The 254,930-nt window shown below is 49.5% G+C and overlaps 10 protein-coding genes and 1 long non-coding RNA gene across 30 annotated transcripts; 6 read left to right on the top strand and 5 right to left on the bottom strand.

Annotated features, from left to right (window-relative positions):
- Positions 1-8,140: 8,140 nt before the first annotated feature.
- Positions 8,141-25,678, top strand: UBAC1 (UBA domain containing 1). 2 transcript variants are annotated; one of them, XM_053996414.1, is made up of 11 exons: positions 8,141-8,383; positions 12,077-12,197; positions 12,426-12,499; positions 13,216-13,323; positions 13,880-13,997; positions 14,643-14,751; positions 15,917-16,148; positions 17,365-17,451; positions 18,134-18,272; positions 20,274-21,217; positions 23,832-25,678. In XM_053996414.1, exons 1-10 carry the CDS (start codon positions 8,246-8,248, stop codon positions 20,387-20,389), a joined length of 1,242 nt encoding a protein of 413 aa, XP_053852389.1. In that variant the 5' UTR covers positions 8,141-8,245; the 3' UTR covers positions 20,390-21,217; positions 23,832-25,678. The 2 variants fall into 2 exon arrangements, with proteins under 2 accessions (XP_053852389.1, XP_053852390.1); XM_053996415.1 differs by having other exon boundaries at positions 8,146-8,383; positions 13,895-13,997.
- A 4,687-nt stretch (positions 25,679-30,365) lies between these two features.
- On the top strand, positions 30,366-63,704 carry CAMSAP1 (calmodulin regulated spectrin associated protein 1). Of its 4 annotated transcripts, none has more exons than XM_053996552.1 (19): positions 30,366-30,537; positions 39,128-39,290; positions 47,643-47,905; positions 48,093-48,254; positions 48,858-48,938; positions 51,700-51,759; positions 53,133-53,274; positions 54,239-54,378; positions 54,462-54,558; positions 54,981-55,158; positions 55,764-55,858; positions 56,205-56,289; positions 56,646-59,082; positions 59,771-59,907; positions 59,996-60,204; positions 60,290-60,392; positions 60,740-60,855; positions 61,116-61,234; positions 61,511-63,704. In XM_053996552.1, the coding sequence occupies exons 1-19, from the start codon at positions 30,469-30,471 to the stop codon at positions 61,811-61,813; spliced, it is 4,959 nt and encodes a 1,652-aa protein (XP_053852527.1). In that variant the 5' UTR covers positions 30,366-30,468; the 3' UTR covers positions 61,814-63,704. The 4 variants fall into 4 exon arrangements, with proteins under 4 accessions (XP_053852527.1, XP_053852524.1, XP_053852525.1 ...); XM_053996549.1 differs by lacking the exon at positions 51,700-51,759 and adding an exon at positions 49,902-49,934; XM_053996551.1 differs by lacking the exons at positions 30,366-30,537; positions 51,700-51,759 and adding exons at positions 38,347-38,474; positions 49,902-49,934.
- Positions 63,705-67,255: 3,551 nt separating this feature from the next.
- KCNT1 (potassium sodium-activated channel subfamily T member 1) lies at positions 67,256-146,744 on the bottom strand. 4 transcript variants are annotated; one of them, XM_053996495.1, is made up of 32 exons: positions 146,587-146,744; positions 133,912-134,091; positions 90,738-90,817; positions 89,644-89,743; positions 88,505-88,561; positions 88,120-88,168; positions 87,907-87,966; positions 87,071-87,145; positions 86,643-86,726; positions 86,160-86,254; positions 85,054-85,234; positions 84,797-84,961; positions 84,561-84,697; positions 84,328-84,391; positions 83,863-83,971; positions 83,578-83,686; positions 82,140-82,289; positions 81,775-82,013; positions 79,672-79,888; positions 79,163-79,268; positions 78,910-79,082; positions 78,638-78,709; positions 78,235-78,369; positions 77,906-78,017; positions 77,523-77,624; positions 77,342-77,425; positions 76,872-77,000; positions 76,527-76,547; positions 75,400-75,703; positions 73,690-73,752; positions 71,072-71,156; positions 67,256-70,667 (listed from the first exon to the last, which is right to left on the bottom strand). In XM_053996495.1, exons 1-32 carry the CDS (start codon positions 146,715-146,717, stop codon positions 70,547-70,549), a joined length of 3,789 nt encoding a protein of 1,262 aa, XP_053852470.1. In that variant the 5' UTR covers positions 146,718-146,744; the 3' UTR covers positions 67,256-70,546. The 4 variants fall into 4 exon arrangements, with proteins under 4 accessions (XP_053852470.1, XP_053852472.1, XP_053852471.1 ...); XM_053996497.1 differs by lacking the exons at positions 133,912-134,091; positions 146,587-146,744 and adding exons at positions 98,757-98,798; positions 109,343-109,491; XM_053996496.1 differs by lacking the exon at positions 73,690-73,752.
- On the top strand, positions 96,664-98,128 carry LOC128817726 (uncharacterized). The gene is made up of 2 exons (XR_008440267.1): positions 96,664-97,125; positions 97,515-98,128. It is a non-coding gene; the product is annotated as an uncharacterized LOC128817726 (long non-coding RNA).
- Positions 146,745-153,956: 7,212 nt separating the features above from the next.
- Positions 153,957-155,703, top strand: B3GALT9 (beta-1,3-galactosyltransferase 9). Its single transcript, XM_053996504.1, has 2 exons — positions 153,957-153,994; positions 154,525-155,703. Exons 1-2 carry the CDS (start codon positions 153,989-153,991, stop codon positions 155,623-155,625), a joined length of 1,107 nt encoding a protein of 368 aa, XP_053852479.1. The 5' UTR covers positions 153,957-153,988; the 3' UTR covers positions 155,626-155,703.
- A 511-nt stretch (positions 155,704-156,214) lies between these two features.
- Positions 156,215-163,298, bottom strand: PSMD5 (proteasome 26S subunit, non-ATPase 5). The gene is made up of 10 exons (XM_053996503.1): positions 163,108-163,298; positions 162,796-162,940; positions 162,106-162,219; positions 161,751-161,879; positions 160,989-161,098; positions 160,465-160,607; positions 159,836-160,027; positions 159,536-159,645; positions 158,957-159,097; positions 156,215-158,470 (listed from the first exon to the last, which is right to left on the bottom strand). Exons 1-10 carry the CDS (start codon positions 163,296-163,298, stop codon positions 158,213-158,215), a joined length of 1,533 nt encoding a protein of 510 aa, XP_053852478.1. The 3' UTR covers positions 156,215-158,212.
- A 1,463-nt stretch (positions 163,299-164,761) lies between these two features.
- CUTA (cutA divalent cation tolerance homolog) lies at positions 164,762-173,910 on the top strand. Its single transcript, XM_053996438.1, has 6 exons — positions 164,762-164,883; positions 167,907-168,055; positions 171,091-171,150; positions 172,284-172,329; positions 172,568-172,617; positions 173,076-173,910. Exons 1-6 carry the CDS (start codon positions 164,803-164,805, stop codon positions 173,176-173,178), a joined length of 489 nt encoding a protein of 162 aa, XP_053852413.1. The 5' UTR covers positions 164,762-164,802; the 3' UTR covers positions 173,179-173,910.
- Positions 173,911-174,087: 177 nt separating this feature from the next.
- Positions 174,088-182,559, bottom strand: PHF19 (PHD finger protein 19). 4 transcript variants are annotated; one of them, XM_053996436.1, is made up of 15 exons: positions 181,837-182,559; positions 180,012-180,206; positions 179,646-179,727; positions 179,448-179,543; positions 179,254-179,354; positions 178,993-179,141; positions 178,625-178,720; positions 178,322-178,390; positions 177,903-178,023; positions 177,417-177,484; positions 177,155-177,325; positions 176,991-177,075; positions 176,673-176,758; positions 176,474-176,569; positions 174,088-176,181 (listed from the first exon to the last, which is right to left on the bottom strand). In XM_053996436.1, exons 2-15 carry the CDS (start codon positions 180,195-180,197, stop codon positions 175,833-175,835), a joined length of 1,755 nt encoding a protein of 584 aa, XP_053852411.1. In that variant the 5' UTR covers positions 180,198-180,206; positions 181,837-182,559; the 3' UTR covers positions 174,088-175,832. The 4 variants fall into 4 exon arrangements, with proteins under 4 accessions (XP_053852411.1, XP_053852412.1, XP_053852410.1 ...); XM_053996437.1 differs by having other exon boundaries at positions 181,841-182,559; XM_053996435.1 differs by lacking the exon at positions 181,837-182,559 and adding an exon at positions 181,369-181,451.
- A 2,587-nt stretch (positions 182,560-185,146) lies between these two features.
- TRAF1 (TNF receptor associated factor 1) lies at positions 185,147-198,480 on the bottom strand. 4 transcript variants are annotated; one of them, XM_053996732.1, is made up of 11 exons: positions 197,992-198,480; positions 196,380-196,600; positions 195,640-195,724; positions 193,778-193,876; positions 192,713-192,874; positions 190,407-190,478; positions 189,746-189,811; positions 189,097-189,522; positions 188,446-188,623; positions 187,726-187,874; positions 185,147-186,576 (listed from the first exon to the last, which is right to left on the bottom strand). In XM_053996732.1, the coding sequence occupies exons 2-11, from the start codon at positions 196,586-196,588 to the stop codon at positions 186,445-186,447; spliced, it is 1,578 nt and encodes a 525-aa protein (XP_053852707.1). In that variant the 5' UTR covers positions 196,589-196,600; positions 197,992-198,480; the 3' UTR covers positions 185,147-186,444. The 4 variants fall into 4 exon arrangements, with proteins under 4 accessions (XP_053852707.1, XP_053852704.1, XP_053852705.1 ...); XM_053996729.1 differs by having other exon boundaries at positions 185,147-186,660; positions 197,992-198,478; XM_053996730.1 differs by having other exon boundaries at positions 185,147-186,660; positions 190,407-190,475; positions 197,992-198,478.
- An 8,222-nt stretch (positions 198,481-206,702) lies between these two features.
- On the bottom strand, positions 206,703-225,965 carry C5 (complement C5). The gene is made up of 41 exons (XM_053996698.1): positions 225,869-225,965; positions 225,419-225,611; positions 224,644-224,806; positions 224,253-224,323; positions 223,564-223,655; positions 222,856-222,938; positions 222,624-222,714; positions 222,201-222,306; positions 221,434-221,560; positions 221,096-221,211; positions 220,684-220,884; positions 220,286-220,489; positions 219,652-219,861; positions 219,322-219,471; positions 218,803-218,932; positions 218,443-218,508; positions 218,096-218,296; positions 217,500-217,590; positions 217,048-217,124; positions 216,418-216,557; positions 215,957-216,178; positions 215,394-215,454; positions 214,790-214,879; positions 214,358-214,570; positions 214,156-214,231; positions 213,587-213,746; positions 213,035-213,130; positions 212,574-212,745; positions 212,148-212,353; positions 211,618-211,770; positions 211,227-211,289; positions 210,899-210,980; positions 210,227-210,278; positions 209,759-209,861; positions 209,594-209,668; positions 209,392-209,497; positions 209,122-209,208; positions 208,668-208,757; positions 208,241-208,324; positions 207,690-207,828; positions 206,703-207,439 (listed from the first exon to the last, which is right to left on the bottom strand). The coding sequence occupies exons 1-41, from the start codon at positions 225,931-225,933 to the stop codon at positions 207,310-207,312; spliced, it is 5,037 nt and encodes a 1,678-aa protein (XP_053852673.1). The 5' UTR covers positions 225,934-225,965; the 3' UTR covers positions 206,703-207,309.
- Positions 225,966-227,534: 1,569 nt separating this feature from the next.
- Positions 227,535-254,621, top strand: CNTRL (centriolin). Of its 7 annotated transcripts, none has more exons than XM_053996490.1 (43): positions 227,535-227,779; positions 228,882-229,136; positions 229,447-229,580; positions 230,105-230,235; positions 231,552-231,693; positions 232,215-232,401; positions 232,490-232,683; positions 234,348-234,467; positions 234,967-235,192; positions 235,669-235,778; positions 236,278-236,472; positions 238,654-238,807; positions 239,223-239,443; positions 240,065-240,241; positions 240,534-240,668; positions 240,760-240,905; positions 241,298-241,478; positions 241,956-242,135; positions 242,392-242,571; positions 243,085-243,201; positions 243,484-243,628; positions 244,094-244,233; positions 244,721-244,904; positions 245,143-245,453; positions 245,644-245,852; positions 246,012-246,204; positions 246,523-246,653; positions 246,786-246,926; positions 247,042-247,168; positions 247,338-247,502; positions 248,218-248,377; positions 248,486-248,601; positions 249,062-249,279; positions 249,669-249,826; positions 250,089-250,162; positions 250,538-250,726; positions 251,081-251,306; positions 251,486-251,691; positions 252,518-252,787; positions 252,864-252,926; positions 253,362-253,565; positions 253,774-253,854; positions 253,996-254,621. In XM_053996490.1, exons 2-42 carry the CDS (start codon positions 228,923-228,925, stop codon positions 253,843-253,845), a joined length of 6,846 nt encoding a protein of 2,281 aa, XP_053852465.1. In that variant the 5' UTR covers positions 227,535-227,779; positions 228,882-228,922; the 3' UTR covers positions 253,846-253,854; positions 253,996-254,621. The 7 variants fall into 7 exon arrangements, with proteins under 7 accessions (XP_053852465.1, XP_053852463.1, XP_053852461.1 ...); XM_053996488.1 differs by having other exon boundaries at positions 253,964-254,621; XM_053996486.1 differs by adding an exon at positions 228,551-228,740 and having other exon boundaries at positions 253,774-254,621.
- The last annotated feature ends 309 nt before the right edge of the window (positions 254,622-254,930 follow it).

Raw genomic sequence — 254,930 nt, 5'->3', positions numbered from 1 at the left:
GCCATCCCCACCCTGCCTGCAAAGCACAGCAGCGGGGCCTGGGGCCGGCAGAGATGGAGGAGAGGTGGGGCAGCTCCTGTTTTCTGGGAATTGCGGGGGTTTGTGGAGCTGGAGCTGGGAACTGCAGGGGTTTGTGGAGCCGGGACTGGGAATTGCAGGGGTTTGTGGAGCTGGGACTGGGAATTGCAGGGATTTCTGGAGCTGGGAATTGCAGGGGTTTCTGGAGCTGGAGCTGGGAATTGCAGGGGTTTGCACAGCTGGAACTGGGAACTGCAGGGATCTGTGGAGCCGGGACTGGGAACTGCAGAAGTTTGTGGCACTGGGACGGAACTGCAGGGGTTTGTGCAGCCGGGAGTGGGAACTGCAGGGGTTTGTGGAGCTGGAGCTGGGAATTGCAGGGATTTCTGGAGCTGGGACTGGGAATTGCAGGGATTTCTGGAGCTGGAACTGGGAACTGCAGGGGTTTGTAGAGCCGGGACTGGGAATTGCAGGGATTTCTGGAGCTGGAACTGGGAACTGCAGGGGTTTGTGGAGCCGGGACTGGGAACTGCAGGGGTTTGTGGAGCTGGAGCTGGGAATTGCAGGGGTTTGTAGAGCCGGGACTGGGAATTGCAGGGATTTCTGGAGCTGGAGCTGGGAATTGCAGGGGTTTGTGGAGCCGGGACTGGGAATTGCAGGGATTTCTGGAGCTGGAGCTGGGAATTGCAGGGGTTTGTGGAGCCGGGACTGGCGCTGGTGATTTTGCCACCAGCACGATGGCAGCAGCGGCAGTGCCGGCGCCTCGGCCACCGGGAGCTCTTTCCCATCCCTCCACCTCCCTCTGGAACGTGGGCTGCCCACTCAGGGCCCACGGAGAGGAGGGTGAAGGTGTGTCTGAGCTCCATACAACCCAAAAACTCCTGGCACTGCCCACGGACAGCTTGGGAAGCACCAGAAGCTGGCACCTGAGTGGGCGCAGAGCGCCGGCCCCTCCCAGGACGCGCTGACACCGCTCGGCACCGAGCCCGGAGAGGCTGGAAAGTTTCACACCTTTGCAAAACCCCCTCCGAGAAGGAAATGAGCAGCCAGCAGCTGTAATTGAGACGGATGAAAGGGCAGCTGCCTCCCCCCAAAGCGATCCAGGCACCAGACTTGAGAGGAATGTGAAGTGCTGCCGCTCTCCAAAGATCGCCACGCTGCCTCTGAATTATTAATGAGCAGGAATGATTTCATATTTAATCTAAAGACTATTAATTACACTGCAGAAGAGCAACACGCCATCCTGAGAGCCCCTCTCGCCAACTGAATAATTTAGTGGTGCCCCATATTTTACCTCAATGTCAGGGCGGGCGGGGAGACCCCTCCTGCCTGAGCAGACAGTGGTGGCCCAACGGGTGGTGTTGAGAGCCCACCCCAACTTCTAAGCCCCCCACCCGGGCAGAGAGGGATTATTTGGGGTCCCTTGGGGCTGGGGGCAGTGCTGTCCCTCTGTCCCAGCCTCACTCGCAGGCCAGCAGCAGCCCCAGCTGTGGGAGCACTGAAAACAGCTGTTTATTTGTCCGGGATTATTCGCTGATCACTGTTAGAGTGATCCAAGATGATCATTAAAAAGGGAAATGGGCTGTTTAATAACGATGCTGGGAGCACGCAGTGTGCCTCGCATTACGAGGGTGTTTAAGCATGAGCCCAATTAAGTCCCTCGCATCCCTACAGAATTACCCCAGTTGTGCAAACTATTAGGCAAACTCCAGGCTCCTCGTCCTCGCAGGCAATCCTGGAGCCTGGCACTCTGCTAGAGACCCATTTCTGTCCTGAAGCTAAATTAAAATCCTATTGTGCCAGTGCCGCTAATATTTCCTGCTCTTGTTTCCAACAATTAAATTGTGACATTCTGCCAAACATACAAGGAAACGAGAAAATGATCAGCTGGGGAGAGAAGGCAAATCCTCCCAGCTGCCTCCTGGCACCCAGGTGCCACGGTGACAGTCACAGGTTAAACAGCAGCTGATGGATGAGGCAGTGGCTGCTGGAGGTGGGGATTCATCCTTCTCAGTGGGAAGGGGGATTTTGGGTGAAGGGGAAAGGTTTTTCTTCTCGGTCCAGGGGAGGAATTTGGGAACTGGATCCATGCAGTGCCAAAAAGGAGAAGGCTGATGTACTGGGTTTGTGTGGCAGGGGTTTGGGGGTGGAGGGTTACGAGGGTGGCAGTGATGGAGCAGCTTTGGTGGCACCTGGAGCCCAGCTGGGGCCCCCCCCCACCACAGCTGCTGCTGAGGAAGGACTTGAGGGACAATTCCCAGCCCTGCTGTGTCCCCAGCACCACCAGTGGCCTGATCCTGCCGCTCTTCTCACACAGGATCTGCACATCCTTTTAAACACTCTCCTGAGCTCTAATCCTCTTCCCCCCCCTCGTTCTGCTCCCCCCAGCACTGCTCGGGGAGGGCACAGCTGGTTCCCTGCCCCACAGCCCCTGCAAACCCCCAAAGTGAGCCCACAGTGCCCTCAGAGTGATGCCCCCCCTGCTTGGGGTGGGCTGTGGCTGCTCTTGGGCAGGAAAGAGCCAGTGGGGACCCCGAGGGTATTGGGGACACTCCAGTGGGACAAGGAGGGACTGGCAGAGCTGTGGTGAGATCACATTAACTGGTGGAGGAGAAAGAGCAAGGGGAAAAAAAAAAAAAAAAAAGCTGTTTAAGAAAGAAATGACTGTTTGGTCATGGCTTACAAGTTGGTACTTAGAAATTCCATGAATTTTAAAATAAAGAAATCGTGAGATTTGAACTTTCTTTTGAATACTCACAAACTGCAGTGCCTAATACCTTCCCTGGCCATTAAGGAGCTGTGCTGGGAAGCAGAGAGAGCTAAGTACTACACTGATAGAGCAGTTAAACACTGTAATGGAATTGTGTTTGGAGAGGCTGCAAAGCCAGGTAGAGAGCCCATACATAAACAAGGCCATTACCAGCCAGGGTAAGTGGTGATAGAATTTCATGAATATCCCCACAAAAAGCTTTGTATATTTATAACAACCTGCAGAGTCGTTTTGAACACAGTCAGGGGCCTTTCAGAGTGACTCTGGAGTTAAATTGTACAATAGATCTGTGTCCCTGCACGGGGATAGCAGCTCCAGGCAAAGCTGGATGGGCAGAGGGACCCCTGACCCTGACCGGGCACCCTCCTGGGGTGCTGGGGGTCCTGAAGCAGGGCTGCCAATGTGGTGGTTACTGCCCACAAAGTCCTCCAGTTTCCAGCTTAAAAAAACCCTTTTCAGAAAGGTTTTTGGGATGATTTTCTGTTTGCAGGGCAAGGGAAGCAGAAGGGCTCTGCTTCCCACCTGGGATGGAAAAGGGAGCAGGAGGAGTGGCTGCTCCTCTGCTGGCCGACTGGAGAAGTGACCAAAGGGCAAGAGACGGAAGTTTCCAGGTCTCAGGAAAAAGGAGAAATAAATCTGGGAGCCATCAGACCCAAAAGAGGAGGATGGGGCTCTGCAAGAGCTGCACAGAGAAGACTCAGAGCCCAGTGGGGAGCAGGGGCAGAGCTCAGAGCCCAAACTGGGGCTGTGGGGCACAGACTGGTCCTGCTGCTCCCCAGGGCTGCTTTGCTGATGATCCTCCACCAAGCCCACAGCATTCCTGGGACAGCCTTTCCAACACCAGCAGAACTGCCAGAGCCCCAAACCCTCCCCACGAGAAACCCACACTGTCCACCCCTGCAGCTGGAGAGCAGCAAAGCCAACTCATGAGCATACTTATCACTTTAATTTAAATAAATAGGTGCTTTAAACTTAGGAAAACTTTGCTCTGCAACTCTTGCAAAACCTGAGCCCAAGCAATAGGCACAGCTCGGGCACGAGCCGTAATAAAATGCTAATTGCAATTCATAAATTACGTCGGGATGCCTGGGAATGTTGAAGCTCCTGGATGAAGTGTAGCATTCAATTTATCCCGTGCATGCTGCCGACAGTGCTGCCAGCCTCCTTCTTGTCCCCCTGTGTTGTTTTGTCATCTCTGTACTATCACCAATTCATCACAAAGGCAACTGAACTCGCCGATGTCCACCCACCGGGTGACTTTGTCTTCGCTACTCTATGACTTCTAAATTAAATTGTCAAAACACATTACTGAGAAAAATATCGTGAAGGGGAAGTTCTTCACCCTTTTCTCCCGGCTGAAGAGAGAAGGGGCTTGATTTGGAGAAAACATGTCTGCTTCATTATCCCGCCCGTTATCATATTTCTTCCCTCGGCAGCAGCAGGAGAAGAGTGGATACACAAGTCTTGGATGACATGATGGAGCATCCCACAGGAGTTGTCTCAATAAATTCTGAGATTGCCCAGGAAAAGCTGAGGGGGGGTGGGGGGGAAGGTGTGTAATTTTCAGTCTCTTTTATTCCTCCCACTCTCAGACAATTTAAAAGAGATTACGGGGTTTGCTGGTGTGGATTCCCCCGAGCTGGATGTTCCCACTCTGCCAGCACTGCCTGGTTTGGAATCAGCTCCTTGGAGTCCTTGCAAGAGAAGAAACGAGCCCAGGAATGGGACTGGGGAGGGCACTGAGGTCCTGCTCCCACACCTCTGCTCCTTGGGTAGGGAGGGACCTTAAAGCTCATCCCGTTCCACACCCACAGTCCCAGGGTGCTCCAAGCCCCGTCCAACCTGACCTTGGACACTTCCAGGGATTGGGCAACCTGTGCCAGGGCCTCCCCACCCTCACAGGGAAGGATTCCTTCCTCAGATCCCATCTAACCCTGCTCTCTGTCAGTCTGAAGCCATCCCCCCTTGTCCTGGCTCTCCACCCCTGTGAAAAGCCTCTTTTTGTGTTCCTTGCCAGCTCCCTGGTATTTTGGTTTCCTGCAGGAATCCGCACGAATATTGAGCTGCTCCCCCACTATTCCCCTGCACTTCAGGGGGTGTTGGAGGGCTGTGGGCTCTGTCCCCCCCAAAACTGGAGTAGAGCCAGGCCAAGGCTGGGGAGCAGGGGAGGATCCTGCTGCTGGATGCAGCCAGGGAAAATAATTCCCCTGGGGATGTGAAACAAGAGGAGCCTTTCCTCCAAGGGAAAGAGCTGTTGATCCCCCCCTTTTCCTCATCCCCACGTTGGTCCCTGGGCATAATGGATCAGCCATAAGAAGCAAGTAACACACTGTGCACTCATTCTTTTGGCTTTGGACAATACCAGCGTAACAGACACATATTGTTTATTTATTCTGCTGTAGAGCAAGGCAAGGAGGCAGTGCCCAGTGTTTCGATGGGGTATTTTTAAATGCTCCCGTTCCCTGGGCCCTTATGATGCATTAGCCATCAGTAGTCAAATTGCCTCATATTTGCAATTTTATGGGTTCATTTTATCAAGCACACTGGAGCTGCATTCAAAGCACGGAAATAAAGTATTCCACTTTTGTTAGGCAAGAGCTGCTTCGATGAAAGAGATGGCCAGAAAGCAGAAATCTCTTTTTATTTCCCCTGCCTCTGCTCCAGATTCATCTCCAGATATTGCTTCTCCTTTGCAGCAGCGACTGCTGAGAGCCCCTTTATGGCTGTGGAAGGTCCTGTGCACACCAAGAGCTCCACAGCTCTGGATTTCTCCTGCTGGGAGATCACTCCCTGCTCCCTGGCTGCTTTAGAAGAACTCCCAGCAAAGCCTCACCCTGGCTGTCCCCAGCTCCAGGGGCTCTGAGTGGCACCTCCCGAGCCACTCCCAGAGTTCAGCTCCCTCCCTGGGGCAGGGAAAGGTTGGAAGCAGCAAAACCACCGGGGGTCAGCGGGAAAGAGAAGTTTTCAGGGTGGATTTGGTGTCGGGCAGATGGTGCTCAGCCCATCACAAGGAGCCAGTCTCGGGGTCCGGGTGTTGAGGTGACCCCAAGAGTGTAAAATTCCTCATTTCCCAGCCCGTGCAGCCAAAGGAGTCTGAATGCACAGGGTCGGCTTCTCAAGGTTGCTCATTTCCCCTTCTCTAGAACATTCTCTCTCTGCCCTGCTGAGCTCTGTCCAGCAGCTCGGCCATGGCATTCTGTCTGCCCTCAGGGCAGTGTTCACATTTTATACCAAAAACTCCGTGTGCTGTGTTTACAATAACGTGCCAATGTCTGTCATTGATGTTGGACAGTGTGTCTGTGCCTTAAACCAACAGAAAAGTGTCACCAGCACAGCAAGACATGGAGGGCAAGGAGAAGGAGAAGAAGGCCAGGACACGCCCAAATCCCTCCATCTTGTCCCCTTGAACCCCATTCTAAAAACCCCAAAATTCTACTTTTTCACCCTGTGTTAACTCAACTACCACATCACTCAAATCCTTGTGGCTTGTAATTCCTCATCCAGAGTTGGCAGTTTTTTTCCACGGGCTAAAATGGAAGCCACAGGTGTTTTTGACTTCGTGCCAAGTTCCCTGAGCCCCCTGCCAGGGTCTGGAGCCAGCCAGGGCAGCCACAGGGATGTGCTGGGCTCCCAGGATTTCCAGGGCTGCGTTTTTTGGGGAAACTCGCGGGATTATTCCCAGCGGGAGCTGCTGCTGCTGGAGGAGAGTTTGCAGAGCAGGAATTTGCTCCCTCTCGTGGGCTCTGGGGCTGGAGGCTGAGCTCAGCACAGCAGGAAGGGCTGGGATTCCTTGGCACGTTGGAAAACGGGATGGGAAATGTCCCGGAACAAGGGCAAACCCCCCGGGACAGGCGGCCCCGGCAGCCCCAAATGAACTCTGCTTCTCCATGGGGTCGAGTTCTGGCTCTCCAAAGCTCTCAGCTCCTCCTCACACAGCACTTTATTTTCTTTATTGTCTCTGGGCCTAATTCCACTGGGATTTATTTCTGTTCCAGCTGCTGTTTAACCAGCTCCACACATGGACGTTGCAGGGCTCGCTCTCAGGGGTGAATTTACCAGAGATTCCTCTAATTTTTGGAACAAGGACAGCTTCATAAATCCACAAAACCCCAGTGCCCTTTTTTTTTTCATTTCGAGCCCCCTTTAATGGTGCATTTCACACCAAAAAAAAAAAAAAAAAAAAAAACCCACGGCGTGTCAGGTGCAGGAAGGAGTGGGAAAAAAGTCAGAGCATGTGTGGTATGCACAGAGAGCGTGGCCAGCCCCTTTCTGAGGGGTTTTTTTTGGGGTTGTGGCCGGGCACAGACGGATCCTTGGCAGAATTCCCCGTCCAACACAGCTGGGACAGATGTGGCACAAGGGGGACAGATGTGGCACAAGGGGGACAGATGTGTTTCGTGGCTCTCCAAGCCCCAAAATGCCTCGGCCACAAGCCCAGCCTCTCCACCCCTGCAGCTGGAAAGCAGCAGAGCCACTTCTGGAGTGAATTTGTGGCTTTCATTTTAAATAGGAAGGTACTTTAAACCAAGTGAAAAAACTTTGCTCTCCAACTCCTGCTAAACCCGAACCCAGCGCAGCTCGGGGGACGAGCCGTAGGAAACAACACGGATTTAACAACACACGGAAGTTTTAATAATAAAAATATAAAAAGAAATCGCTCCCGCTGGCCGGGCGCCGGATCCCACGGGGAAGGACGGCAGCGGGCCGGGAACCGGCGGCCCGCGGGCCCCCTCTAACGGCCCGACGGGGAACGCCCGCTGCCCCCGGCCGCTCCGTCCCGCCCCGCTCGGGCCAGCAGCATCGCCCCGGTGCCTCCCGGTGCCTCCCGGTGTCCCCGCGACCCCTCAGCCCTGCCCGGGCCGCCGCGGGGACCCCCGAGCCCCACAGGGCGGAACTACAACTCCCGGCATGCACCGGGCAGCGCCGCAGTTCCCAGCGCGTACCGGGACACGGGGAGAAACCGCGATCCCACAATGCATCGGGGCAATTCCATGTCAACTGCGGCGCGGGGGAGCCGTTGATAAACGGCCTTAAACGCCATTAAACGTCATTCAGTGTCATTAATCGCTTATTGAAGGTTTATTAAAGGTTTATTAGAGATTGAAAGCCTCAGGGGCGTGAAGGGGAGGGGGGGTTCTACGCCTTCACTTCCGGAGAAGCCCGCCCCGGTAGAACTACATCTCCCAGCATACTCCGGCGGCGCCCAGCATTTCCGTTTCCGGCCGCGGCGGGAGCGCCGCCGTGTCCCCGGAGGGACGGCGGGGCCCGGGCGGTGACACCGGCGGTGACACCGGGCAGGGCCGGGCCGGGCTGGGCTCAGCCACCGCCGCGCTCCCCGCGCCGCCCGGGCCGGGCCGCCGCTCCCCCGGGCCGGGCGGGGTCACCTTCATGGGCGGGCGGGAGCGCGCGGCGCTGCCCGGGGCCTGCTGAGGCGGCGGAGCGGCGGGAGCGGCAGCGATGTTCGTGCAGGAGGAGAAGATCTTCGCGGGGAAGGTGCTGAGGCTCCACGTGTGCACCATGGAGGGCGCCGAGTGGCTGGAGGAGGTGCCCGAGGACACCACGGTGGAGAAGCTCAAGGAGCGGTGCCTGAAGCACGTAAGGAGCGGGGAGCGGGACCGGGCTGAGGCACCGGGAGCGCCCGGAGCTCTGCGGGGCTGCAAATCATCAGGGGACGACCGGGCTTAACAGTCCGGGGGAAAGGAACACTGTGCCGTCAGGAAAACTGATTTTTTTTTCCAACGCCCTGTAAATGGCTTTAAAAAGGGTGTGAAAATCAGCCCAGGTGAGCAGGTGGCTTTGTGTCCTGGCTTCCCCCACGAATCGCCTGGAGCTGTTCCACGTGGGAATAAAGCCGCCTTTTGGAGAGTTCTGTGCGCTGGCAGAGGAGGATTTGGGCAGAGATCCCCTGGGAGTGCCTGGCTCCAGAGCTTGGGGTGTGTTTTGCAGCGGTGGCAGAGGTGCCCGCGCTGTGTGAGCTGGGCTCCAGCCTGGTTTGTTTCTGGACAAAGAAGGAGGGTGGGAAGTGAGGAGGACAGATTGCCGGCTCTGTTAAAATCCGAGCGCAGCCTCCCCGTGTGCTGGCACTGGGACAGCTGAGCTGGTTTTTTTGGGGGGGGGAGATCCAAGCTCTTCTGACGCTCTCCCCGTGCTTTAAACAAGGAGATCTCGCTGGAGGTGGCCAGGGGGTGACGGCGAGGAAGGGAGGAGGTGCCCGCAGGGCTCAGGCTGTGGCAGCAGGGCCGGGGGGCACAGGCAGCAGCAGGGCTGGTGCTCTCCGAGCCCCTGGAAGCTCGGCCGCGGTGGGTTTGCTCTCCTGACTGACAGCAGCAGCGTGAGCCGTGGCCAGGAGCCCGGGGCCAGCACAGCCTGGCCTGGCAGCTGCACTCCTGCCCTGCTGCCTTTCTTCCTGAGGGACGTGGAGCTGGCAAGAGCTGGAGCCTCAGCCCTTCCCTCTGGGGCACGATTCACTAAATCACATTTAGTGCTGGGGGGGGTTTGCCTTTAGAGCCTTGCAAAGAAATTTTTTTTTTTACATAAAACCTGTGCAACAGGAGAAAATCCTGTGATTTGTAACCACTTAACTCCTGTTTGAAGGGTTAAAAGTTTTATTTCCTGGTGCCCAGGAATCCTTCCAGTACCTGAAGGAAACAGGGAGAGAGGGATGGAGTTTTACAGGACCAGGAGGAATGGCCTCACACTGCCACAGAGCAGGTTTAGGCACAATTTGATAACTCAGGGTGATATTTGATTTCAATCTCTGCTGCTCTGTGCAAAAAATCCATCCTGGGGTGGATTTCCATAACCATAATGGATAATAAATAGTTTTATGGAGGGGGGAGATAGACCTGGAGAAATCATGGCTCCTGCTCATGGACCTTGAGATAATTTCTGCAGCCACCTCTTCCAGGAGACTGATGATTGTGTTCCTGAATGTCTCTGAAATTTGAAATCTTTCAGGAAGCAGAGGGAGATGTTTGTAACAGATTGCAGCTGGAGAAGTGGCCACTTTTCCCTCCATAACCTTCCAGTGCTGGCTGATCTCTGAAGTGCCACTCTTGATGTCTTTATCTCCCCCAAATTTGATGTTTTGGGCTCTTTAGTTAGGCAAAGAAATAAACCTCTCCCACTGGTTTTTCCCCTTACCTGTAACATTTGATTAAACAGATGGTTTAAACCACCCAAGTTTAATAGGAAGGAGTGTCAGGGCTAATTTCAAATGTTTCTGTTATTAAAAGCAAGCCAAAAAAAAAAAGCTTTTTTGTATTTTAAAACAAACAAAGCCTTGTGGTTTACCAGGATTCCAAGCTTTGCAAGAGGTGTTTGGCATCACCAGGGCTTAGGATTTCAGCAGTTGCTGTGACAAATGTTTGTCCCCTGCCAGGCAGAGCAGCCTGCTGGGAACTCCAAAATTAAAAAGCAAAGGTGAGAATGAGTAAAGGCACTGCTGGCCAGGTGTTTTTATCTATTTCCAGGGCATTTACAATGTGAAGATAAGCCAAGTGTTTCACTCAGCAGCCTCTTTGGTGTCTCTAGTGCCCATATCTGCCCTGTTATTCTCTGTTACTAAAGAGGTTGGAAGAACAGGAAATAAGAATTGGTGGCCACAGCACTTTAATTTTTTTTTTTTTTGCTTAAACTTTTACCTGATTAGTTTTATGATTAATTACTGCCCACTTTTACTATGTGATTGTCCCCACATATTTTTTAATATGTGCTGGGGGATATGGAAGTAGGTCTGTGTGTCCACCCCAAAAACACCTCCCAGCTGCCCTTTTCAGCTCCTCTTACCTCAGGATCTGTACAGGGAATATTCTGAGCTGGTTTGCAGAGATGTTCCACTGATGTCCCCAGGCATTTTGGGCACCTTATCAGATCCATTACAGGAGGAGCTCCCAGCTGCTAATGTGTTCTTTGGCCTTGGTTCAGCACTTCATGGGCTGGAGGCTCCCTGAGAAGATATTCTCACCTCAGTCTCACTGAGGCATCAGAAGCAAAGCCAGGTTCAGGTGAGAATCTGTGGAATCTGTGTTGGGAACAAGAGTGTTGTGTTGGACAAGCAGCAGGGAGCTGAGTTTTCCATCAGTTGCAGGCAGCAGGAAAGGTGGTGATGGAGTTCAAAGGCTCCTTTGCAGGAGGCTGGTGATGAACAGCACTAAATGCTCCACCAAAATTAGGATTTCCAGTGGGATTTCTGGGAATGGCTGTGCTGCACAAAAGGTGAACACTCTCTCCTGCAGACAGGGTGGAAGTGGCTTGGTAGAAACGTTTGGAAGTGTCATTAAAAGCTGTTTGCTGTGGGCAGAGCAGGCAAGGTCAGTGTGAAGTGTCCTGTTTTGTGGTGAGAACAGCAGCAGCGATTTCAGGTTGTTATTTCTAATTTTTGCCTTTCTGGAATTGCAAGCACTTTGCTTTCTTTTTTTGCACTCAAATAAATTGGAAGCCTCTAGATGCACTGATGGAATAATGCTCCTGAAATCTTTCACTGTGCATCTGTAGCCACTCTGGTGTGAGGAGGAGGCAGCTCAAGGCCTGTGTGAGCACTCTTTTCTAAGGATTTGAACTGATTTCCTGGTGAATTAATTGACATGCCATTTAGAATTGCAATAAAGGAATGAGCACAAAAAAAAAAAAAAAATTCCATTGTATTCTGATTATTTATGGTTGGGAGGAAGAGCTGTGAATGGAACTTTAGTTCAGCCCTTTCAGCAGGAACCCAGGTTAGGGCTCTAGCAGCCAAATCTCTTGATTTCAGCTTGAAACAGGGTGCAGAAACTGCCCAGCTTAAGGTCAGAGAAACCAAAATCACTGCTGGCAGTGCCCTGTTTACTCAGAGAGTAAATAATAATTATGAGGTGAAGCAGGCAGTCTGTCCTGTTTGGACACTCCAAATGAGGACACGCATCATTCCAGCCTTCCCTCCTGTAAAACACTGCTGCTCTTGGTAGATCTGCATTTTTACTTTGTGAAACCAGTTTCTGAGGGACCTCAGTGATCAGAATTAACGTAGCAGTGGGTCCTGGAGCAGCCTTGCTTTGCTCCAAATCTCCAGCACTTCCAGAGTTTAGTATGAGAGAGATGTCCTGAGAAAGCACAAATCCACCCACACAGGCACAAATCAAACCTCATTTTCTTTAATAAAATGCTTTATGTGCACTGACCTCTGGCTTAAGCTCTTGAGAAGCCAGGAAATGATGCAGAGTTTTGTATGTGGAGAATCCTGAGTGCCAGATGGTTCACAAGGAGCCCCATTTCTGCCCTCTGATCTGCAGTATTTATTGTCTCCTGCAGTGTCTTCCTGGGAGCTTGGAGGATCCCAAAACTGTGACACATCATAAGCTGATCCACGCTACTTCTGAGAAGGTGCTGACAGACACAAAAACAGTGTTGGAGGAGAACATTCAGGACAGAGGTGAGATTGTCTGGGTTTGAATTTTATCAGTCTGGAAGGAGGAGCTTGGGTTTCGTATGGCAAATTCCAAACGTTTTTAAGGTTTTCTCTCTGCTCTGGCATAGGAAGCTAAATAAATGGAACTAATACAAAATTCATCTCCAGGAGCAGTTGAATTTGAGGGATATCTTGCAGGAGCTGCTCTCCCAGACCCTCTAACCCGTGGCAGTGTCCTTCCCTCTCTCACAGATGTGTTGCTGCTGGTCAAGAAGCGCGCGCCGACGCTGCTCCCCAAGATGTCAGATGTGGTTGCAGAGGAGAAAGTGAGTCTGGAGCACTTTAAATTAACTGCTTTATTGATGATGTGTGGAGGGATTACTGTGATGTACTCTCCTTGTAGAGGCAGATGCTGCCAGTTAAATTCTACAGGAACTGCTTCTTATTTCTTCCAAACTGAGAGGAAGTTGATGTTGCATTTTTAACTGTCGTTCTGAGAACATTTGCCTTAAAATCAGACATACAGATACACTCTGTTAAAGTGTTACAGATTTGATCTTTGAACAAATGTCTAATAGCTAAAATGCAGTTCAACAAGTGCCTCAGTTTGTTAGAAAACCCAAATAAATATGTTGGCTTGCTGTCAAGTTGTCTTCTTCCTTTAGCTCTGTGTGGCTTGTCACCTCTGACCAGCCTCTGGAGCTGGAATGTTGCCCTTCTCTGTTTTATTTTGTTTTATTGGAATTATTCCTGAGGGTCAAGATGGTGTTGATGTATCACATAAACTCAGAGGCCTCCAAGTTCTCTGGGACACATCACTGTCCCTCTTTGTGCTGGAATTTCCCTGCATGTTGAGCTGTAAGGACTGAGAGTGGGGCAGCCCAACAGGCCCAGCTGAGCTCTGCAATTGCAGGATGACACTGGCATGTTAGTCCATGGCATTACAAGTGACAGAGCACTGCTTGGTGTCTTGGGGAGGAACATGAAACTCTGTGCTGTGGCTAATGGGTTGTGAAACCTGCTCCTGTTCCCTTCCCTGCAGAGGAAGCAGGAGCAGAAGGCTCCTGACAAGGATGCCATCCTCAAAGCCACTGCCAACCTGCCCGCCCGCAGCGTGGACCGCAGCGTGAGCCACCACAACATGAGGGATGTAAGTACTGCATCTGTTTGAACTCACACACCCACAGCCAAACAGGCTGGTTTCTATTTATTTATTAATTTTTTTTTTTTTTTTGAATATAGTTCTCTTCTTTCTATAAGAGAAATTTGGATGTCTGTAATGTGTATTAAATAGCTTAAGGTTTAGACACATGGTAATAAAATGCCATCCTAAATTATGATTTTAAATGTTCTGTTTGTGCTTGGGAAAAGCCTCAGAGAATATTCAAGATCTGGAAAATATGAAGTTATGGGGTTTTATTTCTTCAGTCTTAAATAATTCAGGCGTTTCCTGTGGTTTATTTCCCTTCCTTGACCACTGCCCATGGGGTGTGGTAGAAATAAAAGGACCTTTCTGCCCAGGAGCTTTTGCTTCCATGTAACACTTCACAGGAAGGTCCCAGACCTCCTGAGAGACTAAACAATGAAAATAAAGCCCTAATGAAGCAACTTTGTGTACAGAGGGCCAGGCTGCTGCTGTGTTACTAACAATAGATACATTAAGATTCACTGATGGCTGGTAACTTCCTGTCTAAATGCTTTGACAGTTTCCTTTCTTGCAGTTCCAGACAGAGCTCCGGAAGATTTTAGTGTCTCTCATAGAAGTCGCACAGAAATTGCTAGCACTGAACCCTGATGCAGTTGAACTGTTTAAGAAGGCAAATGGTATGAACATATCTTTAGAGTTGTTGGTTCAATACTGGGAATTTGGTTTTGGAGCATAGGAATGGGCTCAGAGTGAAGTTCAAACACTGAAGTGGCAGCAAAGCTGCTGAAAACTTTGTGGCAAAAGTTTCACCTTGTGGATAAAAATCATGGATATAAAAAGTCCCTTTGGGATGGGTGAGAAGTTCCATTTAAAAAGTGTTAGTTAGGATGGTAAAGAACAGTTGAAAATTGACAAGGATGTAGTGAAATGAGGAGAAATGTTGATGGGGTTGGCAGGAAATGTTCATCCTTGAGATCTGCTACAGCCAGATCCAACTTAATTTCTAGAGAAATGCTTAATGGTCTTCAGTGAGTCTCATATATTTAATTGTGTGGAAATCCCGTGGTCATGTGGGAGTTAGTGGCCTTTTGTTTGATATCTTGAACACATCTGGACAAAGTCTTTGTCCTGGAAGAATCACTCTGAGCCGGGGCGAGCTGAGTGCAGCGAATTACATGATGAGGTAGCAAACTGGGGGCCGAAACAAAAGAAGGGATGGGAGAGAGAATGGGACTTGAACTTAACACATGCCTTTCCATTGACACAGGGGTTTATGTGAGGCTGGAATGAATCTGAGCTCTGTTTTGTTTGTGTGTGTGCAGCCATGCTGGATGAGGACGAGGAGGACAGGGTGGACGAGATCGCGCTGCGCCAGCTCACCGAGATGGGCTTCCCGGAGAGCAGAGCTGTCAAAGCCCTCCGCCTGAACCAGTGAGTGTGCAGCACTGCCTGGCACTTTAACACAGGTCTACTTTCACACACATTTGCATCTTTTTTGTCTCCTTATGTGGGTCACCTCAGTGGAGGTTGGAGAAAGCCTTAACTCCAAGAAGTGCTGCCTCAGGCACAGCGCAGGTGGCACAGGAAGGGGGATCGGGGCTGGATGTGCTCTGCAAGCTCTGTGGCTCACAGGGCTGCCAGGCTGGCACTGTTTCCAAGTATCATACTCACATTTTCTTCAGCTTTCAAAGTCAGATTGTACAGAGGAAAGGGCAAACTTAGCCCGTCCACACTGGCCTTTCAGCTGTAGAAATATGCTTTGTGCTGATCTTTAAAAAATTCCAAGAATATTGTGAAGTCCAGAGAGCAGCTGCAGTAAAATAGGAGGTCATGTAGTTCTTCTCATGCCCCAAGATCAGCCAGCTGTACTGCTCACTCCTCAGAGGGGTTTGTTAGGCCATTCTTGAAAAATTTTGGTGATAGAGTCCACAACATATTCCAGTCACACTTTTCCAGTATCTCAGGAAGACTTTTTCCCCTGCTGTCCTGCAGCTTTCATGTTGTAACAGAAAAGCCAAATAGACAAAGACTTTCCCTTCCATGAATGTGCAATAATTCCTGTGTGTCAAATGGAATGATACATTCCTTGCACTATTGTTATCTTGGCTTTTTCCTTTCTACCTGTTGGGGAGAGGTGTTTGGGAGCTCTGAGGATCCCCTAGCTGGAGCAGTTACACTGCACAGCAAGTGATGGTCTCACACCATGGTGTTCTACTCCCTCTCCCTGAGGAACAGAGCCCTTGGCACCTGAGATGTGGCTCCAGTGCAAATTTGGAATGTGCTTTGTTGGCAGTTCTTCTTTGGGAAACAAAGCAGATGCTGCAGAGAGTGAGGTGACTCCCTCAGAAATGCCTTTCAAAATCTGGGCTGCAGGTCCAAGCTGGACTTGGAGCCTCTCTTTTCCTGAATTCGGAGACAATTGTGGTGGATGCTCAGAGAACTGAGGTGTTCTGAGATCTGCTCCAAAACTTCCTTTATGAGTTTTCAGGTCCTAATTAACCTGCAGGTGCATCCAGCATGGGAGTAAATGGATGCACGTGGAGCGTGGCTGTCACATCCGGAGCGTTCCTCAGCGCTGTTCCCGTGTGTTTTCCAGCATGTCCGTCACCCAGGCCATGGAGTGGTTGATAGAACACGCTGATGACCCTTCTGTGGATGCTCCTCTGCCAGGTTCTGCTCCTGCAGAAGCCCCAGCTGAAGGTGCTGCCTCCTCTGCTGAGGCAGCTGCGGGTCCCAGCTCGGAGGAGGGCGGGGAGGAGGCCAAGGATGAGCTGACTGAAATCTTCAAGAAGATCCGGAGGAAAAGAGAGTTTCGTCCAGACCCACGGGTGGGTGCTGCTTATCCCCTGTGGGACTTGTGGGACTGGGAGGGATTTCATGGGCACCATAAACTCCCAATGTTTAGTTCATAAATGAAATGGGCCCTCTGGGTAGATGGGTGTTGTGCTGGCTTGGCAGTACTTCAGTGGAGGTGTGCAGGGAATGTTTAAATTCAGGGATTTTACCTCAGGAATGCATTACTGTCTGGGATAGCAGGATCTACATGAAAGGCACTGTTACTTCTGCACCTGGAAACTCTCTGAGGGGACTGACATGAGCTCCAGACCCCTGGCATTGCTGTTTTCACTGCAGCCTGGGAAGGAAGAGTGGCAGGACAGGAGTAGATCCTTTGGCTGTAGAAAAGGCTGGATGGAGCTCAGGAAACCCTGGACTAGTGCAAAGTGTCCCTGCTCCTGGCAGGGAGCTGGGGCTGGATGATCTCTAAGGTCCCTTCCAACCCAAACCATTCCATGATTCTGTGGAAAGGACAGAAGAACATTATTGGTTTAGGGAACAAGGCAAAGTACCACCAGCAGGTTGAAGTCTTGCAGCAAGGACAGAAGTTTCCCTTTCTTCAGAACACAGCATTACCCACAGTGGGAATGTGTTGTTCTCCCACTGGGGACACACCAGGAGGGGCTCTGTGACATCTGGCACCTTGGGTTTACAGCTGGCTGCTCTGACATTTGGGTTAAGAGCTGCAAATGTGTTTGATGGCCTGGGTGCAATTTCTAAACAATGAAACATTCTGGTACCATTGTCTGTGTATGTTTGTCTGAACACATCACACTCACCAGCATGATAATCTGGGAAGTGAAATTAAATGGGGTGAATAGAACCACAAATGCACATCAAGGCTGATCTGTCAGTCAGATGTGAACAAGAGCTTTGTGACAGAAGAGGATTTCCAAAATGAGGGATTTTTCCTCATTTTCCTTCTCTTTTCTACCCCAGGTATACTTGCTCTTTGCCTTGCATTCAGCTTCCAGTGTTGAGGGTAGGAACTACCTACACTCCTAAGGTTTTTTTGTTCTTCCATAATAACGACACTTTTGATATAGAATATTTGAAAACATTGTTCATAAAACTACTGAGTGTTCTGCATGTGGAAATAATGAGGGGGTTTTACCTCACATAAAGCTGTGCACAGAAGGTGAAGGGATACAATTGCTCTCATTTCTGATCTAAATGTAAGATTTATTAAACTGTGGGGTTCTGCTCTAGGCTGTCATTGCCCTGATGGAGATGGGATTTGATGAAAAGGAAGTGGTGGATGCACTCAGAGTGAACAACAACCAGCAAAATGCAGCTGTGAGTACAACATCCTTGCTGCTCCTTCCTGCTCCAAGGGTCTGTCCCACTGATGCTTCTCATCCTTGGACTGGATCGTGTTTTGATCTGTCAGAAAGTCAACTCCTACTGGAGATTGAGGAGCACAAATTCTGTGCCTCCTTGAAATTGGATGCACAGCTGGAATGACTGCAGAGGCTTTGGGCTCCTCAGAGGAGCTCATGGTTTGTGGGGCTGGGTTTTCAAAAAGCTTTTGAGAAACTCCCTCACCTCAGTCTGCAAAAGAGATTGTGCTGCCATGAGAAAGGAGAAGGTATTCCCAAGAATAACTGGTTTAGGACAGGAATAAATGATTCAAGCCATGCAGTGTGTAAATTACCATTTGGCAGCAATGCTTCCACAGTTTCTGGAATCAGAAAACAGGAAGTTTTTCCAAGATTGATTAGTACCCTGCTATATATTAAGGAAAATTTTATGGACACAGCTGACAGCCAGGAAAGCCTCTCTTCAGTATCCAGTGCTGGCTACTGTTGGAGAGAGGATATTGTGTTGGATGGTACAAATGAACGTGTGAAAAAAAATGTACAGCTCAGGCTTTAACTGGGAGAGGGAAAAGTATTTTTAAAATGCCACAATAGCAAAACTTTAGAGTAGAGACACTTTGGTTCTAATGAAATCTGATGTGCCTGCTGATTTCTTTCAGTGTGAGTGGCTGCTGGGAGACAGAAAACCTTCTCCAGAGGACTTAGATAAGGGCATTGACACCAACAGCCCTCTCTTCCAAGCCATCTTAGAAAACCCAGTGGTACAATTAGGGCTCACCAACCCTAAAACTCTACTAGGTAAGTCCTGTGTGGGCTCCTTTGCCAGGAAATCCAAGCAGAGATGATGATGACAGCCCCCTCTGGGGGATAGGGGCAGCTCTGGAGCCTGTTCCTCACTTGCATGAGCTCTGCTGTTTGTTTGCTTCATCCTGAACCCAGAGCAGGCCTTGGGGCTGTCCCAGAAATGGTTGTAATTCCACAGGATTACACTTGCTGCACTCAGAACTTTAATAGCTGCTGGCTGCAATGCTTTTGTGGATTTAGGAGACCTTTTGTGTGCTCCCTTTGGCCACGAGGGGAAAAATCAGGAATGTCTGTCTAGAACTCTGATTATTTCACAGAAAAAACAAGGCTGTCTCTAGCTGTGCAGCTCCCTGATCACTGAGACAGAAGGGAACTTGTGGAAAAATATCCAAACAAGAAGGTTGAGCTAAGGCTTTGCCTATCAAAATGGGGATAAAATGGGAAAACGTCCTTCCCCTTGCTTGAGTTTGAGCTCTGTGATAAAATCTGTGTGCTCAGGGTCAGGCTGTGGGCAGTGTGTGCCCAGCTGAGGAGCCTGACAGAGCCTCAAATCCCTGAGGAATTGCTCTTTTTGACAGCACAGAACAATGACTGGCTCTGCCATGTAGATATAAAAAGTTTTGCATTTAATCTTTAACTTCAAAACTTATTTGAAGCAATGCTTTTAAATAAAGGCTGTGTGCACAGCTCATTCAAGAGAGCCTTTAAAATACTCCTTTAAATGTAATCAGGAGAGTTTGCAAGCCTTTAAATAATTCAAGAGCAGAACCTTCCCACTCTTGATTTCTGAACAAATGGTCTCTTCATTTCCAACAGGGGTTCCACACTGCAGCTCAGAATATAAATAGAAAATGAAATGCCATTATAGGAGCTCGTGGAGCTTGGATGAACATCAGAGAATGTATTCCTGATGATACATCTGCAAATTGCTTATGTCACAGGTTTTAATAAGGAGGGTTTGCATTTAATGAGTTCCTTACAGGATATCGATAAATCTTTAGTTTTAAGCTTGTGAGTCTGTGTAAAAGAAAATAGTTCAAGTGCTGAAAGGCGAGATCTGGATTTTATTTTGGGCTTTCCTGGAGGCAAGTTGCATGACCTTGAGGAAGGTATTAATGAGGAGCTTTTCAGAGGTGCTGGGCACTTGCAGCTCCCACTAATGGCACTTGAGCTTTGTGCACTGACACTCCTGGGAAAATTAACCCTGACCTTGGGCCAGGCTCTTACAACACTGACATTTTGGTGACTGTGCAGCTGCTTTTTTTTGTCCCATTCTGTGATTACTGGCTCCACATGTCCAGGAGCCCAGCTCAGTGGCTGTCAAAGGGCTTAAATCTGTGCCTGGCCCATTCCTCTGCCAGATTGGCAGCTCAGCTCTTGCAGTGGCTGTCTGGTTCCTTCAGCATGAGTAGAAGAGTCAAAACTAGAAACAGTACAAGAAAACAGCAGAAAGGCAAACAAACAGCAAAGCTTATTGTAAAGACAGATTTGTTAAATATTTGGATCACTTAGCACAGGGAACAGGCAAGGGATGACTGTGCTTTCCATGAACTATCTTGCTTAACTACCAGGGAGGAAAAGGATATTGGTGCAAGAAATCCAGGCTGGGATGTGGAAAAAGCTTTGGTCAGAGGAGTGGAGCTCCAGGAGAGTGTTCAGGAAGGGATAAATTTCATGGCATGATCCTGGACACCGAGACCTGGACACATTTGTTAAGGCTTTACCTTTTCAACCTCGTGTCCTTGAGATTTTGTGGGCTGGCCTGTAATCCAGGCTGAGTATTTAATCACTGTCTGCAGTGAATTTAGTGCTGAGAAGGGAGGAAAGCACAAATCCTGCAGCATCATCCCAGGCTGTGGACCCTCGGGAATGCACGATGTGTATCCCCACCATTTCTGGGCACTGCCTCCAAGCTGTGGCTGTTTCTCAGTGCCCTGCTGTTGAAACCTCCCAAACATTGCAGGACTAACTGTTGCAATCCCTGTTTCTTGGCAGCCTTCGAGGATATGCTTGAAAACCCCTTGAACAGCACTCAGTGGATGAACGATCCCGAAACGGGGCCGGTGATGTTACAGATCTCCCGAATCTTCCAGACACTGAATCGCACGTAGAGGGAGCTGCCAGTGCACTGTGCCACTTCCCCCTGCCCCTCACTCCCCCTCCACCTCCACGGGAGGCTGCCTGGATGGCTGGGAAGGGGTGGATGGAAGGGAGGGAAAGGGGGAGATCCTGGCTGGAGGGGTCTCTCGCACGAGAGCTTTCGTAGTTACGGCCAACAGGAGTGAGTTGCCTTGTGGATTTAGTGTTAGTGGAAGAGGTTTGAGGGTTTGTTTATGTTTTCAGGTATTAGGTTTAAAATAAAGTATATATATTAAAAAAAAAAAATAGGAAAAAGGTTTTATGAAAACACTTAAGAATCTGATTGTTGGAAAGAAATACTGCTCGTTCAAAAGGCCTGTGACAGTTTTCTGGCCAGTTTTGCTAGGATCTGGCTGGTGTTTACAAAAGGTCACTGACCACTAGCATAGGATATTAATCATCTCCATACAGTATTAATTTATAGCTCTTATCAAATTGCAAACCTGCTTTTTACAAAAAAAAAAAATTGATTCTTAGGAAATGTTTTTTAAGAGCCCAGATCTTGGGAGAGCAAGCGCATTTCTATCCAAGCTCGTTTATCTGGCATTCTAATTTAAGCAGAATCATTCAGAGATGGAATTCTAATAAATAGCATTACTTTTTCCTATTTATTTGCTGCGTTAGTGTTGTTGCAGTCCCACTGGGGTTGTACTTACAGGAGGTTTCTGTCAGGTGCCATAAAGGTGCAGGATCTCTTTCACCACAGAATTCACCACATCAACACTTGGATTCCCAAGTGGCTGCAATTCCTAAGCTCACACTATGCCATATCCCATTGCAAGGAGGGATATGTTCACACAGTGGTTTTTTTTTTTTTTTTCCCATTTTTATGTGCACAGTTTTGGCAAGGGGCTTGTGGGGGTTTTATTCTGTTTACAAAAAAAAGAAAAAAAAAAAAAAAAAGCAGCTGAATTGCATGGGGGAGTTGCTGGTGGTCTGTAAAGCAGCAGAACCACACAGGTTTTTATCTTGTTTAAGGTATTTAAAGCACGCTTGAAATTGCTATCTTTGAGTTAGAAGTGGGTTTTTCTTTATACTTATTTTTACCATGGTCATACCAAGAATGTCAGGCTGGGTCTTTCCTAATTTGCCAGAAGACTGACTTGAGATTTCAGAGAGGAATTCTGAGCTATTAAGAACAGAACTCACTGTGAATATCCAGCTGGTGTTTATGACTGGGCTCTGCAGGTGTTACTTTTTTAGCATTCTGCTAAAAAAAAAAGGGGTTTATTTTCAACTTAGTGAAAGATGATTGACATCTGTCATCATCCCTGCCATGCCTTGTGCTTCACAGCCCTGCAGGAAAGGCAGAAGAGGCAAATCTTACAGAGAAACCAGGTGGAGACCCTGTGCTTGAACAGCACAAAAGTGTCCTGTCAGACAGGGAGATCCTGAGCAGCTCTGCAAGTCACCTCCGAGGTGTGGGAGGGGTTTGTGTGCAGTTGGGGTTTTTTTAAACAAAAATGCAGCAAGATGCAACCCGAAACCCTACAACAAGTTTTGGCCTGAACTTGGCATCTCCTCTGTGCTGTTATGCAGCTGAGGCACTGAAGTTGCCAATTTCTCATAATTAATATGAAGGGTGGGGAAATCAAAACAGCCTGAGATTTTATCTTGTCTTACTATCCCAGGATTCTTTTATTTATTTTTTTTTTAATTTTGTAATTTCATATTAAGCTTTACAGTTGATGACTGCTGAAATATTTACTTCTACATTTAGAAATTCCAAGCTTTATAGAGATGTTTCTTCTGTTCAAATTGGACAGTAAAACCATTTTTGTGGGCTCTTGCTAAGAATAGACTGACAACATTACATGAAATTATAACCTTGAACTGGAGCCTGATCCTGCACCCCAGTGAGCTCAGCACAGCTACTCATGAGTTGCTGTGACTGAATATTGTGGTCTTATGAAAGGTTTTGATTATTTAATGCTTTTTTTTTTTGCTTACTCCTGAAGCTTTTTGCCTGTAACAATACCAGAAGACTCTTTACTTGAAGCTCTTAATGTTAGAGAGAAATGTCCTTCTCTACAGTCAGGATTGTGGTTAATATTCCTTTCAATGAGTGTTTTTAGAAGGCAAAGTTGGAAAAAACTACCCTGTAGTTTGGTGAGAGGTTTTTTGGCTTCTGAATGGATAAGGAGAGGTTCAGACTTAGCAAACAGATCCTTTGGTGCAGTTGTGGCCCTTGAAGAATGTAAAATTCCCAGCTTGGGAAATGCTGGGTTGGATTTCAGGAGTCCATGGTTGGACTGTGGAGCTCAGAGGGATAAAAGTGCTCAGAGCTGCCTCCCTTGGAATGCCAGCACCCCTCAGTGCCACTGAGCTGGTTATAAAGTGTGGGGAAGAGCATCAGTAAAACAGATTATCCTATGGGATAGAAGGTGAGAATGCACAGGTTCAGCAGCAGCAGCTGGGAGACTGCAGGGATAAAGGAATTCTGCATTTTAGGGTGCTGGGAGGCTTGAGAAGATGTGGTTATTTCTGGATTTTGTTATTCCAGAGCTCAACACTTCCACAGCTGAGGTGTTGTTTGGGATGGCTTTAACAGAGCCCTGCTTGGCTTGTGAGAACTGAAGTTTGCAGTGGCCAAAAGCTGAAGGAGACCAGAATTTAGGAGGTGTGGTGTTTGCAGCAAGGCACAGGAGTTGATTCAAACCCAGCAAAAACTCCCCTGAGGCTGAAGGGATTGATCAAGACATCAGTGGTGCTGGGGTGTGAATTACACCAGGGGCTGTGTCCCATCACCCCAGGGCTGGGATTGCTGCTTCATCCCAGAAAATGCAGAGGGGAGTTGAGTCCACTGTGCTTGGAAAGGCACAGATTGGCCCAGTTTTTAGAAAACCTGCAGAAGCTGAGGTGTCACCACTCTGGAGCTGGAACGTGCAGCCATGGGGCACAAGGAATGTGTGTGGCTTTGCCTGGTGAGGAATTGTGCTGTCCTTGTGTGCAGGGTGTCTGAGGGCCAGTGAGAGAGCCCTGAACACACAGGAAAGATTTTTGTTAAATAAAACCAGCAGGTTTTGTGAGGAGGAACTGCTCCCAGCAGTGAGGATTTACAGGCTCAGGTCCTGTGCTTGCACCTTGGGTGTTCAAGTACAAACTAGCACGGGCATGTCAGAGTTAATTTTCTCTTAACATGGTCAAGGGAATATTTGGAAGCCTGTGAGATGGAGCAGGAAAGGGATGGGTGGTGGGTGACTAATAGTGTGATTCTTACAGTTCCTGCTCTTTGCCCCACTGGTAGCCAGACAATCTTGTACCTTTTGATGTTGCAGGCCTCTTGCAAGTAGCCAGCTATTTATTGAAATATATCTAACTTATAATTGTGTCATCAAAACACTGATATTTTTAATGGCAATGTACAATGTGGAAGTTTGTTCTCAGGGCTTCGTATTTATACTCTCTTTTTAGGGGGATGCATTTGAAGGGATGTGTTTGGAAAATAGGCCAGTGGCTACTTTACAGCTTGGACCTTGATTGTCCTGACCTGCGAGCCCGAGCTAGTGTAACTCTCCTGCTGAACCTCTCTCCCTGCTCCAGCCCAAAGAATCTGCCATTCCTCCTCTCCTGGTGAGCAGGGCCATGAGTCTTCCTTTAGGATTGCTGCATCCCTCCACGGGAATGGTCACACGGGATCGCCCCGCTGGGCTTGGCACCATTTCAAGGACGTTTGTGTTCTCCATGCAGCTGCAAAATTGACTTGCTCAGTTCCCAAAGCAGCCATCAGGGCATTCCTCCTCTGGGAAGGTGTGAGGTTCTCTCCTGCACGAGTTCCAAGGCCTCCAGCTCCTGGCTGCTTCTTGGCAGCTCCTGTCACAGACCTGACCCAAGGCTTGACCCCTCTTCCCCTTCCTTTCCTCCTCTCCTGGAACCAAACTTGCATTTCAGAGGTTGATTTTCATATCCAAGCAATTCTTTAGTGGTTATTGAAATCCTTTTTAGTTAGGACTGTTACAATTACTTTTTTTAGGCGTTCACACCAAAACAAGCATCGCACCAAACGAATGTATAGTGACACTGTCAGCAAGCATTGCCTGTGGAAGGGGCACAGGTTACAGTGAGCTCTGCTCCTGTGGCAGTTTTCCCAAAGGCTTGTGCACAGGATAGCCAATGTTTCATCCAAAGGAACCATCCTGGTTTTCTACTTTTAATAATAAATGCCATTTTTATTCACCAACAGAACAGCGGCACTTCCAACTGGTATTTCCATCCCACTGAGAGTCCTGGAGCTTTGGGGCTGGAGATCCTGCCTGGATCCCCCTCTCTGGGACAGCTCCTACTTGGAAGGATGTGTGCTGGCTGTGGCAGGGCAGTGGGGGCAATCCCACCTCCCTGCACGGGGTGTTAGGTCCACATGAATGTTCTCACGGTGGTTCTCTCCTCCATCCCCACATCCAGTGTAGCAAAAGGGTTTTTTTAAGCACCTCTTGCCCTAGATTTGAAGATCTTCAATGCAGATCCTGTTTGCAGCATGTGAACTTCAGTAAATGTAAATGCATTAAATTCTTACTGAATTTGGGTATAGTTTTATATCATGCTCTGGGGAGAGGGAGGAAATTGGATCACGTTTTAAACGAAGCCCCACAAACCCAAGTGTCTCTGTTGCAGCAGGTAACAGAGGCCTGTAGAGATTTTTAATTTGCATATTTTTATCATGGCTTAATGAACTGTACACGAATGTGATTTGCTACCCAGCACTTCCCACGAGGCAGCACCAGTAAAATTACATTGCAAGGTACTGACTTCACATTTTCTCATTTCACCTGTGTATACAGCAATTAGGTACCGCATAGGATAACTTTGATCTGGCTCTGATGCCGGTGTGTGGCATGCACAGCTCTTCCTAAGGTGTGACATTACTTTTCTGAAGCTTAAACTAGGGCAGACGTCCCTGAGCCTGTGGAATTCGGGATTCATTCTGGCCAGGCTCGCGTGGGTCGCTGACCTCTCCCTGAGCAGGAAAACCAGCAGGATTTGCTCCCTGCAGAAATCCTCCAGGCCAAAAGCAAGGAATGCTGCTAAATTGTGAACATTTTAAGCAGTTGCTGTTCTGAAATATATTCCTGGAAGTCAGGGAGGTGTTGGCAAAGCCAGACCTGTTCAGCCCAGAATTGCTTTGTGTGGAGACGTGGAACCCACGGCCGGGGCTGGAATGAATGCTGAGGCTTTAAACCTGCTCACACATAACCCCAGACACTGATGTTGTGTGTGCTGTACATTTATAATATATCTTCAAAATAAAGTTTTTTGATTTATTACCAAGTGTTCGGAACCATCATTTGCAGGAGCAGCAAAGGTTTATGGATCCAGGTTGTTCAGCGTTCCCTGTACCTGCAGCTTGCTGAAATTGTTTCTCAGAAAGTGGGGGGTGAGAGCTGGTCATACAGAGTTTGTGCAGGAAATCCTGGTTCAGCAGCTGTTCCTACACCTGGAAGGTATTTCTCTATTTTTCAAGAAAAGTTGCACTTGGGGAGATTGATTGCAAGGGCTTTGTGAAACACGATCTGGTGATCCCCTGGGATGTTGCGATGCCACTGAGGATGGATTTATCTTGACAGTTGTTGACTGACAAATTGAAGTCTTTTCTTTCCCAACAAGGGAACCCTCATTAAGGAAAACAGCTCCAGCAAGCAGCAGCTGGTGGGATGCAGCAACTTGCACGTGACGTAACCAAAATTCCCATCTGGCTGTCGTGGTGCCAGAGCTGCTGTGGGAGATTGGGAAGCACTTCCAAGCCTTGGCCCCCTCTGTGGCTACCTTGGAGGCAGCTGATGGTGGTGTAAATGTGTGGATTTATTTCTGTAAAGGAGAGAGAATCTGTAGAGTTCATTTGGGGTTTTTTGGCGGTTGGGTTGTTTAATTAATTAGCATTTTGTTCCATGTTCAGGACAAGGAACTTGCCAGCAGCCTGTTTATTTAGCAGTTACAGCAACTGTGAGGAGTTCAGAGTGATTTTTGTTGTGACCTGTGAGAGATGGAGGATTAGAGTGTGAGACATCAAAATGCTGCTTGTTCAGATCACGTTGGTAAATGTGGTGGTGTTAAGTGCAGATGATTGTGGTGTCAGGCCCTAACTCAGGTTTGCTGTAATGCACAGCACAGCAGCAGGATAATTCAAAGGTTTGGCTGTCCACTAATTTACAATTAAAACAACAAAAAAATTACCTTAAAGCAGCTTGGGATGTATCATTAGATAATGACACTTGTGAACCTGAACTGGTACAGCAGGTCTGGGCAGAAATCCACACCTTAAAAATGAAGAAGTGCTGCTGTGTGAGTGACAGGAGGGGCTGGAATTGGCGTGTGTTTGGCAGCTCCCGGTGCGCCCTCGGCGCAGGGACGTGTCCCGGGGTGCTCCAGCAGGGATGAACAGCAGCTCCGGCCCAGGAGCCGCCTCCAGCAGGGCCCAAATCCATCCCAAAGGGTGGGGAAGGGAAGCACAGGTTGCACTTGGCCGTGCAGAAGCAGCTTGGTGTTGGCAAGGTGAGCCATTGCTGACAGCACAGCGGTGTGGCAAGAGCCGTTCCCAGCGCTCCGTGGGCACTTTGCCAGTGCCATCCCAGGGCTGGGTTGGGTTTTCTCCTTCCCTGTGTTCACTCTCTCCCATGAATCCACGGTCATGGTCACACTGCCCCATAAAGGAGCAGAATATTGCACATTACCCATCAGCTCCTCTGGACCTCCTCCTGGAGAGGGTTCCAGCGAATGCCCAGGGCAGCTGTGGCTGCCCCATCCCTGGAAGTGTTCAAGGCCAGGTTGGACAGGGCTTGGAACGACCTGGTCTGGTGGCAGGGAGTGGAACAGGATGGTCTGTAAGGTCCCTTCCAATCCAAACCATTCTGCGACTCTGTGAAACAGATGGAAGCAGCAGATGCTTCCCCTGGGAGCTCCTGTGCCCTGACAGCCCCGTGAGCTCAGACCAGGCTGCCGTCCCCTTGGTGACAATCCTGTCATGTGCTCTCTGCTTGATCATGCCTTTCTTTAGAATTGATTTTATTATAAGAGGAACTTAGAATTGATTTTATTATAAGAGGAACTGGCCAGAGGAAGCAGCAGCTCTGGAAGCTGCTGGGAACGATTTGGCATAGGGAAATTGGGTTTGGAGCAGAATTAAGGGAGAAATTACTTTCTCTTGTAATTCAAAAGCTTCCACTTCAACTGTAGGACTTGTGAGCTGGATGTTGGTCCTGGAAAATGGCTGGAAGGAGGGCAGGGCTGCAGTGTACGTGTGTGATACTCAGTCCGAGTGCCAGGGAGTGTGACCTGAGCTGGGACACAGCCCCAGCCCTGCGGATCCAGTGTCACCAGGAATCCGGGCACTGCTGGGGCTGGGGGAGGGACTCCAGTAACTCGAGATGTGCTGGACCAGAGCACGCTGGACTGAAATAAACCTGGAGAGGTGACCAGCTCTGTAAGCCAGGGCTGTGATTCAGATGCCTGGCAGAGAAGCTGGTGCAAAAATAAAAGGCCTGAGTTCAGAGCTGTGATGCCAGGGTGGCTCCAGCAGCACAGCCAGCTGTGGGCTGCAGGTGGGATGCAAACCCCACATGGTGGGGTCCTGCACCAACCCTGCACCCCGGGATGCAGCACTGCAGCTTCCCCAGTGTCACAGGGAGAGTCCCAGCTCTCCAACAGGTTTTGTTACCCATCCATCAGCAGTTGCATAATGAGCTCTCCCACTCTGGAAGCAGCGTGTGGAGCAGGAGCTGGTTCCAGCTCGGGGTGCACGATGTGAGCGGTGGCTCCGGAGGCCTCACTCCTAATCCCTGCTGAGGGCTGCTGGAGCCTCTTGGGGCTGTGCAGGTGTGTGGCTGCTGCTGCACCCCGAGACTGAATTATTCATGGCAGACTTGCTGTGCTTATGCATGATGTGGTTTCTCGGCTTTTATGAGCCGTAGCTTGGGCATAAACCACATTTGTGTAGCTGTGAACCTTTTTGTCCTCTGAGGAAGAGCTGCTCCCCAGGGAATCTGTGCCCGGGAGCCCCGTACCCGCAGCAGCTCCCACGTGCCCCAAATTTGGGTGAATTATTTATTGAACTCCTCCTCGATGTGGCTGTGCAGGACTGGAACTGTGAAGCCCCAGGGCTGTGCTGACCCTGCTGCTTCAGCCACACACAACCTCAGCCCCTTCCCACTGTGCAAGGCCTGGAGAGCAGTTTTGAACAACTCTCTGGATTTCTTGGCACATGGGATTAGATTTTTTACTCTGTCCCCATGGCCTTAGTTGGGGTGAGGTGCTGCGAGCTGCTGGACCCCCAGAAGCCCCACACAGCTCCTCCATGAAGAGTGCAAGAGAAGGGAACAGTTCAGACCTTCAAAAGCATCCTTCAGAGGACCCCAGCCGGCTGTTGCCATGCTCTTGGATCGGTGTTGCAGCATCCCTGTTCCATCTGTGTTTTCCCCTACACAGGAGCTGGTTGCCAGGCTGCCTGGGATGAATCACGGGGTGCTCTCTGCCTGTACCCCCCTATTCCTGGCTTCCTCACAGACAGGCACTTAACTCCCCTGCTCCCACACATTGGGAACATTCACCAAAAAAAGAAAAACTGCACAACCCCCCCCTGAAATCTGTGCTTTGGTCTCCGGTGAACCTTCCCCACCCCTCCTCTCCCCTTTCCTGTCAGCGAAAAGCAGCAGCCCACTCCTCCTGCCAGCCCCTTCTCCCCACTGCAGCAGCCCCGTGCCTGGTGCAGCCCAATCCATAAGTGGTTTGAATTATTTCCATCCAGCCCAGGTGTCTGGAAGTAGGACAGAGCCCTTCCCGTTGGAGCCCTGGTGGTGCAGCTCTGGCAGCCGCGGGCTTCCCCGGTGCCGTCACTTCCCGGGCCGAGCAGTCGCTCAGATTCCCGTGGGTTACCGTGGGCTGTATTTATAGTTTGCTGGGCTAAAAATAAAAGCCCCGAGTGTTGGGTTCCCTGATCCCAGCCTCATGGAAGGAGCGATACCCAGGAGCCCCCAGGAGGGGTCTGGTGGGGGGTGTTGCCTGGGGCTGTGATGCCTTGGGGGCTGCTCCCGTGGAGGGTTGATCAAAGTTTATTTTTTGGAGATGGTGTAGCTGCTGCATCACTGGCTGCTCTTGCTCAGCACAGAGCCTCGTGCAGGACTCTCATCCCACTAAAAATACTTCCTCTGTCTCATCAGGCTCAGTCTAAGAGAGCCTGTGAGTGGAGGGGATGGAGCCATCAGTGCTCCTGGCTGTGGCTACCAGATGGCACGTGAGGGAGCCCCACACGGCCCAGCTCTGAGAAAATGTGCTGCCAAATCCCTCTGAAAAACGTCTGCATGTGCAGCATTGGTTTGTGCTGGTGCTGAACCCCCTGTGTGTGTGCCCAGCAAACATTCCTGCCTGCTCCTGACTGGTTTCCAAGCGAGGTCCCTTTTCAGCTCCCACCATGCCGGACACAAGTGCTGGGCACTGCAGGGCGGTGTTCCAGAGGGAGGATGTGCAGGAGAAACGTGCCTGAACATGAGGGGCCCAATGCATCCCCTCTAAGGAGAGACCTTCACCCATTCCTGGTGCCAAGGGAAGCCAAAGTAAGTAATTTCTCAACTGTTTCCGTCATCTGGGGCTTTAAACTGAAGTCCAAGGGCAGTATGGGGGAGCGGGATCTCATCTGGCCCTCTGGCTCTGTCCCAGTCCCGCCACGCCACCAGCACTGGGCAGCTTTCAGAGCCGATGGCCTCCAGCATCTTCCCCCCTCCTGACTCCGTGGCTCTTCTGCAAAAAAAAAAAAAAAAAAAAAGCCAAGATCCCGGCGTGGCACTGCTTGCGGGGCTGCATCTGAAAGCTTTCCCCGCACAAAACCTTGCAGCTTTAACCAAAACCAAAGCGGGAATATCTGCTCCCGGCATCGCCCCGCAGCCCCCGGCCCCCTCCTCCGCATCTCTGATGTCACTCGGAAGGAGCGTGAGTCAGCCGGCAGTTGCCGTGGTGATGCCGGCGATGCCGGGGAGCGCAGCGCTGCCCCGCTGCCCCCAGCCCTGCCCGGGGAGCGCAGGGCACCGAGCCCCCCGGCGCTGAGCCCCGGGACGTGCCATGGGCTCCCATGCCACGGGGAGCTGCCCAGAGCCCCCGGCGACCCCCGAGGCTGCGAGGATGTCGACGGCGGCCGGCGGTAAGTCAGTGCTGGCGGCGATTCACGCGGTCAGGGGCCGCTCCCGGGGCTCTTTGAGCGGCTGGGGGTCTCGGAGCAGCCGTGTGTCCGCCCAACCGGACAGACAGCGGCACCCAGTGCCCCAGCCCCACTGATGGGGCGTCCTTTGCAGCACCCCCTTCTCCGCGGGCTGCCCTGGGGGTCTCATCACCCCCGTTCCCAGGGCCAGCTGAGGGGTTCTCAGCCAGTTCCGAACCCCGAGGCAGGGTGGTGCTGGGCAGGCAGCAGGCTCGGCACGCGTGGGGAGCGGGCTGGGATGGCACGGGAGAACCAGGGCCATGCAGCCCCACACCCGATGGCCCCAGTGAGCAGCGCTGCGAATGGGGACAGAGGGGCCACCCCGTCACAGCAGGACGGGACCATCACGAGCCGTGTTGTGGCTCATCCCCGGGTCATGCTCATGGTGTCGTGGTCACTCTCCTCAGCCAGACCCGTCCTGGTGTGGGGCTGTGTCCTGCCCACATCTCTGCCAACCTCGGCAGGTGCCAAAGCCATTGGAAGGGATTGTGGGGGGAATCTGGGGATGGGCACCCCAGGGCATGCATGAGCTCTGTGCCCAGCTCTGCAGCAGGGACGGACACACCATGTGCCCCTTTGGCATCCCTGCCAGGGGTGTGGGGACCAGGCTGGCCACTGCCCACCCCTGATCCTGGGAGTCTGCTCTGAGGTCCATCAGCCACAGCTCTCTGCCGGTGGATCAGAGGCTCTGGCGCGGTTCGGTTTCCTGCTCCGTGTCTCAGTTTTACAGCCGTAAAGTTCTTGCTGTAAATAAGACCTGGATGAGCAGGATGGAGATGTTTCAATTCCTGTGACTAATTTGTACATTCCCATATTTCTCTGGCTGCAGATTTAAGAGTGTTGGAGCATGTGCAAGCTGGCTGGGGCCCAAGCAGGTGAGGAGGGCAGTGTTTGCCTTGGCACCTCCCTGCAGGCAGGGCAGGAGGGGACAGGGCTGCCAGGTGAAGGCTTTGGCTGTGGCACAGAGCTGGCAGCAAGGGGAACTGGGAGCTGCATCCCACCAGAAGAGCAGGAGCTAAAAATACTGAATGGGAACGAGGCAAAATGCAGTGGGAAGCCATTGCCCACCCCCGCCAGACCCTGCTGTGGGGGAATTCGAGGAGCTTTAATTTGGTTTTGAGGCAGTTTTTGCTGCACTGAAGCACAACAAAATCACCCAGAGCAAGTTTCTGTGCTGGCCACTCAGCCCAGGGCTGAAGGTTTATGTTTGTGGAGGAAGAAGCCTTCAAATCCAGAGATTACAGCCCTGTCCTCAAAATATCCCCTGTGTTGCAAGACCACAGCTCAGATCTGCCACAGGGAATGGGAAGTGCTGGGTCAGGTACATCCCTCCTGAGGCTGGATGGATTTTCCAGGACCTGGCAGGCAGCGTTTGCCTTTGTGCATCCCCTGGGGGACCTGGAACAAGGCAGCCACGGATTTGTTCCCTCCCTCTGTGTGATGGATGTAGAACATTTTGGTGAAATCGCCATGTTGTAACAGCTTTTTGGAAAGGGTTGGCTGAGGTGGCTGTGAATTCCCAAAGGTAATGCTCAGCAGGGGATCAGGATGTTGTTTTTGAGGATAACCACGTGCCAGCTCATGGCAAGAGGAGGGCTCTGTGCCATGCTGATGGATGCCAGGCTATTCCTGTGCCAGGGATTTGCACTGCTCCACTATCCCTACAGCATTTATTGGGATGATCATGCTGAGTATGTTCCATCTTGCTCTGGGCTCTTGCACCTTGCACAGCCAGGAGCAGGAGGAAGATGTTGCATTTTGGAATACAATTCGATTTTTTTTTCTTGTTTGTTTCTCCTGCCTTTCACTTTATTCATTGATTTCCTGCAATGCTTAAATGGTGAAAAAGTTGGGGATAAGTAATTCTGTCTTTGCATAGTTGTACAGTTGTGGTTAATATAGTTTTACTCGAAGTGTCCTTAGGAAAAAAAAATGCATTTTAGAATGAAATCATCTGGGAAAAGAAAATCAACAGTCCACATTGAAACTGATTTGTTTGAGCACTACTTAAATGTGGTTGCTAAAAATGGTTTAATGAATATAAAGATACATGGAAAGCTAGAAACATCTCATTTGCTCATTAATTAGATCATGACAACACTCAAAACCCTTTCAGCACTTACCCAGCTCGTCCCTGGGGTCTCCCTGCTTGGGGTTGCCTGAGGAATGACAAGGCATGGTGGGATGAGACTCCCAGGAGAACCTGCTGGGCTGTGAATGCTATTGACCTGTTATCCTCCTAAACATAGTCCAGGGACTTTAAAAATAAATAATCTTATGGATAAAAATATTTTACAGGCAAAACCCCCTCCTATTATTGATGCAGGCACTTAGAACCCACCAGCAGCACTTCCAGAGCTGCAATTGCTGGAGGTAACTGGAGGCCTGGGGATGGAGCATCCTGCCCTTCACAGCAGGGGAAGGGAGCTCTGGCTCCCAGCAAGGAAGGCAGGCAGGGTGAGCTGTCACCCCTCCCTCAGCCAGCTCTTCCCCCTGGCAATAACAGAGTCATTAATTAATGTTTGCACAGCACTTTGAAGATAAGTGCTGAACACAAGTATTCGTTTAAATGTGATGGGGCTTGTCCCTGGCTGGGGGGAAGCCCCTCTCTGTGAGGAGCAGAGCTGCCTGTGCTCCCTGCCCGTCCCATTTCTTGGGTTTGATACACATCAAACACTCCAAGCAGCGGAAAAAGAAATAAATCTGAATAACTTGTTGCACTCATCAGCATAACAGCTGAGTTGCATATACATTACCTTTGAAATAATACAAAAGCATGAATGGAACTGAGTCCTACTACCTGCACTTCATTTGTTTTCTTTATTTACATGAAAAATGTTGCTCGTTGCCTGTGGTTCCCTGATGCACAAGGCCTTGCCACTGCATATTCCTGCCGAGCCACAGAAGTGGAGATAAGGAGTTGCTGACAGCGGCGCTGTGCCTCAGAAACTGTTCCCGTGCTGTTGGGAATGGCACTGAAGTGACGGTCCCATTACTAAGAATAATATCCTGCTCTCTGCTCCTCGAGGCTGGCTCCGTGATGGGCTGTCACAAGAAACTATTTTGTACAAGGCAGGAAAAGACATTTGGAGCTGTCGGAGCAGCAAGAGCATGAGGAGGCTGCCAGCCACCCCACTCTGCCTCGTGTGATGGGACCCAGGCTCCAGTCAGTCAGGAGATATTTTAAGTGTCTTCTTGACCACATCTCCTTTTCCTTCTGGAATTTCTAGTAAGATGCACCTTTTGTTTTGATCCCTTTAGTGTGGGCATATGTTTAGGATACCAAATGCGATGGGCACAGAGGAGACAGACCCCTCTGCCCCCCAGGCAGTGCCAGCACTGACCCCACGCTGTGACCTCGGGGTGTGCCCAGGCTCTAAGTCAATCCTGGCTGGGGATATTAAGTGCTCAGCACCGGGGCAAACGAGGCCCTGCAGAACTAAGCACAGGGAAGCAGCTACAGCAGGGTTCAAAATTAGTCCAGGCTGAAAATAGGGCTCTGAGGAGAGAGCTGCAAGCAGCCAGGGCTGTGAGTGTGCATGAGCTGCTCGCTGCTCTGCTGGGGCCATCTCCAGCACTCGTGGCTGTCTTGGAAATTTTGCAAGGATAAGAGATAAAAATGTTCATTCATTTGAGTGTTTTCTCTCAGTGCTCTGCAGAGCACAGGCAGCAGCTGTTGGGCAAGACTGAAGGCAAAAATTCTCTTCCCAGAGAGAGCCACCTGCCTTTTTTGGCTGCTGAGGACAAGCTGTGGCTGCCCATCCTTGGAAATGTTCCAGGTCAGGTTGGATGGGGTGTGGAGAAACCTGGGATAGTGGAAGGTGTCCCTCCCACTGCAGGGGTTTGGGACAAAATGATCTTTAAGATCTTTCTAACCCAAACAATTCCAGGAATGGGAGCTCTTCCTCTACATACCCAGGACCAACTTCAGCCTGTAAGTCTCAGGCCACAGCACATTTATATTTTTACAGAAGATACTTTTTTTTTTTTTACAACATTAATTTAGATCTGCTGTCCTTGGGGACATCAGATATTCTGGGAACTAATACTCTTATTCTATCCGTGGTCTCCCAATATTGGTAATTGAAACAAGGTGGAAGAAACCAAAATCCCAGGCTTTTATCCAGTATGGCAGAAAACAAGGACAAACGGTCCAGCTTTGCTACCTGCAATGAGTGTCATGTGTGAATATGGTGATTTCTCAAAGGAATTGCCTGCTAGTAATTAACCTCAGAGCTCTGCTGGAAGACAAGTTGTGTCAGTTCACGTGTACACCCACTCTCAGTGCGTGAGGAATCCAGGAGACTAATAGGAAAATTATTTCATGTAGAAAAGCAATGTATTACCATTTTCCAGAAGAAAAGCCTTGGAGCGTGTTTAGTAGTGGAGCACAGAAAGAAACAAGCAGCACGCAAATTACAGATGAATTTGTTGCTGCTGAATATGGGAGTCATTTATTTTCTCACGGAAAAGGTAAACATGCTTAGCAATCCACTGGTGATCCTCCCACTTTAAATGCAGACTTTTTATCTCCGGGACAAGTTTGAGGATGCTGGTGTGGGATGATGCCAAGTTCTCGACAAACCACTTCATCATCACCTACAAAGTTTCCCAAAACATCAATTTCAGCTTCCACTTAAGGGCATGCAAATGCCCTCAGTAGCAGAGTTTCAGGGAATTACCATAGAGGAAGAAGTGGCAGCACATTCCACACCAGACTGGAAGAGGTGCAGAGAGGAGAAAAAGGGGCAGAGCAAGAGGTAATTCCAAGGCCAGGATGCTGCGTGCAGCAGAGGCCCGGGAAAGGAGAGCACTCCCCTTGATGCTTTTTGCATTTTTCTGTTCCAAGAGTTTCAGAAGTTGAGGTGATAGTGGCCTGGTTTTGTTTCATATTTTTGTTTCTGATAAGTTTAACAACTGGATCCATTCATTACCTCAAGGATAAATATGTCAGAGGAAGATGTAGGTCAGTTTTCTCACCCTCAACACAGGTCACCTGCTCCAGGAGTCCAAGGGCTGCTCTGTTCCTGCCGTGGGTCTATTGCCCAATCCACCAGGAAAATGAAAACATTCTTCTCAAATATAAGGGGATTTGGATTCGGCCTTTATGCTAAATCTACAAACAAGAGCAGCTTGTTCTGATGATAACGCCCCAAACTGACAGCCTGTAAACCACTGTGTTGAAAACCAAACCCTTCGAAGAGAGATTATTAAACAACCAGCAAGTTGTTTGCAAAGACAGTTTAATTGCACACAATTCTGCAATATGGGAGAGTGATAGAGGCTGGAATAACCTTTGGACACCAGATTGTATTTCCTGGTGACACAAACAAAGAATGCCCTCCCCCTGCACTTTGAGAAGACACAAGGAAATAAACATTAAATCTTAAGACATACCCAAATGAATCTTTAATGATTCTGAAATATTCATATAATCTACCAGTTACATGCAGCAGGAAAATAATTTATGGGAATCATAACAAAATTAGGTGGAATAAGGTCAGTCTGCTATCGCTGTTGTGCAGCTAAACTTATAATCATGGTTTCAGTAGATGGATAGGAGGATAATTCATCTGGCCAGCACAGGCATTAAAGGCTCGAAGCTCAATCATGCAGCTTCACTTTTCAGACGAGCCCTAAAACTCACTTGTCAAGTGAGCTAATCTGCAGGGTCCGGTTTTGATCACGAGCCTGGTAGGCAGCGGTGGCCAAAACTGCACAGAGTTTTGGGCACCACAAGATAAGCAGGATCTAAAGCTGTCAGAGAGCACCCAAAGGTGGCCCTGAGGACGGCTGGGTGTCTGTGCAGGGACACGGGCTGGACTCAGAGATCCCTGTGGGTTCCTTCCAGCTCAGGATATTCCATGATTCTGTTCTAGGACTCTGTGACCCCTGCTTGCCATGCAGACAGCGGGAGACAGGGCTGGGAGACAAGAGCGTGTCTAACAGCAAAAAGAACCCCACATCTTGAACCCGTCACGCATTTCTTGCTGTTGTTACAGATCACGACATAAAGCAGGGAAAGAAATTCTTTTTTTGCCAAGAAACATAAGATGTGTAAGTCAGGCTTCGGCTTGAAAACCGTCCAGCATCCTTTGGTGGTGAGCAGGGAGTAACTCAGCAAATCTTGAAGGACATTATTTGTAATACCATGAAGAAAAGTATTGCTGATACTTTTTGATACAAACCCAATGTTTTATTGAGCCGTGCTGACAGCAGAGAGAAATTTCAACCCTTCCCGCACTTAAGAAAACGACTGCTTTGGTACAGAGGAATCTATCATGCGCCTAAAGGTTCCCACAGCTGGTGGTTTTTGTGGTGAGGCAGTTTCTTTGGCAATTCTGTGCTTCCCTGCATCCGAAGGGAAGGCTGGGTGAAGATGCCGAGGGGTTGTGACTCTGTGGGGTGAGGATGGGATGGGGGCCCAGCAGCCCCAATTCCACCTCCTGCCCAGGAGCTGATTCCCCAAACCCCTGCAGACCCCACATTTCCCCTGGGCTGCGGGTTGGGAGGGCCAGGACCTGCCTGACAGGTCACTGGAGTGGGACACAGCTCAAGTCACTCTCGTTCACCCCATTTTTAACCAAAGAGGCTCTTTCTCCATCATGACTCCCACAGGCTGGACCCCAGTGCTCCCCCGGCAGCCCTGGTCAGCACCTGCCCCTCAAGATGGGGTAGGGGATGTGGCGGCAGGGTTGTGAGGGCAGGAGGACCGTGATGGTGGTGGGTCCATGAGGTGGGGCATGGGTCGGTGAGGGGCCATGGTTCTATGAGGGGCTGTGGTTCCGTGAGGGGCTGTGGTTCTATGAGGGGCCATGGTTCTATGAGGGGCCGTGGTTCCGTGAGGGGCCGTGGTTCTATGAAGGGCCGTGGTTCCGTGAGGGGCCGTGGGGCCGTGATTCTATGAGGGACCGTGGATCCGTGTGGGGCCGTGGTTCTATGAGGGGCCGTGGTTCCGTGTGGGGCCGTGGTTCCGTGAGGGACCGTGGTTCTATGAGGGGCCGTGGTTCTATGAGGGGCCGTGGTTCCGTGAGGGCCCGTGGTTCTATGAGGGGCCGTGGTTCCGTGAGGGCCCGTGGTTCTATGAGGGGCCGTGGTTCCGTGAGGGCCCGTGGTTCTATGAGGGGCCGTGGTTCTATGAGGGGCCGTGGTTCCGTGAGGGGCCGTGGTTCCGTGAGGGACCGTGGTTCTATGAGGGGCCGTGGGGCCGTGGTTCTATGAGGGGCCGTGGTTCCGTGAGGGCCCGTGGTTCTATGAGGGGCCGTGGTTCTATGAGGGGCCGTGGTTCCGTGAGGGGCCGTGGTTCCGCGAGGGGCCGTGGTTCCGTGAGGGGCCGTGGTTCTATGAGGGGCCGTGGTTCTATGAGGGGCCGTGGCTCCGTGAGGGGCCGTGCGGGCGGCGGGGCCGTGAGGGGCGGGTCCGCGCTCCCCGCGCTCCCGGGCCGGGCGCGGTCGCCATGGCAACGGTTGCCTGGCGGGCGCGCGCGGGCGGCGGAAGGCCGCTCACCCCGCGGGCGCGCGCGCGCGCAGGCGCTCCCTCCCGCCTCTCCCTTTTCCCGCCGAGCGCGCGCGCGCGCCCCGGGCAGGGCGAGGCGGGAGCGGCGAGGGGGGGGGGGGCGTGGGGGGGTCGGAGAGAGGGCGCGGGCGCGCGCGCGGAGCGGGAGGCGGGCGCATGCGCGCGCGCGCGCGCGCGCGCGGCCCCGAGCGCTGTGGCAGCCGCGGCCCCTCGGCGGCGGCGGCGGCGGCGGCTCCGTCCGTGCCTCCCGCACCGGCAGCGGCGCCGGGCCCGCCGAGCCTCCCCCCACCCCCGCGCCGCCGGGGCTCCGGGCACCGCCGTGCCCCCTTCTCGCGCCGGGGATGAGGCAGCGGTAGCGCGGCAAGGTGAGGCGGCGGGGCCTGCAGGCCGCGGCGGGCCGGGGGGGAGCGGCGGCGGCGGCGGGGGCTCGGCGGGGGCCTGCGCGGAGCCGGCGCCGGGTGGGCTGCGCCCCCCGCCTCCCCCGCCCTCGCCGCCGCCACCGCCGCCTCCTCCTCCTCCGCCCGGGTGGGGCGGGGATGCGGGGAGGGGGCGCCGCCGGCCCCCGGCGCTGCTCGGCCCGGCCATGGGCGTGCGGGCGCGGAGCCTCTGCTGCTTCTCGGGGGCGAGGCGGGGGAAGGAGCCGCAGGTGCTGCCCCGGCTCTGCCCCTGCCCCGGCGCGGCCCCGCGGGCGGGGAGGGGGCGGCGGTACCTGCCCGCATTGTTCGGGAGAGCCCCATCCTCCCTTTATCCCATCGGCAGGTGACGGGGCTGCGCCTTTCTCCGCTGCCTCGGCCCGGCGCTGGCCGAGCCAGGCCCTGCCCTTGACAATAAGGGATGCTCGCCCCGGGCTCCGATGGCTTTTGATTTCCGAGCGGGTTTGGAATCGCTACATCAGCCCTCCCGATGGAAATCCCGAAGGATGTCGGGCCTGTTGTGTGCAGCCGGGCCAGCCCCTCTCCCGTGTGGCTTTAGAATCGTCGGCTCGTGTGAAAGTCTCTGCCTTTTGTTTTTGTTTTAGATGGTGGATGTTGATGTTTGTGCGGGTGGAGATAGTACCAGAAGAAAAATGGATGCTCTGACAGATAGTGCAGTTGAGATTGTCCCTTTGGAGCTCTACGATTCAGCCAGAGCAAAAATAGCTGCTAATCTACAATGGATCTGTGCTAAAGCCTACGGAATAGGTAAGATCACCTCTGTCAAGAAGTCATTCTTGATTTTGTTCTTGCTTTTTCTGTCTCCCCTGCTGTTTCAGGAGTAATTAAATTTGGCTTTGTTTTAAATATCAATAACATGGCAGCCTGTTCTCTTGTAATACTGTATCTTTGCTGGTACCTTAAACAGGAATAACGGGACTGTATGAGATGCCCTGAATCAGCAAACCTAATGGTGAACGCTCCCAGATGGTGCTTGGCAAGAATTGCCTGCCTCAAAATGTTTAAATCCTTGCTTTAGCTAAGCAGACTTTGTTCCACAGAGCTTTATGTCACTGCTTGCAGGCCCCAAGTCCCTCCAGGCTTTAGTTCTTCTTGTCTGGTCATCTTGGCTAAGAGATGCTGGCACCTTGACACCCTTTGTATGCTCAGTTAGAACTTCTTTTTGTATCAGATTATGGTTTTACATTCAAAATGTTCTAAAAAATAATCTGTTTGTGTTCAGCAACCTTTTATGGAAAGAAATGTTGAATGAGCAGGTGTAGTTTGGGCGCTGTGACATTAAAGAGCAGGTTGTAGGGGATAGAGGAGCTCTTCCTTCCCTCACATTGTCACAAATATCAAACGTGGAAAAAGAAATATTCTTGGAGTATATTTGTACAGTGTTTTCCTGGCAGCTATTGAAATATGCTTTTTTGTTTTGAACCAGATCTGTCTCGAAGTACAAGATGCATCTCCAGTTTAAGTAGCTTCATTATGAAGAAATAGGATGCAATACTAGTGGGTCTGTTTTATCCAGAATAAAAGATATAATAAAAACATATATAGAGTCTTGTTTTGGAAAATGAGGTGGCCCTGTTAATCTAAGTCTAATTCTCCAAACTCATAATATGCTTAATGGATTAGCACTGGCTTACTTGGTGACAAGGCTGAAGAAAAGTGGTCCATTCCTGCCATTAAATATTAATCCCCGCTGGAATATTTTTTTATAAATTATTTTTCTTCTTAAACATTTCCAGCCCTGTCAGTGTCTCCCTCATCTTGGTGATTGTGGGTACAAAAAATCATGGGGTTTACAGTGTTTAATGTATTTTGTTACAAGCAATAAGATGAAAAAAAAAAAAAAACCCACGGATCAGATGACATCTGAAAATGTGGGAATTTGGGGAGGGTGTTAGTGGAACATTGATAACTTGAAAGAACAGAACAGGCACTTCCTGATGTAAATATTTCTCAGTTACTGGAATTGTTTGTAACATTTCCTGAAACTTTTTAGCCATCCGTGATAAAACAGTTATTCCAGACCTGGGGATGCACTATTTATATTGTGACTTTGTTTCGAAGGAAAGCTGATCCGAAATGGGAAGGGACTGGCACGGATCCTGCGCTGCAGAGAGGGCTCGGTGGCCTCGTGCTGCTGGGTGGTGTCTGCTCCAGCACTCAGGCTCGTGTCTCAACCTCTTGGACCAGTTAATTGCTTAATGGCAAGTCTGTTTATGCTCCTGACAACAGAGGTTGTAAAAGTATTTGGCTTTCCTGTGACTAAAAGCTAAAAAGAATCAGCTTTTCCCGTGGCAGAACTGGGATCTCTGGCTGCAGCAGCCTCTGCCAGTTATTCTCCTTGCATTTAGGCTTGTTCAGGTTACAAAGAAACAACATTTAAATGCCACAAACAATAGGGAAAAGTCATTTTTTTCCCCAGTGAGTGAGGATTGGTGTCTGTTTGTGTCTTAGCAGGACTGTGGCCCGTGGAAATGTAGTTTGATTTTTGAAATGGCTCCTGCAAGTCTCTGTCACATGTTAGCCATTACTGCTGGAATAGCATTGCACAATGCCTAGAAATTTATAAGCCTCTTTAATTCATAGAGAGATGGGTTTAAGAAGGTTTCCTGTGTGATTATAATTATGAATAATACTTGAATTTAACACATTACTTGTCATCTCTCAGGGTTGTGTTTTAGTTTTAAGACATTGGATGTTGTTCAGTGAGTCTTGGGCAGCTACAATCAATTGTGATTTCATTATTTAAAATCTCACTATGCAGATTAAAGAGTTTGAGGACTTTTTATTATTTTATACTTGTTTCTGGTTAATTTGGTTAAAAAAGCTTATCTGTTTGTAACATTAAAACACTTCTGTTCTGAAGTAAATCTTACCAGGTTTCCATAACTGCCTTCAAATGAATGAATATTTTTCTGAAATGTTAGATTTGGATTTGATTTATGAATTGACATAATTCTGTGCCTTAATCCTTACAATTCTGGTGCATTTCATTTTCATCTGGATGAGGCTGAGCTCATGGTGAAGAGTGGAAAGGGTCAAGAGCAGGAATTTGATGCTGGTGTAAACTGTTACTGAAAGCCATTCATCACTGCAGGTTCTACCTGCAAATGTGTTTTCTCTTTTCTGTTAAAGGATATTTGAATTCTCACTTCTAAGCTGGCATTTAAATAGGAAAATTCTTCATCCTGTGGGTTTTTTTCTTCAAGGACAAATCACTGGGAGCGTGCATGACAAATACTTTGAAGTCCTAGTTTGGGCTTTGTTTTATTTGATAATACAAGATGATGCAGTCCTCTTTTTTTTTTTTTTTCCACCTTTTGGCCATGAAAAGAGAATTTTGGTAGCCAAACAACTGAGCAGCTACACAAACACTGTGAGACAGCTCCTGTTCTTGCACAGGAGTTGGGCTGGATGGCTTGTTCCTGGAAACCTGCAGCTCCTGGCTGTGGTGGAAGCCTGGCTGGCACAGATGGGCTCCAGAGGGAGGTCCTACAACTGTTTGTCTGAATTCCAGAAAGCACAGGGGAAGGATGTCATGAAGGAAAGTCTTTCCCCATTTGCTGTCATCCATCTCCCCAAATAAATCTGGGAGTACTGACATGGATCACTCTGAGCACATCTGGAAACCTTCTGTACCCTGGAAAGGTTCTAAATCCCTTTAGCTTAGACAGTGGTTTGAGCAAATGGAGTTTAATTAGACCAGAATTAGCTTTTTTCATCCTCAAACTTTGATGAGAGCCAAACAGCCACTTCAGGGAATTGCAATTCCTAATGTTTAAAGGGTTGAGGAGCAAAGCTGCCACTGAGTGTGGGGAACTTCAGCTGACAGAGGGTGAGCGTGGGAGGGCTGGGGAGCCTTGGCAAGCCCTGCATGGGGAGATCACTTTTCCACAGCGCTTGGAATGATCCAGATTGCCAGGCAGGAATGAGGCCACGCAGAGCAGTGGGAAGTGGACCTGGCCCTTCAGCCCCACTGGCCCCTGGAGCTCTGAGCAGCAGCAGTTGGAAAGAACAAACTCAGCATGGTTTTATTTGGTACCACTTGGGAAAATAGACAATGACAATGAAAAATCCAGATTTCTCAGCAGATTTAATGTGGCACTAATTTATGTGTGGAAATTATGTTTTCCATCATCATGGCTATAATATTAACATTTAGGTACTGAGGGATATGGAAGTGTCTCAGTGTTGCAGCTTGCTGTGAGCAGTGGGTTCTTTCCAACTCTTTCCATAGCAAATAATGTTGGTTCTGTAAAACAGTGTGCAAAATTTGGATTTTTCAAAAGGGACTTGATGGGTTTTACTTATTTATCAGGGCTGAGAGCTTTACATAGTTTCCAGACTTAATGCTGACAGTAGCCTGAAACCTTTGGCAAGATACAGGCAGGAAAGCCAAGGACTGATGGACTGCATTGGAGGGGAAATGCAAGTTTGGTTTTTTGGTCTTTGAATACTTAGAACTTGCTTGCTAAATAAGGTTTTACAGTGCTGTAATAGCTCCCCACAGCTACCAGTTGGTAGAGGCAGCGTGAGGATGTTTCCTGGGCTAAATTCCCTAAATCCCTGGATTCCCTGCTTGTCTTTTGTCAGCTTTCTTCTCAGGCTGGTAGTAAAAATCCTTTTAAGAAAGCTGTTGTGTTTAGCAAATATTAACAGTTAAACACTTGTTTCTTGAATAGCACCTGTTTCATAAACACTGAGTATTATTGTGTGAAGTTTACAGGGGTGAAGGATTCCATAATTATTATTTTGTCTCTTCTGCTTTATCCAGGATTGTGGCTTTATCCTTGATCAAAAGATATGGTAATAAGTGCAGTCACTCTCCCAGCAGTTTGCAAAGCCTTTAGCTTGGGGTTTTCCTGCCTGTTGTATGTAAATTTTCATGTGTCCTATTACAGATCACTTACAGGCTTTAGAATTCAGTGCTGTAATGAGAACCAGCACAAAATGTTTATATTCTGGTGGTCTTAGTGCTGAGAAGGTGAAGTTTGTGCTCAGCTTGGACATTCACCAGTGTTGAATAATTCTGGGAACAGATCCTGATACTAATGAAATCCTCCTCAGAATCTGAATAAGCTTCGTGCTGTTTACCAGGACAGCTTGGCTCCCTTTCCATGTGAAACCAGTTCTTCGTGCTTCTGGAGGTAAAATAACATCTGGGGTGGATCCACCCCGTCAGTTCAAGGGATAAGTCAAATTTGTTCAGATTACTGTATTTTTCTTTATCAAGTCATAATCAGGTGGTTGTCTTTGAACAGGTTTTTGTAAGTGAGATGATAAAGAAATGCTCCCTCCCCTGAAGCAAGGAGAGTCTGGCAATAATTGTCTCGCTGACAATTGTTGCAAGTTAAGTTATTTTTGTAATCCTCTCAAGGATTTTTTGTACTTGAAGATTTATACTCAGAACTGACAATTTTTGAGATATTAGAACTCATTGATACCATGGAACAGACCAAAATAATGGCTGAATGAAAAAATTGTATTGGAGACTTCTTTATAAGCAAAAAAATAAGGACATGATTTAATTTGGTTTTCTTTAGTATGATTTGTTAAACTTCTCGAGCAGAAATTTTTGTAGCTACAGCTTAGGTGTTAATTTCTCAGAAGTTAATTTTTCATGTTGATTTTCTCCAAAATACAAGGCATTAAATGTGTAAAAACTCAAGTTTTAATGAACAGAACTTTTCTAACCTCCAAGTTCAGTTATAGGTCATGGAAAGAAGGTGTTGGAAAAGATGCTGATAGAAACTGGGGCTTGGAAAGCCTGGGACATTTTCTTCAAAAAGAGCATTGGCACATTCTGTAGTGAGACAAGCACGAAGCCTGTGACACCTTTGGTTTGTCTGATCCATAAAAACTGGGGAGAAAAGGTGTCCATGATAGCAGGGGCTGCCTGTGTGTCCATGGGGTGTGATTTGAATTAGCACTGGGTAAATCTGATGAGGTGCAGTCATCTAAAAGTGACAGCACTATTCCTGGGATTTCTGGCAGTGTGGGAATTTTGCCATTTTAAAAGGGGTTGGAGAAGGAGCAGCCCTGGGTGCTGCAGGTAAGGATAATTAACAGGTGTGAAAGGTAAGATCAGTGTCTTCAGTTGCACTTTCAGATGCAGATTTCAAATATTGAAGACACCTCTCAATTAAAGCCCTTTTTGTCTGTTCTGTGTTACCCCATTTGAGACAACTGCATTGAGTACACAACATCAATTCTATTTGGAAGTTTCCCAACTCAGAATTATACACTTACTTAGCATCCTGTTTACATTGCAAGTTTTCCTGCCATTTATTTCTCATTTATTTGTGCCTGCCATTATGTCCAGCATGAAATAAATTTCTATGAAATAGTAAAGTTAGTATTGTCACTCTTGAGCTTTGATGTTGTTTTTATATCTTAATTTTTTTGTGGATCTTTAATGAGGACATAAATGACCTACAAGACTGTTCCTATGTGTGACAGAAGTGTTCCAGGTACTAATGTAAAAAATAAACCTGGGCAAGCGTGTACAGTGAAATAAATTGCAATTATGGGAGGATTAATGCTGATGAATAACTTCCTATGATAGTAGGGAGTCAAATTATTAATTCTGGTACTAAAAGTTACTCCCACCCAGCCCTACCCTTAATTCTGGTCAATCCAAATAATTCAGTACTTAAGGAATTATATGGAGATCAGAAATATGAAATTAGAGGATTCTTCAGTATAAAAGGAAAAGATTTCAGGTTTCTTGACTGGACATTCAGATCGAATGACACAATACAAGTTGGGGTTTTTTTTTCTTCATTTTGTTTATGTGTTTTGGGTTGTTTGTTTGGGTTTGGTTTTTTTTTTTTTTTTAACATATTGATTTCTGTGACATGGAATCTCCTCACTACGAACTAGATCCATTTAGTGCTAGAAAAGGCTTTTAAAAATCATTGAAATGGAGCTGGTTTAATCAGAAATTGATGTGGGAGGTCTGTCCCAGTCACGTGGGGGGCTCAGCTCCCATGGCCTCTCCTGTGTTAGTAAAGACCCCAGTCCTATAAAATGCTTCCCTCCTGGGCATGTTAGCATTGCAGAGAAACCTTGTTCCTTGCTGTGGTAACAGTCTATAAAATAATCACAGTTTCTCTACCTTGTGGAGAAGGGAAAATCCCCAGGAAAATCCAGACTGAGGGGCAGGAGGGATTTCAGGGCTCTTTGTCCACCATTCCAGCCCAATTCCAGGCAGTCACCTCAGTTCCTGAGCTGGTGGAGAGCAGGTGTTGGAACTAAACCCCTCATCCAAATGCTTCAGATTTCAGACTTTTGGAATTTGCATTTTTTTTTGGTGTTGTTTTAAAAAAAAGCCTTTAAAATTTGGAGTGGTGCTCATGCTCTGCCAGAAATGTACAACTTCATGGATATTTTATGAGCTTGTATTATTTCCTTTCACAAATAATTATAGTACAAAGCAACATGCCTTTGTTTGTTAAAGGTGTAGCTGCTTGTAATGAACCAAAATGTTGAATTATACGAGCTGCTTTGCATCTGGATTTGGATTTTTGCATCTTTCCTCAGTCTTTAGAAATGGAAGCTTGAGTTCTCTATCTGGAAAAGGAAATGGCCATTAACTGGAATGAGCTTTCAACAGCCTTTGATTTTAGGTCAGGTTGACTAATGTTAAGAAGATTAAAAATATCTGAATTTATTATGTGCTTCACTGAAAATGGACATCCATGTTAACAAATGCTACTTAGGTAGTGCCAATGGGGTTTATTGTGTCTCTTCCAACCATCTTCAGTGGAAACTCACATTCAGTATCACAGAAAGGAAAAAGAATTACCTTCATTTAAAAAAAAACTTCAGAAAGCTTTTTAAACTTCCCATTTTGAAAAAGAGGGCCAGCACTGTCTGACTGACAGGAGCTGTTAGCCAGCACTGGTTTGCTGCATATTTTTATCTAAGTGAGATGTACTTGCAGCTCATGCAATAACACTCTGTCTCCATTCTTCTTTATGAACATCAAGTGCTCTGCAGTACACAAATATTGTGTGGCTTATTTTGCAGCTCAAAGATATGGGTAGGAGTTTCTTGGAATGGGAAAATTTAATTATTCTGGAAATGAGCTGAATGAAAAGTAAATATGCTGCCAAATTAATAATTCTTTTAAGTGTAGATGTATATATTTTAAATGAACTGTTTAAGTGACTTTGGGGAAAGATATTCAGAGTGACTGGGTAGCATCAGATAGAATTTTATATTTGAAATTTAGGAAATGTCAGGCTTCTATTAAGACAATACACTTGAGGCTAGAAAGTATTTTTCTTGGAGTTGCAGACTCTCATTATTCCTGCTTGGTTGTTATAAAGATCAATAGCTTCCAGGCTGATTACCCAATATGAGGAGAAGGATTTATTTTGGGCTATAGAGCAAGGGACGGATTTGAGATGTCTTGGACATATTTAGAGTGATTGGAATATTAGTTGTTGTTAGTGCCTTTCCCTCCTGCCAGCTCTGAGCTGTGCTGGGGAGTAGTAAAAATGTGTTTATGGCTGGTGGTGTGCAAGGGTGAGGCCTTCTGTGTTGCTAATTTTAGCTTCTTCTAAATTACTACACTCAGGGTCTAGACTCAGTTTGATAAAATCCTAACACAACTTGTGGAAATTGGGCCAAGGCAGAAGTTGTTCAATTTTAGACTTGGTTTAAAGTTCCTGCTTAATCTAAATGGAGTGGTTTTGCTTCCTAGACTTGAATTATTTAAAGGCTGAAAGCTGCAAGAGTTTGATTAATGCTCTTGACAAAAAAATAGATAATCAGCTCACTGGCTGGTTTGTAAAATGTTCAAGGTTTTAGTCAGATATTTTGGTCTTCTCATTCTGAATTGCCAAAATTCATAAAAACACTGGTGGCTTGTTTTTGAGACTGGCCAGCCCCTCTTGGTGGCGGAGCCTTGCAGGTGTCCAGTTGCTGTGCACGGATGCTTTGGGATTTTGCTTTGAGGATATGGATAAACCTTGCCCATTTTAACCTGTGATCTAACAGCGATAATCCCAAATAAAATGTGAATCCCACTGACGTTGCCCAGCCTCTCCTGGTGAGGCGTGGCGCCACGTGTCGCTCTTCTCTCCGCTCTTGCAGACAACGTCCCGGAGGAGCTGAAGGACCCGTTCTACATCGACCAGTACGAGCAGGAGCACATCAAACCCCCTGTGATCAAACTGCTGCTCTCCAGCGAGCTCTACTGCCGCGTCTGCAGCCTCATCCTCAAGGGGGATCAGGTGGCTGCTCTGCAGGGACACCAGTCCGTGATCCAGGCGCTGTCTCGGAAGGGGATTTACGTCATGGAGAGCGATGATACACCTGTGTCTGAATCTGATCTGGGCTCTGCACCAATCAAAATGGTTAGCTTAATTAAATCCACCTAATCATCTGCTTTTTATTTAACGCTATTTAAAATAGTAAATGGAGTGAGGAGCTCTTAATTTCTGGGTCGTTAACCTTAGGAATGGTTTGTTTTAAATACAGTTAGAACATACTGTTTTTTAAAAGGGGTTTTATTTTCCAATCCTCTCTGTTTTCTTCTTTCAGAGTTCTCATATGGCAATGATTGATGCTCTTATGATGGCCTACACTGTAGAAATGATCAGCATTGAGAAGGTGGTTGCCAGTGTCAAGCGTTTCTCTACATTCAGTGCCTCAAAAGAACTGCCCTATGATTTGGAGGATGCCATGGTTTTCTGGATTAACAAGGTAAAATTTACTTTGGGAAAAGCCTGCCTGTCTTTTCTTGTCACCTTTCAGATTTTTAAAATGGATTCTGATGCGCGTCTTCGTTTCTTACTTGTGCATTTCTATAATCGCTTCTACTTTTGCAGCTTGTTTTTCTTAGGGAAAAATAAAGCTGGTACATTTAAAAATAAAGAAGGTAATCAGGAACTAACTTAGAAAAACTGTAAAAATCGGATTCTTTATTTTCAGAGGTGTTTTTTTGGTTGATGGGGTTTCTTTTAGGTGAAGCCCTGTTTCATGCTAAATAAGAGGATGGACTTAACTCTGACTAGATGGAACATTTAACAGAAATGCTGGGATTTTTCCAAGGGCAGCAGTTAAGTTACTCTAATTCTTTTGAGTGACAAGAGTTACATTCCAAAGAGAATGTGTCCTTGCAAACCCAGGATTGTGATTTCAGCTACTGCTAATAGAGTTGGTCTACAAAACTGCTGTACCATGCTTTTCTATTAACTTTTTATGTTTGTAGCATGAATTGACTATTAAGTAACAGGAGCAAGAAGGACACTCGTGGAAATATATCCAGGTGTATTTTAATTCATTGTCTATGCTATGCTCTTTTAGGTGAACCTTAAAATGAGAGAGATAACAGAGAAAGAGATTAAATTAAAACAACAACTAATGGAAAGTCCAGGGCATCAAAAGGTAAAACACATTTGTCTTCAGCTGTGATGTTGTGTGTTGATGATGAATGGATTTAAATATCAGTATTTTCTTTGTCAGAGAAGTGTGAGGGCTCTAATCCCCAAAAGTGAGATTTTCTGCATGCAATTTGTTTTGTCTCTGTTGTCAGTGCCCTTCCCTGCCTTTGAAGTCCACTGGTATCTCCTGACTTTCCTTTAAGTTTAAGTAGGATGAAAACAACTTGTTTCAACTAAAATAAACTATATCAACTGTGTGTGGGTAAATATGACTCAGCTGTCACAGCACAAAATATATGTTATATATTTTGAAAGCTCTTGGGGCATGTCCTTTTTGCATGTTATTTGTATAGTGTGTGTTTAGGGACTTATTCAGGTTCTGTCCAGGAAGGATACTCTTGGCATTCAAATGTTATATGTGTGTGTTTGTAGTTTTTTCCAGCTTTTTCCCTTGAAATTATATTACAATGCACTAATATTGCAAAATATAGCACACTTTCATTTCTGGAGAATGTCAAATAGATCTTTCTCCAACATAATGTCTATCTGAAGTCCCAATTTGTGATTTCATAAAACCTTAAGGGAAATTATAAATAACATATTCTTTTCTCAAATTGGCATTGCTAGGCAAAGGGCTCAAAGTGTGACCTATGAACAAGGCACAGTTTAATTTTCATGTTAGTGGCAAAGGTTTTTTTATGTGCCTTTTATGGAAAATAATATCCTTCAGCAAAATAGATCTGCTTAATTTACAAGTTGATCTGTGATCTGAAGAATCTCTTTAATTATTTGACCCCATTGGCTATTGGGTCTCATTTAGTATCTTTAAATCTAAATTTCTAGGCTATAAGCCCTCTGAAATATGAAAGTGTTTATTGCTGAAGTGCATTTAAGTATTACTGCTTTTAACTTGCATTGCTGATGTTCCTTTCCTATTCCTACGTTCCTTTCCTTGCTTCCTGAGCAGTCTCCTTCCAAATGGTATTGGAAATTAGTACCTGTAAGTGAACTACTTTTACACCAGTTGTCATCCACAAAACCATGGCTTTTTAAACTTCCTCAGAGTGTTTGCTTCCATTTGCTTCTCAGCTGCTCTTTGAAAAACACCTGTGTGAGCTTTTGGGTCATCAGGCTTTGTTTTTGTGATGTGCTTTTTGCATACTGTACAGCATACAGCATACTCACTTTGCAGCATCTCAAAATTGCTTCCACACTGCAGGAGTGAGGGAGGTGGAGTAGCAATAAAAAAAAAAAAAAAAAAAAGCTAGAGAATTACCAGTTGAAATGGTTGCATTTGCTGGGTTTGGTTTTAAGTAGGAGCTGATGACAGCACTGAGGTGAGAGAAAAGCTGGGCGGCTTAAACGGCTGCCTAAGCTTGGAATCCATAGTTAAGATACTCAGATGTTTGTGCTTAAATAATGCTCTTACACTGCTCCTGCACCTGCTCTGGTGCAGATTTGTAAATCTGTCAGAGCCAGAGCACTGCTGTTCACTGAGGTGGGGTAGGAGATTGGCCAGACCAGTTTGGTGGGACAGTTGCTGGGATTGTGTGCTCAGTTGAGCCTGGAGCTGGCACAGTGGGAGAGAAGACAGTTTGCACACTGGAACAGAATACTGGTTTTTCTTTGTGCTGAAGTGTGACATTGGAATATCAATTCCACTATATATTTAAAAAACAAGAACAGAATTGTGCTTCTAGAAATCCTGCTTTCTTTTGTCAGAGTTTTCTGGGTTTATTTCAACTTGCAGAGATTTTCCTTTTTCCTTTGCTTTCCTTAGCTTTGATGCCCTTTCTCCCGCCCTTGCAGGAGCTGGTGTTACTCATTTTCTCTCTGGGAAGATGAGCTGTTGTCTCAGTTGTTAATTCCAAAGGGCAGAGCACTTGGAAAAGGCAGGTGTGATCAGGCAGCCTCCCTGTGATCTCTCTGCCTTCCCACAGAGAGCTCAGTCCCACTGCAGCCTCCTAATCCTTTGTTTGAGCCAGATCTGTTGGCTGGAGTAAAAACTTCAAATATCTGAAATTAAAGGAAGGAGTAAACAAAGGCTGTCTCACTTCTGGTCCACTTAGACTTTAATGGTTTACTGGCAGGTTTTGCAGTCTCTCAAAGTTGTTGTCAGGTTCTGTCAAGTCCGTGCTTTTTTATTTTGTGATTTTTGTTTGGTTGGAGTATTTTTAATACAGAATTATCTCTATTTCAGTAGCACTGTTTCTGCAATTACTGCATACAAATGTCATTCATTGTATGCATGACCAGGAGGGTTACAAACCACAACATTCAGCTTAGAAAATAAGGAAGAATTCAGAATTTTCAGTATAAAAGACTGAAGGGTTAAGAGACTAACAGCTGAGCAAAAAATAAGGAATTAAATTAAGTCCATGAAAACCCTCTTTGATAAATTTGTGGGGTTTTTCACCAAAGCCAAAAGAAACAAGGAATCTTTACAGATTTCAGTTCTTGGTATTGACTGTCGTTGATTTAAATTCCATTTAAGCCTATTGGAAAAGAAATATTTTTATCTACTTTAACTACAGGAGGGATTAAAGTTGAAAAAGAATTTCTGAAGGTTTCTTTTTTTAATATGCTTACTTTAAGTGGATAAATGCTGACCCTTTCAAGCTAACCAGTTTACCTTGGTGTGCACACTTACTCTACCAGACTTAACAATCACATTTCTAGTGCATAATGGATGTTGCTGATGCCTTTGATTTGTTTCTTGTTTGAATAATCACCATCCTATATCTCACTGTTTCTCTCTGTGTAAGCCTGATCTGATGCATGCCCTATCGCACTGCATGCTGGAACCAGTGGAATATGCTCGTGTGGTACAGTATGATTCCCATTCCATTACATCTTCGTGGAGTGCTCCAGGCTGGGGAAAAACCCAATTTGCACCTGGGAAAAGGACAGGAAAAATAGCATTAGCATGCAGAGATAGCTTTGAGTTCCTTGGGAAACTTGGCGTAGCATATGCAAAATAAAGAGAAGAAACTGGTTTTCATTGCTCCAAGTGATCTTCATTGCTCTGAACAGATTTTTTCACAGCCTGTGCCATCCTAAACTGACACCTAGGAGTGTGTGTGTGTGTGTGTCTAGAGCTTTCCCAGGCTGGCTTGGGAAGTGTAGGATGTTGGTAAAACCCAGCTTTCCTCTGATGATTCAATATGTGATTGGTGTGTCTGCACAGAGAAGAGATTCTGTTCAATCCCAGTGCTATCAGTGCCCTGAAGTGTCCAAGGGATGTTTTCCCAGCACTGCCAGGAGTTTCTGCCAGGCCCTGCAGTGCATTCTGCTTTTGCTTTCCCACCTGCTTTGCTGCTCAGTTTAGACACAGCCTCCCCATAGTGTGTGGATGCTCAGGAAACAGCAACCCTGGAACTTGCAAAACTTGCAAGAAGCAATGCCAAGATTTGTTCTTCAGCTGACTGGCTTTGGCAGCTCCAAATTCCCTGAGGGCTGCAGGGTGGTTTGCACCAGAGCTTCATTTTGATCTGTAGTAAATCAAGGGGAGTTTTGCTGGAGATGTCAAGGTCTCTTCCTCTCTGACTATTTTGGAAAAGGCTGTGGTTTTTATTTTTGCACAACACCTGTGTTGCACACAGATGTGCCATATTCTGGTTCTCTCTGAGAGAACTTTGCTGTCTGTGGATGCAACAGCAAATCCGTGGATGTGGGTAAGGTATGAGATCACCAGCCCATCAGAATGATTTTTGCTGTGTTTTGTTTTTCCCAAGCTATAAGTGTTCTCATGTAGTTCCCCATGTCTCTTTCTTTGGATCTGCTGCATTCATGCATCTGTGTGGAAGGGTTTTGAGTTAAATTGATTATAAGAAGTTAAAATGTGTGAATGAAGTGAGGAATCCAGCAGCACAGATTGCTCCCGGGCATGAGGAGACTGAATAGCAGATGAGCAACCTGCTCTAGTGCAAGGAGGTTGGGTTAGATGATCTTTAAGGTCCCTTCCAACCCAAACCATACTAAGATTAAAAGGGAAACACCATTTTCTTCAGAATTGGCTTCCACAGGGAGAAAAGCACAACTTTGTCAGCTGGGTTTGTCTTGGGGCAGAATGGCAGAAAGGATCCAGCGAAAAGAGCTTTCAATGCTTAACACAGATTCCTTTTTCATTGCTTTTTTTTTGGTTTTCTTTGTCTTTTAGCCCGTTCAGCATGATGTGAACCCTTGTTTCTCTCTGTAGGTGCGTTACAGAAGGGACCACCTCTCCAGCAGGCAGTTACCCTATTTCCCTGTGCTGGAAGATCTGATGAAGGATGGTAGCGATGGTGCTGCTCTTCTAGCTGTGATTCACTATTACTGTCCAGAGCAAATGAAACTGGATGGTATGTAATAAAGGTTTCGAGGGAATAAAAGGAATAAAAGGCTTTCAGGCTTTGAAAGCTGAACTAGAAATACATGAAAAATTAAAAATGCAGCACATTTAATAGGTAGTAGACTATGGCAGGCTGAAGAGAGGTCACATATGGAATCTGCATTTTAAAAATAATCTCTCTTGCATATTGTTTTTTAACTCACTGTATTTAGAACACTTACTGTGTTCTGTATATTATGAGCCACAAAAGAATCCTTTCTTTCCCAGTTTTAGATGTTGTGGCTTTCTTTGCTCAAATAACTGAGCTTGGTTTCAATGCCATAAAAATGGAGTACATGTCCACCAGTGTTAGCTGATAATTCTCATGTTTTTCTTGGCATAACTTGGTATTTTAAAATCTAGATTTTGAAATAGTTTCTCTCAATCTACAAAAATTGTCACTCTTGAGTATTGCAAAACTTGAGTTCTCTTCCCCAGAAAATGTTTTTCTCAATAAATCAATGTCCTTGTTGCATTAACTTCTGCAAATCAACATTTTGTATTGGTTTTTAAATTCTCAGATATGTTGTACCTTGCAGAGCTCCTGAATGTTTTCAGAAGGAACCAGCACTGTGAATCCTAGGAGTAACCCTTTATTATATGCAAATCAAGATGTCTGGTTTTAATTGCTTTTGTATTTTGTCATTATGTGTGTTCTCTGTAGCCTGTTTACCTTTTCTGTGGCTGTGATAGACAGAATCCCCTGTGGATTCAAAAATGAATGCAGAGCTGGTACTGTTCTCTGTGGTTTTCTTCCTCCTTTTCCTGTCCCTCTGGTTCTGAGCAGGTAGAGAAATGTCACTGGTAGCCAGTAAATACCCAGTGCTGGTGTAGAGTCTGTGAAGTTCCTGTATTTAGTGTTTCTGTGAGGTGGGGGTGGAAGGGTGATCCCCTGGGACAGTGCCAGAACTTACTCAGCCCTCTCTCCTTCCCAGATATCTGTTTGAAGGAGGTGACATCAATTGCAGACAGCCTCTATAACATTCAGCTCTTGAGAGAATTCTCAAATGAGTACCTAAACAAATGCTTTTACCTCACCTTGGAGGACATGTTGTATGCTCCTTTGGTTTTAAAGGTAAGAAACATAACAAAAGATGTGGGGTAAATCAGGAGTGTTTTGTTAATGTGAGGTGTAATTTTCCTTTTTTTCTGTTTCAGCCTAATGTCATGGTGTTCATTGCAGAACTCTTCTGGTGGTTTGAGAATGTCAAACCAGACTTTGTACAACCAAGAGATATCCAGGAAATAAAAGATGGTAAGTTTGCAACTACAGATAATTGATAGCATGTTATTTAGAAATTACTTACAATGCAGTGAAACTGTTGCCTAGTGGTTTCCTTGGAAGGTTCATTTCTACCCAAGGTTTATTTGTGCTGAGGATCTTTGAAAAGCATTAAAGCAGAAGAAAAATTAGTCCTGGATCCACTTGAGTTCTAATTTTTTTGATAGGTAATTTTTGAACAGGTAATTTCCCCCCCTAAACCCACTAATTAATTATTAACTTGTAACTTTCATTGAGCTCACCAGAAGACAGATATTTTAAATAAAGACCGGTACTTCAGTTCACACTGTAGACAAAGTTTCCATTGTACCCTCTGCAACCTGAGAGCTTCCTGTGCTGTTGTGCTCCTCCCCTGGCCGCTGTGAGTGGTGCTGATGCTGTCCCTTTGTGCCCAGTCAAGGCAGTGATGCAGCAGAAGAGCAGCCGGCCCCCTGTCCCCATTTCCAACGCCACCAAGCGCAGTTTCCTGGCCACTCCAGCCAGCCCCAGCCCAGCAGAGCTGCAGCCCCCAGCCCAGGCAGCCCCTGAGGCCTGCAGCAGGTACTACCTGCACCCCGAGGAGCCTGACTACCTGTGAGTCTGTCTTCATCTTGTTCCACCTTCTGTTTGTGCCTCTGTTTGGATAACCTGGGGGTTTGTGCTGCTGGATGTTGTCATTTTGCTACAAACTGAGTCACCTTAGAGTACCCAAAGGGGCTCCAGGAGAGCTGGCCAGGTGCTTGGAGCAAGCTGCCCTGGTGGAAGGTATCCATGTCATGGCAGGGCCTGGAACTGGGAGTCTTTAAAGATCCCTTCCAACCCAAACCATTCTGGAGATCTGTGAAAACAAACTTCAGCATGATCTGATGTGGTTAATGAAAAGGGTTTTCAGCTGACATAAATTTCATGGTGACCTCTACGTTATTTCAGCCTTTACTTTGTCTTGAATTTACTATTTACATTAGCATAGTCTTAAATCTACTGCATTTAGAAATTTTGTTTGATTTCAGGTAATAGATTTACTTTTGTGTTGTTACATGTGAAAAACTTCTTGTTAAGGAACTTCTTAAAAATGAATGATAATTATGTTTTCAAGAGCATGAGGGTAACTTACCAGTGTGACTTTGCAATTTGATTTTTTTTCTGATTATAGAAAAAAACATTCTTTGTAGTAATGAATTTTTGCCTTTCTGAATTAGTGGCAAAGGAGGAAGTCCTGCCTTCAGCCCTTCCCATCCACTGCTCCCTTTGAGGCAAAAGCAACAAAAATCTTTACAGGGAGAAGACAGCCCTGGTAAGTCTGCCTTGAATTCACCCTTCAACAGACAGTGACTGTCAATGTCAATAAAATAAAATATAGGTTAATTTCTATAAGTTATTTAGAATTTAATTAATCTGCAGTAACACAAGTGGGTGAGCATGTTGAGTTTCAGTAAATCATAAAGATATTTTAAGAAATGTGGTGGATTTTACTTTTTTTTCAGGCTTTGACTGTATCTGGTGGCAGCTGCAGCAAATCTGTTTTCTGCTGCCATCTGTTGGGGAAGGAGTTGATCTGTTTCTATGTTTGCTATGAAATGAGGCAAAAGTGCTGGTTTAAAGACCATTTCTGAATTATTATCAATTAAAAACCATTTCAGGCCATCGGCACCGTTCGAATTCTCTGACCCGTGTTGATGGGCAGCCACGAGGGGCAGTTCTGGCATGGCCAGAGAAGAAACCCAGGTAATTATTTATTACAGCATTGCTTGAGGAAGTGATACTGGGACAATTTGATTGTGGTGATGTGGTGGTATCACTGCCCTGGAACTGCACTGACAGTCACTTAATTTTGTTTTCTCCTTATGTGCACTTTCAGAGCTGACTGATTTTAGATTTGCAATTGAAAATACGTTAGCTGTGATTTTCAGGAAGTGCTGTTGAAAATGGAAGTTTCTGCTTGGTATTGCTGGTCACTTGTGGTACAGGATGCATTTTTAAAATAAAACAACAATTTTAGCTGTCTGTATCATGGTCTTTTATTTCAACAAATTGTACCTTGTCGTGCTTGAGTGTCAGTAGATTCTTCTTATGTTTTCTAGGCCTCTGTCTCAGCCAACACCATTTGCCCTTCATCATTCTGCCAGTACTGATGTGGACCCTGGCTCTGGTGACAGCATTAGCCTGGCCAGGTCCATCAGCAAGGACAGTCTTGCTTCCAACATTGTCAATGTAACCCCCAAAAATCAGCCCCACCCTCCATCGGTGAAAGCTAACGGGAAGAGCTTGCTGAACAACGTAGAAATGGAGGATGAAGACGAAGAGCTCATTGCAATCATCAGATCTGAAGAAAGGCCAAACCGTGGTGACCCTGAGGTGCAGAACGCAGCAGCCAGGGCGCCCAGCATAGCGGCCGCAGCGTGGTCTCCAAAAACAAACAGCGACCCTTCAGACAGCAAACCCGAGAGTTTTTACCTGGAGCCTTTAATGCCTGCAGTCCTGAAACCAGCCAAGGAAAAACAGGTCATCAACAAAGAGGATGAGTGTGGGGAGGGGAAACAGAGGAGTTTTATAACAAAGAGGTTAAATGAAGGACACTTGTCTTTGGTCCGCAAGAAAGCGACGAGCAGTCATGGTGAGCATGACCTCAATAGGACTTTTACTCCAATTTCTAGCTCTGATTTCACTCCAGTTGCAGATCCCAGTTCTGCGGATGCAATGGCCCTGGGGGAAGCAGGTGTAGAAGCTTCCAGACCTTTGGCTAGTAGCAGTTTAGATCCTTCCTCTCAGGAGCTGTCCACTGGAGGATTCTTTCTTCATGCTGCTAAACCTGATGATGAGGTAACAAGTAAAGTCAATGTGAGTTACGGGAAAGGTCTCAGCTTGCACGTTCAGGATACCACCTGGACCATGGTGAGACAGGACTCGGAGCCGGATCTCTTGGACATGGAAGATGCTGACCAGGACTTGGTGGCCATAGACAACCATCCTATAGTCTCTAAATACATTGGTGAGGAGGAATCTGCCAAGCTGCAGGAGGACATGAAGGTGAAGGAACACGAGGACAAGGACGACGCCAGCGGCCGCTCCAGCCCCTGCCTGAGCACCATTTCCCAGGTGAGCAGCGTGTCCATGGCCAGCGGCAGTGTCCGCATGACCAGCTTTGCAGAGAGGAAGCTGCAGAGGCTCAACAGCTACGAGACCAAGTCCAGCACGAGTAGTTCCCAAAAAACCACCCCAGATGGGTCAGAAAGCTGCCCAGCACCGCTGACCACGTGGAAACAAAAGCGAGAGCAGAGCCCCAACAGGCAGAACAAAGACAATGTTAATCTTTTAGCTTCGGAGCTGGTGCAGCTCCACATGCAGCTGGAGGAGAAACGCAGGGCCATAGAGGCTCAGAAGAAGAAGATGGAAGCCTTATCAGCAAGGCAGAGACTAAAATTGGGCAAGGCAGCTTTCCTGCACGTTGTTAAAAAAGGGAAGTCTCCCGATGGTCCACAACCTCTTAAACCAGAACACTTCGCAAAAGAATATTCCCGGCACAATGGGGAAGATTTAGATGAAGTTTCTTTGGGTTCCAAATCTGAGGAGTTTCTTGTGAAAGAGGAGGAGAGAGAAGAAATGCTGAACGATTCTCAAGAAGTAGCAAAAGTAAAAATGCAGGAAAGCTTGGCTTTTGCTGAGCAACACAAACCAAAAGACCCTGCTGCTATACACGATTTAGAAAAAAGTAAAATTATTTCTGTTGCCCTCCTAGAAGACAACGTGACTGAAGCAGATATAAATGAATGTGATCTTTCTATCGAGAAGCTGAATGAAACAATCAGCACCCTGCAGCAGGCCATCTTAAAGATATCCCAGCAGCAGGAGCTGCTCATGAAATCTCCAACAGTGCCATCCCCAGGAAGCAGAAGTAACTCTCAGGACCAAAAGGTGAAACCTTCGATTCATTTTGTTGAGCCCCTGTCTCCAACTGGAATGAACAGCCTGCGGAAACCGCCGCGGCTTGGCCAAGGAAGGACTCCCCGGCCAGGAAGGCCTTCAGAGCTGAAAGTCCCAAAGGACAGGCAGCAGAATTCAGCACGTGTTAAAACCCCAACGCCCAGCCTAGAAAACCTTCCACATCTGAGACCTTTCCCACCCAATAGCTTGGCAAAGACACCCACGGAAGTGGGACTGGAAAGCAGCCCTGATCATGGAAGTGGTTCCCAAGAGAAGTGTTTCTTTGATACCTATAGACTTCATGATGAGAGCAATCAAAGGGCACTTGTTCTCTCCACCTCCAAAGATGCAAATATTCTGTCTGAAATGAGCAAAGAGGTGAATAACAGCTTCAAGGAAACAGGGTTGAATTCTTCTGATGGCTCAGGAAAAGAAAATGTCCCAGTGGATGAGCCCCTGAGAAGCAAGGCTAATCTCATTGAAGTAGATTTGTCTGACTTAAAAGCTCCAGATGAAGGAGAACTTGAAAACCAGGATAGCTCCACGGATTTGATTAGTGAAGGTGATCAGAAGTCTGGTGTGGGTTTTTTCTTCAAGGTAAATGTGTTTCCTTTTTCTCTTTCGTTCCTGTTACACACTGACCCAGCATTAGAGCTGGTGTTTCCCAGTCTCCTGATGGAGCACAGCCCTCATTGGTTGCAATATTTGGATATAAAAAAGCTGCACTAGTAAAACAATTACTTTTGGAAAAAAGAGAGAGATCTGCTCTCAAAACATTTAGTGTCTTAATTTGTGTTAATAGTGATTATTGTCAATACCACAAATGTGCTGACATGATACTTTCCCTTTAATTTCTCTTTCAACAAAGTCTAACTAGTCTCAATCTCAGGGAATTTAACTTTTAGGGTCTTTGTAGTGTGATTAATTTGGACTGATTGCCATTCACTGGGATTATTTGTGGTGTCCATCCTGGCCCACATCATAGTTGCATTGTACTTTGCAGGTCTAGAAGGCTTTGTGATGATTAAAGATATTTAAAACGAGTCAGAGTAAGATGAACCCCTTTCTTCTCCTCACAGACTTAAGAGAACACTAAAACTGTCTGTTAATTTTTTCTTGAACAATAAGAGGTTTTGATTTACGCTCATAAATTCCAAAAACTTAAAGATTTCCAAAAGTAATAGCTTTTCTTCAAAGTTTCCTGGAATCATCAGCAATCTTGCGATGTCCATCTTAATATATTGTCCACTATTCCTTAAAACTTCCATCCCTTTGGGTTTTTCAGGATGAACAGAAGGCAGAGGATGAGCTGGCCAAAAAGCGCGCGGCGTTCCTCCTGAAACAGCAGCGCAAGGCCGAGGAGGCTCGGCTGCGGAAGCAGCAGCTGGAGGCTGAGGTGGAACAAAAAAGGGATGAAGCTCGGTAATGATGCCCAGAAAAGAATTTCTCTGTGTTTTAACGTGAGGAGGCTGTTCCATGCTGAGTGCACTGTCCTTGTGTTCTGTGGCAGCCGCAAAGCTGAGGAGGACCGGATACGGAAAGAAGAGGAGAAGGCTCGGCGAGAACTCATCAAGCAGGAATATCTAAGGAAAAAACAGCAGCAGATTTTGGAGGAGCAAGGGCTTGGGAAGCCCAAATCCAAGCCCAAAAAGCCCAGGCCAAAGTCGGTCCATCGTGAGGAATCTTACAGTGATTCAGGCACCAAGTGTTCTTCCACACGTAAGGATCTGGATTTGTTTGCTCTCCCTGAGTTTCAGATCTGCTGTAACCAAATGTGTTTGACATTCTCTCTCCTGTTTTGTAGCTGATAATTTGAGCAGTGCTCAGTCTGGTTCCAGTCTGTCTTTGGCCTCAGCAGCAACAACTGAGCCTGAAAGTGTTCACTCTGGTGGCACTCCCTCACAGAGGTACAGCCAGCTTCTCTTGGGTTTCTCTGGTCCTGGGGGATGAAACAGTTTTGGGCTTCAGCGCTGTTTGCTTCACCTCACTGGCAGAGGAGCACAGTCAGCATTGCTGAATTAATCTGGTTTATGTGGCTGCCAACTGCAGTGTTCTGTACAAACTTGCAATTCTGTTTTATTTTCTCCCAGAGGAGTCAGAGTTTTGCTTTGATTTCTAGCAAGGAGAATCTGACTGTTCTGGGGAGGATAAGAGAGAATATTCTGTTCCATTCAGGGACAGCAGCATTTATGTGAGATTACAGGGCCAAACCCCAAAATCTTGGCATATAATTTTTTATTTATTTCCCTCCCAGAGTTGAATCAATGGAGTCCTTGCCCATTCTGAGCAGAAATCCCAGCAGAAACACAGAGAGAGACTGGGAGAATGCTTCCACAGCATCTTCTATTGCTTCAGTGGCAGAATACACAGGTGCCTGCTTTGTTTTAGTTTAGTTTCCTTTTGTTTTGTTTGTTTTATTCATTTATTATGAATACCAGGTCAGGAAGACCTGTGATGTGTTTCATGTTATTTTTGAGAAGTTGTCAGGTATATTTTGTTCTGTTTAATATCTCTAAAAATAAGTCATTCTAGAAAAATAATTAGTTTTTTTTCTTTTTTTTCACTTTGAATGGAAATCTTTGTGTTCATAAGTGTAAGGCAGATAATTTTGACTTATTTATCTTCCTTAGGTCCAAAATTATTTAAGGAACCCAGCAGCAAATCCAACAAACCTATTATTCACAATGCTATATCTCACTGCTGTCTTGCTGGAAAAGTGAATGAACCACATAAGAACTCAATATTAGAGGTAAACATTGAAATTATTAATGCACTCTCAATCACATGGGTCTGTAATGCTGATTTCATAATCCCACTGCTGTGCAGTGTGAATTCCATTCCCTGTCATGTGGCTGTGTAGAGCATTTTTGCTTTCCACGTGGAAAACACAATCCTGTATTTAGAGTTCTGCTTTTAGCTTTATAAAGGGACTGGAAATTTATGTTAAGAGGAACAACTATTCAGCTTAAAGCTTGGCCTGATTCTCCCAGTGACCAGCCCCTGAACCTGGTTGTTTTTGCTGCAGGAGCTGGAGAAATGTGATGCCAACCACTACATCATCTTGTTCCGCGACGCCGGCTGCCAGTTCCGAGCACTTTACTGCTACTACCCCGACACGGAGGAGATCTACAAGCTCACTGGGACAGGGCCAAAGAGCATCACCAAGAAAATGATTGATAAACTCTATAAGTACAGCTCGGACAGAAAACAGTTTAACGTGATCCCAGCCAAAACCATGTCTGTGAGCGTGGATGCTCTCACCATCCACAACCACTTGTGGCAGGCCAAGCGACCCGCGGTGCCAAAGAAGAGCCAGACTCGGAAATGACACCCAGCTCCTGGGGAGAAGGTTGGCTCACTGGGATTGCATTGAGAGAAGACATGTTTACCATTTTCCTCCAGTTTGGTATGAGATGTGCAGAACCATAGACATTTTTTAAGAAGCTTCGGGACAGAGAACCGTGGATGCAAGTTCTTGAGGATGAAGGAACGTTGCCAGTGTTTTTTATGAATGATGAATCTGCTGTTACACCCAATGCTAACTACTGTGGCTTTCAGCTGACGAGGGACTGTGCATGTAGCAAGATCTTGAACAAGTGGATTTCCTTTTACTTGAAGCTTTTCATCGGTACAAATTGGGAATAATTTAATTCTCTTTCCTCTCCAACTCCTTCCCTCCTCCTTTTTCCTGGCATTCTTAAAAGTTGGCGAGCTCTGAACTTGGGTAGAAGGATTGAACAGATCTTGGGTGAAGTGCTTTGGGTTTGGTTTGGTTTTTTAAACAGTCTTTAGGGAAATCTTCCTTTCAGACCTTTTTGAGGAACTGTTGAATACATCCAGTTGTTGTACTGTACCTACTGCCAACGTAAGTCCAGCTCTCAGATTTCTGAAAAAAGCCCCAACTTGTGCTGCTCAGAACAGAGTTTACTTGCAGGATCTGTGTAGGATAAGCATTGCAAGGATTGCAAAAGCCAGTCTTTTTCTAAAAAAGAAAAAAAAAAAAAAAATGTTCACAAATGTAAAAGATCTCTGGAATACAATCATGAAGAGGCATAACAGGTGCTACTAGCTGGAATGTGCCTGACTGAAACTTAAGGCAAGCTGAATGGAGCCCAGTGATTACTGATTTCAGTTTCAGGTAGTGTCCTAAAGATTTGTTTGCTTTAATAAAGGTGGATGCTGGTAGGTATAGAACATTTCCACTCTGAGCACGCTACTCCTGTACGATGGTGCACTTAATGATCACAGATTTTAATGTTTTTATTACATCATGAAATGTAATTCTACTTTCTTTGTCCTGTCTTTATTCTGAATGAGCAGCATGCTCTACAATGAAGAGTGTGTTATGTTTTTTATTTTGGGTGATATATTAATATATATTGATTTGTTTTTCTCATTTGAAAGCAATTTTTAAACAGAGACATTTGCATTTGTTTCAAAAGCCCAAATAAGTCGAATGGCTTGGATTTCTTTTCATGTTGAAATATTAAATCTTGAGTTATGACCTTAAAAGTCTTTGTGTTTTGGCAGATTAAATTTTTGACTGTGGTAACAGGGTACATTTGCAGTTCCTTTTTTTTTTTTTTTGTTTTGTTTTGTTTTGTTTTTTGTTTTTATTTTTAACCACTCCCATGTCTCATTCTTGGCCCCGGCTGGTTCCCAAGTAGGTTTCTGTAGCTATTCCCTAATTAATTTAATCTGCTAACGAGCTCCTGCTCCGTGGGTTTGACACTTACTACCTGCAGCTCCTGTAGGTTCTGACGTGGGTTTGCACATGTTTACTTTTCTTTTGAAGTGTTACTTGAATTTGTGTCTCTCGAGTGCAGAAGGTCCTGCCCGTCCTCGAGAGGAGCTGAGCTCTAAATCCAGTGATGATGGAAGGTGCAGAGAGTTATTGTACATAGGGGGATTGGGGTGGGATGAAGTGCTGGGTAGCTAGAGCAAAGTGAAGGTCTTCCAGTGCAGTCTCTCCGTGTTTTTTTTCCCCTTCCAGGACTCCCTGACTAGGCTGCTGCAACTTTGTAAATTATGTTAGATAGTTTGCTGCTTGTAAATAATTAAAGGCTTTATGGTTTCTAAAGTGCTAAGTATTAAACACCGTCATGAGTGTAACTTTTGTTACCATGCTTTTCATGCTTGTGCTTTATTTCTCACTGTTTGATATTATAAACCATATTTATTTTATGAAACACTGAAATTTAATAAAAATCATTAACTGATTTCCTTTTTATTTCATGTGTACTTTTGTTGGTGTGACACTCCATCCCCTCCAAGAACTAATACACTTTAAAGATGTGCTGTTCTGTTTGGTAAAGCTTCACCTGCAGGGAGCTGCAATAACTTTGTGACAAGAGCTTGCAGCGGGCAAGAATGGGACCAAAAAGCTCCCAGAAAATTGGGAAATAGTTTAAGGATTTATTTCATCAGACTCCTGAATCTCTCTGCTGGGGCTCCTTTGATCTGTGCAGTCACTCAGTGGCAGAATTTTGGTAATTTTCTAGTCAGTGTTGAGATTTGGGTTAAATTTATGGAATTCTGAATACAGAGGATTTCTGACTGTGGTTTTAGTGACCTCATGTTTAACCCTTCCCTCCCAAGGACAGAAAAAGATGTCCTAATAAGGACATAATAAAATCCTAATAAGGTGATCTGGACCCTAATAACTTCTGAAAATCCCAGTTTAGAGAATGGGGTTTTGTCCTTGCAGAGCACAATCCCTGAAATCAGGGAACTGTGTGGGAATCACCTGTTCCCTCAGGTAAATGGAATTAATTTGGCAGCTTGCAGCTTAAGCTGCTTGTTTGGGTTGGTTTTCCCCAGGATTAGTTGGAACCAGGGTCGTTCCCTCTCAGCTCTGTCCAAACAAGCAGAACTGGATAAAAACTTCTTCCAGCTGCTCCCAGAGGTTCTGGCTGTGCTTCCTGGGAAGGAGGAGGAGAAAGTGGGAGCTCTGTCTGTGACCCCTCTCTGTTTCTGACTAACAAATCCAAGAATGTGCATCTTTAAAGTGCTTTCAAGTGCAATTTCTGCCTCTCCAGCTCTGTCCATCAGTCTGTGTGTTCCATGTGCTCTTTGCATCTGTACTTGGTGTGGTTTTGTCCCATTCTCATCCTGCTCTCAGGTGGGGGGAAGAGTTCGAGCCAAAATAATCTGAATTTTGAAAATACTAACTTACTTTGGAAGCCTTCACCTGCACTGGGAGGGTTGAGGATGCCAAGAAAATAAATCTGGTTTTTGTCCCCACTGCACGGGGGAGTTGAGTGAAGAAATCTCTGGAGTTTCTCCTCCTACAGCCGGGGGTTTGGGGCTGTAGTTTGAGGTAAGAATGACAGGAATGAGTTCTCAGCACTTGAATTTTCCATTCCTTTTGCTTTTCCCCCCACAAATCCCCAGAACTGATGACTGGAGCAGTGTCAGACCACCCCAAACCCCCTCACTTTCTATTTTGTTTGATTTATTGCTTCAGTATAGCAACAAATGAGGTGTCTCCTGTTCCCTTGGAGCTGACTGCCCTGGGAATTTGGTGCTGGTCCCACCCCTGGAATGGAGCAGTCCTTGTGGAGGTGGACTAAGCTGCTATCCATGCTGTGCTTATCCAATTAAGTGGCTTGCAGTTAATTAGGGGGTTAAATGTAATTAATTTTCAGCAGTTGAGGGAGAGGCAGGTGGCTGAGGGGGGTGGGTTTGAAGGTCAGGACGTGCCGAGCATTCTTGGGATGAGGCTGTGCTGGGATTCTCCAAGGACATCGCTCCAAAAAGAAGATTTTGGAGAAATTTGGTACCATTTTGCTGCTGTTCATCTGCAGAACTGAAGAAATCTGGGGAGGATTTTGGGGTTGTATGCTTCAGATAAGTGAAATTTTACTAAATAAAGTTCTTCAGGCCAGGTCAAAATTGGAATATTCATGTGGTCCACTATAATTAGTGAATTTTCCACAATGCATTGAAAATTTTACACTTAATTCCAGGTTACCATTCAGACACTGGACTTCTTTTACCATGTAGCAAGTAAAAAAAAATAATTATAGGTTTTAAAATTTTGTTATTCTAAAAAGAAAATATTTCCCTGAGCTTTCTGTTGCAGGTTTGTTAAGGCTTGGTTTGGTTTTAGAGGGTTTGAAGATTTCAAGCTTCCCGTGGGTCTATGAAAAGGTGCAGCTTTTACTCTCCTGCTGCAAGGGGTAAGTTCAGCTCTTCTTTGAAAAAAATTAACCCAAATTTTTAAGGAAAACACCATTCCAGAACTGGAATTTTATGTCCCTTCCTTCTCCAGCCTGTGCTGAGCACGTGTACCTTCCTGTTGTAGAAATTACAGGGTGGATTTAATTTGTTTCTCTGTGCTAAATATAAATTCACTTTTATCTTGCTGCTGAAATCCAGTCATAGTTTTCTGATCCATCCCTCTGAACTTGTTAGGAAATAAGACATTTATTGTAGTGGGGAAAAAAAAAAACAAAACCCTGGGGAAGTGTGTGCAGCAGGGATCATGAAATATTCAATCTCCAGCATTTGTTAAAATTCAAATGAGGCACTTGAAAGAATGGTTTGCAGCCCATAAACCTTCCCAAATTATTGTGGCCTTACCTGGAAATCTTAGCCAGGGAAAACCTCTTTCTTTGGACTGTGTTTTCCAGGGAATAACCATAAAAACTGAATTTAGAGCAAAAATTAAAAATCCTTCCTGGGTTTGGTTTCCTTTTTGTTTCCCAGCCACACCAACCCCATTATTTTTAATGTATATTTTTGTACTCTAGTTTGGTGTGAGTTTTGTTTCTTTGTTTGTTTCCTTTTTTTTTTTTTTTTTTTTCTCTGCTACAAGGAATTTGTAGTGTTAAAAGTTGATTTTCCTCAACTGGGGCAAATATATGAATGACTTTTGGTTCATTTTGCAGAGTTTTTCCCTCTTCTTTTCTGTGTCTGCTGCTGTGGAAGGTGGAACAAGAGGAAAAAGTGAAGAATCCACTGGTGGGAAGTGCTGAAATCCCCTTGTGCAGAGCATTAAATCCTGTTCTGCAACCTTGGATGGGTTTTTATCCAGTGAGAGCTGCTCTTGGTGGTGTTGAAATCACCTCATTTTTGGTGTAATCATTGCAATTTGGATGTCCTGGAAAATCAAGAGGATTTTGTTCTCCATGGACAGCTTTGTCTGGTTTAAAGCCAATAATTAAAAAATAATTTAGCAGGGCCTTGGCTTCCTGGTGTCCTTTTACTTCCAGCTTCCTCACGTGTATGTCCAGCCCAGAATTATCTTCCCTATTTAAGGGATATTGATTGTGTCCTTCTGTGTGATTTTAAATAAATAGATTTTTACAGTATTTGCCTAAAATGCTGAATAAAAACCATCTCTGTTTACCTGCATTTGATGTCCAAGCTAAAATCTTTGTGTATGAGTGTAGCACGCTCTAGGAATGTTGGGATCTTCCCTGAAAAATCTTGGAAACTTTGGAGCCAGTGACAAATTTTGAAGTGTTGGCAGGTAGAAGAACATGTACTGAATCTTGGCTAAACATCAGTTAAAAAAACCCAAACCTTTAAATACCTACAAAATTTAATGCGTTTATTAAATAATAGAAATTAGGACTTAGTAAATAAATTTAATCATCTTTGAAAGCTCCTTTACCACACCAGGCCCTTTGTGCCTGAAGGCACAAAGAGTTTGAAGTTAAAAAATAAAGTTGGGAAGAGCTGCCTTGAGCCTCAGCTTAAACCACATCTTCCCACGGATTTTAAACCAGACTCCCCGAAAAACCAGAAAAATCAGACGGCAGTGTCTCCTGTTGCTGCATGCAGCTCTTTTATTTTCATTTATCTTTACAGAAATGTGAAGCATCTTCACAAGAATTGTACAAAACCCTCTCCCCTTGGCTGGCTGCATCCCAGCAGAGCAGCTCCCGGAATTCGGTCTCCGAGAGGAAAGACGGGAGTTGCTGTTGCTGATAAAAATCCATGCAGGAGCTGAGCTTGGAATAAAACTGTCCTGTTCTATAGAGGTTAAATAAAAAGGGGGGATAACAGGAAATAAATATACTCATAACATTGGTTGGAGTAGTTGAGTTTAATGCAGGATATGTGGGTTTAGTCCATACTGAGCGTATCAAACCGTTAGTGGACACGGAACATGCGCCGGAGCCGCTGCTGGAAAAGCCCAGAACATCCCAGCTGTCCTCGTTTCTGCATCCCCCAGGGCCTGCCAGGTCTCTGCAGTGGAACACAACTATTTCCTCCAGAAAATGGGATTTTTCCATGGCTGGAAGCAACAGCCATTCTCCTGTTCCCATGGAAGCTCCTTGTGGGCCCTTTCAGCGGCAGGAGCGACTCTTTGTCGCTGCATCAACGTTTCCAGGACCATTAGAAAAATAAACTGCTTTTGTTTTTACATTAGTACTGTAACTGAGGCTAAGGAATTAGAAAAATGAACCCTTGGTTCTCAGACTTGCATTGCCCACAGGTGAGTATTTACAGGGCTTTCCCCATCCCATGGGAAGGTCGGCTGGAAATTTACACCAGAGAAGGAACCCGAGGGTTTGTACACGGAGCTTCCGTTTCAAATACAGGGATTTTGTACACTGAACAAACAGAAACGTGGTCAGAATACAGGAATATCGAGGGCATTTTGATAATATCACAAACCACACAGAGGCTTCAGTGCTTTTGGCATGTGGTTTCCTCTTGGGAGCATTTTCTCCTCGGATTAAGGGCAGGAAGGAGCTGCGTGTGCCCGCTGAGGAAGGAGGGACCCAACACCACGGCCAGTGGAGCCTCAGGAGCACAGACCCTGGATGTGGCCACATGGCTGACCTGGCTGCTCAGGGCTGGGGGGTGAAATTTTAAGTGAATTAAGGGTTTTTAAAAGAAATTAAATTTTCTTTCCATGGGAGGGTTGAGCTGAGGAGCTGCGCTCGCTTCCCTGTGCTCTCACACACACAGCTCACAGCCAGACAAACAAACAAAAAATAAACATTGTATGTTCTCAGTAAATATATTCAAATAATCACACCTTTTGTTTTATTTGGGGTCTGGGCTTTTGTTTGTTTGCTGGTTTGGTTTTTTTTTTTTAACCTGTAATACTACTTTGTTCCACTCTCCCTTGAAAGCAAAGTGGAGTTTGGAAAATGATCCATATTAAATGCAGACACTTAAATCCATTCACACTCCACGATCTGAGCATCCTGAGACTTCAAGTTACCACTTTTTTAGTCCTTTTGTACTTCAACCAAACCCACTTTTTAGCCTAAAATTTCTTTTTGCCATTTTTAAATGACAGATTTGGCATGTGAAGCTACAAACAGAAATAAATAAAACATTGTGCCTGCCTTAACCAAACCAATCCAAGATTAATCATTAAAAATCCATCAAAACAACCAAAAAAACCTTTAAAGACAGTTCTGTTTGTGCCCACAGCTCAGCAGGGTGGGAGGGGTGCACTCATTGCTTTTACCTGTGGTACCTCACTGAGCCTGGGATTGCCTCCACTCAGGGGCTCCTGCCTGGCACTTCAGGGAAAAACAACAATAAAAAAAAATAAAAGCTGGATCCCAAACCTCATCCAGGCACTGCAGGTCTCTCTCAACCCCCTCCCCAGGTGATACCTTGGCACTGGTCCTACCCTGGGCATCTCTGTTCTCCCTCATGCCATGGGCAGGACGGGCAGCACATCCCCATAGGCTGGGGCATCTCTCCAGCTGTTTAAAACTCATTTAAATCAGGTTTTGGCTTGTTTTCTGTTTTGTTTTCTTTGTAAACATTGATTGGGGGTGCATTGGGGAGCAAACAGTGAATGTTAATGGCAATAAATCATTCAGCTGGCAGCGAGTGCAGGAAGCTGATGGGGCTTCATGGCCATGTTGTACTTTACAAGCTCCTTGCTAAAAAAATTAAATCACATTAGAATTGTAAGATATGAACATGAAAGTATAGAAAGTCAACGACTCGGTTTTTCACCTGGCAATCAAACCAACCCTTTCCACATCCGACGCTGTAGAATGTGCAAAAGCAGATGGAAAGCACACCTGGTGTCTGTGGTGGTGCCAGGTCCCTGCGGGTCGGGGGGGACGTTCATGCACCTCAGCTGCAGGGGGAGCCGGGGGCACAGGGGGTACAGAGCCGAGCAGGGGGGGCTGGAGCTGCCAGGGGGCCGTGGTGCCCGGGGGGGACAGGCAGAACCCGCTGCCTTGATGGTGTCACCGAGCTGTGACCGCGGGGAGGGGAAGGACAGCAGGCCATGGCCAGGACAGGGGTTTGGACCCCAGAGTGCCCTGGCCGGAGGGGAAAGGGCGAATGGAGCCACCAAACCACCACGTCCCTGGCCAGCCCAGCCCGTCCACCCCGGACAAGCATCCCCGAGTCCCCCAGGCAGCTCAGTTCCAGCAGCAGCACAGGGGGACACAAACCCAGGGGCTCCGAGGCACTGCCACAGAGCTGGCCCTGCTTTCTGTCCCCTGGGCTTGGCGTGTTTTGGTTTGTGAGATGCCCCGAGGGCTGGGGGCAGAGCAGCCCCTGCCGTGCCCTGTCCCCTCCATCCCGTCTGTCCCACGGCCACCAGAGTCCTTGCCCAGCGCCCGGCGCGGCCACCCGGAACAGAAACCCAGCAGAGCACGAAGAACATGGGTTGGGTGAAAGAGCAGAAGTTTGGGTACCCTGGGGGACACCTGGCGAAGGAGGAGGAGGAAGAGGAGCAGGGTTTCGGTGCGGCTGTACCCTCGTCTTCACCAACCTGCACCGTCCGGGCCGATACCAAGCACAGCCCTGCTCCCCCGGGGCCATCGGCGTCTGGGCTCAGCCACGTCCCACCAGCACCAGCGAAGACTTTCTCACTAGTTGCGGTATCGGTATAAAAAGTTAAAATCCCCGGGGCGCGCGGCCACCGGCTGTGGGTGTGTCCGGCTGCGCCGCCCCTCCCGGGGCTCCGGGCATCCCTCCCGCGGCGCAGAGCCAGGCTGGGCATCGCCTTCTCCGGGGCGCCGCGGGCAGCAGCCGCCTTTCCCCCGGGGCTGGGCCGAGCTCTCCTTCCCCGCCCGCCCCCGGAGCCCTGGGCCCGCGGGGACGGGCGCTCGGGGGCCGCTCACAGCTGGGTCTCGTCGCGCGTTTCGGGGTTGCCGGAGCCCAGCTTGTTGCTGCAGCTGCTCTTGCGGCTGTGGCCGTCGTTGGCCACGTGGGCCAGCGGGTCGGAGCGGATCAGGTACCTGCGGGACACAGCCTGGTCACGCTGCTGGGACGCCCCCGGTTCCCCCTGGAATGGAGGCCAGGACACACAAAGGGTGCCCCGTGGAGCTGCGCTGCTTGCGGAGTTGTTCGAATGAGGGGTGTTAAATAATAAGAGCTGTTCGTGTAAATGGCATAAAATAACAGGATAAATAATCAGGAGTTATTCCTCAGCTGCTCAGCGGCCAAAGGAAAATCCCACGCTGCCCATGGGAGCTAAGATGGGGCTGGGGTGGTTGGAGCTCTGCTCAGAGCACAGGGAGTTGGAATGGCCTGGGAAAGAGGCAAAAGCCGTGGGTATTTATGAGAAATCCTGGGAAACAACGGGATGGGGGCAGCTCATGGCACTGGGGGCAGTCTGGGGACAGGGTGAGGTGACACTCACACGATGTCGTTGAGCTCCAGCCGCGTGTCCGGGGGGGGGTTGATCAGGACGTAGGACAAGGTGTTCTGGTGGTCGTTCATCTCATCTGCAAGAGAAGGGGCAGGGCTGGTGAGGCAGGGACACCCCCACAGACACCCCAGCAGGCAAGGTGACAGATCCCATCCAGGCAAATGGGTCCCTTCACCAGGAGAAGCCGTGGGCAATGTCACTGCCGCCAGGAGGGCACCAAGAACGTCACTGCCACCTCCCTCCTCACCTCCCCAGGCTCTCCCCACCACAGCAGGGCCCAGGGTACTGGCAGAGGCAACTCTTCAAAGTCCCCACTCCCTCCCCAGAAATAAAGTGAGATGTCTTACCTTGGTGCAGTGCAAAAGAGGGAACAGGTTAGTCCTGCTGTGTCAGGTACAGCACAAGTCCAACCACGGGCTCGGGGCAGCTGAACCCCCCCGGGGCCGCCCCAATGCTCTGCCCACCTCTCTCCCCTTCAATTGCTCCATTTTGCACCATCCAGGCCCAGGATTAGTCCAGGGATTGCTTCTTTCCCCTGCCCCGGGGGAAATCGCCCCCGTGGAGTTTCAGAGGCCTCGATGCCGTTTTGGGGATGGCTCTAAACCACAGTGACCTCCCAGGGGGGGCTCAGGGCCACCACGAGCAGCACCCAACAGGGGCAAACGGGGGGGGTCTCGATGACGGGGGGGCCCCTGTGCTCCCCGAAATAGCCAAGAACAAGATCATGGTGAGATGGATGGGGGTGCGAGGCTGCGGGTGCCAGGGAGGGGTGGAAGCTGCGACAGGTGACACCATTTCCAGACAGGCTGATGGGGTGTGGATGGACAGGGTGGGGAGGGGACGGACAGACGGACACCGGGGCAGCATGAGGAGCACGGGGGGACACCAGCTCGCTGCAAGGCTCGTCACTGGGACACCTCTCCAGGCTTTTGGAAAGGCCCCTCTGAGGTGCAAACGGAGTAAATGGAGCTGCTTTGGGGGCAGCAGGACCAGGACCCGGCACTGGGATGGGCGTTAACTCCAGCCTGGGGGCTGCTCCTGTGGCCTGTCCTGCTGCTCCCACCACCCCATCCCTGCTGTCCCCCTGCCTGGTGTGGGGGATCCCCCAGTCAGAGGCTGCCCTGCCCCATGGTGGGCACAGCCAGGGGCTCCTGCCTCAGCAATGACAACGGGTGCCAGGTCACCCTGGCACGGGGGTGAAACTGCTTTTCTCCAGCCCTCAGATGCAGCTCCAGCCACCGCGGGCACCCAGCACAGGAATGCAGACAGCTTCCTCCCCGAGGTGTCCTTGCCAGGGCACGCCCAGATGAGCCCCGGGGCACCCCCAGGGCTGTGCCACGTCCAGCGGTGCTTGCAGGGGGACAGCAGACCTTTGTGCTGCTGCTCAGACACATCCCTGCCACCTCTGAGAGCACAGAAGGTGCTGCAGCCTGGGGGGGGACGTGGGACCACCCTCGGGGAGATGCTGCCTGGGACCCCCAGCCCGTGCCAGGGTGTCCTGTCCTGGAGCCACCGGGGCGTTGTGGCCATCCCAGTGCTCAGCCTTACAGGGAGACAGGGATGGGGGTGGCAATGCCGGGGCAAGGGCGGCACACAGACCCTGGGAGCCGACGGGACACACGGGGTTTGACACGACGGGGAGGTGGGGACGGGCTCTGGCTCTGGGCAGCTTTCCCTGCCCCATGGAAGTTTCCTGACCCCATGCAGCCAAGCCAGGCCCTGCTGAGCACACCGAGTATATTGCTGCACCTCCACTGCCCCGGGCAATATACTCTGCTGGCCTGGGGCTTCCATGAGCCCCAGCTGGGGCTGCCTGGCTGATGAAGGACACACTTTGTAAGGGAAATGCCAACGTTTCACCTTAAGCCTGGGCTAGTGAAGCCAAAAATGAAGCTGGGATGGGTCGTTGCTAATCTCGGGGCTGCTGCAGTAAAAAAGAGCCTTTCCAAGGCACGTTCCACCGTGGTGTAAAGGTGAAAAAAAAAGATGGGAAAACCTGGCAGGTCCCACAGAGCCCCAACAAGGTGCCCGGGGTGGCTGCAGCACCAGTGGCCCCTGTGGCTACTGTTGCTGCCTCGGGCTGAGCCCAGCACCCCTGGCCACAAAATGGGGTCTTCTAATGCTAGAGAGGGGTCCAGGAAGGCAAACCAAGGGGTGCAAAGGGATTTTTAAAGCGCTGGCTTGCCCTGGACTGTGGCTGACGCAGCAGGAGCTCCAGCATCTCATCACAACATGCACAGGCAGCTCTGGTGCACTTGAACCCTTCCTTGTCCCCTCCTCAAGCTGCCAGTGGCTGTACAGCCCAAAACCCCCTCATGCAGCCGTGGAAGGAGGGTTTTGTCAAAGAAAGCCAAGGGCTGTGATTTCCCTAATTCAGCTAAAAAAGGGTCCCTGAGGTTTCTATCTCCCTGATCAGGCAGAGAGCCCTGAGCTTGCACCACCACCACAGGACACTGATGGGTTTTCCAACGCCACCCAACAAATTAGTGCTGAAAGCTCGGGGATCTAAGGTGAAAACTGGCAAGGGTGAGGTTTGGGCTTAGCTGGCATGATCTTGTTGTACGCTGCACGCCATGAGTCACGCGGGACTCCCAGGGAAAGGGAATTACCTTGCAAATATCCCAGGTTTACCCGATTCATCACATCACTGGCTGTTAAATTTGCTACATCCTCTACAGAACATACAGGGAAAGGCACAGACATAAACAGAGAGAGAGAGAGAGGTCAGCAAGCCATGGTTTGGCAAATATCAGAGACGAGCTCCTGCGCTGCAGCGATAACGTGAGCAAAAGAAAAAGGAAAGGGGCAGAAGGCAGAGCAACGTTTTTCCATGGGTGTCCAGACACTGACGGTGACACAAGGTGACAACACAGAGTCCCAGCACTGCTGGATGCCCAAGGAGCTGCTGGTCCCCACACTGTGCCCTGTGTCCCTGTCCTGTACCCCCCCCCCCCACACTGTTTGCTTCAACCAAAATTTGCCAGATGGGCCAGGACAAGGATGCCAGCCCTGACCTGACCCCAAGCTGTGCCCCAAGCCTCACCGAGGCCAGACAGCCCCCCTGGAGCTGCAACAGAAACTGCTGGGACTGGGAACGTAGGGAAAAAAGGAGAGGGGGGTGCACCACTGCAAGCCCTTGCCTGGCAGTCCCTGTCCTCGCTCCATCCCACCACAAGCCACCTCTCCTGCCTCTCTTTGGGGACGCTGGCAGTGCCCACAACCACCCCCTGGGCCCCCCCTCCAAACCACTCCAAACCCCTCCTGCACTGCACTTCTGGACATTTTCTCCTCCTCTTTCCCGTGCCTAAAGCCAAGACGGGAAAGGAGGAATCCCACCCCCAAAATCAGCTCCCACCCCAGCTGGGGCTCACTGCCAGCCTGAGTGTGGGCAGGGGCCAGCACGGGGTGGACGGACACTCCTGGAGGATGGAGCAAACAAGCAGCAGCACAGGATGGCTTCAAAGAAAGAAAGAAAAAAAAAAAAAAACAAACCAACCAAACAAAGGGAGCTGTGGGCTACAGAGTTTGTCATAACCAAGGGGTGGGGGCTGTCCAGGGGGACACAGATGCCAGCACCGACGGGCAGGTCAGAAGCTTGACGAGAGATGCGGCTGCACAGAGGGACCCTGAGCGCTGTGGCTGTCACAGCCACACACCGGTGCCACACGCAATGAAGCAACTCAGCCCTGCAGCTACCGAAAGGTTTTCCACGAAGAGTTTATCACAGATTAAAGTCCATAACAAAAGGGGGCTGCGCCAGCTGACGGGGTTTGGCCTCTCCCTGCCGAACTATGAGGGCTCTTGGGTACAAGGGTTGTGCCGACCTGGGGTCGGGTTGTCCTGAACCACCATCTCTGCACGGCCGGAAAGTGGGGGACAAACGGGGCCTCGTGCCCCGAGGCTGTGCGGGGACGCTGGGTCCTGCTGCTGCAGGCACAAGGGCCGCTCTGCCACTGCCAACTCCTGCCTGGAGCCATCCCAGAGCCCAGAGATGGGGGGGGCTGCCTGCAGCTGGCCGGGGGTGGCAGGGGGAGGGGGTTCTGCGTGGCGGGACCCCAGCCTGGAGCCGCTGGTCTGCGCAAGCACAAGCAAGCCGGGGAATGAGGCGCGGCCCGGAGCACGGGCGGCAGCGCCCGCTGGGACAGGCTCGGCGCGGCGCTAAGCTCGGCGTGGGGTTAGGCTCGGCGTGGGGGTTAGGCTGGCTCGGGGGGGGGGGGGGGGGTCGGGCTCGGCGCGGGGTTAGGCTCGGCCGGGGGTTACCTGAGGAGCCCGCGGGCGGGAGGCAGCGCCGCAGAGCGGCTCGGCCGAACGGCACTTACCGTACCCGGTGGTGGGCAAGCCCAGGTGCTTCATACGGTTTTTGACGAGCTCGGACAGCTCCTGCCGCTCGGAGCGCCGGTACAGGCTGAGGCGCTGCTGGCTGATCCACTCGGCCGTCTTGCTGGAGTGCTTGTTGCCCTTCCTGCTGAGCCGCCGTGCCCACTGCATGCTCTTGCGCCGCAGCAGCGGGTGCTCCGACTGGTCGCTGGAACACGAGTTCCGGTGGTGGCTCGTCTTGATGCCCCAGTGCTCCTTGACGTCCTTGGTGTCCTCGCAGTCCTCAACATTGATTGAGATCTGTGACTAGAAGCCCAGCAGGTCACGCGGGATGGGGGGTGGCCAAGAGGGGTTTGGCCTGTGCCTGGCAGGGTGGGATCTCTCCCACGGGGTGGGGGTCCTTCCTCTGACCCAAATGGGCTCTCCCAGCGCTGAACCGCACTGCAAGAACCGCCTGGCTGGCAGGTTTCACAGAATCCCAGAGTGCTTTGCATTGGAGGGAGCATAAAGCTCATCTGGTTCCGCTCCTTGCCATCATCCACCAGACCAGGTTGCTCCAAGTCCTGTCCAACCTGGCCTTGAACTTCCAGGGATGGGGCAGCCACAGCTTCCCTTGGATAAGCTGAGGGGAGTCTTGTGGGCACCTGACCCCTCACACAGGATCACCTCTGGGACATCTGCCCAAGGAACAGCCATGCCCTCATCTCCCTCTCCTCCCTCTTACAGCATCTGTGCTGCCACATGTCTGACCCAGCAATCCCCAGTGGTGAGCAGGAGTTTATTAATAAAGCCTTTTAAAGCATCTCAAGGAGCTGGGTTGCATTTAATTAAATGTCAGGTTTCAGCTCCCTGTCACTGCTTCCTTACAAAGTCGAAAACTGAAGGTATTTAAAAGGGACACGGGCTCCCTCCCTTGCTCCCGATCCCAGTTAATTACATCAGGGCACTGAGGCTCAGCCAATATCTCCTTTCTGTGGGGACAGGCAGCGCTGTGCTGGCACCAGGGCCGAGAGCTGGCACAAAGCACGGCGTGGCTCTCGGTGGCCAGAGCCAGCCCAGGGATCAGCCACGGGCTGTGGGGACAGGGAGGCAGCGCCCGAGCGCGCGGCCGGACGCGGGCGGCACTCACCTGCGCTCGGATGTCGTGGGGCTGCAGCAGTGGGGGAGGAAGGGAAAAAAAACACAGGTCAGTCCAGCAAAGGGGCAGCCCTGCTGTGCCCACCCTTGCTCCCCAAGGTGCCCAGTGGCGTGGCAGAGCCGTGCCAAGAACACCCAGCACTGGCCCTGACCCAGCTGGGGATCCAGGACGCCACCACCCAGCGCAGCCGCTCTGACGAAGTGATCGCAAAAATTCCCCTTCCCCTGTTCTCCCCTCCCCACTGCTGCTGCAACCAGGTCTGAGGTGAGCCAGGGACCCTCCTGGATCCCAGCTTGGCTGGCACCACCAGCAGCCCCTTCCCAGCCCGTGCCCTACCTCGGAGGTGGCGAACATGTGCGACTCCGTCCTGTAAATCCCGATGGGGATCTCGGCGCTGGAGGAGCAGAGCTTCTGGAAGAGGCGGCCGTACGTCCGGATCCACAGGTCATCCTCAGTGATCTTCATCTGAGGAACACGGCACAAACATGGACCCCCACGTGCACCTTGGGCTGCTCCCGAGCTTCACCCCAGCTCATCCACAACCATCCCAAAAGTGAGCTGGACTCCACAAGAAAATCAGGGGCAATTTCTGACCTCAGCCCTCAAAACGGGGAGTTTGGTCCTTGGCAGCTTTTGGTAGCACTGAGGCTCCCCAAAATGGAAGGGAACAATGACCTGGCAATGCTGCTCCCGCCCCAGTTCTGCAGAAGAGGGGAACCCCAACCCCGTGCACAAGGGTGACAGATGCCACCAGATCCAGGCCAACGTGGCCTGATGGTTTCACCCCAAGGGGACCTGGCACGTACCGCACAGAGGTACCCGGAGCCCGGCGTGGTGTCGAGGCCCAGCAGCAGCCGAGTGATGGTGATCATGTAATCCTTCACGAACGACTGGGGAGACATTTGGGCAGGAAACCAGGCAAAGGTTTGCTCAGCTGCTCCCTGGGGGATGCCACGGGGAGGCCACAGCTGCAGGGCTGCGTCTCACCTGGTAGAGCAGCGTGTCCAGCATGCTGATGCTGAACACCCTCCCGGCCGCGAAGGGCAGCCGGAACATGAAGGCCAGGTTGGAGCCGTTCTCTCGCTCTCTCTGCAAGAAGAAGGGGAAGTTTGAGCTCAGATTGCACAGAAACTTAGAGGACTCATGGCAATGGAGGGCACAGGTGTAATGTTTCTGGTGGGTGTGGCAGGAGGAAACCAGGGCAGCATCTTTGCTGTACAAAAAGATGATATTTTTTCTCCACGGAAATCTGTGAGACATGGTTGGGTTTCCTGGACATGGGAAAAGCACAGGACTTCGAGGAGCTCAAATGCACTCAATCACTGTCAGTGTTGACTTCCCAGGCCCCCGTGCAGGGAATGACCTCTTACCTTTTCTAGCTTGGAAAGGGCCAGAGAGTAACTGTCCTTTGCTCTGAACTGCATGAACCTCATGTTGGAGGGGTGGGTCAGCTCCGTGATAATGCTGAGGCTGGGGAAGAGCCTGCAATGGAAAGAGATCTGTTGTCCTGCAGCTGTCTCAGAGGATTTAAAGCCTGGGGAAGACCACAGTCATCCCTGTCCTGTCTGAGGTCAGAAATAGCTGGTTCCATGCTGCTTCCTACAGCAAACCCAGTGCCAGATGTGTCCCACTGTCATAGCCACCAGCCCAGGCACTGGCACCCTTCCTGGTCTTGTCCCCAGCGGTGGTCACCCCTCACCTGAACATGGTCTGGACGTTGACAATCGTCTTGGCATCTGCCATGTAGTCCTCCTCAGCACTCATGGTGCTCTCCTTGTCCACCACCACCAAGTTGTCGGCGTAGATGATGCCACACTGCAGCAAACTGTCCAGGCTGGGCAGTTCCCAAAGAGAAGAGCGCAGGGTCAGCCCTTGGAAACGACACAGGGAAGCAGCACAGGGGTTCCACGGCGAGCCCAGGCTGCTCCCGACCTGCTCTTCACCTGCTCCCATCTCCCAAGGAGGGGGTGACAACTCGAGAAGCCCAAGGTGGGCTCAGCTCTACACTACCAACCCTGGGGCTTCTCACGGGGCGACCGAACAGTCTGGGCCGGGGCAAATGCAACAATTCAGGCACGACAGCCACACGTGGAAACACCTACTTGTCAATGGTGCCCTCCATGTAGTAAACCATGGGGAAACAGCAGATGGCCTCCAGAAAGTGGTGCTCAGGCCTGGGGGGAGAGCCACAGAGAGCGAGGTGGTTCAGCACGTCCATGCAGCAAAGACAGACACAAACTCCCAGGGCCAACCAGCCCAGGGACCCGGCGGTGGCACCGCTGCTCCCTCACGCTCCCACCCCGCAGCACGAAATGCCCAGGGCAACGCAGGGAGGGTTCTGTGGGAGGGAGAACACCCGTGGAAAAGTACTTGCTTGTTGTCCAGCAGCAGCACGATGGGGTTGAGCTCCTTGCGGGAGCGGTAGTACGCCCGCAGCGGGACAATGAAGTTGTAGAGGCCGTTCCCAGCTGTCTCTGCGGAAACGATGATCAGTTTGTTCTTGAACCCGTAGGCTTTGGCGTCCTCAAAGCTGTTGTGCTTGCAGCCCTGTGCGTGGGACAGCGCTGGGACTCAGTGGACACGTCCTGGGGGGTCAGGCCCAGGCAGCCCCCACAGCCCCTCCACACCTTGTCCAGCCTCAGGCAGCAGAACGGCGCTTTCTCGGGCAGAAGGTGGCACAGGGTCGGGGAGCTCCCGATGTAGGGCGAGTTTGGGGGGTAGCCCTTCACGTACCTGCAGCAGAGAGAAATCTGCGTGAGGACACGGGGAGAGCTTTCCATTTATCCAACGCTCAGATGCTGGGGAAAACATTCAACAGCAATACTGGCGAATGCCCTGCAAAACTCTCCTGCAGCAGCTGGGAATTCCCTGAGTATACACATTTAGGAGTACTTTTTGCTATGCAAAGGGCCATGAGGTTGTAAAGAGGGACAGAGCGCTCGTGGAAAAGCCAGGAGGGGCTGAGCCTGAGCATCCCCGGGCACCACTGAGCGCCTGTCACGTGCCATGGTCCCAGTGCCTCTGAAACTGGAACAAACTGGGTGCAGCCACGATGAACCAGAGGCAGCTGAATCAAACTGCGCCCAGCTGGAATGAGCCAGACAAAGAAGGTGTCCATCAACAGAGAGCCACTCACTCCACCACCGCCGACCCCTCCTCGTCCGACTGCGTCATCTCGTCCTCGGACTGGTCGCTGAGGAGGTCGCAGGGCAGCAGGGACGAGGTGTCAGCCAGCTCCAGCACGGGGGCGATGCTGGGCCGGCGCGTGCCCGAGCCGTTCTCGGCCGGCAGCGCCAGCTTGCTGCTGTTGGCAGGGCGGCACTCGGTGTTCTGCAGGTCCATGGCCACTGTACCTGGACACAGGGGGAGGCAGCACAGCAAACACGCTCTAAGCGGGGGGGAAATGTCACGAAAGCCTCCTGTCCCCAAGCCCTGCTCTGCTGTAAAATGTAGGTGAGCCCAGTGGGAAGAAATGACGATGTTTAACTCTAGGTTAGAAGGCTGAAAGATTTCTTTATTATAACTATGCTATAATACATTAACATACTATATAAAGGAAGATACTAAAACTACATACTTTCTCTAACTATTATATCTAACTAACGACTAACTCATGACTCTGTTCTCAAGAGTCCAGCCACAGGTGGGTTGGATCGGCCACCAGGCTCAAACAATCCTCACCAGAATCCAACCAAGCAATCACCCCAGGTAAACAATTCTCCAAACACATCCCACATGGGAAAAACAAGGAGCAGAAATAGAAATTGTTTTCTCTTTCTTCTCTCTGTGCACCTCTATGAAAAAATCCTGAGAGAGAGAGAAATGTGCTGCCACACTGCTCAGGGATGAGACAGCCCAGCTGATGCCCAACCATTTCTGGGCAAAGCCCCTCCTGTGAGCTCCACCTGTGTGCAGCACCTCACCAGGGCTCAGCTGTCCCTGGGGTCTGTCCCTCTCCCCATTCCCCTCACAGCTCCCTGGCCAGCTGAACCACTCACCCACCTGCTGCTCCCTGAACTGCCAAACTGTGCTCTGCAGGAGTTTTTGTCATGCTGATGCATCTCTGAGATGACAACCCTGCAGCCCAGCCCCTGCCCACAGCTCCTCGGGGGCTCTGGGAGACACCAGCCAGGTTAGGAACCACATCTGCCCTTCTCATGGATGCACTTTTGCCCCAGGGAGGGGCAGGCAGGCAGCAATGCCCTCATCCACCTCCCACACCCCTCCTGAGCAGCTCCGGGTTTTAGAATCTCAGAATCCTTGAGGATAGAAAAGTCCTCTCAGATTGAATGCAACCATTCCCCCGGCACTCCCAACCCGCCACTAAATCATGTTCCCAAATGCCACATCTACATGTCATTTAAATCCCTCCAGGCATGATGACTCCACCACTGCCCTGGGCAGCCTGTGCCAATGCTTCACAGCCTTTTCTGTGAAGGAATTTTTCCTAATATCCAACAGGGGACAAGAGAGACTTCCTCATCCTGTCCTCCAGCAGCTTCCAAAAACCAAACACATCGAAGGAGTGTCCCAAGAAGCAGAGCCCAGGCGTTGGCCTTGCCAAACACCACTGCCCTGCTGGCACTCACGTAATTCCTGTCCCTCTCATCACCTCTGCCAAAGGTCCCTCTGTGTAGGAGCTGTGTGACGAGAACTGTGACAAACACGGCACAGCAAAGCACTCTGAGGCTTGCTGGGGGATAATCTATGCAAATTGCTGCTCAGGAGTACAAACACATAAATTATTTGCTTGAAATATAATGTGCTCGTGTGGCTCAGCTCCTCCAAAACTTGCTCTCCCCAGATACAAGAGGGAAGTAATGACTCATGGTATTTTTCACTTGCACAAATGCACCGCTGGCTGCAGAGAGAACCACGCTCTTCCTCGGCTTGGGAATCATAAACGTGATTTAGGATGTGCCCCACGGCTTTTCTTCTTCCAGCCTTGGAAATAATTGGGGGCTAAATCCAGGCTTGGGGCATTTATGCAAATACCCTTAATGATAATAGACATTACGAGGTTTAATAATGACATTTGAGCTTGCTGAGAGCACCCAGGGTGCAAGGAAACATGCATTTTACTGGTGAGATGGCTGGGAGAGAGCATGGAAAGGGCTTTTCGGGGAGGGGGGGAGCGTGGCAAAACACAAAATAAACCCAAATGTGGGGGAGGAAACGAACCCAAAGGTGGGGGAGGTGATGGAGTGGGGTGTGCTGCCCCCCGAGCCCCCCGACTCACCCATGCTGGCGATGATGCTGTGCACGGGCAGCCGGGAGGGGCCGTCGTAGCTGCCCCTGCCCGCAAAGCCCTTCTTCTTCTGCTTCTCCTCCTGCTTGAAGATGAAGGCAGAGTTCTCCTCCTTGGTGATGTTGATGTAGAAGCAGGTGTCCGAGGCTGCCATGATGTGCCGTGGCCCGGGGTTCAGCAGGATGCTTTTGTTCTCCTCCCTGCGGATGCCGATCAGGCAGACGCCGTACCTGCGCCGGGAGCAGGGGGTGAGCATTCCCAGCTGGAGAAAAACCCCTCCGGGGCTTTGTGTCCCAGCCCCGGCCCCAGGCACGCAGAGCAGCGGATCCCCCTGCCCGTCAGCCCCCTGCCCTCACTTCTTGTGTGCGTGGAAGGCGGCGTAGGTGAAGCTCTTCCCCTCGTACTCCATGAAGAATTTGCTGTCGCCCATGCGGATGTGATAGACCTCGTTGCCCGAGCAGCGCCCGTACATCCGCTGCCACTGCTCCGGAGACTCCTGGCCCTCCCTGCAACGCAGCAGCGGCGTCAGGAGGGATCCACCGGGGCTGGGGTGGGGCCCCGGGGCTGGGATGGGAGCCCTGGAGCTGGAATGGAACCCCTGGAGTTGGGATGGGACCCCCAGGGATGAGATGGGACCCCTGGAGCTGTGATGGGACCCCCTGGAGCTGGAAGGGAACCCCTGGAGTTGGAATGGGACCCCTGGAGTTGGGATGGGACCCCCAGGGATGGGATGGGATGGGACCCCTGAAGCTGGAATGGGACCCCTGGAGCTGTGATGGGACCCCCAGGGATGAGATGGGAGCCCTGGAGCTGGAATGGACCCCTGGAGCTGGGATGGGACCCCTGGAGCTGGGATGGGACCCCTGGAGCTGTGATAGACCCCTGGAGCTGGGATGGGACTCCTGGAGCTGGGATGGGAGCCCTGGAGCTGTGATAGACCCCTGGAGTTGGGATGGGACCCCTGGAGCTGGAATGGAACCCCTGGAGCAGGGATGGGACCCCTGGAGCTGGAATGGAACCCCTGGAGCAGGGATGGGACCCCTGGAGCAGGGATGGGACCCCCAGGGATGAGATGGGACCCCTGGAGCTGGCACAGATCCCAGAACTCCAGCCAGATCCCGGGACAGAGCACCACTAATCTCTGGAGCTGCCCCGGAGCCTGACAGCAGGGAGGTGACAGTGACACATGGCCACGAGCTGTCGGTGCTCGCCGAGGATGAGCTCGTTTTCATTTTGAGGTTTAAGTGCCTTTTTATTTAACGAGGGCTCCTGCAGAGTGCAGGGGGAGGGTGCAGAGCCTGTGCTGGCAAACAGCTCCGAGCATGGGGCGAGAGGCATCTGGCAAGGATGTTTCATGACTGTTTTGATGGCACTTTACCCAAAATTCAGACATTTCTGACTGGCCAAGGAGTGCAGGGCACACACCACTGCTCTCCTGTGCTGGCAGAGCTCCTTCCAGCCATGCTGGATATAAACCCACCAAAAAACCCTGCAGGGTCTAGGGCTGCTTGTGCTGTGAATTCACCTTCCGTGCCAATACAAAGATATTTTTATCTCCAGTCTCTGGAAAGTTGTCATTGCCCAACCCACCTGCACTGGTGTGGTCCCCTTACAAAATGAGCTTTTGCTCTTGACCTGGATGGGGGCCCCAGACCCCACTGTGCTCCCCAGCCCCATCCCAGACCCCACCCTCTCTCCCCTGAGCTCAGAGGCCTCAGTTGTGCCATCCCTCCAGGCTCAGGCAGGGGCAGGGGAGGGCAGGGACAGCAAGGGACAGCAAGGGACAGCACTCACTGGCCACGGGAGGTGTGCACCAGCAGCGTGATGAGGGTGGAGGTGGCAGGGCAGACACAGTTCAGTGCCAGCATGGCATATTTGCACTCCTCCTCACACACAACGTGATCTGAAAGGCAGAGGGGACCATCACAGAGGGGAGGGGGACAGATGGGTTCCCTGGCTGGCAGGGCCTGGGAATGTGGTCGTTTTGGGGTGGTGTTGGGCACTGGGTGTTTCCTCCTCCTGCCAGTCCAGGAGGGCTCTCAGCTGACCAAGAGCTGCTGGGCAGCTGCTCCAACTCACCGGCAAACTTGACATGAAATTTATTTTCTGGCTTTAAGATCTGAACGTAGAGAGGACAGTTTGGAGCAAAGTCTTTGACAGCCCAGGCCCTCAGGATGGTTTGGTGGTCCTGGACAGGGACAAGAGCAACGAGAGCTGCTTGGTTGATGGTTTCTTTTCCCCAAGGCTTCTACACCTGGGATGAACTGTGAAGCACCCAGCCCCCCTGGAGATGTACAGCAAGGGCTCCTCCTGCCCCTGGTGCTCCCTGAGACCCAGCACTGATGGGAAACCAGCAGAAGAAAGGTGAGCCCACAGGGGTTCAGCCAGCAGCGTGCTGCTGCATGTCTCTGTGCCATCCCCAAGGTTCTCCATGGCACTCAGCCCCTTCCCAGCACCCTCCTTTGCTGGGCACAGGTGGCATCAACACCACCCCAGTCCCTTCTGCCTGAAAAATGCCCCATCCCCACCCCGGACTGGACTCACCGCCGCTGTTCTGTCCACCTCGTTTCTGCTGCTGAGAATGAAGCAAGCCTCTCCATTGTCCATCCTGCCAAGAGAGAGCAGCAACCCCTGAAGTGCAGGGCCCCACAAGGCTGGGCACTGCCCACCCCAGCCAGGCCACTGCCAGCTCCCCCCCCAGACCCAGCAAAGGCACACGGGGACACAGCTGGGGTGGCACTCCTCGCCAGGGACGTGCAGCGTGTCCCTCTGCTCACTTGGCCCTCATGAGGTCCTGGTCCTTGAGCGCGGAGCCCTGGAGGTAGATCACCCTCTGGGACCACAGGGGGATCTGCAGCACGCGCCGCACCTGGATGTCCATCTCCGTTGGGCAAAGGATCACCACGTAGTAATCCTGCAAGAGAGACGCCGCCGTGGCCGGGGGTCCCGCGGGCCAGCGAGGCTGCGACTGGGCCAGCGACCCGGCCGCGTGCGAGCACAGCCCGGGGCTCACCTGCAGGCGTGGGTGGGCGTAGAACTCGTTGAGGAAGTCCATGAGGAGGTCGATCTTGAGGGAGCTGACGCACAGGACCACGTGCTTCTCGGTCTGCGCGCGGTGCCGGCTGTAATTCCCCCCCGACTTCTGCCGCTCCATCCACAGGTAGACGAGCTCCTCGAACTGCAGAGGGCACGGAGCTGATGTCCCCACCGGCAGGGCTGCCCTGGGGCGGGCTGGGAGTCCCTCCCCACCCTCAGCTGTGCAGGTCTCACCTGGAGGGGCAGCACCACCAGGGCCACGCAGATCATGATCACCACGAGGAGCTGGGAAGGCCAAATCTTTGGTGTCACATCTCCGTAGCCCACGGTGGAAAAGGTGACGATGCAGAAATAGAAGGACTTGAAGAGGGAGAGCTTCTCACCTGCTCTTTCTAGGTGCTGGATGCCACAGGTCCTGGAAGGGAAAAGCCCTGTCGCAGCAAGGGCTGGCCCTGCAGCAGAACCCCACACACCTGCAGCTCAAAGCCATCCTGCTGGACACAAGTGTCACCCACATCCTGGGTGGGTCCCAGGACACTTCCAAGTGTCCCCCAAACCTCCCTGGGCCTAAGCTGTACCCCTTCCATCCCCAAACTCATCCAGCAGCAGGGCTGGGAGCACCACTGAGCTCTGAAATAGCATTAGTCATCCACATCAGAGCATCATCTTTATTGCCAAAAACTCATGAGCCTAAAAAGCCTCATTTCCTCTCCATTCAGCAACTTAATAGTTTAATATGCCTCAAACCCAGACCAAGGGAGCCAGAGGAGAATTCAAAGCCTAATTCAGAGCTAAATAGCCAGTGATGAGCTCTGCTCCCCTGCCCAAAGGAACACCCTTGATGCTGGCAATGGCAGGGAAAGGGCCCAGTTAATTAGCAGGAGCCTCAGTGGCCAATTACACAAATGAGCTCGGGAGCTGTGATGTGTGGGGGAGGAAGAGCTTGGCTGGAGCCTGGGAGTGCGATGGGTTCTGGGGAATGAACATCCCTGGTGAATGAGCCACCCCTCACCTGTCCCTGGGGGAAGCTGCTGTCCCTGCCCTCGTGTCCACATCCCCCAGCTGCCTCTGACAGCACCCTCACCAAAAACTTCCTGTTAAAACCCTGGAATAAGGCAGGATCACTAGTTTGACTTAGAAACCCTGTCACAGAGCTCAGTGTGCTGGGGGATGGAGCAAAGCAGGGGAAGGTGGGAGCCCTGCTAGAGCCCAGCTCTGCCAGCTGCCCCAGATGGGCACAGCTGGATTCCCAGGGTGGGAACAGCTGGATTCCCAAGGTGGGAACAGCTGGATTCCCAGGATCAGGAAGGGGGTTTAGAGGAATGGAGAACAACACTCACCCCGTGAAAACGAGACACAGGAGGGTGCAGATCAGGATGAGCACCTGGTTGAACATGGCTGACTGCGTCCTTTGGATGGCTCGGTGCAGATCGTTCTGGGGAGACAGGGGAGGGCTCCCACCAGCTCACAGGGCCTGGGGGAAAATCCCTTCCAGGCTCCAGCCGTGCCCTCCCCAGTGAAGGGCGAGCCTGGATTTAGCCCTTGCATTCCCAAGAGCAGGTCTGGGATCTGCTGCCAGGAGAGACAGCTCTGCTGGGAACAGGGGAATGGCTGGAACGCCTCACCCCTGACCACCCCGTCACTGTGGCTCAGACACTGAGGGATTCCTGGTCACAGCCTGGCATCCCCAGCCTGGCATTCCCTGGCACAGCTGCGCACACCAAGCTCCAAATCTTGCCCCACAGCTGAGGGCAGCCAAGGGTCCCTCCCCAGCCCTGCTGCCCTCCACACCCCCGAGGAGCTGGACCAAAGGGATCACTCACAATCATGTTCTCCAGGGCGTACTTGGCCAGCCAGCAGTTCAGAAACACAGGAATGAACAAATTCCGCAAAGGAGGCCAGAATATCTACAAAAGCAAGGGTTGTTCACAGAGAAATCCACGCTCCTTTGAAAAATAGAGCTAGAAGCAGCCAATCCTCCCTGTCTGGAAGGATACAAATCCAAGCTGAGCAGAAGCTGCCACCAAACACTGCCCTGCTTCCCTGGCTGCAGCAGAGCAGCTGGAAAGGGAGGATGGGTTTTGGGATAACACTCCAGAGAAAGTCATTATATTGTCAAATACTGAAGGGGAAATTTCCTGCCAGCCTTAAAAACCACTTGGCCAGAAACCCATTTGTCTTTAACTCAGCACCAAAACACAGCACTGACTACACTTAGAGCTGCTTTCAAATGTCACCGGGACGCACTCACCGTGATGATGAACGGCACCGTGTTGATCATCTCCAGGACGAAGGAAATGCGAAAAATCTGTTCCCAGATGTTCCCCTGAGGAATTAAAAGCAAAGAATAAATAAATAACATTAAAAGCTTGCCAGAGGAGAATGAAAATGATCCCACTCTGCCACAGACCCTGCTGGATGCTGGAAATGCGGTGCAGGAGAGGTGCAGCGGTGGTGGCAGACACTCTGGGAGCAGGAAGCATTCCCAAACTCCTCAGTCCTCTCCACAGCCACTACATCCCTCCATCTGTTACTGCTGCCACCCAGAGCTGGGGGACAACAACACTTCATGCAAGGATGGCGAGTGACAGTGACAGTGACAGTGACAGATCGCTGGCACTCAGAGCAGGGGGTGACGCAGGGTCTGAGTCTCTGCTGCCAACCCTCCCCCGGCCCCTGAGAAGGTGCCATTTGTCAAGGTCACTTTTTCTGGCCATTTTAGGTGGCTTTGGTCCAAAGGAGTCAGCTTGTGCCTCTCCTTGTCTGGCTTGGAGCGGCGCCACTGCCTCCGGAGGAGCGGGGCACGAGCAGGAGTCACCCTGCCGAGCTCAGGAAATCTGGGACGTGTCAGCCTGACACCAAAAACAGTGAGCCTGCACTAAACGGGTCTGAATTTCTGAGAGAGCACAACAAGAAGAGATTCTGCTCTGCTCAACGCTTATCCAGCAGCCCGAGGGGGAATGAGAACGGAAAACATCCAGAGACATCGGCCAGACAAAAATCCTCCCGGGATGCTGCGGGCTCCAGGCAGCTCCGAGGTGGAGAAATCAATTCCTGCTGAGGGCAGAGGCAGGCCCGGCCTCTCACCTTGTAGCTGAGATAGGTGAGCAGCATGGTCTCCAGGAAGCTGATGAGGGCGATGCTGACCTGCAGGGACACACAGGGGAGGCTCCGAGGGCTCTCTCCAGGTGTTGGCAGCTCACCGAGCCTCTGACCCCTGCCCCGGGGAGCCCCTGGGGGTGTCACGGGTGGGGCAGAGCTCCCAGCCCAGCTCCTGCACGCCCAGCAAGGGCTGCTCACCTGCACGGCCCACAGAGGGGTTTTTCTGTCCACCCAAAAGATGTGTGACCTGCAAAGAAACACCAGAGGGGACCTGAGCTGTGGCCTGGCTGTCAGGGTTTTCACCCCCCAAAATGCAAACCCGAGGCCATCCCCGGTTCAGGAGCTGCTGCTCCCTCCTGCACAGTTTGCTCGAGCAGCCCTGGCACTGGAAATCAGCCATTGCCAGGGGTGCAGCCACTGGCACTTGCCAATGGATTTGGTTCTGGGATGCTGCTCCACATCCCTCGAGCAGCCCCACGAGCAAGGAACGGCCCCAGGCAGCTGCCAGCAGCAGCCACCTCCATCCCCTTGCTCCCACATCCTGGCAGAGCTGCCCCAGAGCACTGGAGCAGCCCCCACTCACCAGTTGATGTTCGTGGACTGGTTGAAGGCTGTGTAATTCTGCTTTTCGCATTCCCAGCTGGGAGAGAAAGAGCAGGGAAAAGCAGTCAGTGGGGGAGCAGGGATGCTGGGATTGACTCCCTGGGATCACTGCAGGGCATTTCCATGGATCCAGACACCCTGATTCCTGCTTTGCACAGGAAAAGTCTCACCCAGGCAGCCTTGAACATATCGTTACTGGAGGACAAAACCCCTCAGGTGCTCCAGCCCCTACCAGAGCTGACTCTCCCTGGCACAGTGCAGAGCACAGGGCTGCAGGGAGCTGGGAATTACCAGGTTACAACTAGCAAAAATTGCTGAGCTGCAGCTTCTGGGACAAGGCTGGCTGGGCCCCCAGCACCCTGCCAGGCAGGCAGCACCGAGCTGAGCTCTCCCTGCCCTGCTGTGAGGGATGTGCTCCTGCTGGCCAGCCTTGCTGCTGCCACACTCCCCCAGGAGCGTGGAATTCCCTGAGCTGCAGCTGTGCTGAGCCTCTCGTGTCCTGCTTCATTCTCACAGGTCTGAAAGCATTTTCAGAACGTGCAGATGTGCTTGGTAGTCTGCAGCCTTTACAAGGAGAAAATCAAATTGCCAATTATCCAAGCTCTTGGGGGAAAAAAAAAAAAAAAACAACCACGTTGTACATGAGCTAAACGAAGCAAGGACACATTAAAAATAGGCTTATACTGAAACCCAGCACAAAGCTGATGTGTGGAATCATCCATCACCTCAAGGATCCACAGAGCACACCGTATTTCCCTCTCAAATGCTTTAATGGGATTTAGTGTTAATGTCTTCAAGGGTGTCAGCCTTCAGAAAATATTTGCATGGTGATGCCCTGGAGTGGCTGAGCTCTCACCTGCGTCTGAGGCCACGCTGAGCCCCTGACAGAGTCAGACAGAATTTGGAAACGAACATGACCTGAATTTTTCCACCACGCTCTGCTCAGGGCCAGTAGATACCCCCACACCAACCACGGGGTTTGAGCAGGGGCCTCCAGCCTGGCAAGTTTTGTTAAAGCACCAATCCAAACAGCCGGGGGGAGGAAAAAAACCCATCCTCACAGCTGCCACATCCCCACTGAGCCCTGCCTGGGCAGCCTGGGGGCTGGGGGGCACTCACCAGCCGATGCCCTCCTCGGGGTTGTCCAGCAGGACGCGGACGATGTACAGGAGGCACGTGAGCAGCTTCAGGGAGAAGTTGAAGAGCCGGATCCTCAGGCCTGTGGGGGAGGGCAGCAGGGATGGGGCAGCATTCCCACAGACCCCAAACACGCCGGGTGCCCTGTGCATGCTGGGCAGACCCACAGCACAGCCCCAGAGCACGGGAGCCCTCTGATCCCCCGGGGGGGCTGCAGGAGCCCCAGGCCAGCAGCACTGCCCAGGCTGTGCCCAGCTCCACGTGTCCTGCCCAGCGTCACAGGCACAGCAGACACCACAGGAATAAACTGCTGACCCCAATAGATGTGAGAGACAAATGAGGAGCTGCTGGAGTGTATCCCCCTCATCAGCAAGTACCCATTTAAAAGCACCAGAGCAGCACTGACCACATCACAAGCACCTTGCAGGAGCAGGGATGGTGAGGAAAAGCTGCTGCTTTATCCACTCTGCCTACCCAGCCAGTTCATGGGGTTATTACTCAGATTACAAGTGAGAAATTCATCCCATTTTCATTAAAAACTTCCCCGTGGGCACCCTGTTGTGCTGCACTCCAGCTTTTTAGCGAGACAACGGGATGCAGGCAGGAAAGGAAAAGGCGAATTTATAAATTAACGAGCAGGCCCCCTCCAGAGAGCTAATGACATCTCGGAGGAAGAAAATAAAAACACCATTAGTCAAGTGGAGACTGATCCCGATGGCTGGAGCAGGAGAGGGTAACTCACAGCCTGCCCTGGCTGTCCCCACAGCCTCAGGGAGGCACGGCCAGCTTCGTGATGGGGACATTGGCTCCCCGACACCCACCCTGCTCCCAGCCAGCTTGTCGCAGCTGTTTGCCACGCTGTGGCTGTCCCCAGCGAGCAGAGGTGGCAGGAGGCATCCCCTCCTCCCCGTGCAAAGCATCCCAAACACCCAGAAAAGGGGCCGGGAGGCGGCGGCGGCCTCGGGCTGGGGACACGCGGGGACAAGGCCACCAGCAGATGGCAATGGCTTCTCATCCCTCAGGCCGGAGCGCGGCTCTCCCGGCTCGGGCAGGGCTGGGCTCCCCGGAGCACTCACTCGATCGCTGGTTTTTGATGAAGAAGAGCTTCAGCCGCTCCTTGAAGGTGTTTTCATTCACGTAGAACTCCACCTGCACCCTGCGGGGAAAGTGCCCGGCGGGGCCGTCAGTGGGGTGGCAGGGCAGGGGTCCCCTGTCCCCCCATCCCAGCTGGGTGACCCCGCTGACACCCCACAGTGACCCAGGCTCGGCCCCGGGCTCCCGGCTGTCCCCGCAGTCCCAAACCAGCAGCCGGGAGCCCCAGGGACCACCAAAGCAGCCGATGTGACCCCCGGGGCCAGCTCTGCTGGGGAGCCGGGGCTTGGCTTTCGTTCACACACAACCAGCTGACAGCAGAGCCGCAAACTTCTCCCTTCACACACACTTCACAAGGCCCAAAACCTGCCGGAGAGCAGCGCCCTGGAGCAGCCTCTCCCCGGTCATCTGCTCCAGCAGAGCAGGAGCTGGCGAGGACAATGTCCCCAGTGTCCCCACTGTGTCCTGGCTCTGTCCGTGCCCTGCCTCTGCCTGGGGAGGAGAAACACTCTGCATGGGAGCTGTTAAAAAACAATTCTGCTCTAAAAGGAGAAAATTTCCCTTTGTTGCTAAGATACCACTCTTGGTCATTCCAGAAAAACCCAGGAGCTGACAACCAACTCCAAACATCGCCTGGCATCCAGGGCCACTGCTGGTGGCTCCTGGCACGGGGACGGTGCCAGGGCAGAGCGTCACAGCACCCGGCAGGGAGGAGCAGCCGGTGGATCTGGAAATGTCCATTTCTGCCTTCCTTGGCTGCTCCTGCCTCCCCACCGGCCCCACCCGCAGCCCCTGCCGGAGAAAACCTCCTGCAGGGATGTCAGCAGACCCTGGATGGATCTGGTGGATCCCAGCTCAGCTCATCGCCTCCCGTGGCACTTTTAAAATCGCCCGCAGCCCTTTGCAAAGTCGTTATTCATCCCCCTGAACGCGAGCGGCTCCTCCCGCCCCGGCTTTACACCGAGCAAACTCTGCTCCTCGCTGCCCGGCCCTCAGAGCAGTTCCGTGCCGTGAGTTAGCCATTGTTCCCCACTCGCTGCTTGCAGCAAGTCCTAAGGAAGTGCCCCTGCCATTGCTCCTTCTCGAACTGCTTTCTAACCCTCACCAGCGAGGCTGTTCCCCAGCCCAGGCACAGATCAAGGGCAGCGAATTCCCGGTGACAGTCGCTGCCATCCCGCAGGTGCCAGATCCTGATTTTTTGGGGAGCAGCCTCTCCTTGCTCTGACACGGAGGGGTGAATATTTACCGAGCGTTCATGCCCAGCTGATCAGGCAGCAAATTGGGAAGGGGTTTTACAAGATCTTCATCCCGCGCTCCACCCCAGCCGGCCGAAGGGGTGGGGAGGTGGCCAGAGGGGCTCGGCACCACATCTGGTGCAGGGGTGGACAACCCCAGACCCACTGCAGGGAGAGAGCAGGAGAATTTACAAGCCCTGGCTCACCAGCATGATGCTTGAGGGGCAAAGAGCATTAATGCAGAGCCTCAGAGCCCAGCCTTTACACATGCTAAAATTAATCGTTTCCAGAGCCAGACTCGGCAAATCATTTTTCCGTGCCAGGGCATAAATCAGCTGTCACAACTGCTCACAACGCTGCACACAAGATAATTGCTCCTTCTCCTTATTAAAAATGCCCAGGAAGTGCTGGGAACTGGCTTTCAGCTCCGACAGCAGCGCTGAGCACCCCATTCATCAGAGTCCCCGAGGACTGAGCGCCTTGAGGAGCCAGAGACTTCAGGGAGCACGATTCCTCTGCCAGACGTTTGTCTCGTATCAAAGCAACAAACAGCTAAATAAATCTCTGCCATCAGACAGATGGTTCACTGATCTGTGGAGCTGTGGCCCACCTCGAGACAATGGCTGTAATTGCTGATGGATAAAAGGACTAAATGATTAGATCTAAGTCTTTATGATAAAGTGGCCCACGTGTTCATCCACCCTGATGGCAGCAGGAAGAAGGAACGCTGGGAAAACAATAAAGCAACAAAAAGCCGTGTCTTGACTGGGGGGAACAGAGTGTTCAACACTGCAAAGAGATGAAGAAATAAAAGAATGTGGAGGGAACACGTTCCTGTGCAGACAACCTGCCGAGGCTGAGCCCCAGATCTTTGTGGGGGTCGCACTCTGCAGGTGAATCCAACACCCCCCAGCTGAACGAGGGGTGGCTCTTCCCAGGCAGCAGCACCATCCCAAAGTATCAAAGCTCCTACTCCATTTCCAGCTGAGGGAAGGAGATGATATCATGTAAAACGTACCCTTTAATTTCACTGTCAGGAAGTTAACTGGGAATAAGAATCAAGCAAAACTCTGACTGCATTGTTACCACCCCAAAAACACACCGTGACAGCTCTGCCTTCGCAGCAGCTCAGCCAGGATGGGGTGCTCAAAGTGTCCCCTCCCTGCTGCCATGGCTGGGCACCCTTCCCACCTGGAGCATCCTCCCCACCTGGAGCATCCTTCCCACCTGGAGCATCCTCCCCACCTGGAGCACCCTTCCCACCTGGAGCACCCTTCCCACCTGGAGCATTGTCCCCACAGCCCATCCCAGGCCACTCCAAGGGTCCCCAGCTCCACAGCTCCCCCACCTCACCCCCGCTGAACCCCCCCAGGCCATGCAAACAATGATCCTGGTACGAGTTTAGTTACAGCCCCTCTGCTTGGAAGTGTAATTACTGCTATTATGCACTTCATAATGCCTGAGCGACTTCGTTTTCTTCGCTCGGTTATTTATTGTACTTTATTAATCTAAGATTAGAGGCAATTTGTTGCAAGATGATGAGTTCCCAAAAAAAGACACAATAGTTTGTTCAGAAAAGTGCAGGATGAAAGGTCAGGATGAGCACATCACAGCCCACCAGCATTAAAATAGACGCTGAGGGGCACAGCCCCTGCTCCATCCTTTCCATTTCCCCAGAGACCTGGGACAGTTCTCTTAAAAAGGAGATTATGTGAACCCATGCAGGGATTTCTTGTCCCAGGAAGTGTCTCAAGGAATTTCTCCCATCATGTAGCAGGATGGAAATAAGACTCTTCTGAATTTTTTTTTTTTTTTTGGCGGGGGGGGGGGGGGGGAAGTACCCAACAAACCAGCAAAACCTCAGAAATCTCTGCAATCTGGTGGGTGCCAGCACCCACCTCTGCAAGGCAGCCAAAGTGAGACCCCACTTCACTCCTCCACTCCAGCTCAGCTCAGCTGACGGCTCTGCACCCTCCATGCAAACCCACACGGATCAAACACACAAAAAACGTGGCTGCAGCCACGCTGGAATTACAGAAATGTGCTGCTGGCCCAGCTGGGCTCCCTGGGGATGGGCTGTGGGCACCAGACACAGCTCAGAGGGAGGTGAGGAGCAGGGCTGGCAGTGCAGGTCTGCAGCATTTCCTCTCCCAGCAGCCCGAGGAGGCTGTGCAGGATGCTCTGAAGGCACCGTGCCATGGCCAGGCTGCCTCCAGCCCTCGCTCAGCACCGGGAGCAGCCGGTGCCAGCTGGAGCCCGAGCAGAGCCAAAATCCTCCCCAGATAAACCACAAAACCTGCCAGGCTGGGGCTCAGGCACCTGCTGATGAAATACCCGGGCAGCTCCAGCCTTCCTGATTCCCATTTGGGATGTTTTTCCTTTTTCCCCCCACCGTTTTCATGATGGTAACGGGTGTTTGGGCACAGAAGCTTCAGCGGGTGAGCCGTGTGCCCTGCGTTTGCCATCCTCCATCCCCCCGGGGTGAGCAGAGGACGGCAGCAGCTCCAGCCCTGCCCAGCCGAGCTCCCAGGGCAGGTTTTGGGGAACGGGAATGGGAATGGCAGTGCAGCTGAGCTCCCAGAGCAGGTTTTGGGGAATGGGAATGGCAGTGCAGCTGAGCTCCCAGAGCAGGTTTTGGGGAATGGGAATGGCAGTGCAGCCGAGCTCCCAGAGCAGGTTTTGGGGACGGGAATGGGAATGGCAGTGCAGCTGAGCTCCCAGAGCAGGTTTTGGGGACGGGAATGGGAATGGCAGTGCAGCCGAGCTCCCAGAGCAGGTTTTGGGGACGGGAATGGGAATGGCAGTGCAGCTGAGCTCCCAGAGCAGGTTTTGGGGACGGGAATGGGAATGGCAGTGCAGCTGAGCTCCCAGAGCAGGTTTTGGGGAACGGGAATGGGAATGGCAGTGCAGCTGAGCTCCCAGAGCAGGTTTTGGGGACGGGAATGGGAATGGCAGTGCAGCTGAGCTCCCAGAGCAGGTTTTGGGGACGGGAATGGGAATGGCAGTGCAGCTGAGCTCCCGGAGCAGGTTTTGGGGAATGGGAATGGGAATGGCAGTGCAGCTGAGCTCCCAGAGCAGGTTTTGGGGACGGGAATGGGAATGGCAGTGCAGCTGTGTGCGCACAGACAGCCTGGGCGCCTGCCGAGGGCAGACACAGGCAGCGAGCTGCCCCCGCTCGACACGCGGTAATTGAACAATTACTCAAAGCAGGAGGGCTGTGCTTTCGGCAGGGCTGAACGGCTCCAAACATCGGCTCCAGGGGCTTCTCCTGCCTCACCGGGCTGGGGATGCCCGGGTTCACCCTCCTGGCAGGAGTGATGCCCTGCCCAGGGCTCTGCAGCCGGGAGCTTCCCCCGGGATCCCCCGGATCCTCAGGGCACCATCGAGCACCCGCGGAGCTCTCGCACTGCGGCAGCTCCTCGGGTGAATCTGGGGCACGTTTTTAAGCAAGAAAGCAAAAAACAGCCAGGGAGGGACGGGGAGCTGGGGCTGGCTGTGCCTGCTTTGGGGGCAGAGCCCCCCTGGCAACGCTGCGGATCCACGGAGGGAAGGGGAGAGGGGAGATCTCTCTCAGGGGGGGTTTCAGGTGCTGAGGGAGGTACAGGAGAGCACTGGGGACACCACTGGGGACACCACTGGGGACACCACTGGGGACACCACTGGCAGGGCCAGCGTGGTCCAAAAGGCCAAGTACCGGAAACAGGGCAGATGTGCCCACTTTTAGTGAATTTTCTCATCCCACGTCCCTTAGTAGGTGCAACACTGGAGCTGCTCTCCCTCTCATCCCAGAATCCCAGATGATCCTCACGGATCACAGCAGCAGCCAGCCCCGAGGAGCTCAGCACGTCCCACACCAGCCTGGGACAAGCACTGTCACAATCACCACGGCACAGCCACCGTGGCACTGTCACAGCCACTGTGGCACCATCACAGCCACCGTGGCACTGTCACAGCCACTGTGCCACCATCACACCATCACAGCCATCGTGGCACCATCACAGCCACCACAGCAGTGTCACAGCCAGCACAGCACTGTCACAGCCACTGTGCCACCATCACAGCCACCGTGTCACCATCACAGCCACCGTGGCACTGTCACAGCCACCACAGCAGTGTCACAGCCACTGTGCCACCATCACAGCCACCATGGCACTGTCACAGGCACCATGCCATCGTCACAGCCACCACTGCAGTGTCACAGCCACTGTGCCACCATCACAGCCACCGTGGCACTGTCACAGCCACCACAGCAGTGCCACAGCCACCACAGCAGTGTCACAGCCACTGTGCCACCATCACAGCCACCGTGGCACTGTCAGAGTCACCACAGCCACCGTGGCACTGCCACAGCCACCATGGTATCACCACAGCCACCGTGGCACCATCACAGCCACCGTGGCACCATCACAGACACCATGACCATGGCACTGTCACAGCCACCACTGCAGTGTCACAGCCACCGTGGCACTGTCAGAGTCTCCATGGCACTGTCAGAGTCACTGTAGTATTACCACAGCCACCGTGGTAATCACCACAGTCACCCTGGCACTGCCACAGCCACCGTGTCACCATCACAGCCACCGTGGCACTGCCAGAGTCACCACAGCCACCGTGGCACTGCCACAGCCACCATGGCACTGTCACAGCCACCGTGGCACTGCCACAGCCACCATGGCACTGTCACAGCCACCATGGCACTGTCACAGTCACTGTGGTATTACCACAGCCACCATGGTATCACCACGGTCACCGTGGCACCATCACAGCCACCGTGGCACCATCACAGCCACCGTGGCACTGCCACAACCCTGACAGGAAAGGCAGCTGCCCCTCCTGGCCCCTGCAGCACCAGGAATGATTTCCCTGGCACAGCACATGCCGAGGCTCATCACAGACCACGGCCAGCAGAATCCAGTCCCACATCAATCAACACTGCCCAGGGAGCCAGGATGCTGTGGCACATCCTGCCCCTCAAGCCCAGGGACTCGTTCCTTCAAGGTCTCATGCATTTACCATGGGAATCAACCAGAAAAACCCCTCCTGTTTTATTACAGAGTGTGATTTTTTTTTTTTTTGCCCAAAGAAAGAATTGATATTGCCAACCACTCTGCAGCAAATTAAACCCAGCTGGGTGCAGGTAATGTCATCCTGGCTCCAGCAGTAATGCTGCAGTTGTATTTTTGGGGATGAAAAGCAAATTCCAAACAGCCACTACAGGAAAAACCCTGCCCAAGAGCAGGTTTGGCCTCCAGAGCCATTTATCTCTCACCATGCCCTGAACCCATCCTGGTGTGCCAGTGGGACAAGGGCTGGCACAGACTGCAGGAAGGGCTTCGTGGGCCTGAAGAGATGTAGCAGAAATCCCCTGCTTGACTTTTAGTTATTTTATATATATATATATATATATATAAAATATATATATATATAAAATATAAATATATAAATAATATATAATAATTATATATATATATATAAAATATATATATATATATTTATTTATTTATTTATTATTATTATTATTATTAGGGAGGGCATTGCAATGGAAATGGGATTTTTATCGATCCCTCACTCCCTGAAGGCAGCTGTAATCCCTCTCCAACTGTGTTCAGCAGCTGCAGAGCTCATTTCCAGGCACCAAACCAAACACTGGAGGAAACAGGGACACGCTCAGGGCTTCAAGTTGCAGATAATAAAACACTCTGAGCTGCAGGGACCTTAAAGTTCATCCTGTTCCAAACCCTGTTGTGGGCAGGGACACCTTCCACTATCCCAGGGTGCTCCAAGCCCCGTCCAACCTGGCCTTGGACACTTCCAGGATGGGGCAGCATCTCCCATCCAAGGTTTGGATGATGCTCATGGCTGGGCAGTGGCACCACTTGCTCCTCAATAAAATAATTATACTTCTACTAAAGGTTAAAACCCCAAAAGGGAAGAAGCAGTGGGATGGCAGGCTGTGTTCCTTTTGGCCTATTTGTTTTGCAACATTGGAGACCGACACTCATGAGTCTGCTCCTGTAATTGCTTGTGCTGATGAATCTGCATTGTTTAATTAGGGCTGTGCATGAAGCTCATCGTTAATGGATAATTGCTGATTTGCTGCTATCAATTCTTCCTCAATAAACTTATTCTCCTATCTTTTAGTTACTCTTAATAAAGCTTTCTTTATACCCTTTTAAAGTTTTGAGCCTGCCTTGCCTCCCTCCTAATCCTGTGTCACAGCAGGAAATGAGTAAGTAAATTCTAGTTTGGCCAGCATTAGACCCACAGCTTGTCTGTCCCTGGGAGCAGGGAATCCTCCCCATGCTGGGAATTGCTGAAGGATTCGCTGCTCCCATACACAATTCCTTGGTGCCCAGGGCAGCAAAGGACAAATCTTGTGCTTATTGGCTCCCTTAAAAGCAGCATCATCGCGGAACCCCAGACTGGTTGGGGCTGGAAGTGACCTTTAAATGTCACCTGCCTCCAGCCGCGGGCAGGGACAATTCCATTAGACCAAAAACCAATTCCACCAGATGAGGATGTTCCAAACCCCATCCGTCCTGGCCTGGAACACTTCCATGGAGGGACCATCCACTTTAAGCCACAGTGACTCCGAGCCACGGTTAACCACTGCTCCCAGCAGCTGTACCGCCCAAAAAACTCAGCTCAAACACCCCGAATTCCACGGGGCTTTTTGCCCTCTGGAGAGCAGGATCAGCTTTACCCCAGGGCAAGCCTGGGTCCTTTTTCCCTCCCCACGGCACCGGGAAACGCAGGCGGAGAACTTACTGTGAGAAGGAGGAATCCACGCTGAAATCCTCGGCGTGAGGCCTAAGAGCGAGAGCAGCACAGAGGGTGAGGGAATGCAGAGCCCCCAGCCCCAAACCAGCCCTGCTGGGGCTGTCCCACCGGGGCTGTCCTCATGTTTATTCGAACCAGGTCTCCTAAGCGCTCACAGACAAACAAACAGCACAGCCTTGACAGCTCAGCTGCCTCAGGTAGCAGGATGGCTGCTGCCACAGTGTTGGAAACAAAAAGGTTTCGATAAAAGGCAAAATTAAAAAAAAGCTTTTTACAGAGAAAAACCGAGCCACGGCAAGAGGTTCTTGCTCCTGTTAAAACACTTCACAAAAGCGATTTACTTCTTTTGTTCTCCTCTTTTTCTGGTGAATTGCTTAGGCGGGACTTTTGGGCTCCTGTCCAATTAGCTATCTCTAAGTTTGAGGTGAAGTCCCCAAGGTCCTATGAGGTGTCTTTTAACCAAATTGAGGAGAGAAACTTCTGGGCTTTTGTCCTTTTTAAGGAGACAAAGGGTAACTTGTTTACTCCATCAACAGGGGGCACGTTCCTACACTGTCCCACCGGGGATGTGCCAGCACCACAGGGACCTGAGGCCACCCAAGTGCTCGGCCGAGGTCACACCACACCTGGGACATGTCCCTGCTCAGCTCCCAGTGATGCTCTGCCAATTGCAGCCCCTTCAAGGACTCGGCTCCGTGGGTAAAACCAGGTTTTATGGCTGTTTTATGCCTTTTGTTTTTTTTAAATGGTTCTCACAAACTGCTTGGCTGCTCTGCCTCTAATCGGTGCCACGCTGGGTGCAGAGAAATCGGGCTCTGAAGGGTTGGTGCTTTCAGGAATCAGCATTGTGCCTCTCCTGGGCTGGTTTTACAGACACCAGCGATGAGCAGAGAAGGGGAAAGAAAACAGAGTAAAAAATAAACCAAAAGTCAAAGCAAATAACGAAGGAACAATGAGGGGGATGAGGGGTTCAAGGCAAGGGGAGGAAGAACACAGAGAAAAAGAAGAGTGGGTGGGAGGCAAAGGGCCTGTGCTCGTGTACTGTACATCCCACAGACAGACAGACAGACAGACAGCACAGGGCTATCAAACACAGCAATTCCAGCTGCAAAGCAAAAAATCCCCTTGTGAAAATGGTGCTGTCACCAGGACACCCATTCCTGAGTCCCCATCTTTAACTGAGCCTGCCTGAGCCCTTCCCTGTTCCAGCAGTTCCCTCTCTCCTTTCTTGATTTACTGCGAGCCAGGGACACCGAGAAATATCATCACAGCCAAGGGGGCCACTGCAGACCATAAAGATTTTTCTTGCATTTTGCTTTTGCTTTACAAGGCTGCAGCACTCCAGCACAGTTCAAACTAAATAAAAGCAATAAATTCACATTTCAGCAGGAATGCAAGCCAAAAGGAAGCTGATCCATCCCTCAGCTACGAGGAGCAGCCTCCCTGGGACAGGATTTATTTTGCTCCTGCTCCTGGGCTCTGGTCTGTGCAGAGCCTGGGAGGAGCTCATTGCTCCTTCCTCTATCCCAGGCTGCTCCAAGCCCTGTCCAACCTGGCCTTGGACACTGCCAGAGATGGGGCACCCTGTGCCAGGGCCTCCCCACCCTCACAGGGAAGGATTTCTCCCCACTATTTAATCCAGCCCTGCTGTCTGTCAGCGTGAAGCCATTCCCCCTCATCCTGTCACTCCAAGCCCTTATCCAAAGTCCTTCTCCAGCTCTTTTGGAGCCCCTTTCACTGGAGGCTGCTGTAGGATCTCCCCAGAGCTTTTTCTTCTCTGGGCTCAGCTCCTGCCCTGCTCCCTCCTGCCATTTCCCCCTCTTCCCTGCTCATTTCCAGCTTTCTCGTGGAGCATTAAGTCAATTCACACCAAAGTGGTCTCTTGTGCCACCTCCCACAGCAAGAACAAGCCCTGGGGTGGCTCTACAGCTGTGTCATGCCTCAGAGCAACCCTGGCATTTATTCCTGCCCAGCAGCCCGGATTTTCTCCAGCTGCAGAGCCTGGGGAAGGAGCTGCCAGCTCAGGCTCCCTGCAGCTCAATTGGATTATCCCACGTTAGCAGCAGGGGCTGCTCGGGCCCCTCGCCTGCCTCTGGTTTTGAGCAGTGGCCTTTGCTGCCTCACAGGGATGCCCACGGGGACAGAATCAGCGAATGATTTGGTTTTCTCCTAATCTGGTGCCAGCTGGCAGCCGGGAAGGGTGGGGGAACAGGAGCCAATTCCAGCTGCAGAGCAACCCTCCCGAAAGCCAGACAGCAAAGGCACAAAGCCACACAGATCAGCGGGGTCCTGCAGAAGCTCCTTCTCCCTGGGGTGAGCCAGGGAGATTCCCAGGATTCCTTCCCCCAAATCCACGGGCTCAGGAGGACAATAAACACCTCACTCACATGGAGGCACCACGGGCAAAAGGGATTCCAAAGTCATGGACACACATAAACCTCCCCAAGGGTGGCTTTGGCCACGCTGTGCCGTGGTTAAAGCACATGCAATAAAATAATCCTTTTTTGGTTACAAAAAGGTGCCTTTGGCTCCCAAATGAGTGAACTTGGCTGTGCTGGTCACAGAGGGAAGAAGTGATTTGAGGTATCCCACTGAAATGTCTCCTTCTTCCCACCAGGCACCCAAATTCTCACAACAATTGCTGAGAAAATATGGAGATTTCTCTAAGAAAACTAAAAACCATTCCAAATCTCATCTGGAGATCCCAAAAACGCTTTAACAGTGATTTATACCATACAGAACATAAGCCACTTAATGGAGTCAGAAAGGTTACTCTGGCTTTTAATGTGTTTTAGATTATCTACTTCAAACTGACCTTTTTATTCCATCCAGATCTGGCTCCATGAGAGCAGACAAACCTCGGCTCACCTCATTCCCCTGGAAAACAACGACGGCACAGGCAACCAAAGGACCTTGGCTCCCCTGCAGGATCCAGGGGCTGGGAGAGCAGAGCTGTCCCCACACGGGGCAAGCTGAGGCCCCTGGGTGCTGCCAAGCACCAACCACCATGCCAGGCTGCTGGCTGGCACAAGCAGCACCTCCCAGACAGAAGAGCAGAGCAGGGAAGGGTGGGAGAAAGGAGAGAAGCAGAGGGGGAAGGAACTTCTTGGCTGCTTCAGAGACAGGTCTGCCCCCACCTTTCAAGCTACAGCCCCTGACAAAAGGGGAAGGTTTTATTAGAAGGTGAGGAGACAAAGGCACGTTTATTATTAGAACAAAGCCATAATAAAGCTTGCTTATGTAAAAGAGAGAGCAATCACCTGCCCACCCATGCTGGAGGCAGCTCCTCGGCTGAGCAGCACCTTCCACCTCATCCTGCCTCCTCAGCTCTGCCTCCAGCTCCTCCCAGCAGAGGCAGGTCCCCCCCGAGCTGGGCAGGGTGTGCACAGCACCCCTGGGCTCCAGAACCCCGAGAACTGGGCCAGCAGAACCAGCTCCCTTCTCTCCAGGGGGGAAGGCAGCCAGCCCCAAGCCCCAGCTCTCCTCCAGCTCTGCCAGGGCGCTGTGGGACATGGGGGGCACTTAGCTCGTGTGCCTCATGCAGGTAATTTGAGGCCAAATGCTGTCCCTGTGTTCCAGGTGCTCCAGGATGCTCAGAGGGAGAGAGCAGCACAGCCCAGCCCAGCCCAGCACAGCCCAGCCCAGCCCAGCTCACACAGGGACCTGTTCCCTCCCAGCAAACTCTGCGCCTTCACCACTGGCTCCCGAACTTTTGGTAAATGAAGAGCATTAAAAATTCACTTCTGGTGGTGAATTTCCTATTCAATTTACAGCCATCCTTTCCAAACAAACAAACAAAAACATTCATGCCCTGACTTGAAGCCTCTGGAAGTTGCAGACGCAAGTAATGACCTGCCAACAGCACTCCTGGCTTCAGGCTGCTTTAATAACTGCTTGCAAGGCTCAGAGGCATTTCAAGACCAAGGTGGAAAGGAATTAAATCTGATGACTTTCTCCCCTGGCTCTGGGAAGGATTTAATGCCTTTTCACCCTGATCTGGAAATGCCTTCATGACAGGGTCAAGGCAGGGGGGTGAAGATGAGCCAAGCAAGGTAAGTGCCTGGGGAGGCTTCCCGAAGCAGTGTTCATCCTCTAGAGACTGGAGCTGCACCACGGTTCCTACCATACTGACAGTGAGAAACTCAGCCCAAAATAGCCTGATGTGAGAAGGACAGATGGGAGGAGATGAAAAAAGAAAGTAAAGAGGGGGAGAAGGAACGAGCAAGAGGAAGGGGAAAGCGGGAGGAAGAGGCACACGTCTGCTCACAAACCCCTGCGAGAGGGGAGGGAAGGGCAGCTCCCCTTCCCGCGCTGCGATGGAGCAGGGATGACCCCAGGGAAGGGGCTTGAGCCTCCAGCACCCCTGGTGTGGAGGAACTCAGCCAGCTGTGCTGGTGGACACCTGGAAAAGCCACCAGCACCTGCAGACAGCTGCAGAGGTGCCTCGGGGCAGAGCAGCTCACCGAGGGTGGGCTCAGCTGCCTCCCCGGGGCGCTGCTTTAATCACAGGAGCACTTTTCCTCGGCATTCCTCTGCAAAAGCCACATCACAGCTCAAACACATAAAGTTTGGGCAGCAGCAGGCGCGGCGCCAGAGCCGCAGCAGCGCTGGCTGCAGCCGGACAGGCTGTTCCCAGCCCAGTGTCCAGCCTGGCCTGTAGTGGCCTTCCAGAAGGTTGTGCCTCTCCCAGAATCAGCCACAGATTCATTGAGGTTGGAAAGGACCTCTAAGGTCACCGAATCCATCATCAGACCTTACCCCCAGCGCTGCCAAGCCTGCCACTAAGCCATGTGCCCACAGCCACAATCACATCATTCAGATCCCTCCAGGCATGGGGACTCCACCTATGCACAACCCTTTTGGTAAAGAAATGCTGCCCCAAATCCAACCTAAATCTCCCCAGGCACAACTTGAGGCCATTTCCTCTTCTCCTAGTGATTGTTTCTTGGGAGAAGAGTCCGATCCCACCTGGCTACAAGGTAGATGGAGAGGGCAGGCACTGCCAAGCCTGGGCAAAAAGGCCCTGCAGATGCTCAGGCTGCTCTGACACACAGCTCCCTGCCTTTGCTAATGAGCTAAATGAGTCCCTGCAGTCCTGCCAAGTGACTGATCCTTGTGGGGGAAAGACTGTGGGCAAGTTTGGAGGTGGGATACGAGACCCTGGCGTGCCATGGACCCTCACGGCCCACTCAGAGGGGTGCCACTCTTACAGCAAGCAGGAAAGCCTCCCCTGAGGGGGGAACCTGCTAATCCCTGTGCCCTGATGGGACCTGATGGGGATGAGGATCCTAAAATAGACAGAGCAGGAGCCCAAGTGCGAGTGCTGAGTGTGGCATCTTTAGGTGAGGATCGTGTCTGCCTGTCAGGGCTATGTAGGGCACCGAGATCCTCAGCGGTGCTGGCGGCTCCCCAGGGCCGTGGGAGGAGAGCTCAGCACTTCCCAACCTCATCCCGCTCCCCCCAGCACCCAGCTCGGGGCTGGCATCGCCCCGTGCCCACAGGGCAAGCCCTTTCTGCCAGAGTGAGCCTGGGTTTGAGAAATGGGAGCGCAGGCACAGGAGCAGCCACCAACACATCCGACAGCTGGAGGGGGCTCGGGGTGGGACACCGGGATGTCAGGGCTGTCCCTGCAGAGGAGTGGCCACAAAGCCGGCAGCAGGAGCAGGGCTCGAGGCCATCCCAGCACTTTGGGGCTGTTCCAGCAGCCCCGGGGCAAGGAAAAGAAGCAGCCGGGCTCCAGCCCTGACTCTGCAGCCCGGGGAGGAATCGCTGCCGTGCTGATGAACAGCTCTGCCCAGAGTGAGGGATGGCGGCTGTCAGCAGCGTTTGGGATCGTGTCCTGATCACCAGGATCCCTGCATTTGCATCTTGCCCCGATAGCACTGAGCTCCCTGCCCTGAAAACACCCTCAGCATCCCCCAGAGAAGTGCCCAGAAGCGTCAGCAGGGCCGCCTCCCTGGCCTGGCAGAAGAGCCCAAGGGAAGCACGGCCATGGCTGGCAGGAGAGGAGATGCTCAGCCCTCCCTGGGCATAGAGGGCACAGACCCAGGGGAGGGCTGGGTGCTTGGACCCCAGGGCTGGGAGATGCTCCAGCGTGGGCAGAGATCAACACGCTGCCAGCAAACAGGCACAGCCCGGTGCCCTCCACCCTGAGAGACCCCAAAAATCACATCCCAGCCTGGGCTGCCCAGCCCAGCAGAGCAAAGCACATCAAAGCCAAAGAACTTAATGAGAAAAATATGTCAGATCCCTCAGATTCTCTTTTAAATGCTCCCCCAGCCATGCTGGTCCTGCCCTCCCTCACAAAGTGACACTGTCACTTTGTCACCCCAGCTCAGACAGGGCAGTGCAGGGGCCAGGTCGGGCACAGACCATCCTGACACCTCCAGCCACAGCCTGCTCGGATTTCTGGTACAAACCCTCATCCCCAGCCAGCCCAGAAGCGGCAGAAGACCCAAGGCTGGAGCTGGGCAGGGGTGGGCAAACCCCACACAGGGGATGCCCCTGGCACAGCATTTCTCCTGCACAAAACCACCTCACCCAGAGCTGAGGCAGCAAACCAGCACTTGGCATTTGCTGAGGACAGAGAGAGGGCTCTGAAAGGTCTTTGCTGGAAAAGGCTTTTGTTAAAGAAACGTTAAAAATAAATAAATTGACTTCCTGTCCCTGCAGGAGGGAATTCCAAGCATGGCGATGGTTCAGCAGGGAATTGTATCCTATGGAGAGCCTCACCTGGAGAGCTCCTGCAAGCACTGAGTGGCTGTAGTGGTTGCACTGGCCAGACTGGACCTCTCTGTGGTTCCTTTGTGTGCAAATGTCAGGCAACAAAACCCACATTTAGCTGTTTGTTAATTCCAGGCTGCCCCTGAGGGGGAACAAACATCCATCGGTCAGAAATTCTATTTTCAGACACGTTTGGGTGAATTCCTCACTCTCTGGAGTGCTTTACCTCCAAGAGCCTCGCGTTAAGCTCGGCCTAGCAGAGTGCTGCTCGTTCCCACTGAGGAGACTGCAGCCACCTTGTTGACTGCAACGGGGCTGAAGCAGGGTCCCATTTGTTCCTGCCAAAAATATCTCAAACTGAGAGACGAGGCGAGGCTGTGGGGGGTGGGAGGGTGCAGCCTGAAGGAGAAAGAAAAGGGAGGGAAGGATCCAGCTGCTGCCTTGGGCTGCCCAACGGGAAAGGAGCAGCCAGCTCCTGTGGGACACACAGCAAAAGGACAAGAGGGAACAGGTACAAGATGCAGCAAGGGAGCAATTATTCACCTGAGAATGAACAAACCCAGCACCCAAAGAAGCTGGGAAATGTCCGGTGAGATGTTCAGAACTCAGCAGGGCTGGTCCTGAACCAGCTGGGACAACTTTAAAGCCAGTCCAGCTTTGGAGCAGAGCCCTGCAGGTCCTGTCCAAGCCCAGCTCCTCTGCAATGCTAATCCTCCTCCCAAACCTCAGCAGCTCACAATTCTGTTCCCAGCAGCTCAACAAACACAGCTGAAGGAGCTGAGGTGGGGCCCAGGGGACAGGGAGGGGACTCAGAGCCCTGCCAAGGGCTGAGGCAGGGTGTCCAAACCAGACACCAAACAGGAATGTTTGCAATCCCTCCGGAGCCCCAGTGTGCCCTGGGGACAGGCAGTGGTCAGAGCTTCCCCTGCTTCCAGCAGAGCTGCACAAACAGGACATGGTTATCTTGTAAAAACCTTTGTTTGTGTTTTTAAACCCACACCTCGGGTGCTGCAGGGAGATCACCGGTCCATGAAAAGGGATCCAAACAGATGTTTGCATGTCCTGCCCCCTGCCAGCAGCTCCTGCCCAAACACAGAGTGTCCTGTGCAGCTCTGCTTCCCCTCACACCTCTCCCTTTCAATCCCTCCGGCACAAGGGACAAACCTGCCTCAGGAAAAGCCTGGCTTGCAGGGAAGAGACTCAGCCTCTCCTGGCTGCTTCCAGTCACTATCACCTGGTGCCAGGGCAGTCTCAGTGCCCAGGCAGCTGGTCTGCGTGGCCAGGAGGCTCCCAGCTCCATCCCCATCTCACAGCAAGCCCTGGCACACAGAAATAACTCCAAGCCTCTTTGCTGGAGGATACTTCCACATGGGCTTGTCCCATCCCACCTGCAGGTCACCAGACACAGGAAAATATCCCTGTCCTGGATGCCCAGGGGCAGTCCTGAATTCCCCTTTTTGCTCCCAAGCTGTGGAGTGGTTTTTCCTCAGATGAATTCAAATCTTTTCCTCCTGTTTTGACTGGGAACCCCTAAAAGCACTGAGATGCTGCAGTGACTCAGAGAAAGGAGATAAATAAAGTAGGTGAGAATAGATTTCCCTGGCTTCAATCATCAGGAGGAATCATTTGCATCCTGAGAACACCCTGTAACACACATCTCCTTCCACCATCACCTGGAAATTCGCTCCCAGCTCCCAGGGACAATTGTCACTGCAGACTTGGTAACGCTGCTGGAGTCTGGCTTTGGGAGACACAGACTCACAAACTCGCTGCTCATCCCTTCCAAACCAATCTTCCTGCCTTGGTTGCAGCAGGGGAAGAGAAGTGCAGAGATCTCAACCTTAATTGCCAACTCACTGTTGGGAAGCAGTGCCCAGGGAAGGAGGAGATCCTGGCAGAGAGAGTCCAGGCACCGCAGGCTGCGGCTGGCAGGGCTCTGCACAGGGGTGTCAAAGAGTTCCACCAACTTCTCCACCTCACAGCAGCAGTCTCTTACAACAAGATTGCAGCAAATCACTTAAAATCCCTGCGAAACCCAGGGAATTTGGTCTTTATACAGCCCTGGGGCACCTTCTCTCGAGGGTCCACCGAAACACCGTAGTGATGCAATTTTTGGAATCGTTGCCCTCCAGATCCAATAGCGCCTTGCAGCGTCCCTGCTTTATGCTGTGCTCCCACACAAGACAAGGAGGATCAGCCCTGGGATGATCCTGGTGGGCCCCCTGGACTTGGGCAGGAATCCACCAGGCCCCTGGGTGCCAGAGAGGAGAAACCCCTCTTGGATGTTTGATCACTGCTGATCAGTGGAATGAGTTTGTAGCAGTCTCCCAGATGTATTTTTCTGGCCCCTACACATCTGGTTTGGCCACTGACCCTGTCCTGAGGGGACACCAGCAGAACTTGGAAGAGCACAGAGAGGAAGCAGTCTTGTTCCAAAGGCTTTGCCCACAGTGGTGCTCAGGATGTGCCCTCAGAGATTCAGGTACCCCCAGGACAGGTCCAGCCTTGGTGCCTTTTTACAGCAACGAAACAAGGCACAAAACCAGACCACAAACAGCCTGACCAGCACCGGGAGCAGACCCAGACTGCCAAAACATTCCGAGACCACACCAGCTCCAGGGATTTAGTCCCGCTGCACCCCACGATGCCCAGCTCTCAGCCTTCACACGTGTGAGCCCTTGCCTGGCAGAGTCAGAGGCAGCGCCCCACCAGCTCCCAGTGTTTGCTCACCAGAGCCCCGGCTCCGGAGCCATCTGGAGGGCTGGCACACCACACCAGGGGCACACGCTCCCAGCTCCTCAGTGTGCCAGGACTCTGCCTCCCAGACCTGGAGACTGGAGCATGTGCCCGGCACGGCTCGGCACCGGCAGCAGCCGCGCTGGCGCTCCCCAGCACACGCCTCCCTCCTCGGCTTCCCCGGAGGGCACCTCAGCTGCTGGTCCTGGCTCGGTGCCACCCTCCCCCCAGATATGCCAAGAGGCAGAAGCTGAGGCATTAATTCATTCCAGCCTAAATCAAACAAGTAAAATCCCCCCCCCCCCCACCCGAGCAGGAGCTTTCCTACCGAGCTCATTTGCACCAAATTACATCCTCGAAGACATACAGTACACAGTCACAGGTGAGGCAGCACGGATGGGCTGAAAGATGGGCTGGGTAGATGGTGGGAAAAGAATGAAACAGAAAATGGAACGAACAGAACGAGAACTGAATTAGTGACATTTGCATCCTCATCGTAACTAGGGGACCTGGCTCCTTCTGAATCCCTGAGATCCCAGTGCAGCGCAAAGCGTTCTCCTCCTCCTGGAAAACAGCTCCTTCCTCTCTCTACACTCAGCTCTGTGCTTGCAGGAAGGCTGCAGCATTTCCTATGGCAGCTTTTTTTTTTTTTTTTTTATTGCAGTTACAAATGAATTATTGCTCAGATGGGCAACCGAGCATCTCTCCTGCCACACAAACATGGTGCTAATGCACAGTGCGTACCGTGGCGTTAGCAGTGTAAATAAGCTCGGGGTTTATACTGCACAGGGAAGGTGCAGTGCAAGTTAACAGTGGTGTGTGGCAGCCCCACGGTCTTAGGTTGTCATTCAGACATGCTTTAGGCATATAAAAGAGAAAAAAAATCAAGAAGCACCTATAAAAAATTTAAAGGAACTGGTTTCCTTCTGCTCCAGCTCCCTATTTCATAACACAACTTTAGAGCTGGCGTGGCTCTTTAACATAGCTCTCCAAAGGATTTGATCCACCACCCCTCCAGCCCGTGGAGGCACTAATCCTTTCCCTCTCATTGAAAAGATAAAAGGTGCAGCCTCCCCCACCCAGCCTCCCCACGCAGCACTGCAGTCCTGCAATACCTTTGTCCGACATCACTCCCCATGGATCCCATCCTCCGAGACGGTAACAAGGGGCTCACCCCGTGGGCATCTTCTGTCGTCGCTGGTGGGACAGTTTTGACATGGGAATTGCTCTCTGAAGGGGAATTCTTCAGCTTGGCTCTTGCCATCCTGCGAGCCTTGGCTGCCTCTGTGACTTCCTCCTGTTTCCCCCCTGAACTCTCTCATACATAGCAATCCTCACCGCAATCAGTTTAGAGCTGTCGGCACGTACCATCTCCTTCCTTCTTCTCTCTCCCCAGTCACGGCTGCTCAGTGGAACAATCCTGCCCTGTACATTTATTTTGGTAGTGAGGGGAGTCAAGGCAAACTCTCCGGCCTTGCTGCTGCAACAAATTTGGTGCAAAACCGCCGAGAAAACGTCCACGATGCAGAAATCTCTGAAAGGGCTTTGTTTGCTAAATAATGAAATTGCCTTGCCTGACTCTGTCAAAAGAAGGATTGCACTGCTCTTATCACCACAGGCAGGGCAGGGGCTGAAGGATTATTTTTTTTCCCCATCGCTGTTTTTTCGGTAGCAACATGAGGAGGAGGAAGCTATTTTATCTTATCCCTCTGTGTACAGAGCAGCGTGCACGCTGCGTGCCAGGGAACAGACTCAGCAGGTTTGGCTCTCTCAGACATGAAGCAGCAGAGCTCTGTCCCCTCCTAAATGCACCCTCTGGGAACCAAGCCAGAGAGGAACTTACTGCTGCTCCCTCAGAGTGGCCAGCAGGGCTCAGTTCCTGCTCACCTGGCCAGGCAGGTGCATGTCACCTGTCCCGGAGTGACTCACGCTTCCCTCTTCAGGTGACAGCAAAAGCTGCTGCTCCTTCAACACTCTTGGCATGGATTTGTCAAGATATCCAACAGAAAAGGGAATTCACCGTGGCCAGGGGAGAGCTGAGCTGGAGAGAACCCCTGAGCGCACGGGTGGGACTGGGGGGAAAGGATCGTGGATCCTTCCCTGCTTTGGGAATGCCACCAGTGCAGAGCTGCTCCTGCTTGTGTTCGATGGCAGCCGGGAGCAAAAAAGCATCTTGGAGCCTGCGTGGGGCGCAGGGCTCAGCACCGCGGACAGCAGTGCCACCGCAGCACCGCGGCGTCAGTGCCACCCAGCTCCTGCCGTGCCACCCCCAGCGCCCCAGCCCCACCCCAAGTGGTGCCAACCCATCACACCAGGGCTGCCCCACGGCCCAGCCCCACTGCAGCGCGGTGCTGCCCCTTTGCAGGCTGGAAATAAAGAATGAGTTCACCGGTGGTCACCACGTCGTGACCTAAACCAATGCGAATCGTCAGGCTCCGGGATTCCTTTAAATGTTGCTGTACAAAAAGTCGAGGCATTGACTGGAAGGGTCAGGGCAGAGCCTGGGACCTGCAGCTGTGAGGAGGCTGGCTGGGAGAGCAGGGCAGGAGCTGCCCTGCATGGGAATTCTGGGCTCCAAAGTACTTTCCTTTCAGAGTGAAACGCTGACAATTCCCTTTGGCACAGCTCCATGCCCTAACCACACCTCCCACCCCCTGCCAGGCTGTCAGAACACCCAGAATCATCGTCCTGTGCCAAATGCTGGGAAGAAAAGGCCAGTCCTTTGCTCCCTCTCTGCTGCCAGGAGCTGTCAGGCACGCTGAGCTCTGCCCTCTGCTCTTGCCCCCGACACCAGTACCCAGCCATCATTTGCCCCGTGGCACAAAGGCAGTCCCCCCAAGTCCCCATTTCTTGTTAACCAGATCCTGGTTTCCCTGCTCACAGCATTATTTCTCAATGGGATTTCACCATCCGACATACTTTGTTTCTGCATTTTGAAATGCAAAATGGATAAAAACCCGCAGCCCTTTGCTTAATGTGCCAGCTTTCAGCGTACATTTAATTTCTTGTTTTGCCTCGAAATGATTCATTAGCTCAATACATTAATTTTCCACCCAAGTCATTCCTTTCTGCTTCATTATTTGATTCAGACTCTTCATCTCATCGCTCCACATCTCTTTACTTCGGGGTCTTGTCCTCAAACACCAAATTTAATCTGTCAGCCCTCTGGGTTTGAGTGTGCTCTGATAAATCCTCCTGGACCAGAGAGCCACTGGGATGGGGCAATCAGGTGTCTCTTTTTGGACGAATTCCATATTGTATTGTATTCCTAACTGCAGAAGAACATTAATTTTAGGCTTGAAATTAGATGTGAAAAGGAGTTTAGGCTTAAGTCATTAATCTCAGCACCAATGCCCTCACACAGCAGCAGGCACAGAAGAGGGATTAGGGAAAGACCTGGGGAATTTTAACAGAACATATAAACTCTCCTGTCACACTTGTGCTGTGCAGAAGGTGACAAAAAGCACAAAGAGCCCCGTGAGGAGCTCAGATCCTGCCCACAGAAGCCTCTCCACGAAGTCGCCTTTTCTGTCAAGTGCTTAAACACGAACCAAGACAGGAAACCCAGAGCGAGGGGAATGATCTGACCCCAGCCCACGAGAAACTGCAACCGGGGCTGTGGGTCAGAGCAAATATTCCCCTTCTGGGGGAGAGGAGAGGTGTCCCAGCGCTGAGCAGAACCTCTGAGAGCCCGGCTGATCCCCCAGGGCGACTCGGAGCGCTCAGCCCTGCCCTGAGCTGCCAGAGCAGCTCCTCTGCTGTGCTTCCATCAGAAAACACTCTCAGCAATGCAGCGCGTTCCCCACATCACCCAAAGGCCCAGAGCCCAGCAGCCTCGCCCCTCCCGGCCCCCACAGCAGACTCCTGTTGTGTCCAGAAGCACAGGGGAGCAGGGGTGAAGCAGAAAGTGCGAGCAAAGGCAGCCCAGTACACCCAGTACACCCAGGACACTCCCTCTGGCAGGGAAACAGCCTGTTCCTAGAAAGAGCCGTGGCTGTCACCTGAGCCAGCTCTGCAGGGACATCCTCTGTGCCTCTGCCCAGGGGACACAGCAGCAAGCTCCACATGGAGCACCTTGTTTGCACAGCACGTCCTCCAAGGGAGTCCCGGGGGGGGAAACCCAACAAAACACAACCTCGGCAACATCAAAGCCCAAAGAAGAATTCCTCTGGTCCAGAAACACTTCCCGGGCCAGCTGAATGCCAACCATCTGACTGCAAGCCAGGAAACTGATGTTTAATTTTAGTTTGAGAGCCCATTACAAAGTGCTGATTTCTCATTTCAGCATCCACATTATGCAGAGACCACTGCTGTGCCGGGGGCTGGAGAGGTGGCTGGGAACTGCTGAGCAGCAGTTGCAGGGGTAATAATATTTCAGAAAATAAGATTAAGAAAGAAGTAGAATCTTAATTGAATCCACAGCAACTGCATTGTTAAATATTCTCCTTTTTTTCAGGCCACTTTCAGTCCTGGCTGCCAAAACTCCCTTTACTCACGTATCCAACTTATTAATAATAAAGCATCACCCTGTCCATTAGAAGTAGCTGATGATACAGGAAAGGGTTGAGTTTTTCCCATTTTCTGGCAAACAAACCTGCTCTGCTGAGACACAACCCAAGGGTGTTAGTTTGCAAGACCTCTTCAGGGAAAGCCGGGTTAATGTATTGTAAAACCTTGAAAGGAATCAGCTCTGCAAAGACCATTCCAAGCCCACAAGAAGTAACCTGGGTGGGTAAACACACTTTGGAAGAAGAGCTTGAGCAGTCAGAGCCTCACAGGAGATGTTACCAGGGCTGCTGCTCTGAGGAAGGGCTGTGTTCATACAAATAAAGTGTTAACTCCAGGGACCCCGAGCTGAAAAGCCATTAATGCTCATTATTATCCCTCCAGGAACCCCTGGCCACACTTGGCAAGCAGCTCTAGGAAAATCACCTTTCCCTGCATGGCCCCTCTGTGTTTCTGTGCCTTTGCAGAGCAACCCTGACCTCCCTTTATTTAATAACAGCAAGGAAAAACAAGATCCCACGTAATTTGTGACTGCCACAATCACCTCCTGTATTCCAAGACCCCAACAAATGTCACAGCATGACATTATCAGCTCGATAAACCTCAGAGGGCCACTAATGCTCAGTTAAATGCACAAAGCTGCCTGGCACAGCCTCTTGCTGGAGTGTTTTTCACAAAGTGCACATGCACCAGCTCTGCCCCGAGCTGCCAGGGAATGCCCTACATTGTCACCAGGCACTCTGCAGAATTGCTTTTCGAAAGCTGCCAAGGTTTGGAGGCTGCCAAGGCTCAGGCAGAGCCTTCCCACCGAGGACCCTGCAGCCAAGCCACAAAAAACACCAGCTGAAATATCCCTCTGCAGCAGAACTGCCTGGAAATGCCCATGTTTCTCAGGAATTCTAAAGATTTTTTTTTTTTTTTTCTCTACTCACTAATCGTTCTCTATCCCAATGGGAAGTTAAAATCACAGAAAAACGAGCTTCTGCTTCCTCACCAGAATGTTTTTTCCTCTGACATTTGTCTCAGTGAAAATAGTAAATTTGCCAAAAAGAAAAAAATTTTAAAAAATAAAAAATGTTGGTGCTTCATCCTCTTTCTCTGTGTAGAACTTGGCCTTTCCCTGCCTGCGCAGTGCCAGAGCTGCTCCCACACACACATGGACACGCTCAGAGCCCTCTGGGACAGCCAGGATGCCCTCACCCGCTCCCCTAACAGCACACCCTGCTCAAGAGTGCCCCAAGGAACTCTTTTCCTACCAAAACAGGTCCTTCTGCCAGGATTTCTGACTATCCATCAGCTCCTGGAATTACAGTTAGAAACTTGAACCCAGAGAGCTCCAGTTCCTTTCACAGTCAAACATGCAATACCAATACATTGATTAACTCAGATTGTAGATATTACAACATACAGCAAATGCCTGGGAAGGGATTTATGTAGGTATTTATTAATAAAAGTGCTTTTAGGAAATACTTTTATCTATTGATCCCGAGTCAATTAAAAAAAAAACTTCTCTTCATTTTCTTTCCATTAGCCTGGAGAGGAAGGTCCTCCCTGGCATGGGAGCAGGAGCTCAGCTGGGAGAGCCAGCAGGGCTCTGTCAAAGGTGAAATTTGAAATGCTCAGAGGAGCAGATCCCTCCTGAGGGGCTGCAGAAAGCCGGGGTGGAGGATGACTCCTACCTGCCACTCCCAGAGAGGTGCATCCAGGTGAGCTGGGGCTGATCCCCTGGGAGAGACACGGATCTGTGGAGCTGGTGCTGCTGGAGCAGGGCAGGGCCAGGGGACGCCCCAGCCACGCTTTGCAATTCAAAGCACTCACACACGAGTCCTGCCTTGAAGCTCCTGTGCCCTCTGTGCCCCGGGGTGGTGGGTCCTGCCTTCCCCACTCCCTGCAGCTGAGTGCCAAAGGCAATGGGAGGATGTCCCAGGATTTTGGCGTCCTTGGAGGCGAGTCCCTCCGGTAATGGGCTGTGAGCAGCAGGGCAGCACTGAAAGCATCTCAGGGGCTCTCCCACCTGCACTCACAGGCCTTGGTCACTCACTGCCCATTACTGTCACACCAAGAGGCCCCAGCCAAAACAAGCCTCCTCCTGCCTGGGCTCCCTGCAGGCTGGGGAGGGCCAGGATGCACCAGGGGGATGTGGAGCAGGACAGAGAAGAGGGGGAAAACACCCAAAACTCAGTGACTTCACAGGAAGAGGTTATGGCCTCTTTGAGTCCTCCCACTAAGAAACTAATCAATGACTAAAGTACTTGTTTCAATGGAATTCCTCCATGCACTACATGGAGAGAGCACTAAGGATCAGAGGACACTCAGGAGCTGGGAGAATATTCCCAAGCAGTGGGGCTTTGAGCATCTGGAGAGGGGAAGGACAGGGGGAACAACACACAACAGGGCTGGGGCAGCAGCAGCTTTCAGAAACACCCCCTGAGCAGGACCCAGGGCACCAGCAAACCCACACTGTGCCCTGCCTTGCCTCGCCTTTCTGCTCCCTCCTCCCTCTGCCTTGGCAGGGTTAATGCCTTTGCTCCACAGGCTCTGACGAGTTCCCTGAGAAGCCATCAGATGGATCTACACCACTTCGAGCTCTCTAGGACTCCTTTCTGACATTTGTCTTTAAAAAGCAACGCCATTCATATGAAAAGTTGATTAATTCCACTTGTTATAATTAGGCTCACAAATAAAAGCAGCTCTTCCCCCCCGCTCACAGGGGGGATAATGGTCCCTACCCTTCTCACGAAAGCCTTGCGCTTCCAGGGGTGAGAAGCTCTGTACCGAGCACTAAGTGTTATTATTAAACTGTCATTAAAAGCATTTCAGGAAAAGTTCACAGACTGCAGGGATTTCTGTCATCACAGCATCTGGCTGGGACAGCAGCTGGGCTGAGTGCTGCTGCCAAAATCACAGCGGAACCAAATTCCCTCTCTCCGTTCCGGAGTCTCAGCCACAGCCACGTCCACCTTTGGAGGGGACTCACCTCCAAGGATCTCTGTGGGATCAGCTCCCACCACGGTGGGCCTGGGGGGGCTGCTCCATCCCCACTGCACTTCTGGGGGGTCCTTGGCATCCTGGCAAACCAAAGAAACCCACCAGGAGAGTGGGGGAACACCGATATTCACTGACACCATCACACACCTGCAGAAACCTTTGGCCAAGTGGGGCCACAGCAAACACCAGGAAGATTTGCATGACACAGGCAGAAATTCACTGCCTGTGTTTCATTCCCTCGCTTTCCCCATTTAGCCTTGGCAGCTGAGCCAGGCAGCAGAACCAAACAGCTCCAGGCAGCAGCTCCTGCATCGCCCAGCGACCCCTCAGCAGAGTTTGGGAGACTTCTCCAATAAACTGGAGCAATGGAGTTTTGGGGAAGGAGGAGCACTTTGGAAAGCAGAGAGGAGAGTGCATTTAGCAGCTGCAAGAGAGCTGGAAACAGAAGGAAGCCTTTGAAGAGCTGGGCTGATGGAGAGAGATGGAAAAATTATGTAAAGTAAGAAAACACATCCAGAGCTTGCAGGCAGGCTGTGAGCCCAGAGGGGGACGGGCTGATACCAGAAGAGCCTTTGATTTCTCTCCTCTTGCCAGTGTACCCTGCATTAATATTTCAAATGCTGACGACTTCCAAATGTTAGGGTTCAAAGGAGAGGACCAAGAACTCCAGAAACTGCCCAGTAATAGGAGCAGTGCCCTGAAATCTCCCTCCCACCCAGAGCCAGGAGGCTGCTCCCACTGCGGGGGGCTCAGCTGGCGCCCGGCAGCCGTGTCCTCATGGATGGAGGTGATTCCCAAACAGAACCCCTCTTTTTGGCTGGCGGGGAGCAGGGAGGGCAGCTCCCCTTCCCCGGGTGGCTCCCCGGGAGCCGGAGCAGCCCTTATGTAACCGCTGAATCCCAGAACTGTCATCGCAGCCTTTGCAAAGCCATTTTTACCTCTCTAAGTGTGGCTCATCAGCGACGAACACGAAAGCTGCAAACACAGTGTGGCAACTCGGGACTGCTTAGCAGGGAGAAGGAGAAATAGAGCACGCCCGAGCAGCTGCTGAACAAACCTCCCTACAAAGCCACGATGCTGCTGACACCGTTCCCACTCCTGGGTGCATTTGACAGGCTCACAAGCAGAGCAATGAGACCCTGAAGCGTTTCAGTGACTCCCAATCCCCTCCTAGTCCTTAACAAAGCCGGTGGCAGGTTAAAATGGCCGGAGGAAAAAGGGGAGGTAAGTGTGTACCTGTCGCAGCTGCTCAAGCCAGCGAGGAAATTAAAAGCCCTCGGGTAAAATCTAAATATATATATATCTGCAAGGGAAGCATGAGAAGCCTCCAGGCAGAGCACAGTAATGAGGCACGGCCAAGTCACTTTTCCAGGTGAGTACATAACGGGGTCACTCTCTGCTTCCCAAGATTTAATGAGAGCGGCGCCGGGTCCTCACCCAGGCAGGGCTGGCAGCCGGGGCCGGGCAGCGCTCCCCGAGCATGAGTCAGCCCCGGCTGCGCAGCGAGCGGAGCAATGCGGGCACGGCGGCGAGGGGAGGCGGCGATGCGCAGAGGAGGTGCCAGGGCAGCACCCAGACCCGGCCGGGAGGAGCTGAGCAGGGCAGCACCCAAATCCAGCCGGGAGGAGATGCAGGGCAGCACCCAAACCCGTCTGGGAGGAGATGCAGGGCAGCACCCAAATACAGCTGGGAGGAGCTGCAGGGCAGCACCCAAACCCAGCCGGGAGGAGCTGAGCAGGTGCCAGGGCAGCACCCAAATCCGGCTGGTTGGAGGTGCCAGGGCAGCACCCAAACCCGGCTGGGAGGAGCTGCAGGGCAGCACCCAAACCCGGCTGGTTGAAGGTGCCAGGGCAGCACCCAAACCCGGCTGGTTGGAGGTGGCAGGGCAGCACCCAAACCCAGCTGGTTGGAGGTGCCAGGGCAGCACCCAAACCCGGCTGGTTGGAGGTGCCAGGGCAGCACCCAAACCCGGCTGGTTGGAGGTGCCAGGGCAGCACCCAAATCCAGCCAGGAGGAGCTGAGCAGGTGTCAGGGCAGCACCCAAACCCGGCTGGTTGGAGGTGCCAGGGCAGCACCCAAACCCGGCTGGTTGGAGGTGCCAGGGCAGCACCCAAACCCGGCCGGGAGGAGCTGGGGGGCTCCGGGCTCCCCCAGCCCCAAAGCACCGCCCTCCCCCGCCAGCAGCTGCTGTTCGCTGCCTCCCAGCAGGGACGATCTTTGCACCAGAGATGTTTATGGCTTTAAGCGTTCGTGCAGCGCTTTGCCACCTGTCTGAAAACACCTTGGAAACGCCCCTGGGTACCGCTGGCGATGCCCGCAGGAGGAGCGGGGCAGGAGAAGCCCCGTGCCCGAGCTGCGGGACAGGAGGAGCAGAAAAACCACCCCGTGTGGCAAAATCCTTAATGTCCCTCCAGAGCCTTAATTACCGTGGCAATTCCTCAATGTCCCTCCAGCCTCTCCCAGGCCTGAGTCCCGCGGGTGCCTCCAAGGCCGGGATTCCCCCCTCGGTGTCCTCCTCCTGCAGGGGGCTGAGCCAGCACCTGGAGAAAGGACAGGGATGCTCTGGGCACCCTCAGTGACCAAGGGCAGGACAGGCAACAGCCACAGCCCCGGGGGCACCTTCCCACCACAGGCAGCCCCAGGGGGACACCCTGCTCCCCCGGGATTCACCCCAGCTTCTCCCAGGGGATGGGACAGGCTGGAGAGGCGCCTCGTGCTCCCCACGCACCTCTCACGAACCCTTCTGGAATTTGGTTTCGTGCCCAGCAGCAAAGTGCCTGGAGGAGAGCCGGCGATGCTGGGATGGAGACGAGCGCCCTCGCTGCTGCAAACACCCCTGAGCCGCCTGGCAGAGCTCAGCAGGAAGTAATTTCACAGGGACTTTCAAAATGCCAGAGTGATTCCCACTCTGCAGTTTTAAAAGATTCCAAGCCCCCTTTTTTTTTTTTTTTTTTTTTTTCCCTTTTCAATATGTTCTTGCAGCAGCTTTGCTTTTAAAGTATTGAAATTGTTATGTGGTGCAGAGCAGTGTCTGCCTATTAAATGGTGCTAAGGGTTTCTGCTGAAAAATGTGGAGAATTTTAGCATCTAAAAACTTCCATAAAACTTCTAAAAAAATCCAAGGAAAATGATTGACATTCAAAGAAGAAATTTTGGCTTTGGGGCTCTCCATCAGCACTGCCAGTTATGTGTCATGGTAATAACATTTTCTTCCCTCCCCAGGGTCGCTGGATGATGCCAGGTACCATTTCCCATGCATTTTTTCATTTCTCTCAGCATTCTTTTTGTAATACATTATATAAGACAGAGAAAATGGCAAGTCCCCATAAAGAGGAATTCACAGTGTGCTGCAGAAATGAGGCATGAACTCCATGGAGTCTGTGACAGCCTCATCAGGCTGTGTGGGCAGGACTAGAACAGGGGGTTGTGCCAGACCATTGATCTCCAAGAACGTTCCTTATTTTAACTTCAATGAGGAAAAATTTGCTTACCCATCAACATCCTGCTGTAGCTGTGGGTTCTGCTGGGAGCCAGGAGGCCCTGCAGCCAGGGGAAGTGCCAGAGCCACCTGCAGCCAGGGGAAGTGCCAGAGCCACCTGCAGCCAGGTGATTGCAATGCCCAAGTCACACAGGTGCTGCCGTGGATGTGACAAAAACCATCTCTCTTTCCACACCCAGCCAAACAAAGGGGTCAGCCCTGAGGCATGAAAAGGAAAAGGCAAGGATGTGTGAAACTGTGTCCCTGAGGAAGAGGAGCCAGGAAATTTTGCACGAAAACTCCTGGAATTTCCCCCAGAGGTGCCTCACACATGTCAGAGCTGTCTGCCGAGCCAGGACAGGAGCCAAAGGTGAACTAAAGCCACAAAAGGATTTTAAATTATTATTGACCATTGCCCTTATCTGCCCATCAGCTTTTGGTTCAACTGCCATGACCAAATCATCTGGTGGAAAGGGAATATCCACTCCTGGAGCTGGTGTGACAGCAAATGCTGTTTCACAGATCTTGGCTGCCTTGAACATTTACAGCAAAAAGAAAAAAGCACAGCAAAAGAAAAAATGCCTTGGCCTGTTCTCATCTCTCACATAAAGACACAAAAATGAAAAAGAGAAGGCTGCAATTTTTTACACAGTGTCTCCTTAAAGACTGAACTGCAAACATCATCCTCTCCATTTATATCCATCCTGGCCAGGCAAAGGCTTTTAGGACGAAGGATGGTTTAATAAACAGACATTTATAACAAGTGACAGAGCTTGCAGCTTCATCATCTGGAAAAGAGTCGATTAAACCAAGTGAGAAACTCCCTGATCACTAAAGGTGTCTAATGGAATTAAAATTGAATTATATCATGATTAATATCTTCACCAGCATGTTCAGCTGTACTCCTTTCTCTCCCTAAAATCTGCCTGTGGGAAACAGAGCATAAAAAGCTTAGAGGGGAAAAAAGGCCTTAAAAGTTTGGGTAATTGTTCCAGCTCACCAAAGTTTCTCAGTAAAAGCAGCCATGAGGTCCCAAATAGGATCTTGGTGCTCTCCTGTGCTCGCTAACCCATGCTGGAACAGCAGCACTCGCTGTGCCTCTTGTGAATCCTCCTTTGAAAGGGAACGGGGGATTCCAGCAGCACATCCAAACACAGCGCTGGAAAAGGGCACGGGACTCACCCAGCCTCTGCTCTCAGTCTCACAATTCCCTGCTACAGAGAGGAACATCCCTTCTCTGCCTCCTCCCTCCTGCCAAAATCCCAATCCTCACTCATTTCGCTCACTCCCTGGGGTCTGAGATCCGAGCTTTGCTCTTTGTCAGAGTTTTTGGTGGGTTTTCTTGTGAACTCTCACCGTTGGGAAGGAATGCAGCCCTCGTGCCTGCGCAGTGAGGTCGGCACGTGTCTGCAAGCAGAGACATTTGTGCTGCTGAACCCTGCAAGGCTGAGCATTCCTGAGGCACAGAGCACAGCATCCGGCACTAAAAACCATTTACAAGTTCTTAGCACGAAAGAAATATTTCCCATTAGAGGCCCAACAAGAGCTGCCTAGAAAATTGTTTTTCCTCTCAATTTTCGCACAATAGCTGCTGGCAATAAATCTGCCCATCAGCACTGGGCAGTTCTGAGTGCAGTCACTGTGTGAGAAGAATCTAAACAAAGTGACAATACCGAGCTTTAAAAGCATTTTGGAGGAAGATGAAAAGGAAAAAAATTGTTAAACTACAGCTCTGGAAGAGGCTGAGGAGCTGTAATGGCTTTTGTGTGACCATCTGACACTCTCAGTGACCGCACAGAGCAGCAGCTCCTGCAGCAGAGCCTCCAGCTCATGGCAGTCCCTGAACAGCTCTGAGATGACAGCTTGAGGTATCTCTGCTCTGGAAAGAGACTGTAAAATCTTTTTCCACACAGAAAAACCTCATGGTGCTGATTTACTGACCTGGAACTGATGGGTCTTGAGAGACTTGAGAGAAGCAGGGATGAAGGGCTGGGTAGAGAACATGGACTTCCCCTTCCTTGTGTGCTGGCTCACGAGTGAGCACATTCCTGCACACATGTGTGTGAGCACCTCAGGACAGGGATGTCCCTGGGCCAAGGAGCTGGAGCTGCTCCAGACGAGCAGAAAGACCCATCCCAAATCATCTGAACTGGGAACTGAATTGTCAGAGAAGGCCTCGACTCTCAGCAGCAGGGGTGTGATTGCATCAAGCTGTAATGAAGCAAATCCATCTCCAAAATCCAACTTCAAGAACAGTAACTGAACAGCTTCCCCCAATAAATGCCTTCCCAGAGCCCAGCTGCAACTTCTTGCTGAGAAATATGGGCACCACCTAATCCCCACTTCTGTTCTTGAGCAAACACCGTGACTGTGCATTAGAAACACCAAACTAAATTAACACGAGTGTCCATGCCAATTATTCCAATTGAACTCTCTTCTAAGAGCCAATTAGCACCCATTTTATTAAACGAGAAAATTTTCAAACAATACTCCCATACGGAGCTCTCAGCCCAGATGCAATTATGCACTTCACACATTGATGCTGGACACTGGGCAAACGAGTTTCTCTCGGTCTCTGCAATGCCACCACAAGCAGAGTTTGTCTGAAAGGAGTTTTAGGCAGTGTTGTAGCTCTGAAAAGCTGTATTTGGTGCCCATCTGCAGGGCCCTTTTCTGTTTAAACTGCTTTTTGCTCACCTACAAACCAACACGGTGCATCAGTGAAAAGGCCACTCTGGAATTCAGTCGCTCTGGGGAGTGATTGAGGCGTTCAGCACTAAGGCGGAGCGGCTCAGCCAGATAAGAGTGATGCGAGCTGGAGCAGGATTCCCACTGCTCCCAGGAGCTCACGCTCCGTGAGGCTCCGTGGTGGAAAAACGCCCACTTTTGGCAAAGCCCTGCCTCGCTCGTAAACATTTCCCTGGGGGATTTTTTTTGCTGCTTTCTGACAGGATAACACATTTCTCAGCAATGTCACTCCTGCCCACAGGATGGCAAGGTCTCAAGCTGACATTTGCTAAACATCTTCACCACCTGCTCCCCAGAAATATTCATCTCTCCTAGACAGAGGAGACCTTTTCCCTGACAGCTCCTGCCACCGGGGAGGTGGCACATACCTGCACGGAGCCACCAAGCTCCAGCTGCTCCCTGGCACCCCAGCAGCGGGTGCCGGAGCCACAGGGGCACTGCCCCGTGGCCGAGGCTCACCCAGGGCTGGGAGCAGCACTCGGGGCTTTTGCAAAGTCCACTTCTGAAGGCAGAAACTCTTTGCAGCAAAGCTCAAGGGAAGGAATGGCTTTGCCAATTGTCACCCGCGGCACATCGGGAGTGAGCCGCGCACAGCAGCTCCGTGGCTCTGCCCACGGCCCAGAAAGGAGAGCTCCCTGCCTGGAGGGAGCTGCTAAATTTGCAGAGCCACACTCGGCTGCTCTGGAGGCTGCGTGGGCTGCAGGAAGCGCGGCAGAGGTGTCTAATCCAAACACAGCCGCGGCCTCCGCAGTGCTCCTGCCGAGCCCCAGCGCTCCGGGATGGGGAAACACCAGCCCGACAGCCCCGGAATGGGAACGGGAACGAGCTGGGGAACTTCCCCTGGGAGCCACGGGGTGCGGGGCAGGGGGATCACCGCCCAGAGAAATCCACACCCAGACGCCACGAACCCCTGCAGATCCCAGTCACTCACAGAGGGCGTGCTTGGGGTTGGCCTCGCCTTAAAGCGAAGCTTTTTTAAGAATTCTGCTGTTGAAGCAGCGCCTGAGAGCACACAGCACCCGTGTCCATCCCCAGCGGTGCAGGAGAGGGACAAAGCCCATCCTGGAGAGGGGAACTCATCACGGCCCTCTGCAGACCAGGACCGGGTTTGAGGGAGCCTCAAATGGGAAGAGGAGAGAAAGCAGCGCACGAGGAAGGGAGGATTCAACCTGCAGAGCCACGTTTAACTCCAAGAGTTTGGGACGTGCAGACAGGAGGATGGCAGCACCTTCCTCAGGACGCTGGCTGGGTGGAGGATCCCAGTTTCCAGCCTCGGCAGAGCGGCTGGGGGGGGCTGCCTGGACAGGAGATGAGGACAGACCCACTCCTCACTCCCCTAGACCCCACAGACAGCGTATCCAGCGTCTCAGGGACAAACCCTCCACGGCAGCCAGCTTTACTTAAAGCTACCACCAAAAGCTCAAAGACAGGTGACAACAGAGGGTCCAGGAGAGAATAAGAAAATGCCAGTTTGCCTGGATTCGTGGAGGAGCTGGACAGGAGTGGTGAGCGCGCTGGCCTCCAGAGGGCCCCTCCGCAGCGAGATGGCAGAGCAGCAGCAAAAACCATCCGTGACAAAGGAACCGGTGACAGCAGCAGCACGAAATCCTGCCCGGCAAAGCAGTGGAGAGGGGGACAGACTCTGGCAGCCCCAGCGGGCCAGGGCAGAGATGCCACACAAGGGACAGCTTGTGTCTGGGATGGACACCCGCAGTGACAGCAGGAGGTGTGCAGAGCTCAGGGGACACCTGCCTCTGCTCCACCCCTCCATGTGACACCCAGCCCCCCGGCCAGGGACACAAACCCCTCTCTGGGTGGCAGAAGGGTCCCGAGGGATGAATCCTAGCCCTGCTCCTCACCCTACAGCAGCCCCGGTGCCAGGGAGCTCCAGCCCACCAGAGCGTGCCACACACACAAGGGCACGGTGGCACAGTGACACGGTGGCACAGTGACACGGGGCAGGCAGCACCTCACCAGAGCCCAGCTCCATGGAGAAAACCAGGTTATTTCTGCACCAACACAGGTACACACCCAACCCTCCCTATTTCTTATCTCGCATCAGGTGGGATTTGAGTCCATCAGAAGAGCAGCACCACGAAGGAAAGATGTGATTGAAGCTCCCAGCTTCACTGAGGGACGCCTGGCTGTGTCCCCACACTTCAGTCAGTCACCTCCCCCGGTTAATTCATGGCTGTTTCACTCCACCGCTGACCTCAGAGCCGCCCGCCCCCGCAGCGTGTGCTGCTGTCCCTCCCCCCCATCCCTCCTTCCTTCCTCCCTTCCCTCCGGCTGCGCCCACGGCCTGGCCCGGCTCTGAACCCTGCATGGCTCCTGGTGCATCGTGTTCCACATCCCTGCACTCCCACACACCTGCTGCAGGCAGGGAAAACAAGCAGGCCATGGGGATGGGGAGAGCAGCAGCAGGACGCGCCCTCTCCGTGGCTTGGAGGGATCCTGTTCCATGGGGGAAAACATCGCAGGAAAAACACCAGCGCCAGGTACCCTGAAAATGCAGAAAATGCATCTGGCTGCAGGAACTTCCATCCCTACACTGAGGGCTGGCACCCAGCACGTCGGGACTGACCACAGAGGGATGGCCCTGGCGCTGTCCCAACCCCGAGGTGTTGTGCCCATGCACAAACTTTGCTCCTCGCCTTCCTCTCACAAAACATCATTTCCATGTCCTGTTTGGCGGTCAGCAAACAGCTCCAGGCTGTCTCCTGAAGGGACACGAGCAGCTGGTCTGTCTGGAGCAAGGCAGAAGCAAGACCAAGCAATTGTGGCCCCAGTGCAAGTCCAACGAGGCAAAGCCAGCTCAAAGCTCCTGGAGTTCTTCCAGAGAGCCACGGATGGCCCTTGCAGAGCCCGTCTGCCCCTGCTCCACATGGCTGATGGTGTTTTAGAACAGAAAATAACTCTTAAAAACACTTGCAAGCATTGCTTCACCCACTAGCTCAGGCCTCAGGCTTTAAAGGACAAGTTTTCTGAGTTTGAGAAGTTTGGAAAACATTGAACATTGGGAAACATTCCTCTAATCTGCTGGTAATGTGCTAACACCTGTGGCATTTCTGCCTCACCAAGGCCCTGCATTTCAACTCCACCACCACAAACTTCTTCATGATCAATTATTTATCACCTAGAATAATTAAAGGGGAAATGCTGAACCTGCCAGGGGATTTGCAACCCTGAAAACCTCCTTCCAGCCCTCTGGCTATGCAGGGGAGATCTTAGGACATTGCCAATGAGGTTGTGGGGACAGACCAGAGAGCAGAGTCTGCCACCTCCCCACCGAGTGGCACCACAGGGACCTGCCTGCTCCAGCGGGCTGGACTTTGATCATCTCCCTGCAGTAAAACAGCCAGCCATAAATTTGCTAAAATGGCAACAAAAAGCTTCACAAAGAGAAGAAACGAGGTCACGGAGCTGATGAAATTCAACGTTATTAATTGATACAAAGTGTGATGTAGCAACGGAATCTAAACTCTGAACTCTCTGAAAGATAATTTTCTTTTTTTTAATTGCAGCAATGCAGCAAATTAATGGACTGATAATGGAGGAAATCTCCAGATTTGGGGACTGGGAGGCTGCACTGGTGGGCAACCTGGGAACAGCTGGCAAGAGCCTTGCCCAGAGCCTGTGTGACCCACTCTGAGCTGTCAGCCAGGAGCAAGATGAGGTCTTTTATTTGCACACGAACACCTCCACCCCTGCTCTGGATCCAGACAAGTGCCAGTGGAGCAGAGGCAAATGCAGCATGGCAGGGAAATCTGTGCTCGCTGCAGGGCTTCACTGGCAACGTGTTCTCCTCTCTCTTGATAAGCAGTGCTAAAATAGTAAAGGATTGCTCAGTGGGACTTCTCACAATCAGAGATGTTTGGATTCAAATTCCAGCCTTTTATTCCTGACTAAGCCCCTCTGCTGCACAGACTGCAATAAAATGAGTGAGATGCCTCGCAGGAGCATGTGCAGCAGCACTCACTAACCAAGTTATTCAGGCTCTGCTGGTGATCTCTTTCCCCACGGCCACACAGGGGTCTGAGGGAGAGCAGCTCACACCTGAGCAGGGCTGGCACCAGCACAGGGCTGACTACAGGGCTGGGTACAGAGGGAGTGGAACCTCTGTGTCCCCCAAGGCTGCGAGATGCCTGAGCTGCCTGCACACAGCCAGGCACTGAACAGGTTGTGCAGAGGAAAAGCAATGAGCAACACCTTCAGAACAGCAATAAATTATTTCCCTTGGGAACAAAGATGCAACTGCGATGAGAGAAAGTGGTGGGAAAACACAGCAGTAAAATTTAATGCATTCTCTGCAATTACAGCTACGGCTGCCAAGTTGTTTCTCGTGCTGTCACTACAGCACTGGTGACAGCTTTGGTCTCAGCCCGACCTTCCAGCCTCGCCTAAAGCAGCACATCCCAGGTTTTCCAGCAGGAAACCCTGCTGGGGATTCCTGCAGGCACGGGGCCTTGCTGTGCTGACAAACACCAGCGTTGCCTCAGCAGGAGCGTGCACCCGACTCACACTCGTGGTGCTGAACAGACCCTGGGAGATCCCTGCCAAGCTTTGACATCCAACCAGGCTTCTCCCCTGGCTCCCATCTGGGAGCTGCTCCCTGCCCTTTCCCAGCAGCTGAAGTGGCACAGGAGCTCCAAGGAGCCCCTGGCAGAGAGAAGCACCAAGGCCACAACAGGAGCCACCAGAGATGCCCCGCCAGGCTCCAGAGCCACGCCAAGGCCACGTGGAAGGAGCTTTGTCCCAGTTAGCCACGGCAGGAGCCAAGACTCCAGCATTTCTCATGCCCCTCTGCGCTCTGCTTGCCAGGAAATTTTCCAGGTAGGACTTCCAGCGTGTCCTGTACGACTGGTTGAGGGGGGTAACACAATTCCTCTTGCCCATGTGTCTAATTTGCCATGAGTTAGGTCAACACCAGCCCCCAGGGGCTGCCCTGGGAACGTGCCCACCTCACCAAGCACCTGCAGACCCCCTGCCCGTGCTCCCCCCTTCACTCAGACAGGTGTCTTCAACACCTGGAAATGCTGCTTTCTCTTTCAAGCCCATTCCCCCAACAAATCGAAAAGAAACCAAAGGGAAAGTAAATAAATGGGAAAAGAAAACCACCCCAGGGAGGGACGGAAATTTGAGCCCACAGTGTTAAATTGCACTAAATAACTGAAAATCAATGTTGTTCTTCCTTTTCCTCAGGGCACAGCCATACACAGCAGCACTCCAGGGACACCTCTGCTCATTCCACCAGCCTGCTACGTGCACTTTCTTTTATTGCAAGCAAGGGCCCACTGCTGACAGTGAAAACAATATCCCTGGAAAAAAGCAATGGCCATTTTTTAAAATAAAATAATAGTTATAATTACAAGAGAACTGTTTCTTCTTTGCTCTATTACTTTCATAATTTTCCTAATACTCCTGCTAATGTCCAGGGGTACCAGCCTTAGGATGAAGACACAAGAGCACACCAATAGCTACGAGGAAACATCAATTAAAAAAACTCCAAGCAGCACTGCAATTAAGACACAGCATTGGGAATCATCCCTGCAGCCTTTCAGAACAACTGGAAAAACAAACCTCAATTAAGAATGTTATCATTAAAAAATCTGCAAACACAAGAAAACCCAAATCAATTTTAAAAAGCTGCCTCAGGCTTCCAATGCTCTTCATCCCGGCGTATCCCACCTGGAGCTGGGCTGAGGAACCCAGTGGCAACATCTGTTGGTTTTGCCTCTGTTAAGGGTGAGGAGCTGCTGGAGAGGAGGTGCCCACACCAGGCAGGGCTGTGCAGTGTGGGTTTCATGGTTACTCCTCCCTGTCAGGGGACAGCAGATTTAGGAACACCGACACGCTGCCCTAGGAGATTTGCCCACTCTGCCCTAAGCTCTGCTGCTCTAGACCCACCACAGCATGCTCCACAAGAGCCATGAGGATGGCTGGAGGCCTGGGATGCTCCTTCCCACCTGATCCAGGAGCAGGAACGAGCCTCTCTGGAGGAGCACGGTGTGTCCAGCCTGCTGCTCCTGGCCAGCAGCTTCTCCAACAGCTCAGATGGATCTGGGGACTGAATTCAGCCTTGTGCACGGCCTTGGCTGGCACAGCAGAGCTGTTGGCATCTGCTCTGCAAAGAGCCACGCCTGCACGTGCCACGTGCCCGCCTGGCCGTGCTCCCTGGCTCAGGAGCACACGGGGATGGCCCCAGAGAGAGCAGGGATGGCTCCAGAGGGAGCAGGGATGGCTCCAAAGGGAGCACACAGGGATGGCCCCAGAGGGAGCAGGGATGGCTCCAAAGGGAGCACACAGGGATGGCTCCAGAGGGAGCAGGGATGGCTCCAGAGGGAGCACACAGGGATGGCTCCAGAGGGAGCAGGGATGGCTCCAGAGGGAGCAGAGATGGCCCCAGAGAGAGCAGGGATGGCTCCAAAGGGAGCACACAGGGATGGCCCCAGAGGGAGCAGGGATGGCCCCAGAGGGAGCAGGGATGGCTCCAAAGGGAGCACACAGGGATGGCCCCAGAGGGAGCAGGGATGGCTCCAGAGGGAGCAGAGATGGCCCCAGAGGGAGCAGGGATAGCTCCAGAGGGAGCAGGGATGGCCCCAGAGGGAGCAGGGATGGCTCCAGAGGGAGCAGGGATGGCCCCAGAGGGAGCAGGGATGGCTCCAGAGGGAGCACACAGGGATGGCCCCAGAGGGAGCAGGGATGGCTCCAGAGGGAGCAGAGATGGCCCCAGAGGGAGCAGGGATGGCTCCAGAGGGAGCAGGGATAGCCCCAGAGAGAGCAGGGATGGCCCCAGAGGGAGCACACAGGGATGGCCCCAGAGGGAGCAGGGATGGCCCCAGAGGGAGCAGGGATGGCTCCAAAGGGAGCAGGGATGGCCCCAGAGGGAGCACACAGGGATAGCCCCAAAGGGAGCAGGGATGGCCCCAGAGGGAGCAGGGATCCTGCCAAAGGCTGGCTGGGCTGGCAGGGGCAAACTCCTGCCTGTGCTGTCACACAGAAACTTCCTGACACAGCCTTGGCTCAGGTAAACAGCCTAATCGAACTAATAACTGTTTTGGTTTTGCTTTGCCAGGTGGAAAAAGCAGAGGAGAAGCAATTTAATCCTGCTGGACACACAGGCACTCCCAAGCTCCCGTTTGGGATCCCACCACCTTCACCAGTGAAATTTGTTACTTGGTTTGCCCAGGCATCATCACTGAGAGATTCTGCACCCAGGGACAGTGGAAATATGTCTGAACACCATTCTTGAGAGAAGGGATATTAGCAATAATATCCACCCTTCTTTACAGGCAAGGGGTCAGACTGCTGGGGGATGAAGAGCCTTTCCCAGGGGAATTTTGTGGCACACAGGCACCAGAGCTGAATCTCCTAATTCCAGGTACAAACGTTCGCTGGCACAGATGCTACAGCCTGAGCAGACTTTGCACTGACTTAAAATATTGGCCATTACCTCACCAGCAGACAAATAAATGTCGCTAATTTCTGGATACAAATTGGAATTTTCAAATTGGCGTCTGCATCTCCCAAATAAAATGAGGAAAATTGCCCATTAAATCAAATAGCAATGAAGTGAGGATTCAGCCACAGCACCTGCCTCGGGAGCACAAAACTACCCAGCTCCATTAATGTAATGATGCATTTTGATGAGGAAGTCACTTGGGGCACGTTAGCATGAAAACTGCAGGGATAAGATCCTCCAAGGCTGATATTGCAGCACTTCACTTTGCTCATGCCAAGCATAATCTGACCTAAGATTTAGTGCCACCACTTAGTGACAAATTAAAGAGACAAAGACCAGATGTCAGACAAAAAAGTTGCAAGACTCTAAAAAAAACTGAAAGCAGGAACTTAAAAGAATTTGCCCCGGTTGTCAAAATCCTCTTTTCTTGGTTATGCAACATCCAAAATATCTTTGATTTGAAATAGGAGATGTTAAAATTTTATAGAGAAGTTGCTGAATTCTTCTGCACAAGGAGCTTTTCCAAACATTCTCATCCATCAAAATGATTTTTTGCCGATAATTAGCCTCAGAAAAATGCACTTAATCAAAGTGACATCCATTACTTCTCGCTCCTGTAAATAGGGCTGTGGCTTCTGACGATGATTTTCTGGAAAGTGTTCAGACTATTCAAATTAGGCAACAAATAAGCTCCTAATGACACTTTTCAGAGATACAGTTTAATTTTATTTATGGGCTTTTTTTATACATGCCCCAACCCAGCTGTCAGCACTGTCCAAGAAAAGAGAATGCAGATTAAAAACTGCCATAGTCAGGACAGCAAACATCAAAGGGATGCCACAGCTTGGGGTATGAAACAATATTTATCCATCCAGCAGATGTGCTTTCTCAGCTGCCTTTAATCAGCACTTGCAGCATCACTTCAGAACAGGAGCCTCGCTGGCAGCCCCAGCCCCAGCCCCAGGGATGCTGTGCTCAGCTCCTGCTCCCTTCCCCAACACCCCTGGCCCTGCTCCCACAGCTGCCTGGCACAGAGGATCCCCATGCCCACAGGAGCCCCGTGCCAGGAAGGTGAAAAGGCAGCCAGGCCCCAGCAGGGTTTGTGCCCCCAGTTCTTCACCTTCTCTTTGTTACGGGCTCAGCATCTCAAACTCTGCCTTTGCTGGTGCATCCCAGAGGCTCCGGGTGCTTTCATGTCCACAAAACATCAGCGAGGTAAGAAAGGCAGCACTGCCAGGAGCAAGCAGAACAAATCCATTTTTCTCCCAGTATTGACATTGACAGCACCTTCCAAATGGGAAAGGAACTTCTGAACTAGGCAGGACTAATGCCAGACAACGGAGGCAACTGCAAGGCTCCAAAGGGAGCCTTCCCTCCCCAGAGCAGAAATCACCTCCTAGCAGTCAGATCCTTCCCCTGAGAGCAGTTTGTAGCCTCTGGGAATTCAGAGCTAATCCTGCTTCTCCAGCCCAGAGACCTGCCTGGCAGAAATGTCAAGCCCACAATTTAAACACAGCTGAGCTCAAAGCCTTCCACCATCTCGTGGCAGTGAGCTCCAAAGATAGCAAGATGATCCTGGAAGGAGCACTTGGACTTGACGACTCTAGATTTGCTTGTCATTAGGCTTTTCTCTCTCTGTCTCACAAATCCATTTTCCTCCCACATTCCCTTCCCAGCCAGCCGTTTCCTATTTGCTTCCTGGCCAATTTATTGCATCCACCACAGGATGTTCAAAGCGTTATTCAATTCTCCTGTCAATCAGTCCACCTGCCAAAGAGCAAGCCCTGCTCAGATCGACTGCGTTCATCTTTCACACTACAAAAACAAAAGTAAATTAGGAGCAGCCTAATTTACCCATTCCACCTCACTTGCACTGATTAGTTCCTTCTGTTCCAGAGGTTATCTGGACCCACTCTCTCCTCCTGCTGTACCACAGCTCTCTAATTATCTACTTGTTCCAACGAGCTCTCATCTCCTCAAGCTCCAGCATTACCTCATTCCAGGGTTGGTGTCTCTTCAGCATCCTCTGTGATGAGGATGCACTAATTCATCTCTAGCAGGAACAGTTCTAACTCTCCAGAAGCAGCAAAACCCAGGCTCCCCTTTGGCCTCCCATCCTTTTAGTCTTTGCTGACCCCAGAAACCTCCTCACTTCCAGCAGCACACGCATTCCAGGGTGATGTTCAAAAGCAGATATTTGAGACACTAATTTTAAGCTTTCCTTTGACAAATAAATGAGATATTCAGCGTTGTGGGTGTTTTCCTTCAGTGTTACACCTCCAAGTCCAGCGAGCTCCACTCGTGGTTCCCCGCAGAGTTTCCGTGGGGGGATTTTCCTCAGCACATCCCTGTCAGGGCTGTAACAAAGCTCTCCAAAGCACAGCTCTGAGCTGCTTATCATCCACAAGCACAGCAAAGCCAAAAAGTCTTTCTGCTTCTCATTTTTTTTTTTTCTTCTCCAGCCTAAATCAGCTCCTGATTCAGTGGGTTTGGAGCAGACTAATGAACTAGTCATAATTACTCCAGCGAGCTTGATTCAGCCACAAGGTCCCACTATTATTAATGACTTGGACTGGAATTTAGGCCTAACAGCAACATTTCCCAAAGCCCACAGCTCATCTCAGCTCCCAGGGAAGTCAAGTGGACTCCAGTGAACAGCAAATGTGGGCTCAGAGATCTGCATGCCCCCACACAATGACATTATCAGTAATTTCCAGATGAAGGGGAAATCAAACAACTCAAGGAAACAGCACAGAGCCAGTGAAACTGAGATATCTTGAGAAACAATGCTAATGAATTCTTGAGAAACGGGGCTAATGAATTAACAAAACAACCCAGAGTATCTCCACTTTAAAATTAAAGAGAGATGCTGAATCAGAAAGAATCCGATCTAGAGGAAAATGAAGGTTAAGGGGTGTAACCAGAGAAATACAGAAAGAACAGAACCTGCAATTGCCATCTTCCATATTTCAGATGCTTCCAAATACTTAAATACAAAAGCTATTAAATCTTCAAACCTGACCAAATGAGCCATATCACAACCATTCTGCAACCCAGACATTTTCTGCAGCAGGAATTTCCTGTTAATGTCTCACTTGGTGTCATAAAACTATATTAATGTTTAAGTGTCTGTTAAGGAAATCTGGGCTTTAAAACCTCCAGGATCACAGATTCCTTTTCGAGCCAGACCAATTTTATGCAGCGATAAAAGTTAGGAACACTTAGAGAGAACATTTGTAAAACCCACATTCACAGTCTCAAAGCCAAATTCACTCTTTTTTTTTTAATGATACTTGTACATATTAAAAAAAAAAAAAAATTAACAGAGATGCACAAAAGCCTTGATGCAGCTGTACCAGGCACATAGAAGCTAGTCAAGGACTAACCAGTAATTGAAAGGGTTTGGTTTTTTTTTTCAACAAGAATTACATCTCTCTTTGTTTGCATCACACAATTAATTGGTGGGGAAAGATAAAAATCTGACTCTCCATCAGCACTGCAGCTCTGGGTATTTATGATATGAGCAGAGTTGAAAGGAAGGTGCTTGTTCCTCTTGATTTAACTGCTCTGCCCATGGAATTCTCTTGCCACTCATGGCATTCCCTCTGTTGCTCACTCAACCTGGGGATAAATCCCAGCCAGGCAGGAACAGCAGGCTGGTGCTCAGCACAAAAAAAGCCATTGCTCTGTTCATCCCAAGGAAGGGAGAGTGGCACCACAACCCCAGCAGCTCTTCAGAGCCACCCTGCTGCCAAGACAGCACCCGAGGACAGCCTGGAGGAGCCGTCCTTGCTCAATAAATGCTCGTTCAGCCCAAATTCCACCCATGGTGTCACAGAGAGTTCCACCGGCCCCTCACTGTGCCACACCTCGGTCCCTTCTCCTGCTTGCCAGCCCCTGATGGGACTCCAGGACGCAGCAAGCTGCCCGCTGAGCTCGGCTGGCCCAGCACACCCACAGCTCCCAGCACAGCCAGATGTTCCCGAGCCGCTCTCCGAGGCACCCGCGGCCTCCACCCGCGCATCCCAGCGGAGCCCCGCTCCAGCGCATCCCAGCTCCCGCAGGCTCCGAGCAGCCCCGGACACCCCCGGGCCGCTCCTGCCGCCAGCACCGCGGAGAGCTCCGCGCCGGGCGGGCTCCGGCTCCGCGCCCGCGGGAGCAGCACCGCGGAGAGCTCCGCGTCCCCTCCCGCCGCGCCGGGGTCCCGCGGGCGTCCCCGCACCCCCGGCGTGTGTCCCCGTCCTCGGCAGCGCCCCAGGTCCGTGTGTCCCCGCCGGCGGGTCGCTGTCCCAGGTGCGTCCCCCCACCCCAGGCGTGTGTCCCCATCCTCGGCAGCGCCCCAGGTCCGTGTGTCCCCGCCGGCGGGTCGCTGTCCCAGGTGCGTCCCCCCACCCCGGGCGTGTGTCCCCGTCCTCGGCAGTGCCCCAGGTCCGTGTGTCCCCGCCGGCGGGTCGCTGTCCCCGCGCCCTCCGCCCCCGCTGTCGCCGCGGTGCGCCCCGAACCTGTCGTCGCTCTGGAAGGACTGGTCCCCCAGCAGCAGATCGCGGAAGCGGTACCGGGGCGGCAGGGGCAGCACCTCGGACTCCAGCTCCGTCATCTTCAGGGAGGCGATGTCCAGAATGACCCCGCTCTTGCGGCTCCCGCCGCCGTCCCCGCCGCCGCAGCCGCCGGGCGACGAGAGCCTGCGGGAGAGAAGGGACAGCGGCAATGGGGGGGCGAAGGGGGGCCCTTGCCCTGCCCTGCCCGCCCCCAGCGCCTCCTCCGGGGCCGGCCCCGCGCCACCCCCCGCACCCCCGGCCGCGATTACATTGCGGGGCAGGCGGCCGTGCCCCCCCTGCAGAGCGCTCCCCCCGGGGGCATGGGTGGCTCGGGGCTCCGCCGGCTCAGGAGAGGGGCCGGCGGGGTGGGCAGGGTCCCCCGGAGCGCCCCGCACGGCGGCGCCGGGCACAGGACATTTGCTGCTCAGCAGGCGACCGACGGAGAGCAAGAGGAGCCAATGGAAAAAAGCCCAATTGCCGGGAGGGAATAAAACTGCTCGCAAGACAATCGAGAGCTGACAGCCAAACCCAGATCCACCCCCAGCCTCCCCCCCCCCCCGCGACGAAAAGTAGGGATGGGAGGCAGGCAAGGCGATGGCTCCACAACCGTGCTGGAAGCAGAAGCACAACCTCCTCTCCGGACTGCTGGCACTTAAATCATCTGAACAACCCCGGGATTAAATGAGAAACCGCGAAGGCTGATGACTCAGTCGCCTGTCCGGCTGCCAAGTGCCGTGGCCAGGAGGATACATCACCCATCCCCTGGCATGTCCGTGGCTCCGATCAGGGGCTGGGCAGTGCCAAGGTGATGGCTCACAGACAGCTGCGTGTGGCCACTACACACAGAGAGGAGATTAAACCCAGCCAGCCCTCGGGAGGTTATTTCAGAGGGTTAAAGGCTTCCTTTGGTCTCTTTTCTCAAAGCACATTTACCACCAGAACGTGGGTACGCCCCCGCTGCCCGCATCAGCTCGAGCTACCGACCACAGCAGATTGGGGTTAGACTGAAACTTCACAGAGCAGCAAAGCCATTCATTGCAGAGACCCCAAAGGCGGCACCCCAGGTCCTGATCCTTCCTGCTTGGGCTTCATCGGTGAAATTCATCCACGCCACGACAGGAGCACCAATTCCACAGACTCTTTGTGGGAAGAGGGGAGGACAGGGCTCGGAAGAGCAGGCGTGGTGCCTCACACGTAACTCTGGAGTGTGAGGCAGCAAAGAGCTGAAAGGCTCCAACTCCTGTCTGATGCACTTCCAAGAGCCTCTCCATGTTCATCCAAAGCCTCTCCAACTCATTCCCAGCATCTTCCCACAGCTTTGCCTCCAGCACACCCTGCACAAGCTGAAGGCAAAAGAGCCTCCAGCAGCTGGATGCCGAACTGGCACCGAGCACAGACCCGGGACTGCCGCAGGGATGGGAGCTCAGGCTCCTCACATCATCTTCTATCTTTAACAACTCACGCCCCTGTAAATCAGCTCCCAGCTGACCACACTCCAAAGCCCTGCTCAGCTGCTGTTCCCGAGTCTCCAGAAGAGCAATGGGCGTGCAGAATTTCTGCTGAACGCAGCCCCAGAAGACAGCCCAGCCCGCCCTCAGCGCTTCAGATGGTTCTCACTGCTGTTATTTGCCACTTAATTCTGTCTCCCCACCCAGAGCTTTCCAGCTCCTTTTAGCTGCCCTATGCACAGGGCAGCCAAGGCTCTGCACTGACTAATGCATCTGTGCAGGGCCTTGGGCATCGGGGAGGTTGTTCTGTGCGACTCATTGATCCAAAACTTGGTCTTTAAGATCAATCAAGCCAAGCTCCTGTCAACTCAAGCACTCCCTCCGGATCCACTGATATAAACAGCGAAGTTTGCTGACCGCCTCTAGCTCGCGTTGCAAAGGAGGATGTAACATTAAGCACAAAAAAAAAAAAAAAAAAGGGGAAAAAAAAGGCAAGCCACAATTAAGTCTTTTTTCTTAGAGCTTAACTATGATAAATGAGGCCAAAAGCACGCTGTTTCTAGGCCATCAGGACAGCATTCTGAAACTCAAATTTCAGCGTGAGAAAATGCAATTTTTAAAAATCATCCACCCTCCTATCGTAACCGAGGTTTGAAGAGGGGAGCCCGGCGCCTGGCTCCAAATGGGGGTGATTATAATTGTGTTTGAAGGAGACTGCCACACCCAGTGCTCTCCAGCGATTGTGAAGTGCCTGTTGAAAGGAGCACCTTGTTTCCTTTCCCAGAGGAAAGGAGTGCTGCAGCTGCAGAGCCCTGGACACAATGCCTGCCACGTGGAAAGGGCATCTTTACCCCCAGCTGCCACCCTGGCTGACACTCCACAGCTCCTGTGGGTCTGGACAGGCAGGGCCATCCTTACCCTGCTCCCTCTGGGAGCTGTGGATGCTCACAGCTATTCCCAGCCATTCTCCTGGATATCAAACATGCTTCTTTGGGGGTTTGGGTGCTGCTTGGCTTTTTTATTTCCACATGGTTCTTTTACAGCTCAATTAATCCATCTCTCCTGGCCTCAGATCATGAAACAAAGCAAATATTCACCACTGTCCTTTTTATCAGCATTTAGAAACTGTAGTAAAATCCAATTATATCAGCAGCTCTGGAAACACAATTTCTGCTATTTGCATCTGAGCTTCTCCTCCCATTGGCAGCAGCAGCTACACTGTGAATGTATTTTTTCTTATTCTTGCATACAAAATCATTCAGAATTTTTAAATTTTGGCACGTTTGTTTATTCTGCATGAAGCTTCACTACAAGAAATACTGCATTTGCTTGTTTGTCACAATGTCTTTATCAATTGCACAGTGACTTTGAGATGTTGCACATCAGTGTCTTAGACAAAAGTGCTCCTGCAAGGCACACAAATCTCCTGACACTGGCACAGAGGATTTACAACCTCTCCTCCCAAACACAGGGATCCTGAGCTATGGAAATGCCACAGCAACCTGGCTACTTCTTCAAAGCTGTAGTGGTATAAAATAAAAAATTCATGAACAAGCTCATTTATTGCATAGTCTTCCAATACTACCGAAAAAAAAAAAATAATCCTGGAGTGGTTTATAGCTAAATACAGATCTGCAGCTTTATTTTTATCATCCCTTTCCTTCCTTCCTCCAGAGCCATGTACCACTAAAACAGCGTGCTGCCATCAGCATATGGAAACCTCCACACTCTGCCACTCTCTGCTACGGCAGCGTCTCCCTCGCAGCTTGGCCAGCTCCCCGCTGCCATGGGGAGGGGGACACGGCCCTGCTCAGCCTCCTGGGAATGCTGGAGCTGGGCTGAGCCCTGCGTGACCCAGGCCAGACCCCCCTGCTGCTCTCTGCTCCCCGTAAAGCCCGGCCGGTCCCGTCACTGCCCGGTTCAGCAAACACAGGGAGCCACGCCTGCCTCGGCTCCCTCCGTCCTGTCCTGTGCCCGGGCTGGGCCCAGCCACCTTCTGCCCTTGCTGGTCCCACCTGGCACAGCCAGGGGAGCCTCGCTGGGAATGCCAGCACAGAACCAGAGAGAGACGAGGTTTGTGGCTCTGCAGTGCCCCGTGCTCCCTGGAGCTCCTCAGAGCTCCTCAGATCCAAGAGGCAGCTTTGCCTCAGAGGGAAATCCGCAGGCAGGGAGCTTCTTGCAATGAATCTTAGGATTTCCATTATTATTTGTAACTATGTCTGTCAAAGAAGAGGAAGGACACAACCCCAGTTCCTCCTCCGCTTCCGTGCACACTGCACACCACAAAAACCACAGGGCACCTTCCTGCTTCCCGCCACAAACCAGTCCCAAACCACAGACCCCACACTTGTGCTGTGGGATGGAGCTGCCCAGGCCTGCCAGGCACCTTCAGGAGCCCCAGAGCTCTCAGGGACACCTCTGCCCTGTCAGCACCCAAAGTTATTGGAGGATACGCTCTTCCTCTCCTCCTGAGGGCTGGGCTGTGCAAATAGAACAGGTGAACCTACATTTGGGGCAAGTTCTTGCATAACCTCCAATCCAAACCTCTCCTCTCCCACTCCAAGCTGTAAAAGGAGCCAGAGGCACCAGGCCCTGCTGGCAGCCATCTGTTCTAACTCCATCCTTCCCCCAGGAGCACGGCCAGGGAGCCTGGATGTGCCGCCAGGAAAGCGAGTACCTCGTGTCCAACATCCACATCCCCTCCTCAGGCAAAGCCACTTCAGGTTTTTGGGACCCAGCACTCCCTGCAGCACCCCAGGCAGCTGCTGCTGGGCCTCTGTCACCTCTAAGGGCATGGAAAGGACAAGCCCTGGCTGAAGCACTGGAGCAGAATCTCGCACAGGGTCTGACCTTTCTCTTGCTGTTGGCAGTGACACAGGGCCCAACCTGCTGGCAGAACCCAAGCTCTGGGCAGCAAACAGGCACTGGCTGGGCAGGAGCCTCCAGCTGCTCTTTGCTGGCCCAGACCATCATGGGGTGAGAGCGTCTGGGTGGCACTCAAGGGCTGGGACACTTCTCCAGAGGGTCCTTGGGTGCTCCAGGACAGCAAGGACTGCCATGCCCTGTCCTCCCTGACCCAGCCAAGGCTGCAGAGTCTGGTCCTGCATCCTGGTCCATCCTTGGCAAGCCCAGCCACCACCAAGATCTCTGAGCCTCTCCAGGGAGCCTCCAGGAAACGCTGCCCTTTCTTTTCCTATAGTTATTTAAATATATACAATCATCTCGTGTTTGTTTCTCCTCCCACAGCTCTTCTGGTTACCAGGTTACAGTTGTTCTCCCCTCTCTTTTTGGTTTGGGTTTTTTTTTTTCCCCTCTCTGAGTGACATCCCTATGGGGTCTCCTAATGGCTGGAGTGCTTGGGGACACAGATCTGGTCCCTAGAGCCAGGCTGGAAGGCAGCACATCCCTCCCTCGCAGCCACTGCAGCAGGGCTGGCACGGCTTTTGGCAGCAGGGCTGGCAGAGCTGGCACAGCACAGCCCAGGGGAGGGCAAGGCCAGGCAGGGAGGGAAGGCAGCAGCTCTGCACACGTGTGTGGGGGAGCACACGTGCAGGACAGGCCTCCCACAGCAGCACAGCATCCCCTGCCCAGGCACTGCCCTTCCCACCCCAGCCCTGCAGGGACATCCCCATGGAAGAGTCGGGGTGCTCACTGCAGAGCTGATTTCCCTGCCAGCTCCTCCTCTCCCTGCGAGCAGCAGCCGAGTCACTGCTGGTTCTGTCTTGCCTTGTTGAGGAGGAGCCCCAGGTTCTCATCCCCCTGTCCCTCCCCTGAGGCCCCAGAGTGGCCCACGGTCACTGCTCATTGAGACACCCGTACTCCTGCCATGGGTGTGGGGTCGGTATTTTTTGATTCAAAGAGTTTGAAGAGCTCTGAGGGATGTGAACAGGCCCATCCCAACCCAAGTCCTTATTCCCATGAGCAGCTTTGGCTCAGGTGCTGGTTTTGGGTACAAACCTGCAGAACACTCCCTCACACATCTCTGTACACACACGCCCTCACAGCGTATGAAGTGCTCCATCTCCCAGATTAAATCCCTGCATCCCAATTCCCATCTCCACAGACAGCTGGACTGTCCACGTCAGGAGCTGCTGTTGCTCAGAACTTCTCCAGAACTGCTGAGCCCTGTGACAAATCTATCCATCGCTTCGCTTCCAACAAGCACAGGCAATTTAGCACCACAGGCCTCACACAGAAATTAGCATTTTGTGTGTTTCACGTGGAAAATGAACAGGAAGAGTGAGTCAGTGCAAAGCTCCACAAGCCTTTCCCCCGCTGGCAAATGCTGTTTTCTAGAAGATAAAAGTAGAAATTGTACCTTCCAGGTCCAGAGCCACTTTTCCTCGTTACACAACCCTGCATTAACAATTGAGCCCCACATCTCCCCATCCCCTCTGGCCTGGTGCACACCAAGGTTTTGTGTGACAGGCTCACAGGAGGCACAGCCCCATGGAGAAGCCTTTTCCCTCTTCTTTGATCCCACAGCAGCACATGGAGCACATGAGTGGCAGAGGCAGCCCAGCACCCCCAGCCCCAGTGAAATTTTCCAGTGCTGGTCCTCCCAGGGGGAAGAGATCCAGCGGGAGTGACCACAGCCACCCCCTTTGTCCAGAGCATCCTGTCTGGAAGGGCTGGCAGTGCCAGCGGGCACAAGGGCAAACAAGCTATGCTGACGTCCCTGGAGGCTGCAAAGCCCAAATAACACTGGGAAAAAGGAGGGAGGGAAAGCACATCCTGGGCTCCTGGCAGGTGAGGGGACCAGCTCCCACTCCTCAGGCCTGCGCTGGGGCCTCCTCATCTCCATAATAAGAAAAACTGGAGTAGTGCAAGGTCTGGTGGAACCATCCTGAGCAGCCTGGGCTGTGGAAGGCTCCCTACCCATGGCAGGGGGTTGGAACTGCAGGATCTTTAAGGTTCCTTCAGCCCAAATCCTCCTGTGATTCTGTGGCTTGCAACCAGTCTGTTCTGTTGTGTAAATATGCCAATTAGCTCAGCTGATCACTTGCAGCACAACATGCCAAGCCTGCTTGCCTGAGGACGCAGCTCTGCTCCCCATCCCAGTGTCCCTGGGCAAAGGGCTCCGAGGGCTCATTCCCAGCATCTCATCCAGGAGCAGCCTCGGGAGAAGGGGCAAACCCAAAACGCTCAGCCTGCCGAGCCAAGGTCACCAGCCCTGCCAGGGAATTCCTGACTCAGCCATCTCCAGGGCTATTTGTGGATTACATCAGGCCCCACTCTGCTGTGGGAGCTGTTTGCTGAGGAGCAGGTTTCCCAGAGTGTCCAGCCCTTTCCCAGCAAGGACACCACCTCTTTTTCTGCCTGGGTTTGGAGGGTGGCCTGGGAGCACAGACAAATTCTTCTAAAAGCTGAATCAACCCCAGTGCTCAAGAAATGAAGCAAGCAGGACTCACTGCTGGAGAAACAATCCCTCGGGGGAGGCCCTGCCAGTCCCACTGGGAATGTTGGAGGCTGTGCACACCAGATTCCTCAGGAAAACCACCCAGCCTTTAATGACAGGGTGCTGGGATAACTCCAGGCTCACGATTCACAACAAATCTTAAACCTAAACAGATTATTAAACTAAAAAGAGAACAATTCCCTTGCCACAGCCTCCAGAGCTGCTCCTGGAGAGCCAGTGGCCAACCCTCCACTCCTGCCTGTGTCTGTGACATCCCAAGGGACACAATCCTGGCAGGATCTCACTCCCCCTCACCCCAAGCCGTTACATCCTCAGCCACATTTGTCAGTGCCCAGTAGCTTTCAGGCTTGTGTGAAAATAAAAAGACTGCAAGATGGGGAAAGTGCTAATTCTTGCAAATAAACTGCTGGGGAAAATCCTCCCTTCTGCCCAGCCCCAAGCTGCTACAAGCAGCAAGGGTTGGAGCACGGAGAAAAAAAAAACTTCTTTATGCTCCAGACTCCTGCAGAACAGTCCCTGCTATGGGAGCAGAAAATAATAGAGGGATGTGGGAGGAGGAAGAGTCTCTTTACACTTTTCAAAACCACAAAGTCTTGCAGAAATAAACCCCCAGAGGCAGGTTTGTCACCACATCTGCCGGGCCAGGATGTGATGGGGTGAAGGGAGATGTCTCCTGGATTGGAAGGCAGGAGACAAACAGAAGGGGAGCACTGAAGCAAACATCAGGGGGGTCCCACAAGGCCCTCCACGACTGCATGGCTTCAGAAGGGATGGGGATAACTGCAAATTATCCAGTGCAGTCAAACCAAAACCAGACTGTAAACAGGAAGATCTTGTGGCACTGACCGACCTCGTGATAAAATGTCAGACAAAAATTAGCATCAATAAATTCCAGCTGATCCAAAGGGAGAGGAGGGTAATCATCTTCCTGCACAGGCACAAAAAGGTCTGCAAATCAGCACTCAGAAAGGAGCCAGAGTCACAGCAGATGATGCCACAAAGCCAACAGCTCCCAGTGGTGGTCCAAACCCCAAATTTTAGGGGAGGATTTTTATTCCAGAATAAGCCCACCATGGAGTCACACACACTTCTGGCTCCCCTCCCCAGAGCTAAAAGAGCACAGAGAAGGGCACCAGAGGTAACTGTGGCTTATCAAAGTGTTTTGTGCAAGGCGAGGCCAAATAGACCAGGAGGAGTCTCCAGCCTGGAAAGAGACATGATGAAAAGCAGATAAAACCAGAGAGGACAAGCAGGGAGCAAGAACATCACAGGAGCTGCAGGAGCACAGGGAAATCACAGGCAGCAGCTCAAAGGAACAGCAGCGTGTTCTGTCACAGAGCAGCTGCATCACAGAGCTCCCGTCCCCTTGTGGAAGCAGAAAGTGCCAATGGCTTCAGGAGGGAGCAGGTGAATGCCCAGGGAAGCATCCACCAGGCTGGCACAGCCACTGGCACAACCTCCAGCCCTGGGAAGGGCTGCTCCCTCCTGCCTTCTGTCCCTGCCACAGAATCCCACAATGGTTTGGGTTGGAAGGGACCCGAAATCCCATCTCATTCCCATGGGCAGGGACACCTCCCACTACCCCAGGCTGCTCCGAGCCCCGTCCAGCGTGGCCTGGGACACTTCCAGGGATGGGGCAGCCACAGCTGCTCTGGGCACCCTGTGCCTCCTGAATTCAGGAGTTCAGGGAAGAATTCCTTCCTCAGCTCCCACCTGAACCCTCCCTCCTGCAGATTGTGTCACCAGGCACTGCCAAGGGACACCAGGCCAGAGGCACCTGTGCTCGGAGCTCGCCTGGCTCCTGGCCTGGCTTTATTCATGAGAAGGATGAATGAGATGTTCCACACTCCAGCCCAGCCTGGCAGCGCTGCAAGAGAAACGTTCGCAGGCTCCAAAACAAATTGCGTGCAGCACTCGGGAACCAGGCGTGGGGGTCAGGGAGAGGTCGCTGCAGGAGGACTGGGAGGATTCAAATAGATGCTGTAAATATTTTTGCAGAGCAGAAAGAGCCCTGAGCACAGGCACTGACCTACTTTGCTGTTCTCCAGTGAAGGGTGACACGGCCGTGCCAGAGCCCAAGGGCAGCTCCTAAGAAGGACATTCAGCACTCTGGGGGTCATTTTATGAACAGAGTAGTCCCAAAACCTCTTCCAGCTGAGCCAGGTGTGCTGGTGGGTGCACCCCTGCAGCAGTCCAGAGCCTCACAGTTCCCTTTCCTAACCATGTGAGGAAAAGAAGAGCAGAATTCTATCTTATCTCTGCTACCAAAACACCCTGAAAATACAGGGTGTTTGGCCCTGTAGTTTTGTGGCTCCCCATTCCAATTTCTCCTGGAACAGCCAGGCCCGGATGCCCATGCAACAGTTGTTGCAATGCACAAGGCTGACTTTCTGGAAGCTGACAAATGCCCAAGCTCGTAATCACGCCTGGAGGAACTGATCAGGAATGAGCTACAGAGTCTGGGTCAGTGCAAGCTCTGCCAAAGAAGTATCTTCTCATTCATTTGCAGAAAATTGAAAACTTAAGAGACAACAACAGGCTGTCAGCAGCAGGGACCATCCTTGTGCTGAACTGAGACAGTTCCTTGGATTCATCGAAAGATTAGCAGGAGAAACCATGGGAAAGCTGTCCTGGACCTGGATGAGTGCTCACATTTAGCAAGAATCCCATTTAATCAGTGCTTTTTTCCTTTTCTCCTGCCCTTGGACTCAGGCAGAGGCTTTAACCAGAGTGGCAGAAGGTGCCTATGGGCATTTTTAACCCGGCTGCCGCTGCTCCAAATCTTGCTGTGATTTCTAGGGCCAAAAGCCCTGTCCCAGCCAGGTGGGACAGAGCACAACCCCTGCCAAACCCAGCCCCTTGGAGCCGACGTTCCACAGGAACATCCCGAGCCTGGCAGGCTGCTTCTGTCCAGCCCCCACGCTCAGCCTCTGTGCCACTGGAGCAGCTGGGACCCACCTCCCCTCCACAGCACCCAAACCCTGCTCCCACGGGCTACAAACAGCAGCGGCCACACAGATCCCCCAAAAGAGCCATTTAGAGCATGAGAAAAGCCACGTACGTCTAAGGCAAAGCCATGAGCTCCCTCAGCAGCTGCTCCAGGTAGCCTCGTGTGCGCCGCCTTCCTCCAGCCTCTCCTTCTCAGACCAGCCATAGGAGCAGGAGGCAGGGGATGGAAAACCCGAGCCTCCTCCCGCCCATCCCTGCCTCTCCCGCCGGCCCCCTGACTCGGGCAGGATATTTTTGTGTGAGTCCTTCCATCTGGCTGCTCATCCATCACTCGTGCCCGCAGTGCCCTTACATGGGCAGGCGGAGGAAGCGGAGCCGCTGGCCGGGGGAAATCCTGAGTTCCCCGAAGTGACAGGCTGGATCCTTGTGCAAACATTTACCCAGATTTCCCACGAGGTAGGAAAGCGAAATTTAGGCTCTTTGTACCCTCTGGGTGCCAGAAATGTGTATTTGCTCTCCAAACAAACTCTCAAGTGCTTTTACAATTAACCCTTTGCTTTCCACCTGGGAGGGACTTTGGAGACCATTGTCCCCTTATAAAGAGGGTCAGGAGGAAGCTCACAAGACATTTCCACACACATCTCCACTCTCAGGAAACCGAGCAGATGGAATTTCTCTTTAACAGCTTTTAAGCCGGCTCTAGATTTGCTAAGTGAAGGGATAATTGAGTTTCCCACTTATTTCAGCAGGGTCAGCCCAGCTGAGGCCCCTTGAGCACTCAGCAGAAGGTTCAGTGGACATGTTCTACATCTTTGCTGCTCTACCCTGGCTCTCACATCCCTCACACACATCGGCTCTGCTTGTCTGCCATCACACCTGCAGCTCCTCACCTGGAAGCACAGGGAGGAGACAAGGAGATGGTGCTGGACTGCTGAGCCCTGGTCTGCCCGGGGGCTGTGCACAAACCCCTGCAGAGGAGGGGAAACCCAGGGGAGGCTGAGGGAGAAACTCTTGTGCCAGGCAGAGGCTGAGGCAGCAGTGGTTAAAGGTGGATGATCATTTGTGGCAGGATTTGTGCCCCCAGCCCAAGCTGCAGAGGAGGAAAGCAAAGAGCAAAGAGCAGATCAGCCAGGGGCCCCCTGGGACGGTCTAATGGTGCTCCCTGCCTGCTCCTGCCCTTTCTCTTTAGCCCGTCTCAACAATCCTCTCCTGCTTCTTCAGCTGATCAGCTCTGGAAAAGTGCATTAGACACCGGTCTGCTCCGAGCTGGAGCTGGGGAAACTGCCGAGTCCTGAGGGCTCCAGGCAGCTTGTTTAATATCTCCAGAAGGGCAGCAAGGGGCTGAGCACAAGGGCAGGCAGGACAAGCCGTGGAAAGCAATGGCATTTCAACCTCTCCGGAGCCTGAGGGGGTTAGAAACACAGCGAGCTGCAGAGCAATAATTAGGAAACAAAGTTCCTCTATCCAGATTGAAAGAGACAGGCGGGAGGATCTTTGGGCAAGGATTTTGTGGTGCATTAGGTGAGGATAAATCACCCCGGGCAGGGCTGTGGTGTCAGTAATGAGGAGCAACTCCCCTTCTTCCTGTAATGTTGAGGCTGGAAATCTGCAGGAGTTGTTGTCTCCAACCCGATCCCTGATCTTCACAGACGCAAAAACCCCCTCAAAGGTGTCATTTCTGCAGACACACCAAGCACAGCTGCAAAATGAGACAGTTTAGGGGTTGGGGAAGGCACTGTGCTCTGCAGCCACCCTGCTTTGCCCAAAGTAACCAGAGTCACCCGGAGTTGGGGGTCCTGAGGCACCACGGAGCCTTGGACATTGTGTCACTGTCAGAGAGAAGGTAATAATGAGGGTCTTCACCCTAAAAACAATATCCAAGTGTTTTATTAATTACCCACCTCAGTGGCAATGTACTGAGAGTTAAGGAACAGACTGTTTCTTCTTTTTTCCTTTAGGTTTTTAGGAATAAAAGACCGTTTCCCTAAATCACGGCGAGCAGATGAAGACATAGAAAATCCCAGCTGGGCAGCCCAGGGCACAAACCCAGCTAAGATCTTTATCTGCCAAGCATGAACTGATACACACGACTCATCTGCACACTTCAGCTGGCTTTGGATGAGCGTGACAGTCAGAAGAGCCACGCTAGTAAATTTAATCAGAACAACGATAATACACAGCATTATTCAGGAAAAACTGGGATAATTCAGCAAGGACCACTTGTGAGAAACAGGTGCTGCTGCCAGGCACAAGAGGATGATGGCACTGAGTCCCCCTGATCTCAAGCAGCTCTGCCCCTGCCTCACACTGGACATTGCAACTTTGGCATAAAACCAGCCCAGAAATGGAGCAGGGCAGCACCTACAGGAATGCAGCCTTTTCCTGGGTGTATTTTAGCCCCTTGGCTTTGGGGTGGCCCCAGGGCTCAGCTGAGCACTGCCTCACCCTCACACCCCGGAGCACAGCCCCGGCCAGAGGGATCAGCGCGGACCCTCTTCCCACGAAGGATGGGAATGCTCAGGGGTCTCCAAGAGCCCCTTCCCCGTACCCAGGCAGCTCCCGAGGGGCTGTGCCCACAGGGGCATCCGCAGGGACCCCGGCCAGGCCTGCGAGTGCCGCAGAAACTTTCCTCCAGGCTCGGCGCACGGGGAGAGCGGTGGGGATGGGGGACGGGGGTCCTGCCGGCCACACCCGGCTGCTCCCGAGAGGGGAAGGGGCTCCTCCGGCTGCACCGGCAGCTCCGCGCTCCAGCAGCCCCGCTGCTCGCCACGACAGCAGCACGGGCAGCCCCGGGGACCCTCCCCAGCCCCGCAGCCCCGGTACCTGTGGGCGCTGCCATCGTCGTAGACGAAGGAGCGGTTGGTGTAGCACTCGGAGCAGACCGGCCGCCCCTCCGCCGGCCCCGCCGGTTTGTAGATCCCCTGCAGGCTCCGCTCCTCGCCCGAGAACGGCATCGGCGCGGCGGCGCGGGGCTCCGGAGCGGCGAGGCGGGGCAGAGCATGGGCGCCCCGCGCTGCCGGGGGCGCGGGCCGGGGGCTGCCGGCCGCGGGCAGAGCCAGCGCCGCCGTCCCGCTGCCGGGGCCGCTGCCGGGGCCGCTGCCGGCCGCCCATCACGGCGCGCCCCGCGGCCGCCGCCGCGGCAGCCCGCGGGCCGCTCGGGCGCTCCGCATGCCGGGGCCGGGCGGCACCGCGGGGAGCCCGGCGGGGAGCGGGCGGCAACAGGTGCGGGATGCGCGGGGATGGGATGGGATGGGATGGGATGGGCGGGGATGGGCGGGGCCGGCGGGGCGGGGCCGCACCGGGCGGGGCCGGGCTCCGCCCAACGCGCACCGGCGGCCGCGCTCGCCTCCGCCCCTGGAGCTGCCCCCGCCGGCCTCGCCCCGGCCCCCGCGACCCCCGGGCTGGGGCAGCAGCCGGTGATCCCCCCGCGGTCCGCGTCCCTTCGCCTCTGGCCTCTGCCAGCACCACCTTTGGGTGGCTTGCTTTCTTTATTTTCCTTTTTCCTCTCCTTTTTCCCTATCTTTCCCCCGTCATTTCCTCTTTCCTTTCTCCTCTCTTTCCCTTTTTCCTTTCCTTTCTTCCATTCCTTTTCTATCTTTTTCTTTTCTTTTTTATTTCCTTTTCTTTTTTATTTGGTCGGATTTTTTTTTTTTTTTTCCCCACTACCCACACAAATATTTATGTTGAGCGCTGCTGCGCCTCGGGGCTGTGCCGAAAGCAAACAGCGCGGCCGAGCCCCGGCAATTCCTGTGGCGTGCTGCGCGGCCGGGCCGGGAGCGTTGATCTTCCCGGGGGCCCTGCTGCAAAAACACGGCCCCGCTGGGGAATGGCCCCGAGCCAGGGACAGCGTGGGCAGCCTGGAAACGAGCCGGCCGCCTCCAGGAAAGGGTTAACGGGATGGGCTCCAAGGTGCCTTCCCTCCCCTCCAAGTTCAGCCCCATGTGCCAGCAGGCAGGAGGTGCCACCCAGTAATGATGCGGCCAAATGTGAGGCACCCCAAAACTGTCCCCTCGCAAAGGGAGCGGCTCCGAGCAGGGTCCCACTGAGCGCCGGCAGGGGCGGCCGGGGGGCAGCAGCACCCGGGGCTCGTTCTGCCCCAGCTCGGCTCACTCCTCTGCTTTTTGCTCCTTTCTTCGTTTCTCCGAGCCCAGGCCGTTGTGTGGGCGCTGGGCAGCTCGCTGTGGTGCCATTTCGTGGGACCCCGGAGCTGTGCTGGTGAGCAGATACCCCAGTAAAGGAACTGCTCCCACAGAAACGCAGTGGCCACACAGCCCCCTGCTCAGTCACCCGACACAGCACTTCAGTCACACCCAGGGAAGGTGACACCATCCACGCTGGGATCCCAGAGCTTTTTGGTTTCTCTCCGGCAGCCCCCGGTCCCGCTGACCCCGGGGTACCCCACCCTCGCACTCCGCACCCGCCGCTCCCGGGCTCGTGTGATCCACGGCCCCCGCTGTGCCACAGCCTCCGGATCCACAGGGAAGTGCCCCCGCTCGGATGCGCTGGGCTTTGCGCCTCTCTCCGGCACTGGAGACTTCGTTTCTCCCGCAGCATCTCTTCCTCCTCTGTCTCCATATGGACTCTCCTACACCAGGAGTCATTGGAGAGAAAAGCAATTAATACTCCCCGTGCAAATCCACCCGTGTGATGCTTCCCAAGCCGTCCTGCTTTTAAGTGGGAAGGTTATTCTCCATTCACTAATTGCCTCACATTATCTGGTGCAAAGTGTTAACGTGCAGCTCGGCGAGGAGAGGGGTGGGTGGCACAGCAGCGTATTGACATGCTGGGTGATAACACAGGCGTGGGGGAGGAATTATTTAAAACAGTCAGAAGCTGAGAGAAATGAAAAATGAAAGAGAAAGAGCCAGAAGAAGAGGACATCCCCATCCAAATGCTGGAGTTTGAACGGCAGAGTGGGGCTGGTTCTACCTGCCCCTGACACTGGTGCCACCAAGTCCCACCATGAGCAGGGCAGCTGCTCAAGCTGAGCAATGTGGTGGCATTCTGCCTGAGGAAAGAGCTCTGGTCCTGGGGACTGCTCCCAGCTCCAGCACAGAGCAATTCCCTGCACCCCTGAAGCAGTGAGGGAAAGGCCTCAGTGCCCTCAGCAAAGGTGTCATTCAGAATTCTGGGGACATGGGGCTAAGCTGGTCCTTCCTGCCTCCAGCTGCAGCACTCCCAAAATGCTATCGATGCTACAAGTCCTCGTTTCCCAGCAGACATTGTCACAAAATACAATTAATAAGGATTTCATGTACCTCCTACCACAGGGCCGTTCTCCCGATTCCCTCAGTCCTGACAGCTCAGCTGGGGAGCCCCCTCAGCACCCCGACATTCCTGCCACACCCAGAGCAGGAGAGCACACATTGCAAGGGGCTGCTCTCGGCCTGGGCAGGGAATGAGCAGCACACCCGGGCACGGGCACACCCCACGATGCCGAGGTGAACACAGAGCCCTCTGCTCTCTGCCTCTGCTCGGGGGGCAGCACAGGGGGGCTCCCGGGGAAGGCAAACTCTGAGAACCCCCAAGGATGGGTGCGGGGGAAGGCCCGGCTGCTCTGACAGATCCCAGCCCAGCTGCCCGAGGAGGGGCCTGGCACAGGGCAGGGAGACTCAACTCTGCTGTTCCTGCGTCTGGGAGAACAATAAATAAATCTGTGGGAGGCAAGAGTGGGATGAGTCAGAGGCGAGAGTGAGAGAAAGTCGTCATCTGCAGAGCACATCATCCGTGTCCAGCGATCCACAGGGCTCCAGGGACTCGTGTCAGGGGGGTCCCTGTCCTGTTCCAGACCCCCGTTAAGCCCCTGCCAGGAGGGTGATGGGGACAGCCCCACCAGTGGGAGCCTTGGCCATGCCTGGGGGGCTGCAGCCCCTCCCCAGCCCTGGGGCACCAGCGGGAGCACAGCTGGATCCATCCAGCACCTGGAGAGGATGGGCTGGGGCATCACTTCAGCCCCAAGAGCTGCATCCAGCTCCTGTTTCCCCCCACGAGCTTGGGCGAGCTTTGCCTTTCTGGGTGCATCACGCAGGGACCCCATCACCCCAGGGCAAGGAGGTGCCCAGGAGAAATGCTCCAGCTGAAATTTCTCCTGGGAGAAATGCCCAGTGCAGGGCAGAGCAGCAGCCACGGCGTCGGGAACAGCAACACCAGATCTGCTCCCAGCTGGAAATGTTGTCAGAGCGTGGACTGAATTTAATCGCAGCAGAGCCTGAGCCGAGACTCCGACGCTGCGGATGTTGTGTGTGTCAAATGAATTTCATGTGAATCTCCGTTTGCCAGGCACAAATACAGCCTGCAGGGAATGAAAGAACAAGGAAAAAAGCACCAAAAAAGCATCAAAAAAGCAACTCGCATGGCACAGTCTGAGAATTAATAACAACAAGGAAACTTCTGAGCCACTGCAAAATAAGCAACTTTTCTGTCAAGCTGACATCTTGGCAGGGAGACCAGTTGGGGAACCTGCTCGGCCTCACAGCTCAGCATTTCACACAAGTTTATGCTCTTTCCACTCAGCTCTTGTTAAACTCAGGGTTCCCGAGGCTGAATGCAGCACTTGCAGAACACACAGGGGGTTGAGGCTGTCGTTACCCAGGAATGAAGAGGTAGGGAATTGTCAAAGCTGTCATTAATCCCAAGAAGGAATGATCAAACTTACCATAAAAAAGGAGAGAGCTCTGTAACTCCTAGACTGATGTATGCAAAACAAAAAGAAGAATGTATGAAACTTGGCTATAAAGACATGGATTTAGTCTCATCAACCGAGCCATTAAATCAGAAGCAAAGACACCTTCATCTGCACATTGGGAGCCACAGAGATATTTGTCTGCTCTCTCAGTGCTCGGGTTTGCTGGCTTGGTTTTCAGTTTTCTACTTTTATTTAATACCCAAAAGGACATTAAATATCAAATACCAAGTGAAACACACGCTGTAAAACTCTTACAAAGCCTCTTCTTCCATCATTTCTCAAACCCCATGGAGAATGTGAGGTGAAGAACTGCCTGCAAGAGCTGAATCATGTCTTCAAGCACAAACATTGCTATTAGGTGACTAAGACCTAAACAACCATCTCTATTTATTGCAACTGATGCTGTTATTAAATACAGACAGGTCCCTTTGCAGCCCCTCGTGCTCTCAGCTCTGTGTGTGCTGGTGAAACTACAAAAGGCAGGCTGGAATAAAGAAGATCCTTTGTGTAGCATCCAAAACACTTTGGAAACCTGGGAGTGCTTGGTGCTCCCAGAGCATCCTGGCTGGGGACTGCTGGGGTGACAAGGGGCATCTCTGAGCCTTAGAATCACAAGTGAATCCATGAGAGCACAGGGAATGCCTCGTGGAAAGGGATGTGGTGCCAGGTGGGGTCCACAGAGTTCTGAGCTGTCTCTGGAGCAGGAGGCAGCAAGTGAAAATTTGCAAACCTGCCTGTGGGAATCAGCCTGGCTTTGGGAAGAGCCTGAGAGCAGGGGCACCATGGTGGGCACAGAGAGGGGTGTCCACCCTGCCCAGAAGGACATCTAGGGCAGGCTGAAAAGCTTTCACATTTGAACAAATTCTTATGGGAAAACCTGGTTTTCACTGGATTTTCCCCATCCATCCACCCTCTCCTGCTCCATCTCCTGAGAACGGTGCGTCATCCAAAGCCTTCGCATTTTCACAAAGTGAAGTCGAGCAGAACTGAGGGAAGCCAGGCTCTGCTCCCCCTTCCAAATGTTCCCAGCACTGGGAGGGAAGCCAGGAGACTTTAGGAGATGTTTTAAGGAGCTGCAGGTTTGGTTGCTCCCCTGCAGCACCCACTGCCTGCCCCGGGCTCCTCCTGCTCAACAGCATCTCCCACCACCCTCCTGGCAGCTCTGCTTTGCTCTTTGGATGTCACAAAATACGTGCTCTCCAAAAAATCAAACCCAAACATCCTTCAGTCTGAGCACTCACAGCTTTAGGACAGCTCAAGTTGCTCACAGTGTTACATCCCTGCTCCTGTAATGAGGTTTTCTTGGACATAAAATGTAATGAAAATGTGAAAACATCTCACAGAAAGTGAATTCCAGCCCCGTGGCTCAAGAAAATCTGTTCTCCTGATTGAGAGAGCATCTCCACTGACCTGACTGCAGCCATGCCAGGGTCCTGAATTCACTCCTCTCCAGGAAACTCTTGGATCTCCCTGGGAGCGAAGATTTCCCCAAATGAGTTTCACTTCACCCTTCTGAAAAGTGAGAAAAGGTCACACATGAGCTGCTGGGTGTTGTGCTTGCCCGAAACCTGGGGTTAAAGGTGATGGAAGGATCACCCCCAGGCAAACTTCCTGGAGCTGAGGGACTCAGTTATTTTCCCCTTCAATAGTCTTTGCCTTGCTGTTCCTCAGCTTTCTCCCACTGGGACTCCACCAGGCCCTGTGGATAAATAAAAACCCACATCCAAGAGCTGCCTGTGCCCTGGCTGGGTTTGGAGAGTGTTAATTTTATATATTTGGTATCAAAGTTGCTGCTGCCACCACAGAGCAGTGCTAAAGGAATGGCTTCAGCAGTGCTGCCAGCACCACGCTGGGCCTAATTGCACCAGGGATGATACACATGTGGGGTTTATTATTATTATTATTATTATTATTATTATTATTATTATTATTATTATTATTATTATTATTCTAAAGATACTCAATTTTTAATGGAAGAGGTTTCAAAGCTGGTATTATTTGCTAATTAAATGATTCAGCTGGAGACAGAATATCTTCAAAGCAGGAATTTTTTTTTCCCTCAGAATGGGTATCTGGAGTTGCAGGGCTGTATTATTGTACATGAAAAATATTTCCTTATTAGCCTTTTGTTTCAGGGCACACATTTAACTGACACTTCCCGCGCTGACAGCTCACCCAGCTTCAAAGCACAACTTCTGTGAGGATTGCAGAGTGTGAGCCTGGGCAGGACGAAGCTGTGGCCCAGCTGACACACGAGCCCTGGGGAAGTTTTCCCTCTTTTTGGAGAGCCTGAAGCAGAAATCCACACTGGGACTTGCACACTGTGAGTGTTTTGGGGTTTTTCAGTAGGGTAAGATGCACTTCCAAGCTGTGAGCAGATTTTGGGAACCTAGTTTCTTCTGTAATTCCTCTGTTCCCTCTATCAACACAGCTGGGAGAGCTGAGCAGCTCAGCCAGAGCTGGGGATTAACCCTGGACCCCTCAAGGCAGAAATCAAAGCTCTTGTCCATGTCCCTGGGACATTGGGCTAATCCAGGCTGCCCTAAGGATGCTGCAGGGAGCCTTGCAATGGTCCAGCCAAGACAAACCAGAGCAGTGCTGTGTTCTTTCACCTAAGGATGCAGAACAGAAACGCACCATGACCTCTGAAAAATCTCAAAATTAAAAAGAAACCATGATCTCCCTGCTGTCCCACGGAGGCTGGTGCTCCCACAAGGCTGACCACCTCAATCCATCCCTCAAACAGGAGCGTTGCCATCACCCAAACCCTTCCCTGCCCCCCCAGGGCTCTGCTGGGGACCCACAAGCCCCTCTCCCCTCAGTGCTCCCCAGCCCCACTGCCAAAGCCAACTCTCCCCCTGCTGACAGCTCCATCCTGTTTGTGGTGTCTTTGGCACTTCCCCCTGCAGCACTTCCAGGCCCCTGTGGCTCCCCAGCCCCCGCGGCTCCGGCACAGCCGTGCCTGAGCCAACAGCAACACGCGGAGGCTGCGGAGCAGCCCAAGGCAGAGCCTGCCCAGGGCACAGCCCCAGCGCTGGAGCCAGCCTGGCCCAGCAGCACCCACGGCCTCGGGGTGCCCTCCACCACCCCACACAAGGCAAACCCACAAGTTCACCCCCCAGAGCTGCAGCTCAGGAGATGCAGAGTGCCCAGCAACTGGCCCAGATTTGGGGGACCAACACCACAATGGCACAGCTGTGAAAAGCACAACCCCCGGGGCCAGCAGCAAACTGGCAGGTCAAGGACAGACTCAACAGTAGGAGGGATTCCTCTGACCAAGCAAGCCCCAGCATTTGCTTCACTTACTCCTCAGAGTGCCAGAAATTAAAGAAGGGAAAGGCCAGGGGTTTGTTAGCTTTGTGTTTTATGTGGCTGTAACACGATCAGCCCCGGGGATCATCTTTCCTCTGCCCAGGCAGCTGAGGTGGAAGCCACAGGCTGCAGGTACTGGGCAGTAACTGGATCCTGCAGACCCAGATACAGCCACTGCCAGGAGAAACTGCCCAGAGAGCCCCTGCTGCAGGGACAGCTCCCAGCACCATGCAGGTAAGTGCTGCAGCCTCTTACAGCTTTCACAGGATTGGGCTTGGAAGGGACCTTAAAGATCATCTCATTCCACCCCCTGCCATGGGCAGGGACACCTTCCACTTTCCCATGCTGCTCCAAGCCCCATCCAACCTGGCCTTTCCCTCTGGATTGTAACCCTGACAGCTTTCATAGGGCAGTGTCAGAGCAAGTACCAAAAGTTCTCCTTCAAGGACATATTAAGGGACACCTCATGCCTTCATTAACAGGTTAAAAATAGTCAAAAATTATTCAGAGCAAGTCATTCTTCAGTATTTCCACACATGGATGCACAGAGAGCTTTCAACACGGTAATGTCCTTCTCAGTTTGGGATCTCACTGTGCCTCAAGTAGATTTCTTAAGTTTCTAGGAGAAAAAAAGCCTCACACTAATAATACAAAGACCAGGGTCTAAAAGTTGTGATTGCTTTGCATGGATATATTGTAAAACAAAGGGAAGCCTTTTGGGTTGAGAGGCAAGAGAATTCAGTGTCCATGTTCCTGTTCCCCAGCTGACACTCTGCAGGTTCCGCACACACCAGTGGTGCTTCATCCTCTTCAATGTCCTGCTTTTCCACGTGCTGCTTTTTGGGGCAGATTTACTGGAGCAATACTTCCTGCAGTCCCTGCCTCTCTCTTACACCGACGCAAAGGCTCTGGAGATCAGGGACAGGGCCAGGAAGCTGGATCTGGATCCTCTGAAGGCCAACCTCTCTTACACCAGCAGCAGTGCAGCGACTTGCTCCAACCAAGAGATATTTCTGCTCATTGTTGTCTGCAGCAGCCCAGAAAACAGGACAAGGCGCAACGCCATCAGGCAGACCTGGGGCAACGCGACAGGCTCCAGGGGTTACAGCGTCCTGACTCTGTTTGCTGTAGGAAAGGCAGCTTCAGCAAGCACCCAGCTGCAGATCAATGAGGAGGCTCAAAAGCACCGAGACATTATTGAAGGCAGTTTCATCGATTCCCCCCAGACACAGACACAGAAGATGCTGATGAGCGTGGAGTGGACGGTGGCTTTCTGTCCCCGTGCCAGGTACATCCTTCACACAGCCCAGGACGTGTTTGTGGGTGTTCCCAGCCTGGCTGGGTACCTGCTGAGCCTAACCCAGCAGGAGGACATCTACCTTGGCAGGGTGGTTCATCACGGAGTGCCTGACAGGGACCCCCAGAGCCCCGGCTTTGTCCCCATCCATCAATACCCCGAGGAGTTCTACCCGGATTTCTGCCAGGGCAGCGCTTTCCTCATGTCCCAGGACGTGGCTCGCAAGGTTTACGTGGCTGCCAGGGAGGTGCCACTGGCACTGCCCCCCGCTGCTTTTGTAGGAATCTGTGCTAAAAGAGCTGGCATCACTGCCAGGCACAGCTCCCGCTTCGCTGGGGAGAAGCACATCAGCTACAACCCATGCTGCTATAAATTCATTTTCACCTCTTCCGACATGGGAGAGGACGAGCTATTTCAAGCCTGGGAGGAAACGAGTGACGGGGAGGATTGTTCCTTACTGGAAACCTACTACAGCCTGGTGTCCTGCAAGGTTCTGACCTACATTGATAAGTTCAAACAGTTCAACTTGGATAGGATAAAAAATGAGCTCCTTCATTTTGTCAATTAATGGTTAACTTCTGCAAGAAGAGGCTGCGCTTTCTTTCATCAGCTGTGTTAACCTGTTAACATTCTATACAAAGGATGCCCTCCCCGAGTTTGCTTTTTCCCCTTCAGCAGCAAATGAATTCTCACTGTTACACTGTGACAGAGCAGAACTGGATGTCCTCTGCCTCTCTAAGTACCTGCAAGTGCATGCATGGAAGTAAAAAAAGAGTATTCCAACAGACTTGTCTATATCCAGGGTTTTTCAGACTTTTGAGTCTTCAAAACTCCTTTTTAATGTGAGTGAGGCATCACCTACTTCCAAAGAACTCTGTAACAAAGGGGAAGCTTTCCATCCACAAAAGGAGCTGCTTCTGAGCAGGCTGGTTCACAGAGAAACAGAGCAGCTCCAGCAGGAACAGACACTGAGCCACCATGGAAACTCCTCAATTAATGCTGTTAGTTAACATCAATCAAGTGACAAGGTTTGGTTTGGGTTTTTTTGGTTTTTAAACCAAATGTTCAGCATGTTACCTCAATCCTCCAGCATTTTGTGGTTTTCCTCAATTATCTCCACCTGTTACTTTAAGGGGGGAATGACAAAAACAACACACTTCAGAATTGTCATTTATATCAGATACAGCAGCAGCATGTAATCCATATGGCAATGTACAGAATGGGCAGGGAACTGCTTCTGAGTAATAAGGGGAAAGTGATCAATTAATCAATCAACACTGAGCTCAAAGCTCAACAAAATAAAGCATATGTGTATACATTTAAAAAATCCCCTTGTTTGGCATCTCTGCACATTCTAAAATATTGTCTTTGGCAAATGTACCATGCAAAGCAGATGCTAAATACTCAGCACACGGAGTAGCCTTCAAAAGCACCAGCTGAAAACACACATGGAAGAGGCTCATGAATTGCAGAACAGGTTTATATATTGATTTCTTTTACTGACATTTCAGCATATGGCTTGTACAGAGCCACCAGCACACAAAGCAACCTAAAACAACAGAGGTGAACTGCCCAGAACTAGTGCAAGCTAAGGACTTTGACATTCATTTATCTCCTTTTTAGTGCTTTAATGTGTTTGCTGAATGCAGGATTCATGAAGCTCCTGTGCTCTCTCCAGTCACAAGACACTGCAGTGCATTTCTCACTGGCAGATCTTTATTGGGCACATTTAGGATAAAAGCAGCAGCATTGGGATGCAGGATGACAACTCGGGGACATCTTGGGTTGTGAGCAACAAGGCACCTCACCTGCATTTAGACAGCTTAGCAAACATTAAGGGATCTCCCCCAGCTCCTCTGAGCCCTCCTGGGCAGCACTTTTTGGCAGGCAATGCCAGCTGCACCTCCACCTGCCACAGGCAAAACCAGAGTTACTGCAGGACAGGATCCTCCTGCTTCCCCTGGCAGCACAGGGACATGGGGCCAGTACTCCCCAGAGTTACACCTGGCTGACACATTACTGAAAGAAGCCCCAAAGTAGTAATAATTTCATGTTTTATTCTGCTCCCCCTCAACAAAAAGAATGCAAGGCTTTGATAGAAAGTACCCTGTGGTCTCTGTTTATGGGCAAAGACACATCACATGTCATGGAGTGCCCAGCCACTCCTGATTCTCTCCCCCAGCTCTGACATCTTCAAAAGAAGAGTCCAACTTCCTAAGATGCCACTTTTCCATACTCCCAGTTCATTCACTCCCTTCAACACAAGAGCTCCATGTTCTTACCCCTTTTAGTCTAACTCAGCTAACTAAAATACATTGCTTTAAATAACACTTTAAAAAATTGTATCTCTCTTAAAAAAAAAAAGTGTAAACAATTCAAGATTTGGTTCTGAAATATCCTTGTAGTGCTCCACCCAAAAAACTGAGCTGCCACCCCACAGCAGAGCCAACAAGGAGTACAAAGCTCCCAGGTGGGTTTGATCCCTACAGAGTGCATTGATTTCTTTTCAAAAGGGTTAAAAACTTTTTTTTTTTTTTAATCCTCAGCAAAAAATGTAAACAATATTTAGGATTATTTATTCCAGCAAGACTCACATCCAGCAGGCTGAAAACAAGAGAATCCAGTCCATACTCCCTCATGTGGACAGTGTCACTTATTCAACAACAGGATTCTGACAGAACAGAGTGTTCCATGCAAGTGCCAACTTTGGCAGGTAAAAAAACGAATTAAAAAAGAATAGAAATTATGGCAGCATTTGAGGTTACAAACCTTGAGGTGTTTTGGTGTTTTTTTTTTAACTGAACTGTAACCTACTGGGAAAACACAACATAAACTCCAAACACAAGAACAATTTAAACAAACACTGATAAATTCTGCCAAATAAAACACAGTCAGCAGCTGCTAAGTGCTCACCTGGGTTACCTGCCTCATGAAGCACACAGGGAACTTCTGCCATGACATTTTAGGGGGAAATATCAAATAACCTGTAATTTACTCTCCTGACTCTTTTCAAATAGAGTCAAAACATCTTCACATTCCTTTAAAGAGACAACCTCCAGTGTGGAGAGTTTTTACACCTTGTACCTCAACACCTGTGCCAGGACTGTGTTCTGCAGGAGGGGGACCCCAGACACCAAGGACTATTGAAGGAAGGATTATTCTGCTCCTTCCACAGCTGTAGTAGAAACTGCCTTAACATAATAGGGGCCCTCGTGCAGGTAAGCCCTGAGCCTCAGGTAGTACTGATTGCCAAAGATCTCTGCAATGGTTTTGGAGTTCACCAGGGCCTTCACCAGTTCGTATTTAGCATCCTTTGAAGCTTTGTCAGGCTCCACAGATCTGTCCACAACGTACTCCACAAACCCTGGGCTGCTCAGCATCAGCTTCTGGGCCCATGGTTGATTTGCAATGGCCTGAACAGGAAGACAAAAGATGTGAGAGAGGGGGGGAAACATGTTAAAAGCCCAGAAAAGCAGTTACACAGTAGGGTTTTTGGTACAGGGACAAGGAACAGGAAAAATTAAATGAGATAAGAAACTACCACTCAAATCAAGCAGCAGGGTGTAACACTGGAGAACAAGTAGAGCTCAGTGCTTATCTTCAAAGTTTTGAGGGCATTAGCACAGCAGTGCCTCTGGTTTAGAAGAAGCACCTTAGAGCACAGCTCTTGCCTTTCTTTCCCCACTCTAATTTATTAGAAAATTAGCATTACAGACATGATGTGTCTGCTGCATCATTTAAATGGGGAATCCAAGTGGGGCCTGAGGAAAAAGGCCTTTTTCTGACCACTCCTGGGTTTCAACTAGAAGTTGGTGGTATTCACTTTGAAGAAATAAATAAATCTGAGACTGAATGGCAACACAAGTCACTCCCTGATGTTTAAAACCAAAAGCACTCACAGTAAACACCCGTAAAGCCCCACAGTGGAGATCAGGGAATGGCTGAGTACTGATGCTCCTGAACAGCTCCAGGGGCTGGCTGGACAAGGATGTGAACCAGGATTCAGTCATTCTTAGAAGGTCTTCTGTCTGCTGCTCTGGCTGTGTAAATCACAAAAATGAGAGTTTGGTTAGGATTACAAAAAGCTTTCAGGTTTTTAGGATGTGTTCAAATGGTTTAATCACCCCTTCAGAGCTACACTGTTAACCCAGACCCCTGGATCCAAAGACCACAGGGACTGGAGCAGTTTGTCCCTACCCCTCTGAGCACAAGGATATGAACCTGCTTACTCTCATTCCCTCATCAATGAAGTCTTGACTTCATCTTTTATTAACATTTCAGAACACCTGGCACCTTACAAACAAACCCAGACATTTGAGCAAACCAATCAGGGAGTTTGAAAACAGTAAATCAATGACTCAGAACACTGAAAGCCCAACCTAGAGGCTGCAAAATGTCCCCTCACAGTTACTCAGGTGTGTGATGATTTCATTCTTGGAGATGTAAAGAGAAAACAAAGACAAAAAAGCCCAACTTACAGGCAAGTAAAGCAGGGATGAAATCGCATCCAAGCACCGAAGCCGTAACTCGGTGGGGGCATTCTTGGCCTGGTGCCCTATTTTGCTTAAGAGATTTTGAAATCTACTTCCTTTCAAAACAAAAACAAAGTGCTTTTAATTAATTCAGCCAGATGTCTACAGGAATGTAGTCACCCATCAGCTACACTATAAATTTATTCATTAGGTAAGTGAATACATTTTAAAATTATTTTCTGTATCACCCCAAACCAATTCACTCTTATATTATGAAGTATTATTAAAGAAAAAGAAGACACTAACTAGTTTTCTGCAAAACCTGTTTGCCTTCCACACTTGATCCCAGGATTCCCAGTGTGTCCACAGCCACTCCAATCATGGTTGGATCCTGACTTTCTGCCATTTCAAAGACTTTTTCCATAAAGACAGGGTAGCGCTCACAGATCTGCTGGGGACTGTCTACAACAGCCAGATTGCCAAAAAATTTAACAAATCCTGAGAAAACAAGACCAAAAAAAGTATTGAGTGGAAGAAGAGCAACTTCAGCAATGGCAAAATTAAATGTACATTAATATGAGATTGATTTGTTCCTAACCATGTGTTATTAAGTCTGAATAGTGTTGGTAAAAAGCTCAAAATAAAGACAGAACTAAGCAACAAGCCAAATATTTTGACTGCTGCTTAATTCATGATGTTTGTACTCCTAAAAAAAGGCTACAATAACACAAACTTTAAAGCTACAGCACAGCCTGCCCAGATCTTAGCATGGAACATCCTCCATGTGCCAGACTGTCCTTCAGCATTTTTAAAACATCCAATAGTTGGCATATCCGATCTAATATTCAGAATTTCCCCTGAGCTTGCAAGAGAGAGGCTTGGCAGTGCTGTCAGTTTAACCCACTAGCAAAGCAAGGAGGGATGCATGGGGGCACCTGGCAGATAGAAGCTGGAGAAGGGATCTGACTCTGCCCCCAGGATGATGTTGGAGATTCTGTCGATGACTCCTTGCTGAGCCAGGTACTGCCGGCCCTGGGGGCTGTGGGCCAGCGAGGTCAGCATCTCTATGCACGTGGCTCTGCAACACACCAGGGTATTTCACTTTATTTCAGGTGGGGCTTGAAGCATTCAGTGATTAAAGAAAAAAAAAAACACATCCATAAGACAAAATCCTGGCAAAAAAAACCCCAAATGATCCCAGCTGTTCAAGCTTCTCTGAACTCCTTCAGCTCTTTAGAGTTGGGAGAGAACTCAAAGTGTTTCTGCTGCAGCCAAACATGATCATTATCACTGCAGCTTGGTGCTCAGATTAAGGAATGAAGTATTTGACACTCAAGACAGTTTAAGGAGAGGCAGGTACAGCGTTTTCCTGCACAGAGTTTTACAAGAAACACACACAAATACATTTATTAGAGTTTTAACAGTGGTGGAAATGTCCTTGGCAAGCTCACCAACGTACCTGACCAGCACATCCTCTCCTGTCAGCTCCCCAATTAACTCAGGGATTAACCCACTGTTTGCACAGTAATTCAGGGACTCTGCTGACACCGACGAAATCTCCACAATTAACTAAATAAAAGCAAACAGGACAGTTTATAAAAACATTATAATAATTCACTGCATCAGCCAAATACATCTTCTAGTGCTAATTAACCTTACATGTATTAAATATGGAATTCATCTCATTTTTATCATTAACCCAAATGTCTGCCTGAAGCAATTTCATAAGGAGTTCCAAGTTTACAACACCTGCATTTGATCTCTATTCACAACCAGCTCTGCTTGTGCTATCCCCATTAAGGTTTAGAATGTTTAAATTGTGTTATTTCTCCTTTGCCAAACATCTCTAGACTGACATTGGCATCTCTCCAAAACTCTCAGCAGCACTTCACATCCAAAAGTCAAGGGGCTACAGTTAACTATTTTACTTTTATTTTCAGAGAAACAAACACTTTCTGGTGTCTTTAGTGACTCTGTGCAGCCCTTCCAATGCCTTAGGCACTACAAGTTAGAAAATGAACAGCAATTCACACTTTTACACCAAAAAATGGGAAAGAGCAGCTATGACATCACGAGAGCCCCCACTGCTGTCATCTTCCCACTCCTTTCTAGTTTTGATAAAACACAGACATGAAGAAAAGTGGGCAAAGCAGTGAGAAACAGTGATTTAAGAGCCATAAACCCCAGGCTGAGAGCCAGGAGCAGCAGAGAAGCTGCCCACCTCGTAGACCCTGTACCGCACGACGTCACTCGTGGCCATGACACTCCTCAGCTCACCCAGCAAGCTGCTCCCAAACAGAGCCTCCAAACCCTCCTGGCTCTGGGCTAGCCTTGACAGAGATTTAATGGCCTGCAAGAAAAAAAAAACAGGAGCTTCTTATTAAAAAGGAACAAAACCACGCAGAGAAGAAAATCTGAGATTATCAGGTTTAGTTGCAGTGTTCTTTATTAACTTTTTAACCATAGCTGTGCACTGAATTTTGATTATAATTCACTTTTCACCGATGAGAGCTGGTTATTACTGTCATCCAAGCACCTCAGCTTGCAGAGGAATGGGACAATAAAGGCACCTTTACCTCTTTGGCCACTGCTATTTTCTCCCCACCAATGCAGTTTATGATCTGCTGTAACAGCTCGGGGCTGTGCAGAATCTCTGTGACAGCAGCTGAGTCTTCAACAATCCTCCCAACCTGACCAAAGAGTCACAGAAAATAACATTAGAACAAATTGTTTTCCACTGTGAGGGTACTCAAGCACTGGAACAGCTGAACAGAATGTCAGAGTCACAGTATTTTGAGGTTTTTGGATCAAAACTGAACTGGACAACACCAGAGCAGCTGCTCTTAGATAAACTTCAAGAAATCCACCCCAAACCACAACATCCCACAGTTCTCTTCTTTTTAATTAATGCAGCAAGTGTCGAGCTCCCACAGCCTGTTTGGTGTTGCCACAATAGTTTAAAGTATCCTGAATATCAAAATGTTGCTGCTTTTAATTCTTCCATCACCTGCTGGTGTGGAAAGCTTGAACCAGGGCACGTGGCAGAAGTTTTATTCACAACCTGCTTTTGTCAGGACAGAGTTTTGGACATTGTTATTGGCATATCACAAAGCATTATACACACTGCAGGGTAATTATCCCAAATGGCACGAGTGCAGGAGACAATTCCCGCTTTTAGCACAAACCGAGGCAGGAAAGAGCAGATGGGGACTAACCCAGAGCTCACCACAGAGCCCTGTCCCCTCCTCCTGGCGCAAACCCTGTACCTGGGACATGGTGAGGATCTTCACAGAGTCATCGGGGTGGAAAAGGCCCTTCTGCAGCTCTTCCCTGAGGTTCTGGATCACGTAAAGGGGGTCCAGGGCCTGCAGGAGCCTCTCCAGGATGGAAACACACGCGGACACCTGTTCCCTGGGCGGGACGGGGAGAAAACCGAGCCCTTGAGCAGAGGAACACCGCTGCGCCACCTCCCGCCCCGAAATAGGGCAGGGAATGAGCCGTGAAGGCGGCAGGACCCCCCCGCTCCGGGAGAACAGCAGCGGGGCCGCTCAGGCCCGCGGCGCCGCGCCGGAGCTCACCGGTCATTGACGGCGAGGAGGCCGAAGAGCGCCCTCAGGTGGTGCTCGCCGAGGCGGGAGCGGAGGGCGGCGAGCGGCACGGCCTGCAGGGCGACCCGCAGGGCCCGCAGCTCCTCCAGCGCCGCGTCCCGCCGCGCCGCCCGCTCCAGCAGCTCCGCCGCCGCCTCCGCCATCTTGGCCGCCTCCGCCATCTCCCGGGGGTCTCGCGAGAACTCGCGTCGCCCGCAGCAACCGCCGGGCGGGAATATCGCGAGAACTCGGGTGGCCCATAGCAACCGCCGCGCCGTTGCTAAGGGCGCCCTTTGCGTCCGGCAAAATGTAAACAAAATGTCCGCGCGCCGCGCCCCCCTCGGCTCCGCCCCGGCGGCTGAGGGGGCGTGGTCCCCGTAATGAGGGGATGTGGTCCCGGTAACGAGGGGCGTGGTCCCGGTAATGAGGGGGAGTGATCCCGGTAATGAGGGGGCGTGGTCCCGGTAATCAGGGGGCGTGATCCCGGTAATGAGGGGGCGTGGTCCCGGTAATGAGGGGGCGTGGTCCAGGTAATGAGGGGGCGTGGTCCCGGTAATGAGGGGGCGTGATCCCGGTAATGAGGGGGCGTGGTCCCGGTAATGAGGGGGCATGGTTCCGGTAATAGGGGCGGGGTCCCGTAATGGAGGCGTGGTCCCTGTAATGAGGGGGCGTGGTCCCGGTATGAATAGGCGTGTTCCCTTAATGAAGGGGCGTGGTCCCCTTAATGAAGGGGCGTGGTCTCGTTCGGGCGTGGTCCCATCGGCACGGCCGGTCTCTATTCCCTGATGGGGGGCGGAGGTCGGTGCACGGCGTCGCCGTTTTTTTGGAAAAACTGCGATGAACGGCGTTTATCTGGGTTCGGGAACGGAAAGCGCTGATCCCGAGAGAGCAGGAACAGCCGGGCCCACCCCGGAGCAGCTCCCTGGGCTGCGGAGAACGTGCCACCCCCTCGTGCGTTCAGGCTGAACTTCCTCACCTTTTGCAGACAAACTGATGCCGTCAGATAACTCCTATAACTTTGTGCTTCCAGCCCTGCCACAGACTGCATCCCCCAAATAAATATGCAATCGATAGGCGGGTCCTGCAGGCTGCCGAGGGGGGAATTCTCCCGGCACGCTGTGGGGACAGACGGGGCGACAGCAAAAAGTTACACGGGGGACAAATAAAGTTACAGCGTGAGACAAACACTGCCTCCGCCCCGCGTCCCTCACAGGAGGTTTTGGGTACAAACACCACGCCAGGACTCAGCCCCTGCTCTGGTTTCTATCCAGAGAGCCCCAGCCAGAGGAAATCTGAGGAAATAGCACTTTTATAGACAGGGAAATCTAAGCAGAGGGGATAAATGGGGTCTCAGAGCACCGGGGACTGCACTGGGAGCGCCCCAGCGCCGGTAGCGGAGGGACAGCCTGCACACCCCAGCAGTCTGACCCCACTTTTGGGGTGCCAAGCCCCGATATTTGTCCCCCCAGCTCCGCGGGTCAGGCAGGTGCAGAGGCTGGGGCTGGCAGGAGGGGACACGGCGCTGTCCCTCGTCCCACGCCGCAGCCCCGCAGCGGGCGGGCCCCAGCCGGGGAGGAAGGAGAGCAGGAGGAGGAGGAGGAGGAGGAGGAGGAGGAGGAGGAGTCAGTGCCGCCTGTCCGGGCAGCGCTCCCGGCTCGGGCACAGCAGGTGGAGGGGCCGCCGGACATGGAGGGGCTGAGCCAGCGCTGCCCGCTGCCCCCCGCTGCCCAGGGCTGCCCCCGGCCCGGCCGCGGCACCGCGCTGCTGGTGAGTGCGGGCCGGGACACGGGCCGGGACACGGGGAGGGACACGGGGATGGACACGGGGATGGACATGGGGATGGATGGACACGGGGATGGACACGGGCAGGGACACGGGGAGGGACACGGGCAGGGACATGGGGATGGACATGGGGATGGACATGGGGATGGATGGACACGGGCAGGGACACGGGGATGGACATGGGGATGGACATGGGGATGGACATGGGGATGGACATGGGGATGGATGGACACGGGGATGGACACGGGGATGGATGGACACGGGGAGGGACACGGGGATGGACACGGGGATGGATGGACATGGGGATGGATGGACATGGGGATGGACACGGGGATGGACATGGGGATGGATGGACACGGGGATGGATGGAAATGGGGATGGATGGACATGGGGATGGACATGGGGATGGACACGGGGATGGACACAGGGATGGATGGACATGGGGATGGATGGACACGGGGATGGACACAGGGATGGATGGACACGGGGATGGACACGGGGATGGATGGACATGGGGATGGATGGACACGGGGATGGACACAGGGATGGATGGACACGGGGATGGACACGGGGATGGATGGACATGGGGATGGATGGACACGGGGATGGACACAGGGATGGATGGACACGGGGATGGACACGGGGATGGACACAGGGATGGATGGACACGGGGATGGACACAGGGATGGATGGACACGGGGATGGATGACACGGGGATGGATGGACATGGGGATAGGATGAGGATGGACACGGGGATGGGATGGGGATGCAGGACGTGGGACACTCCCTGGGGAGCACAACAGACACCAACCCATGCCAAGCAACCATGGAAATATCTGTCTGTACCTTTGGTAGCAAACCTCTCCCCAAAACCATCCTGCAGGAGGGGTGGGCTCCCTTTATCTGCTGGGAGAGAAGCAAATTTTCAAGTTTTTTACACTCAGCATCACCACAAGTTGTGTTCACATGGTGCTGTTCATTGGGGTTTTTGAACAGAATCTCATCAAAACTAGGTAAAAAGTCCTAGCACGGTGATTCTAAGCCTAAAGCTGGTTTTAGTTCACCAAAGCCAGAAGAAGTGTTGCAGAAATCTGAGTCTCTCTGCACTAAACTGGCATTTTGCTGCTCAGTGCTTTTCAGCGAAGTTCTTAAATCCTCACAGGGGTGTTTTCAGTTTTGTCCACTTCAGTATTTTGGCAATCATGAGTTTAATTGGTTTATCGGGCAGGAACCCTGACATTTCACTCCTCTTTTGCACCATCCCTTGGCAAATGCAATTATTCTGGGATAAAAGAGGAAAAAACCTTCCTTTTCATTAAAAAAAAAAGGTGGGGTGGGGAGAAGCACTGGGAAAAAAACAAGGTATTGTTCATGTTTGTACTAACATTCAATCACAAATGATCCTGGGGATTTCCTCATCACATGCACATACATCTTACAGGAAGATTAATGATCATCAGGCTGAACAGGTTGGATGTTTGGTTTTTTTTTTTTTCTCTGAGCAAGGAGCATGATTACATTTTAATCTGGAAAAATAGGTACACCAGCACATCTCTGTTTGGCTTGTAACTCACTGAGGAGCTTCTGGGATTTGTTGTATAATATTTGTTAAATGGCTTAGTGGGGAAAAAAGGAGCACAGAAGGAGCTCTAAAAATTATGATGAGGAGTCTTGTGATAAGAAAGAATATTTCCTCAAATGGACTGGGAAAGAGGAGACAAGCAATAGAGCACATCAGTCATTTTCCAAATGGGAAAGAGCTCCTGGCTTTGTAGTAACAAGAGAGATTTTTAATTCAATTAAAAAAAAAAAAAAAAAAAAAAAAAGAAAAAGAAAAGGGAGAGATTTCTACATTAGTGCTGGTGCTGTAATGGCAGGTTTTTCAGAGGACAAAGGAGGGTGGAAATAAGTGGGAATATATTCTTAAATCACTGTAGCCGAATCAGGGCCAGATGCTGTTTATGTCAAAAACAAAACAAAAGACAAAGGGAAGGCGCTGCAGCCCAGAACGGCACCGTCCTTCAGCTGCTCCTCAGCACTCCAAATTAACCTCACCATTCCCACAGCATCCCTGCTGGGATGATGATATCTTTTCGGGAGGCTGTTGATGGCATGTGAGCACAAACAGCAGTGGAGGGGCTTGCCAGGAGCAGCAGCTCCTGCACAGCAAACCCCACTTGTTGCTGCTGCTCTGCTTGCCACGGGCAGAGCCTTGGTGTCCGTGCAGCCCTGCAGAGCTGGGCTGTGTACACTGAGATTTCTGTGCCCCACAGGATCCTGATTCACTGTGCTTCTAGCAGCAGATAATTAGGATGAGATGAATTTAAACCTGCCTTGAAGTCGGGCTGTGAGGCTGGAGCGTGGTCTGGGTGGGCTGTGGCAGAGGAGAATAACCTGACAGGGCAGGATGGAGATTCCCCAGGTCCTGGCACCAAATCTGTTTCCCATGAACAAATCACTGACATCCTGCCCTTCCCCTGCCCACATCCCCAGGGAGCAGAGGGTCCTGTCCCCCTCATTTCCCAGAGGGAAGGACACACCTCACCCCTGGCACACGGCTGAAGGATGGCTACAGATGTGTCCTGAGCAGGAGAGCAGTGCTGGTGTGGGAACCATTCCCTTCCTGCTCTTTTTTGCACTAGAAACCAAGACATTCCATGTCTTACCTCCTTATTCTTCTGCAGAAAACCAGTCCTGGCTGCTGTGGTTGGGTGCTGGGGTCTGGAACCCCCGTTGGTCTGGGGGTCACCCCCCACGGTCGAGGCCTGGGCAGCCCTAGGCTGAGACAGCCTCAACACTGCCCCTCTCCTGCCCTGAGCACGAGATTGGCCCTCTTGGAGGGGAATAAATCCCACTAGGAGCAAGTTCTCACCTTAATTTAATTTAACCGGTTCCTGCAATGCTGAGGGAAGCCTGGAAATGTCCCTCAAGCCGCGGACAATGTAAATGCTGTTTTGCAAAGTGCAGTACTTCACCTCCCATTCCCCCCCCCCGGTGTTCTCTCCGAGGTGCTGACGCTGCTGGTGCTCACGTACCCCCTGCTCTGGGGGCTGGCTCTGCAGCTGCACTCCGCTGTCACCGGCAGCTACGTCCCAGGGACACACTCCATCGCCTTCGTCAGCTGCCTCAACGAGCAGATCGCCAGGGACATCGCCAGGTACGGCCACGCTCCCCTTGCCTGGCTGCTTCGGGGCTCCTCTGGTAGACAGGGACAGGCGAAGGGAAGATTTCGGGATGTAACAGAAAGCAAGACCCTTCCCCCCCTCATCCTGCGATACGTAACCAACCACCCCTGAGGCATGCAGCCCCTCCTAACTCCAGTAGTTTTCCACTCCTTACTAACCCTAGCCGGGCCCACCATCCCCCTTTGACGTAATAAAGCCCCCGTGCCTATTTAACCTCACGAGATAAGGTAATAAACGCCATTTGACCATCCACCACACTGGTGTCTGTGCGTGTCGGTGGCCCCAGTGACCCGGGCGAGGCCAGGTCGCAGTGCTGTCTCTTGAAACCAGGTCACCTGCCTTCTCAGCAGAAGGCAACAGGCTCCAAAGCTGGAATAAAGCTGAATTTCTCCTTGTCCCTCTGCCCTTGCAATTCTAGGGGGGTGAGGCCCTGGCACAGGTGCCCAGAGGAGCTGTGGCTGCCCCATCCCTGGCAGTGTTTGAGGCCAGGTTGGACAAGGCTTGGAGCAACCCGGGATAGTGGAAGGTGTCCCTGCCGTGGCAGGGGGTGGAGTGACATAAGATTTGAGGTGCCTCCCAACCCAAACCATTCTGGGATTCTGTGATACCCAAGCAATGCTCCTTTCCACTGGCTCTGTATCACAAGCCCCTGCCAAGAGCTGCTCTGTCCCAAGGAAAGCTGACATTTGCCTCTGAAGTCAATGCCATGGTAACAGCAAGCAATTCTCAATGTGTTTCACTGCCTTGCATTTTCAAAACCCATTTTCATGACCCTGAATTCCTGGGTCCTCAGATGGATTAAGCTCCAACCTGATGTTCTCTGATCTGTCACAGTCTTTATTCCTCTCTCAGACAACACAGACAACAAAATGCCAGGAGGGATATTTATAGAGAGGGACAAAGCACAGTGCTCTGACATGAAAATAAAAGTATGAAAGGGGTCCACAACAAACACTTGTGAGGTACCACTCTGCTCACCAAGGCAAACTTCAGGGAATGAGGGTTTTCCTTGATTTTTTTCCTCCTTCTGTTTTAATATATGAGATACTTTGTGTGATATTTTGCATGCAGAGTTCTTTTCACACATCTGTCAGTCCCTGACTCAATGGATGGTCTGTTCAAAGAACTGAACCCGTGTTGACTGGGGAAATGTTTATGATGGACCGTGAAGTTTCCTGCAACACCTCCTGCGCTGTTTTCCTGCTGCCCTGCTGCTGCCAAAACCCCTCCATCTCCAGCAAAGTGCTCCCAGACATGTTCAGGAACTGACAGGCTACTGAAAGGGAGTTTGTGTCACCTTAAATACTGCAACTGTATTAAGAAGTTCAAATAGAATTATGTCTGCACTGCTCGATGTCTCCTAAAAAAAAAGGAGCAACTGTACCTGGTGAAAAGAGCCTCAGTTCCTGAAAATGCCTCATCTTAACAGCTTTGCAAATGCTTTCCACTCTTTGTTCCTCATCTTGCAGGGAAGGGAGAGGAGATAAATCACTCCCCCTTGCTGAGATATGTGTACTTTGGTTGTGGTTTTACTGGTGGAGTAATTATTCCTTTGTTCTGGAACTGGGAGCAATGAGCCCTGGTTGCAGGGGATGACACAGGGCTTCTACACTCATTTTCCCCCACTCCTCTTCCTGTGTTTATTCTTCCTTTGCACTGCTCAGTAGAGCCCTCACTCAGATGGATCAGTCTGCAAGGAAATTCTCCACTGGTTTAAGGAAAAGGGGTTCAAGCTTTGGGAAAGCAGAAGAGCTGCAGGCAGAATTCACCATCTCAAGACCTTCTTGCCAGTGTTTATAATTTTCTTTGCTTTTCTGCTTATTAATATTTAATCTCACTTCAGGGCAAAGAAACACACAATTAAGTACCCAACCCAAAGCTATCATGTATTATGCAGACATTTTCCAGAGATCACATTCAGCTTCTTACAATGTTCTCTGTTCCCCTGGTGGCCTCTTGATGCTGCTCAGCTTGCTGGGACAAAGTTCAAGATCTCAGGATCTCAATTTATTGGGACAGAGCACTGAAACCAAAAGGTTCCTGCGCTAAAGGAACTTGCAAGTTGCAGGCAGCAAATCCAAACTGATTTGTGCCATGTGTGACATGACAGGCACAGCAGGGGTGGCTCTGCTCGTACTGCTGCACTTTGTTGGTCTAAAGATTAACTCAAGATGCTCCACGAGCATTAAATGCCTGGAACTGCCTACACATGGTGAGAGCAAACAACCCTGAGCCTCCTGGGGTGCTTTTCCTCTCCAGCCATGGTCCCCCCAAGCCGGTGTTAAAGCAAACCAAAGGTGGGGTCAACGCCTGGAGGGATGGCTGCCACCTCTGTGAGAAGGGCCAGGCACTGCTCGGGTCACCAAACACAACATTTGCCTCATTTCTTGTAAAAATCCTCCCTGAGATTGGTTCAGTGCTCTGTAACCTCTGAAGTGTCACTTCTGCTGGCAGCCCTGAGCAGCTCTGCAGTAACAAACCAGCCCACAACTAACGGAGGCAGCCCGAGGGAAGGGATCTAGCTGGGCTTCAGATTTCTAGGATATTTCGGGCTGAAAAACCTTGATGATTTTAATTTCACAAGATGCACGTTTAGGCTGCTCTGGGAGCAAGGGGCACAGTTGGTCAGTGGCAGACAAGCCCCTTCCTTGTCCATCCCAGGCCAGGTTTTTGCAGTCCCACGGTTCAGTCCCTGCCCTGGTGACCCCACAGCCAGAGGGGCATAGGGCTGGCACTGGGCAGGGTCCTCCAGGCCAGGAGCAACACCCAAACTCCCTCCTCAGCACAGGGAGGGTCCCAGAGCCCTGCCAGAAGGGCCTGATCTGAAGTATCTCCAGCCAAGGTTCACCTCTGGCTCTGTTTTCTCAGGGTAATAAGTAACCCAAAATTCCATGTCTCCAATGTCAAAGCTGCTGCTGCCGGTCCTGGGCAGCACAAGGGAATGTCCCCAAGGCTGGGGGCGAGCACTGAGCTGGGCTGGCCCTGACTGCCCTCCTGTCTCCCCCAGGGCCATCATGGATAAGAGACTGGCTGCCTACGTGAACATCCTGCCCAAGAGCTCAGCCTTGTAAGTTGTGCTGGATATTCCCCAAGGGAGGGGCAAACCTGGGCTCTGCAGGGAGGGAAGGAGGGGTTGGACACAAGCCTTGGTTCCAGAAGGCTGCTGGGTGTGTTTGTTGTTGCAGATGGTGGGGACGAGTCTCGCTGTGCTCGGAGCTTATTGAGGAGGGCAAATGCTCCAACTGCCCGTGGGGCTCATTCATTTATTGGTCATTGACTACACAGACATCCAGCAATTTAGAGTTTATGGTCCTGAGGACGTGGTGCATGTTATTAGAGACTCTAAAAAGCAGCCAAAATAGGGACCAGAAAAAGGCCTTTGCAAAATTAAGCAGCTTTTTCAGGCAGGAAGAACAGCAGGTTTGACCTTGGAACAGGCCCAGCCCTGCTCTGCAGGTGTCCTCAGCTGTCCATGCAAAGGGCCTGCACTTGTTGGAGGAGTTCAAGAGCAAAGCCCCAAAACAGCTTTTCCTCACAGAAACACCCTGGCAGAAGCGAGGAGCAGATCCCACCACAGCTTCCCTCGGGAGAGGATCCCACAGTGCACCCCCATATCCCACCTGAGGGCAAACCCAGCCATGCCCTTCTTCCCCTTATCCATCATTTCCTACAAACCCAAAGGGCCGGGGCAGAGCTGCTCCTGCACAGCCCTGGCAGCTCCAGCTGGATCCTGTGCCCTGCTCCGAGACACCGCGACGCCTCCGAGCCCTCCCCGCGCAGGAGCCCTGCAGGCAGATGAGATCAGGACAGCTCCTGGCAGCGGAAATGTTTTGAAAGGTCACATCTGACTCATGAGAAGTGCAGCTCCTCTCCTGCAGGGAAAGAGAGGAAGAAAGCTCAGCCTCCCAGCCACGATCCCTGCAGGCACTGTCCCCCAGCCACTGCTCAGAGCCACCAGCACAGGACAGCCCAGCCCCAGCAAATCTGCCCTGCCAATCCCCCTGGGCAAATTCTCTGGAGGAGGCTCTTGTCCATAAAGCTGGGGTGCTCATTCATGTGCTCAGCAGTTTTGGGGCCAGCCATGCTTCTTTGTAAAGAAATGGCCACGTGCAAAAAGCACCAAGCAGGGAAAGTAACCCGAGGGTTGGTATGGCTGCAGCAGAGCTGGATTTGCTGATGCTGCTTTTCTTTTAAATCCAGGTATTTCTGGAAAGGGGAACTGGAAGAATCCACTGAAATACTGCTGGTAAGTGATCGTTCCCTACAACACAAAAATCCCTGTTGCAAACGGCCCCAGCTGAAAGGGGATGCAGGGGGGTTTGGGGAGGGTGGCACCAACCTGGTGGGTTTGGGACCATCCCCCGGGGAGGAGCTCCTGTCACACCCCTGGCCGTGCTGGGTGGGGACAGTGGAGCTGCTCATCAGGATCCCTCCATCCCTTCACATCTCCCTTGGGCTTTGTTTTGGTTTTTTACTCTCCACAGTTGGTGAAAACAAGGACGTCCAAAATAGGGGAATTGTCCAACTACGTCAGGTGAGGCTCTGGCTCCACAGGAGCACTGGGTGTCCCATCCAAGGTAGGCTGTCACCTCCTGCTCCAGCTTTGGGGGTTCCTTGAGCCCCGTCCCACCCAGGGGGGTTAAGTGCTCCTGCTGTATCTTACAAGCCAGAAAAACCCAGAGATGGCATCAGCAAAAAGGAAAAAGTGGCAGAAATATCAACTGCTGGGCTTCACCCAGCCCTCCGTGCTGGATTCGAGGAGGGATTCTCCTCCTCACACAGGTTATTATTCCCTGACAGGATTTCCTGCAGCTCCCGAGGGGGGAGCAGTCTCAGCTTGGGGCCAGGCCCCCGGCAGTCTGCGGTAAACCCCAAACTCAAAGCAAAATTCCCAGAAAGAAGCTGCGGGTGCTTTGAACCCGGGAGGGCGCGGGGCAGGGCTGGAGCGCGGCTGTCGCTGACTCTGCTCCTCCGCGCCTGTTTCCACTTTAGATCCATCCATCCCTTTGAAATGCCCGAAATCATCAGCCTGCCTATTGACCAAGGAAACCCTGTCTACCTCAAATGGATAGAGGAGACCGTCCCACGGGACTGAGAAGCGCCGAGTGCAGCTCGTTTTTGGGGAGACCGGGACGCTGCTGAGCCGCGCGGAGGCAGCTTTTATCTTCTCGGGTTTGCTGTGACACAGGAGCTTGGGATCGGGAGCCCTCCGCTCCTCGGCCTGCCCCGGGAGCGCTGAGCAGCCCGGAGCCGGCTCAGGCTGAGCTGGGGAAGGGCCGCCAGCACCGAAACCGTGGATGAGGATACGCGGAGATGTCCCTGTCAGGACACTCGGAGCTGCCTCGGGCTGTCAGCAGCGAATTCCAGCTGGCAGCCGTGGCCTGGCAGCCCCTGCGGTGCCGTGTGTCCCCACAGCCAGCCCTGACCCCTGCCTGGCCCCCCAGGCGCTGGCAGCCCCCTGCCCCGCTCCCCCCGAGCCGGGGGCCGTAGGATAGGGCAGGATGTGCCCGTGCCGCCCCCCCGCCTCCCCTGGCGGCTGCTGGAGCCCTGCAGAGCCCCGGGAAGCAGCAAACGCCGCAAGGATTTAGCTCTCCCTGCCACGGAGAGCTCGGCAAGAGCCACGGCCAGCTCAGGGAGCCCAGGTGCCAGCAGGACCACGGCACTGCCCTGGCCCTGTGACCTACCCCCGCCTGAGCTGGGGCTTTGTGCCTAAGCCAAGCTGAACTTTGTAAAAGGATTCTCATGTTAATGGTTTCTGGGACATAAGTTAGGGAATATTTTCGGGTTATTTATGTGACTGGGAAGGGAATAAACAAGAGTTTCTTACCTGGGCAGGCTCTCGTGGTCACAGCTGGGCAGGAGGAAAGGACTGTCCTGGGCTTGGACACCTCAGGGCACACCTCACCTGGCACAGAACACAACCCAGCAGCACCAGCTGCCCCGTGGTGGGCACTGGGCACCCCAACCCAATAATCCTCACACTACAAAAAAAACAGTGACTTTGAAAAAAAAAAAACCCACTTTTTAATTGTATATCAGACATATTAATTACAACTTGGGTATAACGAGAGGTGCTTACAAGCAGCAACCTGAACTCAGAAATCAGAAGGTGCACAGAGTTGTTATAAATCTCTATTACAGCGAATGCAAAATATACTCTGCAGCAAAAATACTTTTAAAGGCTCCACATTCAATTCTCTGCAAGAAGCCAGGAGAGGAGGAGAGGGAACAGAGGGGAGCCAGGGCCAGATCCTGTGGGTCCTCACATCCCACAGGCAGAACCCTGCTCAGCCCTGGCACAGCTCTTGGCAGCCCCTTGGAAGGGCTCCATAGGCACTAAGAAAGGGAAATATTTGAAGTGATCCTTCAAGGACCAAGCTAAGGCAGGACAGGCAGTTCTCCAGCTGCTGGACCCCTCCCTGCCAGGGAAGGGGGCACCTCTCCCAAAAGGACAGGGACACTGCTCTGGATGAGCTGAGATCCCACAAGCACAGGACAGGCTCTGCTGAAGGACAGGACCCCACAGCCCAGCATGGCCCACCCTCCATCCCATGGGACAGCCACGGTGGGATGGGGGAGAGATGAGGAGGACATTAAAAATATCTCTCTGTCTCTCTAAAGGAAAAAAAAAAAAAATCTAACATATTTATCTGATATTGGAATCTTTTTTAAAAAGCCAGCTGCTCTGCTCCTGCCCAAGCTGGCAGTATTGCTTTGTTAAAGGAGGGGCTGCTCCTTCTCTCCTGCAGACAAATCAAGCCCAGAGCTCACAAACATCACCACTATGAGAGAGGCACAGCCAGGAGGCCACAGGGATGGCACAGGGATGGCCACAGGGATGGCACAGGGATGGCCACAGGGATGGCCACAGGGACCCCAGTACAGCCCCTGCCCCCCCTGTCCTCTTCAGCCTTTTTTGGTTTGTCTGCTGGTTTGGCACATTTGGGATGAAGATTCCTGTAGAAACAAAGGCCTTAGGCTCCAGTCTGTGAAGTGCCCACGGTGGTTTTAAGGCAAAGGAGGATTTTTTTGGAAGATCTCTTCCAAGGTCATGATTGTCAGAACAGTGAAATGAAGCTGGTGCAGCGCCACACACAGTCCAGGTTGTGGGGTGAGAGCACATCTGCCCCATGGCTGCAACAGCCACATGTGGGCTGATTTTAGGGCATTTTCCTCTGATATAAAGCAAACCACATTCCTTTCATGAATGGATGCTGGATGAGGCGAAAAACCCCAAGAGCTGTCCCCAGTTTCCCACGGGCACAGGGACGGGCTGTGAGAGCCCAGGGATGAGGAGGGGTTCGTGTTTTGGCAGCAGGACCCCCTCGAGCCCGCTCAGTCAGGCTGGGACACCGGGATGAGCCAGGCTGTGCCAGGCACAGGCCGAGGTCCCTCTGTGTGAGCAGGGTGTGGGGTGCCCCCCAAGCAGCTGCTCCAGCTGTGCCAGGGGGACCCCTCTGGAAAGGCCGGACCCCCTCACTGCTCTGAGCACCACCGGGCTCCATCAGGAGGGCACGGCTGGGCCACGCTCTGCATAAACGCAGCCAAGGAACTAAAAATCGTTAACATTAAAAAAAAATAGAGTGTCAGGGCTTCAGGTTTCATTCCTGGGCAGCCCTGCCTGGGCGCTGCCTCCACCCGCCGATGGCCGGGGGGAGGGACCAGCACCTCTCCTGTGCCTCACGGGCTGCCCCAGCAGCCCGATCTCCTCCGCTCTGGCTCCGGGAGAGGTTTCGGGGCTGGCGGGGTTCAGTAGGGGGTCGTGCCTTCCCACTCCACCAGGTACTGCACCTTCCCCTCCAGCGTCACCCGCCGTGCCAGCACCTGGTACTTCTCCCCGCACACCAGCCGGCCCGCGGCCCCGAAGTAGCTGCTGATGGACGACTTGAGGTGGGAGAGCGAGGAGTCGTCCTCGCTGATGCTCTCGAAGGTGTGGCTGTCGATGCCGTCGTCGGGGCGGTCGGGGCCGGCCGCAGCCTCGCTGCCCTCGGGGGTGGCCGCGGCCGGGCGCCCGCCCAGCTCGCCCCCTCTCCTCTTGGCCCCCGAGGCGTAGGCTGGCACTGCCAGTTTGCGCTTGCGGCTGCCCACGGTCCTGCGGCTGCCGGGCAGGGCACAGGGCAGGAGTGAGGGCAGCACCCAAAAAGTGCCCCCCCCCCCCCACCCCGTTCTGGTTTCTGGAGGGAGCCAGGAATTTGGGGGAGCCCAGCAAGGACTGATGGCTCTGATCCTACGCCCTCAGCAAGTGCCACTCTGGGACCCCCAGCCCGTTTTGGGACACAGGCAGGAAAAGCTCCCCTGGGTGGGACATGAAGAGGAGAGACACAAGCCCTCACCCCCCCGGCCATGCCACCAGGACCCCTCCAGAAGGGGGCAAGAGGCACAGTCCTCACCTGGACTCGTAGGAGAGGCTCGTGGTGGCCGAGCCTGAGGTGCTGGTGGCATCTGTGGAGTCCACGTCCGATAGGAAAGTCTGTCCTGAGCTGGCACTGTGGATAGGGTGGGATGGGACAGGCTGGGATGCAGCATCGCCCCCAGCCTGGCACAAGCAGCACCCCTGGCCCCCCACAGCCCTGGTCTGGCTGCACGGACCTTTTCAGGCTCTGGATCTCATCCAGCGTGAAGTCGAAGATGCTGGCCAGGTGGTGGTTGGTGCTCCAGGCCGAGGTGAAGTCACTCTGTCACAAAAACGAGCTCACTCCTCACTGCCTGGCACAGGGGTGCTGCCCACACCCCAACGCTGGCACCCTCTGCCCGGGGCCACCGCGCTCCTTCCCAGGCCCCGTGGAGTGGGCTGGGCAAGCGACACTTCCCAAAGCGAGGGACGGGGAGCTCTCCCTGCCCGCGGGAGTGGGGAAACCTGGGCTGGGCAGTGCCCCGCGGCCGCAGAGAGGAGGGGGAAGGACTCACGCTGGGAATGGCATCCTCCAGCAGGAACTTGGCCCTCTTGCGCCGCGCTCGCCGCTTCTGCTGCTGGAGCTGCCGCGGCAGGAGGCTGCAAACAGGGCGTGAGGGGGGCGCGGGCCGGGGGCTGCTGCTGCTGCGGGAATGCCCGGGGCAGCGGGGCCGCTCACCTGTCCTTATGGGCGTATTTGCTCTTCCCCTTCTTCTTCAGCTCGCAGGAGCCGCTCTCGCCCTCGCCGGGGGCTTTCTCCGGCAGCACCTTGCTGGGGGGGTTCGGGGGGACGCGGATCCGCAGGCGGAAGATGCATTTCTTCTTTTTGATCTCCTTCCCACACAGAAACCTGGGCGGCAGAGGGGAGGGAGCAGCCCTCAGCCAGGCTGGCACGGAGCATCCTGCATCCCACGCTGCGGCCATCCCCGCCCCGCGCTCACCTGCTCTTGTAGCTGTTGAGGGCGTTGAGGAGGTGGGGGCCGCGCTCTGAGATCGGGGTGCCCGTGAGCTGCGGGACAGGACGGGGGGGCAGGCAGGGCTCAGTGCCCGCTGTGGTTATGCAAAATCCAAACAGACGGGGGAACCCGAACTCCGGCTTTCGGCTCCTGCCCGAGGCCGGGGAGGGAGGGAGGGAACCCAGGCCCGGCCAGAGCCAGCCGGGTCGGGCAGTGCCGCCCTCGGGGAGCCGCCCTGTCCTGCCCCGGGGACAGGTTTCCAGCACGCCTTGGTGTGAGTGCTTCTCCCAGCTCTAGCTCCCGCTGGGAAAGGTGTCAGGTCTGACACTCCAACGAGGAAAATCCCAGCGCAGAGGAAGGGGATTAAGCTCCTCTGGAGCAGGAGCTGCCATGCTGAGTGCTGCACAAGCTGGGGTGACATTTCTCACTCCCATGGCTGCTCTCCAGCCCAAGCCCAGGGTGTGTTTGTACCTTCCCGAGCTGCAGTGGGTCCCAGTGGTGGTTCACGAAGGCCAAGATCTCCTCGAAGTCAAAGTATTTCTTCTTGCTCTGAACACCCAAGTTGTAGAGGGCAAGATGGACGATGTCCACCCTGCAGCAAAGAGGGGCACATGGTCAGCAGCCCTGGCAGGATGGTGCCACCAACAATGCCCTGTTCTGCCAGTGCCACTACAACTCCCAAACCCACCACTGGAACCTTCCCACTCTTCACAGGGGAAGCAGCCCAGCCCAGAGGTGTATCTGAGCAGATGCCACAGCCAGGACAGCACCCCTTCAGCTTTGGGGAGAGGTGGCACACTGCCTGCAGCTGAACACCTGCAGGGATCAGCCAGCCCTGTGTCCCAGAGCCACCCGGGCACATCCCAAAGGAGGCAGAGCCCGTTTCTCACCATCTCAGGGGCAGGCGCTTGATGTATTCTGGTCCCTGGTTGCACACAGAGCAGAAAAACACATAGAACCTGGAAAACATCAGGGAAAATGCTGGGAGTGAGGATCACCCACAGCCGTGCAGGGCCCAGGCATGGGCCAGGTGGGACAGTGCCAACGGTGACAGCAAGGCCAGGAGGAGTGGGGCTCTGTGGGACAGGGCCACCCGATCCATGTCGGTGTCAGATGGATCAGGGACACACCGCTGGGATGTGGCCGTGGGTGCCCCCTGGGAGCCAGCTCAGCCAAGCGCAGAAGGGCCGTACCGGTCTCCGAACATCATGGGGTCGCTGAGGCACTGCGTACAGGCTTCGTGGAACCACTGCCGGCAGCGGTAGCACTGCAGCATCTTCAGGTACCACCTGGGCAGGGACAGGAGAGCCGTGACAGTGAGGGCAGCGTGTGGCAGCCACCGCCCCAGTCCCCTCCCAGACAGAGCCCCAGCCAGGGAGAGAAAGTCTGTCCCTAACTGGTGTTTCTATACAAACAGAGACCCAGACGGCAGAGGCAGCGTGGGGAGCAGAGCCACTGGCCCCAGGGCAGTGCCCTGCAAGCCTGGGATCAAACATCCCCACCCTGATCCCACCTTCCTTTCCCCCACAAAGCCAGATGGTGACACACAGGCTGGCCTTACTCTCCGGGGCCCCCGCAGTAGCAGTAGCACTGCTGCTGGTTGGTGCGGTGTGGGGAGTCCCACTCCAGCAGCTCGGGGTTGTAGGACAGCACCATCTTCACGGCTTGCAGCGTCCTGGCAATGGCTCCTTTCTTCAGGGCACCCCCTTTCTGTGGGAGAGACAGGGCCGGGGTCAGCACAGCCACCCGGGGACCCCGTCCTGCCCCGCTGTGCTGGGACGGGCAGCACACGGAGCCGGGAGCGCGGGGCAGCCCCACTCACCCGCACGGCCAGGGCAAAAATGCAGCGGCGGCAGAACCACGGCGTCCCCAGCGGGCCCTCGCCGCCGCTCGCCACCGGGATGTGGCACTGCTGGTGGTAACCTGCGGGAGGGCTCGGCATCAGCGCCGCGGGGCCGGCCCCAGCCTCGCCCGGGGTGGACACGTCAGGGCCCGGGGTGGGACACCCACACTCACCCAGCCCGCACTTCCCGCAGATGAGGATTTCGTTCCTGGGGCCCGACTTCTTCCCCAGGCAGATGCTGCACTTGGGCTCCTCCCCCGGGACGCCGGCTGCGGGACCAGGGTGACAGAGGTGGCACTGGCACATCCCCGTGCTGCTGGGAAGGGTCCCACAGCATGGCAGCGGGAAAGGGAGGCTGGGGCAACACTCACCATGCTGGATGTCCTTCCAGAGGACCCAGTACTTGGAGTTATCCTCGAACGTGACGAGGCAGCTCTGCTTGGAGCCGCTCACCTGCCAGAAGAGAGCAGGAAGAACGGCCGTGGGTCAGCTCCCATTCCCAGCACTTCCCTCTTTTCCTTGGTGGCCGATCCTGTCTCTCGGGGCTGCGGGCAGTCAGGTTTGGGGCGTGACACCCCGGGGCAGGATGCCAACCCAAAACGCCCTGCTGACCAAGGACACACCGCAGCCCAGGCCAGCGCCCCCTGAGCCACGAGCTGAGCCGGGGAACGGCACCGGCCCCGCTGGCGCTGGCACCTCTTCGCGTTCTCCCGTTCCCCCGGGGGTGCCCACGTTACCCTCTTGATCTTGCCGAGGTAGTAGAGCCCGTCTGTCCAGCGGCACAGCACGTACTGCCCCTCGGTCAGCCTGACCATCAGCTCCCGGCAGCCGCTGCCCCTCCGCGCCGAGCCCGCTGCCGGCTGGACACGGCCGGCGGCCGCGTACACGTCCCGGATCAGCGGGGTCAGCTCCGTGGTCTCCATCAGCAGAGCCTGCAGGGGACACACACGCTGTCACCTCTCGGCACGGCACGACATCAGCCGGGCGCAGCATCCCTGAGCGTTTTGCCTGGGAGGACCGAGGCTGGAGGTGGCTCAGCCCCACCAGCAGGGGCTCGGGACACTGCAAAACAGAGCCGATGAGACGGTTCCTTTCCACGAAATCCAGGGAGCAGCCAAATTCTTTGCTACTGGCGAACAAGAGGGAATTAACCCCCGACAGGCTCCCACAGCACTGGGACACGCCACAGGTCCGCATGGTTCGGTTTTGGGAAGGGGCACATAAGGAATAAAAGCTTTACTTTACTGTGATTTTAAAATCACCATTTCCCGCAGTTTTGCGGGCTCCCAAACCACCGGGACTGCTGCAGGAGCAGGGATGTGCCAGCACCACCCACAGCGAGCGAACCCAGGCGGCCAAATGTCACCGCCACGAGGTTTGGGGTGCAGGAGGCAAAGAAACCACCCACAGCAGAGCTGCGATCCCGAAGGACACCACGGAAACGACTTGAAAGGGACTTTTTCTCCCCTTGCCGCTCCCGTCACGGCCACACATGTGGCCTCATGGCACCACGCGTGTCCTGGCGCCGCGGATCGCGACACGAGCCCCCTCTGCCCGGCCCCTGCCATCCATGAGGACTCTCCCGCTCCCCGAGAGCCCCGGGATGGGCAGAGCGATCCCGCTCCCGGCAGAGCCCGGCGCCCACGAGCCGCGACACGTCCCGGCAGCGGCACTCGCCGGGTCCCCGCGTGGGAGCGCGTCCGAGCGCGGCGGCAGCTCCGCTCCGCGCCCCCGGGGCTCCCGCTGAGCCCCGCGCTTCCCTCCGCTCCCCCGCCGCTCCCCTCCCGGGTGTCCCGCAGCTCCGCGGCCCCGGTGCTCCCGCCGCTCTCCCCCCCTACCCCGGCCCCGCGGACACGTGCGGGAGCGCCCACGCCGCTCCCCGTGCCGGCAGCGGGACCGCGCGGCGGCGGCGGGAGCGCCCGGCCGGGTCCCCCGCGCCCCGGCGGCACCTGCCGGGGGTGGCCGCGGGCAGCCCCGAGCGGCGGCCGCGGCCCCGCCGCCATTGGCTCATTCAAAGGCGGCCGCGGCGCCGTCCGCCCGCCCGAACCGCCCGTCCCGCCCGGTGCCCGTGCGCGGGGCCGGCGCCGCCCTTACCGCGGTGCCCCCGGCGCGCTCAGCGGGCGCTCGGGGCGCGGGGCCGGGGGGCTGCGGGGCGCGGCGGGGGCCGGGCGCGGGGCGCCATCTTCCCGCGCTTCCCCCGCGCTCCCGCCGGCATTGACGTCCCGGTTATGCAATTAGCGGGGCCGCCCCCGCCGCCTCCCACGGGTCCGGTCCCACCGCAGCGCAGCGCATCCCCGCGGCACCCACCGGCACCGCACGGGCCGGACCGGCACGGCACGGGCACCCAGCGGCACCGACCGACCGACCGGCACCGCACGGACCGAACCGGACCGGACCGGCACCGACCGGCCGGCATGGATTGGCATGGATAGGAACCGAGCGGACCGGACCGGCAGGGCACATCCCGGCTCGGCACATCCCTGCTCGGGCCGGCCCGGTGCTCCAGAGAGCGCGGGCGGCACCCCCGGGGCCAGGACGGGGCTCCCAGGGTCGGCCACGCACCCACCGCCCGTGGAGAGGCACCGTCACCCTCTGCCACACGCGGGACCTCCCCGCCTGTCCCCTCCTGCAGCCAGGAAAGGGCTTCCCCCGGTGCCCCGCGGTGGGGGCCGGGCAGGGGATGGGATGCGGGCAGTGCCCGCGGAGCGCTGTCCCGAGAGGGAACGAGCTGTTCTCGCCGGGATTCCTGGAAGCGGGAGCAGCCTTTCAGCTTTTCTCTGAATCTCACAGAGAAAATCAATCGCTGTAAAAATGCTTCGGTCGGTGCCAAGAAGAAATCTGTAGGGTTTGCTGTTTGTTGGAAAGCGATCCTGGAAAAGCAATGTTTTCCGGGCTGCTCGGGCCATAGGAGAGCTGATTCCCAGTGCGGGGTCTAGGCCAAGCCCGAGCAGGGTCCGTACGGCTTTTCCCGTCCGTGATGGATGCAGGGACGGGAGCTGGGGCTCAGACGTGTCACAAAGCTCGAGCTGCAAGCGAGCAGCTCCCGGGCGCCAGCGGGGAGCGGCACGGCACGGGCTGAGCCTCCCTTCCAACACCCGGCACTCGGGAATCATTTATTTAACCAAACCTTCCCACAAAACGCTGGTGTCAGAGTGTCGCTGTGATGCTGCACCTGCGGAGGGGACGGGAAAGGCGATTTCCTGAGCCGCGGGTCCGGCGCGGCCGCCCTGCTGCTCCCTGTGCGGGGCTGCGTGAGGAAAGCCGTGTGTGCCAAGTGTGCCGTGCTGTGCCGTGCCGTGCCCCTAGCCAGCCCCGGGCCCCAGCTCCCCGTGAGTCACACCGGGATAAGTGTGAGTCACCTCAGGACTAAAATAACCTCTGCCCACAAGCCTCGGAGAAGCCCCGCTCCTCGCTCCGTGCCTCGGGGCTGCTGCGTTTGCCCGAAATCCCGGAGATTGCTGCGCTCCCGGGACAGCGTTCCTGTCCCAGCCTGTCCCCGAGGGCACCGGGGCAGCACCACCCTCCTCCCGGCCCCCGTGGCTGATGTTTGCAGCGTGCCGCAGGAATGCGGATGGTGTGACGCGGAAATCAAAGGCTGGGTCGAGTTCACCGGGGGTGTACGCAGGGAGAGCCTGACTGAAACCGTTCCACACGGAGAGAGAGCACGGGAACATCGCGTTGGGACAAAAGTGTCCAATAAAAATGAAAAAAAAAAAAAACAAAAAAAAAAAACCCTCAGAATTTGAGATGTATCCCGTATTTTCTAACCGGAATGAAGCAACATAATTACAGCAACATAAACCAGCAACGTAATTACAACAACATAAACCAGATTTAACTCTGGTTTCTTTGCAGGTGATTCTGTCACAGCACCCAGCAAGCCTGGCCTCAGATCGCACTGCAGTGAGCTACTGGGTGCTGCCTTTCTTTTCCTCCTCATCTTCCTTTCTCCTCTTTTTCCTTCTCTTCGTCCTCCTCTTCCTCCTCTGCACACCCACCTAGCTATCCCCTGGATCTCCCATTTCTTTGGCGCTGTGGGATCGCGGTCCCTGGCAGGTGCTGGGGCTGTGACAGCACCTGGACACTGGTTTGGCTCCCAAGGCTGGGAGCAGGGCGGGAGGATCCGGCCGTTAAGAGCAGATTATTCTGTAAGCAAGGGAACAGAAATGAACGAGAGCCCCAAAGGCGGCGCAAAGCTGAGGGCAGCAATCCCACACCCTCCTCGGCCAAGGAGCGGGGCCAGCACAGGCTCCAGGGCAGGGCTCCCGGCTCCCTCCCCGCTATGGAATTCCCAAAAAACCGCAGATTTCGCAGAAGGTTTTGAATGAAGCCCCGTGTAGATAACTACTCCAAACTCCCAATTTTTCCTTAAAAACTTTTACTTGCTCCCCCACACCCTGCACTTGCCGAGGGGGAGGTGCTTTCCCTCTTGGACGAGGATGGAGCACCCGGGAACCACGGCCCGGGCTGGAGCAGAGCCTGGCGGAGTGCGCGGGGAGAGCCGCTCCCAGCGCTGCCTCTGCTTTGAAAACTGCCCAGAAATCGTTGCAGCCTCTTTTCACAGTGTTTTTCTTTCTTTGAAAACAGGCGTGGGAGGAGGGGTTGGATGTTGGCGTGTAGCCTTGGAGACCGAAGCCGAGGAATATTGAATGGAAACCCAAACACGGAGCTCCCGGGAGCTCCAGGCCTGGCGTGGGAGATGGGATCGGCACGAACGGCTCTCGCTGGCCCCGGGGCCTCCCACGGCTGGGCGACCCAGCGCGGCTCCCAAGTGCCACTTCCAGCTGGAGGAGCAGCCGGGTCCGTGGGACGCATCCCTGACAAAAGAAGTGGCTCCCACAAGTTGCTCGTTCCCCCTCTCTCTTCCCTCTGCTCCGAGGGTCTCAACCCGACCACTTCTCCACTGGGGCCACCTGACTGACCAACACAACCAGTTCAAGCCATCGTGTGCAAGGTTTGAGTTCTTCCCCTGCCCTCAACAAGGGCTTATAAGCCAAAAATTTGCCTGGTTTTTTTTGGGGTTTTTTTGGGGTTTTTTTGGTTTGTTTTTTTTTTTAGCTTTATTAGTCCATTAGGAAAAAAAAAAAAAAAATCCCTCCAAACCTTGTCCTTGAGTGTTTCAGACCATCTTAGCTGTAGGAGCATTGACTCCTTGCCAACCTGGCCGTTAAACACGGAGCAAACGCTGCTGGTGTAACTCCCTCAAATTCTCCGTGATTTTTCTACATCCTGACAAAATCACGCAGAAATGATCTGCTGGATCAGGGAACTCTTGGTATCGCCCCCATTCCAGCTCCTTTCAGTGCCAGCCACCTCCTTATCGAAGGTCTGGGAGATGAAAATTGGAGCCCGTTCCGGGAAGAGCCGGGCTGGGAGCGGAGCCCCGCGCCTGGAAAGGGGATCCGTGCGTTCCTCCAGCCTCGCAGGGGCAGCCCGGGCTCCTGGAGCCCTTCCCAGGGATGGAAATGCCCTCGGGAGAGAGCCTGGGGTCCGAGGGGCGCCTGCACTCTCAGTCAGAGCAGATCGGGCTGAGATTTGGCTGCTTTGTGCCAGCTGTGCCTGTGGAAGGAGGAGCACTGGGCATCGGGTTTCGCGTCTGTTTATTTAGCGTGGATTTGATCCGTATCTGTATTTTTTTTTTTTTTTAACTGAGCTCTCTCTGTGGGCTCTGTTGAAGAGCCTGGAAGGGCTCTCCCAGCTAGGCAGGTTTGAGGGAAGTGGACAGAGACGTTCTGGGCATTTCTGCCCCAAAAGGACCTTCCTTTTCCCAGAAAGAAAAAGCAAGGAAGGAAAGTGTAGCACAGCTCAGCTGTTCCTGTAACATCTCCAAGCTGCTCAATTCCCTATTTGATAGCAAAAATAACACCAATCCTTTCTTAAGTTAGTGAGCTTTATTTAGGAAATAAATAAAATCATAAGAAAATATGATTGTAATAAATACAGCACATGTCAAAGTGATACAGACAGGAAAGGCATAATATATTTAGATAAATTACTCCAGTACTCTGTCCCTGAAAGAACATTTGAAAGATGGAATAGAGGAAAATACACAGAATATCCAGTTCCTTCCCAGACAAACTTTGATAAATATTTGTTTATGGGGTGGGTGTTTTTGAAATGTGATGCTTTATCACAACTAATTATTTTTAAGGCTGTTGCCAAGACAGAAGTGAGAGATTTTGCACACATCCAGACAGTCTCAAGCTTGTCTTGCTTATAAAAAAAAAAATTATTCATTCCTTCCCTCTCTTAGAAAACCCCCCAAAAATAAAATAATTTCTAGCACTTACTTGCATTTTAGCATGCAAAAATATTTAAACATCAGAGCACATTAACCAAAAAAAAAAAAAAAAATTCAATAATTTCTAATAAGTCACCGGCCTTGAAGGTCCAGGAAGTGACTGGCCACTAAACCAGACCACTGAGGGCCTTACCCTGCTCTGGCTTTCCCAGAGCTCTGTATCCACAACGGGAAAGCCCAAGGGCTCCTTTGGAAATCCCAGAGGTTTTTTTTTTTTTTGCACCCAAGCACAGCGTAACCTGGTCCCTGCCTGCTGATGCCACACAACATCCCCTTACAGAAACAGAGGTTTGGAATAAATAGCAAGGAATAAACCCCCCCGGGGTGAGGGCTGCAGCCGCCAGCGGGGCCACAGCTCCCGGCTTCCAGCGTGCTGGGAAGCACAGAGACACCTGATCCGGGCTTCAGGGCAAGGAATCCGCCCTTGCTGCTGCTGGGGGGCAGCCAAAATCCCCCGCCCTGGGGCTGCCAGGCCCCACAAGAGCTCGGGGAAGGGAGCTGCACCCGCTGGGCAGTGCCCAGGACGGGACAGAGCTGCAGCAGCGCGGTCCTGCTCCTCCCCGGGCAGGGAGCGCCCGGCCCGGCCCGCAGCACAGCGCCACAGCCCAGAGGAGGAGCAGCCCCTTCTCCAGCAGCGAGGGCCGGTGACACCTAAGCCAGGAGAGCTGCTTCGTGAAATTATCCCCTGCCAGCAGCTGCTGCTGCTCTGGGGCATCTCCAGGGGATGGCAGTGGGGTCAGGGCGTGCAGGCTCTGGGGGTTTTGTGTACACACAAACTAACACAAGCTCTCAAACTCAGTTTTTTTTTTTCCTCATGATCTGCTGGCGTTCTGAGGTGACCTCCCCAGCCAACCCCACCTGAGGATTTGCTAATTTGTTTCTATGATGCACTTCAGGAAAAGCGTGTCCTCTCTCACGTAGGCGTGTTTGGGGGACTGCAGCTTGGCCAAGGGCAGGAACATGGGGCAGCCACTGGCCACATTCATGTCATTCACTGGCCGCTGGAAGGAAGCAGAAGTCAGGTCTGGGCGAAAGGCATCAATTATGTGCTCCCTGTTATTTTGGTCAAGCAACATAAATGTCACCTGAAAAACACAATGTGGCAGTGAGGAGTTACTGGAGTGGAAAACAAACCAAGCAGGGACAGGAGTGCTGCAAAAGCAGCTGGATTCTCCGTTGGTAATTAAACAGAAACTGTAATGAACATTTCCAACCTGCAAGGTTAGTTCATGTGAATGCCCAGATGAAGTTTTTAAAACTTTGCTACCCATAAAATGAAATTAAATTAAATCAAGTAAGGAATTATTCCTTGGTAGAGAACTGCACAGTCCAAAGTCTCTCGCTCCTGACAACCTAAACAGCCCCTGGATTTGGTTACAGTCATTAAATTTATTCTGTTATTGTGCTTTGGAATCAGAAGAAACAGCTTGGTTGCCCATGCACAGATATGTAAAAGACACAACCTAAATATCAGTAGAATCTTCCCACCTCATTACCCCTTTTATTAACTCACTGTTCCATACCTTGAAATAGGAAATATCTGTAATAATCTTTTAACTGGGAACTTTGATTTCTATCTTTTTTGGCTTCTAACTGGCAGTAAAACTATTTATAGGAAAGCTTTACAGAATTATTACCCCACAAAGGCAAGTGCCAGAGCAGAGGTCAGGCCCTGCCATGGTTTCACTGCTTTCCTAACTGTTGTTGCCATTATCAGATCACACTTAGGGGAAAAAATCAGGCCAGGATCCCGTCAGACATCTGTGGCACCTCTGTAGGTGGAACTCTCACCTCACCCCTCTGATGCCTTCAGGCAGCAAATCATAATTCCCTCCTAAGCTGATATTACCTGTGTTTAGCAAGAGCCAGATGTGGCTGGCTTTAGCCCAGGTGGACACAGGTTGGAATGTTCCAAACACCACGTTCTGGTGGTGAAAATCCTGCCTGGCAAAGTTTGGAATATCAGCAGGAGCAGCTTTCCCTGCAAGGGACTCCACTCAGAGACAAATCATTACCCAGGACTGCAGGGCAGCTCCTCACCTTCAGAAAGGGATGTGGAAAAACACTCAACTTCCACAAAACTCCAGGGAAAGAGTCACCTTGTGTTGACTTTTGGCTGGGATCAGATGTGGGAAGGTTTCCCTTCTTACCTTGTGCCTGAAAGGCCACGGGAGCAAAGCGTCGTAATCTCCTTTCATGACAACGAAGAACAGGGACATGTGGGTTCCTTTCCCTGTCCCATCCCCGTTCAGGTACACCCTCAGACACACCTTGTAGCCATATTTTGCAGTGTAGAAAGCTGAAAAACAGAGCTTTTCATTAGTAAAGCAGCTTTTTGGGGAAAAAAAAAAAGGCATAATGTGTGTTCTGGCATATGGGAAAAGGTAATGTGTGACGTGGTTTGCTCTCACAGAAAGAACAGACAAATCAGCACCCCCTGGAGATTACAAGCAATGAAAACCCACTGGTTGGAATCCTTTTAGTGCCTCAAAGCTTGGTGAAAATTACCTGTTATTAGCCACACAAGTGTAATTTACCTAATCCAGTTACTTCCCACATGGGGAAGAGCTGGAGCTGGTGCCAGCAGGCACCGAGCTGAGGGCTGGCAGGGATGGATCCACTGCAGGCAGCTGTGCTGGAGGGCAAAGGGCAGGATGAGAGCCCAGACTAGAGCCCAGCCCTCTGCAAAAGCACATCCCAGTGCCCTGGATTACAGACCTCTGCACAAACAGCATCTTGGCTTAAGGAGCTCTTTTAAAGATGCTCCTGCTGGCACGAGCAGAAAGAAGCAGAGCTCTGGAGAAATGGTGGGGGGGGGGGATTCTGAAGGGTTGGGGTTTGTGAACACACATCTCTATCTTGTGCTTTACCTGGGGAGTACAAACTGACTGTCCTGCCAGTCACAGAGTCCTGGAGCTTCCTGGCAACCTCTGTGATTTTCCAGAGGAAGATCCCATCGTAGGAGGCTTGCTCAGAGAACAGCAGGCTCTTGTGCAGGCTGCTCAGGCCCGCGTCCTTCTGCGTCAGGCACCGGTGCAGCTCTGCAATCTGGGAGAAAAAACCAGTCCTCAGTCACCCCCTGCTCCAGGCTGTGCTGCAGGGGTGGCTGCATCCTTCTGGAGTCCTCATGTTCTGGAAGCTCTGCTTTGATTCTTTTCTAAGTGACAGCAATATGTCAAAACACACAGAGAGATGTTGTTTGGGCCTCCAGGCAAAATGCTGCTGTGAGAGGATCAGGCAATTAAACAGCTCTTCTGCCTGCTCACAGTCTGATCATGGCAGACTAACACTCAAAACTCTCAGGAGTATCTCACTACCTAAACGTGGATTTAGAGAACAAATATTAGAGAGGCACGTTTGAAAATGTATCGAACAACAAAAGGATCCTGAATATGTGTCCAGAACTGAGCCCTTCAGTGCTTGGACTCCTGTTTTGATCCCTACCCCAGCTCCCCCTGACGTGTGTCAGTATTTGTTGGCTACAGAACAAGCACCCAGACAATCCTTGATGTCATTTTTACCTTCAGTTCAAGGCCCCGAATTATGTTCTGGTCCAGCTCACTCTGTCTCCTGAAGGCCAGGATTTCCAAATTAGAGCTCTCCACCTCCTTATTGAGCACTGCCACAATGTTCTCAAACACGTGCAGCTTATTTTCCAGCTCAGAAATCACCTTCTCCCTCACGAGCTGCTGCAGGACAGACTCATCCTCAGGGACAGAGGAAGATCCAGGGAAACAGTCCATTTCTGGATCCCCGCTGAACTGCAGCCCTGCTGGGATCTGCAGGTGGCAGATGCTTTTTCCTGCACTCTTCAAGTTCAGCTCTGGCCGTGGGGAGAAGCCCTTGGAGCACAGGGTTCCCTGCAGCTGCCTCATGTGCTGCAGCAGGAGCAGCATGTGGGCCCCCACGGCGGAGTTTTCGTGCTCCTGGATCTTCTCTTTGCTTCCCTGGAAGAGACAACGCTGTCACTGCACCCTCCATGGCCACCACAGCTGCCCTGGGGACAAACCAGGCAACCCTTCAGCTCCCTGGGACATGGAAAAACTGCAAGGTGCAGGTGCAGCTCCATCATCTGGCATCAGGAGTGCTGACTCTGTTTTGAGAGACACTTCCCTGAAGGGAATGTCCAAACCAGGGTGGAACATGCCTGAAGAGACTTGTTTCACTCACCCTAAACGCACAGCCAACTTCAGAAAAACAACAGCCATCCTTGCTGGATGAGGATGTAGAGTGGCTCTGTTGAAAAAAAAAAAAAAATGCAGGGGAAATAATCAAAACCAATTGAAGGGAATTCTTTTATTTCCCTACAAACACCTAAGCCACAAACCCAGCAGCTGTAAATCAGATAAATTCAAGTCAAGGCAATTCCACAGCTTCCAGTGCCCAACCAGCTTTGAAAATTGATGGTAAATCAATGAAGAGTGTGGTTGAGAGCAAGTTTCCTGCACGCAGCCTGGCAGTGAGGTGTCCATCTCCCGGACCCCATCACAACAGAACACAACTGAATGAGCACAGGCATCAGCTGGCAACAATTTCTCACAAAGGAGATGCTGTACAGCACACTCCTGGTCAGGAGGCTCTCACTCAAGGTATGAGAGGGAACAAATATTGGCCCATTTTAGAAGGTTAATTGAGAAGATAATTTAGTGAAGGCAATTGTGGGAGCAGGGGAGGGAAGGCAGTCAGCAGGGCTTTGCTGGGATGTGAAGAGCAGCCAGGAACAACTGCTGGATCTGAAGATGTTCTCAGGTGTTTGTTTAATCCAAATGAACAAGTGATCATTTTATTAATTGAAATAAAGCTGCATTGCACTCCCTCATCTTTCACCCACCTTTTCCTTTGATGCTGCTTCTGTTTGCACAGGTTTTTGCTCCTTGCATAAACTGCCTTCACATGAATGCTCCTGTCATTAAAACAAGAAGGAAAAAAGTCAGTACCTTACTTAATTATTGAATTCAAGGTCACCCTGGGATATTGCATACAGGATTGGCAAGGTTCAGAGTTATGTGCACACACACAAAAATGTGCACTCACATACATGCAGTGACAAGCAGGGGGTTACAGAACAGGGAACAGCAATGACCAGCAGAACAGGAAATTCAAATATATACAGAAATATATACATGAACATAAACAGGTTACAGCACAGGAAACTCCAATATAAATTCTAATTCAAATATAATTCAAATATAAACTCTTCCTGTGCTGACTCCATACACTTTGCTCAACGTGCATCCTGCTTATGGACACTTTGGAGGCTGGAATCCAAATTCTCCATCGTGATGTGCTACAGAAAAATGCATCACCACTCACAGGAGGCCTCCTGCCATTTCTGCCTCCAGGGAGGGTGAAGTGATCCCCCTGCCACTGGTTCTGTAATATTTGTGTTTAACACAGCAGCTGCCACACACACTCTGCACAGGGGGTGGCTTTAATCTTCACAAGCTCCTCTGCACACCAGTTCTGAGGTTTCCCTTTCGATTCTCAGAAATGCAGCCACGGGTTTTTCTCACTCTCTAACCCATTTTTTTAACACTCTTTAACTTGCCAGTGATCTTATTCATTTCTGCTCTTTTACTCCTTCAGATCACCAGTTTCTTGAGGGAGAGAGGCACTCTCCTTCAGAGGAGAGACGTTTATTTAAAAATAGAGAAATAAAAAAAAAAAAAATCACAAAACCTTAAACTGAATGAATAAAATGAAGAGAGCAAGGGCAGCACCCAAAATTCACTATTTCCTCCCAGAGGGTTGTGGACACGTGGAATACCCACAAATAACCACAATTCTGAACTAGGTACAAATTCATTAAAAGCAGATCATGTAACCAGAATTCTACACTTTCTACTAAAGGAGCCACAGCTCAAGGCCAACCCCCTGCTCGGTTACCGAGGTTTGCCAACCAAAATACGAATTGGGTGGTGGCTGAGTGGGAGGAAAAGAGCTCTGGAGGGAGCCCTGAGCAGAGGAGGAGCCCAGCGCGCTCAGGTTCCCCCGCAGCCCCAGCCCGCTCTCAGGAAGGCTGGCAGGAATTCGTGTTGCCACCTTCTGGTGTCCACAGTTTTGGGTTTAGCAGCGGCAGGATGAGCCTGGCTCCGGGCTCTCCTCTCTCCGCAGGTCAGTGAAGGATGAGCAATGCCGGGTTTTGGCTTCTTTTTTCTGCCTCTGTGGAGGTCGGGATTGAAGGCACTTTATTTTCCACCCCGTGATATCACACACGTCTAATCCAACTCCACACCCGTCATCCCAGTGCTATCAATCAATTTTGGGAGCTTTCTCCACGGCCTCAGGTCAAATATAGTATTTTCTTGTGGGTCTGTGCCCTTCAGCACAGAAAATTTTAAAATTCTCAGCATCCAGGATTCCAAGAGAGGAGCACAAGCAGAAGCAGCAGATTTTAGCAGAGCACCCCATTCTTACCCCAAGAGGACTCATAATCCCTTATAAATCTCTCAGCTGAGTATTTGAAAGGCACCAATTTGTGACACTCTGGACACACAGAACTATTTACATCTCTGAAATATTCACAGCCCTCCTCTCATGTGGGTCTTTAATCACCGTGCCCAACTGCAAGGCTGGCAATTCTTCTCTTGAAATCATTTGGAGGGAACAATATTCATTGTTTTGAGCAAATAACATAAAAAAATATAAAACAGATATGTTTGAATGGGCACTGTTTGAATTTGTGGCAGATTCAGAGTGAGATCTTCCTGGTCTGTGGACACTGCTGATAATTTGGAGATTTACACCCGGTCAGATCTAATAGAAATAATATCTGACAGAACCCTGCCCTACACATTTGTGAGTAGTTTTAGTTTGAATAAACTTCAGCCACTTTCAAGATCCCCTCCCTGCTGCTGTCTGTGCTTTTCTGGTTTTCTCTTGCCTCACACCAGGACTCATTTTGAGGCAGGAGCTGAAACCTGGGCTGCCCAAACCCAGGGGAGCACACGGGCACTTTGTCACATCACCAGCAGATTGTCACATCCATTTTTCACTCCAACACTTGTGTGGAAAAATGATCAAACTCAGGAAAATTAAATATTCCCTGAGTGCAACGAAATCAGGATGGGAAAATGACACCACAGATCACTGAAAGCATCAACAAAAAGCCTTTATTTGAGAGAGAAATGTTCTTACCTGGCATTCAGAGCTGGCCAGGCTGCACTGGCACTGCTGACACACGGTCACATTATTGGCACACCCATTTTCCAAGTGATCTGCCAGCTTCCTCCTCATCACCACGTGCCCACAGCCAGTGTGACAAGGGATCAAGGCATATTCACACAAACTCTGATGCTCCTGGAAGTAAAAAGTTATAAAGCAACATGTGAAGTGCTCATTGCCGTTTATCTATAAATAGATATTCACATTTATCTATAAATAGTCTCTGTGCTGCCAGCCCAGGGCTCTGAGCTGTATTTCTCCTAAGCTTGGGTAAAGTCCCACTACACAAAGTTCCTGAGATTACTGGTGAAAAATTCACCAACTTTACTGGGGCTTTTTTTTTCGTCAATTATTAATTTGAAAAAAATCTCAAAACCAAAACCAAACAACATTTGGTAAATTCAAACACGAGGTCTCCCTTAGGGCTTTTATTTAAAAACAACATGATCCTGGTCCCATCTTTCTCCCTTATATTCATAACTCAAATTTGCATGTCAGATTCACAAATCTTGCCCATTTAAATATTTTAACGGAGGCATTTCAGATTAGTCTGAAAAGAATGATGAATACAATCAATACATTGACACAGGAGGGATTTTTTTCTCCTATAAAACATGCCAAGGACATTGCCTGAGCAGCGTCCTGGAGACTGAAGTGCTCTGCCCTGCTTGTAGCAGCCTTGCATTTAAATAATAAGGAAACCACTGGATAAAAGATCAAGTTGATGTAAGTTTGTGCAATGTGAGTTTCACTCAGAATGTTCTGGATTTGGCCAAAGCCCTGCTAAAGTTAATCACAGAAGCACAGAATGATTTGGGTTAGAAGGGACCTTAAAGATCATCCAGTCCCAACTCCCTGCCACGGGCAGGGAACCTTCCGTAGATTAATGGCACATTTTTGGACAAAAGCGTTGGTATAAATCACAATACTGACACCGATTCTAATTAATTGCATTCATTTGTGTCTGCTGATATCCTGGTTTCATTGCCTCTCTGTCCCCACTCCATATTCATCTGAATAAACTCTCTTTGAACATACTTCGAAATCTTTCATGACACCAGACCAGCTGCACCCAAGGGTCACACAGTGGACTCTGAGTTCAGAAATCTCCTTGTTAATGGCAGCATCACCAAAAGCCTGGAAAGAAAAAAAAGTAAGGAAAAAAAAACATTGGTGAGAAAGTACTTTTGGATGCATCCTTGGAATAGGAATAGGGTGGTAGAAATCCACACCTTGATAATTTTTTTTTTTAATTTACTCTCTTGTATAAGACTCAGTGACCTGGCAAGTTAATCTTAGTGTAGTAGAAGCCCAAATAATTATTAAATAATTTATTTCTTAGCACTCAAAAATAATCTATTTGACACGATATTAATTTACTGAAAATAAGCCCGGCCAACTACAGCTTTTATTTTGCATTTCTATTCACGGGAGCCCGAAATATTTCACACGCAGCGATGTGCTGACGAGATCCCGACTGTGGGGTCCCTTAATGAATGCATTTCATTATCGGGGTCATTAACACCTCCTAAACGTGCTGCAGAGAGGACTTGAGAGTCTCTGCACTTGAGAGCACTGCTCAGATCTGGGCTGCTTCCATTTAGCAGACACCGCGTGCTAAAAAAAAAAAATAGGAACCAGATGGGAGAGAGGTTTGTTCTTTGCGCTACGTAGATTTTTGTGTTATTTAAACACGGGGAATTGTACAATTGTTACGTAATGATGAAATACCGCACACTTTAATATTACATCTTGCACTAAAATAAGGATCCTGGCACAAGAAGAAGCCCTGCCACAGCTCAAGGTATTTTTGGATAGTCTGCAGGTAAGCACAGTGTGGAGAAATGTGGATTTCACACGGAATAACACAGAGCAAGGATTGAGAGGGGAAAGCTTTACAAACAGAGGTATGAAAGTATTTACAAACGACGCCCACATCTCAAAGTTCCTGAAAATCCAGCCAGCATCTGCTGGGAACGGTGTGCACAGGCAGCTCCTCTCCCTTCCTGGAGCCTGGACACGCAGCAGGCAGAGAATTGCCAGGCAGCCCCCACCTGCAGAAACCCCCAGCACACATCCCACAGCAGAGAAATCCCAAAGTGACAGGCAAAGCACAGCCAGTCCAGAAGGGCTCAGCTGCACCTATTTGTGCAGGAAATCTGTCATTGGGAAATTCATTCCAGAATTGAGGATTTTTTTTTTTTTCCTGGGATATCACCAAGTTCAGCATCAGCAGCAGATCCATTATTTTGCTGCTTTCTAAACCTTGGCTTTTATGCCACTGTCAGCTGCCTATTCGTTTTCATCTCCCCCTAAAAAATTTAGACAGATTATGTGTGTGTTGATATCCCTGCAGGTAATCAGAGAGGAGGGAAAAGGACAGGCTGGGACCCAAATCCCAGTTTGCATTTGGGATACAGAGCAGCACAGCAACTTGCCAGGAAAATCACACAAGAAGAGATCTGCACCATTAAATTACAGATGAAACATTGGCCAGAGCATAGTTTGTATCAATTATTATGTTCAGCTTCATGTTTGAAGGGTACACGAAACCATGAGGTTGGAAAATCCATTAAAGTACTTCCTGAGGATGATAAGTAATAGTTAAGACATATTATTACAAGTAGGAAAGCACCAGTTACTTTGAGACAATAAAAAGTTAATCATATGGAAGAGTTTGGGATTTTACATTGCAGAACCTGGATTTGGGAAGTCCTGAGGCTGCCATTACACTTTTTAAAATCAAACACTCTGGGAAATCCAAGTTATTAAAGCTTAACTTAAAATATGTAACTATCAGCTGCTATTGCATTTTGTATCATTCCCTTCTGAACTCCAGCCCAGTGATGACTACAGAGAATGGTTATTGATAAATTAATGATCTGTGAACTACAACTTACCCTTTCTTCTGCCAATAGGCTTTCCTCACCTAAAGTGTTGGGATCTTCCTCTTTACATTTCTGGCAAATTGCATTTTTATTGTTTCTGGCAAAAAAAGAAAGAAAAATTGAATACCAATCCATTGGTGCATTGCAGTTTAGGAGGTCTCTGTACAGGCACTGACACAAATAAAACCATGAAAATTGTGATTTCCACTCAGAATCCATTCACTAAAGGCCAATTCTTGAACACGCTGATGTTAAAAAAGTTTTGCTCTTCTGTTCTTCAAGATCAGGACTATGCCCATCAATCTTATCTGTATTTCAGTAAAATAAGGGCAGCCTGAACCATAAATAGGAATAAAGATGGAAAGCTATTTATCCCATGAATGATTCAAAAACTCCCAGTAGGAAAGAGAATGTGAAAACTGAACTCTCTTAAAACACAGGGAACGCCCATTTTGCCCAGACAGATACAGACACATGCGACATTACATTCCCTAAAACCCCATAACATCCCTTGTCAAAGGGCTGTGAAGTGCCACGGAAGGATTAAGTAAATCAGAACTATTTTATCACAGACAGAAAAACTCCATCAGACCCCTGAGACTTCCACGGTGGGAACAAGGAGGAGGCAGGGAATATCCTGCAGCCCACCACGGAAAATCCTTGCAGCCAGGAAAATGCCAGCAGGCCAGGGAGCCCCAGAGCCCGGCTCCGGGAGCGCCCTGGCAGTGCCCCGGGCACAGCCCAGCACCTACCTGACGATCCAGGTGAGGCAGGCAGAGCAGTACCTGTGCCCACACAGCGTCTGCAGGGCTTTCTTCAGGATGTTGTTGCAGTTGCTGCACAGGAACTTCTGCCCGGGCACGTCCTCGCAGATGCTGGTGGGGTATCCGAAGGGGAACTCGTTCTCGTCAGGGGCAGAGCCCGGGGGGTCCTGCAGGCTCCTGGGGCTGTTCTCAGCCATCTGAAGCGAGCACTGAGCGAGAGGAGATAAAATCCAGGTGCTCAAACACGGCACACGCTCACTCGGATGGGGGAGGATGCACCAGGGTCCCCAGGCTGAGCAGTCACCTCGCTGTGCTCGGCTCGGGCTGCAGTGACAGGCGTGACCAAATGTCACAGTGGGGTTTGACCTGCCACCAGCAGGAAATTACTGTAGACCTTTAAAATTTCCCTCAAACACAAGACAAAAATAGACAGGGTCCTAAAAAGGGAGGGTTGGGGCTTTCTTTCAAGAGTTTTTAGCTTGTAGAAAGATGAGCTACAGTCCCATCAGTCCTCATCACACAGGATCGTTTCTGCAGAGTAAATCCCCAACCACATCAATTCTCAAAATTCGTGATTTCACTTCATACACACAGAAACTGAGCAGCTGGTGTGTTGACAGTGACTTTCCTGAAGTCATAAGACTTGTGGTGAAATGACAAAGGAAATCCCAAGTCCACAAGGCCTTGATGCTGTGCTCTGACCAGGCACATCTGGAGCCACGTGTGCCAAGGTGTCATGCACATTCTCTTTGGTTTGGTCTGCTGTGCAGTGGGATATTTTTGGAAATGCAGCTGAAACTGATTCTGGTGTCTCTTGGAAAGTCCAAGGAAGGTTTTCACCCAGGGAACTGGTGCAGTTTGATTATAATAACCCCTTTAAAAAGCTTTTTTTTTTTTTTTTTTTCCCATAACAGTACTGACACACCATAACCTGTCTCAGTATTACCAATAGTCACGCTGACTGAGAAACCTGAAAATAAATGAATCAGGCTGCCGTGGGCAGGCCGGGCTGGCGGTGTCACTGCCGTGAGGTGGGCAGGGCACACCCCGGGCCGGAGGCTCTGTCTGGGAACAGGCAGCGTTTTCCATGGCCTGGCTCGGCCAGTTCCCTCTGCAGGCATCGGAGCGGCAGCTCCGCAGTGACCGCAGGGGCTGCCCGGCCTGCCGAGCCCTGGACTAGAGGCGGTAACACAAACGTCATGGAACCCAAGGTGTTTCAGTGGGTGCCGGGGGGCTCACGGCTCCCCCCGCCCGCTGGCCCGGCCCCGGCCCCGCTGCCACCGGCACCGCCCGCGGAGCGCAGCCCCGGCGCGGAGCGCTCCGTGCCCGGCTCGGGGGTCCCCCGGCCCATCCCTCGGCTCAGGGCGGCGGAGAGCGGCCAGGACCCCCGGCCAGCCCCCGCTGCCCTCCGGGCGCTCCCGGGGCGCGGTTCTGGCACCGGGCCTGTGTGTGCGGTTCTCCGCAGCGGGGGCCGCTCCCCTCCATCCCTCCCTCCTTCCTTCCCTCCCGCTCCCCTCCATCCCTCCCTCCTTCCTTCCCTCCCTCCTTCCTTCCCTCCCGCTCCCCTCCCTCCCTCCCCGCATCCCCGCCTCTCCCGTACCTGAGCCCGCCGGCCCCGGGCGGGCGCTCACCGCGGGTACCGGAGCCGGGGCTGGATGTCGGCGATGCTGCCTCGCTCCGGCCGGGAGGAGCGGGGAGCCGGAGCCGCGCCCCGGGGCCGGCGGGAGCGGGGCTTCCCCTGCTCGGGGCAGCGGCGCTGTCGCGGCCCGCGGGCTGAGGAACTGGGGAATTGGCTGAGGAAAGGCCCCGCCAGGCAAATTCCCCCGGGCCGGCTGAAATGGAGAATGTGGCGGCTGCTTCCTGAAAGCGCAGGGGTGCCGGCTCTGCCATGGGCACTCAGACAGAAAGTCCTGCCCGCCCAGAGCGCGGTCACGGCGCGACAGTCCCCGCACGGCCCCCGGTGCTCGGGACAGCCCATGCCCAGGTCCGGGATGGAGCCTGGAGCCTCTGGAGCCTCCGGGAAACCTCGCCGGGGAAGCCCCGCTGTGCCTCACCCTCCAACGCAGCCCGGGCTAGCACAGCGGGGGAACGCAGGAGTTCAGCAATGTCTGCTGCAAAGCTTTCTTAGAGTGCAGTAAAGATTCTACAAAGCAAAGTTTCGTTATCAGCAGAATAATGGACCTCTTCACCCCTGACACAGCTCCCTTCGCTGCCACCCCCTCTAGTTCTGACCGAGGATTCAGTCAGAAAAAAAAGAGTTGTACATGCAAATCTGTTCACTCTTCCTTGTGGGGAACATCCCTGGGGGTGAAGCCCTGCTCAGAATTCACAGTGAAAAGCAGAGGTGTTTCTCTGGGTGTTTCTCTGGCTGTGCACTGCTGCCCTGACAGGAGCCACGCCGCAGCTCCCCGTGGGTGTGTGCTGCCTGCTGAGGGATTCGTGCTCAGCAGCGTTTGCCTCAAGTCTGGCACAGACAGACAAACAGACACTTCCCTCCTCTCTGTGCTGATCTGCAGCACGTCTGGAGGTGCTGATCTGATGTAGATCTGTAGTTCAGAGCCACCAGGGCTGAGTGTTAACTCAAAGCTATGAGGAAAGTGTGACACAGCCCCAGTGAGGCCTTGGCCTGACCCATTTGCCCTCATTTGGGTTGTTAAAATTCATCATAAGTTAATCTGGCCCGGGCAGTTTCTGCCAGGATGTGAGTTAAAATCTCTTTCAGAAACGGAAAGATTTCTAGATGTGGTTTTTCAAACTTTGGGGATATAAAGAGGTGTAAGATGTTAATTTTAGAATGATCAGTGTTACACCACAGGGTCAGGTTCAGGAATGAAGTGGCAGCTCCACCTCTTCCCTGTGCCCTTAACTCACTCCTTTCCTCTTGCTTTGAGGCTTCTTGAAAGTTTCTGTGATTCTGTTACACCTCTGTCTCCAAAGGTGCTGAATTACACAAAGAAACTAAAGATAAGGTTTTGGTACTTTCCAAACTAGAGAGATTTCCTGTGGTAAATTTCCCCCATATGAGATCAGTTAACTGAAAACAGGATGTGGTTCAGAGAGAGATTAAAATTTGAAGCTTAATTTTAGTGTAGAGCCATTCCAGCAGTGCTCAGCATTGCAGGGAACTGTGTTACTATTTAAGGGGAATGATAATTTTATATGCTAGGAAAAAAGTGCATAAGGGAATATATCCCCATATTTAAAATCACCTTTTAAAAATAAGCCAAGGTGTTGAGATTTTTAATGCTACAAATTTCATAGGACGTTGAATATGGAATTTAGGCTCAGATGCTCTGGCTTTTAAAGACTGTAGTCAAAAGGAGAATTGCATTTCAGAGAGATGTTTAAGATAGGGATGTCACATTCTATGAAAACATGATTTTCAATTAGTACAAATTAGCTGGAAGTGTGCACTTGTTCTAGGAAAACCTGAAAAATGGATAAAACAAAACACAGGAAGGAAAATTTGCTAGTAAAAGGAAATCCAGTGCCCATGAGATGCAGTACTTCTAGGAACTGGAGCTCAGTGCTTCAAGTCAAGATTCCTGTTCAGAGCTCTGATATGAAGGAGCTCTGTAACTTCCACACTATTACTTGTTTTCTGAATGGAACAGAGTGTCTGTGAGCTCCCACCAATTCAAGATTAGAAAAAGAAGAATCATTTCATCTGATTATTGTTATCCTCAGCCAACTCGACAGCTTTGCCACAATTCAACCTCTTGCCTCTAATAAAATCTTTTTACATGTTTCAGTTTTATCTGTCTGTGCTTACTACCAGTTGTAGCTCTGCTTTGTTATGGTGATGCCCCAAGGACCAGCCCAGCTCTCATTACAAGAGCAGGAAAGTTTCCCACTAAATTTCATAAGAGCTGGACTGTAACCCTCAAAGAGACATCAGGAATCTATTTTATTTTCCTCATCCCTGCTCTGCTCAGGATTTTTCCCAGATCATATTCTCTGTAAGAAAATATTATCCTAGGAATTTTTTCCTCCAAAAGAATAGATGCTCTGGAGCACCTCTCCAGCATTTGACAGGAGAAAAGCACCCCAAAAAATGACACTTCATATATATATATGTGTGTGTGTGTGTGTGGCTTATTTCAGTCACTCACTTAAGCAGTTTCCACAAGCCAAGCCAAGGAATCACCCTGAAGAGCAGAGAGAAAATGAAAGTATTTCTCTCTATCACAGCGGCCTTGATGGTTTCCTACAAGCAAGAGTGTTTCAGAGGAAATCACTGAGAGATTTCTGAGGCTGCCTCTGAGTTTAGGCCTCCAGGCAGATCTTCTTCATGTGGAGAAGCTCCCTGGTGGTCTCGTGCCTCAGTCCCTGTCCCGGCACAGCAGGACAAACGGGGGCTGCAACGTGTGAGCCCAGCATGGAGCAGCTTGTGCCAGTTTCCCCAGCTGAAGCTCAGCTCTCTGGCCACATGAAGGGTTTTGCTGTACTTGTGGCTGTGCTTCTGTTTCTCTTAACGTACACAGAGCCCGAGCTAAACTGGAAAATTCTGAGCTGCTTATTTCCATTCTTTATGCTCTGGAGAGAACTCTGGGAATGGGAGCTGTGCCCACGGGGAAGCCTGCCAGAACACTCTTCCAAAGCTCTGGATGTGACATGAAAAAACAAGTTCAGATTCAGATATCTTTTGACTCTAAAGCAGCTGGGGAAATGTGGATATTCTGTTGATTGACTGGGACTAATTAGTGGAAATAGAAAAAGGAAACATCAGATTTACTTAATATCTTCATTAATTCTCATAAATGACAAGAACTGAGGGGGAAAGTGAAGGTTATGGCAAAACTCCTTTAACCCTTTCAGAAGCTGCTCATTTTGCTAAGAACAGTGAAAAATAAAGATGTTTGAAGATGTTTTCCATATGTCAGAAGCAGAAAGCAGACTCTGCACTAACTTGCATCTCTCCTCCACTGAGCCCATAATTCCCTTTGCTATTGCAGAATGACTAACAGCATCAGGCTCAGCTTTCCAATAGTATTTTTCAGTGTGATTCATAATCCTGAGTAATTGCCACACCACCACTGACATGTCTATTTGTACCTGTATTTTATGGGCAACACACCCAGGGAACACAGAAACTCCAAGTGTTATCTGAGGTTTCACAGGGGGAAAACAAAATTCTCTTTATCCGTGTTGTAAAGGGAAAACAAAGCCCTCACCAAAACACTGCTACAGCAAGAAGGAAAACTCATGAGTGTTCACAAACCAAGATGTTTTTAAGAAGGATTCTCAAGGAGAAAGGAAAATAAATTTTAAGCATAGGAGGAGCCTGAATGAAAAATTACAGTTGGAAGTGGGGAAAGCAGGTAAAAGAGTAACAGGTAAGTGCTTAAACTCCTGAATAAAAAGAGCCCTCTCCTGAGGCCAGACCTCTTGGCAGCTGTGGCAGTGATGGGACCCAAGAGCCCAAAATCCCAGACATGTTCCCAGCAGCGTCCTTGGAATCCAGCCAAGGAAACAAAACTTGTAGTTCCACGTCCAACATGTGAATCACAAACTGGGTGTTGGAACCCCAAAGCCAGCAAAGGAGGCACACAGGGAATGCTCCCACCTGCCCAGGGTCAGGGGAAGCCTGGAAGAAACCAAAACAACCAAAGTCTGGCTTTGGAGGGCAGCAGGAATTGTGGTGAGGTTTCACAAGCAAAGCTTGGGGTTCCCTGGGGCAAGACATGGATGGAAGGAAATGCAGCATTTCCTAAATCTGGTTCTCTAAACTCACATCCATCAGTTTTCCTTATCATGAAAATCTTGTTTCAAAGCCCAGGGACTCCCCTGGGAAGTGTTTCTGAGCTGGGACTAATCCCAGTTCAGAACTGGGCATGGGATCAGGGCAGGGACACCCAGGAGCTCATGCAGATACATCCCCCCAGTTTCTGGTATAAACCCATGGAATCCTGCTAAGTTATGTCATGGATTAATCTGATCCCTCATGGTTCCATTGGAAGCTTTTGATCCTACCTTGTTTTTGAGATTCCTGACCAAAACAGAAGCTTAGAAAAAAGCCCACCCTTTAATATTACATAGATTGGTGACTTCAAACAGTTGGAATTCACTGCTGCTGGAAATGAATACCCATTTTTACCTCCCTGTCAGAGCCTGGGGATGAATATCCTCTAGGACCTTATGGCAGAAGGTTTTAATGGAAAATGTTATGATTTAAGCAGTGCAAATGACATTTTTATGGCATATTGCTTTTTATAAGTAATGAAGGAAACCTGGCTAATCAGAGCCTGGCAGAGCCAGGCTCAGCCACGCAGCAAAGGAATGACTTCAGTCACAGCTGTCACTTAGGCCTGGCCTGTCACCAACACCTCAGTTCATGTCTGTGTGCTGCAAATCTCCTCTCAGCAGGTACAAACTGGCACAGTGCATCTCCTCCAGTGGAGGAGTGAGGTGCTCCTGACATATTTCCTCTTTGGAAAGCAATTTTCCCAATTGCTGTTGGTTTTATTTTTTTTTTTAATTTTTTTTTTATTATTATTTTTTTTTTTGTGCTGCAATTGAAGAAATCCTGTATCTGCAGGTGTAGGCATCAAATGTAGCTCCTCCAAAATAATTTCAAAGGCACTGATTTGTTCTAGCTGAGGATGTGCTCCTCATGGTACAAACTGCAGGGAACAAGGAACTGCCAGTGGAAAGAATGTGCTGCTGGGGCTCCTCTTGTAAAGCCAAATTAGACAATTCAAGTCCATATTAGGGCTCCTTGGAACCAGCCTCAGAGCACTAAACCCAGCTCTGAACCTCTGTGCTCTGGAGTCCTTTAAACTGGCACCAGTGGGGTTGCTGCCCTTAAGAGAAAATAGATTTTCCACTGTAAATCCCATTTTTTGGGGATTTAATATCTCAGATGATTTAAAGTGTGTCTAATATTACTTTTTTGTTTACTAATTGCCCCTTTTAGCTGTCAAGTAGCAAATAAACAAAGGAATGATAGTCTGAGCCACAGCACCTTAGGAATAATCTGCATTTCGTGACTTCTAGCTCTGAATGTGGGTAAATAGAACCATTTTATAAATAACCCCCTGTGTGTAACAAATATTTCCTGGGATAGAAAAGAAAGGGTTGAATAGAGCAAGTTTTACTCAGGCTCTCTCTGCTATTGTTTTCTACACTTGAATGTTCCTTTTATGAGAGTTGTGGAGTTTAATCCAGTTTAGTATTTTCCAGGAAATCGGTTGCTGCTTAAACATGTATCCAAATTCCAAGTTCATTCAGAACTTGAAAAGCAAAATTTAACACAAGGACTGGAATTCTGTAATGATCCAGCACTTGGCAAAAGCAAACTCTTGGTTCCCAGGAGAATGAAAGAGCCAAACCCAGATATTTCTCCTAATTAGAGATGAAAACATTATTAAATATCCTAAAAATTGAAAGCATATGTAACTGCTATAAGGTGGGTGTTTTACTGGAAAATAACTGACAGCCATGCTAAATTTCTGTGTGTTCTGATGTAAGAATTCAGCAGCAGATTAAGAACACATTTTGCTGGGAGACATGTCTAAACATTAACATTTACACAGACTGAAAATAGGTCTCTGTAGGCAGGGTCAAGTGAGACAACCCACCATGGATGGACACCAAATTGGCAGCTCCTAGACAGTGATTTTTCTTTTAATTACAAAATAATCTCCACTCAAAAGAAAAAAAAACAATTGGATTTCCTTACTCTGTGTTCACTTATCTCCTGACACCCCTTCTGTAAATGGACCTGCAGATTCCACAAGTCTTCCTTTGTGGAAATGGGTGTTTGATGTTGTTTATTAGAAGTGTTTTGAACTTGAAAGGAATCTTAGTAAGGATTTTATTCAAGGATTTTGTATTGCTCCACCTGTTTACTCAGAAGAGGGACTGTCCCTACACTGATCATCCACACTGCTGTGCAGATACAGAAAGGAATTTCGCTGTGATATTCTGGCTTTGCGTTGCCCACATGCACTGAGCAAAATCACTGTGATGAAGTGAATATTTTTCCCATCCCAAATGATTTCAGATGAGAGTGGAGCATCATAACAAAATAAAAATTATGTGGTAACTTGGACTTGCACCCTCCTAGCTCATGGGAGCATTCTCCTCTTCCACCTAGTATTTAATATATGTGTTGGGGTCAGCCAGGAGAGAATTGTGGCAGTCACTCTGGAGGTATTCAGAGTAATAATAGCCTGCAATAGGGATTTTCCATTCCCCTTCTAAAATTGCCAGGTATTCCTAATTCCACACCATTTTTGACAGAGCACTTGGCTGAGTAAGACTACCTAGGGCTTGTGGCACGTCCTGAAAGATTCTACACACGAAATCACTCCTTCCCTGCTTGGGGAACAATGGCCAGAGCCAGGCACCCATTGGCTCTCTCCCTAAATTAGTCACAGCTCTCTGGCACAGCCCAGCAGCTTTCAGCCCAGACCAAAGTGTGAGTTTCACATGTCACTGTGCATAACAGGCTGGAATTTGGGCTATTCAAGTCACTCACCAGCTTGGGCCATTGAGATTAATTTCTGGTTGCAATGAAAAGAGAAATGAGTTCCATTTGTGATGCTTAGCTGTCTAAAAAGCAGTAAAATACAAATGGAAATGTACAGAAATAGGTATTTTTAAAAGAGCTAAAGGATAACACAGTATTAACCCTTAGATTTGTTATAATCTCTGGAATTCAACCAACTCAGGCCTGCCAAGAGTACCCAGGGAGAATCACATTTGAATGGCATCTGCTGAGTTTCCTTATTCAAAGGGAAATATATGAAAAAGGAATAAAAGTATAATGCCCAAACTTATTTAATTGCCCTTAGAGAGTCCTGCTTTCAGAGATTATCTGTGCAGGCAAGGTCAGCCATCCTTTTTTTTTTTTTTTTTTTTTTTGGAAAAGTGGGGATAAACGTGGGCAGGAGCACTTCACCAGCAGGGAGGCAGAGCATTCACCTGACACTGCCTGGCCCTGGGGAGCACTGCAGCAGTGGGGCAGGGAAATGCAAGTTTTTCTGGAAGCACTACAGCTGTTGGCTGGGGATTCAAAGGCTGGAACATTTGGAGACTTGCACATCACAGACATAAACAAGCAAGGAACAGAAAGACACTGTGTACAATTCAGAGAGAAAAGCTCTGGTGTCCAGAATCCACAGCAAGCTTGGAAGGACAGAATGTGCTTTGAAATAATTTCCATTTCATAATACAGATGAGTCACCTAAGAAGTGATTATTCCAAGAATTTCCATGTTTGCTGGGATTAATCCTGGGGGCTGTTTGGTGCCTCAGAACTCTCTGACCATGAGGCACTAAGGTTGGCACTGGGCTCTAAAATATCACTCCCATGTCACTTCCATTTTCTCTTGTCCTGCTAACGAGGCCCTGCAGAAATCTGCCAACATCATTTGCATGTGGAAGCAGATGAAGACACAGATATACCTTTCCCCCACGTGGCTTTGCTGTGAAAGTCAAGCCATGCCACGTGGGGAAGGTGAATCTTCCTGACATTGGGATGTGTACACACCTCCATCCTACACCTGGCTAATTATCTGTACAAAAGTTCCCCTTTAAATACATGCATTTGAAGTATTTACTGATCTCAGTGCTATACTGGATCGTTAATTCTGAATAGAAACAGAGATGAAAAATAAGATTAAAGATTGTTTTTAAAAACTAGTGACTGCGATTTGATATTTAAGAGCAGCATTTTTATGTGTTATTTTTAAATAACTGGTCTTCAGGAGGCTTTTTTGCAGTCTGGCTCACTAAAAATCAATAGGACTTAAATGTCAAAAGTCACCTGTGAAAACAAGACATGCTCCTTGTCATTTAAAGAGATAATTAGGTCTCACAATACACAGCCACCAGCTCAGAAGCAGAAATGTTTACTGGTGGCCTGTCTAGACAGCCCCACTGAGCATTTCCATGTACTGCTCCCTGCAGTTTGAATTTATATCCAGTTATTACTGGACACAGTGTGAGCTTCTAGTGCTTCTTAGAAAGTTTGGAGGATAAAAAAAAAAGTCAAATACTCATAGAGCCAAAATTAAAAATTGCATCATCTCTGACTATCTTCTTTCCACATCTTAAATGTTCTGGATCGAGATATTCCTAAGAGAGAGGGAAAACAGTAATTTTAAAGTTCTTGGACGTGCTGCTTTTGGGCAGCTCCTCAATGCAAATAAAAACGTGTGCAACTGTACTTTGTATCAAATTCTCTCAGTTTTACTGGGAACCAAGGTGATTTGTGCCAGGAGCTGTGAGCAGGAAAATTGGCCTTTCATCTGCCACTTTCCTGGAGGCAAGGCAAGATTTTTAACTGTCCAATTCAGTCGTCAAATGCAAAGTAACATTTGTTTTAATCCACCTAAGTTACAGGAGACGTTGATTCAGTTGGCTGTGTCTTAAAACACAAATAATGAAAGGCAGAAATATAATTGAAGAGTTTTGTTTGTTTTTGTTTGGTGTTTTTTTTTTTTAACAAGAAAGTAGAGCATAAAACCAGCATCAGTTACTATCAGGAATGGAAATGCAGGAATTAAAAAAAAAAGAGTACAAAAGGAAAAGCTAAGGAATGAAGTTTCTTTCACAGAGAGCTTACAAAGAGGCTGCATATATTTATGTTCTGATAAGACTTGGGTTTAATGACAAGACAGTGCTTTTCATGTTTGTTTTTGCAATCAATCCACTTCTTTTGACTTCCAATGTCTTTGCACTGTTCTGTGTTATTCTCTCATGGAAGCTTAAAAATCATATTTGAGCACTACTCTGCTGTAATAACAGATTACAAATTATTACCAGCTTGCTATAAAATACATGCCAAGATAATTTTTCATGGTAACTATTAATGAGTGTTCAGTCAAAAAGAATTAATAAATAGGTGAGGATTTTTCTTCTTTTCAACAGGATTTGATCTGGATTTTTAATTTAAAAACTGTCCAAGAGAATTAACAGCCACTGATGAGGAGATCTTCAGCAAAATCATCCATTGTGTTCAGAAACTCCTGACAGGATGTACAGGCTGTATTTGAAGGCCACCACTCAATCCAAGTGCTGGAGTCCAAAGGGTACTGGAATCTAAGAAAACAACAGAAAATGATCATTTGCTGCTAAGATTTGGGAAGGAAAAGGAAACAGAAAAAATATTACAAATGGAAGTGCTTGCTCTGTGTTCATAATCCTGCTTTAATGTCCACATCTGATACCACATTGTGTGACTGCTGGTTGAATACTTTCCAAATTAAATCAGTTCTGTACCTCACAAGAATTATTACATACAAACACTTTAAGATTAAATCTCAGCATATCCTCGTGGTAAATGACTTACTTGAAACTGTAACCAATGCTTATCTTTAAGGCTTCTTTTCCCATGATCAAATACTGCTCTCCTGGGTTCAATTCAACTTCTGTGCAAGTCTTCTTTTTAACAAAGGTTATTTCATTATTTTTTTGAGCAAAAGCCTGCCCTGAAGTAAAAAAAAAAAAAAAAAAACAAACCCACAACAAAAAAATAATAAAGAATTGGACAATTACATAGAAAGAATTTCCAGTAATTCATATATTAGATAGAAAACACTAAAATGTTCTACAGTACTGCACAGCCAGGGGATCTCTTTGCCACTGTTCTATAACAGGAAAATTTAATTATATAAAACATATCTCTTGTAAAAGGTTTTTCAATTAAATCTGAATGGTAAATAAGCCTTGTGCACATTGAATAATTTTATATTATAGTAATTTTAAGGAAATATGGGATGCTTAAACTCAGAGGACAAAGGAGTGAACATCAGCTTCAGTTCCACAGGCCCTATGAGCAACAGGTGAGTGCCCAAGAGCATTCCAACTCCTTTCTCCCAGGAGCAGAAACATGGAACTCACCCCTTTTATAGAGGTCCAGAAGATTTGCAGAGTACTTCACAAAAAACCCCTCCTCACTGCGAGATAAGATGCTCACTTTATAAACTGCAGAACGACACAAAGCAGAACCTGGTTATTCCTTGTTCCTGCCGTGCATCCTGAATGTCTTAGAGATGCTCAGAAGGAGAATTTTGTGTCCCTTGACAACACTGATTTCTGGGAATGCAATGGTTATAGGGGCAGAAAGCACTGGGAAGTCCTACCCACACCCAATCTGAGAGAAGCTGTGGGTAGAACTCACTTTTCTCTGCATTACTCCATGCCACTGGCAACCACACAGAACTTCTAACCACCACAGCTGTAATTTGAACAAGATGTTCTGCAGCAGCAGCAGACAGAGCAAACAGCCATTTGAGAGCAGGGAAAGAGGCAGTGAAAGCCCCATTACCATAAGCAGTGTCCCCCTGGCAGGCAGCCTCTCTCCTGCTCTCAGCACTTATCGACCGGCCGAGTCTCTCCTGGACTTTACCACACTCAGCTACGAGGAGAAAGGGAAAGGCAGAGGTAAGAGAATGCCAGCACATGTCCCCAAAGGAAACATGGATTTCCATCATCCTGCATGGGCAAATTAACTGAGCAACACCATAAGTATGAGATTGCATGCTGGAACAGTGAATATTTAAAATACAAAATAATGCCCTGGAACACCAGGCTTAATCTAGTCAGACTTCCATGATCACACTGCACAGAGCTTTAAATTTCTTTTTAATGTAAAATTTGGAGGGGAAACAGCTGTGTTCTTATGAGGACTTTTTCCTTATCTTCAACGTAGTTTTGTTCAAAGCACTACACTTCATTTTCCCACCAAGTAAAATGAAAAAACATTTTCAAATAAAGCTTACCTTCCATGCATTTGCATTCATCTCCTTCACACAATCTCACGAGTTTTTCATTTCCATAGGGGTTATAAAGTATGGTGCATCTTTTGTCTAGAAATAAAAAATACATGTAAAAAAAATCAAAGTCTAAGACGTCAACACTGAAACTTGGTGAGGCAAAAGTCACCTGAGCTTCAAATAAAATGGAGTAAAAAAATCTGTTAATCTATTAATTCTTTGGGAGGAATACAGAGCTAAAAGGCAGACAAGGATGTGAAGAGCTGGAACAAATACCTGGTGCATGATATTCATACACAGTGAAGGTGGCAGGGTTCAGCATTCCAACCCGGAAAAGCTCACTGATCCTGAAGCCAACACACAGGAACTTGTGAGCTGGCACCTGTTTGAGAGAGACATGAATTAAGGAGCTCTAAAGGAGGCAAAATGATTCCAAAGAGTAAAAGCAGTGCTTACAGTCAGGGAAGGGGTAACATACAGAGTCTATCTGCAGAAGAACATGCCCATCTTTTATCTCATAATCTGCTATCAGCTGATCAACTCCACTCGCCAGCTGCAGGGCACAGAAAAAGATGAAGAACAGTAAATATTACAGCTCTGTCACATAAAGCCAGTAAGGGCAAAACCATTCTTGAATACTTGCAGTAGATAAATCCTCTGGATTGGCTTCCACTCCACTGACCAGCCCTATGTCCATCACAGCATGAGCAGAGCCTGACCGGGGCTCCCTCGCACTGGGCCTGTACCTGAGTTAGATTAAAGCCAGTATTAGTTAGTTAGTTAATGATAACTGAAATGAAACAGACCTATTTGAATGTGATCCCAGAAAAACCTGAGGAAAATTCTGTCAACATTTAGGCCACAGTCAACTCGTAATGAAGCAAAACAGTCCAGATGGATCCATCCAGACTGATGCCAATACCACGCACGAAGAAGTTTTCAATGCTTATGTTCCAGGAGAGCCCAAATATAACTTGAAGACTCCTCCCCACAGAGATCATGACCTCTGGCTCTAATTCTGTTTACACATGTACGTAACAGTGAAGAAACAGAAAGAAAAGATCAGGAGAGCTGGTGGAATCATTGATAACCAACCCCTCACTGCACTTACTTTGCACAAGCCTCCAGGCGCCCCAGGGGTTCCCCATCTCCTTTTATGCGACCTGTTCGTGGCAAGTGGAGCCAAAGAAGTTCAGAACTCCCCAGAAGCAGCAGCCCAAAACTCTCACAAACTCTCACAAAGCATTTTCAGAGTTGGAAGGTAATTCTTTACATTGTTTTGGTGGCTGTTTTTATAGGAATTCATTATCTAGCCACAAACAAATTATATTTACCTATTGGTAATACAGGTGAAGTGACAGCTTTAAGGTTTAATGTAGTTTATTGTGTGCTTATATTATTTAAACTCAGAATTTGGTTCTGTCCCCTGTTGTAATTGGACTAAAACTCTCAGTACTTTGTAGAACTCACTGTAACCTCTCCCACTGCTCATCATATTTCTTTCTTCTCACTCCTCCACCTGTAAAAACTCTTCCATAAATGACTAAAAATGAACCTAACAGAGATATTAAAGTAAATATTAATTCTATTCACAAAAAAAGGCAGTAATTTCAAACAGGTCTAAAAAAGCTTTTAGCAATTTCTTTTACAGTTTTGCATTTAGAAAGTGGCAGAATTTATTTCTTTCTTAGTAAAAAACACTCATAAAAGACTCAGGATTTTTTCCCCTCCCTCCCTTGGACTGATCTGAGTAGCAACATTTTAAATTATATTAACCCTTTACCATCATCTCTCTTGGGAACAATCTTCAGTTCAAAGTTACAGGTCTCTTCAGAAGTACCAATGGTGTTATACACTGTCCTCACCTGCACACACACAAATAAATCAGACAAGACAGAAGCAGCATTAAACAATCCTCAAAACTGGCATAAACCAGTAAAAACTCACACTGGGAAGGATAGAAAGAAGTCTGGTTTATTGGTAATATAAAAATACCAGCAAAGCTGAGCCAAAAAATTATTAGCATAGAAAGAAATGGGGAGTTCTTGAGCAAAACCACAGCATATTAAGAAATGAGAAATTGCATTTTAAAAACCTGGTTGCACACTTACATTTACTGTAGCTATGCCAGTGCTGCTGCCGGTGCTTACATACAGATCATCTTGCAAAGGTGCCTAAAGAATTGGGGAGGAACAAGAAGTTACACATTAATAATAGAGATTAGCAACAACTAGCAACAATTCAGGCCAGCTGATCTGCTTGTCTTGCTTACATTTCAAATACGTAACAGATTCTGCAGAATTATTAAATTTAAATGAATATTCAAATATATCAAATACAACATATAAACAAAGCCCTTAAACATTTTCTATACCAAATTATTACCAGCTTGTTATAAGAAAAAAAAAAAGCTATTTAGTACCTATTTCAAAGCTCAAATAATAATTTACCAAGATGCTAAGAATTCTGGTTTCCCTTTTTAAAGCAATATTATTCACTCACTGCCATAATTCTTCCCACGAAATTGTCTTCTGTCAGTTTAAATAAGTTTAGGGGTCCACCATTTTTGTAGGATATTTTAACATCCATGTCCAAATGCATCCGTTTGACAAGAAGGGAATATTCAGTCAGGGCCTCAAGGGCATTGATAGTGTCCTGTCAGAAATCAATCATAAAGAATTAACTCCAGAGATTCTATTTATAAAATTTCAGTTTATTTTAATTAAGAGAAATCAGATTTCCCAGAGACCAAAAATACCATGCCAATGGAGCCATTTGATACTAATCCCATACACAGGACTCTGATGTTGGCAGTGTGGTCATTTAATTGAATTATCCTCTTCAAATGTTGCTATCACAGAATCGTGGAATGGTTTGGGTTGGAAGGGACCTTAAAGCCCCTCTCATTCCAGGGACACCTCCCACCAGACCAGGTTGCTCCAAGCTCCATCCAGCCTGGCCTTGAATGTCCAGGGATGGAAAAAAAAATGTTTGGTACTTGAAGAATGAGGACAAAATACATAAAAGCACACCTGAGTTGAATAAAATCCTCCCCCATGTCTCTGTTCTTCAGAGAGCCATTTGATGATGGGCTTGGCATAGTTTGCATCCCCTCTTAGCAAAGTAGTGAGCAAGGCATAGGCTGTGGTTTCCACCATTTGTGCAGTGACAGAGCTGGGCGTTGGCTGGTCTTGTGCCTTAAAAGCATCTTTCCAAAACCTGTAGATGGGGGGGTCACCTGCAGGAGGAGAAGAGGGCTCAGGTGCAAGCCCAGCAGCTGCTCTGCTACAGCAGGCGAGGCACTGGGCCAGGAGATGGGCAGGAGCTCACCCTGTACCTACCAGGGATGGAAACCCTCCCCTCCTACGCTGAAAACCTGACGTTTGCAAAGTGCTGAGAACAGATGTGATGCTGATGGGGGACAGGGCTGGCCAGGGGCAGTGGGAATAGAGCAGTACCTGTGACAAAGGCCTCTCTCTTCAGGGCAGAGAAGGCGGCCCGTGCCGCGTGCTGGTTGGGGTCCAGCAGGGCCAGCGCGTAGGCGGTGATGGCCACCGTGAAGGGGCTCTGGGCCAGCTGCACGTTCTGCACCAAATAATCCCCTGCTCTGCTCCTGGCATCGTGGATTTTCTGAAAACATGGACAGCTTACAGCTCACACCCACCACACTGACCCTAAAGAAGCACGGCTTCTCTGTCAGGACTATACAGACACAGAAAGTCTTCTACAACAGCTTATAACAAACCTGGAAGTTCCTCGTTGTTCTTTTGCTGGCTTTGAAAGACAAAGACTAACAAAGCAAATAAATCTGCAAAACTGAAAAAAACTCGTGATTTTTTTTAAAACAAATGTTAAAAGAAAAGGGAAGAAATTAGAAGCTCAGAGCACGCCTGCTGGCAGAAATAAAAATAATGTTTACCTGAGTAGGACATATTTTCATTGACTTGTCAATTCCAATAATAGAAAATGCTGTGAGATACAAAGATTTTTCTTTTGCTTCTCGAGGTAATGTACCCTACAAAAATCAAATAATAAAAATAATGAAATAGAAATAAAAGTTCATTTAAATAAATAGAACTTCTCAGTGTTAAGTTGTGGAAACAAATAGAAATTCCTGTAAAAACTATCAGTTTAGTTAAACTTGAAAATACATTGATTCTTTGGAAGGTAATAGCTCATTTGTAAAAAAGAAACCAAAATATATGAAGTTATTCATGAGCCAGGACTATTAGATTATGAAGTGAACCTAAACATTCTTTTTCTGAATATTAAGAAGTGGCAAGAAACTACTTTTTGTGGGAAAACAGAAAGGTCTGCCAGACTGTGCTGGGCTTTAAATGAATTTAGAATAAAGAGAAAAGTTGTCTTGAATGGGTGTTTTGATGAAATATAGCCTAAAATATGAAACACTTTATTTCCTGGTACCTTCAGCTTTTACTGCCTAAGCACAGAAAAGGTTTGGGTTTCGTACCTGTAGTTTCACTGGTTGGTAGTCGGAAAATTCATTGAATGACCCATCTGACATCTGACAGTTGTCAATCAGCCACAGAAGGGAATCACAAACAGACTTTTGATCAAGGTCAATGTATTTATTCACTTGTCCAAGGATCCTTAAAGCAAAAGCTGTCAACCTGCCAAGGGAAGCAAAGAGGTCCTGCTTGTTTAGAGGGCACACACAAATTTACACTGCTTAGGATTCTGTATCCTACACACTGCCGTGGTTCAAAGGGATAATGAAGGTTAATTTTAAATTTAACTTAACAAATAGACAGTAACTACTGAAATAATATGAAACCAGGATAAATTTCTGTGTTTCAGGGTATGAACTCATTACATCCCAAATCCATCTTGGTTGTCGTGGTGTGAATTATGGACACAAAGAAAAGGTTTGGCAAGTGAAAGCAAGGAATCAAAAGATATTATTCAGAGTTGTAAACATTGATTAAATCTACCATCACACTCTTGTCTGGTGCTTACTGAAAATATGAAAGCAAAGGAGTGAAATAAGGCTTTTTGCAGCCCAAACCCCTTTCAGCTCACCATGTGCTAGCTTGCCCATTCCTCCACATGCTGTAGGAGCAGTCAGCATTCCTGAAGGACGAGATGCTCACAATTCCTGAGGGATACATCAGGCACAAGGAACGCTATGAGAATCGTATTTGCTCCCTCAGATGTATCACCCTTCTCACTCAGCAAAGGACCTCTGCAACCCTGAAGCAAGAGAAGCAGCAGAGTTTCCTACCTTCTTTCATCTTCCTCCTCATCTGAGTCCTGGAGCTCAGGGTCCTCGGGCCCAGTAAATGCCAATTATCCGACTCCTCCAGGTAGCGGAACACGTAGAACACCGGGGCAATGCTCATCAGCTCGGCCTCTGCACTGCCCCTGGGCAGGCTGCTCAGCATCTGCAGGCCCTTGGGGCTCAGCACTGTGGCAATCACTTCACCCATAAGATGTCCTGTGCAAGGGAAAACCCCAAAACTGATTGCAACAACAGGTCGTGAAAGCGAAGCCAAGGGCAGAGTCTGTCAGCAGCCATTCTTTGGGAAGTGTTTAAATTTCTACACTAAAGGGGACTTGCAAAGCTTTCTCTCAAAAGGAAAAGAATAAATCAGATGAATTTAATACAAAATAGGAGGAAAGGTACACATGCAGTGCACTAAAAGTTCCTATTTACCTTTTACACTGACACTTCTGTCGATTTGTGTCTTAGGGACCAGATTTAGTGGGACTTTGTATCGAAACTCTTGTCGTCTCTTGATTGAACCTGAAATTGAAGATGTGTATACATATATATAAAATGCTGCACAATCTAAATCAACAGATGATTCAGCTGCAATTGACAGATTGAAAGTTACAACTGAGAATTCAGCAACCAAAATGTGAAAACCAGAAATATTCCCAAAAGCAGAGGCAAACAACATCAAGCTTTGAAAAGGAACAGGTGAAAACTCTTAATCTTTCTTTCGTTACCAAAAAAAAACCAAACTGATCTGGACCTAAACTTTGTGGTTTCTTTGGTTAAATGGGAACATATTCTATTCCCTTTAATAAAGCTGAGGAAAGTTTACAATCACATCACACTGAAAGATACATCTGAATTTCCCTTAAGAAATTAATCCAAGTTCCCTTAAGCCAAGGCAGGAAATCCTTGGGAAAGGACTTATTTACAAGATCTCAGGAAGGAGAAACTCCAAGTTTTTCACATTATGAAAAACTTGATTATCAAGAATCAAGACCAGGAAAAAAATAACACAAAGACACATCATCAATTTTCTTACCATAAACACCCTGTGGATCCAAAGTGAAACCTGCATGGAGTTCTTTCCTAATGCCTTCTGGCTGGGATCATTATGAGGGAAGAGGTAGAAAATGGAAACTTTTTTAAAATCAAATATATTAGTTGAAACAACAGGTTAAACCCACAGTATTTTTGTCTTCTTTTTCTGTAGCTGAGTTTGACTTAACTCTTGTACACATGAATTTTAGTGTTCTAGCTCATACAATTCTTGAGAAAATGTAACAAAATATTTAAATTAAACCTTAGGAAAGGAAAAAATCGTGGTTCAGTGAAAATCAAAACCAAACAACTTAGAATAAAGTATTCTCCCTTGCTTACAAAGTTCTAATCTATTTTTTTTATTCATGTAATCTTTCCGTTCTTATAATCAAGGTTTAAAAATGCATGTGCTCAAATACTCATTCATTTTTCCACTGCACACACCTCAATGAATTCAAAAACATTGTGTGATTTTAAAATAAAGCAAAATTTCTATATTGACTCAATTGAACCCAATTTGAAATTCAAAAATGCTAAAAAAAAAAAGATTTTTTTTTTCCTTACCACGACACGTAGAGTTTTAACTACAATCTCACTGTTCCTGAGGGTCAGCAATGTAAAATTGACAGTGTGGAGACCCAGTTCCAGCGGGAGGATCCGGAATGTAACTGCTGAGGAAGAACCAGCATCCAGAGTCTTCAATTTACAGCTCTGCATCCTCGATCCTGCACTTGCAGAATCTCCAAAGGTACAGACTCCATTCCCAGCTGCTATTTGAACACAGTACTGAAAGGTGGAGAGATTTCAATGTTTCATTTCCATGGCAGGTACGACACCAGAGAAACATCAAATCCTGTACTGAGCATTCTGTTACTGCAATGCTAATTCTGTTTGCAGTGCATAACACTGGCTTAAGGACTGAAGAAATCCCATCCAAGGATCTGTTTATCCTGGATACTCACAGGAAAAATGCTCCTTTAGTTTATTATGTCAGTGCTTCCACAGGGCTCATTAACACAAATTACCTTAATTGCAGAGGCTTTATGGTTATAAATGGATCCTTTTAACTCAATTTGCTCCCCTCGTACCACGGAGTAAGGAACATAAATGCTCAGGAAGATATCCTTCACAACTTGGATTTCCACAGGTGAAGCAACACAAATACCTGAGCGAATTAAAAACATGGAAGCAGAGTGTCTTATCCACCCATCTGATAAACAAGTTTGAAAAGGTCTTGACATACTTTAGTGATGATTTACGATTTTTCAGTGTGTACTTTGAACAGTCCAAGCTTTTTCAAAGTTCCCAGGTTTTTGCTTCCTGATCCAAGCTGCTCTCAACACTCCTCACACCCCAGCTGACATACCAGGTTCTTTGGTTTCTTCTTCCCAAAGAAATTCTCTGCTTGGATTACCAAATCTCCTGGAAAATCTCAAGTCCCTGACCTCCAGGTAGCAAGACAATGTAAAGTTGTCCAGGGAAGAGTTACTCAATATTTTTTCTTCTTCTTACTCTCTATGAGCCACTGTCACACAGAGGACAGGCTTTGTTTTCCCAGCCACTGACACAACATGACATGAAGTGATTTATTTTCCCTAAAAAACATATTTTTGTTTTCTTTTCCTGACTATCAACCAGGATATTGCAGGACCTACCTTTATCTGAAATGCCAACACCTTGTACTTCCCAGGTGGTCAGTGAATCAGGCAAGGTGACAGACAGAGTCTTGGATCTGTATTAAAAGTGTTTTTACATTTATCCATTACCAATCACCATCTGTTAAACAGCATAGCTCATCACCAGCAGCACTCTAAGAGAGACTCAGTGAAGCTCTGAGCCAGAAAAGAGTTCTGGATTTTGGTTGGAATAAACTTGGTTTTAGCTGATTTCACAGAAGCTGGTGTTTAGCAAGGTCCAAAGTGAAAGGAAAAGTGGCTCAACAATCTGGGCACCACACAGCACATGGAGCATGGAGAGGAACGTGGCAGCAATAGTTTGTTTGGATAAGACTCCATTTCAGCACACATCTCTGGTGTACCTGAAGGTGCCCAGTTTACCTCAGTTTCCCCACTTCCTGTCTATAAAGTTGATTTGAGAAAAGCAGTACCTTGAAGAAACTTGATGAACTTCCCATAACCAGCTCTCAGGGAAGTAGCTACGAACTTGTGCCTCATCCAGTTCCAAGAGAGCCTCAAAATCTGAAGAACATAAATGAAGCAAGTTAAAAAAAAAAACCCTGATACAAGAAAAAAGGTATCTGAATACCCTCAGTCAAAAATCTGTGTCAATCCCACCTCATCCATTTACACCTGTCCAATATCCTGATAGATCACCTTGTTAACAAGCAATTATAGGGAGATAATGGAAGACAAGGAATTTAACCTTCCCACAGATATTTCCTGAGGTGTTACCCAGGCTGTCTTGGGCCTGGGCAAAGGATTCAAATTTGGCATTCAAGTTTACTCTTAATAGTCTCTGATTGCTGTTCTGCTTGCTCTAAATGTGGGTGAGCAGAATAGAGAGATGAACACAACAAAGAACTGCTCTCCTGCCCCTCCTCAGGGATATATAACCAAAGCTTTGGGAGACTGGTACAATTCTGTCTGGAACAACCCTGACAGGTACCAGGGAGGGGTTAATAAGTTCCATCACCTCTCCACCCCCCTGTTCTGCTGGAGCAGGACACCCAGAGCTCTCACTCACGCATTCTGGCCAATATCAGGAGCTTATTTGGCTCTTCCAGCCGCAGCTTGTTGGCAAATTCACAGCAATCTGTGAATGCAGAAATGCACTTCTGGCTCCTCCGAATCCTCTGAGCTCTCTCCCTGCAGGTCTCAGAGACTGGATAAGCTTTTACTCCAGCCCTGCAGCACTGCCGGGCTTCTGGATCTCGGTATTTGGCCACTGAAATAAAAATAAAACAGTTCACTTCCTTGAGATGAAGTTTTTATTTCCAAATGGATGTGATTTTTTTTTTTTCAAATAATGAATAGAACAATAGAAATATTTGAATAGTAGAAATATTTGAATAATAGAAATATTTGTAACACCTTCATTGAGTATCTTTTCCCTGAAGTCAGACCGTTTGGTTCTTAACACTTCATTGCAAGGTTCACCTGTACAGAAAAATAAAAAAGTACACACAACATGAACTTTTCTTGTAATAGCATTGTCCTCTTAAAAATAACTCGACAAAGTCACATTCCAAATGCATGAAACTTTTTCATGTTTGCTGTTTTAATTACATACAAGCATTTTCATTTTGATTACAGTAACTGTTCCACAAGATGTTATCCCCCCTCAAAAATCATCAGTATATGCATCCCCTTGAGTTCCAAGATAATAACTGAGAGTGACAATGGAACATTTCAGAAAATGCACAGTTCCATGCCTGGACCACAGGAATGTACCTGCTTCCTCTGAGTCATCAGCGTTTGCATTGGTGAGGAAGGTGAGCCCGGCCATCCTGAACACGGCGATGTTGTTCTGTCCTCCCCCAGCCCCACAGCCAAGGTCACTCTTCTCCAGCTGCAGCATGATCTGAGGAGAAACACACGTGCCATGCTACCAGAATGTCTTCAGAACACAGCCTGGAAAGGCTCTTTGTGAAACAAAGAACATACTCTCCATGGCTCCTTGAGCAAGGAGCTCTCCAACACTGCAACCTGTTTTTGGCCAGGTCTGTGGAGCTCTGATGAGAGAGGTCAGATCTGCCTTTAAAACCACAATTTACATTTACTGGAATTTGAGAGATTGCAAACTAGTTCTTTTAATAATTTTGAACTGTAGATTTAAACCAACAACTTTCACTCTGCCTTGAATTGCTCTTCTGCCCATTTTCAGGCTGGCTGAGTGCATGACACGTATCAGTTATTGAATGTGACATGAAACAAAGAGCAACTTGATTTGTTTTATGGCTGCTACCTCACCTTTTCCATTGCCCTCTTCCTTCTTCCTGTGACTCCATATATTGCCTTGTCAATAGATGACAAAGCAACAAAGGAATTGGACTGGGTTTTCATGGTGAGTGATACAACCTCTGCTGGCTTCAGGGTCTCTTTGCTTGACTGCAGCTTAATCTGTAAGTTAATAACAAAGATTGGTAATTTTGAAAGCACTTTGTTCTGAAATCAATCCAGCTGATGGCAGACACTTACTATAATCATTTAAGTGTTAAAGAACTTGTGTAAGTCCAAGATAAAATCTGACCATAAAACGAATGCACACTCACAAATTTCAGTGCCTGTTTTGCTACTCACATCAAGGCTATTCCCACATTTCTGTTCCACATTCAGCCAAACTGAATCAGCCACTAACTCTGCAGCTCCTTCTCCCATGACTATGTAGTAAACAATGAGACGTGCTGAAGGAACCATCTCTTGGGTTATCTGGAAAGTCAGATGTTCATATTCCAAATCCTTAATTCTCTCCTGAGTTCCAAAGCTCACTGTCTTCCCTTTTGATGTGATCTATAGTTTAAAAAAATGATGGACGATAAAAAAGTCAAATTTTATATTCAGTCTATTTTTCACATGTAATAATTATTTGAATTTATATCTTCCAATAAAAAGAAGTGCTGTCTCTGCACTTCTTATCCTTCATCTACATTTCACTTTCTGAAATAGCTCTTGAGACCAACACTACTTGTCCTAAATCCCAGTCAATGTCAGATAAGAATTTTTAAAAAAATAGACCATATAAATATAAAATTTAAACATGAGACTGTTATTTTTTGTTCCTATAAAGCTGACAGATTGTATCTGAAAGGAAGCAGTTGTCTGAGCTGCACATATTCTATGCTGAGGATAGTTCTTGATTGTTGAGGTTTTTCATCCATGACCATCCATATTAAATTGCAATTCAATATTTCATGCAGAAACAACTGTTACTCACCAAATAGCTGTAGTGATGTATTTTATCAATGTAGTGACTTTGTGGATATACATTAATATATATTACATCCCCCACTTCTAGGGTTTTGTGGTTTGAAGCCCAGTCAATATAGAGATAACTCTGACTCAGGGACGAATAAGCTTTTGCTTCATAGCTTTTACTTGCTTGGTTTTCATCTGAAAGATGTGGATCTGCAGTTTTTACCTGGAAAAATAATGAGATGTCTGAATAGTCTGAGTACAGAATTATTCCTAAGCAAACAAGCAATGACAACACTAAAATAATTCTGCAATATGTCGTTCAAAGGGATTAATAAAAGAGAAGCCACCTCAAGACCTTACCCTCAAAGAAATAATTTCACCCTTGAAGAAATAATGTAATGGAACAATTTGACTCACTTGAAACTCCAACATTTTGCTGTTTGGTGGGATATTAACAACAAACAAAGCAGTTCCATCACTGATGCTTGTTTTTCTTTTCCCAGATTCTGAACCCTCTGATATCAACCAGGTCTCATCCATTTGCTCACTTAAGGACTTGGCAGTGACAGTTACAGGGACATTCCCAACAAAGTCATCCATGGTGTCTTTCACCTGCACCTGTTCATGAGGACAAAGAAATGGTGACATTTTTCAGGAAGAGGCTTCCAAGCTGCTCAGCTGCTTCTACAACAGGAATTCTACAAATGTACAAGTCAGTGGAAATGAAAGTGTGTTTATCAGACACAGAGTGATACAGAGAGAAAATGACAAAGCTTGTGCATGATGGGGTTTATGTTCAATGTGCAACCCCCTGCTCCTGGGAACTGACCTTAATGAAGAAGGGAAGTCCAGGCTTCACAAAGAGAGGAGTGGCAATCAAACTCAGCTTGTAAGGAGAGACAGCAAACCTGACTCCAGTGAACTCCACCTCTCCACTGAGGCCACCTGACAAAACACAGCACCCCGTGGAACAAACAGCCAAAAATAAGTTTAACCCCTAACCATTTCTGCAGTGAGAACGGGCTGTTCTTCCTTACAAGTTTTTGGAAGAAGAACTGAATATTAAAGAAAGTCTGATATTAGGGAATTTAGCCTTATAATTTCCTTTCTAGTTCTGTTCACACTTGCAGAAGTGTTAAGAAAAATTTCAATTAAAGAGCAACTTACCCATAGACTCCAACACTGATGCCACAATATATAAATATGAGCCATCCAGTGCTTCCAGACTGTCAAAGCCTATAGAACTTGCTGCTCTCTTACTGTTAAAATTGATCTCAGCAACTCCATTTTCAATCTGGAAATGAAATAGAAATCATCACTTTATAGTCAATAATTCAGAAATAATACACAGACCATATGTAGATTCAGTGTGTTTCTGTTCACTGTCTATTTTCAGAGGAAATCAAAGGGTGGAGATGTCTAAATAAAGAATTCTTTATTCCCTAAAATTATTTTAAATTAATCAACCAGTGGCACGTATTGCAAAGATTGTGTGCAGGCTCAGCAAGAGGTGGGGATAACACAGAGATATCTTCACTAAATGAGGGAAGGGGACAATTAGTGTAGAACAGACTCCCCAGAATAAATCAGTATCATTTTGATCTGCTTGTCTCCATTTGATTTCAGTTCTTCTGTAATAGGTAGCACTGAAATGATTTCATAGAAATCTTAATCACACAGTTTGGCCAAGAGAGTAATTGCAGCAGATTGAAATGCCATTGTCTCAGATGCTGCCTCTGAATTTCATTTCCAAATGCATTTCTCTGCCCCTGATGACAGCCTTACACAGGAAAAGCCCACACTGATGAGCTGTGGATGCAAATTACAACTTGAGGCCCATTCTCACCAAATTTAATGGAAAAACTTCAGTGGGATTGGATCAGTCCTGAGTTATGCATGTGAATTCTACACAAACTCGATTTGCTGCTTCTTACCCTTGTTACATGCATTGCCTGAGGCATCATTCTTTTCTCACTTTCTTCAATTATTCCAAAACGAAGAAAAACATCAGCACTGGGAAGCTTTTTGTTGGAAAAATAGCTGAGAATAAAACAATATAAATGCTTTTCAGATTACTTTAATGGCTGCAACAAAGCATTTGTTTTTGAGGAAGACCAATTGCCTAGGGAAGAGATGGAAAACAAATGTCTGTGTATTTTAAACAATTCTGTTGAAAAAGAATCACTTTGAGAGAATTTTAAGAAGGGTCACTTAGATTTCTTACACAGCAGAAATGATTTTGATGAAAGAACTTCTCGAGGAAAGGAAAGAGGAAAAGTCTGGACTCAGAGAATCATTCCTCAGGTAAAAGAAGAGGAGATACAGAATATTCAGGATTCCCAGCCCAATTTCCTCACCTAGCTTTCACAACAATCCTGAAGTTCTCAAATTTATCTGAACTAATGAAGTTACTCTCTGGCTCGATGGTGATGGAAAAGCTTGGCATTGCTGCAAATTGAGTAGAAAAAAATGTCACTTTGGGGGTGCTTTACCCATGAAGCCACAGGTGCTGAGCCACTGAAGAATCATGACCATTTCAAGGGGTTTGAAACACTAAAAATGCAGGTTCACAGCATGGGCACACCTTACCATATTCCTTAACTTCAAATTTTGCCACAGCTGAGGTCACAAAATCCTTCTTGTACTTGGCTTTAATCTTCCAAACTCCATATCTATGAAATATCAACGACCAAACAGTTTTTAAGATGAAAATTAATTATAATAATGGTAATAATTTCTTAGAGAGGAAAACTCTGCACCAGATTTTTGCAGGTGTTCAGGGCCTGCTTTGAGCAGATTCCCTTTGACACATCACTAATTATTTGACACTTACTTTAAAGCACTGAAATCAGTTATAAACCAGTTTCTCAAGCCCCTGCTATCATCCTTCTGCCATCTCAGCAATGCTTCAGCACCCTCTCAAGACTAAAATGAGAACTGAAGAGATATTTTTTTTTTAACTGCTGCTGTTCCTGGGAAAATGCTGGTGATTTGTATGAAACACATTTGAAATATGAAATCCCCATGTCTTTGTCACTGTTTGTATCTCGACAGTAGAAAGCTTTAATTGTCATTAATGTTCTTTTTTAATTGAGCATGAAAAAACTGCCCCCCACTGTTCTTTAAGGAGAATACTCTGCCACAAGGTCCCTGTTTATATCATGATTCCACCCTATGTGAAATATTAGAAATCTCCAAGTTTCAGGTCATGCCCACCATGCAAAAACAATCTATGACAGCACTATAAAAAAGCATTATAATGTTAATAATTCACCAAAAAACATTAAATAAATCTACTTAGGATTAGGAGGAATCTTGAAGTCAGGAAAAGAAACTATTCCAGTAAAATCATTTTCTTCCAAAATATCCACTTCTAGTCCTTCAGGATCCTTGAAATGATAAGAGGACAGAATGAGCAGTTACAGATTGTTCTTATCAAAAGGGGAATCTTCATCCTTCAGAGGGGTTTCAGAGGCAGCCTGGCCATTAAATATTTTTCTTAAGAGCTTCAAAGCATAAAACCACAAATATTTGTAGAAAAACTCAAGACTGAGTTTCTGATAAAATACTTTACTTTAGTTCCACCAAGTAAAAGCTATGCTTAAAATAGCTAAAAAATTACTGTAATAACAAGCCAATTGCTAAAGGCTAAAAAATACAGTAGATACTGATTCTTTTTATATCTTAAATGAAACAAACAGTGTAAAGCCTATATATTATTAAAGTCCCCTCAAAAATCCTTTTTTTCAGATATTAAAGATAATTTTTTTTTTCCTATTCTGGAACAACTTCAGATCTGGGACTCGAAAACCTCTATCCAACTTTGCAAAGTCAATTTTAAATCTTTTAAAAGATGTCTGGCTACCTGCAAAAACATCTAAGAGTTTTATTAAACATTGATTACAATACTGACTTCCCATGTACCTACCTATCTTTATTTGTTATTAGAGCTACAAATATTCATATTAAATTCAATTACAACTCACCACAAAAGTCAGGACAGTCTCTCTCCGAGCTGGCTGCAGTTCTTCATTCAGAGAGTAAACTCTGACTTTCACTGTAAGAATTACAGCAATAAATCTCAAAATAAAAACAACCAAACAATTTACTGATATTTTTAACAAATTCCCAGGAATATTTTTCACTCTTTGTGCCACAAATTAGTCATTTACGGTGAGGAGGGCAGGGAGAAGTGATTAACTTTTCCAGTATTATCAAATAATTCAAAGTATTGTTCTGCTGATAAAAAAATTAAAGAACAGCTGATGGCAATGCAACACAACCAAGAACTCAAAGAACAATTAAATCCTAATTCCCTAGCAGAGTCAGCAGACTTTTGAAATTAAATACCAGCCAAGAGAAATAAGCATTATTTACCTGACTGATCAGGAGTATAAACTGGTTTGTCTGTATGAATAAAAAGAAACCCATTCTCATAGGAAACAGGAATTTTTTTAAATCTTGTAAAATGTGGAGAAACAGCTTCCAAATACAAATACTTGTCTGAAGTATCTGTTCTTGTTAAATCTGCTGGTTGAACCTGGGGGAGATGAAATAAAGGTTTTTGAAGATTATTATAATATTTTTTATACATTTTTCCTACAGTATTTTTTGATAAAAAAAGTATCTGAAAAGCAATTACCACCCTGTCGTTGAGTATCATTAAATAAAAATATCAACACTCACAAGGATTTATTCTTGCTTACATGGTAGAGGATGGTTTGGAGTATTAAGCTATGGATATTCTGAAATTTTGCATTTTATTTATGCCCAGAACTAAACCAGCAAAGTTCAAAGCCCAGCAATGAGGTTACAACAGTAGAAATGATCAGATTTCCATTTATGCACACAATGAATCCTGGCCACAACAAAGCTGCTGCTGTGGTTGGTACTTTGATTTGATTCCCTCTATTTTTAAAGTTATGCAAGCATGGTAATGTTTCTAAACCAGTTTGATTCTATGTTTAACCTCAATATTGTTACATTGATTTTATTCAGCGCAATTTTAATTTCAGACCAAAAAATTGGGGCATTAGCCTTCCCTCCCCAGTTTAAACAACTGAAAACTTACTGACACTTAATCTTTTTTTTTTTAAGACTTATCACTAAATGTGATAATAAAAAGAGTGTAAGAAAGGTCTGAATTCCTTACTGTCAAAGTTGCAGCATCTTGGAATTTGTTGGCTGGGGTTAAGGAAATCCGAGCAGACGAATACACAACAAGCTTATCTGGGAAGCTTTTTAGGGCAATATTGACTGGAAATTCCTCCTCGTAGCCAAAAGCTTGAACTACAATTTTCTCAGAGGCCCCAGCTCGGATGATCTTTGGTGCTGTCAGGACATATCTGTACATGGAATATAAAACAATAACAGCGTAATGGAAATGGATTTCTTTCAAATTTCTTAACTCCCTTTGGAATTCAGTTACATGCACAGCGTTAGAGCAAACAGGATAATCAGGTTATTGCAAGACACTAATTAAAATCCTATTTGGATAGTGCCCTTTGTATTGGATCTACTAAAATTCTGGATTTATTTACCCAAAAGAGAGGACAACAATCGAGTAGCGTTTCCAGTAAACTCCGTATTTGCTTTTACTTACATTTTCTCTTGGCTAAAAGTCGTTCCAGAAAATAGCAAAAGAATAAAATATATTAAAATAGTCATTGTGTCTGGGACAAGAGCAAACCAGAGATGTTAATGAGGGTGGGTTAAACAGCCTCTGCTGTGGGCGAGCAGAAATGCCAACACATTTCACTCACAGTTAATAATTAATGGCAGATCATTCTTTACTAAAACATTATTGCCACTTCCTGAGGAAACCAGAACTGCTAAACTTAGTAGTTTTTTAATTTAGGATTTCAATTTTTAATATGTCCACAGCAATCCTGTGTCACTCCTCACTTTCTTTCTGACAACTGCATAATAAAATAATTTTCAGAGGTAGGAAAAACCCAACAAACAGAAAAAGAGATTCAGTTTGTCATTAGTAAAAAAAAATTTTTAAACTAAATTAGTTTAAATTAATTAAACTTATTTAATTAGTTTAATTAAATTAGTTTAAATTTGTGTCTGAAGCAAAAAAAAAGCATTTGAGTTATGTCAAACAATGTGTGGATGTGTTTAGACCAGCATTATTTCATTGTTGTTTTGAAATAACTTTTCCCTTACAGATTTCTTTTAGCCATTTGTATTCTGGATTATGCCAACTTTCTGACCACTTTCATGACAAATAAAACCTGCAATATGGAAATATTAGGGCAGAATATATCAACATGCACTATTTTAAACAGCATTTTGCAAAAAAAAAAAAAAAACCAACTAAAAAATTTGCAAAAAATCCCCCACAACCATTGACGACAAAACCTTTGCAGGCCTGATATCTGGGATAGCACCTCAACAAACAGGTTTATGTAAAGTTAAATAAAGTTGTGCAAGAATGCTGAAGTTTAAACAAATATCGCGGTCAACCTTTACGGGAAAAGCGTTTACAAAACTGTTTCTGATCGATATAAAGTGAAATTACAATAAGGTCAGCTTCTCACCAAATGTAATGCACTAGAAGAGAAGCAAAAATAGAATAAAAGCTTTTAAAATGTAAGATGCTTAACGTTACTAAAATGAGTGGCCAACATATGTATTATTAAATACCAGTAGGGCTGGTATGTAAATGAAAAGGCACAAATAGTGAAGAACGCCGGGAAATGCTTGAAAAGTCTAACAGTACTCTGAAATAGTGGTTTTTAAATCTAATTATGCTCCTTCCTTATATTTTTCAGAGACGCAGCCTACAGGTTTTTCAGCCCTGCATTTCACACTTAGTTACACAGATGCTGAACTAACACAGTCCAAGTGTTAAAAAGAGATTTATTTACACGCCTCTGTGAAAATGACTCTGATTTAGACCAGACATGCGGAGTTTATAATTGCAAAGAAACTGTGTATTTCCGATAAAGTCCATTTGAATGCAATTTTGCAATGAGATGCTAATGTGACACACATATAGAGGGCAGGGAAGGAAAAAACACCTATCAGCAGAGCAGGTTTTATTGTTTATACAGCGGCTCGGGTTTGAAACAAACCAAAACCACTCAAGGTTGTATTGTTTATACAGTGCTTCGGGCTTTATTGTTTACACATTATACAGCGATTTGAGCTTTATTTACCACGAATCCCTGAGGGGACGCAGCGGGAAATGGCGAGGCGGGGGCGGAGCCTCAGCGGCGGGAAAGGGATGGAGGGCGGGGCCTCGCACAAGCCCCGCCCCTCAGCCGCACCCGCCGCGGTCGCCGAGCGGACAAAATGGCGGCGGGGCGGCCCCTCAGGGAGCGCCCTTAAAGGAGCCGCAGCACCCGGGGCTCGGTGGGGCGGGCGGCGATCGCTCGCCGAGGGGAAGGAAGCGGCGGAGAGGTGCGTTGAGAGCCGGTGCCATCCATCGGGAGCGCTGCGAGGCCGCCCTGCCCGCCCGTGCCGCGGCGGCGAGCGGTGAGACGGCGTTACCATGTCAACGCAGGTAATCAAAGCGGAGGCCTGAGGGGGCGGCCCGCGGCCGCGGCGGGATCGCCCTGCGGCGGTAACCGGGAGGGGATGGGGGGCTGCGAGCACACGGGGCCCGGTCAGCCGCGGGGTGTCACTGCGAAAGCACAGCCTGTCCTCAGGAAGCAGCGGTAAAACCACGAACTGCGCCCCTCGGGACATGAAGGAACGCCCCGCTGTGGGTTTTCGGTAGCGCGCCAGCATCTTTCTCCCTCTCCTGCGCCTTCCAGTCTCACTGTCCTGATCTTGTGTGAATTGTGTTTCCAAGTAAAGGATAGAAAACAGTCCCCTTATTCTTGCCTCTCCTTCCCTTGTCCTTATTTCCTTTCCAATTCTGGAGGAAAAAAAAAAAAATCCATCACAATGAAGAACGTATTCTCAAGTCACAGTGTCATCACTCACGAAGCTCCAAGTTCCCCTAACAGAAGACTTTTTTATCTTAAAGGATGTCTTAAAATGTGCTCGTTGTTCAGTGGGTGGAGGTGTTAGTAAAGCTCTGTCCCTTGGAGATGGTTGCTACAAGGGCTTTGTCACACAGAGTACATGACTTTTCCTACACTTCTCCCTGGGGAAATACGTTCATCACTGAGGGAGGTTTCTGTTAACATTCTCTGGAATTTCCCAGGCAGTCACAGCATAATTTGTTTGCAGAAAGGAAAACTCTGGGAATGCCAGTGCCAGACTGATCCTATTTTTTTTTTTTTTTCCCTCAGTTGCCTTTTTCTGCTTGCATTTGTTCTTACTGCAGAGTGATTTCAAGCTTTGGGAACAGTTGGGATCCAATCCTCTGTTTGTGTCCATGCCAGCTCTGTTAGCCTGAGCTGAGAATATCTCCAGACCTGGCAGGCTTTGTGTAAACCACAGCCTGCAGGACAGGAGGAAGATGAGCTGCAAACACAGAGCTGCTCAATCAGTCCCTGAAGGGTGGGAATATAAAGGTAAAATTCTTCTCAATGCCAGGAAAATTGGAAGCTGGCACCCATTGGAGATGTGGGTTTCTTTGGCAGCTTCTGTAGCACCTTTGTTATCATGCAAACCTTTGAGATTTAGCTTTCTACACAGACTGATGCTTGTTTCAGTTCTTCCAGGTATTGCCATGTGATAGCCAGCATTTCTGGCAATGAAGAAAGGCTCTGTAATGAAAGTTTCCAGTAGAAAACCGCAGGCATCAGGGTCCCAGATACCTCAGCCAATGTCACCTGTCAGTTCAGGTGCCACACCTGCACGTGTTGGCCAGCAGACACCTCCAGCTGCTCCCAAAAGCATGGAGCAGAGACCCCAGCAATGGGATATTCCAGCAGATAATGTTGGAGCTGCTTTTAAATTTCTGAAAGGTATTGTATAGTCAATAATGTTGGTATCCAAGCACATACCACAGGCATTAAAAGCCAGCGTTCTGTGAATTGTGTGATTAAAGATGTATGATCTGTTGGAAAGAAGCCTGAAAAAATTGCTTTAATTTTTTTTTTTTTTTTTTTTTTAACACAAATGTGGAAGTGGGAGTAATGAAAGCTGGGGTAAATAATGAGACTTTTACTCCTTCCTGTAAAAGTTCTGGGGGGATAATTTTCAATGTTATTCCAGTATTCAGTGTAAAGAAAACAACAAATATAAAAATCATCAATCCTTTCTGTTTAATTTCAGGTGAAAATGGTGTTAGCCCAGGGGTTAAGTACATAACTGAACCCCTTATAAAGGGTTTGTCAAAACAGCAAAATCTGGCATGTATAAGCTCACTGAATCTTTCTTCCCCAAAGGATGGGAATAAGAAATTTAAGGTAAGTTATTGGAAGAAAACTGGAAATTAAACTAAAATTAGAATAATTGCCATTTATTGTTTAATACAGGCTTATTTTGAAGTGGATGTAAACAGCACAGTCTATTTCTCTTAGCCTAGTTCTGCAACCAGCTTCTGTTAAAAAAAAAGGCAATGGAGACTTGAGCAAAAGAAAAATAATTGGTTCATTAGAATGATGTTTAAAACAGATTATTTCATGTATTTTTTTTTGTTTGTACTGTGTTGGTTTTGATTTGTTTGGGGTTTTTTTGTTTTTTTTTTTTTTGTTTGTTTGTTTTTTTAATAACATGTTCCTTTTTATGTAGATGAAGACTAACCCACTGTAAATTTAAAATCCAGCTTTCCAACACTAACAGAAGACTGTACCTAAAGTGGGGTTATAGAATACCACAATGAACTGTGATTAATAAAATATTAGAATACTTGGTATTTTTAATTACTAGAAAGCTGCTTTTCTCTTTAAAAAAACCCAAACCCTATGCTAAGGGATTTTCTGTTCTTTAGTACATAGAAAATTTGGAGAAGTGCTCTAAAGTAGAGGTGCTAAACCTTAGTAACAACCAAATAGAGAAGATTGAGAAGTTGGACAAACTGCTGAAGCTGCGTGAGCTCAACTTGTCCAACAACAGAATCAGGTAAGAGGAGACACCCCAGGATTTGGAGAGCCCAGGTCAATAAAGCTGATTTTCCTTTCCTGTTTAAGTTCTCTCCCAGGAGTGAACACTTGAGGTGAGTTTCCCAATCAATGTCAAGACTAGAGGCTTTGAGGTCTTTTTAAGAAGCCCAAGCTCTGAGGTATTGGAAGTATAAATAGTTCTGGGAAGTGCTGTCAGTGCACATGGCTGTGGTTTAATTTGTTTTCCTTGGAAACCAAGCCAGAAGTGCAAGTTTCCAGATACCACAACAGAGAGTGGTATGAAGAGCAATAACCCAGTTAAGTGCATTGAAAATTAATTAAACTTTTACTGTTTATTATTACAGGTAATATAATAAGTTTTTCTTTTAGGAGAGGAAGCTGAATGGGCTTGATCAGGCAGGCCATAAATTCCCTAAATTGCTTTTGAACTCTTTTGAGAGCCTTGGTGTCTTGTTTAAAGTGTTAAAGGGTAATGGTTCATGCAGTAGCAAAACTCTTAATTGCTTTTAATTTTTCTGTCAGTGAATTATGATCTTTACTATTATGAAACTGCCTTTGCAGCAGAGAGGCTGCCATTTCAGCAGAGACATTTACAATGGGAAGTGAGTAAAACCCCAGAATTCGTTTCTACACGTTGCATTCACACAATTTCCTCTCTCAACAGGAATTGAAAAGGGCAAAGTAGCTTTTAGCTGCTGCTCTGTTTTCACACTTTGGTTATGTACAGCTCATATATACCCAAAAAACAGCACAGTCACAGGAGCACATCCTGCTGTACTTTGTTATAATACTCATGGTTTACTTCGTGTACACACATAAAAACATGCTGAGGTAAACTACAGCCTAGCATGGTTTCCTCAATAGTTTTCATGAAAACATTAAATATAGCTCTTCATGCTGTCAGGTTACAGCTGATCCTTCCTTTTTATGGGGGGGGGGAAAAAACCCACAAAACAACTTTATTTTGATTCATCTTTGGGCCATTACAGTCTCAGGAGAGAAAGAGCAAATTTTGCCTATTAAAATGGAGTTAGCACACATTAAAATAGTGTTAATATTGAAATGAACGCATGCAAAAGTTATGAGTTTGCAACAATGACAGAAAATTGTGCTGTGATTTTTGGTCTTAATTTAGTACTTATAAGTAAGCTGGTGTCATTTCATTTCAATTGTCCATGGCACTAAACAATGGTTTTGCTGATCTCTTGGTTGATTAATTGTGACAGATTTTATTTTAGTTTATCCATAATGCCTCAGTTTCACTTTAAACTTGCTGTGGTTCATGACAAATTGAATTTTTCTTCTCATTTTCAGCAAAATTGAAGGCATAGAACATTTGCACAACCTCCAGAGGCTGAACCTGGCAGGGAATGAGATTGAGCACATTCCTGTGTGGGTAGGGAAGAAGCTGAGATCCCTGCGCAGCCTGAACTTGAAACAGAATAAAGTGTCCTCAGTAAGTGATTATAGTTAGAAACAGGCATTGTTCAGTCTTTTCATGAAGTCAGCTGGGGTATTTACACTGATTGACTTACTCTGAGTAATTGCTGAGTGTCTTTCCACAGAGTCTGCTGTGAAATGCAGCAGTTGGGAGCCTAATAAAGTTATTTATTATAGAAACTCCTGTTGTGCAGATAGGGAAGATACAAACCTATATTATGTTGTTTGGGAAAGCATAACTTTTTGGGGGGTTGTACATCCACAGCCCTTGATACCTTGGCACTTCCAAGATAAAGCTTGATTGCATTTACACTCTTTGCAGTGGCATTTTTTATAGAGGGAATTATTTGATTTTAAGAAGTTACTTTAGTCATAATACTGTGTATTTTGGTAGATTTTTAGAGATTAGCATAAAGGTTAAAATAAATCTTTTAATACAGACCTGTCATAGAACATTCTACATAATGAGAAATCCACTCCTGGGGGTTTAATTCTTCTCAGAAGGATGTCTAATCCTTGTTTGGTTTCTCTTTGTAGCTCCATGATATAGCTAAACTAAAGCCTCTGCAAGATCTGACCTCTCTGTTCCTGGCTGGAAACCCAGTTGCAAGTCTGCCTCACTACTGCTTGTACACCATATTCCACCTGAGGGCACTGGAAAACCTGGATGGACAGCCAGTGACAAACCATGACAGGCAGGAAGCTCTGGAGAGGTTTAATTTGGGTAATAAATCTAAAGTGAATGATGCAAAAATTAAGTTTAGAAGGAAAAGATTTTTCTACTGGAATGTTTCTCTGATTTTATTTTTCAGAAGAGATAGAAAAATTAGAAAGAGAGTTGGAAAACACAAAAAAGGAGATGGAGAGCATGAAATCTAACCAGTCCAAAGTGCTTGAGCAACTTCAGCATCAAGATGAGCTCAACAAGTCACTAAAGGAAAAGGCTGTGCAGCAGAGACAAAGCTTTGAGGAGCTACAGAGGGACCTGGGCACCAAAAATGAGCTGGTAAGATAATCCCTGCCACTGAGGAAATCTTCAGACACAGAGCTGTCAATATGAGAGTTCAAGTGACTGAAGATTTAATTTTAAAATTGAGAGACCTCCTCAAGTCTTTAGAGAGTGATTATTGACCTTCAGTATTCTTTCTGTGGAAAAAGTGAAGTATATGGAAGCAGCACTCAGTATCACTCCTGTGATTTATAGTAACTTCTTTGTTTTGAGTAATTATTTATGTATTTCTGTTTAAAATTTTGCCTGTTGATGAAAGGTTAAGCTGCTGAATTGCTGATGTTGTGAATATGCTGCACTGGTAAGGCTCTAAAGTGCTGCTGCAATAAGGAAGAAAATTGCTGCTTTTACTAACACCAGGTACACAAGTTGTATGTCACTAATAGCCCTTGATTATTGTTTTGGGTAGTGCTCACCAGTTTAATTGTATTTTATTCACATCATCCTAAAGGCTTATGTTTGAGTCTCTTTCATTGGTAGCCATAAAATGCAGGCAAAGTCCTACTGACTTACTGACTTGTGAGTGCTGGGTTGTGAATGACCTGATGGGAACTTAATATTTGGATTTTATCCTGTTAGACTTGTCCTTTAAAATTTTATCCTTCAGACTCTCATACCTGGTACCTCTACAGCTGTTTCTCTGAACACACACACACTACCCAGCAGTCTGCTTCTAAAATGAAGCTTGCAATATAAAGAGATTTAGCAGCAAATACTTTGCAGCTCGAAGCCTCTCTTCTCCTTTGGATGACAAACTTGGCTCGCTTCTGTCTCCCTTTAGCTGGTGTCTGGGTTTGTCACAGTCCCCTTCCTGCAGAGCCTTTGTTCCTCACTCAAGGTAGCCCCACTGTGCCCCTGGGTTGCATGGTTGGTTTTATTTCTAGGATGTATTTGCACGTTCCCTGAAGTAGCAACATTATTATGAAGTGTCCCAGTGAGGTTTTATATTCACTATGGTTTGCAGTACAATCTTCTTGCTATTTTTTCCCCTTTTCTCTGAAGCAGAGTTAATTTTTGCATGACATTTATCAGGTTTTGAAATCTTCCTTTAAGCCTTTCCTGTTTCTATTTCTTTTCCTCCATTAGTCCTGCTTTCCACTCTCTATTGGAATTGTGCTGCATGTTCTCCTTCAGGTATTAAGTGTGAAAAGTTGATTTTAAAAGAAATCACATGATGGACCTTTACTGAAAAATAACCTCAAAACCAATCTAGCACATGGTTAAGCTAAAATAAAATACATAAACTTTGTACTCTTGAGAATTGAGATATTTTGATTTTTTAACAGACCATGAGTGTTAATAGTCCTCATGCTCACTGGTAGCAGTAAATATATTTGTTATTTTGGCCTAGATTTTGCTAAAGGATCATACCCAAATGATTGCTTTATCCTAAATTACGTTTAAAAATAAACTTGTCACTTTATGTACATAAACTTAAAAGGCCTTTCATGTGATCATTTGTATTCTATTAATTGTGGGGCTTTTGTCTCCTCTTAGCCACCATTGTAAAGTTGCCCTTTGTGATATCCTTGATCCAAAAGTGTGCTGTGAGCTTTGTTCCCACATGAAGGGCTGTGCCTGCTCTCTGTGGAGCTGCACTGTGTGTGCCAGAGATGAGTGAATTCCTGTGAATGACTCTCACTGGGTTTGTGGTTCCTCAGCTGAAGCAGAAGACAGTGGAGCTGACCCGGGCTTGCCAGAAGCAGTATGAGCTGGAGCAAGAGCTGGCCTTCTACAAGATCGATGCAAAATTTGAGCCCTTGAATTATTTTCCCTCAGAGGTAATGATTTAAAAATCATGGATCTTTTTATTGCTGTTTCCCTTGATTCTTCAACTTGGAAAATAAAAACCATATTAGTTCTCTTATAATCTAGCAGATACTGCTTTATTAAAGGCCCAACCTCTGTCATATTTACCAACAAAAATGCCAGAATGAAATCCATAAGAAAAGATCAGTAATCATTGACTAAAATTATGTCTGAGTAAACTTAAGTGCAACAATGTAATGGACTAAATATGATCTAAGTAAATTTAATACACTAAGAAAAAGTTCCTCCAGACATCTGTAACAAACTGGGCAGACCTCAGTTGGGTTTGTTTGGTTTTAATTCCATTATAAAATAACAATGTTCAAAGCCAAAAATGTCAAGTATAATCTTTCTTCTTGTTTTTCTAATTTCAAATTGGTTTCTCTTTCTATGCCTGATAAGAGAACTAAATGTATGTTAGGAGTTGACTGCAGCCATAGTTCTGAGATAAAGACTCTTCTTACATTTCAGGAGGTTGAACTTGATAATGTACCTGGTGAAAGTCCCTACATTGGCAAGGCCAGGTACAAAAGAAATATGTTTATAAGGGAAGGCTACATCTCTGACAAAGCTCAGCAGCTGCAGGTTGGGAAAATGCAACAGGAGGAAGATGACTCCTGTAGGAAACCCCAGCTGGAATCACATCTCCAAAGTCTGGATAAAATACTGCAGGATAAGGAAGAAAAGATTAATTCAGGTAAAACCTTATTTTTTATTAAATGAAGATAAAACCATGTGTGTCAGTGTGGTTCCAGAATCAGAATAGAAACATCAGAATAGACACAGAATAGAAACATCACAATAGAAACAGTGTGTCAAAGGCTGGAAGTGCTGTGATTGCTGAACACTGGACTTGATGCACTCTGGTGTCAAAACTGCTACAGTTTCTTACTGCTGTTATTTTAAGATAACTCAGGATGAGAGCATTACATGTTATTGAAAACACAGTTCTAGGGAGGTTTCATATTTGGTGCGTGAATTTAATTGTGTCATACTTGTTAAACAAACTTTGGACATATTCTGAGAAAGCAGAATGTATTAGCTGTGATTATCACTGTGTTAATGCTGTGCTGATTAATGTGCTCATACACTGCTGTGTATCAGTGTTACACACAATATTACAATGTACTTTGTGGGATTGTGGGTTTTGTGTTGGGTTTCTTTTGTCTGCAGCACAAAGAAGATTAGAAGAACTGCAAAGTGAAATTGGAGATGCAGAGCAACAAGTGCTGAAAGTAACAGGGGAACTGCAACAATTGGAGGATGCTCTGGCTCAGAAAAAAGTAAGTTGTTTCACAAAGAGCAAGGGAAGGTGTTTGAAGATGTGTTGATGTAAGAAAATACAACTTTTTCTCCCCATTCTTATAAAGAGGCCACTGTACAGACATAAATCCATGTGTCAAGCATCAGAAAATTCTTCTAGGTTTTAGAGAGCTTGTTCATAAATCAGCTGTTAGAGCTGTAGTGCAGTTAATGGCATCTGTTCCATGTTGCTGCTGATTTATTGCTGACTTCCCAGAACCCTTTGGAAGAACCTGCTGTGCAGGTTGAGTTGTGCAGCTGATAACCAATGTGGCTACAGAACTGGCAGCAAGAATTAATTTTATCAGCATCAAACTAAAACAGCATCTTCCCCTTCTTCAACTGTCATCAATTATTGCTATTTTTAATTTTTAAACTTGCCTGAAAAACAGTGACCAGGATTGTCTTTATTTAAATGTTAAATATATTCTTGATCATCTGTGTATTTCCAACCACTCAACATCCTAATGCTGTCTCCAGATCTCCCAGGCCAGCAAGGAAGCAATTGAACAGAAATTGAGTGAAAAGTTACAAATCCTGCAGGAGCTGCGCAAGGAAACCTTAGAACTGGAAAAACAAATAGAGAAACAGAAAAGAGAAATAGAGAAAAATCAGAAAGAGCTGGAAGATTTGCAGAGTTCTCTTGGTTCTGTGAATCCTGAGGATCCAAGGCATGTAAGTAAAACCAGAATCTGAAGTCTTTCTATACTGTGCAATGGACTAAAGGCTGCTTTAGCTGGTGCCCATTCACTTGTGCCTGTTTCTTGAGTTATATTCTTTTGCTGTTTATCAAAGTCATTAACTTATGATTTGAAAGTTAAAAAATCTTTACAGTGAAAAAATCCCACCAAACCAACCAGCTTTGGTAAAACACTTGAACAACTCCTTTTCCCAGCAGGTGCTGTAGAGGACATTAAAAACTAAATCATCATGCTTTGCACAAACACACTGGGCAGAGCCTTGCAAACAATTTCTGTGTAAAAAATCCTGTTGCATCTTTTTGTGGAGTTTTTAAAGATCTGTGTCTGGCAGTGCTTATCCAGCCTGTTTGGTGGGGACTGGTGGCCTTTCTCTGCTGTCACCTCCAGTCCTGAGAGAATCAGCAAGGCCCCAGAGGTCACATCTCCTGGGGCTGGGGAGCCAGGGACAGCCCAAACTTCCAGCTAACTTTATGATCATCAGGGATGCAGGACTTTTTCTGAGTTAGAACTGTGTTCAGGTACAGCAAACACTTATAGAAATTAAACTAAAATGAAACTGAATTATCTTTCATAGTGTTTTTTAAAAGCTTATATCTCTAAATGAAAGTTTTTCAGACCAGCTGGATGCTTTTAAGTGAGAAATGAAAGTATTTCTATGCTTGGCTCCGTATTCAGCAGAGGCACGCAAACACTTGTTTAAAGAGCTCCTTTTGTGTTTTAAACTTAATTTCCGTGGCTGTTGGGTGGCAGAAAGGCCGAGCGCGTTCCGGGAAGGCTCCCAGGGGAATGCCGGACCCGGGGCAGGAGCGGGCCCGGCCCTTCCCGCGGCCGCCCCTCGCTTCGAATCACAACACAGGAAGCGCCGTGCGGGCCAACGGCCGGGAACGGGGCCGGGAGCGGAGCTGGGACCGGGAGCGGCGCTGGGAACGGCACCGGGAGCGGAGCCGGGGCGGCAGCTCCCGCCCCCGACCCCGTGCGGACTCCGCTCAGTTCCTGCCCGTGCTGAAGCTCCCGGTGCTTTATTCAAATGAATTCCCGCTCAGGGGTGGGGCGTTCTGCAAGTGCTGTCTCGAGGAGAAAAGACAAAGGCAAAGCTGTAAGTGGTCGGGGACTTGTGGCTTTTTGTTTCTTTTTAAAACTGCATTTTTGGAGCCATTCAGCAGCTGCAGCAAGATGGCTGAGTGGCAGCGGCTCGAGTTTTACTTGTTGAAATTTCGCTTTTGAAGGCTGCAGGGCAGTTTGTGTTAGCAAGGTGACAAGTTGAGCTGTGCTGATATGGATGTTTAAGTTAATTTCCAGTTTAATTCATTAAAAATACAAGAAGCTTTGGTTTTACCCATTTACTTTTGTTATGGAAGTAACTTCGTAAGTGTTCTTTTTTCTGAGAACTCATATTTAAATTTTCCTACTGTTAGCTTGATTTACTTTGAGTAGGAAGAAAAACATGCAGTTAATCATGACAGTATATTATGTATTTTCCCAAGTTTCTGGCATTTGGGTTGTTTCTGAGCAATTTCACACTGGTAAGAAATAACACTTTATTCTGTTGATAACCATGTTTTTGTAAACAGCTGAAACAATAAGTTAATTCATACTAAATGCATCAAGTCCTTGCCAGAGTCTGTTTGAGCTGTGTGATGTATATCTCGGAAATATTTTAATAAAATAAGATTTACTTAGGAATATTTGCTTAGTAACTGTAAAGTTGGCCCGACTTGCTGTTTATTGAGAGTATTTTCATTCAAGTGCTGACCTGACATGTTCTAAAGCATCATCTGCTGTGAGGGCAATGCAGGATGACAGGATTAAAGGTTCTGGGAGAAATCATGTTTGTTCTTGACTGAGAGAGGAAGTGGTAGAACACAATGTAAAGGCAGGAAGAAAGATAGTAGCCATGAGTACTAATTTATAAATGCAGGCTTTATTCAGCCTGCAGACAATGCTGGTAGTCACAGATTGCTGCTTATCTGGGGTCCTTTGTGGGGAAGGACTGAGGGAAAATGCCAACAAATAACAAACCCCAAAGCACCACAGTGTGTGCTGAGCTTGTGGCTTTACTTGCTGATAGTGGGACACTGCAGAACTGAGACAAAATCCCAATTTGATGTTTTAAATCTGTGTTGATGCCCTGTTTTACTTTTCTGTTACTTGACAGGCTCACATGAAAGCTCAAAAAGCAAGTAAAGAACAGCACCTGGATATAATGAACAAACACTGCCAGCAGCTGGAGACTCGCCTGGATGAGATGCTCTCCAGGATTGCCAAGGAAACTGAGGAAATCAAAGATTTGGAGCAGCAGCTCACTGATGGTAAACTTTAATTTTTGTCTCAAGGTATTTGTTGTACTTAGGGCAACATGACAATTGAATTGAGGATTGATTTATCTTTGATTTTGTGAAATACAGAACGGGTACAAAAGTGTTAAAAACTATTAAATGATGTAAAAGGGAATTGTGTGTGTTCACCTCACTTCTACCTGCTTGGGAAAGGGGGGCAGGAATGTACAAAGAGCTGCTATTTCTTATAACTCTTCCAGTGGTCAGGTTAACACAGTAATATTGGGAATCCTAACCTTAAAAACAATAATTTCTCATTGAGTTCTAGGTACTTGTTTTTACTTACTCCAATGGCAAACATTTGAAATTATGAAGGAAGGCAGTTTGGTTTGTTTGGTAAATAAACGTGGCTTCTTAACTACCTCGAATTCATTTTGCATTCCTGCAGGTCAAATAGCAACAAATGAAGCACTGAAAAGGGATTTGGAAAGTATTATCACTGGCTTACAGGAATACCTGCAAAGCATGAAGCATCAGGCAAAACAGGCCAATGAGGAGTGTAAGAAGTTGCAGAAGGAAAAAGAATCTCTGCTGGGAAGATTGGCAGGTCTGGAGGAGGATAAAAACAACCTGGAAGTGGTTGCCATGGATGCAGAAAATATGAGAAAAGTAAGGCTTAATACCTCTTTTCCCAAGTTTACATATCTAAGAATAAACTTGAAAAAATAAGCTGGTGATCAGATTGGGACTAGGAGAGCACAGTTCCTTGGACAAAATAATTTCTAATTTGGTAACATGATGAGAGGTGCCCACACACCTCAAGAATAGAATCTGGCCTTTAAAACCAGTTGTAAGAGACATGCAGTAAATCTGTGCTTTGTGGGAGATGGCTCAGAAGTGCAGGTTTCACCTTGCAGACATCACTGCAAATGGATTTGCAGGTGACACCGTGGGGAATGGCATCAGTGAACCCTCTGACACTGGCCAGGGGTGTGTGTCAGCAGCTGGGATCTGTCCTGTCAGCCAGTGACACAGAGCTGTCTGGGCATCCTGATGAGTGTTCTGTGAACCTGAACTCCTGGGACGGTTCTGTTCCATTTCCAGCTCCACCTTTCTAACCTGGGTGTAGATTTTGGACAGTCAGTGGCACCACTGACCTGACCTTGCAGGTAGAAGTGCCACCCACCTTCAAGGCTTAATGGAGTTCTTGAGCTAAAGGGAAGGGAGGCAAATACTCTTAAATTTTGGCTCTCCCATGTACATCCTTCTAAAATGGGTATTAAATTCCAGGAAATTGCAATGCTGGAGAGTTCACTCCAGGAGCAGAGAGAGATAAATGAGTCCCTTCAAGGTGTGCAGGGGAAGGTCTGTGCCCACGAGGCTGAGCTGGAAGCTCAGTTAAGAGAGAGAGATGCTGAAGCCAAGCTGCAAAAAGAAGAATTTGAAAGACTGAAACAACTTAGCCAGGTAAAGACAGAGCTTTACTGCTGCCAGAGGTGTTAGCTACCCCAGGACACCTCATCTCCAAAGCTAAATCACAAACTGCTGGTGTAGGTGTGTCCCCACAGCATCAGTTTGCTGGGATTTAGAACTTTGCTTTGAAGCAAGGTGCAGATGGTTTGCTTGGGGCTGTTTTGTTGGATCTTTTTTAGGTGTTGTCATATTGTTACTGTTTTAAGAAATACATCTGTCGTGTGTTTGGGTGACAGGTTGGGGTTGGGAGTGGGGATATTAATCTGGAGGTTTTGTGGTTTTGTAGATGGAACTGTCAGCCCTGCAGGATGAACTTGAAAAGGAAAGACAACTGTTAGAGAATGCTCAGACCAAAGCACAGCTGGCAGAAGAAATGGAACAACAAAATTGCAAGCTTCATTTACAGTTCAAGCAATTGCAGGTGAAGTTCTTGGTGTATTAAAAATCCTAGCTTTTATCACTTGTAGATGTATTTGATTATATTTGTGTGAATTTTTTTGGTCTGTTTTTAGGGAGACAATAATTTCCTAAAACAACAGCTTAAAGATCTCCAGAATCAGCTAAACCATGCAGTTGGTAACTTAATTCATCCTGAGGATGTCATGGCTTGTATAAATGAACTCAGGAAAAAGCTACAGACAGGAGCAGGAGAGATGAAGTGAGTAAAATAAAAGTACAGTGTGAGATTTGAGCATGTGAAAGGGGCAGAACAAAAGGAAATGGCCCCAGATTGTGCCAGGGAAGGTCCAGGTTGGATATCTGGGAAATTTTCCTCACTGAAAGTCTTGCCGGGCATTGGAACAGGCTATGCAGGGCAGCAGTGGAGTCACCAGCACTGGAGGGATTTAAAAAATGTTTGGATGTGGCACTTGGGGACATGGGTTAGTGGTGGCCTTGGCAGTCCTGGGGGAGTGGTTGGATCTGATGAACTCAATGAATTACACAGCATGTCTCAAACTTGCACTATTTGTCATTCATGATTTCAGTATCTGGGATCACAACTGAAAATCACTGTTTCCTGTCTTGGAACCTGGATTGGTTCTCTTTCAGGTGTCCAAATTCAGCTGATATTTTAGGGAAAAACCTTGCAAGTCTGCAGAAGGAGTTCAATGACATCCTTGCTGATGCACAGAAGGAAAAAGAGAAAGCATGGGCTGGACAGAGACAGTTGCAGGAAGAAATGGTATCCCAGCAGGAAAAACTGGAAGAAATACAGGAGAAATACAGACAGGCATGTATCAAACAACAAAAGCAAGAGAGAGACAATTTCAGCTTAGTCTAAAAAATGTAACCTGCAGCCAAAGGATCACATTTCACTTGATGAAGCTTTGCTGTGCTCTCTCCTTTGTGTAACAGTGGAGTCTGATTTGATTTTTCATTAATAGTCTTCCTGATTTTTACCTGATTATTTGGTGAATTGGAATTTAGTCAATGATCTGTCTCAGAGGCAACAAAGACTTTAATGACCACTAAAAAAATACAGCTCTGAACCTTCTTGAAAGATCATTATACATATCTGTACTAAAATAACTGAGGCACTCTTAAAATATTACAGATACAGTGGCACAGTAGTTACCTTTTCTTGTTTTAATGCAAAGTATGCTGCATCAAACTGCATTTCCCAGAAATTTAATTAAATAATAACAACAGGGTGACTTTTGATTGGAAAAAATTTATGGTCACTTATTCTAATGTATTTTACTTGCAGGTTAAAGCTGAAAACAGGCAAAATAAGAACAAGGTGCATCAGCTAGAGAATGAAATTCAATGTTTACATGAAAAAATAAAGAGCATGGAAGAGATTCAGGGCCTGGCTGATCAGCAGCTCCAGGAGGCAGATGAAGAAAAAGAGGCTATTCTTGCTCAGCTGGAGGATTTAGAGAAAAGGGTAAGAATGGGTGAGGGCAGGTCTGTGCACTGTTTGATTGCTCAGGAAAGAGAAACAAAAACTTGTCAATTTTTGCTTTCTAAGATAAAACAACACATGTAGGAACACAAATGTTAAATATAACAACTTGCTTTTTCCTTAAATTTTACTGGTTGTCCTTGCTTTAGATTTTTTTCTTAAATAATACAAAATGGAGTGGGGAGGCGGGGGAAGATGAAAGAAAGTACATTGTAAAGGTCTATTTTCCTGCTTTCAGAAAAAAATAGAAGATGCCAGGGCACAAGTGCAAGTGCTGAGTCTGGATAAGGAGCTGAAGGAGCTGCAGAGAGCAGTGATCACCTCAGACAAGCTGGCAGCCACCGAGCTCTCCATCGCTGCAAACCAGCTCAAGGCTCTGCAGGGGACTGTGCTCAGGATTCACCAGGAGAGAGCTGAGGTGAATCAGCATGGGGAATTAATTAATTGCTTGTTAATGCCATTGCAGTGGGAGCAGGGCTGGTGTCCTTCAAATGAGCTTCAGAGCTTTCTTCTAAATTGTTCTGAGCTGCACAGCAGCTCTGCTTTGGGCACAGTTTGAGATGCAGTAGATGAGTGAGGAAATTTGGGTATGGACAGGTTCCTGCTGTGGGAGGGGAAGGGAGGGGGAAGATCATTAATCTCTTATTAACTGAAAGGCAAACAATAGATAATACATTGTTCTGTAAGACAGAAAAACAAAAGAAAGGACTGGAAACTCTTTTTAAAAGCGGGAAGCACTTTTGGCTACATAATAACATCTCCTCTGTACCAATACTGTAAAGTTAAAGGAGAAAGAGTATTTTATGTGTATCTAGAGTTCCAGAACAGTCAGGTGCTGGTGCTTCTCAATGGTTAGCTTTTCACAGTGGCACATCTCAGGCCTGAGAAACATTCCTGCAAACTACAGCTCAAATGAAAATCTCAATTTCAGGAGCTTGAGGAAGCCCAGGAGTTCTGTGCTGAGGCAGCTCATGCTTCCCAGGCTCTTGCCAAAGCAGAAGCAGAAATAGAATTGCTACAACAACTCCTGAAGGAGAAGGAAGAGCAAGTAGGTTGTTTGCTCTGTGTTATATGATAAAATACCAGTGAGTTTCTGGAAATGTCAGGTTTAGAGGTTCTTGCCCTGCCCTTTTCCCCTCAAGTTTTCCCAAATCAGTGTTCTTCCCTCCCCTGACACCTGCCCAAGAAGAAACTGAAAACCTCACTGCCTGGAGCAGCTGAGTTTTAAGGAAAACCATGACTCAAACATCTCTCATATGAGGGCATGGGAAGAACAGCTTTGTGGCATTGAGTAGGAGCTTTTTGTGATTTAAACTTCTATTTCAAATAGCTTCTGCAGGAAATGGAGAAAGCTGGTGAGAAAACTGTTGCATCAAACACTCAGAAGTTTGAAATGAATAAATTAAGTGAAGCTCTGGAACAGCAAAAAGCAGAGATTGACCGATTGAAATGGTTGTTGGATAATATTGGGACAGGTAATTTCTCTTTTCTCTCCACTTCTTGCAGACAGACAGGGATATAGAAGATTGTTATTCCCCATTTCTCAGTGCTGGAATCTGGAGAACAGTGTTGAGAATTTCCTTCTGTGCAGGTTTATACAGGATATGTCTCAATGTTCATTAGTTTGCACTTTTTACAGCTCTTTAGGAAACACTGATTGTGCTGAGCACTCCTTTTAAACTGCTCTAGGACGTTGGCAGAGCTCTGTGAAGGAAAATGAGCAGCACTTACCTGGATCTGAACTTGTATTTCCACAATCTTAATCACCAAACCCCCCGTGTATGTCTGTCATTACAGATAACATTTAGTTTGTTTCCCTCAGCAATTAAGTTTTTAAAATACACTTCCAGTTGAACTGGATAACATTGAGGGAAAAGTTGAATGCAGTATCTATTTCACTATTTGCCTTAGATGACTTTAAAAGTGTGCTTAATTTCCAGGTAACAAAGGTGAAATTGAAGCCTTACAGGATGAAATTGCAGCCCTCAGAAATGTGCTCTCGCAGCAGAATGATCACAGCCCCAGTACAGCAGAGCCCCTGAAAAGAGGGGGATACTGGTACTACCTGCCATCATCACAGGTCAGGAATAAAAATCCTGTTATGGGTTACTTTCCTTGTGGAAAGCCCTTTGATGGGGGAAAGCGCATTATAAATTTAGTAGGTTTGGGAGAAATTTAAGAACAAATATTGGCTGGCATGTAGGAGAAATACTGAAATAAAACACACACAAATGTTCCCTGGTAAAGCCCTTTACTGTGCTGATAGGAGTCCAGGTACATAACATTGGGAGAGAACTGTTCAGTGGGCACTGCTGAAAATCCATTTAGGTAAGGGTTAAAAGGAGATGTTACAGACAAACATTTCTTTCAAGAGAATATTTGTCTGACTTTAAAACCAGTACTGTTAAAATATACTCAGTGCTTTTAAAGCAGCATCATGCTTAGAACTGAGAGGCAGCACAGGATGTGTAGCCTGTTCTGAAAAATCATTAGAATGTCTACAATAACTCCTTTATTTGCCATGATATGTCATTTCTAGATTAACACATGCTGTATTTTTTCTTCAGGCTTCAACTCCTGCTTCCCACAGTACCAAAGACTCTGGAGTGTGTTTGGGGTGCTCTGGCACATCCCCAGCCAGGAGAGGGGATGCTCAGGACAGGCCCTGTGGGAGGGAGAACTTGCCCAGCCAAGGATGTTGGGTTTATTCACCAGTCAGAAATAGGTTGTACAAAGCAAATTCTGGCAAAGGTAAGTCAGTGTCAGTCTCAGAATATTTAGGAGCAGACTAAAGATGGGCTTGCTTAGAGGTTTTTTTTTTTTAATGGGCATGAGTGAATATAAATGTTTATTACTGTTGAATAACTTTGTTTAAGCAACATTCATTACATTTTTGTAAATTACATAGAATTTAGAATGTGCATTTGAAGACTATCTCTACTGAAAAAAACTATTAAAAGTAACATGTTTGGTTTTGTCTCTTTTAAAGACAGAAGAGCAAAAGAAGATGGTGAAGGAAATGCAGGATCTCCTGTGCCTGAAGCCTCTCCCTTTGTCCCACCCCCGGGCACAGTTATTTACACAGCCCTTCCAGATGGGGCCCCTGCACCTCAGGGCGTGGGGGTTTATGGCCCTCCTCCTGCAGCAGCCACTGGAGCTCCAGTTGCTCCTGGATCCATCATCCATGGCCCACCTCCTCTGGGATCCCAGGTGGTTTATGGCCCTCTGCCTCCAAACTTCACCGTGCCACTCATTCCCCTGGGAGTGCTGCACTGCAACGTGCCTGAACATCAGGATCTGGTAAGAACCAGAGCCGCAGCTGCAGCTGGGACCCTTGGGAACTGACTGACAAATGTGTTCTAGGAAAACTCCCTGCTAGGAAGGGTCTGGATCTGGTTACAGTCTTTGCCATCTGGAGCTGCTCCTGGGTGTCAGGAGGCCTCAGCTGGAAAATAGATCCTGATTGTGTTGTTCTGTTCCCTGTATGCAGGAGAGTGAAGTCTCAAGGCTGGAAGAGACTGTGTGCTATTTAAAGTCTCAGAAATACAAAGAGAAATGCTCAGAGGCAGCTGAGCATAAATACAAAAAGGAGGTGGAAAGATTGCATGGAAATGTTGAAGAACTTGAGCAGGAAAGAGAAGAGCTGGAATGTGAAGTGGCAGAGCTGCGCCGGGCGGCTCGGAAACGGAGCACACGCAGGTGGGAGCAGGGCACTGAAAGGAAGCATGTGCAAATTCCTAAGCATTTTCCCAGCAAATTCAGCTTTTTGAGTCATTTACAATTTTAGAACTTCAAGAGGCTCCCAAATCTTTGGCATCTTTGTATTTTAATTCCATGTTTTTCATCCTGACCTTTCAGGGACTTTATTGACGGCTACAGCGACAGCCTCCTTGCAGAGCTGCAGCTGGAGAAGTCCCTTCAGCAGCAGGAAGATGTTGCAGAGGAGATTGAGTGTGCAGAGAAGACTCTCCTGAAACGCCGGGCCGAGCTCAGAGAGGCTGACAGGCTCCTCACAGAGGCTCAGGTGGAACTCGAGAGCACCCGGGGCAAGGTGAGTGAAGGCAAAACCCTGAGGGCAGAAGGATTTGACTGTTGTTTTGTTTGTCTAGGCACTTTATTTTCACATGGGTAACCTGGAACCTCTTAAAATGCTTCTATATGAAAGTAAGTTGGGAAATAAACTGTGCTAGAAGAACTTGGTTTAGTCCTTGTTGGAGAGAAGGAAGGTTTTCTGCTCTGGACAAGAGAGGAGAAAAAGTTGTTCATGGTAGAAAGAGGGAGAAGGCTGAGGTGGAATATTCAAGCCAGGAGCTCACATTTAAACAGCAAATGTGGAATGTATTGTCTCAATCTTCATGTTTTGCCTTAGACTAAAGAGACTCTGCAGAAGTACAGTCGTGCCAAACACCATTTGTCCTGCACTGAAATGGAGGCAGAGGAGCTGGAGCAGAGGGCTCAGGAAACAGCCACCAAACTTGTGAAAGCAGCTCAGCAACTCAGGTACCCTGAGTGCTCCTGTGGGTTTGTGTCACATGGGGTGAGGACAAGGACTGGGATCTTTCCAGTATCAAGACACTGCTTTTTGGAGAGCTGTTAGAATGTTAATATGAAAATGCATAAATGCTCTTCTAGGTTATTACAGACAGACACGAGGGATTTGGAACAGTTTAAGAGGGAACAAGAAGGTATTTTGAAGGAAATCAACAAAATGGTGGCTGCAAGAGACTCTGAGTTGCAGTCATTAAACCAGAAGATAGAAATGCTCACTGAAAGGTGAGGACTTTCAATTTACCATGGACTGTTTTAAGTAAAACATGTCCTCCTCCAGTGAGTCACTGCCTAAGATATTCTCACTTCTTCTGACTCCTGTTTTAATCCTCACTCTCAGTCTTCAGAAGCTCCAAGGAGACATTCGACTTGCAGAAGGTAATGAGAGCCAGCATCTCCAAATCATCAGAGAAGCAGAAAACCTTGTTCAGGGCAAGAAAACTGAACTGGAAACATTGAAAGATCAGGTAAGGCTTGGCCTACTAACCCTGGCCTATCCATTTTGTTGGAATTGACCTTTGTCTCACAATTATGATCCCAGTCTCTCTGATGCACTTTTTCATGTGGGTTTTTTTCATGTTTAGCTACAAAAACAAAAGCTTGCACTGATTCTTCTGTTAAACGTCTCCACTGTAGATTTCTGCTCAGAAGCAAGAGCTCTTGTTCCTGGAGCAGCAGGTGACTCAAAGAACAGAAGAGCTCCGTGGCCTTCAGGACTGCATTTCCCAAAGGAAAGGTGACCTCAAAGAAGCTCTTCGAGATGGAGAGACTGAAGCACATGAAAAGCTTCGTCAAATAAGGGCAAGTTTCCCAGATGAGTTTTCAAATCATTATAGCAAAAGACTTGAAGTACTAAAACCATTCCAGGAGGTTTCCACCTCAGTTTTGCTATTTGTGCCCTCCCCAAACCCACTGAGAAACAGAACATGGAATTTTATGGGTTTGTGTGACTAAAAGCTTGGTCCAGATGCACAAGGAAGAACTTCCCAGTTCCAGTAGTTCTTACAGAATTGGTCCCTTGAGAGCTAAGTCACATTAAATATAAGCCTGTGAATGATTTCCTGTTGCTGAGGAGCAGCTGCTGAAGGAAATCAGTGTGATCAGTGTGTGTAAAACACAACACAGCTGCCCCAGTCTGTCCCCATCCCCATTTGCACAGAGAGGATTCTGTACTTCCCTGCTGAAATCAAAACCAAGTATCAGAGCTAATTATATTTTGTGGTTTATTTTCTTTTGTGAGGGCTTCTTGTCTGGTTTTGTTTTAATGCCTATTATTCACTTGAATGACAACATTGTGGTAAGATTTGGAGATCAAAATCTTTGCAGAATTACTGCTCTAAATCATCAATAAACAAGACCCTAACTTAAATATTCTGTATTTTTTGTTTCTTAAACCAGAATATTGATGACAGACTGTTAAATAATTTTATAAATAGTTAGGATTTCACTTTAAAGGAAATATTAATTTAAAATTGCAAGGAATGGTATTCCTTGTAACACTGGTACATTCTCACAGGAAATTAAAGTACTTCTTGGAGAGCTTAGTGTTGAGAGGAATGAACTGGATGTCCAGATAAATGACAGAAGAGCACAGCTTTTGGTCCTAAAGAAGGATATTAGAAAGGAGGAGGAAAATCTTCAAGGAATACTTGGGCAAATCAGCAAGCATAAGATGGGTATGTCCTGGGATTTATTGGATTTTGTGCAGATTGGGGAGGAACACACAGAGCTCTTTAGTTCTCCTCATCCTGATCCAATAACTGCTCTTTATTTCACCTCCCTAGAACTGAAACATGTGCTGGAAATGCTGGAGCTTGAGAAGAATGAACTGGAGGCTTTGAAACTACAACATGAGCAGAAGGTCAATGAGCTGGAAAAGACCCAGGTGGCTGTTCTAGAGGTAGGAAATGCTTCTCTGGCTGATGCAGAAACTGAGAGATCTCTGCTTCTCTTGAGCCTTGGGTAACAGAGTCCTGATACTTTTAAATCAATCAGTTTCTAATCTGATTTCAGCTTATCACAGAAAAGTCTTAAGTCTGCCTAGGCCGTTTAAAATAATGGGATTTTTTGGTGTATGTGAGAGAGAGGGAGCACAGAAGCTCTTCTGTGGCTGTAGAATGATGGATGCTGGTTTTTAGGAGCTTATCTGGATCCTATCATTTCCCAACAATGAGTGTGGAAGGGAGTTGAACTCAGCTGGGTGATCTGTAGCATTAAAAAGGTCCCCAAGGTACTTGGAGCCGTTCTATTGTCACCTTCCTCCATTAAATGCACTCAAATCACTCTGGCTGCAGCTAAGGATGTCAGTGTTCTGCTTCTGGATCATAGAAACGTGTGCTCACCATGCCTGTTTTTCCTAGGAGAAGTTAAAACTGGAGGATATTCAGAGATTATTTCAGTGTCAGCAAGGGGAGGTGGATTGGCAGGAGCAGCTCCTCAGGAAGGACCGTGAGGAGAACGAACACCTGGGCTCCCAAATGAGAGCTCTGCAAAGCAGCATCGAGGCTCTCACCAGAGAGAAGGAGAAGCTGCAAGAGGACTCCAGGAGTCTGGAAAAGAAGTTGTCACAAACCAAAAGGTGGGGGAATTTCTTTTTTTCCTACAGAGATCAGAAGGGATGGGAAAGTGTTTGAATGTTGTAATTAAAAATACAGCTCTAACTCTGAGGTGCCCAATGGTACAGAACAGGCATTTTCTTATGTTCTGTGGAGCTTTTGCTTTAAAGCCTCTCTACAGCAGATTTTAAAAATATTCAGCAATGGAGCTGATGAATCAGCAGTATTTGTTATATGCTGGCAATGCCATGGAAAAATGTTACAAAAAGTAAAGTGTTACATTTTGGAACAGGACATTTGTCTTGCTCTGACTGCTTGTGCCATCCCCTTGGGCTCAGAGGGTTTTACTGACATTTTTTAAATCCCCACCAAGGATTTCCAACTAACCAAGGATGTGATTCACATTTTACAGAGAATTAACTGCTGCTGAAGACAGCAGCAGAACTGCACTGTCCAACATGGAAAAAGTGGAATTGGATGTTAAGAACCTGCAGCAGGAGGTGGAGCTACTGAACAAGCAGAAAAAATCACTGAATGCAGAGATTGTTGCTGTCCAGGAGGATCTTCAAGGTAAAATCAATTTTTGGGTTTAAGCTGTGATACATTTTAAGAGAAATTCTATGAAAAGATACACTTTAACTGAACTGTATGATAGTAAACATTCAGCATGCTCACACATCCATAGGCAGAAAGAATTTAACATGTTGAAAAGATGGACATTCCATAAACTGTGTTTGTGTTATTCACTCTTTGCTCATGAAAAGAGAGAATTTCTGTGTATTGGTATTTCAAACTGCTGACTGAAAATTCTTGTCACCAAATACTTTTCTAGGGAAAAAGGAAGAACTGGAAACACTGAAAGCAGAACTGAATGACTTGAGGCAGCAGCTTCAGCTTGTGGAACAGGTTGGTTTTGGTGAAAAACGTCCTTATGGTCACTCTGGGAGTCTGTTGTTGCTCCTGACCTGTTCATGTGTGCACAACTCAACATCAGAGCCCTGCAGAGCTGAGCACAGGGATTGCTTTATTGCCTTCTTCTTGCTGAGTGTGGAGTGGGTTTATTGTTTCTTAGGAAGAAGATAATTTAAAGACAACCAATGAAGTAGCACCTTTTGGCTTTTTATCTGGTGGCTCCTTCTGTGTTAGTTCACTGTGTGGCTGGATTGAGTGGAAGGAGCCCTGAGTGTGCCAGTGCCCAGCTCTGTTCTCTCAAACCCAAACCCTTGGGGCTGGTTCCTCTCCCCAGCTCCTCCTGCCACGTGTTTTTGTTTCCCATTGCAGGATTTGGAAAACAACTCCAAGCAGCAGGAGGAGCTGCTCAGAGAGCAGGCAGCCCTGAAGGAAGAGATCAGAGAGTATTTAAGGAAACGTAAGGAATGCCAGGAGAGGCACAAGAAGAGGCAGAACCAGCTGCAGCAGCTGCAGAAAAAGATTGAAGAGAAGGAAACAGAACTCGCCCAACAGGAAGCGGTAATGAGCCCCCTGAGTTGCCTCACTTCCTCCTGACCTTAAAAATAATTCAGACCAAAAAGTTTGAGGTGTGAGTTTACAAATAATCACAAAAGCACAGACTGGTTTGGCCAAATTAGCTTGGGTTGGGTGAGGAGTTTCAGCAAAGTGTGACCCAAAAGAAAAACTGAGGGAGCTGTTCTGAAAATGAGAGAGGCAGGAAAAATTGATAAACATTTTTTTGTCAGTAGGGACTGTTAGACTGCACTTCTTTCCAATTGATGCTGGTTTTGCTTCTCTCATGTGTCTTAATGATGGTTTTTGTTCTCCCTGAGTTGGTGCTGGTTCAAGCTCAGTGTGGGGGGTTTCTGGCAGGTTCTTCATCGCCTCAAGCAAAACTCAGAGCGTGAAGGGAAAAAACTGGAAGAATGTGCAGCTAAAGTGAAGGATCAGAAAATCCTGTTGGAAAAGGAGCTAACAGATCAACACAAGAAACTGGAGCAGGCAATAACTAAAGTCAGGCTGGCAGAGGAGAACCTTGGGAAGCTGGAAAAGGAGGAGTCCCGGTGTGCAGCTCTTGAAGAAACCATCAGAAAAAGCAGTAAGAGTTATTGCACAAATGAGCTGCCACCATCTCTGGGGGCTGAGGATAATGGCACAATAAATATTTTTGTTCATCTTGTTTGGGTTTTTGGTGTTTGGAAAATATCTGCTGTGTATGAAGTGGGCCAAGATAAGCTTTTGCTAATCAGGATTTTTTTTTATTAATGTTCATTGCAGAACATCAGCTCTCAGAAAAAGAATTACAGTTACAACAAAAAGACAGAGAAATACAGTGTCTTCAGAAAGAACTGGAGGTCTCCAAATCTGAGCTAAAGCAACTTCAAGGTCAGATAGTGTCAGAGAGGAGAGAAGCAGAAAAACAAATCTTGAATCTGAAAGAAATACAGAAAATGCAAAGGATGGAGCTTGAAAGCAAACTGCAAGTGAGTCCTTGCTGAGGGGAGAAAGTTTGGGGGTTTGGGTTATTTTAAACAGCAGAATGATGGAACACCCATTTTTGTCATTGGAGGAACAAAGTAATGCAACAGCTTCCTGACCAGACTTGAGGCAACCACCCTCTGGCATTCCCAGTGCTGCACAACACCCGAGTTACTCCTGTTTCTGCCTCGAAGGAATCTCTTTGGGTTCTCTTAGCTCCTGTTCTGTAGTGGGTGCTGCCAGTAAAAGGCATCTCCCTGCACCTTCCTAGGAGCAGCAGCATGGCAGTGGCAGCCTGCAGAGTGCCAGGGCCGTGGCTGAGCTCGTCCCCCACAGCCACTGCCTGCCAGCTGAGTGCCTGGGGGGGACCTGGGCCAGCCCAGAGACTGCAGCCACCCCCAGAGCCAGGTACAGCTGGCTGCCAAACTCAGGGGGCTGAGGGTTCATGGCTTCAGACAAGCTCATTTTGTATTGGTTTTGAATCTGCCTCCTGCGGTAGCACGATGGAAAATACACCCAGAGTTGTAACTTACGCAAATCACTAAATGGTAGCAATGTTCAGAGCTACTCAGCAGGCATTTAACAACTTGCCAGTGCCAGCTTGGGCCAGCTTTTTCTTCTTTAGTTACACACTTTACATTAAAAAGTGATTGACCTTGTCTGACTCCTTCTAGTCCTTCAATAAACCCTTTATAAATTGTTTTGAAGCCCTTTAAAAACAGAGAAGAATGTTGTTGGCAATTGGAAAGCTTTTGGGAAGGCCCTGCAAGGTCAGTGTGGCAGGTTTAGGTTAAGGACTGATGTTTGTAACCCAACTGTTCTGTGCTGCAGGTTAAAACCCAAGATCTGGAAGAGAGACAAAGGGAAATGGAGAGTGCAGCAACCTTGCTTAACCTGGAGGTTGAAAATGAAATTAGAACAGGGTTTAAATCTTCACGCTCGTCTTCTTCAGACCCCTTGGAAGATTTGGAAGCATCATTTGAAGGAAAGAGGAGTCTGCAGTGTGAGTGTGATAACTCAGAGACTGCTCCCTTCACTGCTGCTGACAGACAGCTCCTCTCCTTGGAAGAGAAGTTCAATATTTCCAGGCTCTTCTTACTGGTAAATGCTTTGGACAAGTAGCTGCTCCTGGTGCTGTGTTGGTCCCTCTGGCTGAATGTGCTTTTTCTTCCCAAAGGATGAGCAGTGGCGGGGAGAGGCACGCCGGGAGAAGCTGCAGCAGCACGAGGACCGGCTCAAGGTGCCACATCTGTGCCCCTCACATCCCTTCAAAACAGGATCTAAACAACCTGGGGGCGTGGGGATCCTCCTCCAGCTCAGGCAAATCCACTCTGTAGTGACCAGAGAGGAGCTTTGGGTGGGAACAGTAAAAGCCTGGCTGTAGCAGGATGAGTAATTTTAATTGGCACTTAATTGGATGTTGGAGTATCCCAACAAGATTCATTCATTTATATCATCCTGTGGTATATCAGCAACCTGACAGAGGAGTCCAGCACCAGCCATGATCACCTTAAGGTCCAGGCTCAGTTAGAACACGGCCATCAAAACGGAGTTTAATTAAAAATAACTCCCAAAGCTGCTGCCCCCTGCCTGTGGTGTGAGAACCTTCCAGCCTTTAGGGCTGACTTTACACAGTGTTGCCAGTGCCTGGGGTGACCCTCCCCGTGTGTTGCAGGCGCAGCTGCGGAGCTGCCTGGCCAAGCAGGCCGAGGTGCTGCTGCAGGGGAAGCGGCAGACGGCCGGGAGCCTGCACAGCCTCCAGTGCCAGCTGCAGGTGCTGGATGACCTGGTCAACAGCACTGCTTCAGATTCCTTCTTCCTGCCCAGCAGCCCCAGCCTGGGATCTCTTCACAGTGCTCTGAATGAAACAAAAGCTCAGGTAATGTTCTGCTGTGGACCACAATTCTGATTTGGGGGGTTTTAATGGTTCTTCTCTCACTGGGAGGTGCTACAGACATGTGCTGCCTCTCTCTGAGGCTGGGCAGGGGTTTCTGACGGTGGTGATCTCACCCTACCCCTCTCTGGCCGTAGCTGATGTCTTTGGAAAGGCTGAGCTTTCCTCACAGTGGTTTGGGGTTTGTTTACAGGTCCCCAGCAGCCCAGGAAGTGTGTTGGGATCGCCAGTGCTGCGTTCCAGCTCCCAGGGAATCTCTCGGTGAAGGCCAGAGGTGAGATGTGGCTTCAGGCCAGTTCCAACCTCCCAGAGACACGAGTGGCTGGAAGGCTGAGGGGCCATGGGGCAGCTGTGGATTCACAGACCACACTGTCCCTTCCCAGTGGCAGCATTCCCAGGGCTGGTGTCCGTTCAGCTTTAGGTTTGTGTGCTGTGCAGAGGAGTCTGGGTGAGAGCTGCTGGGAGCTCTCCTGGGACATGGAGCTACTGCTGCATAAATTGTTGCCATCCCTGGACTTTCAAGGAACTTTCCTGGTTCTACTGTTCAGCCCTGTGGCTGAACCTCTGGGACAGCTGGTTCCACCCCAGCCTGGTACAAAAGTGTTCTTTTGTAACGGTTTAAGGTACAAAGGTTACTTGAAAAGTGGCTTCACTTCAAAAGCAAAGCCCAAAGCACATCCACAGCTTGGACAGAGGCCCTCAGGTGCCACCTCTGAAGAGTTCTCCTACCTCACTGGGTGAGCCTTGTCTGAAAAGGCCTTTGCCACCACTCACAAACAGCTGCTGCAAGGCCTGTACTGTGAAGGTTTTGTACAATTGACAACAGGTTTTTATATATGTTGATTTGTATTTTTAAAAAAATATTTTAAATGTGTATTTAAACATGTCCAAACCACCTTCCTATTTAAGTGTTCAGCTAGTGGCCAGTTTCCACTTTAAAGAAACCTTGTTACAAGGCCTGATCTGTTGCCAGATGCACAGAGATTTAAAATACAATTTTGAATAATTGCCTAAAATAAACTTCTATTATTGATGCTTTTATCTGGGGGTGGTTGTGGATTCTTTTCCTTGAAGCTGTTCTCCAGGACACGGATACTGGCACAGCCCTGGACAGTGACAATGCTCGAGTGCTGGGGCTCCTCCTTGCAGGAACGTGTCCAACACTGGCATTTCTGTCCTTGTGCCTCTTCCTGGCTGCTGGGTGAGCACCTCTTCCTCTCCTGAGGCTTGGCTGCATCCCTCGTCTGAACCAGGTGGATACAGACAATGGCTTCTTAACAAAATTACAATCAACTTACTCCCTACTTAGCAGAGGAAAAGGCACTTTGTAAATCCTTCAGGCAGCAGGAC

This window comes from Vidua macroura, chromosome 21, assembly GCF_024509145.1.
Source record: "Vidua macroura isolate BioBank_ID:100142 chromosome 21, ASM2450914v1, whole genome shotgun sequence".
NCBI lineage: Eukaryota > Metazoa > Chordata > Aves > Passeriformes > Viduidae > Vidua > Vidua macroura.
Note: the sequence above shows the minus strand (reverse complement) of the source record. Positions and strands in the feature narration are given on the sequence as shown.

Excerpts from the sequence above, each read along its gene's own strand:
- C5 (XM_053996698.1), bottom strand. The coding sequence starts at position 225,933 with ATGACTATTTTAATATATTTTATTCTTTTGCTATTTTCTGGAACGACT. Across the intron at positions 218,933-219,321 it reads GGAAGAGGGCAATGGAAAAG|ATCATGCTGCAGCTGGAGAA; the intron begins GTGAGGTAGCAG and ends GTTTCTCCTCAG. Across the intron at positions 214,880-215,393 it reads GGATCCACAGGGTGTTTATG|GTTCAATCAAGAGACGACAA; the intron begins GTAAGAAAATTG and ends CTTCAATTTCAG.
- CNTRL (XM_053996490.1), top strand. The coding sequence starts at position 228,923 with ATGAAGAAAGGCTCTGTAATGAAAGTTTCCAGTAGAAAACCGCAGGCA. Across the intron at positions 239,444-240,064 it reads ATGCAGAAAATATGAGAAAA|GAAATTGCAATGCTGGAGAG; the intron begins GTAAGGCTTAAT and ends ATTAAATTCCAG. Across the intron at positions 240,906-241,297 it reads ACAGGAGCAGGAGAGATGAA|GTGTCCAAATTCAGCTGATA; the intron begins GTGAGTAAAATA and ends GTTCTCTTTCAG.
- PHF19 (XM_053996434.1), bottom strand. The coding sequence starts at position 180,842 with ATGGCAGGGGCCGGGCAGAGGGGGCTCGTGTCGCGATCCGCGGCGCCA. Across the intron at positions 179,544-179,645 it reads CTGGAAGGACATCCAGCATG|CCGGCGTCCCGGGGGAGGAG; the intron begins GTGAGTGTTGCC and ends CTGGTCCCGCAG. Across the intron at positions 177,485-177,902 it reads ACCCACTGCAGCTCGGGAAG|CTCACGGGCACCCCGATCTC; the intron begins GTACAAACACAC and ends CCTGTCCCGCAG.
- UBAC1 (XM_053996414.1), top strand. The coding sequence starts at position 8,246 with ATGTTCGTGCAGGAGGAGAAGATCTTCGCGGGGAAGGTGCTGAGGCTC. Across the intron at positions 8,384-12,076 it reads AGGAGCGGTGCCTGAAGCAC|TGTCTTCCTGGGAGCTTGGA; the intron begins GTAAGGAGCGGG and ends TGTCTCCTGCAG. Across the intron at positions 17,452-18,133 it reads ACAACCAGCAAAATGCAGCT|TGTGAGTGGCTGCTGGGAGA; the intron begins GTGAGTACAACA and ends GATTTCTTTCAG.
- PSMD5 (XM_053996503.1), bottom strand. The coding sequence starts at position 163,298 with ATGGCGGAGGCGGCCAAGATGGCGGAGGCGGCGGCGGAGCTGCTGGAG. Across the intron at positions 160,028-160,464 it reads CTCCAGCTTCTATCTGCCAG|GATTTGTTAAATTTTTTGGC; the intron begins GTGCCCCCATGC and ends TTGTTTTCTCAG. Across the intron at positions 159,098-159,535 it reads CATCCCTGCTTTACTTGCCT|CCAGAGCAGCAGACAGAAGA; the intron begins GTAAGTTGGGCT and ends TGATTTACACAG.
- TRAF1 (XM_053996729.1), bottom strand. The coding sequence starts at position 196,588 with ATGGCTGAGAACAGCCCCAGGAGCCTGCAGGACCCCCCGGGCTCTGCC. Across the intron at positions 195,725-196,379 it reads TGCCTCACCTGGATCGTCAG|AAACAATAAAAATGCAATTT; the intron begins GTAGGTGCTGGG and ends TTTTTTTGCCAG. Across the intron at positions 190,479-192,712 it reads TGGCCAGCTCTGAATGCCAG|GAGCATTCATGTGAAGGCAG; the intron begins GTAAGAACATTT and ends TTTTAATGACAG.
- CUTA (XM_053996438.1), top strand. The coding sequence starts at position 164,803 with ATGGAGGGGCTGAGCCAGCGCTGCCCGCTGCCCCCCGCTGCCCAGGGC. Across the intron at positions 164,884-167,906 it reads GCCGCGGCACCGCGCTGCTG|GTGCTGACGCTGCTGGTGCT; the intron begins GTGAGTGCGGGC and ends GTTCTCTCCGAG. Across the intron at positions 172,618-173,075 it reads GAATTGTCCAACTACGTCAG|ATCCATCCATCCCTTTGAAA; the intron begins GTGAGGCTCTGG and ends TTTCCACTTTAG.
- CAMSAP1 (XM_053996552.1), top strand. The coding sequence starts at position 30,469 with ATGCCACGGGGAGCTGCCCAGAGCCCCCGGCGACCCCCGAGGCTGCGA. Across the intron at positions 53,275-54,238 it reads AGAGCAAATGAAACTGGATG|ATATCTGTTTGAAGGAGGTG; the intron begins GTATGTAATAAA and ends TCTCCTTCCCAG. Across the intron at positions 60,205-60,289 it reads CACCAAGTGTTCTTCCACAC|CTGATAATTTGAGCAGTGCT; the intron begins GTAAGGATCTGG and ends CCTGTTTTGTAG.
- KCNT1 (XM_053996495.1), bottom strand. The coding sequence starts at position 146,717 with ATGCCGTTCTCGGGCGAGGAGCGGAGCCTGCAGGGGATCTACAAACCG. Across the intron at positions 84,698-84,796 it reads ACGCCCACCCACGCCTGCAG|GATTACTACGTGGTGATCCT; the intron begins GTGAGCCCCGGG and ends TCTCTCTTGCAG. Across the intron at positions 79,269-79,671 it reads GAGGGGTCGGCGGTGGTGGA|GTACGTGAAGGGCTACCCCC; the intron begins GTGAGTGGCTCT and ends TCTCTGCTGCAG.